Genomic DNA, 288,358 nt, shown 5'->3' on the forward strand with positions numbered 1-288,358 from the left:
CTACATAACGTTATACGTTATAAGGTAATAGTATATAACGTTATACGTAATAACGTAATACTACATAACGCTATACGTTATAAGGTAATGCTACATAACGTTATAAGATATAAGGTAATAGGATATAACGTTATACGTTATAGCGTAATAGGATATAACGTTATAAGATATAAGGTAATAGGATATAACGTTATACGTTATAACGTAATGCGACATAACGTTATATGTTATAAGGTAATAGTATATAACGTTATACGTTATAACGTAATGTTACATAACGTTATACGTTATAAGGTAATAGTATGTAACGTTATACGTTATAACGTAGGGCTACATAACATTATACGTTATAACGTAGTGCTACATAACGTTATACGTTATAAGGTAATCGTATATAACGTTATACGTTATAACGTAATGCTACATAACGTTATACGTTAGAAGGTAATAGTATATAACGTATAACGTTATGAGGTAAAAATATATCACGATATACGTTATAACGTAATGTTACATAACGTTATACGTTATAAGGTAATGCTACATAACGTTATACGTTATAAGGTTATAGTATACAACGTTATACGTTATAACGTAATGCTACATAACGTTATACGTTATAACGTAATAGTATACAACGTTATACACTATAACGTCAAGCTACATTATGTTATACGCTATAGTGTAATAGTATATAACGTTATACGTTATAACGTAATGCTACATGACGATGTACGTTATAACGTAATAGGACATATCGTTATACGTTATAACGTAATGCTACAAAACGATATATCTTATAACGTAATAGTATATAACGTTATACATTACAACGTAAGGCCACATAACTTTATACGTTATAAGGTAATAGTTTATAACGATATACGTTATAACGTAATACTATAAAACGTTATACGTTATAAACGTAATAGGATATAACGTTATAAGATATATGGTAACAGGATATAACGTTATACGTTATAACGTAATGCTACAAAACGATATATCTTATAACGTAATAGGATATAACGTTATACGTTATAACGCAATAAGATATAACGTTATAAGTTACATGGTAATGGTATATAACGTTATATGTTATAAGGTAATAGTATATAGCGTTATACGATATAATGTAATGCTACATAACGATATACGTTATAACGTAATAGGATATAACGTTATACGTTATAACGTAATGCTACATAACAATGTATGTTATAACGTAATAGGATATAAAGTTGTACGTTATAACGATATACTATATAGCGCTACAAATTATAAGGTAATAGTATATAACGTTATACGTTATAACGTAATGCTACAAAACGATGTACGTTATTACGTAATAGGATATAACGTAGTACGTTATAACGTTATACTATATAGCGTTACAAATTATAAAGTAATAGTATATAACGTTATACGTTATAACGTAATGCCACATTACGTTATACGTTATAAGGTAAAACTTTATAAGGATATACATTATAACGTAATACTATATAACGCTATACGTTATGACGTAAAAGGATATAACGTTATACGTCATAACGTAATGCAGCATAACGATATACGTTATAACGTAATAGGAAATAACGTTATACCTTACAAGGTAGCAGTATATAACGATATATGTTATAAGGTAATAGTATATTGCGCTATACGATGTAAGGTAATAATATACAACGATATACGTTATAACGTTAGCCCACATGACGTTATACGTTATAAGGTAAAACTTTATAAGGATATACATTATAACCTGATACTATATAACGTTATACGTTATGACGTAATGGGATATAACGTTATACGTTACATGGTAATAGTATACCACGTTATACGTTATAACGTATTGCTACATAACGTTATACGTTATAAGGTAATAGTATATAACGTTATACGTAATAACGTAATACTACATAACGCTATACGTTATAAGGTAATGCTACATAACGTTATAAGATATAAGGTAATAGGATATAACGTTATACGTTATAGCGTAATAGGATATAACGTTATAAGATATAAGGTAATAGGATATAACGTTATACGTTATAACGTAATGCTACATAACGATATACGTTATGACATAATAGGATATATCGTTATACGTCATAACGTAATGCAACATAACGATATACGTTATAACGTAATAGGATACAACGTTGTACGTTATAACGTTACACTTTATAGCGCTACAAATTATAAGGTAATACTATATAACGTTATACGTTATAACGTAATGCTACATAACGACATACGTTATAACGTAATAGGATATAACGTTATACGTTATAACGTAATGTTACATAACGTTATACGTTATAACGTAATGTTACATAACGTTATACGTTATAACGTAATGCCATATGACGTTATAAGATATAAGGTAGTAGTATATATCGTTCTACGTTTTAAATAGTACCATATAGCGCTATACGTTATAAGGTAATAGTTTATAACGTTATACGTTATAAAGTAATGCTACATAACGATATACGTTATAACGTAATAGGATATAACGTTGTACGTTATAACGATATACTATATAGCGCTACAAATTATAAGGTATTAGTATATAACGTTATACGTTATAACGTAATGCCACATAACGTTATACGTTATAACGTAATACTATAAAACGTTATACGTTATAAACGTAATAGGATGTACCGTTATAAGATGTAAGGTAATAGTATATAACGTTATACGTTATAACGTAATGCTACATAACGATATACGTTATAACGTATTAGTATACAACGTTATACGTTATAACGTAATGCTACATATCGTTATACGTTATAATGTAGTGCTACAGAACGTCATACGTTATAACGCAATAAGATATACCGTTATAAGTTACATGCTAATAGTATATAACGGTATATGTTATAAGGTAATAGTTTATAACTTTATACGTTATAATGTAATGCTACATAACGATATACATTATAACGTAATACTATATAACGTTATACGTTATGACGTAATGGGATATATCGTTATACGTTACATGGTAATAGTATATAACGTTATATGTTATAAGGTAATGCTACATAACGATATACGTTGTAACGTAATAGGATACGACGTTATACGTAATAACGTAATGCTACATAACGATGTACGTTATTACGTAATAGGAAATAACGTTATACCTTACAAGGTAGCAGTATATAACGATATATGTTATAAGGTAATAGTATATTGCGCTATACGATGTAAGGTAATAATATACAACGATATACGTTATAACGTTAGCCCACATGACGTTATACGTTATAAGGTAAAACTTTATAAGGATATACATTATAACCTAATACTATATAACGCTATACGTTATGACGTAAAAGGATATAACGTTATACGTCATAACGTAATGCAGCATAACGATATACGTTATAACGTAATAGGAAATAACGTTATACCTTACAAGGTAGCAGTATATAACGATATATGTTATAAGGTAATAGTATATTGCGCTATACGATGTAAGGTAATAATATACAACGATATACGTTATAACGTTAGCCCACATGACGTTATACGTTATAAGGTAAAACTTTATAAGGATATACATTATAACCTAATACTATATAACGTTATACGTTATGACGTAATGGGATATAACGTTATACGTTACATGGTAATAGTATATAACGTTATACGTTATAAGGTAATGCAACATAACGATATAATTTATAACGTAATAGGATATAACGTTATACGTTATACCGTAATGTTACATAACGTTATACGTTATAACGTAATACCATATGACGTTATACGTTATAACGTAATACCATATGACGTTATAAGATATAAGGTAATAGTATATATCGTTCTGCGTTATAAATAGTACCATATAGCGCTATACGTTATAACGTAATAGTTTATAACGTTATACGTTATAAAGTAATGCTACATAACGATATACGTTATAACGTAGTACTATATAACGTTATACTTAATGACGTAATGGGACATAACGTTATACGTTATAAGGTAATAGTATGTAACGTTATACGTTATAACGTAGGGCTACATAACATTATACGTTATAACGTAGTGCTACATAACGTTATACGTTATAAGGTAATCGTATATAACGCTATACGTTATAACGTAATGCTACATAACGTTATACGTTAGAAGGTAATAGTATATAACGTATAACGTTATGAGGTAAAAATATATCACGATATACGTTATAACGTAATGTTACATAACGTTATACGTTATAAGGTAATGCTACATAACGTTATACGTTATAAGGTTATAGTATACAACGTTATACGTTATAACGTAATGCTACATAACGTTATACGTTATAACGTAATAGTATACAACGTTATACACTATAACGTCAAGCTACATTATGTTATACGCTATAGTGTAATAGTATATAACGTTATACGTTATAAGGTAATAGCATGTAACGTTATACGTTATAAGGTAACAGTATTTAACGTGTAACGATATATGGTAACAATATATAACGATATACGTTATAACGTAATGCTACATAACGTTATACGTTATAAGGTAATATTATATAACGTTATACGTTATAACGTAGTGTTATATAACGTTATACGTTATAACGTAGTGCTACATAACGTTATACGTTATAAGGTAATACTATACAACGTTATAAGTTATAACAAAATGTTACATAACGTTATACGTTATAACGTTGTGTTATATAACGTTATACGTTATAACGTAGTGCTACATAAAGTTATACGTTATAAGGTAATAGTATACAACGTTATAAGTTATAACAAAATATTACATAACGTTATACGTTATAAGGTAATAGTATATAACGTTATACGTTATAACGTAATGCTACATAACGTTATACGTTATAAGGTAATATTATATAACGTTATACGTTATATCTTAATTGTATTCAACGTTATACGTTATAACGTAGTGTTATATAACGTTATACGTTATAACGTAGTGCTACATAACGTTATACGTTATAAGGTAATATTATACAACGTTATAAGTTATAACAAAATATTACATAACGTTATACGTTATAAGGTAATAGTATATAACGTTATACGTTATAACGTAATGCTACATAACGTTATACGTTATAAGGTAATATTATATAACGTTATACGTTATATCGTAATTGTATTCAACGTTACACGTTATAACGTAGTGTTATATAACGTTATACGTTATAACGTAGTGCTACATAACGTTATACGTTATAAGGTAATTGTATATAACGTTGTGCGTTAGAAGGTGATAGTATATAACGTATAACGTTATAAGGTAACAATATATAACGATATACGTTAGAACGTAATGCCACATGACGTTATACGTTATAAGGTAATAGTATATAACGTTATACGTTATAACGTAATGCTACATAACGTTATACGTTATAAGGTAATATTATATAACGTTATAGGTTATAACGTAATGCTACATAACGGTATACGTTATAAGGTAATAGTAGAGAACGTTATAACTTATAACAAAATATTACATAACGTTATACGTTACAAGGTAATGCTACGTAATGTTATACGTTATAACGTAATTGTATTCAACGTTATACGTTATAACGTAGTGTTATATAACGTTATACGTTATAACGTAGTGCTACATAACGTTATACGTTATAAGGTAATAGTATAGAACGTTATAAGTTATAACAAAATATTACATAACGTTATACGTTATAAGGTAATGCTACGTAATGTTATACGTTATAACGTCATAGTATACAACGTTATACGTTATATCGTAATGCTACATTATGTTATGCGTTATAGGGTAATAGTGTATAACGTTATACGTTATAAGGTAATAGCATATAACGTCATACGTTATAAGGTAATACTATATAACGTATAACGTTATAAGGTAACAGTATATAACGTTATACGTTATAAGGTAATAGCATATAACGTTATACGTTATAAGGTAGTAGTTAATAAAGTATAACGTTATAAGGTAACAGTATTTAACGTATAACGATATATGGTAATATTATATAACGTTATACGTTATAACGTAATGCTACATAACGTTATACGTTAAAAGGTAATAGTATACAACGTTGTACGTTATAACGTAATGCTACATAACGTTATACGTTATAAGGTAATGCTACGTAATGTTATACGTTATAACGTAATTGTATTCAACGTTATACGTTATAACGTAATAGTATATAACGTTATACGTTATAACGTAATGCTAGATAACGTTTTACGTTATTAGGTAATAGTGTATAACGTTATGCGTTATAACGTAGGGCTACATAACATAATACGTTATAACGTAGTGCTACATAACGTTATACGTTATAAGGTAATAGTATATAACGTCTAACGTTATAAGGTAACAATATATTACGATATACGTTATAACGTAATGCCACATGACGTTATACGTTATAAGGTAATACTATATAACGTTATACGTTATAACGTAATGCTACATAACGTTATACGTTATAAGGTAATAGTATACAACATTGTACGTTATAACGTAATGCTACATAACGTTATACGTTAGAACGTAATAGTATACAACTTTATACATTATAACGTAAAGCTACATAACGTTATACGTTATAAGGTAATAGTATATGACGTCTAACGTTATAAGGTAACAATATATAACGATATACGTTATAACGTAATGCCACATGACGTTATACGTTATAAGGTAATAGTATATAACGTTATACGTTATAACGTAATGCTACATAACGTTATACGTTATAAGGTAATAGTATATAACGTATAACGTTAGAAGGTAACAGTATTTAACGTATAACGATATAAGGTAATAGTATATAACGTTATACGTTATAACGTAATGCTACACAACGTTATAAGTTATATGGTAATAGTATACAACGTTATTGGTAATAAGCTAATAGTATGTAACGTTATAACGTAATTGTATACAACGTTATACGTTATAACGTAATGCTACATAACGCTATACGTTATAAGGTAATGCTACATAACGTTATACGGTATAAGGTAATAGTATATAACGTTATACTTTATAAGGTAATATTATATAACGTTATACGTTATAACGTAATGCAACATAACGTTATACGTTATAAGGTAATAGTATATAACGTTATACGTTATAACGTAATACTATAAAACGTTATACGCTATAAACGTAATAGGAAATAACGTTATACGTTATAACGTAATAGAATACAACGTCATACGTTAGAACGTAATGCTACATAACGTTATACGTTATCAGGTAATAGTATATAACGTTACACGTTATAAGGTAGTAGTATTTAAAGTATAACGTTATAAGGTAACAGTATTTAACGTATAACGATATATGGCAATAGTATATAACGTTATACGATATAACGTAATGCTAGATAACGTTATACGTTGTAAGGTAATAGTATGTAACGTTATACGTTATAACGTAACGCTACATAACGTTATACGTCATATGGTAATAATATACAACGTTATACGTAATAAGGTAATATTATATAACGTTACACGTTATAACGTAATAGTATATTACGTTATACGTTTTATCGTAATAGTATATAACGTTATACGTTAGAACGTAATGCTAGATAACGATTTACGTTATTAGGTAATAGTGTATAACGTTATACGTTATAACGTAGGGCTACATAACATTATACGTTATAACGTAGTGCTACATAACGTTATACGTTATAAGGTAATAGTATATAACGTTATACGTCATAACGTAGGGCTACATAACATTATACGTTATAACGTAGTGCTACATAACGTTATACGTTATAGGGTAATAGTATATAACGTTATACGTTATAACGTAGGGCTACATAACATTATACGTTATAACGTAGTGCTACATAACGTTATACGTTATAGCGTAATAGTATACAACGTTATACGTTATAACGTAGCGCTACGTAACGTTATACGTTTTAAGGTAATAGTATATAACGTTATACGTTATAACGTAATGCTACATAACGTTGTACGGTATAAGGTAATAGTATATAACGTTATACGTTATAACTTAGTGTTACATAACGTTATACGTTATAACGTAGTGCTACATAACGTTATACATTATAAGGTAATAGTATATAACGTTATTCGTTATAACGTAATGCTACATAACGTTATACGTTACAAGGTAATAGTATATAACGTATAACGTTATAAGGTAACAATATATAACGATATACGTTATAATGTAATGTTACATAACGTTATAAGGTAACAATATATAACGATATACGTTATAACGTAATGTTACATAACGTTCTACGTTATAAGGTAATATTATATAACGTTATACATTATAACATAATGCTACATAACGTTATACGTTATAAGGTAATAGTATATGACGTCTAACGTTATAAGGTAACAATATATAACGATATCCGTTATAACGTAATGCCACATGACGTTATACGTTATAAGGTAATAGTATATAACGTTATACGTTATAACGTAAGGCTACATAACGTTATACGTTATAAGGTAATAGTATATAACGTATAACGTTATAAGGTAACAATATATAACGATATCCGTTATAACGTAATGCCACATGACGTTATACGTTATAAGGTAATAGTATATAACGTTATACGTTATATCGTAATGCTACATAACGTTATACGTTATAAGGTAATAGTATATAACGTTATACGTTATAGCGTAGTGTTACATAACGTTATACGTTATAAGGTAATATTATATAACGTTATACGTTATAACATAATGCTACATAACGTTATACGTTATAAGGTAATGCTACGTAATGATATACGTTATAACGTAATAGTATACAACGTTATACGTTATATCGTAATGCTACATGTTGATTTACGTTATAGGGTAATAGTATATAACGTTATACGTTATAAGGTAGTAGTATATAAAGTATAACGTTATAAGGTAACAGTATTTAACGTGTAACGATATATGCTAACAATATATAACGATATACGTTAGAACGTAATGCCACATGACGTTATACGTTATAAGGTAATAGTATATAACGTTATACGTTATAACGTAATGCTACATAACGTTATACGTTATAAGGTAATAGTATATAACGTTATACGTTATAACGTAGTGCTACATAACGTTATACGTTATAACGTAATAGTATACAACGATATACGTTATAACGTAGTGCTACATAACGTTATACGTTATAAGGTAATAGTATATAACGTTATACGTTATAACGTAATACTACATAACGTTGTACGGTATAAGGTAATAGTATATAACGTTATACGTTATAACTTAGTGTTACATAACGTTATACGTTATAACGTAGTGCTACATAACGTTATACATTATAAGGTAATAGTATATAACGTTTTTCGTTATAACGTAATGCTACATAACGTTATACGTTAGAAGGTAATAGTATATAACGTATAACGTTATAAGGTAACAATATATTACGATATACGTTATAATGTAATGTTACATAACGTTATAAGGTAACAATATATAACGATATACGTTATAACGTAATGTTACATAACGTTCTACGTTATAAGGTAATATTATATAACGTTATACATTATAACATAATGCTACATAACGTTATACGTTATCAGGTAATGCTACGTAATGATATACGTTACAACGTAATAGTATATTACGTTATACGTTTTAACGTAATAGTATATAACGTTATACAATATAACGTAATATGACATAACGTTATAGGTTGTAAGGTAATAGTATATAACTTTATACGTTATAGCGTAATGCTACATAACGTTGTACGTTATAAGGTAATAGTATATAACGTTATACGTTATATCGTAATGCTACATAACGTTATACGTTATAAGGTAATAGTATATAACGTTATACGTTATAGCGTAGTGTTACATAACGTTATTCGTTATAACGTAGTGCTACATAACGTTATACGTTATAAGGTAATTGTATATAACGTTGTACGTTAGAAGGTGATAGTATATAACGTATAACGTTATAAGGTAACAATATATAACAATATACGTTATAACGTAATGTTACATAACGTTATACGTTATAAGGTAATATTATATAACGTTATACGTTATAACATAATGCTACATAACGTTATACGTTATAAGGTAATGCTACGTAATGGTATACGTTATAACGTAGTAGTATACATCGTTATACGTTATATCGTAATGCTACATTTTGATTTACGTTATAGGGTAATAGTATATAACGTTATACGTCATAAGGTAGTAGTATATAAAGTATAACGTTATAAGGTAACAGTATTTAACGTGTAACGATATATGCTAACAATATATAACGATATACGTTAGAACGTAATGCCACATGACGTTATACGTTATAAGGTAATAGTATATAACGTTATACGTTATAACGTAATGCTACATAACGTTATACGTTATAAGGTAATAGTATATAACGTTATACGTTATAACGTAGTGCTACATAACGTTATACGTTATAACGTAATAGTATACAACGATACACGTTATAACGTAATGCTACATAACGTTATACGTTATAAGGTAATAGTATATAACGTATAACGTTATACGGTAACGATATATAACGATATACGTTGTAACGTAATGCTACATAACGTTATACGTTATAAGGTAATGCTACGTAATGTTATACGTTATAACGTAATTGTATTCAACGTTACACGTAATAACGTAATAGTATATAACGTTATACGTTATAACGTAATGCTAGATAACGTTTTACGTTATTACGTAATAGTATATAACGTTATACGTTATAACGTAGTGCTACATAACGTTATACGTTATAACGTAATAGTATACAACGATATACGTTATAACGTAATGCTACATAACGTTATACGTTATAAGGTAATAGTATATAACGTATAACGTTATACGGTAACGATATATAACGATATACGTTGTAACGTAATGCTACATAACGTTATACGTTATAAGGTAATGCTACGTAATGTTATACGTTATAACGTAATTGTATTCAACGTTACACGTTATAACGTAATAGTATATAACGTCTAACGTTATAAGGTAACAATATATAACGATATACGTTATAACGTAATGCCACATGACGTTATACGTTATAAGGTAATACTATATAACGTTATACGTTATAACGTAATGCTACATAACGTTATACGTTATAAGGTAATAGTATACAACATTGTACGTTATAACGTAATGCTACATAACGTTATACGTTATAACGTAATAGTATACAACGTTATACATTATAACGTAAAGTTACATAACGTTATACGTTATAAGGTAATAGTATATGACGTCTAACGTTATAAGGTAACAATATATAACGATATACGTTATAACGTAATGCCACATGACGTTATACGTTATAAGGTAATAGTATATAACGTTATACGTTATAACGTAATGCTACATAACGTTATACGTTATAAGGTAATAGCATATAACGTTACACGTTATAAGGTAGTAGTATATAAAGTATAACGTTATAAGGTAACAATATATAACGATATACGTTATAATGTAATGTTACATAACGTTATAAGGTAACAATATATAACGATATACGTTATAACGTAATGTTACATAACGTTCTACGTTATAAGGTAATATTATATAACGTTATACATTATAACATAATGCTACATAACGTTATACGTTATCAGGTAATGCTACGTAATGATATACGTTATAACGTAATAGTATATTACGTTATACGTTTTAACGTAATAGTATATAACGTTATACAATATAACGTAATATGACATAACGTTATAGGTTATAAGGTAATAGCATATAACTTTATACGTTATAACGTAATGCTACATAACGTTGTACGTTATAAGGTAATAGTATATAACGTTATACGTTATATCGTAATGCTACATAACGTTATACGTTATAAGGTAATAGTATATAACGTTATACGTTATAGCGTAGTGTTACATAACGTTATACGTTATAACGTAGTGCTACATAACGTTATACATTATAAGGTAATAGTATATAACGTTATTCGTTATAACGTAGTGCTACATAACGTTATACGTTATAAGGTAATTGTATATAACGTTGTACGTTAGAAGGTGATAGTATATAACGTATAACGTTATAAGGTAACAATATATAACGATATACGTTATAACGTAATGTTACATAACGTTATAAGTTATAAGGTAATATTATATAACGTTATACGTTATAACATAATGCTACATAACGTTATACGTTATAAGGTAGTAGTATATAAAGTATAACGTTATAAGGTAACAGTATTTAACGTGTAACGATATATGCTAACAATATATAACGATATACGTTAGAACGTAATGCCACATGACGTTATACGTTATAAGGTAATAGTATATAACGTTATACGTTATAACGTAATGCTACATAACGTTATACGTTATAAGGTAATAGTATATAACGTTATATGTTATAACGTAGTGCTACATAACGTTATACGTTATAACGTAATAGTATACAACGTTATACATTATAACGTAAAGCTACATAACGTTATACGTTATAAGGTAATAGTATATGACGTCTAACGTTATAAGGTAACAATATATAACGATATCCGTTATAACGTAATGCCACATGACGTTATACGTTATAAGGTAATAGTATATAACGTTATACGTTATAACGTAATGCTACATAACGTTATACGTTATAAGGTAATAGTATATAACGTTATATGTTATAACGTAGTGCTACATAACGTTATACGTCATAACGTAATAGTATACAACGTTATACATTATAACGTAAAGCTACATAACGTTATACGTTATAAGGTAATAGTATATGACGTCTAACGTTATAAGGTAACAATATATAACGATATCCGTTATAACGTAATGCCACATGACGTTATACGTTATAAGGTAATAGTATATAACGTTATACGTTATAACGTAATGCTACACAACGTTATACGTTATATGGTAATAGTATACAACGTTATTGGTAATAAGCTAATAGTATGTAACGTTATAACGTAATTGTATACAACGTTATACGTTATAACGTAATGCTACATAACGCTATACGTTATAAGGTAATGCTACATAACGTTATACGGTATAAGGTAATAGTATATAACGTTATACTTTATAAGGTAATATTATATAACGTTATACGTTATAACGTAATGCTACATAACGTTATACGTTATAAGGTAATAGTATATAACGTTATACGTTATAACGTAATACTATAAAACGTTATACGCTATAAACGTAATAGGAAATAACGTTATACGTTATAACGTAATAGTATACAACGTCATACGTTATAACGTAATGCTACATAACGTTATACGTTATTAGGTAATAGTATATAACGTTACACGTTATAAGGTAGTAGTATTTAAAGTATAACGTTATAAGGTAACAGTATTTAACGTATAACGATATATGGCAATAGTATATAACGTTATACGATATAACGTAATGCTAGATAACGTTTTACGTTGTAAGGTAATAGTATGTAACGTTATACGTTATAACGTAACGCTACATAACGTGATACGTTATATGGTAATAGTATACAACGTTATACGTAATAAGGTAATATTATATAACGTTATACGTTATAACGTAATAGTATATTACGTTATACGTTATAAGGTAATAGTATACAACATTGTACGTTATAACGTAATGCTACATAACGTTATACGTTATAAGGTAATATTATATAACGTTATACGTTATATCTTAATTGTATTCAACGTTACACGTTATAACGTAGTGTTATATAACGTTATGCGTTATAAGGTAATTGTGTATAACGTTATACGTTATAACGTAGTGTTACATAACGTTATACGTTATAACGTAGCGCTACATAACGTTATACGTTATAAGGTAATAGTATACAACGTTATACGTTATATCGTAATGCTACATTATGTTATACGTTAGAGGGTAATAGTATATAACGTTATAGTTGATAAGGTAATAGCATATAACGTCATACGGTATAAGGTAATACTATATAACGTATAACGTTATAAGGTAATAGTATATAACGTTATACGTTATAAGGTAATAGCATATAACGTTACACGTTATAAGGTAGTAGTATATAAAGTATAACGTTATAAGGTAACAATATATAACGATATACGTTATAACGTAATGTTACATAACGTTATACGTTATAAGGTAATATTATATAACGTTATACGTTATAACATAATGCTACATAACGTTATACGTTATAAGGTAATGCTACGTAATGATATACGTTATAACGTAATAGTATACAACGTTATACGTTATATCGTAATGCTACATGTTGATTTACGTTATAGGGTAATAGTATATAACGTTATACGTTATAAGGTAGTAGTATATAAAGTATAACGTTATAAGGTAACAGTATTTAACGTGTAACGATATATGCTAACAATATATAACGATATACGTTAGAACGTAATGCCACATGGCGTTATACGTTATAAGGTAATAGTATATAACGTTATACGTTATAACGTAATGCTACATAACGTTATACGTTATAAGGTAATAGTATATAACGTTATACGTTATAACGTAGTGCTACATAACGTTATACGTTATAACGTAATAGTATACAACGATATACGTTATAACGTAATGCTACATAACGTTATACGTTATAAGGTAATAGTATATAACGTATAACGTTATACGGTAACGATATATAACGATATACGTTGTAACGTAATGCTACATAACGTTATACGTTATAAGGTAATGCTACGTAATGTTATACGTTATAACGTAATTGTATTCAACGTTACACGTAATAACGTAATAGTATATAACGTTATACGTTATAACGTAATGCTAGATAACGTTTTACGTTATTACGTAATAGTATATAACGTTATACGTTATAACGTAGTGCTACATAACGTTATACGTTATAACGTAATAGTATACAACGATATACGTTATAACGTAATGCTACATAACGTTATACGTTATAAGGTAATAGTATATAACGCATAACGTTATACGGTAACGATATATAACGATATACGTTGTAACGTAATGCTACATAACGTTATACGTTATAAGGTAATGCTACGTAATGTTATACGTTATAACGTAATTGTATTCAACGTTACACGTTATAACGTAATAGTATATAACGTCTAACGTTATAAGGTAACAATATATAACGATATACGTTATAACGCAATGCCACATGACGTTATACGTTATAAGGTAATACTATATGACGTTATACGTTATAACGTAATGCTACATAACGTTATACGTTATAAGGTAATAGTATACAACATTGTACGTTATAACGTAATGCTACATAACGTTATACGTTATAAGGTAATAGTATATGACGTCTAACGTTATAAGGTAACAATATATAACGATATACGTTATAACGTAATGCCACATGACGTTATACGTTATAAGGTAATAGTATATAACGTTATACGTTATAACGTAATGCTACATAACGTTATACGTTATAAGGTAATAGCATATAACGTTACACGTTGTAAGGTAGTAGTATATAAAGTATAACGTTATAAGGTAACAATATATAACGATATACGTTATAACGTAATGTTACATAACGTTATACGTTATAAGGTAATATTATATAACGTTATACGTTATAACATAATGCTACATAACGTTATACGTTATAAGGTAATGCTACGTAATGATATACGTTATAACGTAATAGTATACAACGTTATACGTTATATCGTAATGCTACATGTTGATTTACGTTATAGGGTAATAGTATATAACGTTATACGTTATAAGGTAGTAGTATATAAAGTATAACGTTATAAGGTAACAGTATTTAACGTGTAACGATATACGCTAACAATATATAACGATATACGTTAGAACGTAATGCCACATGACGTTATACGTTATAAGGTAATAGTATATAACGTTATACGTTATAACGTAATGCTACATAACGTTATACGTTATAACGTAATTGTATACAACGTTATACGTTATAACGTAATGCTACATAACGCTATACGTTATAAGGTAATGATACAGAACGTTATACGGTATAAGGTAATAGTATATAACGTTATACTTTATAAGGTAATATTATATAACGTTATACGTTATAACGTAATGCTACATAACGTTATACGGTATAAGGTAATAGTATATAACGTTATACTTTAGAAGGTAATATTATATAACGTTATACGTTATAACGTAATGCTACATAACGTTATACGTTATAACGTAATAGTATACAACGTTATATATTATAACGTAAAGCTAGATAACGTTATACGTTATAAGGTAATAGTATATGACGTCTAACGTTATAAGGTAACAATATATAACGATATACGTTATAACGTAATGCCACATGACGTTATACGTTATAAGGTAATAGTATATAACGTTATACGTTATAACGTAATGCTACATAACGTTATACGTTATAAGGTAATAGTATATAACGTATAACGTTAGAAGGTAACAGTATTTAACGTATAACGATATAAGGTAATAGTATATAACGTTATACGTTATAACGTAATGCTACACAACGTTATAAGTTATATGGTAATAGTATACAACGTTATTGGTAATAAGCTAATAGTATGTAACGTTATAACGTAATTGTATACAACGTTATACGTTATAACGTAATGCTACATAACGCTATACGTTATAAGGTAATGCTACATAACGTTATACGGTATAAGGTAATAGTATATAACGTTATACTTTATAAGGTAATATTATATAACGTCATACGTTATAACGTAATGCAACATAACGTTATACGTTATAAGGTAATAGTATATAACGTTATACGTTATAACGTAATACTATAAAACGTTATACGCTATGAACGTAATAGGAAATAACGTTATACGTTATAACGTAATAGTATACAACTTCATACGTTAGAACGTAATGCTACATAACGTTATACGTTATTAGGTAATAGTATATAACGTTACACGTTATAAGGTAGTAGTATTTAAAGTATAACGTTATAAGGTAACAGTATTTAACGTATAACGATATATGGCAACAGTATATAACGTTATACGACATAACGTAATGCCAGATAACGTTTTACGTTGTAAGGTAATAGTATGTAACGTTATACGTTATAACGTAACGCTACATAACGTTATACGTTATATGGTAATAGTATACAACGTTATACGTAATAAGGTAATATTATATAACGTTATACGTTATATCGTAATAGTATATTACGTTATACGTTTTATCGTAATAGTATATAACGTTATACGTTATAACGTAATGCTAGATAACGTTTTACGTTATTAGGTAATAGTGTATAACGTTATACGTTATAACGTAGGGCTACATAACATTATACGTTATAACGTATTGCTACATAACGTTATACGTTATAAGGTAATAGTATATAACGTTATACGTCATAACGTAGGGCTACATAACATTATACGTTATAACGTAGTGCTACATAACGTTATACGTTATAAGGTAATAGTATATAACGTTATACGTTATAACGTAATGCTACATAACGTTGTACGGTATAAGGTAATACTATATAACGTTATACGTTATAACTTAGTGTTACATAACGTTATACGTTATAACGTAGTGCTACATAACGTTATACATTATAAGGTAATAGTATATAACGTTATACGTTATAACGTAATGCTACATAACGTTATACGTTAGAAGGTAATAGTATATAACGTATAACGTTATAAGGTAACAATATATAACGATATACGTTATAATGTAATGTTACATAACGTTATAAGGTAACAATATATAACGATATACGTTATAACGTAATGTTACATAACGTTCTACGTTATATGGTAATATTATATAACGTTATACATTATAACATAATGCTACATAACGTTATACGTTATCAGGTAATGCTACGTAATGATATACGTTATAACGTAATAGTATATTACGTTATACGTTTTAACGTAATAGTATATAACGTTATACAATATAACGTAATATGACATAACGTTATAGGTTATAAGGTAATAGTATATAGCTTTATACGTTATAGAGTAATGCTACATAACGTTGTACGTTATAAGGTAATAGTATATAACGTTATACGTTATATTGTAATGCTACATAACGTTATACGTTATAAGGTAATAGTATATAACGTTATACGTTATAGCGTTGTGTTACATAACGTTATTCGTTATAACGTAGTGCTACATAACGTTAGACGTTATAACGTAACGCTACATAACGTTATACGTCATAAGGTAATAGTATATAACGTTATACGTTATAACGTAGTGTTACATAACGTTATACGTTATAACGTAATGCTATATAACGTTATACGGTAGAAGGTAATAGTATATAACGTATAACGTTATAAGGTAACAATATATAACGATATACGTTATAACGTAATGTTACATAACGTTATACGTTATAAGGTAATATTATATAACGTTATACGTTATAACATAATGCTACATAACGTTATACGTTATCTGGTAATGCTACGTAATGATATACGTTATAACGTAATAGTATACAACGTTATACGTTATATCGTAATGCTACATTTTGATTTACGTTATAGGGTAATAGTATATAACCTTATACGTTATAAGGTAATAGCATATAACGTCATACGTTATAAGGTAATACTATATAACGTATAACGTTATAAGGTAATAGTATATAACGTTATACGTTATAAGGTAATAGCGTATAACGTTATACGTTATACGGTAGTAGTATATAAAGTATAACGTTATAAGGTAACAGTATTTAACGTGTAACGATATATGCTAACAATATATAACGATATACGTTAGAACGTAATACCACATGACGTTATACGTTATAAGGTAATAGTATATAACGTTAAACGTTATAACGTAATGCTACATAACGTTATACGTTATAAGGTAATAGTATATAACGTTATACGTTATAACGTAGTGCTACATAACGTTATACGTTATAACGTAATAGTATACAACGATATACGTTATAACGTAATGCTACATAACGTTATACGTTATAAGGTAATATTATATAACGTTATACGTTATAACATAATGCTACATAACGTTATACGTTATAAGGTAATGCTACGTAATGATATACGTTATAACGTAATAGTACACAACGTTATACGTTATATCGTAATGCTACATTTTGATTTACGTTATAGGGTAATAGTATATAACCTTATACGTTATAAGGTAATAGCATATAACGTCATACGTTATAAGGTAATACTATATAACGTATAACGTTATAAGGTAATAGTATATAACGTTATACGTTATAAGGTAATAGCGTATAACGTTATACGTTATACGGTAGTAGTATATAAAGTATAACGTTATAAGGTAACAGTATTTAACGTGTAACGATATATGGTAACAATATATAACGATATACGTTATAACGTAATGCTACATAACGTTATACGTTATAAGGTAATAGTATATAACGTTATACGTTATAACGTAATGCTACATAACGTTATACGTTATAAGGTAATAGTATATAACGTTATACGTTATAACGTAGTGTTACATAACGTTATTCGTTATAACGTAGTGCTACATAACGTTATACGTTATAAGGTAATTGTATATAACGTTGTACGTTAGAAGGTGACAGTATATAACGTATAACGTTATAAGGTAATAATATATAACGATATACGTTATAACGTAATGTTACATAACGTTATACGTTATAAGGTAATGCTACGTAATGATATACGTTATAACGTAATAGTATACAACGTTATACGTTATATCGTAATGCTACATTTTGATTTACGTTATAGGGTAATAGTATATAACGTTATACGTTATAAGGTAATAGCATATAACGTCGTACGTTATAAGGTAATACTATATAACGTATAACGTTATAAGGTAATAGTATATAACGTTATACTTTATAAGGTAGTAGTATATAAAGTATAACGTAATTAAGGTAACAGTATTTGACGTGTAACTATATATGCTAACAATATATAACGATATACGTTAGAACGTAATACCACATGACGTTATACGTTATAAGGTAATAGTATATAACGTTAAACGTTATAACGTAATGCTACATATCGTTATACGTTATAAGGTAATAGTATATAACGTTATACGTTATAACGTAGTGCTACATAACGTAATACGTTATAACGTAATAGTATACAACGATATACGTTATAACGTAATGCTACATAACGTTATACGTTATAAGGTAATATTATATAACGTTATACGTTATAACATAATGCTACATAACGTTATACGTTATAAGGTAATGCTACGTAATGATATACGTTATAACGTAATAGTATACAACGTTATACGTTATATCGTAATGCTACATTTTGATTTACGTTATAGGGTAATAGTATATAACCTTATACGTTATAAGGTAATAGCATATAACATCATACGTTATAAGGTAATACTATATAACGTATAACGTTATAAGGTAATAGTATATAACGTTATACGTTATAAGGTAATAGCGTATAACGTTATACGTTATACGGTAGTAGTATATAAAGTATAACGTTATAAGGTAACAGTATTTAACGTGTAACGATATATGGTAACAATATATAACGATATACGTTATAACGTAATGCTACATAACGTTATACGTTATAAGGTAGTAGTATATAACGTTATACGTTATAACGTAATGCTACATACCGTTATACGTTATAAGGTAATAGTATATAACGTTATACGTTATAACGTAGTGTTACATAACGTTATTCGTTATAACGTAGTGCTACATAACGTTATACGTTATAAGGTAATTGTATATAACGTTGTACGTTAGAAGGTGACAGTATATAACGTATAACGTTATAAGGTAATAATATATAACGATATACGTTATAACGTAATGTTACATAACGTTATACGTTATAAGGTAATGCTACGTAATGATATACGTTATAACGTAATAGTATACAACGTTATACGTTATATCGTAATGCTACATTTTGATTTACGTTATAGGGTAATAGTATATAACGTTATACGTTATAAGGTAATAGCATATAACGTCGTACGTTATAAGGTAATACTATATAACGTATAACGTTATAAGGTAATAGTATATAACGTTATACGTTATAAGGTAGTAGTATATAAAGTATAACGTAATTAAGGTAACAGTATTTAACGTGTAACGATATATGCTAACAATATATAACGATATACGTTAGAACGTAATACCACATGACGTTATACGTTATAAGGTAATAGTATATAACGTTAAACGTTATAACGTAATGCTACATAACGTTATACGTTATAAGGTAATAGTATATAACGTTATACGTTATAACGTAGTGCTACATAACGTTATACGTTATAACGTAATAGTATACAACGATATACGTTATAACGTAATGCTACATAACGTTATACGTTATATGGTAATAGTATATAACGTTATACGTTATAACGTAATGCTACATAACGTTATACGTTATAAGGTAATAGTATATAACGTATTACGTTATACGGTAACGATATGTAACGATATACGTTGTAACGTAATGCTACATAACGTTATACGTTATATGGTAGTAGTATATAACTTTATACGTTATAACGTAATGCTACATAACGTTATACTTTATAAGGTAATGCTACGTAATGTTACACGTTATAACGTAATTGTGTTCAACGTTATACGTTATAACGTAGTGCAACATAACGTTATACGTTATAAGGTAATAGTATACAACGTTATACGTTATAACGTAATGTTACATAACGTTATACGTTATAAGGTAATATTATATAACGTTATACGTTATAACGTAATGATACATAACGTTATACGTTATAAGGTAATGCTACGTAATGATATACGTTATAACGTAACAGTATACATCGTCATACGTTATATCGTAATGCTACATTATGTTATACGTTATAGGGTAATAGTATATAACTTTATACGATATAACGTAATGCTATATAACGTTATACGTTATAAGGTAATGCTACGTAATGTTATACGTTATAACGTAATTGTATTCAACGTTATACGTTATAACGTAGGGCTACATAACATTATGCGTTATAACGTGGTGCTACATAACGTTAGACGTTATAACGTAACGCTACATAACGTTATACGTTATAAGGTAATAGTATATAACGTTATTCGTTATAACGTAGTGTTACATAACGTTATACGTTATAACGTAATGCTATATAACGTTATACGTTAGAAGGTAATAGTATATAACGTATAACGTTATAAGGTAACAATATATAACGATATACGTTATAACGTAATGTTACATAACGTTATACGTTATAAGGTAATATTATATAACGTTATACGTTATAACATAATGCTACATAACGTTATACGTTAGAAGGTAATGCTACGTAATGATATACGTTATAACGTAATAGTATACAACGTTATACGTTATATCGTAATGCTACATTTTGATTTACGTTATAGGGTAATAGTATATAACCTTATACGTTATAAGGTAATAGCATATAACGTCATACGTTATAAGGTAATACTATATAACGTATAACGTTATAAGGTAATAGTATATAACGTTATACGTTATAAGGTAATAGCGTATAACGTTATACGTTATACGGTAGTAGTATATAAAGTATAACGTTATAAGGTAACAGTATTTAACGTGTAACGATATACGGTAACAATATATAACGATATACGTTATAACGTAATGCTACATAACGTTATACGTTATAAGGTAATATTATATAACGTTATACGTTATAACGTAATGCTACATAACGTTATACGTTATAAGGTAATAGTATACAACGTTATACGTTATATCGTAATGCTACATAACGTTATACGTTATAACGTAATGTTACATAACGTTATACGTTATAAGGTAATAATATATAACGTTATACGTTATAACGTAATGCTACATAACGTTATACGTTATAACGTAGGGATACATAACATCATGCGTTCTAACGTAGTGCTACATAACGTTATACGTTATAACGTAATAGTATACAACGATATACGTTATAACGTAATGCTACATAACGTTATACGTTATATGGTAATAGTATACGACGTTATACGTTATCACGTAATGCTACATAACGTTATACGTTATAAGGTAATAGTATATAACGTATAACGTTATACGGTAACGATATATAACGATATACGTTGTAACGTAATGCTACATAACGTTATACGTTATATGGTAATAGTATATAACATTAGTACGTTATAACGTAATGCTACATAACGTTATACGTTATAAGGTAATGCTACGTAATGTTATACGTTATAACGTAATTGTATTCAACGTTATACGTTATAACGTAGTGTTACATAACGTTATACGTTATAACGTAGTGCTACATAACGTTATACGTTATAAGGTAATACTATATAACGTATAACGTTATAAGGTAATAGTATATAACGTTATACGTTATAAGGTAATAGCATATAACGTTATACGTTATAAGGTAGTAGTATATAAAGTGTAACGTTATAAGGTAACAGTATTTAACGTATAACGATATATGGTAATAGTATATAACGTTATACGATATAACGTAGTGCTACATAACGTTATACGTTATAACGTAATAGTATACAACGATATACGTTATAACGTAATGCTACATAACGTTATACGTTATATGGTAATAGTATACAACGTTGTACGTTATAACGTAATGCTACATAACGTTATACGTTATAAGGTTATCGTATATAACGTATAACGTTATACGGTAAAGATACATAACGATATACGTTGTAACGTAATGCTACATAACGTTATACGTTATATGGTAATAGTATATAACTTTATACGTTATAACGTAATGCTACATAACGTTATACGTTATAAGGTAATGCTACGTAATGTTATACGTTATAACGTAATTGTATTCAACGTTATACGTTATAACGTAGTGTTACATAACGTTATACGTTATAACGTAGTGCTACATAACGTTATACGTTATATGGTAATAGTATATAACTTTATACGTTATAACGTAATGCTACATAACGTTATACGTTATAAGGTAATGCTACGTAATGTTATACGTTATAACGTAATTGTATTCAACGTTATACGTTATAACGTAGAGTTACATAACGTTATACGTTATAAGGTAATAGTATACAACGTTATACGTTATATCGTAATGCTACATTATGTTATTCGTTATAGGGTAATAGTATATAACGTTATACGTTATAAGGTAATACCATATAACGTCATACGTTATAAGGTAATACTATATAACGTATAACGTTATAAGGTAATAGTATATAACGTTATACGTTATAAGGTAATAGCATATAACGTTACACGTTATAAGGTAGTAGTATATAAAGTATAACGTTATAAGGTAACTGTATTTAACGTATAACGATATATGGTAATAGTATATAACGTTATACGATATAACGTAATGCTAGATAACGTTTTACGTTGTAAGGTAATAGTATGTAACGTTATACGTTATAACGTAACGCTACATAACGTTATACGTTATATGGTAATAGTATACAACGTTATATGTAATAAGGTAATATTATATAACGTTATACGTTATAACGTAATAGTATATTACGTTATACGTTTTAACGTAATAGTATATAACGTTATACGTTATAACGTAACGCTACATAACGTTATACGTTATATGGTAATAGTATATAACGTTATACCTTATAACGTAGGGCTACATAACATCATACGTTATAACGTAGTGCTACATAACGTTATACGTTATAAGGTAATAGTATATAACGTTATACGTTATAACGTAGGGCTACATAACATTATACGTTATAACGTAGTGCTACATAACGTTATACGTTATAACGTAATAGTATACAACGTTATACGTTATAACGTAGCGCTACATAACGTTATACGTTATAGGGTAATAGTATATAACGTTATACGTTATAACGTAATGCTACATAACGTTATACGTTATAAGGTAATAGTATATAACGTTATACGTTATAACGTAGTGTTACATAACGTTATACGTTATAACGTAGTGCTACATAACGTTATACGTTCTAATGTAGTGCTACATAACGTTATACGTTATAAGGTAATAGTATATAACGTTATACGTTATAACGTAATGCTACATAACGTTATACGTTAGAAGGTAATAGTATATAACGTATAACGTTATAAGGTAACAATATATAACGATATACGTTATAACGAGATGTTACATAATGTCATACGTTATAAGGTAATACTATATAACGTATAACGTTATAAGGTAATAGTATATAACGTTATACGTTATAAGGTAATAGCATATAACGTTATACGTTATAAGGTAGTAGTATATAAAGTATAACGTTATAAGGTAACAGTATTTAACGTATAACGATATATTTTAATAGTACATAACGTTATACGATATAACGTAGTGCTACATAACGTTATACGTTATAGCGTAATAGTACACAACGATATACGTTATAACGTAATGCTACATAACGTTATACGTTATATGGTAATAGTATACAACGTTATACGTTATAACGTAATGCTACATAACGTTATACGTTATAAGGTAATAGTATATAACGTTATACGTTATAACGTTATGCTACATAACGTTATACGTTATAACGTATGGCTACATAACATTATGCGTTATAACGTAGTGCTACATAACGTTAGACGTTAGAAGGTAATAGTATATAACGTTATACGTTATAACGTAGTGTTACATAACGTTAAACGTTATAACGTAGTGCTACATAACGTTATACGTTATAAGATAATAGTATACAACGTTATACGTTATATCGTAATGCTACATTATGTTATACGTTATAGGGTAATAGCATATAACGTTATACGTTATAAGGTAAGAGCATATAACGTCATACGTTATAAGGTAATACTATGTAACGTATAACGTTATAAGGTAACAGTATTTAACGTATAACGATATATGGTAACAGTATATAACGCTATACGGTATATCGTAATGCTAGATAACGTTTTACGTTGTAAGGTAATAGTATGTAACGTTATACGTTGTAACGTAATGCTACATAACGTTATACGTTATAAGGTAATAGTATATAACGTTATACGTTATAGCGTAGGGCTACATAACATTATGCGTTATAACGTAGTGCTACATAACGTTATACGTTAGAAGGTAATAGTATATAACGTTATACGTTATAACGTAGTGTTACATAACGTTATACGTTATAACGTAGTGCTACATAACGTTATACGTTAGAACGTAGTGCTACATAACGTTATACGTTATAAGGTAATAGTATATAACGTTATACGTTATAACGTAATGCGACATAACGTTATACGATAGAAGGTAATAGTATATAACTTATAACGTTATAAGGTAACAATATATAACGATATACGTTATAACGTAATGTTACATAACGTCATACGTTATAAGGTAATACTATATAACGTATAACGTTATAAGGTAATAGTATATAACGTTATACGTTATACGGTAATAGCATATAACGTTATACGTTATAAGGTAGTAGTATATAAAGTATAACGTTATAAGGTAACAGTATTTAACGTATAACGATATATGGTAATAGTATATAACGTTATACGATACAACGTAGTGCTACATAACGTTGTACGTTATAACGTAATAGTATACAACGATATGCGTTATAACGTAATGCACAATAACGTTATACGTTATATGGTATTAGTATACAACGTTATACGTTATAACGTGATGCTACATTACGTTATACGTTATAAGGTAATAGTATATAACGTATAACGTTATACGGTAACGATATATAACGATATACGTTGTAACGTAATGCTACATAACCTTATACGTTATATGGTATTAGTATATAACTTTATACGTTACAACGTAATGCTACATAACGTTATACGATACAACGTAGTGCTACATAACGTTGTACGTTATAACGTAATAGTATACAACGATATGCGTTATAACGTAATGCACAATAACGTTATACGTTATATGGTATTAGTATACAACGTTATACGTTATAACGTAGTGCTACATAACGTTATACGTTATAAGGTAATAGTATACAACGTTATACGTTATAACGTAATGTTACATAACGTTATACGTTATAAGGTAATAGTATACAACGTTATACGTTATATCGTAATGCTACGTAATGTTATACGTTATAACGTAATTGTATTCAACGTTATACGTTATAACGTAGTGTTACATAACGTTATACGTTATAACGTAGTGCTACATAACGTTATATGTTATAAGGTAATAGTATATAACGTTATACGTTATAACGTAGCGCTACATAACAATATACGTTATAACGTAGTGCTTCATAACGTTATACGTTATAAGGTAATAGTATATAACGTTATACGTTATAACGTAGGGCTACATAACATTATACGTTATATGGTAGTGCTACATAACGTTATACGTTATACGGTAATAGTATATAACGTTATACGTTATAACGTAGGGCTACATATCATTATACGTTATAACGTAGTGCTACATAACGTTATACGTTATAAGGTAATAGTATACAACGTTATACGTTATAACGTAATGCTACATAACGTTATACGTTATAAGGTAATAGTATATAACGTATAACGTTATACGGTAACGATATATAACGATATACGTTGTAACGTAATGCTACATAACGTTATACGTTATATGGTATTAGTATATAACTTTATACGTTATAACGTAATACTACATAACGTTATACGTTATAAGGTAATGCTACGTTATGTTATACGTTATAACGTAATTGTAGTCAACGTTATACGTTATAACGTAGTGTTACATAACGTTATACGTTATAACGTAGTGCTACATAACGTTATACGTTATAAGGTAATAGTATACAACGTTATACGTTATAACGTAATGTTACATAACGTTATACGTTATAAGGTAATATTATATAACGTTATACGTTATATCGTAATGCTACGTAATGTTATACGTTATAACGTAATTGTATTCAACGTTATACGTTATAACGTAGTGTTACATAACGTTATACGTTATAACGTAGTGCTACATAACGTTATATGTTATAAGGTAATAGTATACAACGTTATACGTTATAACGTAATGTTACATAACGTTATACGTTATAAGGTAATATTATATAACGTTATACGTTATATCGTAATGCTACGTAATGTTATACGTTATAACGTAATTGTATTCAACGTTATACGTTATAACGTAGTGTTACATAACGTTATACGTTATAACGTAGTGCTACATAACGTTATACGTTATAGGGTAATAGTATGTAAGGTTATACGTTATAAAGTAACGCTACATAACGTTATACGTTATATGGTAATAGTATACAACGTTTTACGTAATCAGGTAATATTATATAACGTTATACGTTATAACGTAATAGTATATTACGTTATACGTTTTAACGTAATAGTATATAACGTTATACGTTATAACGTAATGCTAGATAACGTTTTACGTAATAAGGTAATATTATATAACGTTATACGTTATAACGTAATAGTATATTACGTTATACGTTTTAACGTAATAGTATATAACTTTATACGTTATAACGTGATGCTAGATATCGTTTTACGTTATTAGGTAATAGTGTATAACGTTATACGTTATAACGTAGGGCTACATAACATTATACGTTATAAGGTAGTGCTACATAACGTTATACGTTATAAGGTAATAGTATATAACGATATACGTTATAACGTAGGGCTACACAACATTATAATTTATAACGTAGTGCTACCTAACGTTATACGTTATAACGTAATAGTATACAACGTTATGCGTTATAACGTAGCGCTACATAACGTTATACGTTATAACGTAGTGCTACATAACGTTATACGTTATAACGTAATAGTATACAACGTTATACGTTTTAACGTAGCGCTACATAACGTTATACGTTATAAGGTAATAGTATATAACGTTATACGATATAACGTAATGCGACATAACGTTATAGGTTATAATGTAATAGTATATAACGTTATACGTTATAACGTAATGCTACATAACGTTATACGTTATGAGGTAATAGTATATAACGTTATACGTTATAACGTAGTGCTACATAACGCTATACGTTATAAGGTAATAGTATACAACGTTATACGTTATAACGTAATGTTACATAACGTTATACGTATTAAGGTAATATTATATAAAGTTATACGTTATATCGTAATGCTACGTAATGTTATACGTTATAACGTAATTGTATTCAACGTTATACGTTATAACGTAGTGTTACATAACGTTATACGTTATAACGTAGTGCTACATAACGTTATACGTTATAAGGTAATAGTATATAACGTTATACGTTATAACGTAGGGCTACATAACATTATACGTTATATGGTAGTGCTACATAACGTTATACGTTATACGTTATAACGTAGGGCTACATAACATTATACGTTATAACGTAGTGCTACATAACGTTATACGTTATAAGGTAATAGTATACAACGTTATACGTTATAACGTAATGCTACATAACGTTATACGTTATAACGTAATAGTATACAACGTTATACGTTATAACGTAGTGTTACATAACGTTATACGTTATAACGTAGTGCTACATAACGTTATACGTTATAAGGTAATAGTATACAACGTTATACGTTATAACGTAGGGCTACACAACATTATACATTATAACCCAGTGCTACATAACGTTATACGTTATAAGGTAATATTATATAACGTTATACGTTATATCGTAATGCTACATTATGTTATACGTTATAGGGTAATAGTATGTAACTTTATACGTTATAACGTCACGCTACGTAACGTTATACGTTATATGGTAATAGTATACAACGTTATACGTAATAAGGTAATATTATATAACGTTATACGTTATAACGTAATAGTATATTACGTTATACGTTTTAACGTAATAGTATATAACTTTATACGTTATAACGTAATGCTAGATATCGTTTTACGTTATCAGGTAATAGTGTATAACATTATACGTTATAACGTAATGCTACATAACGTTATACGTTATAAGGTAATAGTATATAACGTATAACGTTATACGGTAACGATATATAACGATATACGTTGTAACGTAATGCTACATAACGTTATACGTTATATGGTATTAGTATATAACTTTATACGTTATAACGTAATACTACATAACGTTATACGTTATAAGGTAATGCTACGTTATGTTATACGTTATAACGTAATTGTAGTCAACGTTATACGTTATAACGTAGTGTTACATAACGTTATACGTTATAACGTAGTGCTACATAACGTTATACGTTATAAGGTAATAGTATACAACGTTATACGTTATAACGTAATGTTACATAACGTTATACGTTATAAGGTAATATTATATAACGTTATACGTTATATCGTAATGCTACGTAATGTTATACGTTATAACGTAATTGTATTCAACGTTATACGTTATAACGTAGTGTTACATAACGTTATACGTTATAACGTAGTGCTACATAACGTTATATGTTATAAGGTAATAGTATACAACGTTATACGTTATAACGTAATGTTACATAACGTTATACGTTATAAGGTAATATTATATAACGTTATACGTTATATCGTAATGCTACGTAATGTTATACGTTATAACGTAATTGTATTCAACGTTATACGTTATAACGTAGTGTTACATAACGTTATACGTTATAACGTAGTGCTACATAACGTTATACGTTATAGGGTAATAGTATGTAAGGTTATACGTTATAAAGTAACGCTACATAACGTTATACGTTATATGGTAATAGTATACAACGTTTTACGTAATCAGGTAATATTATATAACGTTATACGTTATAACGTAATAGTATATTACGTTATACGTTTTAACGTAATAGTATATAACGTTATACGTTATAACGTAATGCTAGATAACGTTTTACGTAATAAGGTAATATTATATAACGTTATACGTTATAACGTAATAGTATATTACGTTATACGTTTTAACGTAATAGTATATAACTTTATACGTTATAACGTGATGCTAGATATCGTTTTACGTTATTAGGTAATAGTGTATAACGTTATACGTTATAACGTAGGGCTACATAACATTATACGTTATAAGGTAGTGCTACATAACGTTATACGTTATAAGGTAATAGTATATAACGATATACGTTATAACGTAGGGCTACACAACATTATAATTTATAACGTAGTGCTACCTAACGTTATACGTTATAACGTAATAGTATACAACGTTATGCGTTATAACGTAGCGCTACATAACGTTATACGTTATAACGTAGTGCTACATAACGTTATACGTTATAACGTAATAGTATACAACGTTATACGTTTTAACGTAGCGCTACATAACGTTATACGTTATAAGGTAATAGTATATAACGTTATACGATATAACGTAATGCGACATAACGTTATAGGTTATAATGTAATAGTATATAACGTTATACGTTATAACGTAATGCTACATAACGTTATACGTTATGAGGTAATAGTATATAACGTTATACGTTATAACGTAGTGCTACATAACGCTATACGTTATAAGGTAATAGTATACAACGTTATACGTTATAACGTAATGTTACATAACGTTATACGTATTAAGGTAATATTATATAAAGTTATACGTTATATCGTAATGCTACGTAATGTTATACGTTATAACGTAATTGTATTCAACGTTATACGTTATAACGTAGTGTTACATAACGTTATACGTTATAACGTAGTGCTACATAACGTTATACGTTATAAGGTAATAGTATATAACGTTATACGTTATAACGTAGGGCTACATAACATTATACGTTATATGGTAGTGCTACATAACGTTATACGTTATACGTTATAACGTAGGGCTACATAACATTATACGTTATAACGTAGTGCTACATAACGTTATACGTTATAAGGTAATAGTATACAACGTTATACGTTATAACGTAATGCTACATAACGTTATACGTTATAACGTAATAGTATACAACGTTATACGTTATAACGTAGTGTTACATAACGTTATACGTTATAACGTAGTGCTACATAACGTTATACGTTATAAGGTAATAGTATACAACGTTATACGTTATAACGTAGGGCTACACAACATTATACATTATAACCCAGTGCTACATAACGTTATACGTTATAAGGTAATATTATATAACGTTATACGTTATATCGTAATGCTACATTATGTTATACGTTATAGGGTAATAGTATGTAACTTTATACGTTATAACGTCACGCTACGTAACGTTATACGTTATATGGTAATAGTATACAACGTTATACGTAATAAGGTAATATTATATAACGTTATACGTTATAACGTAATAGTATATTACGTTATACGTTTTAACGTAATAGTATATAACTTTATACGTTATAACGTAATGCTAGATATCGTTTTACGTTATCAGGTAATAGTGTATAACATTATACGTTATAACGTAGGGCTACATAACATTATACGTTATAACGTAGTGCTACATAACGTTATACGTTATAAGGTAATAGTGTATAACGTTATAGGTTATAACGTAGTGTTACATAACGTTATACGTTATAACGTAGTGCTACATAACGTTATACGTTATAAGGTAATAGTATATAACGTTATACGTTATAACGTAATGCTACATAACGTTATACGTTAGAAGGTAATAGTATATAACGTATAACGTTATAAGGTAACAATATATAACGATATACGTCATAAGGTAATGTTCCATAATGTTATAAGGTAACAATATATAACGATATACGTTATAACGTAATGTTACATAACGTTATACGTTATAAGGTAATAGCATATAACGTTATACGTTATAAGGTAGTAGTATATAAAGTATAACGTTATAAGGTAACAGTATTTAACGTATAACGATATACGGTAGTAGTATATAACGTTATACGATATAACGTAATGCTAGATAACGTTTTACGTTGTAAGGTAATAGTATGTAACGTTATACGTTATAACGTAACGCTACATAACATTATACGTTATATGGTAATAGTATACTACGTTATACGTAATAAGGTAATATTATATAACGTTATACGATATAACGTAATAGTATATTACGTTATACGTTTTAACGTAATAGTATATAACGTTATACGTTATAACGTGATGCTAGAGAACGTTTTACGTTATTAGGTAATAGTGTATAACGTTATACGTTATAACGTAGGGCTACATAACATTATACGTTATAAGGTAATAGTATATAACGTTATACGATATAACGTAATGCGACATAACGTTATAGGTTATAATGTAATAGTATATAACGTTATACGTTATAACGTAATGCTACATAACGTTATACGTTATAAGGTAATAGTATATAACGTTATACGTTATAACGTAATGCTACATAACGTTATACGTTATGAGGTAATAGTATATAACGTTATACGTTATAACGTAGTGCTACATAACGTTATACGTTATAAGGTAATAGTATATAACGTTATACGTTATAACGTAGGGCTACATAACAATATACGTTATAACGTAGTGCTTCATAACGTTATACGTTATACGGTAATAGTATATATCGTTATACGTTATAACGTAGGGCTACATAACAGTATACGTTATAACGTAGTGCTACATAACGTTATACGTTATAAGGTAATAGTATATTACGTTATACGTTATAACGTAGGGCTACATAACATTATACGTTATAACGTAGTGCTACATAACGTTATACGTTATAACGTAATAGTATACAACGTTATACGTTTTAAGGTAGCGCTACATAACGTTATACGTTATAAGGTAATAGTGTATAACGTTATACGATATAACGTAATGCGACATAACGTTATAGGTTATAATGTAATAGTATATAACGTTATACGTTATAACGTACTGCTACATAACGTTATACGTTATAAGGTAATAGTATATAACGTTATACGTTATAACGTAATAATACATAACGTTATACGTTATGAGGTAATAGTATATAACGTTTTACGTTATAACGTTGTGCTACATAACGTTATACGTTATAAGGTAATAGTATACAACGTTATACGTTATAACGTAATGTTACATAACGTTATACGTTATAAGGTAATATTATATAACGTTATACGTTATATCGTAATGCTACGTAATGTTATACGTTATAACGTAATTGTATTCAACGTTATACGTTATAACGTAGTGTTACATAACGTTATACGTTATAACGTAGTGCTACATAACGTTATATGTTATAAGGTAATAGTGTATAACGTTATACGTTATAACGTAGGGCTACATAACAATATACGTTATAACGTAGTGCTTCATAACGTTATACGTTATAAGGTAATAGTATATAACGTTATACGTTATAACGTAGGGCTACATAACATTATACGTTATATGGTAGTGCTACATAACGTTATACATTATACGGTAATAGTATATAACGTTATACGTTATAACGTAGGGCTACATAACATTATACGTTATAACGTAGTGCTACATAACGTTATACGTTATAAGGTAATAGTATACAACGTTATACGTTATAACGTAATGCTACATAACGTTATACGTTATAACGTAATAGTATACAACGTTATACATTATAACGTAAAGCTACATAACGTTATACGTTATAAGGTAATAGTATATAACGTTATACGTTATAACGTAATGCTACATAACGTTATACGTTATAAGGTAATAGTATATAACGTATAACGTTATACGGTAACGATATATAACGATATACGTTGTAACGTAATGCTACATAACGTTATACGTTATATGGTAATAGTATATAACTTTATACGTTATAACGTAATGCTACATAACGTTATACTTTATAAGGTAATGCTACGTAATGTTATACGTTATAACGTAATTGTATTCAACGTTATACGTTATAACGTGATGCTAGAGAACGCTTTACGTTATTAGGTAATAGTGTATAACGTTATACGTTATAACGTAGGGCAACATAACATTATACGTTATAAGGTAGTGCTACATAACGTTATACGTTATACGGTAATAGTATATATCGTTATACGTTATAACGTAGGGCTACATAACATTATACGTTATAAGGTAATAGTATATAACGTTATACGTTATACGGTAACAACATATAACGATATACGTTATATCGTAATGTTACATAACGTTATACGTTATAAGGTAATATTATATAACGTTATACGTTACAACATAATGCTACATAACGTTATACGTTATAAGGTAATAGTATATAACGTTATACGTTATAACGTAGGGCTACATAACAATATACGTTATAACGTAGTGCTTCATAACGTTATACGTTATACGGTAATAGTATATATCGTTATACGTTATAACGTAGGGCTACATAACATTATACGTTATAACGTAGTGCTACATAACGTTATACGTTATAAGGTAATATTATATTACGTTATACGTTATAACGTAGGGCTACATAACATTATACGTTATAACGTAGTGCTACATAACGTTATACGTTATAACGTAATAGTATACAACGTTATACGTTTTAAGGTAGCGCTACATAACGTTATACGTTATAAGGTAATAGTGTATAACGTTATACGATATAACGTAATGCGACATAACGTTATAGGTTATAATGTAATAGTATATAACGTTATACGTTATAACGTAATGCTACATAACGTTATACGTTATAAGGTAATAGTATATAACGTTATACGTTATAACGTAATAATACATAACGTTATACGTTATGAGGTAATAGTATATAACGTTTTACGTTATAACGTTGTGCTACATAACGTTATACGTTATAAGGTAATAGTATACAACGTTATACGTTATAACGTAATGTTACATAACGTTATACGTTATAAGGTAATATTATATAACGTTATACGTTATATCGTAATGCTACGTAATGTTATACGTTATAACGTAATTGTATTCAACGTTATACGTTATAACGTAGTGTTACATAACGTTATACGTTATAACGTAGTGCTACATAACGTTATATGTTATAAGGTAATAGTATATAACGTTATACGTTATAACGTAGGGCTACATAACAATATACGTTATAACGTAGTGCTTCATAACGTTATACGTTATAAGGTAATAGTATATAACGTTATACGTTATAACGTAGGGCTACATAACATTATACGTTATATGGTAGTTCTACATAACGTTATACATTATACGGTAATAGTATATAACGTTATACGTTATAACGTAGGGCTACATAACATTATACGTTATAACGTAGTGCTACATAACGTTATACGTTATAAGGTAATAGTATACAACGTTATACGTTATAACGTAATGCTACATAACGTTATACGTTATAACGTAATAGTATACAACGTTATACATTATAACGTAAAGCTACATAACGTTATACGTTATAAGGTAATAGTATATAACGTTATACGTTATAACGTAATGCTACATAACGTTATACGTTATAAGGTAATAGTATATAACGTTATACGTTATAACGTAATGCTACATAACGTTATACGTTATAAGGTAATAGTATATAACGTATAACGTTATACGGTAACGATATATAACGATATACGTTGTAACGTAATGCTACATAACGTTATACGTTATATGGTAATAGTATATAACTTTATACGTTATATCGTAATGCTACGTAATGTTATACGTTATAACGTAATTGTATTCAACGTTATACGTTATAACGTAGTGTTACATAACGTTATACGTTATAACGTAGTGCTACATAACGTTATACGTTATAAGGCAATAGTATACAACGTTATACGTTATAACGTAATGTTACATAACGTTATACGTTATAAGGTAATATTATATAACGTTATACGTTATATCGTAATGCTACATTATGTTATACGTTATAGGGTAATAGTATGTAACTTTATACGTTATAACGTCACGCTACATAACGTTATACGTTATATGGTAATAGTATACAACGTTATACGTAATAAGGTAATATTATATAACGTTATACGTTATAACGTAATAGTATATTACGTTATACGTTTTAACGTAATAGTATATAACTTTATACGTTATAACGTAGTGCTACATAACGTTATACGTTATAAGGTAATAGTATATAACGATATACGTTATAACGTAGGGCTACACAACATTATACGTTATAACGTAGTGCTACATAACGTTATACGTTATAACGTAATAGTATACAACGTTATGCGTTATAACGTAGCGCTACATAACGTTATACGTTATAAGGTAATAGTATATAACGTTATACGTTATAAGGTAACAACATATAACGATATACGTTATAACGTAATGTTACATAACTTTATAAGGTAACAATATATAACGATATACGTTATAACGTAATGTTACATAACGTTATACGTTATAAGGTAATATTATATAACGTTATACGTTACAACATAATGCTACATAACGTTATACGTTATAAGGTAATAGTATATAACGTTATACGTTATAACGTAGGGCTACATAACATTATACGTTATAACGTAGTGCTACATAACGTTATACGTTATACGGTAATAGTATATAACGTTATACGTTATAACGTAGCTCTACATAACGTAATACGTTAGAAGGTAATAGTATATAACGTTATACGTTATAACGTAATGCCACATAACGTTATACGTTATAAGGTAATAGTATATAACGTTATACGTTATAACGTAATGCTAGATAACGTTTTACGTTATTAGGTAATAGTGTATAACGTTATACGTTATAACGTATGGCTACATAACATTATACGTTATAACGTAGTGCTACGTAACGTTATACGTTATAAGGTAATAGTATATAACGTTATACGTTATAACGTAGGGCTACAAGACATTATACGTTATAACGTAGTGCTACATAACGTTATACGTTATGAGGTAATAGTATATAACGTTATACGTTATAACGTAGGGCTACATAACATTATACGTTATAACGTAGTGCTACATAACGTTATACGTTATAACGTAATAGTATACAACGTTATGCGTTATAACATAGCGCTACATAACGTTATACGTTATAAGGTAATAGTATATAACGTTATACGTTATAAGGTAACAACATATAACGATATACGTTATAACGTAATGTTACATAACGTTATAAGGTAACAATATATAACGATATACGTTATAAGGTAATGTTACATAACGTTATACGTTATAAGGTAATATTATATAACGTTATACGTTATAACATAATGCTGCATAACTTTATACGTTATAAGGTAATAGTATATAACGTTATACGTTATAACGTAGGGCTACATAACATTATACGTTATAACGTAGTGCTTCATAACGTTATACGTTATACGGTAATAGTATATAACGTTATACGTTATAACGTAGGGCTACATAACATTATACGTTATAACGTAGTGCTACATAACGTTATACGTTATAACGTAATTGTATTCAACGTTATACGTTATAACGTAGTGTTACATAACGTTATACGTTATAACGTAGTGCTACATAACGTTATACGTTATAGGGTAATAGTATGTAAGGTTATACGTTATAAAGTAACACTACATAACGTTATACGTTATATGGTAATAGTATACAACGTTTTACGTAATCAGGTAATATTATATAACGTTATACGTTATAACGTAATAGTATATTACGTTATACGTTTTAACGTAATAGTATATAACGTTATACGTTATAACGTAATGCTAGATAACGTTTTACGTAATAAGGTAATATTATATAACGTTATACGTTATAACGTAATAGTATATTACGTTATACGTTTTAACGTAATAGTATATAACTTTATACGTTATAACGTGATGCTAGATATCGTTTTACGTTATTAGGTAATAGTGTATAACGTTATACGTTATAACGTAGGGCTACATAACATTATACGTTATAAGGTAGTGCTACATAACGTTATACGTTATAAGGTAATAGTATATAACGATATACGTTATAACGTAGGGCTACACAACATTATAATTTATAACGTAGTGCTACCTAACGTTATACGTTATAACGTAATAGTATACAACGTTATGCGTTATAACGTAGCGCTACATAACGTTATACGTTATAACGTAGTGCTACATAACGTTATACGTTATAACGTAATAGTATACAACGTTATACGTTTTAACGTAGCGCTACATAACGTTATACGTTATAAGGTAATAGTATATAACGTTATACGATATAACGTAATGCGACATAACGTTATAGGTTATAATGTAATAGTATATAACGTTATACGTTATAACGTAATGCTACATAACGTTATACGTTATGAGGTAATAGTATATAACGTTATACGTTATAACGTAGTGCTACATAACGCTATACGTTATAAGGTAATAGTATACAACGTTATACGTTATAACGTAATGTTACATAACGTTATACGTATTAAGGTAATATTATATAACGTTATACGTTATATCGTAATGCTACGTAATGTTATACGTTATAACGTAATTGTATTCAACGTTATACGTTATAACGTAGTGTTACATAACGTTATACGTTATAACGTAGTGCTACATAACGTTATACGTTATAAGGTAATAGTATATAACGTTATACGTTATAACGTAGGGCTACATAACATTATACGTTATATGGTAGTGCTACATAACGTTATACGTTATACGTTATAACGTAGGGCTACATAACATTATACGTTATAACGTAGTGCTACATAACGTTATACGTTATAAGGTAATAGTATACAACGTTATACGTTATAACGTAATGCTACATAACGTTATACGTTATAACGTAATAGTATACAACGTTATACGTTATAACGTAGTGTTACATAACGTTATACGTTATAACGTAGTGCTACATAACGTTATACGTTATAAGGTAATAGTATACAACGTTATACGTTATAACGTAGGGCTACACAACATTATACATTATAACCCAGTGCTACATAACGTTATACGTTATAAGGTAATATTATATAACGTTATACGTTATATCGTAATGCTACATTATGTTATACGTTATAGGGTAATAGTATGTAACTTTATACGTTATAACGTCACGCTACGTAACGTTATACGTTATATGGTAATAGTATACAACGTTATACGTAATAAGGTAATATTATATAACGTTATACGTTATAACGTAATAGTATATTACGTTATACGTTTTAACGTAATAGTATATAACTTTATACGTTATAACGTAATGCTAGATATCGTTTTACGTTATCAGGTAATAGTGTATAACATTATACGTTATAACGTAGGGCTACATAACATTATACGTTATAACGTAGTGCTACATAACGTTATACGTTATAAGGTAATAGTGTATAACGTTATAGGTTATAACGTAGTGTTACATAACGTTATATGTTATAACGTAGTGCTACATAACGTTATACGTTATAAGGTAATAGTATATAACGTTATACGTTATAACGTAATGCTACATAACGTTATACGTTAGAAGGTAATAGTATATAACGTATAACGTTATAAGGTAACAATATATAACGATATACGTCATAAGGTAATGTTCCATAATGTTATAAGGTAACAATATATAACGATATACGTTATAACGTAATGTTACATAACGTTATACGTTATAAGGTAATAGCATATAACGTTATACGTTATAAGGTAGTAGTATATAAAGTATAACGTTATAAGGTAACAGTATTTAACGTATAACGATATACGGTAGTAGTATATAACGTTATACGATATAACGTAATGCTAGATAACGTTTTACGTTGTAAGGTTATAGTATGTAACGTTATACGTTATAACGTAACGCTACATAACATTATACGTTATATGGTAATAGTATACTACGTTATACGTAATAAGGTAATATTATATAACGTTATACGATATAACGTAATAGTATATTACGTTATACGTTTTAACGTAATAGTATATAACGTTATACGTTATAACGTGATGCTAGAGAACGTTTTACGTTATTAGGTAATAGTGTATAACGTTATACGTTATAACGTAGGGCTACATAACATTATACGTTATAAGGTAATAGTATATAACGTTATACGATATAACGTAATGCGACATAACGTTATAGGTTATAATGTAATAGTATATAACGTTATACGTTATAACGTAATGCTACATAACGTTATACGTTATAAGGTAATAGTATATAACGTTATACGTTATAACGTAATGCTACATAACGTTATACGTTATGAGGTAATAGTATATAACGTTATACGTTATAACGTAGTGCTACATAACGTTATACGTTATAAGGTAATAGTATATAACGTTATACGTTATAACGTAGGGCTACATAACAATATACGTTATAACGTAGTGCTTCATAACGTTATACGTTATACGGTAATAGTATATATCGTTATACGTTATAACGTAGGGCTACATAACATTATACGTTATAACGTAGTGCTACATAACGTTATACGTTATAAGGTAATAGTATATTACGTTATACGTTATAACGTAGGGCTACATAACATTATACGTTATAACGTAGTGCTACATAACGTTATACGTTATAACGTAATAGTATACAACGTTATACGTTTTAAGGTAGCGCTACATAACGTTATACGTTATAAGGTAATAGTGTATAACGTTATACGATATAACGTAATGCGACATAACGTTATAGGTTATAATGTAATAGTATATAACGTTATACGTTATAACGTACTGCTACATAACGTTATACGTTATAAGGTAATAGTATATAACGTTATACGTTATAACGTAATAATACATAACGTTATACGTTATGAGGTAATAGTATATAACGTTTTACGTTATAACGTTGTGCTACATAACGTTATACGTTATAAGGTAATAGTATACAACGTTATACGTTATAACGTAATGTTACATAACGTTATACGTTATAAGGTAATATTATATAACGTTATACGTTATATCGTAATGCTACGTAATGTTATACGTTATAACGTAATTGTACTCAACGTTATACGTTATAACGTAGTGTTACATAACGTTATACGTTATAACGTAGTGCTACATAACGTTATATGTTATAAGGTAATAGTATATAACGTTATACGTTATAACGTAGGGCTACATAACAATATACGTTATAACGTAGTGCTTCATAACGTTATACGTTAGAAGGTAATAGTATATAACGTTATACGTTATAACGTAGGGCTACATAACATTATACGTTATATGGTAGTGCTACATAACGTTATACATTATACGGTAATAGTATATAACGTTATACGTTATAACGTAGGGCTACATAACATTATACGTTATAACGTAGTGCTACATAACGTTATACGTTATAAGGTAATAGTATACAACGTTATACGTTATAACGTAATGCTACATAACGTTATACGTTATAACGTAATAGTATACAACGTTATACATTATAACGTAAAGCTACATAACGTTATACGTTATAAGGTAATAGTATATAACGTTATACGTTATAACGTAATGCTACATAACGTTATACGTTATAAGGTAATAGTATATAACGTATAACGTTATACGGTAACGATATATAACGATATACGTTGTAACGTAATGCTACATAACGTTATACGTTATATGGTAATAGTATATAACTTTATACGTTATAACGTAATGCTACATAACGTTATACTTTATAAGGTAATGCTACGTAATGTTATACGTTATAACGTAATTGTATTCAACGTTATACGTTATAACGTGATGCTAGAGAACGCTTTACGTTATTAGGTAATAGTGTATAACGTTATACGTTATAACGTAGGGCAACATAACATTATACGTTATAAGGTAGTGCTACATAACGTTATACGTTATACGGTAATAGTATATATCGTTATACGTTATAACGTAGGGCTACATAACATTATACGTTATAAGGTAATAGTATATAACGTTATACGTTATACGGTAACAACATATAACGATATACGTTATATCGTAATGTTACATAACGTTATACGTTATAAGGTAATATTATATAACGTTATACGTTACAACATAATGCTACATAACGTTATACGTTATAAGGTAATAGTATATAACGTTATACGTTATAACGTAGGGCTACATAACAATATACGTTATAACGTAGTGCTTCATAACGTTATACGTTATACGGTAATAGTATATATCGTTATACGTTATAACGTAGGGCTACATAACATTATACGTTATAACGTAGTGCTACATAACGTTATACGTTATAAGGTAATATTATATTACGTTATACGTTATAACGTAGGGCTACATAACATTATACGTTATAACGTAGTGCTACATAACGTTATACGTTATAACGTAATAGTATACAACGTTATACGTTTTAAGGTAGCGCTACATAACGTTATACGTTATAAGGTAATAGTGTATAACGTTATACGATATAACGTAATGCTACATAACGTTATAGGTTATAATGTAATAGTATATAACGTTATACGTTATAACGTAATGCTACATAACGTTATACGTTATAAGGTAATAGTATATAACGTTATACGTTATAACGTAATAATACATAACGTTATACGTTATGAGGTAATAGTATATAACGTTTTACGTTATAACGTTGTGCTACATAACGTTATACGTTATAAGGTAATAGTATACAACGTTATACGTTATAACGTAATGTTACATAACGTTATACGTTATAAGGTAATATTATATAACGTTATACGTTATATCGTAATGCTACGTAATGTTATACGTTATAACGTAATTGTATTCAACGTTATACGTTATAACGTAGTGTTACATAACGTTATACGTTATAACGTAGTGCTACATAACGTTATATGTTATAAGGTAATAGTATATAACGTTATACGTTATAACGTAGGGCTACATAACAATATACGTTATAACGTAGTGCTTCATAACGTTATACGTTATAAGGTAATAGTATATAACGTTATACGTTATAACGTAGGGCTACATAACATTATACGTTATATGGTAGTGCTACATAACGTTATACATTATACGGTAATAGTATATAACGTTATACGTTATAACGTAGGGCTACATAACATTATACGTTATAACGTAGTGCTACATAACGTTATACGTTATAAGGTAATAGTATACAACGTTATACGTTATAACGTAATGCTACATAACGTTATACGTTATAACGTAATAGTATACAACGTTATACATTATAACGTAAAGCTACATAACGTTATACGTTATAAGGTAATAGTATATAACGTTATACGTTATAACGTAATGCTACATAACGTTATACGTTATAAGGTAATAGTATATAACGTTATACGTTATAACGTAATGCTACATAACGTTATACGTTATAAGGTAATAGTATATAACGTATAACGTTATACGGTAACGATATATAACGATATACGTTGTAACGTAATGCTACATAACGTTATACGTTATATGGTAATAGTATATAACTTTATACGTTATATCGTAATGCTACGTAATGTTATACGTTATAACGTAATTGTATTCAACGTTATACGTTATAACGTAGTGTTACATAACGTTATACGTTATAACGTAGTGCTACATAACGTTATACGTTATAAGGCAATAGTATACAACGTTATACGTTATAACGTAATGTTACATAACGTTATACGTTATAAGGTAATATTATATAACGTTATACGTTATATCGTAATGCTACATTATGTTATACGTTATAGGGTAATAGTATGTAACTTTATACGTTATAACGTCACGCTACATAACGTTATACGTTATATGGTAATAGTATACAACGTTATACGTAATAAGGTAATATTATATAACGTTATACGTTATAACGTAATAGTATATTACGTTATACGTTTTAACGTAATAGTATATAACTTTATACGTTATAACGTAATGCTAGATATCGTTTTACGTTATTAGGTAATAGTGTATAACATTATACGTTATAACGTAGGGCTACATAACATTATATGTTATAACGTAGTGCTACATAACGTTATACGTTATAAGGTAATAGTATATAACGATATACGTTATAACGTAGGGCTACACAACATTATACGTTATAACGTAGTGCTACATAACGTTATACGTTATAACGTAATAGTATACAACGTTATGCGTTATAACGTAGCGCTACATAACGTTATACGTTATAAGGTAATAGTATATAACGTTATACGTTATAAGGTAACAACATATAACGATATACGTTATAACGTAATGTTACATAACTTTATAAGGTAACAATATATAACGATATACGTTATAACGTAATGTTACATAACGTTATACGTTATAAGGTAATATTATATAACGTTATACGTTACAACATAATGCTACATAACGTTATACGTTATAAGGTAATAGTATATAACGTTATACGTTATAACGTAGGGCTACATAACATTATACGTTATAACGTAGTGCTACATAACGTTATACGTTATACGGTAATAGTATATAACGTTATACGTTATAACGTAGCTCTACATAACGTAATACGTTAGAAGGTAATAGTATATAACGTTATACGTTATAACGTAATGCCACATAACGTTATACGTTATAAGGTAATAGTATATAACGTTATACGTTATAACGTAATGCTAGATAACGTTTTACGTTATTAGGTAATAGTGTATAACGTTATACGTTATAACGTATGGCTACATAACATTATACGTTATAACGTAGTGCTACGTAACGTTATACGTTATAAGGTAATAGTATATAACGTTATACGTTATAACGTAGGGCTACAAGACATTATACGTTATAACGTAGTGCTACATAACGTTATACGTTATGAGGTAATAGTATATAACGTTATACGTTATAACGTAGGGCTACATAACATTATACGTTATAACGTAGTGCTACATAACGTTATACGTTATAACGTAATAGTATACAACGTTATGCGTTATAACATAGCGCTACATAACGTTATACGTTATAAGGTAATAGTATATAACGTTATACGTTATAAGGTAACAACATATAACGATATACGTTATAACGTAATGTTACATAACGTTATAAGGTAACAATATATAACGATATACGTTATAAGGTAATGTTACATAACGTTATACGTTATAAGGTAATATTATATAACGTTATACGTTATAACATAATGCTGCATAACTTTATACGTTATAAGGTAATAGTATATAACGTTATACGTTATAACGTAGGGCTACATAACATTATACGTTATAACGTAGTGCTTCATAACGTTATACGTTATACGGTAATAGTATATAACGTTATACGTTATAACGTAGGGCTACATAACATTATACGTTATAACGTAGTGCTACATAACGTTATACGTTATAACGTAATAGTATACAACGTTATACGTTATAACGTAGCGCTACATAACGTAATACGTTATAAGGTAATATTATATAACGTTATACGTTATAACATATTGCTGCATAACGTTATACGTTATACGGTAATAGTATATAACGTTATACGTTATAACGTAGGGCTACATAACATTATACGTTATAACGTAGTGCTTCATAACGTTATACGTTATACGGTAATAGTATATAACGTTATACGTTATAACGTAATGCTACATAACGTTATAAGTTATAAGGTAATAGTATATAACGCATAACGTTATAAGGTAACAATATATAACGATATACGTTATAACGTAATGTTACATAACGTTATACGTTATAAGGTAATATTATATAACGTTATACGTTATAAGGTAATAGTATATAACGCATAACGTTATAAGGTAACAATATATAACGATATACGTTATAACGTAATGTTACATAACGTTATACGTTATAAGGTAATATTATATAACGTTATACGTAATAACGTAATGCTACATAACGTTATACGTTATAAGGCAATAGTATACAACGTTATACGTTATAACGTAAAGCTACATAACGTTATACGTTATAACGTAATAGTATACAACGTTATACATTATAACGTAAAGCTACATAACGTTATACGTTATAAGGTAATAGTATATGACGTCTAACGTTATACGGTAACTATATATAACGATATACGTTGTAACGTAATGCTACATAACGTTATACGTTATATGGTAATACTATATAACTTTATACGTTATAACGAAATGCTACATAACGTTATACGTTATAAGGTAATGCTACGTTATGATATATGTTATAACGTAATTGTATTCAACGTTATACGTTATAACGTAGTGTTACATAACGTTATATGTTATAACGTAGTGCTACATAACGCTATACGTTATAACGTAATGTTACATAACGTTATACGTTATAAGGTAATACTATATAACGTATAACGTTATAAGGTAATAGTATATAACGTTATACGTTATAAGGTAATAGCATATAACGTTATACGTTATAAGGTAGTAGTATATAAAGTATAACGTTATAAGGTAACAGTATTTAACGTGTAACGATATATGGTAACAATATATAACGATATACGTTATAACGTAATGCTACATAACGTTATACGTTATAAGGTAATATTATATAACGTTATACGTTATAACGTAATGCTACATAACGTTATATGTTATAACGTAATAGTATACAACGTTATACATTATAACGTAAAGCTACATAACGTTATACGTTATAAGGTAATAGTATATGACGTCTAACGTTATACGGTAACGATATATAACGATATACGTTGTAACGTAATGCTACATAACGTTATACGTTATATGGTAATAGTATATAACTTTATACGTTATAACGTAATGCTACATAACGTTATACGTTATAAGGTAATGCTACGTTATGATATACGTTATAACGTAATAGTATACAACGTTATACGTTATATCGTAATGCTACATTATGTTATACGTTATAGGGTAATAGTATATAACGTTATACGTTATAAGGTAATAGCATATAACGTCATACGTTATAAGGTAATACTATATAAAGAATAACGTTATAAGGTATTAGTATATAACGTTATACGTTATAAGGTAATAGCATATAACGTTATACGTTATAAGGTAGTAGTATATAAAGTATAACGTTATAAGGTAACAGTATTTAACGTGTAACGATATATGGTAACAATATATAACGATATACGTTATAACGTAATGCTACATAACGTTATACGTTATAAGGTAATATTATATAACGTTATACGTTATAACGTAATGCTACATAACGTTATACGTTATAAGGTAATAGTATACAACGTTATACGTTATAACGTAATGCTACATAACGTTATACGTTATAACGTAATAGTATACAACGTTATACATTATAACGTAAAGCTACATAACGTTATACGTTATAAGGTAATAGTATATAACGTTATACGTTATAACGTAGGGCTACATAACAATATACGTTATAACGTAGTGCTTCATAACGTTATACGTTATAAGGTAATAGTATATAACGTTATACGTTATAACGTAGGGCTACATAACATTATACGATATAACGTAGTGCTACATAACGTTATACGTTATAAGGTAATAGTATATAACGTTATACGTTATACGGTAACAACATATAACGATATACGTTATATCGTAATGTTACATAACGTTATACGTTATAAGGTAATATTATATAACGTTATACGTTACAACATAATGCTACATAACGTTATACGTTATAAGGTAATAGTATATAACCTTATACGTTATAACGTAGGGCTACATAACAATATACGTTATAACGTAGTGCTTCATAACGTTATACGTTATAAGGTAATAGTATATAACGTTATACGTTATAACGTAGGGCTACATAACATTATACGTTATATGGTAGTGCTACATAACGTTATACATTATACGGTAATAGTATATAACGTTATACGTTATAACGTAGGGCTACATAACATTATACGTTATAACGTAGTGCTACATAACGTTATACGTTATAAGGTAATAGTATACAACGTTATACGTTATAACGTAATGCTACATAACGTTATACGTTATAACGTAATAGTATACAACGTTATACATTATAACGTAAAGCTACATAACGTTATACGTTATAAGGTAATAGTATATAACGTTATACGTTATAACGTAATGCTACATAACGTTATACGTTATAAGGTAATAGTATATAACGTTATACGTTATAACGTAATGCTACATAACGTTATACGTTATAAGGTAATAGTATATAACGTATAACGTTATACGGTAACGATATATAACGATATACGTTGTAACGTAATGCTACATAACGTTATACGTTATATGGTAATAGTATATAACTTTATACGTTATATCGTAATGCTACGTAATGTTATACGTTATAACGTAATTGTATTCAACGTTATACGTTATAACGTAGTGTTACATAACGTTATACGTTATAACGTAGTGCTACATAACGTTATACGTTATAAGGCAATAGTATACAACGTTATACGTTATAACGTAATGTTACATAACGTTATACGTTATAAGGTAATATTATATAACGTTATACGTTATATCGTAATGCTACATTATGTTATACGTTATAGGGTAATAGTATGTAACTTTATACGTTATAACGTCACGCTACATAACGTTATACGTTATATGGTAATAGTATACAACGTTATACGTAATAAGGTAATATTATATAACGTTATACGTTATAACGTAATAGTATATTACGTTATACGTTTTAACGTAATAGTATATAACTTTATACGTTATAACGTAATGCTAGATATCGTTTTACGTTATTAGGTAATAGTGTATAACATTATACGTTATAACGTAGGGCTACATAACATTATATGTTATAACGTAGTGCTACATAACGTTATACGTTATAAGGTAATAGTATATAACGATATACGTTATAACGTAGGGCTACACAACATTATACGTTATAACGTAGTGCTACATAACGTTATACGTTATAACGTAATAGTATACAACGTTATGCGTTATAACGTAGCGCTACATAACGTTATACGTTATAAGGTAATAGTATATAACGTTATACGTTATAAGGTAACAACATATAACGATATACGTTATAACGTAATGTTACATAACTTTATAAGGTAACAATATATAACGATATACGTTATAACGTAATGTTACATAACGTTATACGTTATAAGGTAATATTATATAACGTTATACGTTACAACATAATGCTACATAACGTTATACGTTATAAGGTAATAGTATATAACGTTATACGTTATAACGTAGGGCTACATAACATTATACGTTATAACGTAGTGCTACATAACGTTATACGTTATACGGTAATAGTATATAACGTTATACGTTATAACGTAGCTCTACATAACGTAATACGTTAGAAGGTAATAGTATATAACGTTATACGTTATAACGTAATGCCACATAACGTTATACGTTATAAGGTAATAGTATATAACGTTATACGTTATAACGTAATGCTAGATAACGTTTTACGTTATTAGGTAATAGTGTATAACGTTATACGTTATAACGTATGGCTACATAACATTATACGTTATAACGTAGTGCTACGTAACGTTATACGTTATAAGGTAATAGTATATAACGTTATACGTTATAACGTAGGGCTACAAGACATTATACGTTATAACGTAGTGCTACATAACGTTATACGTTATGAGGTAATAGTATATAACGTTATACGTTATAACGTAGGGCTACATAACATTATACGTTATAACGTAGTGCTACATAACGTTATACGTTATAACGTAATAGTATACAACGTTATGCGTTATAACATAGCGCTACATAACGTTATACGTTATAAGGTAATAGTATATAACGTTATACGTTATAAGGTAACAACATATAACGATATACGTTATAACGTAATGTTACATAACGTTATAAGGTAACAATATATAACGATATACGTTATAAGGTAATGTTACATAACGTTATACGTTATAAGGTAATATTATATAACGTTATACGTTATAACATAATGCTGCATAACTTTATACGTTATAAGGTAATAGTATATAACGTTATACGTTATAACGTAGGGCTACATAACATTATACGTTATAACGTAGTGCTTCATAACGTTATACGTTATACGGTAATAGTATATAACGTTATACGTTATAACGTAGGGCTACATAACATTATACGTTATAACGTAGTGCTACATAACGTTATACGTTATAACGTAATAGTATACAACGTTATACGTTATAACGTAGCGCTACATAACGTAATACGTTATAAGGTAATATTATATAACGTTATACGTTATAACATATTGCTGCATAACGTTATACGTTATACGGTAATAGTATATAACGTTATACGTTATAACGTAGGGCTACATAACATTATACGTTATAACGTAGTGCTTCATAACGTTATACGTTATACGGTAATAGTATATAACGTTATACGTTATAACGTAATGCTACATAACGTTATAAGTTATAAGGTAATAGTATATAACGCATAACGTTATAAGGTAACAATATATAACGATATACGTTATAACGTAATGTTACATAACGTTATACGTTATAAGGTAATATTATATAACGTTATACGTTATAAGGTAATAGTATATAACGCATAACGTTATAAGGTAACAATATATAACGATATACGTTATAACGTAATGTTACATAACGTTATACGTTATAAGGTAATATTATATAACGTTATACGTAATAACGTAATGCTACATAACGTTATACGTTATAAGGCAATAGTATACAACGTTATACGTTATAACGTAAAGCTACATAACGTTATACGTTATAACGTAATAGTATACAACGTTATACATTATAACGTAAAGCTACATAACGTTATACGTTATAAGGTAATAGTATATGACGTCTAACGTTATACGGTAACTATATATAACGATATACGTTGTAACGTAATGCTACATAACGTTATACGTTATATGGTAATACTATATAACTTTATACGTTATAACGAAATGCTACATAACGTTATACGTTATAAGGTAATGCTACGTTATGATATATGTTATAACGTAATTGTATTCAACGTTATACGTTATAACGTAGTGTTACATAACGTTATATGTTATAACGTAGTGCTACATAACGCTATACGTTATAACGTAATGTTACATAACGTTATACGTTATAAGGTAATACTATATAACGTATAACGTTATAAGGTAATAGTATATAACGTTATACGTTATAAGGTAATAGCATATAACGTTATACGTTATAAGGTAGTAGTATATAAAGCATAACGTTATAAGGTAACAGTATTTAACGTGTAACGATATATGGTAACAATATATAACGATATACGTTATAACGTAATGCTACATAACGTTATACGTTATAAGGTAATATTATATAACGTTATACGTTATAACGTAATGCTACATAACGTTATATGTTATAACGTAATAGTATACAACGTTATACATTATAACGTAAAGCTACATAACGTTATACGTTATAAGGTAATAGTATATGACGTCTAACGTTATACGGTAACGATATATAACGATATACGTTGTAACGTAATGCTACATAACGTTATACGTTATATGGTAATAGTATATAACTTTATACGTTATAACGTAATGCTACATAACGTTATACGTTATAAGGTAATGCTACGTTATGATATACGTTATAACGTAATAGTATACAACGTTATACGTTATATCGTAATGCTACATTATGTTATACGTTATAGGGTAATAGTATATAACGTTATACGTTATAAGGTAATAGCATATAACGTCATACGTTATAAGGTAATACTATATAAAGAATAACGTTATAAGGTATTAGTATATAACGTTATACGTTATAAGGTAATAGCATATAACGTTATACGTTATAAGGTAGTAGTATATAAAGTATAACGTTATAAGGTAACAGTATTTAACGTGTAACGATATATGGTAACAATATATAACGATATACGTTATAACGTAATGCTACATAACGTTATACGTTATAAGGTAATATTATATAACGTTATACGTTATAACGTAATGCTACATAACGTTATACGTTATAAGGTAATAGTATACAACGTTATACGTTATAACGTAATGCTACATAACGTTATACGTTATAACGTAATAGTATACAACGTTATACATTATAACGTAAAGCTACATAACGTTATACGTTATAAGGTAATAGTATATAACGTTATACGTTATAACGTAGGGCTACATAACAATATACGTTATAACGTAGTGCTTCATAACGTTATACGTTATAAGGTAATAGTATATAACGTTATACGTTATAACGTAGGGCTACATAACATTATACGATATAACGTAGTGCTACATAACGTTATACGTTATAAGGTAATAGTATATAACGTTATACGTTATACGGTAACAACATATAACGATATACGTTATATCGTAATGTTACATAACGTTATACGTTATAAGGTAATATTATATAACGTTATACGTTACAACATAATGCTACATAACGTTATACGTTATAAGGTAATAGTATATAACCTTATACGTTATAACGTAGGGCTACATAACAATATACGTTATAACGTAGTGCTTCATAACGTTATACGTTATAAGGTAATAGTATATAACGTTATACGTTATAACGTAGGGCTACATAACATTATACGTTATAACGTAGTGCTACATAACGTTATACGTTATAAGGTTATAGTGTATAACGTTATAGGTTATAACGTAGTGTTACATAACGTTATACGTTATAACGTAGTGCTACATAACGTTATACGTTATAAGGTAATAGTATATAACGTTATACGTTATAACGTAATGCTACATAACGTTATACGTTAGAAGGTAATAGTATATAACGTATAACGTTATAAGGTAACAATATATAACGATATACGTTATAACGTAATGTTCCATAATGTTATAAGGTAACAATATATAACGATATACGTTATAACGTAATGTTACATAACGTTATACGTTATAAGGTAATAGCATATAACGTTATACGTTATAAGGTAGTAGTATATAAAGTATAACGTTATAAGGTAACAGTATTTAACGTATAACGATATACGGTAGTAGTATATAACGTTATACGATATAACGTAATGCTAGATAACGTTTTACGTTGTAAGGTAATAGTATGTAACGTTATACGTTATAACGTAACGCTACATAACATTATACGTTATATGGTAATAGTATACTACGTTATACGTAATAAGGTAATATTATATAACGTTATACGATATAACGTAATAGTATATTACGTTATACGTTTTAACGTAATAGTATATAACGTTATACGTTATAACGTGATGCTAGAGAACGTTTTACGTTATTAGGTAATAGTGTATAACGTCATACGTTATAACGTAGGGCTACATAACATTATACGTTATAACGTAGTGCTACATAACGTTATACGTTATAACGTAATAGTATACAACGTTATGCGTTATAACATAGCGCTACATAACGTTATACGTTATAAGGTAATAGTATATAACGTTATACGTTATAAGGTAATAGTATATAACGTTATACGTTATAACGTAGGGCTACATAACATTATACGTTATAACGTAGTGCTTCATAACGTTATACGTTATACGGTAATAGTATATAACGTTATACGTTATAACGTAGGGCTACATAACATTATACGTTATAACGTAGTGCTACATAACGTTATACGTTATAAGGTAATAGTGTATAACGTTATAGGTTATAACGTAGTGTTACATAACGTTATACGTTATCACGTAGTGCTACATAACGTTATACGTTATAAGGTAATAGTATATAACGTTATACGTTATACGGTAACAACATATAACGATATACGTTATATCGTAATGTTGCATAACGTTATACGTTATAAGGTAATATTATATAACGTTATACGTTACAACATAATGCTACATAACGTTATACGTTATAAGGTAATAGTATATAACGTTATACGTTATAACGTAGGGCTACATAACAATATACGTTATAACGTAGTGCTTCATAACGTTATACGTTATAAGGTAATAGTATATAAAGTTATACGTTATAACGTAGGGCTACATAACATTATACGTTATAACGTAGTGCTACATAACGTTATACGTTATAAGGTAATAGTGTATAACGTTATAGGTTATAACGTAGTGTTACATAACGTTATACGTTATAACGTAGTGCTACATAACGTTATACGTTATAAGGTAATAGTATATAACGTTATACGTTATAACGTAATGCTACATAACGTTATACGTTAGAAGGTAATAGTATATAACGTATAACGTTATAAGGTAACAATATATAACGATATACGTTATAACGTAATGTTCCATAATGTTATAAGGTAACAATATATAACGATATACGTTATAACGTAATGTTACATAACGTTATACGTTATAAGGTAATAGCATATAACGTTATACGTTATAAGGTAGTAGTATATAAAGTATAACGTTATAAGGTAACAGTATTTAACGTATAACGATATACGGTAGTAGTATATAACGTTATACGATATAACGTAATGCTAGATAACGTTTTACGTTGTAAGGTAATAGTATGTAACGTTATACGTTATAACGTAACGCTACATAACATTATACGTTATATGGTAATAGTATACTACGTTATACGTAATAAGGTAATATTATATAACGTTATACGATATAACGTAATAGTATACAACGTTATACGTTTTAAGGTAGCGCTACATAACGTTATACGTTATAAGGTAATAGTGTATAACGTTATACGATATAACGTAATGCGACATAACGTTATAGGTTATAATGTAATAGTATATAACGTTATACGTTATAACGTAGGGCTACATAACATTATACGTTATAACGTAGTGCTTCATAACGTTATACGTTATACGGTAATAGTATATAACGTTATACGTTATAACGTAATGCTACATAACGTTATACGTTATAAGGTAATATTATATAACGTTATACGTTATAACGTAATGCTACATAACGTTATACGTTATAAGGTAATAGTATACAACGTTATACGTTATAACGTAATGCTACATAACGTTATACGTTATAACGTAATAGTATACAACGTTATACATTATAACGTAAAGCTACATAACGTTATACGTTATAAGGTAATAGTATATAACGTTATACGTTATAACGTAGGGCTACATAACAATATACGTTATAACGTAGTGCTTCATAACGTTATACGTTATAAGGTAATAGTATATAACGTTATACGTTATAACGTAGGGCTACATAACATTATACGTTATAACGTAGTGCTACATAACGTTATACGTTATAAGGTAATAGTGTATAACGTTATAGGTTATAACGTAGTGTTACATAACGTTATACGTTATAACGTAGTGCTACATAACGTTATACGTTATAAGGTAATAGTATATAACGTTATACGTTATACGGTAACAACATATAACGATATACGTTATATCGTAATGTTGCATAACGTTATACGTTATAAGGTAATATTATATAACGTTATACGTTACAACATAATGCTACATAACGTTATACGTTATAAGGTAATAGTATATAACGTTATACGTTATAACGTAGGGCTACATAACAATATACGTTATAACGTAGTGCTTCATAACGTTATATGTTATAAGGTAATAGTATATAACGTTATACGTTATAACGTAGGGCTACATAACATTATACGTTATAACGTAGTGCTACATAACGTTATACGTTATAAGGTAATAGTGTATAACGTTATAGGTTATAACGTAGTGTTACATAACGTTATACGTTATAACGTAGTGCTACATAACGTTATACGTTATAAGGTAATAGTATATAACGTTATACGTTATAGCGTAATGCTACATAACGTTATACGTTAGAAGGTAATAGTATATAACGTATAACGTTATAAGGTAACAATATATAACGATATACGTTATAACGTAATGTTCCATAATGTTATAAGGTAACAATATATAACGATATACGTTATAACGTAATGTTACATAACGTTATACGTTATAAGGTAATAGCATATAACGTTATACGTTATAAGGTAGTAGTATATAAAGTATAACGTTATAAGGTAACAGTATTTAACGTATAACGATATACGGTAGTAGTATATAACGTTATACGATATAACGTAATGCTAGATAACGTTTTACGTTGTAAGGTAATAGTATGTAACGTTATACGTTATAACGTAACGCTACATAACATTATACGTTATATGGTAATAGTATACTACGTTATACGTAATAAGGTAATATTATATAACGTTATACGATATAACGTAATAGTATATTACGTTATACGTTTTAACGTAATAGTATATAACGTTATACGTTATAACGTGATGCTAGAGAACGTTTTACGTTATTAGGTAATAGTGTATAACGTTATACGTTATAACGTAGGGCTACATAACATTATACGTTATAAGGTAGTGCTACATAACGTTATACGTTATACGGTAATAGTATATATCGTTATACGTTATAACGTAGGGCTACATAACATTATACGTTATAACGTAGTGCTACATAACGTTATACGTTATAAGGTAATAGTATATTACGTTATACGTTATAACGTAGGGCTACATAACATTATACGTTATAACGTAGTGCTACATAACGTTATACGTTATAACGTAATAGTATACAACGTTATACGTTTTAAGGTAGCGCTACATAACGTTATACGTTATAAGGTAATAGTGTATAACGTTATACGATATAACGTAATGCGACATAACGTTATAGGTTATAATGTAATAGTATATAACGTTATACGTTATAACGTAATGCTACATAACGTTATACGTTATAAGGTAATAGTATATAACGTTATACGTTATAACGTAATAATACATAACGTTATACGTTATGAGGTAATAGTATATAACGTTTTACGTTATAACGTAGTGCTACATAACGTTATACGTTATAAGGTAATAGTATACAACGTTATACGTTATAACGTAATGTTACATAACGTTATACGTTATAAGGTAATATTATATAACGTTATACGTTATATCGTAATGCTACGTAATGTTATACGTTATAACGTAATTGTATTCAACGTTATACGTTATAACGTAGTGTTACATAACGTTATACGTTATAACGTAGTGCTACATAACGTTATATGTTATAAGGTAATAGTATATAACGTTATACGTTATAACGTAGGGCTACATAACAATATACGTTATAACGTAGTGCTTCATAACGTTATACGTTATAAGGTAATAGTATATAACGTTATACGTTATAACGTAGGGCTACATAACATTATACGTTATATGGTAGTGCTACATAACGTTATACGTTATACCGTAATAGTATATAACGTTATACGTTATAACGTAGGGCTACATAACATTATACGTTATAACGTAGTGCTACATAACGTTATACGTTATAAGGTAATAGTATACAACGTTATACGTTATAACGTAATGCTACATAACGTTATACGTTATAACGTAATAGTATACAACGTTATACATTATAACGTAAAGCTACATAACGTTATACGTTATAAGGTAATAGTATATAACGTCTAACGTTATAAGGTAACAATATATAACGATATACGTTAGAACGTAATGCCACATGACGTTATACGTTATAAGGTAATAGTATATAACGTTATACGTTATAACGTAATGCTACATAACGTTATACGTTATAAGGTAATAGTATATAACGTATAACGTTATACGGTAACGATATATAACGATATACGTTCTAACGTAATGCTACATAACGTTATACGTTATATGGTATTAGTATATAACTTTATACGTTATAACGTAATGCTACATAACGTTATACGTTATAAGGTAATGCTACGTAATGTTATACGTTATAACGTAATTGTATTCAACGTTATACGTTATAACGTAGTGTTACATAACGTTATACGTTATAACGTAGTGCTACATAACGTTATACGTTATAAGGTAATATTATATAACGTTATACGTTACAACATAATGCTACATAACGTTATACGTTATAAGGTAATAGTATATAACGTTATACGTTATAACGTAGGGCTACATAACAATATACGTTATAACGTAGTGCTTCATAACGTTATACGTTATAAGGTAATAGTATATAACGTTATACGTTATAACGTAGGGCTACATAACATTATACGTTATAACGTAGTGCTACATAACGTTATACGTTATAAGGTAATAGTGTATAACGTTATAGGTTATAACGTAGTGTTACATAACGTTATACGTTATAACGTAGTGCTACATAACGTTATACGTTAGAAGGTAATAGTATATAACGTATAACGTTATAAGGTAACAATATATAACGATATACGTTATAACGTAATGTTCCATAATGTTATAAGGTAACAATATATAACGATATACGTTATAACGTAATGTTACATAACGTTATACGTTATAAGGTAATTCTATATAACGTATAACGTTATAAGGTAATAGTATATAACGTTATACGTTATAAGGTAATAGTATATTACGTTATACGTTATAACGTAGGGCTACATAACATTATACGTTATAACGTAGTGCTACATAACGTTATACGTTATAACGTAATAGTATACAACGTTATACGTTTTAAGGTAGCGCTACATAACGTTATACGTTATAAGGTAATAGTGTATAACGTTATACGATATAACGTAATGCGACATAACGTTATAGGTTATAATGTAATAGTATATAACGTTATACGTTATAACGTAATGCTACATAACGTTATACGTTATAAGGTAATAGTATATAACGTTATACGTTATAACGTAATAATACATAACGTTATACGTTATGAGGTAATAGTATATAACGTTTTACGTTATAACGTAGTGCTACATAACGTTATACGTTATAAGGTAATAGTATACAACGTTATACGTTATAACGTAATGTTACATAACGTTATACGTTATAAGGTAATATTATATAACGTTATACGTTATATCGTAATGCTACGTAATGTTATACGTTATAACGTAATTGTATTCAACGTTATACGTTATAACGTAGTGTTACATAACGTTATACGTTATAACGTAGTGCTACATAACGTTATATGTTATAAGGTAATAGTATATAACGTTATACGTTATAACGTAGGGCTACATAACAATATACGTTATAACGTAGTGCTTCATAACGTTATACGTTATAAGGTAATAGTATATAACGTTATACGTTATAACGTAGGGCTACATAACATTATACGTTATATGGTAGTGCTACATAACGTTATACGTTATACCGTAATAGTATATAACGTTATACGTTATAACGTAGGGCTACATAACATTATACGTTATAACGTAGTGCTACATAACGTTATACGTTATAAGGTAATAGTATACAACGTTATACGTTATAACGTAATGCTACATAACGTTATACGTTATAACGTAATAGTATACAACGTTATACATTATAACGTAAAGCTACATAACGTTATACGTTATAAGGTAATAGTATATAACGTCTAACGTTATAAGGTAACAATATATAACGATATACGTTAGAACGTAATGCCACATGACGTTATACGTTATAAGGTAATAGTATATAACGTTATACGTTATAACGTAATGCTACATAACGTTATACGTTATAAGGTAATAGTATATAACGTATAACGTTATACGGTAACGATATATAACGATATACGTTCTAACGTAATGCTACATAACGTTATACGTTATATGGTATTAGTATATAACTTTATACGTTATAACGTAATGCTACATAACGTTATACGTTATAAGGTAATGCTACGTAATGTTATACGTTATAACGTAATTGTATTCAACGTTATACGTTATAACGTAGTGTTACATAACGTTATACGTTATAACGTAGTGCTACATAACGTTATACGTTATAAGGTAATATTATATAACGTTATACGTTACAACATAATGCTACATAACGTTATACGTTATAAGGTAATAGTATATAACGTTATACGTTATAACGTAGGGCTACATAACAATATACGTTATAACGTAGTGCTTCATAACGTTATACGTTATAAGGTAATAGTATATAACGTTATACGTTATAACGTAGGGCTACATAACATTATACGTTATAACGTAGTGCTACATAACGTTATACGTTATAAGGTAATAGTGTATAACGTTATAGGTTATAACGTAGTGTTACATAACGTTATACGTTATAACGTAGTGCTACATAACGTTATACGTTAGAAGGTAATAGTATATAACGTATAACGTTATAAGGTAACAATATATAACGATATACGTTATAACGTAATGTTCCATAATGTTATAAGGTAACAATATATAACGATATACGTTATAACGTAATGTTACATAACGTTATACGTTATAAGGTAATTCTATATAACGTATAACGTTATAAGGTAATAGTATATAACGTTATACGTTATAAGGTAATAGCATATAACGTTATACGTTATAAGGTAGTAGTATATAAAGTATAACGTTATAAGGTAACAGTATTTAACGTATAACGATATACGGTAGTAGTATATAACGTTATACGATATAACGTAATGCTAGATAACGTTTTACGTTGTAAGGTAATAGTATGTAACGTTATACGTTATAACGTAACGCTACATAACGTTATACGTTATATGGTAATAGTATACTACGTTATACGTAATAAGGTAATATTATATAACGTTATACGATATAACGTAATAGTATATTACGTTATACGTTTTAACGTAATAGTATATAACGTTATACGTTATAACGTGATGCTAGAGAACGTTTTACGTTATTAGGTAATAGTGTATAACGTTATACGTTATAACGTAGGGCTACATAACATTATACGTTATAAGGTAGTGCTACATAACGTTATACGTTATACGGTAATAGTATATATCGTTGTACGTTATAACGTATGGCTACATAACATTATACGTTATAACGTAGTGCTACATAACGTTATACGTTATAAGGTAAGAGTATATTACGTTATACGTTATAACGTAGGGCTACATAACATTATACGTTATAACGTAGTGCTACATATCGTTATACGTTATAACGTAATAGTATACAACGTTATACGTTTTAACGTAGCGCTACATAACGTTATACGTTATAAGGTAATAGTATATAACGTTATACGATATAACGTAATGCGACATAACGTTATAGGTTATAATGTAATAGTATATAACGTTATACGTTATAACGTAATGCTACATAACGTTATACGTTATAAGGTAATAGTATATAACGCTATACGTTATAACGTAATGCTACATAACGTTATACGTTATAAGGTAATAGTATATAACGTCAAACGTTATAACGTAGTGTTACATAACGTTATACATTATACGGTAATAGTATATAACGTTATACGTTATAACGTAGGGCTACATAACATTATACGTTATAACGTAGTGCTTCATAACGTTATACGTTATAAGGTAACAGTATATAACGTTATACGTTATAACGTAGGGCTACATAACATTATACGTTATAACGTAGTGCTACATAACGTTATACGTTATAACGTAATAGTATACAACGTTATACGTTAGATCGTAGCGCTACATAACGTAATACGTTATAAGGTAATAGTATATAACGTTATACGTTATAACGTAATGCTACATAACGTTATACGTTATAAGGTGATAGTATATAACGTTATACGTTATAACGTAGTGCTACATAACGTTATACGTTATAAGGTAATAGTATACAACGTTATACGTTATAACGTATTGCTAGATAACGTTATACGTTATAAGGTAATGCTACGTTACGATATACGTTATATCGTAATAGTATACAACGTCATACGTTATATCGTAATGCTACATTATGTTATACGTTATAGGGTAATAGTATATAACGTTATACGTTATAAGGTAATAGCATATAACGTCATACGTTATAAAGTAATACTATATAACGTATAGCGTTATAAGGTATTAGTATATAACGTTATACGTTATAAGGTAATAGCATATAACGTTATACGTTATAACGTAGTGTTACATAACGTTATACGTTATAACGTAGTGCTACATAACGTTATACGTTCTAAGGTAATAGTATACAACGTTATACGTTATGACCTAATGCTACATAACGTTATACGTTATAACGTAATAGTACACAACGTTATACATTCTAACGTAAAGCTACATAACGTTATACGTTATAAGGTAATAGTATATAACGTCTAACGTTATAAGGTAACAATATACAACGATATACGTTAGAACGTAATGTTACATAACGTTATACGTTATAAGGTAATATTATATAACGTTATACGTTATAACGTAATGCTACATAACGTTATACGTTATAACGTAATAGTATACAACGTTATACGTTATATCGTAATGCTACATTATGTTATACGTTATAGGGTAATAGTATATAACGTTATACGTTATAAGGTAATATTATATAACGTTATACGTTATAACGAAATGCTACATAACGTTATACGTTATAAGGTAATAGTATACAACGTTATACGTTATAACGTAATGCTACATAACGTTATACGTGATAACGTAATAGTATACATCGTTATACATTATAACGTAAAGCTACATAACGTTATACGTTATAAGGTAATAGTATATGACGTCTAACGTTATACGGTAACGATATATAACGTTATACGTTATAACGTACTGCTACATAACGTTATACGTTATAACGTACTGCTACATAACGTTATACGTTATAAGGTAATAGTATACAACGTTATACGTTATATCGTAATGCTACATTATGTTATACGTTATAGGGTAATAGTATATAACGTTATAAGTTATAAGGTAATAGCATATAACATCATACGTTATAAGGTAATACTATATAACGTATAACGTTATAGGGGATTAGTATATAACGTTATACGTTATAAGGTAATAGCATATAACGTTATACGTTATAAGGTAGTAGTATATAAAGTATAACGTTATAAGGTAACAGTATTTAACGTGTAACGATATATGGTAACAATATATAACGATATACGTTATAACGTAATGCTACATAACGTTATACGTTATAAGGTAATATTATATAACGTTATACGTTATAACGTAATGCTACATAACGTTATACGTTATAAGGTAATAGTATACAATGTTATACGTTATAACGTAATGCTACATAACGCTATACGTTATAAGGTAATAGTATATAACGTATAACGTTATAAGGTAACAATATACAACGATATACGTTAGAACGTAATGCCACATGACGTTATACGTTATAAGGTAATAGAATATAACGTTATACGTTATAACGTAAGGCTACATAACGTTATACGTTATAAGGTAATAGTATATAACGTATAACGTTATACGGTAACGATATATAACGATATACGTTGTAACGTAATGCTACATAATGTTATACGTTATATGGTAATAGTATATAACTTTATACGTTATAACGTAATGCTACATAAGGTTATACGTTATGAGGTAATGCTACGTGATGTTATACGTTATAACGTAATTGTATTCAACGTTATACGTTATAACGCAGTGTTACATAACGTTATTCGTTATAACGTAGTGCTACATAACGTTATACGTTATGAGGTAATAGTATGTAACGTTATATGTTATAACGTAGCGCTACATAACGTTATACGTTATATGGTAATAGTATACAACGTTATACGTAATAAGGTAATATTATATAACGTTATACGTTATAACGTAATAGTATATTACGTTATACGTTTTAACGTAATAGTATATAACGTTATACGTTATAACGTAATGCTAGATAACGTTTTACGTTATTAGGTAATAGTGTATAACGATATACGTTATAACGTAGGGCTACATAACATTATACGTTATAACGTAGTGCTACATAACGTTATACGTTATAAGGTAATAGTATATAACGTTATACGTTATAACGTAGGGCTACAAAACATTATACGTTATAACGTAGTGCTACATAACGTTATACGTTATAAGGTAATAGTATATAACTTTATACGTTATGACGTAATGCTACATAACGTTATACGTTATAAGGTAAGAGTATATAACGTTATACGTTATAACGTAGTGTTACATAACGTTATATGTTATAACGTAGTGCTACATAACGTTATATGTTATAAGGTAATAGCATATAACGTTATACGTTATAATGTAATGCTACATAACGTTATACGTTAGAAGGTAATAGCATATAACGCATAACGTTATAAGGTAACAATATATAACGATATACGTTATAACGTAATGTTACATAACGTTATACGTTATAAGGTAATACTATATAACGTATTACGTTATAAGGTAATAGTATATAACGTTATACGTTATAAGGTAATAGCATATAACGTTGTACGTTATAAGGTAGTAGTATATAAAGTATAACGTTATAAGGTAACAGTATTTAACGTGTAACGATATATGGAAACAATGTATAACGATATACGTTATAACGTAATGCTACATAACGTTATACGTTATAAGGTAATATTATATAACGTTATACGTTATAACGTAATGCTACAAAACGTTATACGTTATAAGGTAATAGTATACAACGTTATACGTTATAACGTAATGCTACATAACGTTATACGTTATAACGTAATAGTACACAACGTTATACATTATAACGTAAAGCTACATAACGTTATACGTTATACGGTAATAGTATATAACGTCTAACGTTATAAGGTAACAATATACAACGATATACGTTAGAACGTAATGCCACATGACGTTACACGTTATAAGGTAATAGTATATAACGTTATACGTTGTAACGTAATGCTACATAAGGTTATACGTTATAAGGTAATGCTACGTAATGTTATACGTTATAACGTAATTGTATTCATAGTTATACGTTATAACGTAGTGTTACATAACGTTATTCGTTATAACGTAGTGCTACATAACGTTATACGTTATGAGGTAATAGTATATGACGTCTAACGTTATACGGTAACGATATATTACGTTATACGCTATAACGTAGTGCTACATAATGTTATACGTTATAAGGTAATAGTATACAACGTTATACGTTATAACGTAATGCTACATAACGTTATACGTTATAAGGTAATGCTACGTTACGATATACGTTATAACGTAATAGTATACAACGTTATACATTATATCGTAATGCTACATTATGTTATACGTTATAGGGTAATAGTATATAACGTTATACGTTATATGGTAATAGCATATAACGTCATACGTTATAAGGTAATACTATATAACGTATAACGTTATAAGGTATTAGTATATAACGGTATACGTTATAAGGTAATAGCATGTAACGTTATACGTTATAAGGTAGTAGTATATAAAGTATAACGTTATAAGGTAACAGTATTTAACGTGTAACGATATATGGTAACAATATATAACGATATACGTTATAACGTAATGCTACATAACGTTATACGTTATAAGGTAATATTATATAACGTTATACGTTATAACGTAATGCTACATAACGTTATACGTTATAAGGTAATAGTATACAACGTTATACGTTATAACGTAATGCTACATAACGTTATACGTTATAACGTAATAGTACACAACGTTATACATTATAACGTAAAGCTACATAACGTTATACGTTATACGGTAATAGTATATAACGTCTAACGTTATAAGGTAACAATATACAACGATATACGTTAGAACGTAATGCCACATGACGTTACACGTTATAAGGTAATAGTATATAACGTTATACGTTATAACGTAATGCTACATAAGGTTATACGTTATAAGGTAATGCTACGTAATGTTATACGTTATAACGTAATTGTATTCATCGTTATACGTTATAACGTAGTGTTACATAACGTTATTCGTTATAACGTAGTGCTACATAACGTTATACGTTATGAGGTAATAGTATACAACGTTATACGTTATAACGTAATGTTACATAACGTTATACGTTATAAGGTAATATTATATAACGTTATACGTTATAACGTAATTCTACATAACGTTATACGTTATAAGGTAATGCTACGTAATGATATACGTTATAACGTAATAGTATACAACGTTATACGTTATATCGTAATGCTACATTATGTTATACGTTATAGGGTAATAGTATGTAACGTTATACGTTATAACGTAACGCTACATAACGTTATACGTTATATGGTAATAGTATACAACGTTATACGTAATAAGGTAATATTATATAACGTTATACGTTATAACGTAATAGTATATTACGTTATACGTGTTAACGTAATAGTATATAACGTTATACGTTAGAAGGTAATAGTATATAAGGCATAACGTTATAAGGTAACAATATATAACGATATACGTTATAACGTAATGTTACATAACGTTATACGTTATAAGGTAATACTATATAACGTATAACGTTATAAGGAAATAGTATATAACGTTATACGTTATAAGGTAATAGCATATAACGTTGTACGTTATAAGGTAGTAGTATATAAAGTATAACGTTATAAGGTAACAGTATTTAACGTGTAACGATATATGGTAACAATATATAACGATATACGTTATAACGTAATGCTACATAACGTTATACGTTATAAGGTAATATTATATAACGTTATACGTTATAACGTAATGCTACAAATCGTTATACGTTATAAGGTAATAGTATACAACGTTATACGTTATAACGTAATGCTACATAACGTTATACGTTATAACGTAATAGTATACAACGTTATACATTATAACGTAAAGCTACATAACGTTATACGTTATAAGGTAATAGTATATGACGTCTAACGTTATACGGTAACGATGTATAACGTTATACGTTATAACGTAGTGCTACATAACGTTATACGTTATAAGGTAATAGTATACAACGTTATACGTTATAACGTAATGCTACATAACGTTATACGTTATAAGGTAATGCTACGTTACGATATACGTTATAACGTAATAGAATACAACGTTATACGTTATATCGTAATGCTACATTATGTTATACGTTATAGGGTAATAGTATATAACGTTATACGTTATATGGTAATAGCATATAACGTCATACGTTATAAGGTAATACTATATAACGTATAACGTTATAAGGTATTAGTATATAACGTTATACGTTATAAGGTAATAGCATATAACGTTATACGTTATAAGGTAGTAGTATATAAAGTATAACGTTATAAGGTAACAGTATTTAACGTGTAACGATATATGGTAACAATATATAACGATATACGTTATAACGTAATGCTACATAACGTTATACGTTATAAGGTAATATTATATAACGTTATACGTTATAACGTAATGCTACATAACGTTATACGTTATAAGGTAATAGTATACAACGATATACGTTATAACGTAATGCTACATAACGTTATACGTTATAACGTAATAGTATACAACGTTATACATTATAACGTAAAGCTACATAACGTTATACGTTATAAGGTAATAGTATATAACGTCTAACGTTATAAGGTAACAATACACAACGATATACGTTAGAACGTAATGCCACATGACGTTACACGTTATAAGGTAATAGTATATAACGTTATACGTTATAACGTAATGCTACATAAGGTTATACGTTATAAGGTAATGCTACGTAATGTTATACGTTATAACGTAATTGTATTCATCGTTATACGTTATAACGTAGTGTTACATAACGTTATTCGTTGTAACGTAGTGCTACATAACGTTATACGTTATGAGGTAATAGTATACAACGTTATACGTTATAACGTAATGTTACATAACGTTATACGTTATAAGGTAATATTATATAACGTTATACGTTATAACGTAATGCTACATAACGTTATACGTTATAAGGTAATGATACGTAAAGATATACGTTATAACGTAATAGTATACAACGTTATACGTTATATCGTAATGCTACATTATGTTATACGTTATAGGGTAATAGTATGTAACGTTATACGTTATAACGTAACGCTACATAACGTTATACGTTATATGGTAATAGTATACAACGTTATACGTAATAAGGTAATATTATATAACGTTATACGTTATAACGTAATAGTATATTACGTTATACGTTTTAACGTAATAGTATATAACGTTATACGTTATAACGTAATGCTAGATAACGTTTTACGTTATTAGGTAATAGTGTATAACGTTATACGTTATAACGTAGGGCTACATAACATTATACGTTATAACGTAGTGCTACATAACGTTATACGTTATAAGGTAATAGTATATAACGTTATACGTTATAACGTAGGGCTACATAACATTATACGTTATAACGTAGTGCTACATAACGTTATACGTTATAACGTAATAGTATACAACGTTATGCGTTATAACGTAGCGCTGCATAACGTAATACGTTATAAGGTAATAGTATATAACGTTATACGGTATAACGTAATGCTACGTAACGTTATACGTTATAAGGTAATGCTACTTTACGATATACATTATAACGTAATAGTATACAACGTTATACATTATAACGTAAAGCTACATAACGTTATACGTTATAAGGTAATAGTATATAACGTCTAACGTTATAAGGTAACAGTATACAACGATATACGTTAGAACGTAATGCCACATAACGTTATACTTTATAAGGTAATAGTATATAACGTATAACGTTATACGGTAACGATATATAACGATATACGTTGTAACGTAATGCTACATAACGTTATACGTTATATGGTAATAGTATATAACTTTATACGTTATAACGTAATGCTACATAAGGTTATACGTTATAAGGTAATGCTACGTAATGTTATACGTTATAAGGTAATGCTACGTTACGATATACGTTATAACGTAATAGTATACAACGTTATACGTTATATCGTAATGCTACATTATGTTATACGTTATAACGTAATAGTATATTACGTTATACGTTTTAACGTAATAGTATATAACGTTATACGTTAGAAGGTAATAGTATATAAGGCATAACGTTATAAGGTAACAATATATAACGATATACGTTATAACGTAATGTTACATAACGTTATACGTTATAAGGTAATACTATATAACGTATAACGTTATAAGGTATTAGTATATAACGTTATACGTTATAAGGTAATAGCATATAACGTTATACGTTATAAGGTAGTAGTATATAAAGTATAACGTTATAAGGTAACAGTATTTAACGTGTAACGATATATGGTAACAATATATAACGATATACGTTATAACGTAATGCTACATAACGTTATACGTTATAAGGTAATATTATATAACGTTATACGTTATAACGTAATGCTACATAACGTTATACGTTATAAGGTAATAGTATACAACGATATACGTTATAACGTAATGCTACATAACGTTATACGTTATAACGTAATAGTATACAACGTTATACATTATAACGTAAAGCTACATAACGTTATACGTTATAAGGTAATAGTATATAACGTCTAACGTTATAAGGTAACAATACACAACGATATACGTTAGAACGTAATGCCACATGACGTTACACGTTATAAGGTAATAGTATATAACGTTATACGTTATAACGTAATGCTACATAAGGTTATACGTTATAAGGTAATGCTACGTAATGTTATACGTTATAACGTAATTGTATTCATCGTTATACGTTATAACGTAGTGTTACATAACGTTATTCGTTATAACGTAGTGCTACATAACGTTATACGTTATGAGGTAATAGTATACAACGTTATACGTTATAACGTAATGTTACATAACATTATACGTTATAAGGTAATATTATATAACGTTATACGTTATAACGTAATGCTACATAACGTTATACGTTATAAGGTAATGCTACGTAAAGATATACGTTATAACGTAATAGTATACAACGTTATACGTTATATCGTAATGCTACATTATGTTATACGTTATAGGGTAATAGTATGTAACGTTATACGTTATAACGTAACGCTACATAACGTTATACGTTATATGGTAATAGTATACAACGTTATACGTAATAAGGTAATATTATATAACGTTATACGTTATAACGTAATAGTATATTACGTTATACGTTTTAACGTAATAGTATATAACGTTATACGTTATAACGTAATGCTAGATAACGTTTTACGTTATTAGGTAATAGTGTATAACGTTATACGTTATAACGTAGGGCTACATAACATTATACGTTATAACGTAGTGCTACATAACGTTATACGTTATAAGGTAATAGTATATAACGTTATACGTTATAACGTAGGGCTACATAACATTATACGTTATAACGTAGTGCTACATAACGTTATACGTTATAACGTAATAGTATACAACGTTATGCGTTATAACGTAGCGCTGCATAACGTAATACGTTATAAGGTAATAGTATATAACGTTATACGGTATAACGTAATGCTACGTAACGTTATACGTTATAAGGTAATGCTACTTTACGATATACATTATAACGTAATAGTATACAACGTTATACATTATAACGTAAAGCTACATAACGTTATACGTTATAAGGTAATAGTATATAACGTCTAACGTTATAAGGTAACAGTATACAACGATATACGTTAGAACGTAATGCCACATAACGTTATACTTTATAAGGTAATAGTATATAACGTATAACGTTATACGGTAACGATATATAACGATATACGTTGTAACGTAATGCTACATAACGTTATACGTTATATGGTAATAGTATATAACTTTATACGTTATAACGTAATGCTACATAAGGTTATACGTTATAAGGTAATGCTACGTAATGTTATACGTTATAAGGTAATGCTACGTTACGATATACGTTATAACGTAATAGTATACAACGTTATACGTTATATCGTAATGCTACATTATGTTATACGTTATAACGTAATAGTATATTACGTTATACGTTTTAACGTAATAGTATATAACGTTATACGTTAGAAGGTAATAGTATATAAGGCATAACGTTATAAGGTAACAATATATAACGATATACGTTATAACGTAATGTTACATAACGTTATACGTTATAAGGTAATACTATATAACGTATAACGTTATAAGGTATTAGTATATAACGTTATACGTTATAAGGTAATAGCATATAACGTTATACGTTATAAGGTAGTAGTATATAAAGTATAACGTTATAAGGTAACAGTATTTAACGTGTAACGATATATGGTAACAATATATAACGATATACGTTATAACGTAATGCTACATAACGTTATACGTTATAAGGTAATATTATATAACGTTATACGTTATAACGTAATGCTACATAACGTTATACGTTATAAGGTAATAGTATACAACGATATACGTTATAACGTAATGCTACATAACGTTATACGTTATAACGTAATAGTATACAACGTTATACATTATAACGTAAAGCTACATAACGTTATACGTTATAAGGTAATAGTATATAACGTCTAACGTTATAAGGTAACAATACACAACGATATACGTTAGAACGTAATGCCACATGACGTTACACGTTATAAGGTAATAGTATATAACGTTATACGTTATAACGTAATGCTACATAAGGTTATACGTTATAAGGTAATGCTACGTAATGTTATACGTTGTAACGTAATTGTATTCATCGTTATACGTTATAACGTAGTGTTACATAACGTTATTCGTTATAACGTAGTGCTACATAACGTTATACGTTATGAGGTAATAGTATACAACGTTATACGTTATAACGTAATGTTACATAACATTATACGTTATAAGGTAATATTATATAACGTTATACGTTATAACGTAATGCTACATAACGTTATACGTTATAAGGTAATGCTACGTAATGATATACGTTATAACGTAATAGTATACAACGTTATACGTTATATCGTAATGCTACATTATGTTATACGTTATAGGGTAATAGTATGTAACGTTATACGTTATAACGTAACGCTACATAACGTTATACGTTATATGGTAATAGTATACAACGTTATACGTAATAAGGTAATATTATATAACGTTATACGTTATAACGTAATAGTATATTACGTTATACGTGTTAACGTAATAGTATATAACGTTATACGTTAGAAGGTAATAGTATATAAGGCATAACGTTATAAGGTAACAATATATAACGATATACGTTATAACGTAATGTTACATAACGTTATACGTTATAAGGTAATACTATATAACGTATAACGTTATAAGGAAATAGTATATAACGTTATACGTTATAAGGTAATAGCATATAACGTTGTACGTTATAAGGTAGTAGTATATAAAGTATAACGTTATAAGGTAACAGTATTTAACGTGTAACGATATATGGTAACAATATATAACGATATACGTTATAACGTAATGCTACATAACGTTATACGTTATAAGGTAATATTATATAACGTTATACGTTATAACGTAATGCTACAAATCGTTATACGTTATAAGGTAATAGTATACAACGTTATACGTTATAACGTAATGCTACATAACGTTATACGTTATAACGTAATAGTATACAACGTTATACATTATAACGTAAAGCTACATAACGTTATACGTTATAAGGTAATAGTATATGACGTCTAACGTTATACGGTAACGATATATAACGTTATACGTTATAACGTAGTGCTACATAACGTTATACGTTATAAGGTAATAGTATACAACGTTATACGTTATAACGTAATGCTACATAACGTTATACGTTATAAGGTAATGCTACGTTACGATATACGTTATAACGTAATAGTATACAACGTTATACGTTATATCGTAATGCTACATTATGTTATACGTTATAGGGTAATAGTATATAACGTTATACGTTATATGGTAATAGCATATAACGTCATACGTTATAAGGTAATACTATATAACGTATAACGTTATAAGGTATTAGTATATAACGTTATACGTTATAAGGTAATAGCATATAACGTTATACGTTATAAGGTAGTAGTATATAAAGTATAACGTTATAAGGTAACAGTATTTAACGTGTAACGATATATGGTAACAATATATAACGATATACGTTATAACGTAATGCTACATAACGTTATACGTTATAAGGTAATATTATATAACGTTATACGTTATAACGTAATGCTACATAACGTTATACGTTATAAGGTAATAGTATACAACGTTATACGTTATAACGTAATGCTACATAACGTTATACGTTATAACGTAATAGTATATAACGTTATACGTTATAACGTAATGCTACATAACGTTATACGTTATAAGGTAATAGTATACAACGTTATACGTTATAACGTAATGCTACATAACGTTATACGTTATAACGTAATAGTATACAACGTTATACATTATAACGTAAAGCTACATAACGTTATACGTTATAAGGTAATAGTATATAACGTCTAACGTTATAAGGTAACAATATACAACGATATACGTTAGAATGTAATGCCACATGACGTTGCACGTTATAAGGTAATAGTATATAACGTTATACGTTATAACGTAATGCTACATAAGGTTATACGTTATAAGGTAATGCTACGTAATGTTATACGTTATAACGTAATTGTGTTCATCGTTATACGTTATAACGTAGTGTTACATAACGTTATTCGTTATAACGTAGTGCTACATAACGTTTTACGTTATGAGGTAATAGTATACAACGTTATACGTTATAACGTAATGTTACATAACGTTATACGTTATAAGGTAATATTATATAACGTTATACGTTATAACGTAATGCTACATAACGTTATACGTTATAAGGTAATGCTACGTAATGATATACGTTATAACGTAATAGTATACAACGTTATACGTTATAACGTAATGCTAGATAACGTTTTACGTTATTAGGTAATAGTGTATAACGTTATACGTTATAACGTAGGGCTACATAACATTATACGTTATAACGTAGTGCTACATAACGTTACACGTTATAACGTAATAGTATACAACGTTATGCGTTATAACGTAGCGCTGCATAACGTAATACGTTATAAGGTAATAGTATATAACGTTATACGTTATAACGTAATGCTACGTAACGTTATACGTTATAAGGTAATGCTACTTTACGATATACGTTATAACGTAATAGTATACAACGTTATACATTATAACGTAAAGCTACATAACGTTATACGTTATAAGGTTATAGTATATAACATCTAACGTTATAAGGTAACAATATACAACGATATACGTTAGAACGTAATGCCACATAACGTTATACTTTATAAGGTAATAGTATATAACGTATAACGTTATACGGTAACGATATATAACGATATACGTTGTAACGTAATGCTACATAACGTTATACGTTATATGGTAATAGTATATAACTTTATACGTTATAACGTAATGCTACATAAGGTTATACGTTATAAGGTAATGCTACGTAATGTTATACGTTATAACGTAATTGTATTCAACGTTATACGTTATAACGTAGTGCTACATAACGTTATACGTTATAAGGTAATATTATATAACGTTATACGTTATAACGTAATGCTACAAAACGTTATACGTTATAAGGTAATGGTATACAACGTTATACGTTATAACGTAATGCTACATAACGTTATACGTTATAACGTAATAGTATACAACGTTATACATTATAACGTAAAGCTACATAACGTTATACGTTATAAGGTAATAGTATATGACGTCTAACGTTATACGGTAACGATATATAACGTTATACGTTATAACGTAGTGCTACATAACGTTATACGTTATAAGGTAATAGTATACAACGTTATACGTTATAACGTAATGCTACATAACGTTATACGTTATAAGGTAATGCTACGTTACGATATACGTTATAACGTAATAGTATACAACGTTATACGTTATATCGTAATGCTACATTATGTTATACGTTATAGGGTAATAGTATATAACGTTATACGTTATATGGTAATAGCATATAACGTCATACGTTATAAGGTAATACTATATAACGTATAACGTTATAAGGTATTAGTATATAACGTTATACGTTATAAGGTAATAGCATATAACGTTATACGTTATAAGGTAGTAGTATATAAAGTATAACGTTATAAGGTAACAGTATTTAACGTGTAACGATATATGGTAACAATATATAACGATATACGTTATAACGTAATGCTACATAACGTTATACGTTATAAGGTAATATTATATAACGTTATACGTTATAACGTAATGCTACATAACGTTATACGTTATAAGGTAATAGTATACAACGTTATACGTTATAACGTAATGCTACATAACGTTATACGTTATAACGTAATAGTATACAACGTTATACATTATAACGTAAAGCTACATAACGTTATACGTTATAAGGTAATAGTATATAACGTCTAACGTTATAAGGTAACAATATACAACGATATACGTTAGAACGTAATGCCACATGACGTTACACGTTATAAGGTAATAGTATATAACGTTATACGTTATAACGTAATGCTACATAAGGTTATACGTTATAAGGTAATGCTACGTAATGTTATACGTTATAACGTAATTGTATTCATCGTTATACGTTATAACGTAGTGTTACATAACGTTATTATCATAACGTAGTGCTACATAACGTTATACGTTATGAGGTAATAGTATACAACGTTATACGTTATAACGTAATGTTACATAACGTTATACGTTATAAGGTAATATTATATAACGTTATACGTTATAACGTAATGCTACATAACGTTATACGTTATAAGGTAATGCTACGTAATGGTATACGTTATAACGTAATAGTATACATCGTTATACGTTATATCGTAATGCTACATTATGTTATACGTTATAGGGTAATAGTATGTAACGTTATACGTTATAACGTAACGCTACATAACGTTATACGTTATATGGTAATAGTATACAACGTTATACGTAATAAGGTAATATTATATAACGTTATACGTTATAACGTAATAGTATATTACGTTATACGTTTTAACGTAATAGTATATAACGTTATACGTTATAACGTAATGCTAGATAACGTTTTACGTTATTAGGTAATAGTGTATAACGTTATACGTTATAACGTAGGGCTACATAACATTATACGTTATAACGTAGTGCTACATAACGTTATACGTTATAAGGTAATGCTACGTAATGATATACGTTATAACGTAATAGTATACAACGTTATAAGTTATATCGTAATGCTACATTATGTTATACGTTATAGGGTAATAGTATGTAACGTTATACGTTATAACGTAACGCTACATAACGTTATACGTTATATGGTAATAGTATACAACGTTATACGTAATAAGGTAATATTATATAACGTTATACGTTATAACGTAATAGTATATTACGTTATACGTTTTAACGTAACAGTATATAACGTTATACGTTATAACGTAATGCTAGATAACGTTTTTCGTTATTAGGTAATAGTGTATAACGTTATACGTTATAACGTAGGGCTACATAACATTATACGTTATAACGTAGTGCTACATAACGATATACGTTATAAGGTAATAGTATATAACGTTATACGTTATAACGTAGTGCTACATAACGTTTTACGTTATAACGTAATAGTATACAACGTTATGCGTTATAACGTAGCGCTGCATAACGTAATACGTTATAAGGTAATAGTATATAACGTTATACATTATAACGTAAAGTTACATAACGTTATACGTTATAAGGTAATAGTATATAACGTATAACGTTATAACGTAATGCTACATAACGTTATACGTTATAAGGTAATGCTACGTTACGATATACGTTATAACGTAATTGTATTCAACGTTATACGTTATAACGTAGTGTTACATAACGTTATACGTTATAACGTAGTGCTACATAACGTTATACGTTATAAGGTAATAGTATACAACGTTATACGTTATAACGTAATGTTACATAACGTTATACGTTATAAGGTAATATTATATAACGTTATACGTTATAACGTAATGCTACATAACGTTATACGTTATAACGTAGTGCTACATAACGTTATACGTTATAAGGTAATAGCATATAACGTTATACGTTATAACGTAATGCTACATAACGTTATACGTTAGAAGGTAATAGTATATAAGGCATAACGTTATAAGGTAACAATATATAACGATATACGTTATAACGTAATGTTACATAACGTTATACGTTATAAGGTTATATTATATAACTTTATACGTTATAACGTAATGCTACATAACGTTATACGTTATAAGGTAATGCTACCTAATGATATACGTTATAACGTAATTGTATTCAACGTCATACGTTATAACGTAGTGTTACATAACGTTATACGTTATAAGGTAATATTATATAACGTTATACGTTATAACGTAATGCTACATAACGTTATACGTTATAAGGTAATAGTATATAACGTATAACGTTATACGGTAACGATATATAACGATATACGTTGTAACGTAATGCTACATAACGTTATACGTTATATGGTAATAGTATATAACTTTATACGTTATAACGTAATGCTACATAACGTTATACGTTATAAGGTAATGCTACGTAATGTTATACGTTATAACGTAATTGTATTCAACGTTATACGTTATAACGCAGTGTTACATAACGTTATACGTTATAAGGTAATATTATATAACGTTATACGTTATAACTTAATGCTACATAACGTTATACGTTATAAGGTAATGCTACGTAATGATATACGTTATAACGTAATAGTATACAAAGTTATACGTTATATCTTAATGCTACATTATGTTATACGTTATAGGGTAATAGTATATAACGTTATACGTTATAAGGTAACAGCATATAACGTCATACGTTATAAGGTAATACTATATAACGTATAACGTTATAACGTAATGCTACATAACGTTATACGTTATAAGGTAATGCTACGTTACGATATACGTTATAACGTAATTGTATTCAACGTTATACGTTATAACGTAGTGTTACATAACGTTATACGTTATAACGTAGTGCTACATAACGTTATACGTTATAAGGTAATAGTATACAACGTTATACGTTATAACGTAATGTTACATAACGTTATACGTTATAAGGTAATATTATATAACGTTATACGTTATAACGTAATGCTACATAACGTTATACGTTATAAGGTAATGCTACGTTACGATATACGTTATAACGTAATAGTATACAACGTTATACGTTATAACGAAATGCTACATAACGTTATACGTTATAAGGTAATGCTACGTAATGTTATACGTTATAACGTAATTGTATTCAACGTTATACGTTATAACGCAGCGTTACATAACGTTATACGTTATAAGGTTATATTATATAACTTTATACGTTATAACGTAATGCTACATAACGTTATACGTTATAAGGTAATGCTACGTAATGTTATACGTTATAACGTAATTGTATTCAACGTTATACGTTATAACGTAGTGTTACTTAACGTTATACGTTATAAGGTAATATTATATAACGTTATACGTTATAACGTAATGCTACATAACGTTATACGTTATGAGGTAATGCTACGTAATGTTATACGTTATAACGTAATTGTATTCAACGTTATACGTTATAACGTAGTGTTACATAACGTTATACGTTATAAGGTAATATTATATAACGTTATACGTTATAACGTAATGCTACATAACGTTATACGTTATGAGGTAATGCTACGTAATGTTATACGTTATAACGTAATTGTATTCAACGTTATACGTCATAACGTAGTGTTACATAACGTTATACGTTATAAGGAAATAGCATATAACGTTATACGTTATAAGGTAGTAGTATATAAAGTATAACGTCATAAGATAACAGCTTTTAACGTGTAACGATATATGGTAACAGTATATAACGATATACGTTATTACGTAATGCTACATAACGTTATACGTTATGAGGTAATAGTATACAACGATATACGTTATAACGTAATGCTACATAACGTCATACGTAATATGGTAATAGTATACAACGTTATACGTTATAACGTAATGCTACATAACGTTATACGTTATAAGGTAATAGTATATAACGTATAACGTTATACGGTAACGATATATAACGATATACGTTGTAACGTAATGCTACATAACGTTATACGTTATATGGTAATAGTATATAACTTTATACGTTATAGCGTAATGCTACATAACGTTATACGTTATAAGGTAATGCTACGTAATGATATACGTTATAACGTAATAGTATACAAAGTTATACGTTATATCGTAATGCTACATTATGTTATACGTTATAGGGTAATAGTATATAACGTTATACGTTATAAGGTAATAGCATATAACGTCATAGGTTATAAGGTAATACTATATATCGTATAACGTTATAACGTAATGCTACATAACGTTATACGTTATAAGGTAATGCTACGTTACGATATACGTTATAACGTAATTGTATTCAACGTTATACGTTATAACGTAGTGTTACATAACGTTATACGTTATAACGTAGTGCTACATAACGTTATACGTTATAAGGTAATAGTATACAACGTTATACGTTATAATGTAATGTTACATAACGTTATACGTTATAAGGTAATATTATATAACGCTATACGTTATAACGTAATGCTACATAACGTTATACGTTATAAGGTAATGCTACGTTACGATATACGTTATAACGTAATAGTATACAACGTTATACGTTATATCGTAATGCTACGTTATGTTATACGTTATAGGGTAATAGTATGTAACGTTATACGTTATAAGGTAATAGCATATAACGTCATACGCTATAAGGTAATACTATATAACGTATAACGTTATAAGGTAATAGTATATAACGTTATACGTTATAAGGTAATAGCATATAACGTTATACGTTATAAGGTAGTAGTATATAAAGTATAACGTTATAAGGTAACAGTATTTAACGTATAACGATATATGGTAATAGTATATAACGTTATACGATATAACGTAGTGCTACATAACGTTATACGTTATAACGTAATAGTATACAACGATATAAGTTATAACGTAATGTTACATAACGTTATACGTTATATGGTAATAGTATACAACATTGTACGTTATAACGTAATGCTACATAACGTTATACGTTATAAGGTAATAGTATATAACGTATAACGTTATACGGTAACGATATATAACGATATACGTTGTAACGTAATGCTACATAACGTTATACGTTATATGGTAATAGTATATAACTTTATACGTTATAACGTAATGCTACATAACGTTATACGTTATAAGGTAATGCTACGTAATGTTATACGTTATAACGTAATTGTATTCAACGTTATACGTTATAACGCAGTGTTACATAACGTTATACGTTATAAGGTAATATTATATAACGTTATACGTTATAACTTAATGCTACATAACGTTATACGTTATAAGGTAATGCTACGTAATGATATACGTTATAACGTAATAGTATACAAAGTTATACGTTATATCTTAATGCTACATTATGTTATACGTTATAGGGTAATAGTATATAACGTTATACGTTATAAGGTAACAGCATATAACGTCATACGTTATAAGGTAATACTATATAACGTATAACGTTATAACGTAATGCTACATAACGTTATACGTTATAAGGTAATGCTACGTTACGATATACGTTATAACGTAATTGTATTCAACGTTATACGTTATAACGTAGTGTTACATAACGTTATACGTTATAACGTAGTGCTACATAACGTTATACGTTATAAGGTAATAGTATACAACGTTATACGTTATAACGTAATGTTACATAACGTTATACGTTATAAGGTAATATTATATAACGTTATACGTTATAACGTAATGCTACATAGCGTTATACGTTATAAGGTAATGCTACGTTACGATATACGTTATAACGTAATAGTATACAACGTTATACGTTATAACGAAATGCTACATAACGTTATACGTTATAAGGTAATGCTACGTAATGTTATACGTTATAACGTAATTGTATTCAACGTTATACGTTATAACGCAGCGTTACATAACGTTATACGTTATAAGGTTATATTATATAACTTTATACGTTATAACGTAATGCTACATAACGTTATACGTTATAAGGTAATGCTACGTAATGTTATACGTTATAACGTAATTGTATTCAACGTTATACGTTATAACGTAGTGTTACTTAACGTTATACGTTATAAGGTAATATTATATAACGTTATACGTTATAACGTAATGCTACATAACGTTATACGTTATGAGGTAATGCTACGTAATGTTATACGTTATAACGTAATTGTATTCAACGTTATACGTTATAACGTAGTGTTACATAACGTTATACGTTATAAGGTAATATTATATAACGTTATACGTTATAACGTAATGCTACATAACGTTATACGTTATGAGGTAATGCTACGTAATGTTATACGTTATAACGTAATTGTATTCAACGTTATACGTCATAACGTAGTGTTACATAACGTTATACGTTATAAGGAAATAGCATATAACGTTATACGTTATAAGGTAGTAGTATATAAAGTATAACGTCATAAGATAACAGCTTTTAACGTGTAACGATATATGGTAACAGTATATAACGATATACGTTATTACGTAATGCTACATAACGTTATACGTTATGAGGTAATAGTATACAACGATATACGTTATAACGTAATGCTACATAACGTCATACGTTATATGGTAATAGTATACAACGTTATACGTTATAACGTAATGCTACATAACGTTATACGTTATAAGGTAATAGTATATAACGTATAACGTTATACGGTAACGATATATAACGATATACGTTGTAACGTAATGCTACATAACGTTATACGTTATATGGTAATAGTATATAACTTTATACGTTATAGCGTAATGCTACATAACGTTATACGTTATAAGGTAATGCTACGTAATGATATACGTTATAACGTAATAGTATACAAAGTTATACGTTATATCGTAATGCTACATTATGTTATACGTTATAGGGTAATAGTATATAACGTTATACGTTATAAGGTAATAGCATATAACGTCATAGGTTATAAGGTAATACTATATATCGTATAACGTTATAACGTAATGCTACATAACGTTATACGTTATAAGGTAATGCTACGTTACGATATACGTTATAACGTAATTGTATTCAACGTTATACGTTATAACGTAGTGTTACATAACGTTATACGTTATAACGTAGTGCTACATAACGTTATACGTTATAAGGTAATAGTATACAACGTTATACGTTATAACGTAATGTTACATAACGTTATACGTTATAAGGTAATATTATATAACGCTATACGTTATAACGTAATGCTACATAACGTTATACGTTATAAGGTAATGCTACGTTACGATATACGTTATAACGTAATAGTATACAACGTTATACGTTATATCGTAATGCTACGTTATGTTATACGTTATAGGGTAATAGTATGTAACGTTATACGTTATAAGGTAATAGCATATAACGTCATACGCTATAAGGTAATACTATATAACGTATAACGTTATAAGGTAATAGTATATAACGTTATACGTTATAAGGTAATAGCATATAACGTTATACGTTATAAGGTAGTAGTATATAAAGTATAACGTTATAAGGTAACAGTATTTAACGTATAACGATATATGGTAATAGTATATAACGTTATACGATATAACGTAGTGCTACATAACGTTATACGTTATAACGTAATAGTATACAACGATATAAGTTATAACGTAATGTTACATAACGTTATACGTTATATGGTAATAGTATACAACATTGTACGTTATAACGTAATGCTACATAACGTTATACGTTATAAGGTAATAGTATATAACGTATAACGTTATACGGTAACGATATATAACGATATACGTTGTAACGTAATGCTACATAACGTTATACGTTATATGGTAATAGTATATAACTTTATACGTTATAACGTAATGCTACATAACGTTACACGTTATAAGGTAATGCTACGTAATGTTATACGTTATAACGTAATTGTATTCAACGTTATACGTTATAACGTAGTGTTACATAACGTTATACGTTATAAGGTAATATTATATAACGTTATACGTTATAACGTAATGCTACATAACGTTATACGTTATGAGGTAATGCTACGTAATGTTATACGTTATAACGTAATTGTATTCAACGTTATACGTCATAACGTAGTGTTACATAACGTTATACGTTATAAGGTAATATTATATAACGTTATACGTTATAACGTAATGCTACATAACGTTATACGTTATAAGGTAATGCTACGTAATGATATACGTTATAACGTAATAGTATACAACGTTATACGTTATATCGTAATGCTACATTATGTAATACGTTATAGGGTAATAGTATATAACGTTATACGTTATAAGGTAATAGTATATAACGTTATACGTTATAAGGTAATAGCATATAACGTTATACGTTATAAGGTAGTAGTATATAAAGTATAACGTTATAAGGTAACAGTATTTAACGTGTAACGATATATGGTAACAATATATATCGATATACGTTATAACGTAATGCTACATAACGTTATACGTTATAAGGTAATATTATATAACGTTATACGTTATAACGTAATGCTACATAACGTTATACGTTATAAGGTAATGTTACGTAATGTTATACGTTATAACGTAATTGTATTCAACGTTATACGTTATAACGCAGTGTTACATAACGTTATACGTTATAAGGTAATATTATATAACGTTATACGTTATAACGTAATGCTACATAACGTTATACGTTATAAGGTAATGCTACGTAATGATATACGTTATAACGTAATAGTATACAACGTTATACGTTATATCGTAATGCTACATTAGGTTATACGTTATAGGGTAATAGTATATAACGTTATACGTTATAACGTAATAGCATATAACGTCATACGTTATAAGGTAATACTATATAACGTATAACGTTATAAGGTAATAGTATATAACGTTATACGTTATAAGGTAATAGCATATAACGTTATACGTTATAAGGTAGTAGTATATAAAGTATAACGTTATAAGGTAACAGTATTTAACGTATAACGATATATGGTAATAGTATATAACGTTATACGATATAACGTAGTGCTACATAACGTTATACGTTATAACGTAATAGTATACAACGTTATACGTTATAACGTAATGCTACATAACGTTTTACGTTAGAAGGTAATAGTATATAACGTATGACGTTATACGGTAACGATATATAACGATATACGTTGTAACGTAATGCTACATAACGTTATACGTTATAAGGTAATACTATATAACGTATAACGTTATAAGGTAATAGTATATAACGTTATACGTTATAAGGTAATAGCATATAACGTTATACGTTATAAGGTAGTAGTATATAAAGTATAACGTTATAAGGTAAGAGTATTTAACGTATAACGATATATGGTAATAGTATATAACGTTATACGATATAACGTAGTGCTACATAACGTTATACGTTATAACGTAATAGTATACAACGATATAAGTTATAACGTAATGCTACATAACGTTATACGTTATATGGTAATAGTATACAACATTGTACGTTATAACGTAATGCTACATAACGTTATACGTTATAAGGTAATAGTATATAACGTATAACGTTATACGGTAACGATATATAACGATATACGTTGTAACGTAATGCTACATAACGTTATACGTTATATGGTAATAGTATATAACTTTATACGTTATAACGTAATGCTACATAATGTTATACGTTATAAGGTAATGCAACGTAATGTTATACGATATAAGGTAATATTATATAACGTTATACGTTATAACGTAATGCTACATAACGTTATACGTTATGAGGTAATGCTACGTAATGTTATACGTTATAACGTAATTGTGATCAACGTTATACGTCATAACGTAGTGTTACATAACGTTATACGTTATAAGATAATATTATATAACGTTATACGTTATAACGTAATGCTACATAACGTTATACGTTATAAGGTAATGCTACGTAATGATATACGTTATAACGTAATAGTATACAACGTTATACGTTATATCGTAATGCTACATAATGTAATACGATAGAGGGTAATAGTATATAACGTTATACGTTATAAGGTAATACTATATAACGAATAACGTTATAAGGTAATAGTATATAACGTTATACGTTATAAGGTAATAGCATATAACGTTATACGTTATAACGTAAGGCTACTTTAACGTTATACGTTATAACGTAATAGTATACAACGTTATACATTATAACGTAAAGCTACATAACGTTATACGTTATAAGGTAGTAGTATATAAAGTATAACGTCATAAGGTAACAGTATTTAACGTGTAACGATATATGGTAACAATATATAACGATATACGTTATAACGTAATGCTACATAACGTTATACGTTATAAGGTAATAGCATATAACGTTATACGTTATAAGGTAGTAGTATATAAAGTATAACGTTATAAGGTAACAGTATTTAACGTATAACGATATATGGTAATAGTATATAACGTTATACGATATAACGTAATACTACGTTACGATATACGTTATAACGTAATTGTATTCAACGTTATACGTTATAACGTAGTGTTACATAACGTTATACGTTATAACGTAGTGCTACATAACGTTATACGTTATAAGGTAATAGTATACAACGTTGTACGTTATAACGTAATGCTACATAACGATATACGTTATAACGTAATAGTATACAACGTTATACATTATAACGTAAAGTTACATAACGTTATACGTTATAAGGTAATAGTATATAACGTCTAACGTTATACGGTAACGATATATAACGATATACGTTGTAACGTAATGCTACATAACGTTATACGTTTAATGGTAATAGTATATAACTTTATACGTTATAACGTAATGCTACATAACGTTATACGTTATAAGGTAATGCTACGTTACGATATACGTTATAACGTAATTGTATTCAACGTTATACGTTATAACGTAGTGTTACATAACGTTATACGTTATAACGTAGTGCTACATAACGTTATACGTTATAAGGTAATAGTATACAACGTTATACGTTATAACGTAATGTTACATAACGTTATACGTTATAAGGTAATATTATATAACGTTATACGTTATAACGTAATGCTACATAACGTTATACGTTATAAGTTAATGCTACGTTACGATATACGTTATAACGTAATAGTATACAACGTTATACGTTATATCGTAATGCTACATTATGTTATACGTTATAAGGTCATAGTACATAACGTTATACATTATAAGGTAATAGCATATAACGTTATACGTTATAAGGTAGTAGTATATAAAGTATAACGTTATAAGGTAACAGTATTTAACGTATAACGATATATGGTAATAGTATATAACGTAATACGATATAACGTAGTGCTACATAACGTTATACGTTATAACGTAATAGTATACAACGATATAAGTTATAACGTAATGCTACATAACGTTATACGTTATATGGTAATAGTATACAACGTTGTACGTTATAACGTAATGCTACATAACGTTATACGTCATAAGGTAATAGTATATAATGTATAACGTTATACGGTAACGATATATAACGATATACGTTATAACGCAGCGTTACATAACGTTATACGTTATAAGGTTATATTATATAACTTTATACGTTATAACGTAATGCTACATAACGTTATACGTTATAAGGTAATGCCACGTAATGTTATACGTTATAACGTAATTGTATTCAACGTCATACGTTATAACGTAGTGTTACATAACGTTATACGTTATAAGGTAATATTATATAACGTTATACGTTATAACGTAATAGTATATAACGTATAACGTTATACGGTAACGATATATAACGATATACGTTGTAACGTAATGCTACATAACGTTATACGTTATATGGTAATAGTATATAACTTTATACGTTATAACGTAATGCTACATAACGTTATACGTTATAAGGTAATGCTACGTAATGTTATACGTTATAACGTAATTGTATTCAACGTTATACGTTATAACGCAGTGTTACATAACGTTATACGTTATAAGGTAATATTATATAACGTTATACGTTATAACTTAATGCTACATAACGTTATACGTTATAAGGTAATGCTACGTAATGATATACGTTATAACGTAATAGTATACAAAGTTATACGTTATATCTTAATGCTACATTATGTTATACGTTATAGGGTAATAGTATATAACGTTATACGTTATAAGGTAATAGCATATAACGTCATACGTTATAAGGTAATACTATATAACGTATAACGTTATAACGTAATGCTACATAACGTTATACGTTATAAGGTAATGCTACGTTACGATATACGTTATAACGTAATTGTATTCAACGTTATACGTTATAACGTAGTGTTACATAACGTTATACGTTATAACGTAGTGCTACATAACGTTATACGTTATAAGGTAATAGTATACAACGTTGTACGTTATAACGTAATGCTACATAACGATATACGTTATAACGTAATAGTATACAACGTTATACATTATAACGTAAAGTTACATAACGTTATACGTTATAAGGTAATAGTATATAACGTCTAACGTTATACGGTAACGATATATAACGATATACGTTGTAACGTAATGCTACATAACGTTATACGTTTAATGGTAATAGTATATAACTTTATACGTTATAACGTAATGCTACATAACGTTATACGTTATAAGGTAATGCTACGTTACGATATACGTTATAACGTAATTGTATTCAACGTTATACGTTATAACGTAGTGTTACATAACGTTATACGTTATAACGTAGTGCTACATAACGTTATACGTTATAAGGTAATAGTATACAACGTTATACGTTATAACGTAATGTTACATAACGTTATACGTTATAAGTTAATGCTACGTTACGATATACGTTATAACGTAATAGTATACAACGTTATACGTTATATCGTAATGCTACATTATGTTATACGTTATAAGGTCATAGTACATAACGTTATACATTATAAGGTAATAGCATATAACGTTATACGTTATACGGTAGTAGTATATAAAGTATAACGTTATAAGGTAACAGTATTTAACGTATAACGATATATGGTAATAGTATATAACGTAATACGATATAACGTAGTGCTACATAACGTTATACGTTATAACGTAATAGTATACAACGATATAAGTTATAACGTAATGCTACATAACGTTATACGTTATAAGGTTATATTATATAACTTTATACGTTATAACGTAATGCTACATAACGTTATACGTTATAAGGTAATGCTACGTAATGTTATACGTTATAACGTAATTGTATTCAACGTTATACGTTATAACGTAGTGTTACATAACGTTATACGTTATAAGGTAATATTATATAACGTTATACGTTATAACGTAATGCTACATAACGTTATACGTTATGAGGTAATGCTACGTAATGTTATACGTTATAACGTAATTGTATTCAACGTTATACGTTATAACGTAGTGTTACATAACGTTATACGTTATAAGGTAATATTATATAACGTTATACGTTATAACGTAATGCTACATAACGTTATACGTTATGAGGTAATGCTACGTAATGTTATACGTTATAACGTAATTGTATTCAACGTTATACGTCATAACGTAGTGTTACATAACGTTATACGTTATAAGGAAATAGCATATAACGTTATACGTTATAAGGTAGTAGTATATAAAGTATAACGTCATAAGATAACAGCTTTTAACGTGTAACGATATATGGTAACAGTATATAACGATATACGTTATTACGTAATGCTACATAACGTTATACGTTATGAGGTAATAGTATACAACGATATACGTTATAACGTAATGCTACATAACGTCATACGTTATATGGTAATAGTATACAACGTTATACGTTATAACGTAATGCTACATAACGTTATACGTTATAAGGTAATAGTATATAACGTATAACGTTATACGGTAACGATATATAACGATATACGTTGTAACGTAATGCTACATAACGTTATACGTTATATGGTAATAGTATATAACTTTATACGTTATAGCGTAATGCTACATAACGTTATACGTTATAAGGTAATGCTACGTAATGATATACGTTATAACGTAATAGTATACAAAGTTATACGTTATATCGTAATGCTACATTATGTTATACGTTATAGGGTAATAGTATATAACGTTATACGTTATAAGGTAATAGCATATAACGTCATAGGTTATAAGGTAATACTATATATCGTATAACGTTATAACGTAATGCTACATAACGTTATACGTTATAAGGTAATGCTACGTTACGATATACGTTATAACGTAATTGTATTCAACGTTATACGTTATAACGTAGTGTTACATAACGTTATACGTTATAACGTAGTGCTACATAACGTTATACGTTATAAGGTAATAGTATACAACGTTATACGTTATAACGTAATGTTACATAACGTTATACGTTATAAGGTAATATTATATAACGCTATACGTTATAACGTAATGCTACATAACGTTATACGTTATAAGGTAATGCTACGTTACGATATACGTTATAACGTAATAGTATACAACGTTATACGTTATATCGTAATGCTACGTTATGTTATACGTTATAGGGTAATAGTATGTAACGTTATACGTTATAAGGTAATAGCATATAACGTCATACGCTATAAGGTAATACTATATAACGTATAACGTTATAAGGTAATAGTATATAACGTTATACGTTATAAGGTAATAGCATATAACGTTATACGTTATAAGGTAGTAGTATATAAAGTATAACGTTATAAGGTAACAGTATTTAACGTATAACGATATATGGTAATAGTATATAACGTTATACGATATAACGTAGTGCTACATAACGTTATACGTTATAACGTAATAGTATACAACGATATAAGTTATAACGTAATGTTACATAACGTTATACGTTATATGGTAATAGTATACAACATTGTACGTTATAACGTAATGCTACATAACGTTATACGTTATAAGGTAATAGTATATAACGTATAACGTTATACGGTAACGATATATAACGATATACGTTGTAACGTAATGCTACATAACGTTATACGTTATATGGTAATAGTATATAACTTTATACGTTATAACGTAATGCTACATAACGTTACACGTTATAAGGTAATGCTACGTAATGTTATACGTTATAACGTAATTGTATTCAACGTTATACGTTATAACGTAGTGTTACATAACGTTATACGTTATAAGGTAATATTATATAACTTTATACGTTATAACGTAATGCTACATAACGTTATACGTTATGAGGTAATGCTACGTAATGTTATACGTTATAACGTAATTGTATTCAACGTTATACGTCATAACGTAGTGTTACATAACGTTATACGTTATAAGGTAATATTATATAACGTTATACGTTATAACGTAATGCTACATAACGTTATACGTTATAAGGTAATGCTACGTAATGATATACGTTATAACGTAATAGTATACAACGTTATACGTTATATCGTAATGCTACATTATGTAATACGTTATAGGGTAATAGTATATAACGTTATACGTTATAAGGTAATAGTATATAACGTTATACGTTATAAGGTAATAGCATATAACGTTATACGTTATAAGGTAGTAGTATATAAAGTATAACGTTATAAGGTAACAGTATTTAACGTGTAACGATATATGGTAACAATATATATCGATATACGTTATAACGTAATGCTACATAACGTTATACGTTATAAGGTAATATTATATAACGTTATACGTTATAACGTAATGCTACATAACGTTATACGTTATAAGGTAATGCTACGTAATGTTATACGTTATAACGTAATTGTATTCAACGTTATACGTTATAACGCAGTGTTACATAACGTTATACGTTATAAGGTAATATTATATAACGTTATACGTTATAACGTAATGCTACATAACGTTATACGTTATAAGGTAATGCTACGTAATGATATACGTTATAACGTAATAGTATACAACGTTATACGTTATATCGTAATGCTACATTAGGTTATACGTTATAGGGTAATAGTATATAACGTTATACGTTATAACGTAATAGCATATAACGTCATACGTTATAAGGTAATACTATATAACGTATAACGTTATAAGGTAATAGTATATAACGTTATACGTTATAAGGTAATAGCATATAACGTTATACGTTATAAGGTAGTAGTATATAAAGTATAACGTTATAAGGTAACAGTATTTAACGTATAACGATATATGGTAATAGTATATAACGTTATACGATATAACGTAGTGCTACATAACGTTATACGTTATAACGTAATAGTATACAACGTTATACGTTATAACGTAATGCTACATAACGTTTTACGTTAGAAGGTAATAGTATATAACGTATGACGTTATACGGTAACGATATATAACGATATACGTTGTAACGTAATGCTACATAACGTTATACGTTATAAGGTAATACTATATAACGTATAACGTTATAAGGTAATAGTATATAACGTTATACGTTATAAGGTAATAGCATATAACGTTATACGTTATAAGGTAGTAGTATATAAAGTATAACGTTATAAGGTAAGAGTATTTAACGTATAACGATATATGGTAATAGTATATAACGTTATACGATATAACGTAGTGCTACATAACGTTATACGTTATAACGTAATAGCATACAACGATATAAGTTATAACGTAATGCTACATAACGTTATACGTTATATGGTAATAGTATACAACATTGTACGTTATAACGTAATGCTACATAACGTTATACGTTATAAGGTAATAGTATATAACGTATAACGTTATACGGTAACGATATATAACGATATACGTTGTAACGTAATGCTACATAACGTTATACGTTATATGGTAATAGTATATAACTTTATACGTTATAACGTAATGCTACATAATGTTATACGTTATAAGGTAATGCAACGTAATGTTATACGATATAAGGTAATATTATATAACGTTATACGTTATAACGTAATGCTACATAACGTTATACGTTATGAGGTAATGCTACGTAATGTTATACGTTATAACGTAATTGTGATCAACGTTATACGTCATAACGTAGTGTTACATAACGTTATACGTTATAAGATAATATTATATAACGTTATACGTTATAACGTAATGCTACATAACGTTATACGTTATAAGGTAATGCTACGTAATGATATACGTTATAACGTAATAGTATACAACGTTATACGTTATATCGTAATGCTACATAATGTAATACGATAGAGGGTAATAGTATATAACGTTATACGTTATAAGGTAATACTATATAACGAATAACGTTATAAGGTAATAGTATATAACGTTATACGTTATAAGGTAATAGCATATAACGTTATACGTTATAACGTAAGGCTACTTTAACGTTATACGTTATAACGTAATAGTATACAACGTTATACATTATAACGTAAAGCTACATAACGTTATACGTTATAAGGTAGTAGTATATAAAGTATAACGTCATAAGGTAACAGTATTTAACGTGTAACGATATATGGTAACAATATATAACGATATACGTTATAACGTAATGCTACATAACGTTATACGTTATAAGGTAATAGCATATAACGTTATACGTTATAAGGTAGTAGTATATAAAGTATAACGTTATAAGGTAACAGTATTTAACGTATAACGATATATGGTAATAGTATATAACGTTATACGATATAACGTAATACTACGTTACGATATACGTTATAACGTAATTGTATTCAACGTTATACGTTATAACGTAGTGTTACATAACGTTATACGTTATAACGTAGTGCTACATAACGTTATACGTTATAAGGTAATAGTATACAACGTTGTACGTTATAACGTAATGCTACATAACGATATACGTTATAACGTAATAGTATACAACGTTATACATTATAACGTAAAGTTACATAACGTTATACGTTATAAGGTAATAGTATATAACGTCTAACGTTATACGGTAACGATATATAACGATATACGTTGTAACGTAATGCTACATAACGTTATACGTTTAATGGTAATAGTATATAACTTTATACGTTATAACGTAATGCTACATAACGTTATACGTTATAAGGTAATGCTACGTTACGATATACGTTATAACGTAATTGTATTCAACGTTATACGTTATAACGTAGTGTTACATAACGTTATACGTTATAACGTAGTGCTACATAACGTTATACGTTATAAGGTAATAGTATACAACGTTATACGTTATAACGTAATGTTACATAACGTTATACGTTATAAGGTAATATTATATAACGTTATACGTTATAACGTAATGCTACATAACGTTATACGTTATAAGTTAATGCTACGTTACGATATACGTTATAACGTAATAGTATACAACGTTATACGTTATATCGTAATGCTACATTATGTTATACGTTATAAGGTCATAGTACATAACGTTATACATTATAAGGTAATAGCATATAACGTTATACGTTATAAGGTAGTAGTATATAAAGTATAACGTTATAAGGTAACAGTATTTAACGTATAACGATATATGGTAATAGTATATAACGTAATACGATATAACGTAGTGCTACATAACGTTATACGTTATAACGTAATAGTATACAACGATATAAGTTATAACGTAATGCTACATAACGTTATACGTTATATGGTAATAGTATACAACGTTGTACGTTATAACGTAATGCTACATAACGTTATACGTCATAAGGTAATAGTATATAATGTATAACGTTATACGGTAACGATATATAACGATATACGTTGTAACGTAATGCTACATAACGTTATACGTTATATGGTAATTGTATACAACGTTATACGTTATAACGTAATGCTACATAACGTTATACGTTATAAGATAATGCTACGTAATGTTATACGTTATAACGTAATTGTATTCAACGTTATACGTTATAACGCAGCGTTACATAACGTTATACGTTATAAGGTTATATTATATAACTTTATACGTTATAACGTAATGCTACATAACGTTATACGTTATAAGGTAATGCCACGTAATGTTATACGTTATAACGTAATTGTATTCAACGTCATACGTTATAACGTAGTGTTACATAACGTTATACGTTATAAGGTAATATTATATAACGTTATACGTTATAACGTAATAGTATATAACGTATAACGTTATACGGTAACGATATATAACGATATACGTTGTAACGTAATGCTACATAACGTTATACGTTATATGGTAATAGTATATAACTTTATACGTTATAACGTAATGCTACATAACGTTATACGTTATAAGGTAATGCTACGTAATGTTATACGTTATAACGTAATTGTATTCAACGTTATACGTTATAACGCAGTGTTACATAACGTTATACGTTATAAGGTAATATTATATAACGTTATACGTTATAACTTAATGCTACATAACGTTATACGTTATAAGGTAATGCTACGTAATGATATACGTTATAACGTAATAGTATACAAAGTTATACGTTATATCTTAATGCTACATTATGTTATACGTTATAGGGTAATAGTATATAACGTTATACGTTATAAGGTAATAGCATATAACGTCATACGTTATAAGGTAATACTATATAACGTATAACGTTATAACGTAATGCTACATAACGTTATACGTTATAAGGTAATGCTACGTTACGATATACGTTATAACGTAATTGTATTCAACGTTATACGTTATAACGTAGTGTTACATAACGTTATACGTTATAACGTAGTGCTACATAACGTTATACGTTATAAGGTAATAGTATACAACGTTGTACGTTATAACGTAATGCTACATAACGATATACGTTATAACGTAATAGTATACAACGTTATACATTATAACGTAAAGTTACATAACGTTATACGTTATAAGGTAATAGTATATAACGTCTAACGTTATACGGTAACGATATATAACGATATACGTTGTAACGTAATGCTACATAACGTTATACGTTTAATGGTAATAGTATATAACTTTATACGTTATAACGTAATGCTACATAACGTTATACGTTATAAGGTAATGCTACGTTACGATATACGTTATAACGTAATTGTATTCAACGTTATACGTTATAACGTAGTGTTACATAACGTTATACGTTATAACGTAGTGCTACATAACGTTATACGTTATAAGGTAATAGTATACAACGTTATACGTTATAACGTAATGTTACATAACGTTATACGTTATAAGTTAATGCTACGTTACGATATACGTTATAACGTAATAGTATACAACGTTATACGTTATATCGTAATGCTACATTATGTTATACGTTATAAGGTCATAGTACATAACGTTATACATTATAAGGTAATAGCATATAACGTTATACGTTATAAGGTAGTAGTATATAAAGTATAACGTTATAAGGTAACAGTATTTAACGTATAACGATATATGGTAATAGTATATAACGTAATACGATATAACGTAGTGCTACATAACGTTATACGTTATAACGTAATAGTATACAACGATATAAGTTATAACGTAATGCTACATAACGTTATACGTTATATGGTAATAGTATACAACGTTGTACGTTATAACGTAATGCTACATAACGTTATACGTCATAAGGTAATAGTATATAACGTATAACGTTATACGGTAACGATATATAACGATATACGTTGTAACGTAATGCTACATAACGTTATACGTTATATGGTAATTGTATACAACGTTATACGTTATAACGTAATGCTACATAACGTTATACGTTATAAGATAATGCTACGTAATGTTATACGTTATAACGTAATTGTATTCAACGTTATACGTTATAACGCAGCGTTACATAACGTTATACGTTATAAGGTTATATTATATAACTTTATACGTTATAACGTAATGCTACATAACGTTATACGTTATAAGGTAATGCCACGTAATGTTATACGTTATAACGTAATTGTATTCAACGTCATACGTTATAACGTAGTGTTACATAACGTTATACGTTATAAGGTAATATTATATAACGTTATACGTTATAACGTAATAGTATATAACGTATAACGTTATACGGTAACGATATATAACGATATACGTTGTAACGTAATGCTACATAACGTTATACGTTATATGGTAATAGTATATAACTTTATACGTTATAACGTAATGCTACATAACGTTATACGTTATAAGGTAATGCTACGTAATGTTATACGTTATAACGTAATTGTATTCAACGTTATACGTTAAAACGCAGTGTTACATAACGTTATACGTTATAAGGTAATATTATATAACGTTATACGTTATAACTTAATGCTACATAACGTTATACGTTATAAGGTAATGCTACGTAATGATATACGTTATAACGTAATAGTATACAAAGTTATACGTTATATCTTAATGCTACATTATGTTATACGTTATAGGGTAATAGTATATAACGTTATACGTTATAAGGTAATAGCATATAACGTCATACGTTATAAGGTAATACTATATAACGTATAACGTTATAACGTAATGCTACATAACGTTATACGTTATAAGGTAATGCTACGTTACGATATACGTTATAACGTAATTGTATTCAACGTTATGCGTTATAACGTCGTGTTACATAACGTTATACGTTATAACGTAGTGCTACATAACGTTATACGTTATAAGGTAATAGTATACAACGTTATACGTTATAACGTAATGTTACATAACGTTATACGTTATAAGGTAATATTATATAACGTTATACGTTATAACGTAATGCTACATAACGTTATACGTTATAAGGTAATGCTACGTTACGATATACGTTATAACGTAATAGTATACAACGTTATACGTTATAACGAAATGCTACATAACGTTATACGTTATAAGGTAATGCTACGTAATGTTATACGTTATAACGTAATTGTATTCAACGTTATACGTTATAACGCAGCGTTACATAACGTTATACGTTATAAGGTTATATTATATAACTTTATACGTTATAACGTAATGCTACATAACGTTATACGTTATAAGGTAATGCTACGTAATGTTATACGTTATAACGTAATTGTATTCAACGTTATACGTTATAACGTAGTGTTACATAACGTTATACGTTATAAGGTAATATTATATAACGTTATACGTTATAACGTAATGCTACATAATGTTATACGTTATGAGGTAATGCTACGTAATGTTATACGTTATAACGTAATTGTATTCAACGTTATACGTTATAACGTAGTGTTACATAACGTTATACGTTATAAGGTAATATTATTTAACGTTATACGTTATAACGTAATGCTACATAACGTTATACGTTATGAGGTAATGCTACGTAATGTTATACGTTATAACGTAATTGTATTCAACGTTATACGTCATAACGTAGTGTTACATAACGTTATACGTTATAAGGAAATAGCATATAACGTTATACGTTATAAGGTAGTAGTATATAAAGTATAACGTCATAAGATAACAGCTTTTAACGTGTAACGATATATGGTAACAATATATAACGATATACGTTATTACGTAATGCTACATAACGTTATACGTTATGAGGTAATAGTATACAACGATATACGTTATAACGTAATGCTACATAACGTCATACGTTATATGGTAATAGTATACATCGTTATACGTTATAACGTAATGCTACATAACGTTATACGTTATAAGGTAATAGTATATAACGTATAACGTTATACGGTAACGATATATAACGATATACGTTGTAACGTAATGCTACATAACGTTATACGTTATATGGTAATAGTATATAACTTTATACGTTATAGCGTAATGCTACATAACGTTATACGTTATAAGGTAATGCTACGTTACGATATACGTTATAACGTAATTGTATTCAACGTTATACGTTATAACGTAGTGTTACATAACGTTATACGTTATAACGTAGTGCTACATAACGTTATACGTTATAAGGTAATAGTATACAACGTTATACGTTATAACGTAATGTTACATAACGTTATACGTTATAAGGTAATATTATATAACGCTATACGTTATAACGTAATGCTACATAAGGTTATACGTTATAAGGTAATGCTACGTTACGATATACGTTATAACGTAATAGTATACAACGTTATACGTTATATCGTAATGCTACGTTATGTTATCCGTTATAGGGTAATAGTATGTAACGTTATACGTTATAAGGTAATAGCATATAACGTCATACGCTATAAGGTAATACTATATAACGTATAACGTTATAAGGTAATAGTATATAACGTTATACGTTATAAGGTAATAGCATATAACGTTATACGTTATAAGGTAGTAGTATATAAAGTATAACGTTATAAGGTAACAGTATTTAACGTATAACGATATATGGTAATAGTATATAACGTTATACGATATAACGTAGTGCTACATAACGTTATACGTTATAACGTAATAGTATACAACGATATAAGTTATAACGTAATGTTACATAACGTTATACGTTATATGGTAATAGTATACAACATTGTACGTTATAACGTAATGCTACATAACGTTATACGTTATAAGGTAATAGTATATAACGTATAACGTTATACGGTAACGATATATAACGATATACGTTGTAACGTAATGCTACATAACGTTATACGTTATATGGTAATAGTATATAACTTTATACGTTATAACGTAATGCTACATAACGTTACACGTTATAAGGTAATGCTACGTAATGTTATACGTTATAACGTAATTGTATTCAACGTTATACGTTATAACGTAGTGTTACATAACGTTATACGTTATAAGGTAATATTATATAACGTTATACGTTATAACGTAATGCTACATAACGTTATACGTTATGAGGTAATGCTACGTAATGTTATACGTTATAACGTAATTGTATTCAACGTTATACGTCATAACGTAGTGTTACATAGCGTTATACGTTATAAGGTAATATTATATAACGTTATACGTTATAACGTAATGCTACATAACGTTATACGTTATAAGGTAATGCTACGTAATGATATACGTTATAACATAATAGTATACAACGTTATACGTTATATCGTAATGCTACATTATGTAATACGTTATAGGGTAATAGTATATAACGTTATACGTTATAAGGTAATAGTATATAACGTTATACGTTATAAGGTAATAGCATATAACGTTATACGTTATAAGGTAGTAGTATATAAAGTATAACGTTATAAGGTAACAGTATTTAACGTGTAACGATATATGGTAACAATATATATCGATATACGTTATAACGTAATGCTACATAACGTTATACGTTATAAGGTAATATTATATAACGTTATACGTTATAACGTAATGCTACATAACGTTATACGTTATAAGGTAATGCTACGTAATGTTATACGTTATAACGTAATTGTATTCAACGTTATACGTTATAAGGTAATGCTACGTAATGATATACGTTATAACGTAATAGTATACAACGTTATACGTTATATCGTAATGCTACATTAGGTTATACGTTATAGGGTAATAGTATATAACGTTATACGTTATAACGTAATAGCATATAACGTCATACGTTATAAGGTAATACTATATAACGTATAACGTTATAAGGTAATAGTATATAACGTTATACGTTATAAGGTAATAGCATATAACGTTATACGTTATAAGGTAGTAGTATATAAAGTATAACGTTATAAGGTAACAGTATTTAACGTATAACGATATATGGTAATAGTATATAACGTTATACGATATAACGTAGTGCTACATAACGTTATACGTTATAACGTAATAGTATACAACGTTATACGTTATAACGTAATGCTACATAACGTTTTACGTTAGAAGGTAATAGTATATAACGTATGACGTTATACGGTAACGATATATAACGATATACGTTGTAACGTAATGCTACATAACGTTATACGTTATAAGGTAATACTATATAACGTATAACGTTATAAGGTAATAGTATATAACGTTATACGTTATAAGGTAGTAGCATATAACGTTATACGTTATAAGGTAGTAGTATATAAAGTATAACGTTATAAGGTAAGAGTATTTAACGTATAACGATATATGGTAATAGTATATAACGTTATACGATATAACGTAGTGCTACATAACGTTGTACGTTATAACGTAATAGTATACAACGATATAAGTTATAACGTAATGCTACATAACGTTATACGTTATATGGTAATAGTATACAACATTGCACGTTATAACGTAATGCTACATAACGTTATACGTTATAAGGTAATAGTATATAACGTATAACGTTATACGGTAACGATATATAACGATATACGTTGTAACGTAATGCTACATAACGTTATACGTTATATGGTAATAGTATATAACTTTATACGTTATAACGTAATGCTACATAATGTTATACGTTATAAGGTAATGCTACGTAATGTTATACGTTATAACGTAATTGTATTCAACGTTATACGTTATAACGTAGTGTTACATAACGTTATACGATATAAGGTAATATTATATAACGTTATACGTTATAACGTAATGCTACATAACGTTATACGTTATGAGGTAATGCTACGTAATGTTATACGTTATAACGTAATTGTGATCAACGTTATACGTCATAACGTAGTGTTACATAACGTTATACGTTATAAGATAATATTATATAACGTTATACGTTATAACGTAATGCTACATAACGTTATACGTTATAAGGTAATGCTACGTAATGATATACGTTATAACGTAATAGTATACAACGTTATACGTTATATCGTAATGCTACATAATGTAATACGATAGAGGGTAATAGTATATAACGTTATACGTTATAAGGTAATACTATATAACGTATAACGTTATAAGGTAATAGTATATAACGTTATACGTTATAAGGTAATAGCATATAACGTTATACGTTATAACGTAAGGCTACTTTAACGTTATACGTTATAACGTAATAGTATACAACGTTATACATTATAACGTAAAGCTACATAACGTTATACGTTATAAGGTAGTAGTATATAAAGTATAACGTCATAAGGTAACAGTATTTAACGTGTAACGATATATGGTAACAATATATAACGATATACGTTATAACGTAATGCTACATAACGTTATACGTTATAAGGTAATATTATATAACGTTATACGTTATAACGTAATGCTACATAACGTTATACGTTATAAGGTAATAGTATATAACGTTATACGTTATAAGGTAATAGCATATAACGTTATACGTTATAACGTAAGGCTACTTTAACGTTATACGTTATAACGTAATAGTATACAACGTTATACATTATAACGTAAAGCTACATAACGTTATACGTTATAAGGTAGTAGTATATAAAGTATAACGTCATAAGGTAACAGTATTTAACGTGTAACGATATATGGTAACAATATATAACGTTATACGTTATAAGGTAATAGTATATAACGTATAACGTTATACGGTAGAGATATATAACGATATACGTTGTAACGTAATGCTACATAACGTTATACGTTATATGGTAATAGTATATAACTTTATACGTTATAACGTAATGCTACATAACGTTATACGTTATAAGGTAATGCTACGTAATGATATACTTTATAACGTAATAGTATACAACGTTATACGTTATAACGCAGTGTTACATAACGATATACGTTATAAGGTAATGCTACGTAATGATATACTTTATAACGTAATAGTATACAACGTTATACGTTATATCGTAATGCTACATTATGTTATACGTTATGGGGTAATAGTATATAACGTTATACGTTATAACGTAATAGCATATAACGTCATACGTTATAAGGTAATACTATATAACGTATAACGTTATAAGGTAATAGTATATAACGTTATACGTTATAAGGTAATAGCATATAACGTTATACGTTATAAGGTAGTAGTATATAAAGTATAACGTTATAAGGTAACAGTATTTAACGTATAACGATATATGGTAATAGTATACAACGTTATACGATATAACGTAGTGCTACATAACGTTATACGTTATAACGTAATAGTATACAACGTTATACATTATAACGTAAAGCTACACAACGTTATACGTTATAAGGTAATAGTATTTAACGTCTAACGTTATACGGTAACGATATATAACGATATACGTTGTAACGTAATGCTACATAACGTTATACGTTATATGGTAATAGCATATAACTTTATACGTTATAACGTAATGCTACATAACGTTATACGTTATAAGGTAATGCTACGCAATGTTATACGTTATAGCGTAATTGTATTCAACGTTATACGTTATAACGTAGTGTTACATAACGTTATACGTTATAAGGTAATATTATATAACGTTATACGTTATAACGTAATGCTACATAACGTTATACGTTATACGGTAATGCTACGTAATGATATACGTTATAACGTAATAGTATACAACGTCATACGTTATATCGTAATGCTACATTATGTTATACGTTATAGAGTAATAGTATATAACGTTATACGTTATAAGGTAATAGCATATAACGTCATACGTTATAAGGTAATACTATATAACGTATAACGTTATAAGGTAATAGTATATAACGTTATACGTTATGAGGTAATAGCATATAACGTTATACGTTATATGGTAGTAGTATATAAAGTATAACGTTATAAGGTAACAGTATTTAACGTATAACGATATATGGTAATAGTATATGACGTTATACGATATAACGTAGTGCTACATAACGTTATACGTTAGAAGGTAATAGTATATAACGTTATACGTTATAACGTAGTGTTACATAACGTTATACGTTATAACGTAGTGCAACATAACGTTATACGTTATGAGGTAATAGTATACAACGTTTTACGTTATATCGTAATGCTACATTATGTTTTACGTTATAGGGCAATAGTATATAACGTTATACGTTATAAGGTAATATTATATAACGTTATACGTTATAACGTAATGCTACATAACGTTATACGTTATTAGGTAATGCTACGTAATGTTATACGTTATAACGTAATTGTATTCAACGTTATACGTTATAACGTAGTGTTACATAACGTTATACGTTATAAGGTAATATTATATAACGTTATACGTTATAACGTAATGCTACATAACGTTATACGTTATACGGTAATGCTACGTAATGATATACGGTATAACGTAATAGTATACAACGTCATACGTTATATCGTAATGCTACATTATGTTATACGTTATAGGGTAATAGTATATAACGTTATACGTTATAAGGTAATAGCATATAACGTCACACGTTATAAGGTAATACTATATAACGTATAACGTTATAAGGTAATAGTATATAACGTTATACGTTATAAGGTAATAGCATATAACGTATAACGTTATAAGGTAGTAGTATATAAAGAATACCGTTATAAGGTAACAGTAGTTAACGTATAACGATATATGGTAATAGTATATAACGTTATACGATATAACGTAGTGCTACATAACGTTATACGTTAGAAGGTAATAGTATATAGCGTTATACGTTATAACGTAGTGTTACATAACGTTATACGTTATAACGTAGTGCTACATAACGATATACGTTATAAGGTAATAGTATACAACGTTATACGTTATATCGTAACGCTACATTATGTTATACGTTATAGGGCAATAGTATATAACGTTATACGTTATAAGGTAATAGCATATAACGTCATACGTTATAAGGTAATACTATGTAACGTATAACGTTATAAGGTAATACTATATAACGTATAACGTTATAAGGTAATAGTATATAACGTTATACGTTATAAGGTAATAGCATATAACGTTATACGTTATAAGGTAGTAGTATATAAAGTATAACGTTATAAGGTAACAGTATTTAACGTATAACGATATATGGTAGTAGTATATAACGTTATACGGTATAACGTAGTGCTACATAACGTTATACGTTATAACGTAATAGTATACAACGTTATACGTTATAACGTAATGCTACATAACGTTTTACGTTAGAAGGTAATAGTATATAACGTATGACGTTATACGGTAACGATATATAACGATATACGTTGTAACGTAATGCTACATAACGTTATACGTTATAAGGTAATAGTATATAAGGCATAACGTTATAAGGTAACAATATATAACGATATACGTTATAACGTAATGTTACATAACGTTATACGTTATAAGGTAATACTATATAACGTATAACGTTATAAGGTAATAGTATATAACGTTATACGTTCTAAGGTAATAGCATATAACGTTATACGTTATAAGGTAGTAGGATATAAAGTATAACGTTATAAGGTAACAGTATTTAACGTGTAACGATATATGGTAACAATACATAACGATATACGTAATAACGTAATGCTACATAACGTTATACGTTCTGACCTAATGCTACATAACGTTATACGTTATAAGCTAATAGTATACAACGTTATACGTTATAACGTAATGCTACATAACGATATACGTTATAACGTAATAGTATACAACGTTATACATTATAACGTAAAGTTACATAACGTTATACGTTATAAGGTAATAGTATATAACGTCTAACGTTATACGGTAACGATATATAACGATATACGTTGTAACCTAATGCTACATAACGTTATACGTTATATGGTAATAGTATATAACTTTATACGTTATAACGTAATGCTACATAACGTTATACGTTATAAGGTAATGCTACGTAATGATATACTTTATAACGTAATAGTATACAACGTTATACGTTATAACGCAGTGTTACATAACGATATACGTTATAAGGTAATGCTACGTAATGATATACTTTATAACGTAATAGTATACAACGTTATACGTTATATCGTAATGCTACATTATGTTATACGTTATCGGGTAATAGTATATAACGTTATACGTTATAACGTAATAGCATATAACGTCATACGTTATAAGGTAATACTATATAACGTATAACGTTATAAGGTAATAGTATATAACGTTATACGTTATAAGGTAATAGCATATAACGTTATACGTTATAAGGTAGTAGTATATAAAGTATAACGTTATAAGGTAACAGTATTTAACGTATAACGATATATGGTAATAGTATACAACGTTATACGATATAACGTAGTGCTACATAACGTTATACGTTATAACGTAATAGTATACAACGTTATACATTATAACGTAAAGCTACACAACGTTATACGTTATAAGGTAATAGTATTTAACGTCTAACGTTATACGGTAACGATATATAATGATATACGTTGTAACGTAATGCTACATAACGTTATACGTTATAAGGTAATGCTACGCAATGTTATACGTTATAGCGTAATTGTATTCAACGTTATACGTTATAACGTAGTGTTACATAACGTTATACGTTATAAGGTAATATTATATAACGTTATACGTTATAACGTAATGCTACATAACGTTATACGTTATACGGTAATGCTACGTAATGATATACGTTATAACGTAATAGTATACAACGTCATACGTTATATCGTAATGCTACATTATGTTATACGTTATAGGGTAATAGTATATAACGTTATACGTTATAAGGTAATAGCATATAACGTCATACGTTATAAGGTAATACTATATAACGTATAACGTTATAAGGTAATAGTATATAACGTTATACGTTATGAGGTAATAGCATATAACGTTATACGTTATATGGTAGTAGTATATAAAGTATAACGTTATAAGGTAACAGTATTTAACGTATAACGATATATGGTAATAGTATATGACGTTATACGATATAACGTAGTGCTACATAACGTTATACGTTAGAAGGTAATAGTATATAACGTTATACGTTATAACGTAGTGTTACATAACGTTATACGTTATAACGTAGTGCAACATAACGTTATACGTTATGAGGTAATAGTATACAACGTTTTACGTTATATCGTAATGCTACATTATGTTTTACGTTATAGGGCAATAGTATATAACGTTATACGTTATAAGGTAATATTATATAACGTTATACGTTATAACGTAATGCTACATAACGTTATACGTTATACGGTAATGCTACGTAATGATATACGGTATAACGTAATAGTATACAACGTCATACGTTATATCGTAATGCTACATTATGTTATACGTTATAGGGTAATAGTATATAACGTTATACGTTATAAGGTAATAGCATATAACGTCACACGTTATAAGGTAATACTATATAACGTATAACGTTATAAGGTAATAGTATATAACGTTATACGTTATAAGGTAATAGCATATAACGTATAACGTTATAAGGTAGTAGTATATAAAGAATACCGTTATAAGGTAACAGTAGTTAACGTATAACGATATATGGTAATAGTATATAACGTTATACGATATAACGTAGTGCTACATAACGTTATACGTTAGAAGGTAATAGTATATAGCGTTATACGTTATAACGTAGTGTTACATAACGTTATACGTTATAACGTAGTGCTACATAACGATATACGTTATAAGGTAATAGTATACAACGTTATACGTTATATCGTAACGCTACATTATGTTATACGTTATAGGGCAATAGTATATAACGTTATACGTTATAAGGTAATAGCATATAACGTCATACGTTATAAGGTAATACTATGTAACGTATAACGTTATAAGGTAATACTATATAACGTATAACGTTATAACGTAATGCTACATAACGTTATACGTTATAAGGTAATAGTATATAACGTATAACGTTATACGGTAACGATATATAACGATATACGTTGTAACGTAATGCTACATAACGTTATACGTTATATGGTAATAGTATATAACTTTATACGTTATAACGTAATGCTACATAATGTTATACGTTATAAGGTAATGCTACGTAATGTTATACGTTATAACGTAATTGTATTCAACGTTATACGTTATAACGTAGTGTTACATAACGTTATACGTTATAAGGTAATATTATATAACGTTATACGTTATAACGTAATGCTACATAACGTTATACGTTATAAGGTAATAGTATATAACGTTATACGTTATAACGTAATAGTATACAACGTTATACATTATAACGTAAAGCTACACAACGTTATACGTTATAAGGTAATAGTATTTAACGTCTAACGTTATACGGTAACGATATATAACGATATACGTTGTAACGTAATGCTACATAACGTTATACGTTATATGGTAATAGCATATAACTTTATACGTTATAACGTAATGCTACATAACGTTATACGTTATAAGGTAATGCTACGCAATGTTATACGTTATAGCGTAATTGTACTCAACGTTATACGTTATAACGTAGTGTTACATAACGTTATACGTTATAAGGTAATATTATATAACGTTATACGTTATAACGTAATGCTACATAACGTTATACGTTATACGGTAATGCTACGTAATGATATACGTTATAACGTAATAGTATACAACGTCATACGTTATATCGTAATGCTACATTATGTTATACGTTATAGGGTAATAGTATATAACGTTATACGTTGTAACGTAATGCTACATAACGTTATACGTTATAAGGTAATTTATATAACGTTATACGTTATAACGTAATGCTACATAACGTTATACGTTATGAGGTAATGCTATGTAATGTTATACGTTATAACGTAATTGTATTCAACGTTATACGTCATAACGTAGTGTTACATAACGTTATACGTTATAAGGTAATATTATATAACGTTATACGTTATAACGTAATGCTACATAACGTTATACGTTATAAGGTAATAGTATATAACGTTATACGTTATAAGGTAATAGCATATAACGTTATACGTTATAACGTAAGGCTACTGTAACGTTATACGTTATAACGTAATAGTATACAACGTTATACATTATAACGTAAAGCTACATAACGTTATACGTTATAAGCTAGTAGTATATAAAGTATAACGTCATAAGGTAACAGTATTTAACGTGTAACGATATATGGTAACAATATATAACGTTATACGTTATAAGGTAATAGTATATAACGTATAACGTTATACGGTAGAGATATATAACGATATACGTTGTAACGTAATGCTACATAACGTTATACGTTATATGGTAATAGTATATAACGTTATACGTTATAACGTAATGCTACATAACGTTATACGTTATAAGGTAATACTATATAACGTTATACGTTATAAGGTAATAGTATTTAACGTCTAACGTTATACGGTAACGATATATAACGATATACGTTGTAACGTAATGCTACATAACGTTATACGTTATAAGGTAATATTATATAACGTTATACGCTATAACGTAATGCTACATAACGTTATACGTTATAAGGTAATGCTACGTAATGTTATACGTTATAACGTAATTGTATTCAACGTTATACGTTATAACGCAGTGTTACATAACGTTATACGTTATAAGGTAATATTATATAACGTTATACGTTATAAGGTAGTAGTATATAAAGTATAACGTTATAAGGTAACAGTATTTAACGTGTAACGATATATGGTAACAATACATAACGATATACGTAATAACGTAATGCTACATAACGTTATACGTTCTGACCTAATGCTACATAACGTTATACGTTATAAGCTAATAGTATACAACGTTATACGTTATAACGTAATGCTACATAACGATATACGTTATAACGTAATAGTATACAACGTTATACATTATAACGTAAAGTTACATAACGTTATACGTTATAAGGTAATAGTATATAACGTCTAACGTTATACGGTAACGATATATAACGATATACGTTGTAACCTAATGCTACATAACGTTATACGTTATATGGTAATAGTATATAACTTTATACGTTATAACGTAATGCTACATAACGTTATACGTTATAAGGTAATGCTACGTAATGATATACTTTATAACGTAATAGTATACAACGTTATACGTTATAACGCAGTGTTACATAACGATATACGTTATAAGGTAATGCTACGTAATGATATACTTTATAACGTAATAGTATACAACGTTATACGTTATATCGTAATGCTACATTATGTTATACGTTATCGGGTAATAGTATATAACGTTATACGTTATAACGTAATAGCATATAACGTCATACGTTATAAGGTAATACTATATAACGTATAACGTTATAAGGTAATAGTATATAACGTTATACGTTATAAGGTAATAGCATATAACGTTATACGTTATAAGGTAGTAGTATATAAAGTATAACGTTATAAGGTAACAGTATTTAACGTATAACGATATATGGTAATAGTATACAACGTTATACGATATAACGTAGTGCTACATAACGTTATACGTTATAACGTAATAGTATACAACGTTATACATTATAACGTAAAGCTACACAACGTTATACGTTATAAGGTAATAGTATTTAACGTCTAACGTTATACGGTAACGATATATAACGATATACGTTGTAACGTAATGCTACATAACGTTATACGTTATAAGGTAATGCTACGCAATGTTATACGTTATAGCGTAATTGTATTCAACGTTATACGTTATAACGTAGTGTTACATAACGTTATACGTTATAAGGTAATATTATATAACGTTATACGTTATAACGTAATGCTACATAACGTTATACGTTATACGGTAATGCTACGTAATGATATACGTTATAACGTAATAGTATACAACGTCATACGTTATATCGTAATGCTACATTATGTTATACGTTATAGGGTAATAGTATATAACGTTATACGTTATAAGGTAATAGCATATAACGTCATACGTTATAAGGTAATACTATATAACGTATAACGTTATAAGGTAATAGTATATAACGTTATACGTTATGAGGTAATAGCATATAACGTTATACGTTATATGGTAGTAGTATATAAAGTATAACGTTATAAGGTAACAGTATTTAACGTATAACGATATATGGTAATAGTATATGACGTTATACGATATAACGTAGTGCTACATAACGTTATACGTTAGAAGGTAATAGTATATAACGTTATACGTTATAACGTAGTGTTACATAACGTTATACGTTATAACGTAGTGCAACATAACGTTATACGTTATGAGGTAATAGTATACAACGTTTTACGTTATATCGTAATGCTACATTATGTTTTACGTTATAGGGCAATAGTATATAACGTTATACGTTATAAGGTAATATTATATAACGTTATACGTTATAACGTAATGCTACATAACGTTATACGTTATTAGGTAATGCTACGTAATGTTATACGTTATAACGTAATTGTATTCAACGTTATACGTTATAACGTAGTGTTACATAACGTTATACGTTATAAGGTAATATTATATAACGTTATACGTTATAACGTAATGCTACATAACGTTATACGTTATACGGTAATGCTACGTAATGATATACGGTATAACGTAATAGTATACAACGTCATACGTTATATCGTAATGCTACATTATGTTATACGTTATAGGGTAATAGTATATAACGTTATACGTTATAAGGTAATAGCATATAACGTCACACGTTATAAGGTAATACTATATAACGTATAACGTTATAAGGTAATAGTATATAACGTTATACGTTATAAGGTAATAGCATATAACGTATAACGTTATAAGGTAGTAGTATATAAAGAATACCGTTATAAGGTAACAGTAGTTAACGTATAACGATATATGGTAATAGTATATAACGTTATACGATATAACGTAGTGCTACATAACGTTATACGTTAGAAGGTAATAGTATATAGCGTTATACGTTATAACGTAGTGTTACATAACGTTATACGTTATAACGTAGTGCTACATAACGATATACGTTATAAGGTAATAGTATACAACGTTATACGTTATATCGTAACGCTACATTATGTTATACGTTATAGGGCAATAGTATATAACGTTATACGTTATAAGGTAATAGCATATAACGTCATACGTTATAAGGTAATACTATGTAACGTATAACGTTATAAGGTAATACTATATAACGTATAACGTTATAACGTAATGCTACATAACGTTATACGTTATAAGGTAATAGTATATAACGTATAACGTTATACGGTAACGATATATAACGATATACGTTGTAACGTAATGCTACATAACGTTATACGTTATATGGTAATAGTATATAACTTTATACGTTATAACGTAATGCTACATAATGTTATACGTTATAAGGTAATGCTACGTAATGTTATACGTTATAACGTAATTGTATTCAACGTTATACGTTATAACGTAGTGTTACATAACGTTATACGTTATAAGGTAATATTATATAACGTTATACGTTATAACGTAATGCTACATAACGTTATACGTTATAAGGTAATAGTATATAACGTTATACGTTATAACGTAATAGTATACAACGTTATACATTATAACGTAAAGCTACACAACGTTATACGTTATAAGGTAATAGTATTTAACGTCTAACGTTATACGGTAACGATATATAACGATATACGTTGTAACGTAATGCTACATAACGTTATACGTTATATGGTAATAGCATATAACTTTATACGTTATAACGTAATGCTACATAACGTTATACGTTATAAGGTAATGCTACGCAATGTTATACGTTATAGCGTAATTGTACTCAACGTTATACGTTATAACGTAGTGTTACATAACGTTATACGTTATAAGGTAATATTATATAACGTTATACGTTATAACGTAATGCTACATAACGTTATACGTTATACGGTAATGCTACGTAATGATATACGTTATAACGTAATAGTATACAACGTCATACGTTATATCGTAATGCTACATTATGTTATACGTTATAGGGTAATAGTATATAACGTTATACGTTGTAACGTAATGCTACATAACGTTATACGTTATAAGGTAATTTATATAACGTTATACGTTATAACGTAATGCTACATAACGTTATACGTTATGAGGTAATGCTATGTAATGTTATACGTTATAACGTAATTGTATTCAACGTTATACGTCATAACGTAGTGTTACATAACGTTATACGTTATAAGGTAATATTATATAACGTTATACGTTATAACGTAATGCTACATAACGTTATACGTTATAAGGTAATAGTATATAACGTTATACGTTATAAGGTAATAGCATATAACGTTATACGTTATAACGTAAGGCTACTGTAACGTTATACGTTATAACGTAATAGTATACAACGTTATACATTATAACGTAAAGCTACATAACGTTATACGTTATAAGCTAGTAGTATATAAAGTATAACGTCATAAGGTAACAGTATTTAACGTGTAACGATATATGGTAACAATATATAACGTTATACGTTATAAGGTAATAGTATATAACGTATAACGTTATACGGTAGAGATATATAACGATATACGTTGTAACGTAATGCTACATAACGTTATACGTTATATGGTAATAGTATATAACGTTATACGTTATAACGTAATGCTACATAACGTTATACGTTATAAGGTAATACTATATAACGTTATACGTTATAAGGTAATAGTATTTAACGTCTAACGTTATACGGTAACGATATATAACGATATACGTTGTAACGTAATGCTACATAACGTTATACGTTATAAGGTAATATTATATAACGTTATACGCTATAACGTAGTGCTACATAACGTTATACGTTATAAGGTAATGCTACGTAATGTTATACGTTATAACGTAATTGTATTCAACGTTATACGTTATAACGCAGTGTTACATAACGTTATACGTTATAAGGTAATATTATATAACGTTATACGTTATAACGTAATGCTACATAACGTTATACGTTATAAGGTAATGCTACGTAATGATATACGTTATAACGTAATAGTATACAACGTTATACGTTATATCGTAATGCTACATTATGTTATACGTTATAGGGTAATAGTATATAACGTTATACGTTATAACGTAATAGCATATAACGTCATACGTTATAAGGTAATACTATATAACGTATAACGTTATAAGGTAATAGTATATAACGTTATACGTTATAAGGTAATAGCATATAACGTTATACGTTATAAGGTAGTAGTATATAAAGTATAACGTTATAAGGTAACAGTATTTAACGTATAACGATATATGGTAATAGTATATAACGTTATACGATATAACGTAGTGCTACATAACGTTATACGTTATAACGTAATAGTATACAACGTTATACGTTATAACGTAATGCTACATAACGTTTTACGTTAGAAGGTAATAGTATATAACGTATGACGTTATACGGTAACGATATATAACGATATACGTTGTAACGTAATGCTACATAACGTTATACGTTATAAGGTAATACGATATAACGTATAACGTTATAAGGTAATAGTATATAACGTTATACGTTATAAGGTAATAGCATATAACGTTATACGTTATAAGGTAGTAGTATATAAAGTATAACGTTATAAGGTAAGAGTATTTAACGTATAACGATATATGGTAATAGTATATAACGTTATACGATATAACGTAGTGCTACATAACGTTATACGTTATAACGTAATAGTATACAACGATATAAGTTATAACGTAATGCTACATAACGTTATACGTTATATGGTAATAGTATACAACATTGTACGTTATAACGTAATGCTACATAACGTTATACGTTATAAGGTAATAGTATATAACGTATAACGTTATACGGTAGCGATATATAACGATATACGTTGTAACGTAATGCTACATAACGTTATACGTTATATGGTAATAGTATATAACTTTATACGTTATAACGTAATGCTACATAATGTTATACGTTATAAGGTAATGCTACGTAATGTTATACGTTATAACGTAATTGTATTCAACGTTATACGTTATAACGTAGTGTTACATAACGTTATACGATATAAGGTAATATTATATAACGTTATACGTTATAACGTAATGCTACATAACGTTATACGTTATGAGGTAATGCTACGTAATGTTATACGTTATAACGTAATTGTATTCAACGTTATACGTTATAACGTAGTGTTACATAACGTTATACGATATAAGGTAATATTATATAACGTTATACGTTATAAGGTAATATTATATAACGTTATACGTTATAACGTAATGCTACATAACGTTATACGTTATAAGGTAATGCTACGTAATGATATACGTTATAACGTAATAGTATACAACGTTATACGTTATATCGTAATGCTACATAATGTAATACGATAGAGGGTAATAGTATATAACGTTATACGTTATAAGGTAATACTATATAACGTATAACGTTATAAGGTAATAGTATATAACGTTATACGTTATAAGGTAATAGCATATAACGTTATACGTTATAACGTAAGGCTACTTTAACGTTAAACGTTATAACGTAATAGTATACAACGTTATACATTATAACGTAAAGCTACATAACCTTATACGTTATAAGGTAGTAGTATATAAAGTATAACGTCATAAGGTAACAGTATTTAACGTGTAACGATATATGGTAACAATATATAACGATATACGTTATAACGTAATGCTACATAACGTTATACGTTATAAGGTAATATTATATAACGATATACGTTATAACGTAATGCTACATAACGTTATACGTTATAAGGTAATAGTATATAACGTTATACGTTATAAGGTAATAGCATATAACGTTATACGTTATAACGTAAGGCTACTTTAACGTTATACGTTATAACGTAATAGTATACAACGTTATACATTATAACGTAAAGCTACATAACGTTATACGTTATAAGGTAGTAGTATATAAAGTATAACGTCATAAGGTAACAGTATTTAACGTGTAACGATATATGGTAACAATATATAACGTTATACGTTATAAGGTAATAGTCTATAACGTATAACGTTATACGGTAGAGATATATAACGATATACGTTGTAACGTAATGCTACATAACGTTATACGTTATATGGTAATAGTATATAACTTTATACGTTATAACGTAATGCTACATAACGTTATACGTTATAAGGTAATACTATATAACGTATAACGTTATAAGGTAATAGTATATAACGTTATACGTTATAAGGTAATAGCATATAACGTTCTACGTTATAAGGTAGTAGTATATAAAGTATAACGTTATAAGGTAACAGTATTTAACGTGTAACGATATATGGTAACAATATATAACGATATACGTTATAACGTAATGCTACATAACGTTATACGTTATAAGGTAATATTATATAACGTAATACGTTATAACGTAATGCTACATAACGTTATACGTTATAAGGTAATGCTACGTAATGTTATACGTTATAACGTAATTGTATTCAACGTTATACGTTATAACGCAGTGTTACATAACGTTATACGTTATAAGGTAATATTAAATAACGTTATACGTTATAACGTAATGCTACATAACGTTATACGTTATAAGGTAATGCTACGTAATGATATACTTTATAACGTAATAGTATACAACGTTATACGTTATATCGTAATGCTACATTATGTTATACGTTATCGGGTAATAGTATATAACGTTATACGTTATAACGTAATAGCATATAACGTCATACGTTATAAGGTAATACTATATAACGTATAACGTTATAAGGTAATAGTATATAACGTTATACGTTATAAGGTAATAGCATATAACGTTATACGTTATAAGGTAGTAGTATATAAAGTATAACGTTACAAGGTAACAGTATTTAACGTATAACGATATATGGTAATAGTATACAACGTTATACGATATAACGTAGTGCTACATAACGTTATACGTTAGAAGGTAATAGTATATAGCGTTATACGTTATAACGTAGTGTTACATAACGTTATTCGTTATAACGTAGTGCTACATAACGATATACGTTATAAGGTAATAGTATACAACGTTATACGTTATATCGTAATGCTACATTATGTTATACGTTATAGGGCAATAGTATATAACGTTATACGTTATAAGGTAATAGCATATAACGTCATACGTTATAAGGTAATACTATGTAACGTATAACGTTATAAGGTAATAGTATATAACGTCATACGTTATAAGGTAATACTATATAACGTATAACGCTATAAGGTAATAGTATATAACGTTATACGTTATAACGTAATAGCATATAACGTTATACGTTATAAGGTAGTAGTATATAAAGTATAACGTTATAAGGTAACAGTATTTAACGTATAACGATATATGGTAGTAGTATATAACGTTATACGGTATAACGTAGTGCTACATAACGTTATACGTTATAACGTAATAATATACAACGTTATACGTTATAACGTAATGCTACATAACGTTTTACGTTAGAAGGTAATAGTATATAACGTATGACGTTATACGGTAACGATATATAACGATATACGTTGTAACGTAATGCTACATAACGTTATACGTTATAAGGTAATACTATATAACGTATAACGTTATAACGTAATGCTACATAACGTTATACGTTATAAGGTAATAGTATATAACGTATAACGTTATACGGTAACGATATATAACGATATACGTTGTAACGTAATGCTACATAACGTTATACGTTATATGGTAATAGTATATAACTTTATACGCTATAACGTAACGCTACATAATGTTATACGTTATAAGGTAATGCTACGTAATGTTATACGTTATAACGTAATTGTATTCAACGTTATACGTTATAACGTAGTGTTACATAACGTTTTACGTTATAAGGTAATATTATATAACGTTATACGTTATAACGTAATGCTACATAACGTTATACGTTATGAGGTAATGCTATGTAATGTTATACGTTATAACGTAATTGTATTCAACGTTATACGTCATAACGTAGTGTTACATAACGTTATACGTTATAAGGTAATATTATATAACGTTATACGTTATAACGTAATGCTACATAACGTTATACGTTATAAGGTAATGCTACGTAATGATATACGTTATAACGTAATAGTATACAACGTTATACGTTATATCGTAATGCTACATAATGTAATACGATAGAGGGTAATAGTATATAACGTTATACGTTATAAGGTAATACTATATAACGTATAACGTTATAAGGTAATAGTATATAACGTTATACGTTATAAGGTAATAGCATATAACGTTATACGTTATAACGTAAGGCTACTTTAACGTTAAACGTTATAACGTAATAGTATACAACGTTATACATTATAACGTAAAGCTACATAACCTTATACGTTATAAGGTAGTAGTATATAAAGTATAACGTCATAAGGTAACAGTATTTAACGTGTAACGATATATGGTAACAATATATAACGATATACGTTATAACGTAATGCTACATAACGTTATACGTTATAAGGTAATATTATATAACGATATACGTTATAACGTAATGCTACATAACGTTATACGTTATAAGGTAATAGTATATAACGTTATACGTTATAAGGTAATAGCATATAACGTTATACGTTATAACGTAAGGCTACTTTAACTTTATACGTTATAACGTAATAGTATACAACGTTATACATTATAACGTAAAGCTACATAACGTTATACGTTATAAGGTAGTAGTATATAAAGTATAACGTCATAAGGTAACAGTATTTAACGTGTAACGATATATGGTAACAATATATAACGTTATACGTTATAAGGTAATAGTCTATAACGTATAACGTTATACGGTAGAGATATATAACGATATACGTTGTAACGTAATGCTACATAACGTTATACGTTATATGGTAATAGTATATAACTTTATACGTTATAACGTAATGCTACATAACGTTATACGTTATAAGGTAATACTATATAACGTATAACGTTATAAGGTAATAGTATATAACGTTATACGTTATAAGGTAATAGCATATAACGTTCTACGTTATAAGGTAGTAGTATATAAAGTATAACGTTATAAGGTAACAGTATTTAACGTGTAACGATATATGGTAACAATATATAACGATATACGTTATAACGTAATGCTACATAACGTTATACGTTATAAGGTAATATTATATAACGTAATACGTTATAACGTAATGCTACATAACGTTATACGTTATAAGGTAATGCTACGTAATGTTATACGTTATAACGTAATTGTATTCAACGTTATACGTTATAACGCAGTGTTACATAACGTTATACGTTATAAGGTAATATTAAATAACGTTATACGTTATAACGTAATGCTACATAACGTTATACGTTATAAGGTAATGCTACGTAATGATATACTTTATAACGTAATAGTATACAACGTTATACGTTATATCGTAATGCTACATTATGTTATACGTTATCGGGTAATAGTATATAACGTTATACGTTATAACGTAATAGCATATAACGTCATACGTTATAAGGTAATACTATATAACGTATAACGTTATAAGGTAATAGTATATAACGTTATACGTTATAAGGTAATAGCATATAACGTTATACATTATAAGGTAGTAGTATATAAAGTATAACGTTACAAGGTAACAGTATTTAACGTATAACGATATATGGTAATAGTATACAACGTTATACGATATAACGTAGTGCTACATAACGTTATACGTTAGAAGGTAATAGTATATAGCGTTATACGTTATAACGTAGTGTTACATAACGTTATACGTTATAACGTAGTGCTACATAACGATATACGTTATAAGGTAATAGTATACAACGTTATACGTTATATCGTAATGCTACATTATGTTATACGTTATAGGGCAATAGTATATAACGTTATACGTTATAAGGTAATAGCATATAACGTCATACGTTATAAGGTAATACTATGTAACGTATAACGTTATAAGGTAATAGTATATAACGTCATACGTTATAAGGTAATACTATATAACGTATAACGCTATAAGGTAATAGTATATAACGTTATACGTTATAACGTAATAGCATATAACGTTATACGTTATAAGGTAGTAGTATATAAAGTATAACGTTATAAGGTAACAGTATTTAACGTATAACGATATATGGTAGTAGTATATAACGTTATACGGTATAACGTAGTGCTACATAACGTTATACGTTATAACGTAATAATATACAACGTTATACGTTATAACGTAATGCTACATAACGTTTTACGTTAGAAGGTAATAGTATATAACGTATGACGTTATACGGTAACGATATATAACGATATACGTTGTAACGTAATGCTACATAACGTTATACGTTATAAGGTAATACTATATAACGTATAACGTTATAACGTAATGCTACATAACGTTATACGTTATAAGGTAATAGTATATAACGTATAACGTTATACGGTAACGATATATAACGATATACGTTGTAACGTAATGCTACATAACGTTATACGTTATATGGTAATAGTATATAACTTTATACGCTATAACGTAACGCTACATAATGTTATACGTTATAAGGTAATGCTACGTAATGTTATACGTTATAACGTAATTGTATTCAACGTTATACGTTATAACGTAGTGTTACATAACGTTTTACGTTATAAGGTAATATTATATAACGTTATACGTTATAACGTAATGCTACATAACGTTATACGTTATGAGGTAATGCTATGTAATGTTATACGTTATAACGTAATTGTATTCAACGTTATACGTCATAACGTAGTGTTACATAACGTTATACGTTATAAGGTAATATTATATAACGTTATACGTTATAACGTAATGCTACATAACGTTATACGTTATAAGGTAATGCTACGTAATGATATACGTTATAACGTAATAGTATACAACGTTATACGTTATATCGTAATGCTACATTATGTAATACGTTATAGGGTAATAGTATATAACGTTATACGTTATAAGGTAATACTATATAACGTATAACGTTATAAGGTAATAGTATATAACGTTATACGTTATAAGGTCATAGCACATAACGTTATACGTTATAACGTAAGGCTACTTTAACGTTATACGTTATAACGTAATAGTATACAACGTTATACATTATAACGTAAAGCTACATAACGTTATACGTTATAAGGTAGTAGTATATAAAGTATAACGTCATAAGGTAACAGTATTTAACGTGTAACGATATATGGTAACAATATATAACGATATACGTTATAACGTAATGCTACATAACGTTATACGTTATAAGGTAATATTATATAACGTTATACGTTATAACGTAATGCTACATAACGTTATACGTTATAAGGTAATAGTATACAACGATATACGTTATAACGTAATGCTACATAACGTCATACGTTATATGGTAATAGTATACAACGTTATACGTTATAACGTAATGCTACATAACGTTATACGTTATAAGGTAATAGTATATAACGTATAACGTTATACGGTAAAGATATATAACGATATACGTTGTAACGTAATGCTACATAACGTTATACGTTATATGGTAATAGTATATAACGTTATACGTTATAACGTAATAGCATATAACGTCATACGTTATAAGGTAATACTATATAACGTATAACGTTATAAGGTAATAGTATATAACGTTATACGTTATAAGGTAATAGCATATAACGTTATACGTTATAAGGTAGTAGTATATAAAGTATAACGTTATAAGGTAACAGTATTTAACGTATAACGATATATGGTAATAGTATACAACGTTATACGATATAACGTAGTGCTACATAACGTTATACGTTAGAAGGTAATAGTATACAGCGTTATACGTTATAACGTAGTGTTACATAACGTTATACGTTATAACGTAGTGCTACATAACGATATACGTTATAAGGTAATAGTATACAACGTTATACGTTATATCGTAATGCTACATTATGTTATACGTTATAGGGCAATAGTATATAACGTTATACGTTATAAGGTAATAGCATATAACGTCATACGTTATAAGGTAATACTATGTAACGTATAACGTTATAAGGTAATAGTATATAACGTCATACGTTATAAGGTAATACTATATAACGTATAACGCTATAAGGTAATAGTATATAACGTTATACGTTATAACGTAATAGCATATAACGTTATACGTTATAAGGTAGTAGTATATAAAGTATAACGTTATAAGGTAACAGTATTTAACGTATAACGATATATGGTAGTAGTATATAACGTTATACGGTATAACGTAGTGCTACATAACGTTATACGTTATAACGTAATAATATACAACGTTATACATTATAACGTAATGCTACATAACGTTTTACGTTAGAAGGTAATAGTATATAACGTATGACGTTATACGGTAACGATATATAACGATATACGTTGTAACGTAATGCTACATAACGTTATACGTTATAAGGTAATACTATATAACGTATAACGTTATAACGTAATGCTACATAACGTTATACGTTATAAGGTAATAGTATATAACGTATAACGTTATACGGTAACGATATATAACGATATACGTTGTAACGTAATGCTACATAACGTTATACGTTATATGGTAATAGTATATAACTTTATACGCTATAACGTAACGCTACATAATGTTATACGTTATAAGGTAATGCTACGTAATGTTATACGTTATAACGTAATTGTATTCAACGTTATACGTTATAACGTAGTGTTACATAACGTTTTACGTTATAAGGTAATATTATATAACGTTATACGTTATAACGTAATGCTACATAACGTTATACGTTATGAGGTAATGCTATGTAATGTTATACGTTATAACGTAATTGTATTCAACGTTATACGTCATAACGTAGTGTTACATAACGTTATACGTTATAAGGTAATATTATATAACGTTATACGTTATAACGTAATGCTACATAACGTTATACGTTATAAGGTAATGCTACGTAATGATATACGTTATAACGTAATAGTATACAACGTTATACGTTATATCGTAATGCTACATTATGTAATACGTTATAGGGTAATAGTATATAACGTTATACGTTATAAGGTAATACTATATAACGTATAACGTTATAAGGTAATAGTATATAACGTTATACGTTATAAGGTCATAGCACATAACGTTATACGTTATAACGTAAGGCTACTTTAACGTTATACGTTATAACGTAATAGTATACAACGTTATACATTATAACGTAAAGCTACATAACGTTATACGTTATAAGGTAGTAGTATATAAAGTATAACGTCATAAGGTAACAGTATTTAACGTGTAACGATATATGGTAACAATATATAACGATATACGTTATAACGTAATGCTACATAACGTTATACGTTATAAGGTAATATTATATAACGTTATACGTTATAACGTAATGCTACATAACGTTATACGTTATAAGGTAATAGTATACAACGATATACGTTATAACGTAATGCTACATAACGTCATACGTTATATGGTAATAGTATACAACGTTATACGTTATAACGTAATGCTACATAACGTTATACGTTATAAGGTAATAGTATATAACGTATAACGTTATACGGTAAAGATATATAACGATATACGTTGTTACGTAATGCTACATAACGTTATACGTTATATGGTAATAGTATACAACGTTATACGTTATAACGTAATGCTACATAACGTTATACGTTATAAGGTAATACTATATAACGTATAACGTTATAAGGTAATAGTATATAGCGTTATACGTTATAAGGTAATAGCATATAACGTTCTACGTTATAAGGTAGTAGTATATAAAGTATAACGTTATAAGGTAACAGTATTTAACGTGTAACGATATATGGTAACAATATATAACGATATACGTTATAACGTAATGCTACATAACGTTATACGTTATAAGGTAATATTATATAACGTAATACGTTATAACGTAATGCTACATAACGTTATACGTTATAAGGTAATGCTACGTAATGTTATACGTTATAACGTAATTGTATTCAACGTTATACGTTATAACGCAGTGTTACATAACGTTATACGTTATAAGGTAATATTATATAACGTTATACGTTATAACGTAATGCTACATAACGTTATACGTTATAAGGTAATAGTATACAACGATATACGTTATAACGTAATGCTACATAACGTCATACGTTATATGGTAATAGTATACAACGTTATACGTTATAACGTAATGCTACATAACGTTATACGTTATAAGGTAATAGTATATAACGTATAACGTTATACGGTAAAGATATATAACGATATACGTTGTTACGTAATGCTACATAACGTTATACGTTATATGGTAATAGTATACAACGTTATACGTTATAACGTAATGCTACATAACGTTATACGTTATAAGGTAATACTATATAACGTATAACGTTATAAGGTAATAGTATATAGCGTTATACGTTATAAGGTAATAGCATATAACGTTCTACGTTATAAGGTAGTAGTATATAAAGTATAACGTTATAAGGTAACAGTATTTAACGTGTAACGATATATGGTAACAATATATAACGATATACGTTATAACGTAATGCTACATAACGTTATACGTTATAAGGTAATATTATATAACGTAATACGTTATAACGTAATGCTACATAACGTTATACGTTATAAGGTAATGCTACGTAATGTTATACGTTATAACGTAATTGTATTCAACGTTATACGTTATAACGCAGTGTTACATAACGTTATACGTTATAAGGTAATATTATATAACGTTATACGTTATAACGTAATGCTACATAACGTTATACGTTATAAGGTAATGCTACGTAATGATATACGTTATAACGTAATAGTATACAACGTTATACGTTATATCGTAATGCTACATTATGTTATACGTTATCGGGTAATAGTATATAACGTTATACGTTATAACGTAATGCTACATAACGTTATACGTTATAAGGTAATAGTATACAACGATATACGTTATAACGTAATGCTACATAACGTCATACGTTATATGGTAATAGTATACAACGTTATACGATATAACGTAGTGCTAAATAACGTTATACGTTATAACGTAATAGTATACAACGTTATACATTATAACGTAAAGCTACACAACGTTATACGTTATAAGGTAATAGTATTTAACGTCTAACGTTATACGGTAACGATATATAACGATATACGTTGTAACGTAATGCTACATAACGTTATACGTTATATGGTAATAGCATATAACTTTATACGTTATAACGTAATGCTACATAACGTTATACGTTATAAGGTAATGCTACGCAATGTTATACGTTATAGCGTAATTGTACTCAACGTTATACGTTATAACGTAGTGTTACATAACGTTATACGTTATAAGGTAATATTATATAACGTTATACGTTATAACGTAATGCTACATAACGTTATACGTTATACGGTAATGCTACGTAATGATATACGTTATAACGTAATAGTATACAACGTCATACGTTATATCGTAATGCTACATTATGTTATACGTTATAGGGTAATAGTATATAACGTTATACGTTGTAACGTAATGCTACATAACGTTATACGTTAGAAGGTAATAGTATATAACGTATAACGTTATAAGGTAACAATATATAACGATATAAGTTATAACGTAATGTTACATAACGTTATACGTTATAAGGTAATAGTATATAACGTTATACGTTATAGCGTAGTGTTACATAACGTTATACGTTATAACGTAGTGCTACATAACGTTATACGTTATAACGTAGTGCTACATAACGTCATACGTTATAAGGTAATACTATATAACGTATAACGTTATAAGGTAACAATATATAACTTATAACATTATAAGGTAATATTATATAATGTATAACGTTATAAGGTAACAATATATAACGTATAAGATTATAAGGTAATAGCATATAACGTTATACGCTATAATTTAATAGTATACAACGTTATACGTTATAACGTCGTGGTGCATAACGTTATACGTTATAAGGTAATAGTTTATAAAGATATACGTTATAACGTAATGCTACATAACGTTATACGTTATAAGGTAATATTATATATCGTTATACGTTATAACGTAATGCTACATAACGTTATACGTTATAAGGTAATAGTATACAACGTTATACGTTATAACGTAAGGCTACTTTAACGTTATACGTTATAAGGTAATAGTATACAACGTTATACGTTATAACGTAATGCTACATAACGTTATACGTTATAAGGTAATAGTATATAACGTACAACGTTATACGGTAACGATATATAACGATATACGTTGTAACGTAATGCTACATAACGTTATACGTTATATGGTAATAGTATATAACGTTATACGTTATAACGTAGTGTTACATAACGTTATACGTTATAACGTAGTGCAACATAACGTTATATGTTATAAGGTAATAGTATACAACGTTATACGTTATAACGTAATGCTACATAACGTTATACGTTATAAGGTAATATTATATAACGTAATACGTTATAACGTAATGCTACATAACGTTATACGTTATAAGGTAATGCTACGTAATGTTATACGTTATAACGTAATTGTATCCAACGTTATACGTTTTAACGCAGTGTTACATAACGTTATACGTTATAAGGTAATATTATATAACGTTATACGTTATAACGTAATGCTACATAACGTTATACGTTATAAGGTAATATTATATATCGTTATACGTTATAACGTAATGCTACATAACGTTATACGTTATAAGGTAATAGTATACAACGTTATACGTTATAACGTATGGCTACTTTAACGTTATACGTTATAACGTAATAGTATACAACGTTATACATTATAACGTAAAGCTACACGACGTTATACGTTATAAGGTAATAGTATTTAACGTCTAACGTTATACGGTAACGATATATAACGATATACGTTGTAACGTAATGCTACATAACGTTATACGTTATATGGTAATAGTATATAACTTTATACGTTATAACGTAATGCTACATAACGTTATACGTTATAAGGTAATATTATATAACGTTATACGTTATAACGTAATGCTACATAACGTTATACGTTATACGGTTATGCTACGTAATGATATACGTTATAACGTAATAGTATACAACGTCATACGTTATATCGTAATGCTACATTATGTTATACGTTATATCGTAATGCTACATTATGTTATACGTTATAGGGTAATAGTATATAACGTTATACGTTATAAGGTAATAGCATATAACGTCATACGTTATAAGGTAATACTATATAACGTATAACGTTATAAGGTAATGGTATATAACGTTATACGTTATAAGGTAATAGCATATAACGTTATACGTTATAAGGTAGTAGTATATAAAGTATAACGTTATAAGGTAACAGTATTTAACGTATAACGATATATGGTAATAGTATATAACGTTATACGATATAACGTAGTGCTACATAACGTTATACGTTAGAAGGTAATAGTATATAACGTTATACGTTATAACGTAGTGTTACATAACGTTATACGTTATAACGTAGTGCAACATAACGTTATATGTTATAAGGTAATAGTATACAACGTTATACGTTATATCGTAATGCTACATTATGTTATACGTTAAAGGGCAATAGTATATAACGTTATACGTTATAAGGTAATAGCATATAACGTCATACGTTCTAAGGTAATACTATGTAACGTATAACGTTATAAGGTAATAGTATATAACGTTATACGTTATAAGGTAATAGTATATAACGTTATACGTAATAAGGTAATATTATATAACGTTATACGTTATAACGTAATAGTAAATTACGTTATACGTTTTAACGTAATTGTATATAACGTTATACGTTATAACGTAATGCTAGATAACGTTTTAAGTTATTAGGTAATAGCGTATAACGTTATACGTTATAACGTAGGGCTACAAAACATTATACGTTATAACGTAGTGCTACATAACGCTATACGTTCTAAGGTAATAGTATATAACGTTATACGTTGTAACGTAATGCTACATAACGTTATACGTTATAAGGTAATAGTATATAATGTTATACGTTATAACGTAATGATACATAACGTTATACGTTATAAGGTAATAGTATATAACGTTATGCGTTATAACGTAATGCCACATGACGTTATACGTTATAAGGTAATAGTATATAACGTTATACGTTATAACGTAATGCTACATAACGTTATACGTTATTAGGTGATAGTATATAACGTATAACGTTATAAGGTAACGATATATAACGTTATATGTTATAAGGTAATGCTACGTAATGTTATACGTTATAACGTAATTGTAAACAACGTTATACGTTATAACGTAATGCGACATAACGTTATACGTTATAAGGTAATAGTATATAACGTTATACGTTATAACATAGTGCTACATAACGTTATACGTTTTAACGTAGTGCTACATAACGTTATACGTTATAACGTACTGCTACATAACGTTATACGTTATAACGTTGTGCTGCATAACGTTATACGTTGTAACGTAATAGCATATAGCGTATAACGTTATAAGGTAACAATATATAACGATATACGTTATAACGTAATGCTACATAGCGTTATACGTTTTAACGTAATAGTATATAACGTTATACGTTATAACGTAATGCTAGATAACGTTTTAAGTTATTAGGTAATAGCGTATAACGTTATACGTTATAACGTAGGGCTACAAAACATTATACGTTATAACGTAGTGCTACATAACGCTATACGTTCTAAGGTAATAGTATATAACGTTATACGTTGTAACGTAATGCTACATAACGTTATACGTTATAAGGTAATAGTATATAATGTTATACGTTATAACGTAATGATACATAACGTTATACGTTATAAGGTAATAGTATATAACGTTATGCGTTATAACGTAATGCCACATGACGTTATACGTTATAAGGTAATAGTATATAACGTTATACGTTATAACGTAATGCTACATAACGTTATACGTTATTAGGTGATAGTATATAACGTATAACGTTATAAGGTAACGATATATAACGTTATATGTTATAAGGTAATGCTACGTAATGTTATACGTTATAACGTAATTGTAAACAACGTTATACGTTATAACGCAATGCGACATAACGTTATACGTTATAAGGTAATAGTATATAACGTTATACGTTATAACATAGTGCTACATAACGTTATACGTTTTAACGTAGTGCTGCTCGTTATAAGGTAACAATATATAACGATATACGTTATAACGTAATGCTACATAGCGTTATACGTTATAAGGTAATAGTATATAACGTTATACGTTACAACGTAATGCTACATAACTTTATACGTTATAAGGTAATAGTATATAACGTTATACGTTATAACGTAGGGCTACATAACATTATACATTATAACGTAGTGCTACATAACGTTGTACGTTATAACGAAATAGTATACAACGTTATAGGTTATAACGTAGTGCTACATAATGTTATACGTTATAAGGTAATAGTATACAACGTTATACGTTATAATGTAATGCTACATAACGTTGTACGTTAGAAGGTAATAGTATATAACGTATAACGTTATAAGGTAACAATATTTAACGAGATACGTTATAACGTAATGTTACATAACGTTATACGTTATAAGGTAATATTATATAACGTTATACGTTATAACGTAATGCTACATAACGTTATACGATATAAGGTAATGCTACGTAATGTTATACGTTATAACGTAATAGTATACAACGTTATACGTTATATCGTAATGCTACATTATGTTATACGTTATAAGGTAATAGTATATAACGTTATACGTTATAAGGTAATAGCATATAACGTTATACGTTATAAGGTAACAATATATAACATATAACGTTATAAGGTAATAGCATATAACGTTATACGTTGTAAGGTAATAGTATATAACGTTATACGTTATAACGTAATAGAATATAACGTTATACGTTATAAGGTAATAGTATATAACGTTATACGTTATAACGTAATGCTACATAACGTTATACGTTATAAGGTAATATTATATAACGTTATACGTTATAACGTAATGCTACATAACGTTATACGTTATAACGTAATGCTACATAACGTTATACGTTATAAGGTAATATTATATAACGTTATACGTTATAAGGTAATATTATATAATGTTATACGTTATAACGTAATGATACATAACGTTATACGTTATAAGGTAATAGTATATAACGTTATGCGTTATAACGTAATGCCACATGACGTTATACGTTATAAGGTAATAGTATATAACGTTATACGTTATAACGTAATGCTACATAACGTTATACGTTATTAGGTGATAGTATATAACGTATAACGTTATAAGGTAACGATATATAACGTTATATGTTATAAGGTAATGCTACGTAATGTTATACGTTATAACGTAATTGTAAACAACGTTATACGTTATAACGTAATGCGACATAACGTTATACGTTATAAGGTAATAGTATATAACGTTATACGTTATAACATAGTGCTACATAACGTTATACGTTTTAACGTAGTGCTACATAACGTTATACGTTATAACGTACTGCTACATAACGTTATACGTTATAACGTTGTGCTGCATAACGTTATACGTTGTAACGTAATAGCATATAGCGTATAACGTTATAAGGTAACAATATATAACGATATACGTTATAACGTAATGCTACATAGCGTTATACGTTTTAACGTAATAGTATATAACGTTATACGTTATAACGTAATGCTAGATAACGTTTTAAGTTATTAGGTAATAGCGTATAACGTTATACGTTATAACGTAGGGCTACAAAACATTATACGTTATAACGTAGTGCTACATAACGCTATACGTTCTAAGGTAATAGTATATAACGTTATACGTTGTAACGTAATGCTACATAACGTTATACGTTATAAGGTAATAGTATATAATGTTATACGTTATAACGTAATGATACATAACGTTATACGTTATAAGGTAATAGTATATAACGTTATGCGTTATAACGTAATGCCACATGACGTTATACGTTATAAGGTAATAGTATATAACGTTATACGTTATAACGTAATGCTACATAACGTTATACGTTATTAGGTGATAGTATATAACGTATAACGTTATAAGGTAACGATATATAACGATATACGTTATAACGTAATGCTACATAGCGTTATACGTTATAAGGTAATAGTATATAACGTTATACGTTACAACGTAATGCTACATAACTTTATACGTTATAAGGTAATAGTATATAACGTTATACGTTATAACGTAGGGCTACATAACATTATACATTATAACGTAGTGCTACATAACGTTGTACGTTATAACGAAATAGTATACAACGTTATAGGTTATAACGTAGTGCTACATAATGTTATACGTTATAAGGTAATAGTATACAACGTTATACGTTATAATGTAATGCTACATAACGTTGTACGTTAGAAGGTAATAGTATATAACGTATAACGTTATAAGGTAACAATATTTAACGAGATACGTTATAACGTAATGTTACATAACGTTATACGTTATAAGGTAATATTATATAACGTTATACGTTATAACGTAATGCTACATAACGTTATACGATATAAGGTAATGCTACGTAATGTTATACGTTATAACGTAATAGTATACAACGTTATACGTTATATCGTAATGCTACATTATGTTATACGTTATAAGGTAATAGTATATAACGTTATACGTTATAAGGTAATAGCATATAACGTTATACGTTATAAGGTAACAATATATAACATATAACGTTATAAGGTAATAGCATATAACGTTATACGTTGTAAGGTAATAGTATATAACGTTATACGTTATAACGTAATAGAATATAACGTTATACGTTATAAGGTAATAGTATATAACGTTAGACGTTATAACGTAATGCTACATAACGTTATACGTTATAAGGTAATAGTATATAACGTCTAACGTTATAAGGTAACAATATATAACGATATACGTTCTAACGTAATGCCACATGACGTTATACGTTATAAGGTAATAGTATATAACGTTATACGTTATAACGTAATGCGACATAACGTTATACGTTATAATGTAATAGTATATAACGTTATACGTTAAAAGGTAATAGTATATAACGTATAACGTTATAAGGTAACAGTATATAACGTATAACGGTATAAGGTAATGCTACATAATGTTATACGTTATAAGGTAATAGTATATAACGTTATACGTTATAAGGTAATAGCATATAACGATATACGTTAAAAGGTAGTAGTATATAACTTATAACGTTATAAGGTAACAGCATATAACGTATAACGTTATAAGGTAATAGCATATAACGTTATACGTTATAAGGTAATAGTATATAACGTATAACGTTAGAAGGTAACGTTACATAACGTACAAGGTTATTAGGTAATACCATAAAACGTTATACGCTATAAGGTAATAGTATACAACGTTATACGTTATAACGTAATGCTCCATAACGTTATACGCTATAATGTAATAGTATATAACGTATAACGTTATAAGATAACAGTATACAACGTATAACGATATAAGGTAATATTATATAACGTTATACGTTATAACGTAATGCTACATAACGTTATACGTTATAAAGTAATAGTATATAACGTTATACGTTATAACGTAATAGTATATAACGTTATACGTTATAACGTAATAGTATATAACGTGATACGTTATAAGGTAATAGTATATAACGTTATACGTTATAAGGTAATAGCATATAACGTTATACGTTATAAGGTAGTAGTATATAAAGTATAACGTTCTAACGTAACAGTATTTAACGTATAACGATATATGGTAACAATATATAACGATATACGTTATAACGTAATGCTACATAACGTTATACGTTATAAGGTAATATTATATAACGTTATACGTTATAACGTAATGCTACATAACGTTATACGTTATCACGTAATGCTACATAACGTTATACGTTATAACGTAATAGTATACAACGATATACGTTATAACGTAATGCTACATAACGTTATACGTTATAAGGTAATAGTATACAACGTTATACGTTATAACGTAATGCTACATAACGTTATACGTTATAAGGTAATAGTATATAACGTATAACGTTATACGGTAACGATATATAACGATATACGTTGTAACGTAATGCTACATAACGTTATACGTTATAACGTAATGCTACATAACGTTATACGTTATAAGGTAATATTATATAACGTTATACGTTATAACGTAATGCTACATAACGTTATACGTTATAAGGTAATATTATATATCGTTATACGTTATAACGTAATGCTACATAACGTTATACGTTATAAGGTAATAGTATACAACGTTATACGTTATAACGTAAGGCTACTTTAACGTTATACGTTATAACGTAATAGTATACAACGTTATACATTATAACGTAAAGCTACACAACGTTATACGTTATAAGGTAATAGTATTTAACGTCTAACGTTATACGGTAACGATATAAAACGATATACGTTGTAACGTAATGCTACATAACGTTATACGTTATAAGGTAATATTATATAACGTTATACGTTGTAACGTAATGCTACATTATGTTATACGTTATAGGGTAATAGTATATAACGTTATACGTTATAAGGTAATAGCATATAACGTCATACGTTATGAGGTAATACTATATAACGTATAACGTTATAAGGTAATGGTATATAACGTTATACGTTATAAGGTAATAGCATATAACGTTATACGTTATAAGGTAGTAGTATATAAAGTATAACGTTATAAGGTAACAGTATTTAACGTATAACGATATATGGTAATAGTATATAACGTTATACGATATAACGTAGTGCTACATAACGTTATACGTTAGAAGGTAATAGTATATAACGTTATACGTTATAACGTAGTGTTACATAACGTTATACGTTATAACGTAGTGCAACATAACGTTATATGTTATAAGGTAATAGTATACAACGTTATACGTTATATCGTAATGCTGCATTATGTTATACGTTATAGGGCAATAGTATATAACGTTATACGTTATAAGGTAATAGCATATAACGTCATACGTTATAAGGTAATACTATGTAACGTATAACGTTATAAGGTAATAGTATATAACGTTATACGTTGTAAGGTAATAGTATATAACGTTATACGTAATAAGGTAATATTATATAACGTTATACGTTATAACGTAATAGTAAATTACGTTATACGTTTTAACGTAATAGTATATAACGTTATACGTTGTAACGTATTGCGACATAACGTTATACGTTATAAGGTAATAGTATATAATGTTATACGTTATAACGTAATGATACATAACGTTATACGTTATAAGGTAATAGTATATAACGTTATGCGTTATAACGTAATGACACATGACGTTATACGTTATAAGGTAATAGTATATAACGTTATACGTTATATCGTAATGCTACATAACGTTATACGTTATAAGGTAATAGTATATAACGTCTAACGTTATAAGGTAACAATATATAACGATATACGTTCTAACGTAATGCCACATGACGTTATACGTTATAAGGTAATAGTATATAACGTTATACGTTATAACGTAATGCGACATAACGTTATACGTTATAATGTAATAGTATATAACGTTATACGTTAAAAGGTAATAGTATATAACGTATAACGTTATAAGGTAACAGTATATAACGTATAACGGTATAAGGTAATGCTACATAATGTTATACGTTATAAGGTAATAGTATATAACGTTATACGTTATAAGGTAATAGCATATAACGATATACGTTAAAAGGTAATAGTATATAACTTATAACGTTATAAGGTAACAGCATATAACGTATAACGTTATAAGGTAATAGCATATAACGTTATACGTTATAAGGTAATAGTGTGTAACGTATAACGTTAGAAGGTAACATTATATAACGTACAAGGTTATTAGGTAATACCATAAAACGTTATACGCTATAAGGTAATAGTATACAACGTTATACGTTATAACGTAATGCTCCATAACGTTATACGCTATAATGTAATAGTATATAACGTATAACGTTATAAGATAACAGTATACAACGTATAACGATATAAGGTAATATTATATAACGTTATACGTTATAACGTAATGCTACATAACGTTGTACGTTATAAAGTAATAGTATATAACGTTATACGTTATAACGTAATAGTATATAACGTTATACGTTATAACGTAATAGTATATAACGTGATACGTTATAAGGTAATAGTATATAACGTTATACGTTATAAGGTAATAGCATATAACGTTATACGTTATAAGGTAGTAGTATATAAAGTATAACGTTATAACGTAACAGTATTTAACGTATAACGATATATGGTAACAATATATAACGATATACGTTATAACGTAATGCTACATAACGTTATACGTTATAAGGTAATATTATATAACGTTATACGTTATAACGTAATGCTACATAACGTTATACGTTATAACGTAATGCTACATAACGTTATACGTTATAACGTAATAGTATACAACGATATACGTTATAACGTAATGCTACATAACGTTATACGTTATAAGGTAATAGTATACAACGTTATACGTTATAACGTAATGCTACATAACGTTATACGTTATAAGGTAATAGTATATAACGTATAACGTTATACGGTAACGATATATAACGATATACGTTGTAACGTAATGCTACATAACGTTATACGTTATAACGTAATGCTACATAACGTTATACGTTATAAGGTAATATTATATAACGTTATACGTTATAAGGTAATATTATATAACGTTATACGTTATAACGTAATAGTAAATTACGTTATACGTTTTAACGTAATAGTATATAACGTTATACGTTGTAACGTAATGCGACATAACGTTATACGTTATAAGGTAATAGTATACAACGTTATACGTTATAACGTAAGGCTACTTTAACGTTATACGTTATAACGTAATAGTATACAACGTTATACATTATAACGTAAAGCTACACAACGTTATACGTTATAACGTAATAGTATATAACGTTATACGTTATAACGTAATAGTATATAACGTGATACGTTATAAGGTAATAGTATATAACGTTATACGTTATAAGGTAATAGCATATAACGTTATACGTTATAAGGTAGTAGTATATAAAGTATAACGTTATAACGTAACAGTATTTAACGTATAACGATATATGGTAACAATATATAACGATATACGTTATAACGTAATGCTACATAACGTTATACGTTATAAGGTAATATTATATAACGTTATACGTTATAACGTAATGCTACATAACGTTATACGTTATAACGTAATGCTACATAACGTTATACGTTATAACGTAATAGTATACAACGATATACGTTATAACGTAATGCTACATAACGTTATACGTTATAAGGTAATAGTATACAACGTTATACGTTATAACGTAATGCTACATAACGTTATACGTTATAAGGTAATAGTATATAACGTATAACGTTATACGGTAACGATATATAACGATATACGTTGTAACGTAATGCTACATAACGTTATACGTTATAACGTAATGCTACATAACGTTATACGTTATAAGGTAATATTATATAACGTTATACGTTATAACGTAATGCTACATAACGTTATACGTTATAAGGTAATATTATATATCGTTATACGTTATAACGTAATGCTACATAACGTTATACGTTATAAGGTAATAGTATACAACGTTATACGTTATAACGTAAGGCTACTTTAACGTTATACGTTATAACGTAATAGTATACAACGTTATACATTATAACGTAAAGCTACACAACGTTATACGTTATAAGGTAATAGTATTTAACGTCTAACGTTATACGGTAACGATATAAAACGATATACGTTGTAACGTAATGCTACATAACGTTATACGTTATAAGGTAATATTATATAACGTTATACGTTGTAACGTAATGCTACATTATGTTATACGTTATAGGGTAATAGTATATAACGTTATACGTTATAAGGTAATAGCATATAACGTCATACGTTATGAGGTAATACTATATAACGTATAACGTTATAAGGTAATGGTATATAACGTTATACGTTATAAGGTAATAGCATATAACGTTATACGTTATAAGGTAGTAGTATATAAAGTATAACGTTATAAGGTAACAGTATTTAACGTATAACGATATATGGTAATAGTATATAACGTTATACGATATAACGTAGTGCTACATAACGTTATACGTTAGAAGGTAATAGTATATAACGTTATACGTTATAACGTAGTGTTACATAACGTTATACGTTATAACGTAGTGCAACATAACGTTATATGTTATAAGGTAATAGTATACAACGTTATACGTTATATCGTAATGCTGCATTATGTTATACGTTATAGGGCAATAGTATATAACGTTATACGTTATAAGGTAATAGCATATAACGTCATACGTTATAAGGTAATACTATGTAACGTATAACGTTATAAGGTAATAGTATATAACGTTATACGTTGTAAGGTAATAGTATATAACGTTATACGTAATAAGGTAATATTATATAACGTTATACGTTATAACGTAATAGTAAATTACGTTATACGTTTTAACGTAATAGTATATAACGTTATACGTTGTAACGTAATGCGACATAACGTTATACGTTATAAGGTAATAGTATATAATGTTATACGTTATAACGTAATGATACATAACGTTATACGTTATAAGGTAATAGTATATAACGTTATGCGTTATAACGTAATGACACATGACGTTATACGTTATAAGGTAATAGTATATAACGTTATACGTTATATCGTAATGCTACATAACGTTATACGTTATAAGGTAATAGTATATAACGTCTAACGTTATAAGGTAACAATATATAACGATATACGTTCTAACGTAATGCCACATGACGTTATACGTTATAAGGTAATAGTATATAACGTTATACGTTATAACGTAATGCGACATAACGTTATACGTTATAATGTAATAGTATATAACGTTATACGTTAAAAGGTAATAGTATATAACGTATAACGTTATAAGGTAACAGTATATAACGTATAACGGTATAAGGTAATGCTACATAATGTTATACGTTATAAGGTAATAGTATATAACGTTATACGTTATAAGGTAATAGCATATAACGATATACGTTAAAAGGTAATAGTATATAACTTATAACGTTATAAGGTAACAGCATATAACGTATAACGTTATAAGGTAATAGCATATAACGTTATACGTTATAAGGTAATAGTGTGTAACGTATAACGTTAGAAGGTAACATTATATAACGTACAAGGTTATTAGGTAATACCATAAAACGTTATACGCTATAAGGTAATAGTATACAACGTTATACGTTATAACGTAATGCTCCATAACGTTATACGCTATAATGTAATAGTATATAACGTATAACGTTATAAGATAACAGTATACAACGTATAACGATATAAGGTAATATTATATAACGTTATACGTTATAACGTAATGCTACATAACGTTGTACGTTATAAAGTAATAGTATATAACGTTATACGTTATAACGTAATAGTATATAACGTTATACGTTATAACGTAATAGTATATAACGTGATACGTTATAAGGTAATAGTATATAACGTTATACGTTATAAGGTAATAGCATATAACGTTATACGTTATAAGGTAGTAGTATATAAAGTATAACGTTATAACGTAACAGTATTTAACGTATAACGATATATGGTAACAATATATAACGATATACGTTATAACGTAATGCTACATAACGTTATACGTTATAAGGTAATATTATATAACGTTATACGTTATAACGTAATGCTACATAACGTTATACGTTATAACGTAATGCTACATAACGTTATACGTTATAACGTAATAGTATACAACGATATACGTTATAACGTAATGCTACATAACGTTATACGTTATAAGGTAATAGTATACAACGTTATACGTTATAACGTAATGCTACATAACGTTATACGTTATAAGGTAATAGTATATAACGTATAACGTTATACGGTAACGATATATAACGATATACGTTGTAACGTAATGCTACATAACGTTATACGTTATAACGTAATGCTACATAACGTTATACGTTATAAGGTAATATTATATAACGTTATACGTTATAAGGTAATATTATATAACGTTATACGTTATAACGTAATAGTAAATTACGTTATACGTTTTAACGTAATAGTATATAACGTTATACGTTGTAACGTAATGCGACATAACGTTATACGTTATAAGGTAATAGTATATAATGTTATACGTTATAACGTAATGATACATAACGTTATACGTTATAAGGTAATAGTATATAACGTTATGCGTTATAACGTAATGACACATGACGTTATACGTTATAAGGTAATAGTATATAACGTTATACGTTATAACGTAATGCTACATAACGTTATACGTTATTAGGCGATAGTATATAACGTATAACGTTATAAGGTAACGATATATAACGTTATATGTTATAAGGTAATGCTACGTAATGTTATACGTTATAACGTAATTGTAAACAACGTTATACGTTATAACGTAATGCGACATAACGTTATACGTTATAAGGTAATAGTATATAACGTTATACGTTATAACATAGTGCTACATAACGTTATACGTTATAACGTAGTGCTACATAATGTTATACGTTATAACGTACTGCTACATAACGTTATACGTTATAACGTTGTGCTGCATAACGTTATACGTTGTAACGTAATAGTATATAGCGTATAAAGTTATAAGGTAACAATATATAACGATATACGCTATAACGTAATGCCACATAGCGTTATACGTTATAAGGTAATAGTATATAACGTTATACGTTACAACGTAATGCTACATAACTTTATACGTTATAAGGTAATAGTATATAACGTTATACGTTATAACGTAGGGCTACATAACATTATACATTATAACGTGGTGCTACATAACGTTGTACGTTATAACGAAATAGTATACAACGTTATAGGTTATAACGTAGTGCTACATAATGTTATACGTTATAAGGTATTAGTATACAACGTTATACGTTATAATGTAATGCTACATAACGTTGTACGTTAGAAGGTAATAGTATATAACGTATAACGTTATAAGGTAACAATATATAACGAGATACGTTATAACGTAATGTTACATAACGTTATACGTTATAAGGTAATATTATATAACGTTATACGTTATAACGTAATGCTACATAACGTTATACGATATAAGGTAATGCTACGTAATGTTATACGTTATAACATAATAGTATACAACGTTATACGTTATATCGTAATGCTACATTATGTTATACGTTATAAGGTAATAGTATATAACGTTATACGTTATAAGGTAATAGCATATAACGTTATACGTTATAAGGTAACAATATATAACATATAACGTTATAAGGTAATAGCATATAACGTTATACGTTGTAAGGTAATAGTATATAACGTTATACGTTATAACGTAATAGAATATAACGTTATACGTTATAAGGTAATAGTATATAACGTTATACGTTATAACGTAATGCTACATAACGTTATACGTTATAAGGTAATAGTATATAACGTCTAACGTTATAAGGTAACAATATATAACGATATACGTTCTAACGTAATGCCACATGACGTTATACGTTATAAGGTAATAGTATATAACGTTATACGTTATAACGTAATGCGACATAACGTTATACGTTATAATGTAATAGTATATAACGTTATACGTTAAAAGGTAATAGTATATAACGTATAACGTTATAAGGTAATAGCATATAACGTTATACGTTATAAGGTAATAGTGTGTAACGTATAACGTTAGAAGGTAACATTATATAACGTACAAGGTTATTAGGTAATACCATAAAACGTTATACGCTATAAGGTAATAGTATACAACGTTATACGTTATAACGTAATGCTCCATAACGTTATACGCTATAATGTAATAGTATATAACGTATAACGTTATAAGATAACAGTATACAACGTATAACGATATAAGGTAATATTATATAACGTTATACGTTATAACGTAATGCTACATAACGTTGTACGTTATAAAGTAATAGTATATAACGTTATACGTTATAAAATAATAGTATATAACGTTATACGTTATAACGTAATAGTATATAACGTGATACGTTATAAGGTAATAGTATATAACGTTATACGTTATAAGGTAATAGCATATAACGTTATACGTTATAAGGTAGTAGTATATAAAGTATAACGTTATAACGTAACAGTATTTAACGTATAACGATATATGGTAACAATATATAACGATATACGTTATAACGTAATGCTACATAACGTTATACGTTATAAGGTAATATTATATAACGTTATACGTTATAACGTAATGCTACATAACGTTATACGTTATAACGTAATGCTACATAACGTTATACGTTATAACGTAATAGTATACAACGATATACGTTATAACGTAATGCTACATAACGTTATACGTTATAAGGTAATAGTATACAACGTTATACGTTATAACGTAATGCTACATAACGTTATACGTTATAAGGTAATAGTATATAACGTATAACGTTATACGGTAACGATATATAACGATATACGTTGTAACGTAATGCTACATAACGTTATACGTTATAACGTAATGCTACATAACGTTATACGTTATAAGGTAATATTATATAACGTTATACGTTATAAGGTAATATTATATAACGTTATACGTTATAACGTAATAGTAAATTACGTTATACGTTTTAACGTAATAGTATATAACGTTATACGTTGTAACGTAATGCGACATAACGTTATACGTTATAAGGTAATAGTATATAATGTTATACGTTATAACGTAATGATACATAACGTTATACGTTATAAGGTAATAGTATATAACGTTATGCGTTATAACGTAATGACACATGACGTTATACGTTATAAGGTAATAGTATATAACGTTATACGTTATAACGTAATGCTACATAACGTTATACGTTATTAGGCGATAGTATATAACGTATAACGTTATAAGGTAACGATATATAACGTTATATGTTATAAGGTAATGCTACGTAATGTTATACGTTATAACGTAATTGTAAACAACGTTATACGTTATAACGTAATGCGACATAACGTTATACGTTATAAGGTAATAGTATATAACGTTATACGTTATAACATAGTGCTACATAACGTTATACGTTATAACGTAGTGCTACATAATGTTATACGTTATAACGTACTGCTACATAACGTTATACGTTATAACGTTGTGCTGCATAACGTTATACGTTGTAACGTAATAGTATATAGCGTATAAAGTTATAAGGTAACAATATATAACGATATACGCTATAACGTAATGCCACATAGCGTTATACGTTATAAGGTAATAGTATATAACGTTATACGTTACAACGTAATGCTACATAACTTTATACGTTATAAGGTAATAGTATATAACGTTATACGTTATAACGTAGGGCTACATAACATTATACATTATAACGTGGTGCTACATAACGTTGTACGTTATAACGAAATAGTATACAACGTTATAGGTTATAACGTAGTGCTACATAATGTTATACGTTATAAGGTATTAGTATACAACGTTATACGTTATAATGTAATGCTACATAACGTTGTACGTTAGAAGGTAATAGTATATAACGTATAACGTTATAAGGTAACAATATATAACGAGATACGTTATAACGTAATGTTACATAACGTTATACGTTATAAGGTAATATTATATAACGTTATACGTTATAACGTAATGCTACATAACGTTATACGATATAAGGTAATGCTACGTAATGTTATACGTTATAACATAATAGTATACAACGTTATACGTTATATCGTAATGCTACATTATGTTATACGTTATAAGGTAATAGTATATAACGTTATACGTTATAAGGTAATAGCATATAACGTTATACGTTATAAGGTAACAATATATAACATATAACGTTATAAGGTAATAGCATATAACGTTATACGTTGTAAGGTAATAGTATATAACGTTATACGTTATAACGTAATAGAATATAACGTTATACGTTATAAGGTAATAGTATATAACGTTATACGTTATAACGTAATACTACATAACGTTATACGTTATAAGGTAATAGTATATAACGTCTAACGTTATAAGGTAACAATATATAACGATATACGTTCTAACGTAATGCCACATGACGTTATACGTTATAAGGTAATAGTATATAACGTTATACGTTATAACGTAATGCGACATAACGTTATACGTTATAATGTAATAGTATATAACGTTATACGTTAAAAGGTAATAGTATATAACGTATAACGTTATAAGGTAATAGCATATAACGTTATACGTTATAAGGTAATAGTGTGTAACGTATAACGTTAGAAGGTAACATTATATAACGTACAAGGTTATTAGGTAATACCATAAAACGTTATACGCTATAAGGTAATAGTATACAACGTTATACGTTATAACGTAATGCTCCATAACGTTATACGCTATAATGTAATAGTATATAACGTATAACGTTATAAGATAACAGTATACAACGTATAACGATATAAGGTAATATTATATAACGTTATACGTTATAACGTAATGCTACATAACGTTGTACGTTATAAAGTAATAGTATATAACGTTATACGTTATAAAATAATAGTATATAACGTTATACGTTATAACGTAATAGTATATAACGTGATACGTTATAAGGTAATAGTATATAACGTTATACGTTATAAGGTAATAGCATATAACGTTATACGTTATAAGGTAGTAGTATATAAAGTATAACGTTATAACGTAACAGTATTTAACGTATAACGATATATGGTAACAATATATAACGATATACGTTATAACGTAATGCTACATAACGTTATACGTTATAAGGTAATATTATATAACGTTATACGTTATAACGTAATGCTACATAACGTTATACGTTATAACGTAATGCTACATAACGTTATACGTTATAACGTAATAGTATACAACGATATACGTTATAACGTAATGCTACATAACGTTATACGTTATAAGGTAATAGTATACAACGTTATACGTTATAACGTAATGCTACATAACGTTATACGTTATAAGGTAATAGTATATAACGTATAACGTTATACGGTAACGATATATAACGATATACGTTGTAACGTAATGCTACATAACGTTATACGTTATAACGTAATGCTACATAACGTTATACGTTATAAGGTAATATTATATAACGTTATACGTTATAAGGTAATATTATATAACGTTATACGTTATAACGTAATAGTAAATTACGTTATACGTTTTAACGTAATAGTATATAACGTTATACGTTGTAACGTAATGCGACATAACGTTATACGTTATAAGGTAATAGTATATAATGTTATACGTTATAACGTAATGATACATAACGTTATACGTTATAAGGTAATAGTATATAACGTTATGCGTTATAACGTAATGACACATGACGTTATACGTTATAAGGTAATAGTATATAACGTTATACGTTATAACGTAATGCTACATAACGTTATACGTTATTAGGCGATAGTATATAACGTATAACGTTATAAGGTAACGATATATAACGTTATATGTTATAAGGTAATGCTACGTAATGTTATACGTTATAACGTAATTGTAAACAACGTTATACGTTATAACGTAATGCGACATAACGTTATACGTTATAAGGTAATAGTATATAACGTTATACGTTATAACATAGTGCTACATAACGTTATACGTTATAACGTAGTGCTACATAATGTTATACGTTATAACGTACTGCTACATAACGTTATACGTTATAACGTTGTGCTGCATAACGTTATACGTTGTAACGTAATAGTATATAGCGTATAAAGTTATAAGGTAACAATATATAACGATATACGCTATAACGTAATGCCACATAGCGTTATACGTTATAAGGTAATAGTATATAACGTTATACGTTACAACGTAATGCTACATAACTTTATACGTTATAAGGTAATAGTATATAACGTTATACGTTATAACGTAGGGCTACATAACATTATACATTATAACGTGGTGCTACATAACGTTGTACGTTATAACGAAATAGTATACAACGTTATAGGTTATAACGTAGTGCTACATAATGTTATACGTTATAAGGTATTAGTATACAACGTTATACGTTATAATGTAATGCTACATAACGTTGTACGTTAGAAGGTAATAGTATATAACGTATAACGTTATAAGGTAACAATATATAACGAGATACGTTATAACGTAATGTTACATAACGTTATACGTTATAAGGTAATATTATATAACGTTATACGTTATAACGTAATGCTACATAACGTTATACGATATAAGGTAATGCTACGTAATGTTATACGTTATAACATAATAGTATACAACGTTATACGTTATATCGTAATGCTACATTATGTTATACGTTATAAGGTAATAGTATATAACGTTATACGTTATAAGGTAATAGCATATAACGTTATACGTTATAAGGTAACAATATATAACATATAACGTTATAAGGTAATAGCATATAACGTTATACGTTGTAAGGTAATAGTATATAACGTTATACGTTATAACGTAATAGAATATAACGTTATACGTTATAAGGTAATAGTATATAACGTTATACGTTATAACGTAATACTACATAACGTTATACGTTATAAGGTAATAGTATATAACGTCTAACGTTATAAGGTAACAATATATAACGATATACGTTCTAACGTAATGCCACATGACGTTATACGTTATAAGGTAATAGTATATAACGTTATACGTTATAACGTAATGCGACATAACGTTATACGTTATAATGTAATAGTATATAACGTTATACGTTAAAAGGTAATAGTATATAACGTATAACGTTATAAGGTAATAGCATATAACGTTATACGTTATAAGGTAATAGTGTGTAACGTATAACGTTAGAAGGTAACATTATATAACGTACAAGGTTATTAGGTAATACCATAAAACGTTATACGCTATAAGGTAATAGTATACAACGTTATACGTTATAACGTAATGCTCCATAACGTTATACGCTATAATGTAATAGTATATAACGTATAACGTTATAAAATAACAGTATACAACGTATAACGATATAAGGTAATATTATATAACGTTATACGTTATAACGTAATGCTACATAACGTTGTACGTTATAAAGTAATAGTATATAACGTTATACGTTATAAAATAATAGTATATAACGTTATACGTTATAACGTAATAGTATATAACGTGATACGTTATAAGGTAATAGTATATAACGTTATACGTTATAAGGTAATAGCATATAACGTTATACGTTATAAGGTAGTAGTATATAAAGTATAACGTTATAACGTAACAGTATTTAACGTATAACGATATATGGTAACAATATATAACGATATACGTTATAACGTAATGCTACATAACGTTATACGTTATAAGGTAATATTATATAACGTTATACGTTATAACGTAATGCTACATAACGTTATACGTTATAACGTAATGCTACATAACGTTATACGTTATAACGTAATAGTATACAACGATATACGTTATAACGTAATGCTACATAACGTTATACGTTATAAGGTAATAGTATACAACGTTATACGTTATAACGTAATGCTACATAACGTTATACGTTATAAGGTAATAGTATATAACGTATAACGTTATACGGTAACGATATATAACGATATACGTTGTAACGTAATGCTACATAACGTTATACGTTATAACGTAATGCTACATAACGTTATACGTTATAAGGTAATATTATATAACGTTATACGTTATAAGGTAATATTATATAACGTTATACGTTATAACGTAATAGTAAATTACGTTATACGTTTTAACGTAATAGTATATAACGTTATACGTTGTAACGTAATGCGACATAACGTTATACGTTATAAGGTAATAGTATATAATGTTATACGTTATAACGTAATGATACATAACGTTATACGTTATAAGGTAATAGTATATAACGTTATGCGTTATAACGTAATGACACAGGACGTTATACGTTATAAGGTAATAGTATATAACGTTATACGTTATAACGTAATGCTACATAACGTTATACGTTATTAGGCGATAGTATATAACGTATAACGTTATAAGGTAACGATATATAACGTTATATGTTATAAGGTAATGCTACGTAATGTTATACGTTATAACGTAATTGTAAACAACGTTATACGTTATAACGTAATGCGACATAACGTTATACGTTATAAGGTAATAGTATATAACGTTATACGTTATAACATAGTGCTACATAACGTTATACGTTATAACGTATTGCTACATAATGTTATACGTTATAACGTACTGCTACATAACGTTATACGTTATAACGTTGTGCTGCATAACGTTATACGTTGTAACGTAATAGTATATAGCGTATAAAGTTATAAGGTAACAATATATAACGATATACGTTATAACGTAATGCCACATAGCGTTATACGTTATAAGGTAATAGTATATAACGTTATACGTTATAACGTAGGGCTACATAACATTATACATTATAACGTAGTGCTACATAACGTTGTACGTTATAACATAATAGTATACAACGTTATACGTTATATCGTAATGCTACATTATGTTATACGTTATAAGGTAATAGTATATAACGTTATACGTTATAAGGTAATAGTATATAACGTTATACATTATAAGGTAGTAGTATATAAAGTATAACGTTATAAGGTAACAGTATTTAACGAGTAACGATATATGGTAACAATATATAACGATATACGTTATAACGTAATGCTACATAACGTTATACGTTATAAGGTAATATTATATAACGTTATACGTTATAACGTAATGCTACATAACGTTATACGTTATAAGGTAATAGTATACAACGTTATACGTTATAACGTAAGGCTACTTTAACGTTATACGTTATAACGTAATAGTATACAACGTTATACGTTATAACGTAGTGGTGCGTAACGTTATACGTTATAAGGTAATAGTTTATAAAGATATACGTTATAACGTAATGCTACATAACGTTATACGTTATAAGGTAATATTATATATCGTTATACGTTATAACGTAATGCTACATAACGTTATACGTTATAAGGTAATAGTATACAACGTTATGCGTTATAACGTAATGCCACATGACGTTATACGTTATAAGGTAATAGCATATAACGTTATACGTTATAACGTAATGCTACATAACGTTATACGTTATAACGTAATGCTACATAACGTTATACGTTATAACGTAATAGTATACAACGATATACGTTATAACGTAATGCTACATAACGTTATACGTTATAAGGTAATAGTATACAACGTTATACGTTATAACGTAATGCTACATAACGTTATACGTTATAAGGTAATAGTATATAACGTATAACGTTATACGGTAACGATATATAACGATATACGTTATAAGGTAATAGTATACAACGATATACGTTATAACGTAATGCTACATAACGTTATACGTTATAAGGTAATAGTATACAACGATATACGTTATAACGTAATGCTACATAACGTCATACGTTATATGGTAATAGTATACAACGCTATACGTTATAACGTAATGCTACATAACGTTATACGTTATAAGGTAATAGTATATAACGTATAACGTTATACGGTAACGATATATAACGATATACGTTGTAACGTAATGCTACATAACGTTATACGTTACATGGTAATAGTATATAACGTTATACGTTATAACGTAGTGTTACATAACGTTATACGTTATAAGGTAATATTATATAACGTTATACGTTATAACGTAATGCTACATAACGTTATACGTTATAAGGTAATAGTATACAACGTTATACGTTATAACGTAAGGCTACTTTAACGTTATACGTTATAACGTAATAGTATACAACGTTATACGTTATAACGTAGTGGTGCATAACGTTATACGTTATAAGGTAATAGTTTATAAAGATATACGTTATAACGTAATGCTACATAACGTCATACGTTATAAGGTAATATTATATATCGTTATACGTTATAACGTAATGCTACATAACGTTATACGTTATAAGGTAATAGTATACAACGTTATACGTTATAACGTAAGGCTACTTTAACGTTATACGTTATAACGTAATAGCATACAACGTTGTACATTATAACGTAAAGCTACACAACGTTATACGTTATAAGGTAATAGTATTTAACGTCTAACGTTATACGGTAACGATATATAACGATATACGTTGTAACGTAATGCTACATAACGTTATACGTTATATGGTAATAGTATATAACTTTATACGTTATAACGTAATGCTACATAACGTTATACGTTATAAGGTAATGCTACGCAATGTTATACGTTATAGCGTAATTGTATTCAACGTTATACGTTATAACGTAGTGTTACATAACGTTATACGTTATAAGGTAATATTATATAACGTTATACGTTATAACGTAATGCTACATAACGTTATACGTAATACGGTAATGCTACGTAATGATATACGCTATAACGTAATAGTATACAACGTCATACGTTATAAGGTAATACTATATAACGTATAACGTTATAAGGTAATGGTATATAACGTTATACGTTGTAAGGTAATAGCATATAACGTTATACGTTATAAGGTAGTAGTATATAAAGTATAACGTTATAAGGTAACAGTATTTAACGTATAACGATATATGGTAATAGTATATAACGTTATACGATATAACGTAGTGCTACATAACGTTATACGTTAGAAGGTAATAGTATATAACGTTATACGTTATAACGTAGTGTTACATAACGTTATACGTTATAACGTAGTGCAACATAACGTTATATGTTATAAGGTAATAGTATACAACGTTATACGTTATATCGTAATGCTACATTATGTTATACGTTATAGGGCAATAGTATATAACGTTATACGTTATAAGGTAATAGCATATAACGTCATACGTTATAAGGTAATACTATGTAACGTATAACATTATAAGGTAATAGTATATAACGCTATACGTTATAAGGTAATAGTATATAACGTTATACGTAATAAGGTAATATTATATAACGTTATACGTTATAACGTAATAGTAAATTACGTTATACGTTTTAACGTAATAGTATATAACGTTATACGTTATAACGTAATGCTAGATAACGTTTTAAGTTATTAGGTAATAGCGTATAACGTTATACGTTATAACGTAGGGCTACATAACATTATACGTTATAACGTAGTGCTACATAACGCTATACGTTCTAAGGTAATAGTATATAACGTTATACGTTGTAACGTAATGCTACATAACGTTATACGTTATAAGGTAATAGTATATAATGTTATACGTTATAACGTAATGATACATAACGTTATACGTTATAAGGTAATAGTATATAACGTTATGCGTTATAACGTAATGCCACATGACGTTATACGTTATAAGGTAATAGCATATAACGTTATACGTTATAACGTAATGCTACATAACGTTATACGTTATTAGGCGATAGTATATAACGTATAACGTTATAAGGTAACGATATATAACGTTATATGTTATAAGGTAATGCTACGTAATGTTATACGTTATAACGTAATTGTAAACAACGTTATACGTTATAACGTAATGCGACATAACGTTATACGTTATAAGGTAATAGTATATAACGTTATACGTTATAACATAGTGCTACATAACGTTATACGTTATAACGTAGTGCTACATAATGTTATACGTTATAACGTACTGCTACATAACGTTATACGTTATAACGTTGTGCTGCATAACGTTATACGTTGTAACGTAATAGTATATAGCGTATAACGTTATAAGGTAACAATATATAACGATATACGTTATAACGTAATGCTACATAGCGTTATACGTTATAAGGTAATAGTATATAACGTTATACGTTATAACGTAGGGCTACATAATGTTATACGTTATAAGGTAATAGTATACAACGTTATACGTTATAATGTAATGCTACATAACGTTGTACGTTAGAAGGTAATAGTATATAACGTATAACGTTATAAGGTAACAATATATAACGAAATACGTTATAACGTAATGTTACATGACGTTATACGTTATAAGGTAATAGTATATAACGATATACGTTATAACGTAATGCGACATAACGTTATACGTTATAAGGTAATAGTATATAACGTATAACGTTATATGGTAACAGTATATAACGTATAACGTTATAAGGTAATAGCATATAATGTTATACGTTATAAGGTAATAGTATGTAACGTATAACGTTATAAGGTAACAATATATAACGTATAAGGTTATAAGGTAATAGCATATAACGTTATACGCTATAAGGTAATAGTATACAACGTTATACGTTATAACGTAATGCTCCATAACTTTATACGCTATAATGTAATAGTATATAACGTTATACGTTAAAAGGTAATAGTATATAACGTATAACGTTATAAGGTAACAGTATATAACGTATAACGGTATAAGGTAATGCTACATAATGTTATACGTTATAAGGTGATAGTATATAACGTTATACGTTATAAGGTAATAGCACATAACGATATACGTTAAAAGGTAATAGTATATAACTTATACCGTTATAAGGTAACAGTATATAACGTATAACGTTATAAGGTAATAGCATATAACGTTATACGTTATAAGGTAATAGTATATAACGTATAACGTTAGAAGGTAACATTATATAACGTACAAGGTTATTAGGTAATACCATAAAACGTTATACGCTATAAGGTAATAGTATACAACGTTATACGTTATAACGTAATGCTCCATAACGTTATACGCTATAATGTAATAGTATATAACGTATAACGTTATAAGATAACAGTATACAACGTATAACGATATAAGGTAATATTATATAACGTTATACGTTATAACTTAATGCTACATAACGTTATACGTTATAAAGTAATAGTATATAACGTTATACGTTATAACGTAATAGTATATAACGTTATACGTTATAACGTAATAGTATATAACGTGATACGTTATAAGGTAATAGTATATAACGTTATACGTTATAAGGTAATAGCATATAACGTTATACGTTATAAGGTAGTAGTATATAAAGTATAACGTTATAACGTAACAGTATTTAACGTATAACGATATATGGTAACAATATATAACGATATACGTTGTAACGTAATGCTACATAACGTTATACGTTATAAGGTAATATTATATAACGTTATACGTTATAACGTAATGCTACATAACGTTATACGTAATACGGTAATGCTACGTAATGATATACGCTATAACGTAATAGTATACAACGTCATACGTTATAAGGTAATACTATATAACGTATAACGTTATAAGGTAATGGTATATAACGTTATACGTTGTAAGGTAATAGCATATAACGTTATACGTTATAAGGTAGTAGTATATAAAGTATAACGTTATAAGGTAACAGTATTTAACGTATAACGATATATGGTAATAGTATATAACGTTATACGATATAACGTAGTGCTACATAACGTTATACGTTAGAAGGTAATAGTATATAACGTTATACGTTATAACGTAGTGTTACATAACGTTATACGTTATAACGTAGTGCAACATAACGTTATATGTTATAAGGTAATAGTATACAACGTTATACGTTATATCGTAATGCTACATTATGTTATACGTTATAGGGCAATAGTATATAACGTTATACGTTATAAGGTAATAGCATATAACGTCATACGTTATAAGGTAATACTATGTAACGTATAACATTATAAGGTAATAGTATATAACGCTATACGTTATAAGGTAATAGTATATAACGTTATACGTAATAAGGTAATATTATATAACGTTATACGTTATAACGTAATAGTAAATTACGTTATACGTTTTAACGTAATAGTATATAACGTTATACGTTATAACGTAATGCTAGATAACGTTTTAAGTTATTAGGTAATAGCGTATAACGTTATACGTTATAACGTAGGGCTACATAACATTATACGTTATAACGTAGTGCTACATAACGCTATACGTTCTAAGGTAATAGTATATAACGTTATACGTTGTAACGTAATGCTACATAACGTTATACGTTATAAGGTAATAGTATATAATGTTATACGTTATAACGTAATGATACATAACGTTATACGTTATAAGGTAATAGTATATAACGTTATGCGTTATAACGTAATGCCACATGACGTTATACGTTATAAGGTAATAGCATATAACGTTATACGTTATAACGTAATGCTACATAACGTTATACGTTATTAGGCGATAGTATATAACGTATAACGTTATAAGGTAACGATATATAACGTTATATGTTATAAGGTAATGCTACGTAATGTTATACGTTATAACGTAATTGTAAACAACGTTATACGTTATAACGTAATGCGACATAACGTTATACGTTATAAGGTAATAGTATATAACGTTATACGTTATAACATAGTGCTACATAACGTTATACGTTATAACGTAGTGCTACATAATGTTATACGTTATAACGTACTGCTACATAACGTTATACGTTATAACGTTGTGCTGCATAACGTTATACGTTGTAACGTAATAGTATATAGCGTATAACGTTATAAGGTAACAATATATAACGATATACGTTATAACGTAATGCTACATAGCGTTATACGTTATAAGGTAATAGTATATAACGTTATACGTTATAACGTAGGGCTACATAATGTTATACGTTATAAGGTAATAGTATACAACGTTATACGTTATAATGTAATGCTACATAACGTTGTACGTTAGAAGGTAATAGTATATAACGTATAACGTTATAAGGTAACAATATATAACGAAATACGTTATAACGTAATGTTACATAACGTTATACGTTATAAGGTAATATTATATAACGTTATACGTTATAACGTAATGCTACATAACGTTATACGATATAAGGTAATGCTACGTAATGTTGTACGTTATAACGTAATAGTATACAACGTTATACGTTATATCGTAATGCTACATTATGTTATACGTTATAAGGTAATAGTATATAACGTTATACGTTATAAGGTAATAGCATATAACGTTATACGTTATAAGGTAGCAATATATAACATATAACGTTATAAGGTAATAGCATATAACGTTATACGTTGTAAGGTAATAGTATATAACGTTATACGTTATAACGTAATAGAATATAACGTTATACGATATAAGGTAATAGTATATAACTTTATACGTTATAACGTAATGCTACATAACGTTATACGTTATAAGGTAATAGTATATAACGTATAACGTTATATGGTAACAGTATATAACGTATAACGTTATAAGGTAATAGCATATAATGTTATACGTTATAAGGTAATAGTATGTAACGTATAACGTTATAAGGTAACAATATATAACGTATAAGGTTATAAGGTAATAGCATATAACGTTATACGCTATAAGGTAATAGTATACAACGTTATACGTTATAACGTAATGCTCCATAACTTTATACGCTATAATGTAATAGTATATAACGTTATACGTTAAAAGGTAATAGTATATAACGTATAACGTTATAAGGTAACAGTATATAACGTATAACGGTATAAGGTAATGCTACATAATGTTATACGTTATAAGGTGATAGTATATAACGTTATACGTTATAAGGTAATAGCACATAACGATATACGTTAAAAGGTAATAGTATATAACTTATACCGTTATAAGGTAACAGTATATAACGTATAACGTTATAAGGTAATAGCATATAACGTTATACGTTATAAGGTAATAGTATATAACGTATAACGTTAGAAGGTAACATTATATAACGTACAAGGTTATTAGGTAATACCATAAAACGTTATACGCTATAAGGTAATAGTATACAACGTTATACGTTATAACGTAATGCTCCATAACGTTATACGCTATAATGTAATAGTATATAACGTATAACGTTATAAGATAACAGTATACAACGTATAACGATATAAGGTAATATTATATAACGTTATACGTTATAACTTAATGCTACATAACGTTATACGTTATAAAGTAATAGTATATAACGTTATACGTTATAACGTAATAGTATATAACGTTATACGTTATAACGTAATAGTATATAACGTGATACGTTATAAGGTAATAGTATATAACGTTATACGTTATAAGGTAATAGCATATAACGTTATACGTTATAAGGTAGTAGTATATAAAGTATAACGTTATAACGTAACAGTATTTAACGTATAACGATATATGGTAACAATATATAACGATATACGTTATATCGTAATGCTACATAACGTTATACGTTATAAGGTAATATTATATAACGTTATACGTTATAACGTAATGCTACATAACGTTATACGTTATAACGTAATGCTACATAACGTTATACGTTATAACGTAATAGTATACAACGATATACGTTATAACGTAATGCTACATAACGTTATACGTTATAAGGTAATAGTATACAACGTTATACGTTATAACGTAATGCTACATAACGTTATACGTTATAAGGTAATAGTATATAACGTATAACGTTATACGGTAACGATATATAACGATATACGTTATAAGGTAATAGTATACAACGATATACGTTATAACGTAATGCTACATAACGTTATACGTAATACGGTAATGCTACGTAATGATATACGCTATAACGTAATAGTATACAACGTCATACGTTATAAGGTAATACTATATAACGTATAACGTTATAAGGTAATGGTATATAACGTTATACGTTGTAAGGTAATAGCATATAACGTTATACGTTATAAGGTAGTAGTATATAAAGTATAACGTTATAAGGTAACAGTATTTAACGTATAACGATATATGGTAATAGTATATAACGTTATACGATATAACGTAGTGCTACATAACGTTATACGTTAGAAGGTAATAGTATATAACGTTATACGTTATAACGTAGTGTTACATAACGTTATACGTTATAACGTAGTGCAACATAACGTTATATGTTATAAGGTAATAGTATACAACGTTATACGTTATATCGTAATGCTACATTATGTTATACGTTATAGGGCAATAGTATATAACGTTATACGTTATAAGGTAATAGCATATAACGTCATACGTTATAAGGTAATACTATGTAACGTATAACATTATAAGGTAATAGTATATAACGCTATACGTTATAAGGTAATAGTATATAACGTTATACGTAATAAGGTAATATTATATAACGTTATACGTTATAACGTAATAGTAAATTACGTTATACGTTTTAACGTAATAGTATATAACGTTATACGTTATAACGTAATGCTAGATAACGTTTTAAGTTATTAGGTAATAGCGTATAACGTTATACGTTATAACGTAGGGCTACATAACATTATACGTTATAACGTATTGCTACATAACGCTATACGTTCTAAGGTAATAGTATATAACGTTATACGTTTTAACGTAATGCTACATAACGTTATACGTTATAAGGTAATAGTATATAATGTTATACGTTATAACGTAATGATACATAACGTTATACGTTATAAGGTAATAGTATAAAACGTTATGCGTTATAACGTAATGCCACATGACGTTATACGTTATAAGGTAATAGCATATAACGTTATACGTTATAACGTAATGCTACATAACGTTATACGTTATTAGGCGATAGTATATAACGTATAACGTTATAAGGTAACGATATATAACGTTATATGTTATAAGGTAATGCTACGTAATGTTATACGTTATAACGTAATTGTAAACAACGTTATACGTTATAACGTAATGCGACATAACGTTATACGTTATAAGGTAATACTTATATAACGTTATACGTTATAACATAGTGCTACATAACGTTATACGTTATAACGTTGTGCTGCATAACGTTATACGTTGTAACGTAATAGTATATAGCGTATAACGTTATAAGGTAACAATATATAACGATATACGTTATAACGTAATGCTACATAGCGTTATACGTTATAAGGTAATAGTATATAACGTTATACGTTACAACGTAATGCTACATAACTTTATACGTTATAAGGTAATAGTATATAACGTTATACGTTATAACGTAGGGCTACATAATGTTATACGTTATAAGGTAATAGTATACAACGTTATACGTTATAATGTAATGCTACATAACGTTGTACGTTAGAAGGTAATAGTATATAACGTATAACGTTATAAGGTAACAATATATAACGAAATACGTTAGAACGTAATGTTACATAACGTTATACGTTATAAGGTAATATTATATAACGTTATACGTTATAACGTAATGCTACATAACGTTATACGATATAAGGTAATGCTACGTAATGTTATACGTTATAACGTAATAGTATACAACGTTATACGTTATATCGTAATGCTACATTATGTTATACGTTATAAGGTAATAGTATATAACGTTATACGTTATAAGGTAATAGCATATAACGTTATACGTTATAAGGTAACAATATATAACATATAACGTTATAAGGTAATAGCATATAACGTTATACGTTGTAAGGTAATAGTATATAACGTTATACGTTATAACGTAATAGAATATAACGTTATACGTTATAAGGTAATAGTATATAACTTTATACGTTATAACGTAATGCTACATAACGTTATACGTTATAAGGTAATAGTATATAACGTTATACGTAATAAGGTAATATTATATAACGTTATACGTTATAACGTAATAGTAAATTACGTTATACGTTTTAACGTAATAGTATATAACGTTATACGTTATAACGTAATGCTAGATAACGTTTTAAGTTATTAGGTAATAGCGTATAACGTTATACGTTATAACGTAGGGCTACATAACATTATACGTTATAACGTAGTGCTACATAACGCTATACGTTCTAAGGTAATAGTATATAACGTTATACGTTGTAACGTAATGCTACATAACGTTATACGTTATAAGGTAATAGTATATAATGTTATACGTTATAACGTAATGATACATAACGTTATACGTTATAAGGTAATAGTATATAACGATATGCGTTATAACGTAATGCCACATGACGTTATACGTTATAAGGTAATAGCATATAACGTTATACGTTATAACGTAATGCTACATAACGTTATACGTTATTAGGCGATAGTATATAACGTATAACGTTATAAGGTAACGATATATAACGTTATATGTTATAAGGTAATGCTACGTAATGTTATACGTTATAACGTAATTGTAAACAACGTTATACGTTATAACGTAATGCGACATAACGTTATACGTTATAAGGTAATAGTATATAACGTTATACGTTATAACATAGTGCTACATAACGTTATACGTTATAACGTAGTGCTACATAATGTTATACGTTATAACGTACTGCTACATAACGTTATACGTTATAACGTTGTGCTGCATAACGTTATACGTTGTAACGTAATAGTATATAGCGTATAACGTTATAAGGTAACAATATATAACGATATACGTTATAACGTAATGCTACATAGCGTTATACGTTATAAGGTAATAGTATATAACGTTATACGTTACAACGTAATGCTACATAACTTTATACGTTATAAGGTAATAGTATATAACGTTATACGTTATAACGTAGGGCTACATAATGTTATACGTTATAAGGTAATAGTATGTAACGTATAACGTTATAAGGTAACAATATATAACGTATAAGGTTATAAGGTAATAGCATATAACGTTATACGCTATAAGGTAATAGTATACAACGTTATACGTTATAACGTAATGCTCCATAACTTTATACGCTATAATGTAATAGTATATAACGTTATACGTTAAAAGGTAATAGTATATAACGTATAACGTTATAAGGTAACAGTATATAACGTATAACGGTATAAGGTAATGCTACATAATGTTATACGTTATAAGGTGATAGTATATAACGTTATACGTTATAAGGTAATAGCACATAACGATATACGTTAAAAGGTAATAGTATATAACTTATACCGTTATAAGGTAACAGTATATAACGTATAACGTTATAAGGTAATAGCATATAACGTTATACGTTATACGGTAATAGTATATAACGTATAACGTTAGAAGGTAACATTATATAACGTACAAGGTTATTAGGTAATACCATAAAACGTTATACGCTATAAGGTAATAGTATACAACGTTATACGTTATAACGTAATGCTCCATAACGTTATACGCTATAATGTAATAGTATATAACGTATAACGTTATAAGATAACAGTATACAACGTATAACGATATAAGGTAATATTATATAACGTTATACGTTATAACTTAATGCTACATAACGTTATACGTTATAAAGTAATAGTATATAACGTTATACGTTATAACGTAATAGTATATAACGTTATACGTTATAACGTAATAGTATATAACGTGATACGTTATAAGGTAATAGTATATAACGTTATACGTTATAAGGTAATAGCATATAACGTTATACGTTATAAGGTAGTAGTATATAAAGTATAACGTTATAACGTAACAGTATTTAACGTATAACGATATATGGTAACAATATATAACGATATACGTTATATCGTAATGCTACATAACGTTATACGTTATAAGGTAATATTATATAACGTTATACGTTATAACGTAATGCTACATAACGTTATACGTTATAACGTAATAGTATACAACGATATACGTTATAACGTAATGCTACATAACGTTATACGTTATAAGGTAATAGTATACAACGTTATACGTTATAACGTAATGCTACATAACGTTATACGTTATAAGGTAATAGTATATAACGTATAACGTTATACGGTAACGATATATAACGATATACGTTATAAGGTAATAGTATACAACGATATACGTTATAACGTAATGCTACATAACGTTATACGTTATAAGGTAATAGTATACAACGCTATACGTTATAACGTAATGCTACATAACGTCATACGTTATATGGAAATAGTATACAACGCTATACGTTATAACGTAATGCTACATAACGTTATACGTTATAAGGTAATAGTATATAACGTATAACGTTATACGGTAACGATATATAACGATATACGTTGTAACGTAATGCTACATAACGTTATACGTTATATGGTAATAGTATATAACGTTATACGTTATAACGTAGTGTTAGATAACGTTATACGTTATAACGTAGTGCAACATAACGTTATATGTTATAAGGTAATAGTATACAACGTTATACGTTATAACGTAATGCTACATAACGTTATACGTTATAAGGTAATATTATATAACGTAATACGTTATAACGTAATGCTACATAACGTTATACGTTATAAGGTAATGCTACGTAATGTTATACGTTATAACGTAATTGTATTCAACGTTATACGTTATAACGCAGTGTTACATAACGTTATACGTTATAAGGTAATATTATATAACGTTATACGTTATAACGTAATGCTACATAACGTTATACGTTATACGGTAATGCTACGTAATGATATACGTTATAACGTAATAGTATATAACGTTATACGTTATAAGGTAATAGCATATAACGTTATACGTTATAAGGTAGTAGTATATAAAGTATAACGTTATAAGGTAACAGTATTTAACGTATAACGATATATGGTAATAGTATATAACGTTATACGATATAACGTAGTGCTACATAACGTTATACGTTAGAAGGTAATAGTATATAACGTTATACGTTATAACGTAGTGTTACATAACGTTATACGTTATAACGTAGTGCAACATAACGTTATATGTTATAAGGTAATAGTATACAACGTTATACGTTATAACGTAGTGCTACATAACGCTATACGTTCTAAGGTAATAGTATATAACGTTATACGTTGTAACGTAATGCTACATAACGTTATACGTTATAAGGTAATAGTATATAATGTTATACGTTATAACGTAATGATACATAACGTTATACGTTATAAGGTAATAGTATATAACGTTATGCGTTATAACGTAATGCCACATGACGTTATACGTTATAAGGTAATAGCATATAACGTTATACGTTATAACGTAATGCTACATAACGTTATACGTTATTAGGCGATAGTATATAACGTATAACGTTATAAGGTAACGATATATAACGTTATATGTTATAAGGTAATGCTACGTAATGTTATACGTTATAACGTAATTGTAAACAACGTTATACGTTATAACGTAATGCGACATAACGTTATACGTTATAAGGTAATAGTATATAACGTTATACGTTATAACATAGTGCTACATAACGTTATACGTTATAACGTAGTGCTACATAATGTTATACGTTATAACGTACTGCTACATAACGTTATACGTTATAACGTTGTGCTGCATAACGTTATACGTTGTAACGTAATAGTATATAGCGTATAACGTTATAAGGTAACAATATATAACGATATACGTTATAACGTAATGCTACATAGCGTTATACGTTATAAGGTAATAGTATATAACGTTATACGTTACAACGTAATGCTACATAACTTTATACGTTATAAGGTAATAGTATATAACGTTATACGTTATAACGTAGGGCTACATAATGTTATACGTTATAAGGTAATAGTATACAACGTTATACGTTATAATGTAATGCTACATAACGTTGTACGTTAGAAGGTAATAGTATATAACGTATAACGTTATAAGGTAACAATATATAACGAAATACGTTATAACGTAATGTTACATAACGTTATACGTTATAAGGTAATATTATATAACGTTATACGTTATAACGTAATGCTACATAACGTTATACGATATAAGGTAATGCTACGTAATGTTATACGTTATAACGTAATAGTATACAACGTTATACGTTATATCGTAATGCTACATTATGTTATACGTTATAAGGTAATAGTATATAACGTTATACGTTATAAGGTAATAGCATATAACGTTATACGTTATAAGGTAACAATATATAACATATAACGTTATAAGGTAATAGCATATAACGTTATACGTTGTAAGGTAATAGTATATAACGTTATACGTTATAACGTAATGCTACATAACGTTATACGTTATAAGGTAATAGTATATAACGTCTAACGTTATAAGGTAACAATATATAACGATATACGTTCTAACGTAATGCCACATGACGTTATACGTTATAAGGTAATAGTATATAACGTTATACGTTATAACGTAATGCGACATAACGTTATACGTTATAAGGTAATAGTATATAACGTATAACGTTATATGGTAACAGTATATAACGTATAACGTTATAAGGTAATAGCATATAATGTTATACGTTATAAGGTAATAGTATGTAACGTATAACGTTATAAGGTAACAATATATAACGTATAAGGTTATAAGGTAATAGCATATAACGTTATACGCTATAAGGTAATAGTATACAACGTTATACGTTATAACGTAATGCTCCATTACTTTATACGCTATAATGTAATAGTATATAACGTTATACGTTAAAAGGTAATAGTATATAACGTATAACGTTATAAGGTAACAGTATATAACGTATAACGGTATAAGGTAATGCTACATAATGTTATACGTTATAAGGTGATAGTATATAACGTTATACGTTATAAGGTAATAGCACATAACGATATACGTTAAAAGGTAATAGTATATAACTTATACCGTTATAAGGTAACAGTATATAACGTATAACGTTATAAGGTAATAGCATATAACGTTATACGTTATAAGGTAATAGTATATAACGTATAACGTTAGAAGGTAACATTATATAACGTACAAGGTTATTAGGTAATACCATAAAACGTTATACGCTATAAGGTAATAGTATACAACGTTATACGTTATAACGTAATGCTCCATAACGTTATACGCTATAATGTAATAGTATATAACGTATAACGTTATAAGATAACAGTATACAACGTATAACGATATAAGGTAATATTATATAACGTTATACGTTATAACTTAATGCTACATAACGTTATACGTTATAAAGTAATAGTATATAACGTTATACGTTATAACGTAATAGTATATAACGTTATACGTTATAACGTAATAGTATATAACGTGATACGTTATAAGGTAATAGTATATAACGTTATACGTTATAAGGTAATAGCATATAACGTTATACGTTATAAGGTAGTAGTATATAAAGTATAACGTTATAACGTAACAGTATTTAACGTATAACGATATATGGTAACAATATATAACGATATACGTTATATCGTAATGCTACATAACGTTATACGTTATAAGGTAATAGCATATAACGTTATACGTTATAAGGTAGTAGTATATAAAGTATAACGTTATAAGGTAACAGTATTTAACGTATAACGATATATGGTAATAGTATATAACGTTATACGATATAACGTAGTGCTACATAACGTTATACGTTAGAAGGTAATAGTATATAACGTTATACGTTATAACGTAGTGTTACATAACGTTATACGTTATAACGTAGTACAACATAACGTTATATGTTATAAGGTAATAGTATACAACGTTATACGTTATATCGTAATGCTACATTATGTTATACGTTATAGGGCAATAGTATATAACGTTATACGTTATAAGGTAATAGCATATAACGTCATACGTTATAAGGTAATACTATGTAACGTATAACATTATAAGGTAATAGTATATAACGCTATACGTTATAAGGTAATAGTATATAACGTTATACGTAATAAGGTAATATTATATAACGTTATACGTTATAACGTAATAGTAAATTACGTTATACGTTTTAACGTAATAGTATATAACGTTATACGTTACAACGTAATGGTAGATAACGTTTTAAGTTATTAGGTAATAGCGTATAACGTTATACGTTATAACGTAGGGCTACATAACATTATACGTTATAACGTAGAGCTACATAACGCTATACGTTCTAAGGTAATAGTATATAACGTTATACGTTGTAACGTAATGCTACATAACGTTATACGTTATAAGGTAATAGTATATAATGTTATACGTTATAACGTAATGATACATAACGTTATACGTTATAAGGTAATAGTATATAACGTTATGCGTTATAACGTAATGCCACATGACGTTATACGTTATAAGGTAATAGCATATAACGTTATACGTTATAACGTAATGCTACATAACGTTATACGTTATTAGGCGATAGTATATAACGTATAACGTTATAAGGTAACGATATATAACGTTATATGTTATAAGGTAATGCTACGAAATGTTATACGTTATAACGTAATTGTAAACAACGTTATACGTTATAACGTAATGCGACATAACGTTATACGTTATAAGGTAATAGTATATAACGTTATACGTTATAACATAGTGCTACATAACGTTATACGTTATAACGTAGTGCTACATAATGTTATACGTTATAACGTACTGCTACATAACGTTATACGTTATAACGTTGTGCTGCATAACGTTATACGTTGTAACGTAATAGTATATAGCGTATAACGTTATAAGGTAACAATATATAACGATATACGTTATAACGTAATGCTACATAGCGTTATACGTTATAAGGTAATAGTATATAACGTTATACGTTACAACGTAATGCTACATAACTTTATACGTTATAAGGTAATAGTATATAACGTTATACGTTATAACGTAGGGCTACATAATGTTATACGTTATAAGGTAATAGTATACAACGTTATACGTTATAATGTAATGCTACATAACGTTGTACGTTAGAAGGTAATAGTATATAACGTATAACGTTATAAGGTAACAATATATAACGAAATACGTTATAACGTAATGTTACATAACGTTATACGTTATAAGGTAATATTATATAACGTTATACGTTATAACGTAATGCTACATAACGTTATACGATATAAGGTAATGCTACGTAATGTTATACGTTATAACGTAATAGTATACAACGTTATACGTTATATCGTAATGCTACATTATGTTATACGTTATAAGGTAATAGTATATAACGTTATACGTTATAAGGTAATAGCATATAACGTTATACGTTATAAGGTAACAATATATAACATATAACGTTATAAGGTAATAGCATATAACGTTATACGTTGTAAGGTAATAGTATATAACGTTATACGTTATAACGTAATAGAATATAACGTTATACGTTATAAGGTAATAGTATATAACTTTATACGTTATAACGTAATGCTACATAACGTTATACGTTATAAGGTAATAGTATATAACGTCTAACGTTATAAGGTAACAATATATAACGATATACGTTCTAACGTAATGCCACATGACGTTATACGTTATAAGGTAATAGTATATAACGTTATACGTTATAACGTAATGCGACATAACGTTATACGTTATAAGGTAATAGTATATAACGTATAACGTTATATGGTAATAGTATATAACGTATAACGTTATAAGGTAATAGCATATAATGTTATACGTTATAAGGTAATAGTATGTAACGTATAACGTCATAAGGTAACAATATATAACGTATAAGGTTATAAGGTAATAGCATATAACGTTATACGCTATAAGGTAATAGTATACAACGTTATACGTTATAACGTAATGCTCCATAACTTTATACGCTATAATGTAATAGTATATAACGTTATACGTTAAAAGGTAATAGTATATAACGTATAACGTTATAAGGTAACAGTATATAACGTATAACGGTATAAGGTAATGCTACATAATGTTATACGTTATAAGGTGATAGTATATAACGTTATACGTTATAAGGTAATAGCACATAACGATATACGTTAAAAGGTAATAGTATATAACTTATACCGTTATAAGGTAACAGTATATAACGTATAACGTTATAAGGTAATAGCATATAACGTTATACGTTATAAGGTAATAGTATATAACGTATAACGTTAGAAGGTAACATTATATAACGTACCAGGTTATTAGGTAATACCATAAAACGTTATACGCTATAAGGTAATAGTATACAACGTTATACGTTATAACGTAATGCTCCATAACGTTATACGCTATAATGTAATAGTATATAACGTATAACGTTATAAGATAACAGTATACAACGTATAACGATATAAGGTAATATTATATAACGTTATACGTTATAACTTAATGCTACATAACGTTATACGTTATAAAGTAATAGTATATAACGTTATACGTTATAACGTAATAGTATATAACGTTATACGTTATAACGTAATAGTATATAACGTGATACGTTATAAGGTAATAGTATATAACGTTATACGTTATAAGGTAATAGCATATAACGTTATACGTTATAAGGTAGTAGTATATAAAGTATAACGTTATAACGTAACAGTATTTAACGTATAACGATATATGGTAACAATATATAACGATATACGTTATATCGTAATGCTACATAACGTTATACGTTATAAGGTAATATTATATAACGTTATACGTTATAACGTAATGCTACATAACGTTATACGTTATAACGTAATGCTACATAACGTTATACGTTATAACGTAATAGTATACAACGATATACGTTATAACGTAATGCTACATAACGTTATACGTTATAAGGTAATAGTATACAACGTTATACGTTATAACGTAATGCTACATAACGTTATACGTTATAAGGTAATAGTATATAACGTATAACGTTAAACGGTAACGATATATAACGATATACGTTATAAGGTAATAGTATACAACGATATACGTTATAACGTAATGCTACATAACGTTATACGTAATACGGTAATGCTACGTAATGATATACGCTATAACGTAATAGTATACAACGTCATACGTTATAAGGTAATACTATATAACGTATAACGTTATAAGGTAATGGTATATAACGTTATACGTTGTAAGGTAATAGCATATAACGTTATACGTTATAAGGTAGTAGTATATAAAGTATAACGTTATAAGGTAACAGTATTTAACGTATAACGATATATGGTAATAGTATATAACGTTATACGATATAACGTAGTGCTACATAACGTTATACGTTAGAAGGTAATAGTATATAACGTTATACGTTATAACGTAGTGTTACATAACGTTATACGTTATAACGTAGTGCAACATAACGTTATATGTTATAAGGTAATAGTATACAACGTTATACGTTATATCGTAATGCTACATTATGTTATACGTTATAGGGCAATAGTATATAACGTTATACGTTATAAGGTAATAGCATATAACGTCATACGTTATAAGGTAATACTATGTAACGTATAACATTATAAGGTAATAGTATATAACGCTATACGTTATAAGGTAATAGTATATAACGTTATACGTAATAAGGTAATATTATATAACGTTATACGTTATAACGTAATAGTAAATTACGTTATACGTTTTAACGTAATAGTATATAACGTTATACGTTATAACGTAATGCTAGATAACGTTATACGTTATAAGGTAATAGTATATAACGTTATGCGTTATAACGTAATGCCACATGACGTTATACGTTATAACGTAATGCTACATAACGTTATACGTTATTAGGCGATAGTATATAACGTATAACGTTATAAGGTAACGATATATAACGTTATATGTTATAAGGTAATGCTACGTAATGTTATACGTTATAACGTAATTGTAAACAACGTTATACGTTATAACGTAATGCGACATAACGTTATACGTTATAAGGTAATAGTATATAACGTTATACGTTATAACATAGTGCTACATAACGTTATACGTTATAACGTAGTGCTACATAATGTTATACGTTATAACGTACTGCTACATAACGTTATACGTTATAACGTTGTGCTGCATAACGTTATACGTTGTAACGTAATAGTATATAGCGTATAACGTTATAAGGTAACAATATATAACGATATACGTTATAACGTAATGCTACATAGCGTTATACGTTATAAGGTAATAGTATATAACGTTATACGTTATAACGTAATGCCACATGACGTTATACGTTATAAGGTAATAGCATATAACGTTATACGTTATAACGTAATGCTACATAACGTTATACGTTATTAGGCGATAGTATATAACGTATAACGTTATAAGGTAACGATATATAACGTTATATGCTATAAGGTAATGCTACGAAATGTTATACGTTATAACGTAATTGTAAACAACGTTATACGTTATAACGTAATGCGACATAACGTTATACGTTATAAGGTAATAGTATATAACGTTATACGTTATAACATAGTGCTACATAACGTTATACGTTATAACGTAGTGCTACATAATGTTATACGTTATAACGTACTGCTACATAACGTTATACGTTATAACGTTGTGCTGCATAACGTTATACGTTGTAACGTAATAGTATATAGCGTATAACGTTATAAGGTAACAATATATAACGATATACGTTATAACGTAATGCTACATAGCGTTATACGTTATAAGGTAATAGTATATAACGTTATACGTTACAACGTAATGCTACATAACTTTATACGTTATAAGGTAATAGTATATAACGTTATACGTTATAACGTAGGGCTACATAATGTTATACGTTATAAGGTAATAGTATACAACGTTATACGTTATAATGTAATGCTACATAACGTTGTACGTTAGAAGGTAATAGTATATAACGTATAACGTTATAAGGTAACAATATATAACGAAATACGTTATAACGTAATGTTACATAACGTTATACGTTATAAGGTAATATTATATAACGTTATACGTTATAACGTAATGCTACATAACGTTATACGATATAAGGTAATGCTACGTAATGTTATACGTTATAACGTAATAGTATACAACGTTATACGTTATATCGTAATGCTACATTATGTTATACGTTATAAGGTAATAGTATATAACGTTATACGTTATAAGGTAATAGCATATAACGTTATACGTTATAAGGTAACAATATATAACATATAACGTCATAAGGTAATAGCATATAACGTTATACGTTGTAAGGTAATAGTATATAACGTTATACGTTATAACGTAATAGAATATAACGTTATACGTTATAAGGTAATAGTATATAACTTTATACGTTATAACGTAATGCTACATAACGTTATACGTTATAAGGTAATAGTATATAACGTCTAACGTTATAAGGTAACAATATATAACGATATACGTTCTAACGTAATGCCACATGACGTTATACGTTATAAGGTAATAGTATATAACGTTATACGTTATAACGTAATGCGACATAACGTTATACGTTATAAGGTAATAGTATATAACGTATAACGTTATATGGTAATAGTATATAACATATAACGTTATAAGGTAATAGCATATAATGTTATACGTTATAAGGTAATAGTATGTAACGTATAACGTCATAAGGTAACAATATATAACGTATAAGGTTATAAGGTAATAGCATATAACGTTATACGCTATAAGGTAATAGTATACAACGTTATACGTTATAACGTAATGCTCCATAACTTTATACGCTATAATGTAATAGTATATAACGTTATACGTTAAAAGGTAATAGTATATAACGTATAACGTTATAAGGTAACAGTATATAACGTATAACGGTATAAGGTAATGCTACATAATGTTATACGTTATAAGGTGATAGTATATAACGTTATACGTTATAAGGTAATAGCACATAACGATATACGTTAAAAGGTAATAGTATATAACTTATACCGTTATAAGGTAACAGTATATAACGTATAACGTTATAAGGTAATAGCATATAACGTTATACGTTATAAGGTAATAGTATATAACGTATAACGTTAGAAGGTAACATTATATAACGTACCAGGTTATTAGGTAATACCATAAAACGTTATACGCTATAAGGTAATAGTATACAACGTTATACGTTATAACGTAATGCTCCATAACGTTATACGCTATAATGTAATAGTATATAACGTATAACGTTATAAGATAACAGTATACAACGTATAACGATATAAGGTAATATTATATAACGTTATACGTTATAACTTAATGCTACATAACGTTATACGTTATAAAGTAATAGTATATAACGTTATACGTTATAACGTAATAGTATATAACGTTATACGTTATAACGTAATAGTATATAACGTGATACGTTATAAGGTAATAGTATATAACGTTATACGTTATAAGGTAATAGCATATAACGTTATACGTTATAAGGTAGTAGTATATAAAGTATAACGTTATAACGTAACAGTATTTAACGTATAACGATATATGGTAACAATATATAACGATATACGTTATATCGTAATGCTACATAACGTTATACGTTATAAGGTAATATTATATAACGTTATACGTTATAACGTAATGCTACATAACGTTATACGTTATAACGTAATGCTACATAACGTTATACGTTATAACGTAATAGTATACAACGATATACGTTATAACGTAATGCTACATAACGTTATACGTTATAAGGTAATAGTATACAACGTTATACGTTATAACGTAATGCTACATAACGTTATACGTTATAAGGTAATAGTATATAACGTATAACGTTAAACGGTAACGATATATAACGATATACGTTATAAGGTAATAGTATACAACGATATACGTTATAACGTAATGTTACATAACGTTATACGTTATAAGGTAATATTATATAACGTTATACGTTATAACGTAATGCTACATAACGTTATACGATATAAGGTAATGCTACGTAATGTTATACGTTATAACGTAATAGTATACAACGTTATACGTTATATCGTAATGCTACATTATGTTATACGTTATAAGGTAATGGTATATAACGTTATACGTTATAAGGTAATAGCATATAACGTTATACGTTATAAGGTAACAATATATAACATATAACGTTATAAGGTAATAGCATATAACGTTATACGTTGTAAGGTAATAGTATATAACGTTATACGTTATAACGTAATAGAATATAACGTTATACGTTATAAGGTAATAGTATATAACTTTATACGTTATAACGTAATGCTACATAACGTTATACGTTATAAGGTAATAGTATATAACGTCTAACGTTATAAGGTAACAATATATAACGATATACGTTCTAACGTAATGCCACATGACGTTATACGTTATAAGGTAATAGTATATAACGTTATACGTTATAACGTAATGCGACATAACGTTATACGTTATAAGGTAATAGTATATAACGTATAACGTTATATGGTAACAGTATATAACGTATAACGTTATAAGGTAATAGCATATAATGTTATACGTTATAAGGTAATCGTATGTAACGTATAACGTTATAAGGTAACAATATATAACGTATAAGGTTATAAGGTAATAGCATATAACGTTATACGCTATAAGGTAATAGTATACAACGTTATACGTTATAACGTAATGCTCCATAACTTTATACGCCATAATGTAATAGTATATAACGTTATACGTTAAAAGGTAATAGTATATAACGTATAACGTTATAAGGTAACAGTATATAACGTATAACGGTATAAGGTAATGCTACATAATGTTATACGTTATAAGGTGATAGTATATAACGTTATACGTTATAAGGTAATAGCACATAACGATATACGTTAAAAGGTAATAGTATATAACTTATACCGTTATAAGGTAACAGTATATAACGTATAACGTTATAAGGTAATAGCATATAACGTTATACGTTATAAGGTAATAGTATATAACGTATAACGTTAGAAGGTAACATTATATAACGTACAAGGTTATTAGGTAATACCATAAAACGTTATACGCTATAAGGTAATAGTATACAACGTTATACGTTATAACGTAATGCTCCATAACGTTATACGCTATAATGTAATAGTATATAACGTATAACGTTATAAGATAACAGTATACAACGTATAACGATATAAGGTAATATTATATAACGTTATACGTTATAACTTAATGCTACATAACGTTATACGTTATAAAGTAATAGTATATAACGTTATACGTTATAACGTAATAGTATATAACGTTATACGTTATAACGTAATAGTATATAACGTGATACGTTATAAGGTAATAGTATATAACGTTATACGTTATAAGGTAATAGCATATAACGTTATACGTTATAAGGTAGTAGTATATAAAGTATAACGTTATAACGTAACAGTATTTAACGTATAACGATATATGGTAACAATATATAACGATATACGTTATATCGTAATGCTACATAACGTTATACGTTATAAGGTAATATTATATAACGTTATACGTTATAACGTAATGCTACATAACGTTATACGTTATAACGTAATGCTACATAACGTTATACGTTATAACGTAATAGTATACAACGATATACGTTATAACGTAATGCTACATAACGTTATACGTTATAAGGTAATAGTATACAACGTTATACGTTATAACGTAATGCTACATAACGTTATACGTTATAAGGTAATAGTATATAACGTATAACGTTATACGGTAACGATATATAACGATATACGTTATAAGGTAATAGTATACAACGATATACGTTATAACGTAATGCTACATAACGTTATACGTTATAACGTAGTGCAACATAACGTTATATGTTATAAGGTAATAGTATACAACGTTATACGTTATATCGTAATGCTACATTATGTTATACGTTATAGGGCAATAGTATATAACGTTATACGTTATAAGGTAATAGCATATAACGTCATACGTTATAAGGTAATACTATGTAACGTATAACGTTATAAGGTAATGGTATATAACGTTATACGTTATAAGGTAATAGCATATAACGTTATATGTTATAAGGTAGTAGTATATAAAGTATAACGTTATAAGGTAACAGTATTTAACGTATAACGATATATGGTAATAGTATATAACGTTATACGATATAACGTAGTGCTACATAACGTTATACGTTAGAAGGTAATAGTATATAACGTTATACGTTATAACGTAGTGTTACATAACGTTATACGTTATAACGTAGTGCAACATAACGTTATATGTTATAAGGTAATAGTATACAACGTTATACGTTATATCGTAATGCTACAGTATGTTATACGTTATAGGGCAATAGTATATAACGTTATACGTTATAAGGTAATAGCATATAACGTCATACGTTATAAGGTAATACTATGTAACGTATAACGTTATAAGGTAATAGTATATAACGTTATACGTTATAAGGTAATAGTATATAACGTTATACGTAATAAGGTAATATTATATAACGTTATACGTTATAACGTAATAGTAAATTACGTTATACGTTTTAACGTAATAGTATATAACGTTATACGTTATAACGTAATGCTAGATAACGTTTTAAGTTATTAGGTAATAGCGTATAACGTTATACGTTATAACGTAGGGCTACATAACATTATACGTTATAACGTAGTGCTACATGACGCTATACGTTCTAAGGTAATAGTATATAACGTTATACGTTGTAACGTAATGCTACATAACGTTATACGTTAGAAGGTAATAGTATACAACGTTATACCTAATAACGTAATGCTACATAACGTTATACGTTATAAGGTAATAGTATATAACGTATAACGTTATACGGTAACGATATATAACGATATACGTTATAAGGTAATAGTATACAACGATATACGTTATAACGTAATGCTACATAACGTTATACGTTATAACGTAGTGCAACATAACGTTATATGTTATAAGGTAATAGTATACAACGTTATACGTTATATCGTAATGCTACATTATGTTATACGTTATAGGGCAATAGTATATAACGTTATACGTTATAAGGTAATAGCATATAACGTCATACGTTATAAGGTAATACTATGTAACGTGTAACGTTATAAGGTAATGGTATATAACGTTATACGTTATAACGTAATGCGACATAACGTTATACGTTAAAAGGTAATAGTATATAACTTATACCGTTATAAGGTAACAGTATATAACGTATAACGTTATAAGGTAATAGCATATAACGTTATACGTTATAAGGTAATAGTATATAACGTATAAGATTATAAGGTAATAGTATATAACGTTATACGTTATAACGTAATGCTACATAACGATATACGTTATAACGTAGTAGGATATAACGTTATACGTTATAAGGTAATAGTATATAACTTTATACGTTATAACGTAATGCTACATAACGTTATACGTTATAAGGTAATAGTATATAACGTCTAACGTTATAAGGTAACAATATATAACGATATACGTTCTAACGTAATGCCACATGACGTTATACGTTATAAGGTAATAGTATATAACGTTATACGTTATAACGTAATGCGACATAACGTTATACGTTAAAAGGTAATAGTATATAACTTATACCGTTATAAGGTAACAGTATATAACGTATAACGTTATAAGGTAATAGCATATAACGTTATACGTTATAAGGTAATAGTATATAACGTATAACGTTAGAAGGTAACATTATATAACGTACAAGGTTATTAGGTAATACCATAAAACGTTATACGCTATAAGGTAATAGTATACAACGTTATACGTTATAACGTAATGCTCCATAACGTTATACGCTATAATGTAATAGTATATAACGTATAACGTTATAAGATAACAGTATACAACGTATAACGATATAAGGTAATATTATATAACGTTATACGTTATAACTTAATGCTACATAACGTTATACGTTATAAAGTAATAGTATATAACGTTATACGTTATAACGTAATAGTATATAACGTTATACGTTATAACGTAATAGTATATAATGTGATACGTTATAAGGTAATAGTATATAACGTTATACGTTATAAGGTAATAGCATATAACGTTATACGTTATAAGGTAGTAGTATATAAAGTATAACGTTATAACGTAACAGTATTTAACGTATAACGATATATGGTAACAATATATAACGATATACGTTATATCGTAATGCTACATAACGTTATACGTTATAAGGTAATATTATATAACGTTATACGTTATAACGTAATGCTACATAACGTTATACGTTATAACGTAATGCTACATAACGTTATACGTTATAACGTAATAGTATACAACGATATACGTTATAACGTAATGCTACATAACGTTATACGTTATAAGGTAATAGTATACAACGTTATACCTAATAACGTAATGCTACATAACGTTATACGTTATAAGGTAATAGTATATAACGTATAACGTTATACGGTAACGATATATAACGATATACGTTATAAGGTAATAGTATACAACGATATACGTTATAACGTAATGCTACATAACGTTATACGTTATAACGTAGTGCAACATAACGTTATATGTTATAAGGTAATAGTATACAACGTTATACGTTATATCGTAATGCTACATTATGTTATACGTTATAGGGCAATAGTATATAACGTTATACGTTATAAGGTAATAGCATATAACGTCATACGTTATAAGGTAATACTATGTAACGTGTAACGTTATAAGGTAATGGTATATAACGTTATACGTTATAAGGTAATAGCATATAACGTTATACGTTATAAGGTAGTAGTATATAAAGTATAACGTTATAAGGTAACAGTATTTAACGTATAACGATATATGGTAATAGTATATAACGTTATACGATATAACGTAGTGCTACATAACGTTATACGTTAGAAGGTAATAGTATATAACGTTATACGTTATAACGTAGTGTTACATAACGTTATACGTTATAACGTAGTGCAACATAACGTTATATGTTATAAGGTAATAGTATACAACGTTATACGTTATATCGTAATGCTACAGTATGTTATACGTTATAGGGCAATAGTATATAATGTTATACGTTATAAGGTAATAGCATATAACGTCATACGTTATAAGGTAATACTATGTAACGTATAACGTTATAAGGTAATAGTATATAACGTTATACGTTATAACGTAATGCTAGATAACGTTTTAAGTTATTAGGTAATAGCGTATGACGTTATACGTTATAACGTAGGGCTACATAACATTATACGTTATAACGTAGTGCTACATAACGCTATACGTTCTAAGGTAATAGTATATAACGTTATACGTTGTAACGTAATGCTACATAACGTTATACGTTAGAAGGTAATAGTATATAACGTATAACGTTATAAGGTAACAATATATAACGTATAAGATTATAAGGTAATAGTATATAACGTTATACGTTATAACGTAATGCTACATAACGATATACGTTATAACGTAGTAGGATATAACGTTATACTTTATAACGTAATAGGATATAACGTTATACGTTATAACGTAATAGGATATAACGTTATAAGTTACACGGTAATAGTATATCACGTTATATGTTAAAAGGTAATAGTATACAACGTTATAAGTTATAAAGTAATGCTAAATAACGATATTCGTTATAACGTAATACTATATAACGTTATACGCTATAACGTAATAGTATATAACGTTATACGTTGTAACGTAATGCTACGTAACGTTATACGTTATAACGTAATACCATATGACGTTATAAGATATAAGGTAATATTATATAACGTTATACGTTATAACGTAATGCTACATAACGATATACATTATAACATAATAGGATATAACGCAATACGTTATAACGTAATGCTACATAACGATATACGTTATAACGTAATAGGATATAACGTTATACGTTATAACGCTATACTTTATAGCGCTACAAACTATAAGGTAATAGTATATAACGTTATACGTTATAACGTAATGCTACATAACGATATACGTTATAACGTAATAGGATATAACGTTATACGTTATATCATAATGCAACATAACGATATACGTTATAACGTAATAGGATATAACGTTGTACATTATAACGTATGCTACATAACGTTATACGCTATAAGGTAATAGTATATAACGTCTAACGTTATAAGGTAACGATATATAACGTTATATGTTATAAGGTAATGCTACATAACTTTATACGTTATAAGGTAATAGTATATAACGTTATACGTTATAACGTAGGGCTACATAACATTATACATTATAACGTAGTGCTACATAACGTTGTACGTTATAACGAAATAGTATACAACGTTATAGGTTATAACGTAGTGCTACATAATGTTATACGTTATAAGGTAATAGTATACAACGTTATACGTTATAATGTAATGCTACATAACGTTGTACGTTAGAAGGTAATAGTATATAACGTATAACGTTATATGGTAACAGTATATAACGTATAACGTTATAAGGCAATAGCATATAATGTTATACGTTATAAGGTAATAGTATGTAACGTATAACGTTATATGGTAACAATATATAACGTATAAGGTTATAAGGTAATAGCATATAACGTTATACGCTATAAGGTAATAGTATACAACGTTATACGTTATAACGTAATGCTCCATAACTTTATACGCTATAATGTAATAGTATATAACGTTATACGTTAAAAGGTAATAGTATATAACGTATAACGTTATAAGGTAACAATATATAACGTATAAGATTATAAGGTAATAGTATATAACGTTATACGTTATAACGTAATGCTACATAACGATATACGTTATAACGTAATAGGATATACCGTTATACGTTATATCGTAATGCAACATAACGTTATACGTTATAACGTAATAGGATATAACTTTGTACGTTCTATCGTTATACTTTATAGCGCTACAAATTATAAGGTAATAGTATATAACGTTAAACGTTATAACGTAATGCTACATAACGTTATACGTTGTAACGTAATGCTACATAACGATATACGTTATAACGTAATAGTATACAATGTTATACATTATAACGCAATGCTACATAACGTTATACGTTATAAGGTCATAGTATATAACGTATAACGTTATAAGGTAACAATATATAACGATATACGTTATAACGTAATGCTACATAGCGTTATACGTTATAACGTAATAGAATATACCGTTATACGTTATATCGTAATGCAACATAACGTTATACGTTATAACGTTATACTTTATAGCGCTACAAATTATAAGGTAATAGTATATAACGTTATACGTTATAACGTAATGCTACATAACGTTATACGTTGTAACGTAATGCTACATAACGATATACGTTATAACGTAATAGTATACAATGTTATACATTATAACGTAATGCTACATAACGTTATACGTTATAAGGTCATAGTATATAACGTATAACGTTATAAGGTAACAATATATAACGATATACGTTATAACGTAATGCCACATGACGTTATACGTTATAAGGTAATAGTATATAACGTTATACGTTATAAGATAATAGCATATAACGCCATACCTTAAAAGGTAATAGTATATAACGTATAACGTTATAAGGTAACAATATATAACGTATAACGGTATAAGGTAATGCTACATAATGTTATACGTTATAAGGTGATAGTATATAACGTTATACGTTATAAGGTAATGCTCCATAACGTTATACGCTATAATGTAATAGTATATAACGTATAACGTTATAAGATAACAGTATACAACGTATAACGATATAAGGTAATATTATATAACGTTATACGTTATAACTTAATGCTACATAACGTTATACGTTATAAAGTAATAGTATATAACGTTATACGTTAAAAGGTAATAGTATATAACTTATACCGTTATAAGGTAACAGTATATAACGTATAACGTTATAAGGTAATAGCATATAACGTTATACGTTATAAGGTAATAGTATATAACGTATAACGTTAGAAGGTAACATTATATAACGTACAAGGTTATTAGGTAATACCATAAAACGTTATACGCTATAAGGTAATAGTATACAACGTTATACGTTATAACGTAATAGTATATAACGTGATACGTTATAAGGTAATAGTATATAACGTTATACGTTATAAGGTAATAGCATATAACGTTATACGTTATAAGGTAGTAGTATATAAAGTATAACGTTATAACGTAACAGTATTTAACGTATAACGATATATGGTAACAATATATAACGATATACGTTATATCGTAATGCTACATAACGTTATACGTTATAAGGTAATATTATATAACGTTATACGTTATAACGTAATGCTACATAACGTTATACGTTATAACGTAATGCTACATAACGTTATACGTTATAAGGTAATAGTATATAACGTATAACGTTATACGGTAACGATATATAACGATATACGTTATAAGGTAATAGTATACAACGATATACGTTATAACGTAATGCTACATAACGTTATACGTTATAACGTAGTGCAACATAACGTTATATGTTATAAGGTAATAGTATACAACGTTATACGTTATATCGTAATGCTACATTATGTTATACGTTATAGGGCAATAGTATATAACGTTATACGTTATAAGGTAATAGCATATAACGTCATACGTTATAAGGTAATACAATGTAACGTGTAACGTTATAAGGTAATGGTATATAACGTTATACGTTATAAGGTAATAGCATATAACGTTATACGTTATAAGGTAGTAGTATATAAAGTATAACGTTATAAGGTAACAGTATTTAACGTATAACGATATATGGTAATAGTATATAACGTTATACGATATAACGTAGTGCTACATAACGTTATACGTTAGAAGGTAATAGTATATAACGTTATACGTTATAACGTAGTGTTACATAACGTTATACGTTATAACGTAGTGCAACATAACGTTATATGTTATAAGGTAATAGTATACAACGTTATACGTTATATCGTAATGCTACAGTATGTTATACGTTATAGGGCAATAGTATATAACGTTATACGTTATAAGGTAATAGCATATAACGTCATACGTTATAAGGTAATACTATGTAACGTATAACGTTATAAGGTAATAGTATATAACGTTATACGTTATAAGGTAATAGTATATAACGTTATACGTAATAAGGTAATATTATATAACGTTATACGTTATAACGTAATAGTAAATTACGTTATACGTTTTAACGTAATAGTATATAACGTTATACGTTATAACGTAATGCTAGATAACGTTTTAAGTTATTAGGTAATAGCGTATAACGTTATACGTTATAACGTAGGGCTACATAACATTATACGTTATAACGTAGTGCTACATAACGCTATACGTTCTAAGGTAATAGTATATAACGTTATACGTTGTAACGTAATGCTACATAACGTTATACGTTAGAAGGTAATAGTATATAACGTATAACGTTATAAGGTAACAATATATAACGTATAAGATTATAAGGTAATAGTATATAACGTTATACGTTATAACGTAATGCTACATAACGATATACGTTATAACGTAGTAGGATATAACGTTATACTTTATAACGTAATAGGATATAACGTTATACGTTATAACGTAATAGGATATAACGTTATAAGTTACACGGTAATAGTATATCACGTTATATGTTAAAAGGTAATAGTATACAACGTTATAAGTTATAAAGTAATGCTAAATAACGATATTCGTTATAACGTAATACTATATAACGTTATACGCTATAACGTAATAGTATATAACGTTATACGTTGTAACGTAATGCTACGTAACGTTATACGTTATAACGTAATAGGATATAACGTTATACGTTATAACGCTATACTTTATAGCGCTACAAACTATAAGGTAATAGTATATAACGTTATACGTTATAACGTAATGCTACATAACGATATACGTTATAACGTAATAGGATATAACGTTATACGTTATATCATAATGCAACATAACGATATACGTTATAACGTAATAGGATATAACGTTGTACATTATAACGTATGCTACATAACGTTATACGCTATAAGGTAATAGTATATAACGTCTAACGTTATAAGGTAACAATATATAACGATATACGTTATAACGTAATGCCACATGACGTTATACGTTATAAGGTAATAGTATATAATGTTATACGTTATAACGTAATGATACATAACGTTATACGTTATAAGGTAATAGTATATAACGTTATGCGTTATAACGTAATGCCACATGACGTTATACGTTATAAGGTAATAGTATATAACGTTATACGTTATAACGTAATGCTACATAACGTTATACGTTATTAGGTGATAGTATATAACGTATAACGTTATAAGGTAATAGTATATAACGTTATACATTATAACGTAGTGCTACATAACGTTGTACGTTATAACGAAATAGTATACAACGTTATAGGTTATAACGTAGTGCTACATAATGTTATACGTTATAAGGTAATAGTATACAACGTTATACGTTATAATGTAATGCTACATAACGTTGTACGTTAGAAGGTAATAGTATATAACGTATAACGTTATAAGGTAACAATATATAACGAGATACGTTATAACGTAATGTTACATAACGTTATACGTTATAAGGTAATATTATATAACGTTATACGTTATAACGTAATGCTACATAACGTTATACGATATAAGGTAATGCTACGTAATGTTATACGTTATAACGTAATAGTATACAACGTTATACGTTATATCGTAATGCTACATTATGTTATACGTTATAAGGTAATAGTATATAACGTTATACGTTATAAGGTAATAGCATATAACGTTATACGTTATAAGGTAACAATATATAACATATAACGTTATAAGGTAATAGCATATAACGTTATACGTTGTAAGGTAATAGTATATAACGTTATACGTTATAACGTAATAGAATATAACGTTATACGTTATAAGGTAATAGTATATAACGTTATACGTTATAACGTAATGCTACATAACGTTATACGTTATAAGGTAATAGTATATAACGTATAACGTTATATGGTAACAGTATATAACGTATAACGGTATAAGGTAATGCTACATAATGTTATACGTGATAAGGTAATAGTATATAACGTTATACGTTATAAGGTAATAGCATATAACGATATACGTTAAAAGGTAATAGTATATAACTTATAACGTTATAAGGTAACAGTATATAACGTATAACGTTATAAGGTAATAGCATATAACGTTATACGTTATAAGGTAATAGTATATAACGTATAACGCTAAGGTAACATTATATAACGTACAAGGTTATTAGGTAATACCATATAACGTTATACGCTATAAGGTAATAGTATACAACGTTATACGTTATAACGTAATAGTATATAACGTTATACGTTATAACGTAATAGTATATAACGTGATACGTTATAAGGTAATAGTATATAACGTTATACGTTATATGGTAATAGCATATAACGTTATACGTTATAAGGTAGTAGTATATAAAGTATAACGTTATAACGTAACAGTATTTAACGTATAACGATATATGGTAACAATATATAACGATATACGTTAGAACGTAATGCTACATAACGTTATACGTTATAAAGTAATAGTATATAACGTTATACGTTATAACGTAATAGTATATAACGTTATACGTTATAACGTAATAGTATATAACGTGATACGTTATAAGGTAATAGTATATAACGTTATACGTTATATGGTAATAGCATATAACGTTATACGTTATAAGGTAGTAGTATATAAAGTATAACGTTATAACGTAACAGTATTTAACGTATAACGATATATGGTAACAATATATAACGATATACGTTAGAACGTAATGCTACATAACATTATACGTTATAAGGTAATATTATATAACGTTATACGTTATAACGTAATGCTACATAACGTTATACGTTATAACGTAATGCTACATAACGTTATACGTTATAACGTAGTAGTATACAACGATATACGTTATAACGTAATGCTACATAACGTTATACGTTATATGGCAATAGTATACAACGTTATACGTTATAACGTAATGCTACATAACGATATACGTTATAACGTAATAGGATATAACGTTATACGTTATAACGTTATACTTTATAGCGCTACAAATTATAAGGTAATAGTATATAACGTTATACGTTATAACGTAATGGTACATAACGATGTACGTTATAACGTAATTGGATATAACGTTATACGTTATAATGTTATACTTTATAGCACTACAAATTATAAGGTAATAGGATATAACGTTATACGTTATAACGTAATGCTACATAACGATATACGTTATAACGTAATAGGATATACCGTTATACGTTATATCGTAATGCAACATAACGTTATACGTTATAACGTAATAGGATATAACGTTGTACGTTCTATCGTTATACTTTATAGCGCTACAAATTATAAGGTAATAGTATATAACGTTAAACGTTATAACGTAATGCTACATAACGTTATACGTTGTAACGTAATACTACATAACGATATACGTTATAACGTAATAGTATACAATGTTATACATTATAACGCAATGCTACATAACGTTATACGTTATAAGGTCATAGTATATAACGTTATACGTTGTAACGTAATGCTACATAACGTTATACGTTAGAAGGTAATAGTATATAACGTATAACGTTATAAGGTAACAATATATAACGTATAAGATTATAAGGTAATAGTATATAACGTTATACGTTATAACGTAATGCTACATAACGATATACGTTATAACGTAGTAGGATATAACGTTATACTTTATAACGTAATAGGATATAACGTTATACGTTATAACGTAATAGGATATAACGTTATAAGTTACACGGTAATAGTATATCACGTTATATGTTAAAAGGTAATAGTATACAACGTTATAAGTTATAAAGTAATGCTAAATAACGATATTCGTTATAACGTAATACTATATAACGTTATACGCTATAACGTAATAGTATATAACGTTATACGTTGTAACGTAATGCTACGTAACGTTATACGTTATAACGTAATACCATATGACGTTATAAGATATAAGGTAATATTATATAACGTTATACGTTATAACGTAATGCTACATAACGATATACATTATAACATAATAGGATATAACGCAATACGTTATAACGTAATGCTACATAACGATATACGTTATAACGTAATAGGATATAACGTTATACGTTATAACGCTATACTTTATAGCGCTACAAACTATAAGGTAATAGTATATAACGTTATACGTTATAACGTAATGCTACATAACGATATACGTTATAACGTAATAGGATATAACGTTATACGTTATATCATAATGCAACATAACGATATACGTTATAACGTAATAGGATATAACGTTGTACATTATAACGTATGCTACATAACGTTATACGCTATAAGGTAATAGTATATAACGTCTAACGTTATAAGGTAACGATATATAACGTTATATGTTATAAGGTAATGCTACATAACTTTATACGTTATAAGGTAATAGTATATAACGTTATACGTTATAACGTAGGGCTACATAACATTATACATTATAACGTAGTGCTACATAACGTTGTACGTTATAACGAAATAGTATACAACGTTATAGGTTATAACGTAGTGCTACATAATGTTATACGTTATAAGGTAATAGTATACAACGTTATACGTTATAATGTAATGCTACATAACGTTGTACGTTAGAAGGTAATAGTATATAACGTATAACGTTATATGGTAACAGTATATAACGTATAACGTTATAAGGCAATAGCATATAATGTTATACGTTATAAGGTAATAGTATGTAACGTATAACGTTATATGGTAACAATATATAACGTATAAGGTTATAAGGTAATAGCATATAACGTTATACGCTATAAGGTAATAGTATACAACGTTATACGTTATAACGTAATGCTCCATAACTTTATACGCTATAATGTAATAGTATATAACGTTATACGTTAAAAGGTAATAGTATATAACGTATAACGTTATAAGGTAACAATATATAACGTATAAGATTATAAGGTAATAGTATATAACGTTATACGTTATAACGTAATGCTACATAACGATATACGTTATAACGTAATAGGATATACCGTTATACGTTATATCGTAATGCAACATAACGTTATACGTTATAACGTAATAGGATATAACTTTGTACGTTCTATCGTTATACTTTATAGCGCTACAAATTATAAGGTAATAGTATATAACGTTAAACGTTATAACGTAATGCTACATAACGTTATACGTTGTAACGTAATGCTACATAACGATATACGTTATAACGTAATAGTATACAATGTTATACATTATAACGCAATGCTACATAACGTTATACGTTATAAGGTCATAGTATATAACGTATAACGTTATAAGGTAACAATATATAACGATATACGTTATAACGTAATGCTACATAGCGTTATACGTTATAACGTAATAGAATATACCGTTATACGTTATATCGTAATGCAACATAACGTTATACGTTATAACGTTATACTTTATAGCGCTACAAATTATAAGGTAATAGTATATAACGTTATACGTTATAACGTAATGCTACATAACGTTATACGTTGTAACGTAATGCTACATAACGATATACGTTATAACGTAATAGTATACAATGTTATACATTATAACGTAATGCTACATAACGTTATACGTTATAAGGTCATAGTATATAACGTATAACGTTATAAGGTAACAATATATAACGATATACGTTATAACGTAATGCCACATGACGTTATACGTTATAAGGTAATAGTATATAACGTTATACGTTATAAGATAATAGCATATAACGCCATACCTTAAAAGGTAATAGTATATAACGTATAACGTTATAAGGTAACAATATATAACGTATAACGGTATAAGGTAATGCTACATAATGTTATACGTTATAAGGTGATAGTATATAACGTTATACGTTATAAGGTAATGCTCCATAACGTTATACGCTATAATGTAATAGTATATAACGTATAACGTTATAAGATAACAGTATACAACGTATAACGATATAAGGTAATATTATATAACGTTATACGTTATAACTTAATGCTACATAACGTTATACGTTATAAAGTAATAGTATATAACGTTATACGTTAAAAGGTAATAGTATATAACTTATACCGTTATAAGGTAACAGTATATAACGTATAACGTTATAAGGTAATAGCATATAACGTTATACGTTATAAGGTAATAGTATATAACGTATAACGTTAGAAGGTAACATTATATAACGTACAAGGTTATTAGGTAATACCATAAAACGTTATACGCTATAAGGTAATAGTATACAACGTTATACGTTATAACGTAATAGTATATAACGTGATACGTTATAAGGTAATAGTATATAACGTTATACGTTATAAGGTAATAGCATATAACGTTATACGTTATAAGGTAGTAGTATATAAAGTATAACGTTATAACGTAACAGTATTTAACGTATAACGATATATGGTAACAATATATAACGATATACGTTATATCGTAATGCTACATAACGTTATACGTTATAAGGTAATATTATATAACGTTATACGTTATAACGTAATGCTACATAACGTTATACGTTATAACGTAATGCTACATAACGTTATACGTTATAAGGTAATAGTATATAACGTATAACGTTATACGGTAACGATATATAACGATATACGTTATAAGGTAATAGTATACAACGATATACGTTATAACGTAATGCTACATAACGTTATACGTTATAACGTAGTGCAACATAACGTTATATGTTATAAGGTAATAGTATACAACGTTATACGTTATATCGTAATGCTACATTATGTTATACGTTATAGGGCAATAGTATATAACGTTATACGTTATAAGGTAATAGCATATAACGTCATACGTTATAAGGTAATACAATGTAACGTGTAACGTTATAAGGTAATGGTATATAACGTTATACGTTATAAGGTAATAGCATATAACGTTATACGTTATAAGGTAGTAGTATATAAAGTATAACGTTATAAGGTAACAGTATTTAACGTATAACGATATATGGTAATAGTATATAACGTTATACGATATAACGTAGTGCTACATAACGTTATACGTTAGAAGGTAATAGTATATAACGTTATACGTTATAACGTAGTGTTACATAACGTTATACGTTATAACGTAGTGCAACATAACGTTATATGTTATAAGGTAATAGTATACAACGTTATACGTTATATCGTAATGCTACAGTATGTTATACGTTATAGGGCAATAGTATATAACGTTATACGTTATAAGGTAATAGCATATAACGTCATACGTTATAAGGTAATACTATGTAACGTATAACGTTATAAGGTAATAGTATATAACGTTATACGTTATAAGGTAATAGTATATAACGTTATACGTAATAAGGTAATATTATATAACGTTATACGTTATAACGTAATAGTAAATTACGTTATACGTTTTAACGTAATAGTATATAACGTTATACGTTATAACGTAATGCTAGATAACGTTTTAAGTTATTAGGTAATAGCGTATAACGTTATACGTTATAACGTAGGGCTACATAACATTATACGTTATAACGTAGTGCTACATAACGCTATACGTTCTAAGGTAATAGTATATAACGTTATACGTTGTAACGTAATGCTACATAACGTTATACGTTAGAAGGTAATAGTATATAACGTATAACGTTATAAGGTAACAATATATAACGTATAAGATTATAAGGTAATAGTATATAACGTTATACGTTATAACGTAATGCTACATAACGATATACGTTATAACGTAGTAGGATATAACGTTATACTTTATAACGTAATAGGATATAACGTTATACGTTATAACGTAATAGGATATAACGTTATAAGTTACACGGTAATAGTATATCACGTTATATGTTAAAAGGTAATAGTATACAACGTTATAAGTTATAAAGTAATGCTAAATAACGATATTCGTTATAACGTAATACTATATAACGTTATACGCTATAACGTAATAGTATATAACGTTATACGTTGTAACGTAATGCTACGTAACGTTATACGTTATAACGTAATAGGATATAACGTTATACGTTATAACGCTATACTTTATAGCGCTACAAACTATAAGGTAATAGTATATAACGTTATACGTTATAACGTAATGCTACATAACGATATACGTTATAACGTAATAGGATATAACGTTATACGTTATATCATAATGCAACATAACGATATACGTTATAACGTAATAGGATATAACGTTGTACATTATAACGTATGCTACATAACGTTATACGCTATAAGGTAATAGTATATAACGTCTAACGTTATAAGGTAACAATATATAACGATATACGTTATAACGTAATGCCACATGACGTTATACGTTATAAGGTAATAGTATATAATGTTATACGTTATAACGTAATGATACATAACGTTATACGTTATAAGGTAATAGTATATAACGTTATGCGTTATAACGTAATGCCACATGACGTTATACGTTATAAGGTAATAGTATATAACGTTATACGTTATAACGTAATGCTACATAACGTTATACGTTATTAGGTGATAGTATATAACGTATAACGTTATAAGGTAATAGTATATAACGTTATACATTATAACGTAGTGCTACATAACGTTGTACGTTATAACGAAATAGTATACAACGTTATAGGTTATAACGTAGTGCTACATAATGTTATACGTTATAAGGTAATAGTATACAACGTTATACGTTATAATGTAATGCTACATAACGTTGTACGTTAGAAGGTAATAGTATATAACGTATAACGTTATAAGGTAACAATATATAACGAGATACGTTATAACGTAATGTTACATAACGTTATACGTTATAAGGTAATATTATATAACGTTATACGTTATAACGTAATGCTACATAACGTTATACGATATAAGGTAATGCTACGTAATGTTATACGTTATAACGTAATAGTATACAACGTTATACGTTATATCGTAATGCTACATTATGTTATACGTTATAAGGTAATAGTATATAACGTTATACGTTATAAGGTAATAGCATATAACGTTATACGTTATAAGGTAACAATATATAACATATAACGTTATAAGGTAATAGCATATAACGTTATACGTTGTAAGGTAATAGTATATAACGTTATACGTTATAACGTAATAGAATATAACGTTATACGTTATAAGGTAATAGTATATAACGTTATACGTTATAACGTAATGCTACATAACGTTATACGTTATAAGGTAATAGTATATAACGTATAACGTTATATGGTAACAGTATATAACGTATAACGGTATAAGGTAATGCTACATAATGTTATACGTGATAAGGTAATAGTATATAACGTTATACGTTATAAGGTAATAGCATATAACGATATACGTTAAAAGGTAATAGTATATAACTTATAACGTTATAAGGTAACAGTATATAACGTATAACGTTATAAGGTAATAGCATATAACGTTATACGTTATAAGGTAATAGTATATAACGTATAACGCTAAGGTAACATTATATAACGTACAAGGTTATTAGGTAATACCATATAACGTTATACGCTATAAGGTAATAGTATACAACGTTATACGTTATAACGTAATAGTATATAACGTTATACGTTATAACGTAATAGTATATAACGTGATACGTTATAAGGTAATAGTATATAACGTTATACGTTATATGGTAATAGCATATAACGTTATACGTTATAAGGTAGTAGTATATAAAGTATAACGTTATAACGTAACAGTATTTAACGTATAACGATATATGGTAACAATATATAACGATATACGTTAGAACGTAATGCTACATAACGTTATACGTTATAAAGTAATAGTATATAACGTTATACGTTATAACGTAATAGTATATAACGTTATACGTTATAACGTAATAGTATATAACGTGATACGTTATAAGGTAATAGTATATAACGTTATACGTTATATGGTAATAGCATATAACGTTATACGTTATAAGGTAGTAGTATATAAAGTATAACGTTATAACGTAACAGTATTTAACGTATAACGATATATGGTAACAATATATAACGATATACGTTAGAACGTAATGCTACATAACATTATACGTTATAAGGTAATATTATATAACGTTATACGTTATAACGTAATGCTACATAACGTTATACGTTATAACGTAATGCTACATAACGTTATACGTTATAACGTAGTAGTATACAACGATATACGTTATAACGTAATGCTACATAACGTTATACGTTATATGGCAATAGTATACAACGTTATACGTTATAACGTAATGCTACATAACGATATACGTTATAACGTAATAGGATATAACGTTATACGTTATAACGTTATACTTTATAGCGCTACAAATTATAAGGTAATAGTATATAACGTTATACGTTATAACGTAATGGTACATAACGATGTACGTTATAACGTAATTGGATATAACGTTATACGTTATAATGTTATACTTTATAGCACTACAAATTATAAGGTAATAGGATATAACGTTATACGTTATAACGTAATGCTACATAACGATATACGTTATAACGTAATAGGATATACCGTTATACGTTATATCGTAATGCAACATAACGTTATACGTTATAACGTAATAGGATATAACGTTGTACGTTCTATCGTTATACTTTATAGCGCTACAAATTATAAGGTAATAGTATATAACGTTAAACGTTATAACGTAATGCTACATAACGTTATACGTTGTAACGTAATACTACATAACGATATACGTTATAACGTAATAGTATACAATGTTATACATTATAACGCAATGCTACATAACGTTATACGTTATAAGGTCATAGTATATAACGTATAACGTTATAAGGTAACAATATATAACGATATACGTTATAACGTAATGCTACATAGCGTTATACGTTATAACGTAATAGAATATACCGTTATACGTTATATCGTAATGCAACATAACGTTATACGTTATAACGTTATACTTTATAGCGCTACAAATTATAAGGTAATAGTATATAACGTTATACGTTATAACGTAATGCTACATAACGTTATACGTTGTAACGTAATGCTACATAACGATATACGTTATAACGTAATAGTATACAATGTTATACATTATAACGTAATGCTACATAACGTTATACGTTATAAGGTCATATTATATAACGTATAACGTTATAAGGTAACAATATATAACGATATACGTTATAACGTAATGCCACATGACGTTATACGTTATAAGGTAATAGTATATAACGTTATACGTTATAAGATAATAGCATATAACGCCATACCTTAAAAGGTAATAGTATATAACGTATAACGTTATAAGGTAACAATATATAACGTATAACGTTATGAGGTAATAGTATATATCGTATAACGTTATAAGGTAACAATATATAACGTATAAGGTTATAAGGTAATAGCATATAACGTTATACGCTATAAGGTAATAGCATATAACGTTATACGTTATAACGTAATGCTATATAACGTTATTCGTTATAACGTAATAGTATACAACGTTATACGTTATAACGTAGCGCTACATAACGTTATACGTTATAAGGTAACAGTATATATCGTATAACGTTATAAGGTAACAATATATAACGATATACGTTATAACGTAATGCTACATAGCGTTATACGTTATAAGGTAATAGTATATAACGTTATACGTTATAACGTAATGCCACATGACGTTATACGTTATAAGGTAATAGTATATAACGTTATACGTTATAAGGTAATAGCATATAACGCTATACGTTATAAGGTAATAGTATATAACGTATAACGTTATAAGGTAACAATATATAACGTATAAGGTTATAAGGAAATAGCATATAACGTTATACGCTATAAGGTAATAGTATACAATGTTATACGTTATAACGTAATGCTACATAACGTTATACGTTATAACGTAATATGATATAACGTTATACGTTATATCGTAATGCAACATAACGATATACGTTATAACGTAATAGGATATAACGTTGTCCGTTATAACGTTATACTTTATAGCGCTACAAATTATAAGGTAATAGTATATAACCTTATACGTTATAACGTAATGCTACATAACGATATACGTTATAACGTAATAGGATATAACGTTGTACGTTATAACGTTATACTTTATAGCGCTACAAATTATAAGGTAATAGTATATAGCGTTATACGTTATAACGTAATGCTACATAACGATATACCTTATAACGTAATAGGATATAACGTTATACGTTATAACGTAATGGTACATAACGTTATACGTTATAACGTAATACCATATGACGTTATAAGGTATAAAGTAATAGTATATATCGTTCTACGTTATAATTGGTACCATATAGCGCTATACGTTATAAGGTAATAGTTTACAACTTTATTCGTTATAAAGTAATGATACATAACGATATACGTTATAACGTAATACTATATAACGTTATACGTTATAACGTTATACTTTATAGCGCTACAAATTATAAGATAATAGGATATAACGTTATCCGTTATAACGTAATGCTACATAACGATATGCGTTATAACGTAATAGGATATAACGTTATACGTTATAACGTTTTACACTATAGCGCTACAAATTATAAGGTAATAGTATATAACGTTATACGTTATAACGTAATGCTACATAACGATATACGTTATAACGTAATAGGATATAACGTTATACGTTATATCATAATGCAACATAACGATATACGTTATAACGTAATAGGATATAACGTTGTACATTATAACGTATGCTACATAACGTTATACGCTATAAGGTAATAGTATATAACGTCTAACGTTATAAGGTAACAATATATAACGATATACGTTATAACGTAATGCCACATGACGTTATACGTTATAAGGTAATAGTATATAATGTTATACGTTATAACGTAATGATACATAACGTTATACGTTATAAGGTAATAGTATATAACGTTATGCGTTATAACGTAATGCCACATGACGTTATACGTTATAAGGTAATAGTATATAACGTTATACGTTATAACGTAATGCTACATAACGTTATACGTTATTAGGTGATAGTATATAACGTATAACGTTATAAGGTAACGATATATAACGTTATATGTTATAAGGTAATGCTACGTAATGTTATACGTTATAACGTAATTGTAAACAACGTTATACGTTATAACGTAATGCGACATAACGTTATACGTTATAAGGTAATAGTATATAACGTTATACGTTATAACATAGTGCTACATAACGTTATACGTTATAACGTTGTGCTGCATAACGTTATACGTTGTAACGTAATAGTATATAGCGTATAACGTTATAAGGTAACAATATATAACGATATACGTTATAACGTAATGCTACATAGCGTTATACGTTATAAGGTAATAGTATATAACGTTATACGTTACAACGTAATGCTACATAACTTTATACGTTATAAGGTAATAGTATATAACGTTATACGTTATAACGTAGGGCTACATAACATTATACATTATAACGTAGTGCTACATAACGTTGTACGTTATAACGAAATAGTATACAACGTTATAGGTTATAACGTAGTGCTACATAATGTTATACGTTATAAGGTAATAGTATACAACGTTATACGTTATAATGTAATGCTACATAACGTTGTACGTTAGAAGGTAATAGTATATAACGTATAACGTTATAAGGTAACAATATATAACGAGATACGTTATAACGTAATGTTACATAACGTTATACGTTATAAGGTAATATTATATAACGTTATACGTTATAACGTAATGCTACATAACGTTATACGATATAAGGTAATGCTACGTAATGTTATACGTTATAACGTAATAGTATACAACGTTATACGTTATATCGTAATGCTACATTATGTTATACGTTATAAGGTAATAGTATATAACGTTATACGTTATAAGGTAATAGCATATAACGTTATACGTTATAAGGTAACAATATATAACATATAACGTTATAAGGTAATAGCATATAACGTTATACGTTGTAAGGTAATAGTATATAACGTTATACGTTATAACGTAATAGAATATAACGTTATACGTTATAAGGTAATAGTATATAACGTTATACGTTATAACGTAATGCTACATAACGTTATACGTTATAAGGTAATAGTATATAACGTATAACGTTATATGGTAACAGTATATAACGTATAACGTTATAAGGTAATAGCATATAATGTTATACGTTATAAGGTAATAGTATGTAACGTATAACGTTATAAGGTAACAATATATAACGTATAAGGTTATAAGGTAATAGCATATAACGTTATACGCTATAAGGTAATAGTATACAACGTTATACGTTATAACGTAATGCTCCATAACTTTATACGCTATAATGTAATAGTATATAACGTTATACGTTAAAAGGTAATAGTATATAACGTATAACGTTATAAGGTAACAGTATATAACGTATAACGGTATAAGGTAATGCTACATAATGTTATACGTTATAAGGTAATAGTATATAACGTATAACGCTAAGGTAACATTATATAACGTACAAGGTTATTAGGTAATACCATATAACGTTATACGCTATAAGGTAATAGTATACAACGTTATACGTTATAACGTAATGCTCCATAACGTTATACGCTATAATGTAATAGTATATAACGTATAACGTTATAAGATAACAGTATACAACGTATAACCATATAAGGTAATATTATATAACGTTATACGTTATAACGTAATGCTACATAACGTTATACGTTATAAAGTAATAGTATATAACGTTATACGTTATAACGTAATAGTATATAACGTTATACGTTATAACGTAATAGTATATAACGTGATACGTTATAAGGTAATAGTATATAACGTTATACGTTATATGGTAATAGCATATAACGTTATACGTTATAAGGTAGTAGTATATAAAGTATAACGTTATAACGTAACAGTATTTAACGTATAACGATATATGGTAACAATATATAACGATATACGTTAGAACGTAATGCTACATAACGTTATACGTTATAAGGTAATATTATATAACGTTATACGTTATAACGTAATGCTACATAACGTTATACGTTATAACGTAATGCTACATAACGTTATACGTTATAACGTAGTAGTATACAACGATATACGTTATAACGTAATGCTACATAACGTTATACGTTATATGGCAATAGTATACAACGTTATACGTTATAACGTAATGCTACATAACGATATACGTTATAACGTAATAGGATATAACGTTATACGTTATAACGTTATACTTTATAGCGCTACAAATTATAAGGTAATAGTATATAACGTTATACGTTATAACGTAATGCTACATAACGATGTACGTTATAACGTAATTGGATATAACGTTATACGTTATAATGTTATACTTTATAGCACTACAAATTATAAGGTAATAGGATATAACGTTATACGTTATAACGTAATGCTACATAACGATATACGTTATAACGTAATAGGATATACCGTTATACGTTATATCGTAATGCAACATAACGTTATACGTTATAACGTAATAGGATATAACGTTGTACGTTCTATCGTTATACTTTATAGCGCTACAAATTATAAGGTAATAGTATATAACGTTAAACGTTATAACGTAATGCTACATAACGTTATACGTTGTAACGTAATGCTACATAACGATATACGTTATAACGTAATAGTATACAATGTTATACATTATAACGCAATGCTACATAACGTTATACGTTATAAGGTCATAGTATATAACGTATAACGTTATAAGGTAACAATATATAACGATATACGTTATAACGTAATGCTACATAGCGTTATACGTTATAACGTAATAGAATATACCGTTATACGTTATATCGTAATGCAACATAACGTTATACGTTATAACGTTATACTTTATAGCGCTACAAATTATAAGGTAATAGTATATAACGTTATACGTTATAACGTAATGCTACATAACGTTATACGTTGTAACGTAATGCTACATAACGATATACGTTATAACGTAATAGTATACAATGTTATACATTATAACGTAATGCTACATAACGTTATACGTTATAAGGTCATAGTATATAACGTATAACGTTATAAGGTAACAATATATAACGATATACGTTATAACGTAATGCCACATGACGTTATACGTTATAAGGTAATAGTATATAACGTTATACGTTATAAGATAATAGCATATAACGCCATACCTTAAAAGGTAATAGTATATAACGTATAACGTTATAAGGTAACAATATATAACGTATAACGTTATGAGGTAATAGTATATATCGTATAACGTTATAAGGTAACAATATATAACGTATAAGGTTATAAGGTAATAGCATATAACGTTATACGCTATAAGGTAATAGCATATAACGTTATACGTTATAACGTAATGCTATATAACGTTATTCGTTATAACGTAATAGTATACAACGTTATACGTTATAACGTAGCGCTACATAACGTTATACGTTATAAGGTAACAGTATATATCGTATAACGTTATAAGGTAACAATATATAACGATATACGTTATAACGTAATGCTACATAGCGTTATACGTTATAAGGTAATAGTATATAACGTTATACGTTATAACGTAATGCCACATGACGTTATACGTTATAAGGTAATAGTATATAACGTTATACGTTATAAGGTAGTAGCATATAACGCTATACGTTATAAGGTAATAGTATATAACGTATAACGTTATAAGGTAACAATATATAACGTATAAGGTTATAAGGAAATAGCATATAACGTTATACGCTATAAGGTAATAGTATACAATGTTATACGTTATAACGTAATGCTACATAACGTTATACGTTATAACGTAATATGATATAACGTTATACGTTATATCGTAATGCAACATAACGATATACGTTATAACATAATAGGATATAACGTTGTCCGTTATAACGTTATACTTTATAGCGCTACAAATTATAAGGTAATAGTATATAACCTTATACGTTATAACGTAATGCTACATAACGATATACGTTATAACGTAATAGGATATAACGTTGTACGTTATAACGTTATACTTTATAGCGCTACAAATTATAAGGTAATAGTATATAGCGTTATACGTTATAACGTAATGCTACATAACGATATACCTTATAACGTAATAGGATATAACGTTATACGTTATAACGTAATGGTACATAACGTTATACGTTATAACGTAATACCATATGACGTTATAAGGTATAAAGTAATAGTATATATCGTTCTACGTTATAATTGGTACCATATAGCGCTATACGTTATAAGGTAATAGTTTACAACTTTATTCGTTATAAAGTAATGATACATAACGATATACGTTATAACGTAATACTATATAACGTTATACGTTATAACGTTATACTTTATAGCGCTACAAATTATAAGATAATAGGATATAACGTTATCCGTTATAACGTAATGCTACATAACGATATGCGTTATAACGTAATAGGATATAACGTTATACGTTATAACGTTTTACACTATAGCGCTACAAATTATAAGGTAATAGTATATAACGTTATACGTTATAACGTAATGCTACATAACGATATACGTTATAACGTAATAGGATATAACGTTATACGTTATAACGTTATACTTTATAGCGCTACAAATTATAAGGTAATAGGATATAACGACATACGTTATAACGTTATACTTTATAGCGCTACAAATTATAAGGTAATAGGATATAACATTATACGTTATAACGTAATGCCACATAACGTTATACGTTATAAGGTAATAGTTTATAACGATATACGTTATAACGTAATAGGATATAACGTCATACGTTATAACGTTATACTATATAGCGCTACAAATTATAAGGTAATAATATATAACGTTATACGTTATAACGTAATACCATATAACGTTATACGTTATAAATGTAATAGGACATAACGTTGTAAGATATAAGGTAATAGTATATAACGTTATACGTTATAACGTAATGCCACATAACGTTATACGTTATAAGGTAATAGTTTATAACGATATACGTTATACCGTAATACTATATAACGTTATACGTTATAAACGTAATAGGACATAACGTTATACGTTATAACGTTATACTTTATAGCGCTACAAATTATAAGGTAATAGGATATAACGACATACGTTATAACGTTATACTTTATAGCGCTACAAATTATAAGGTAATAGGATATAACATTATACGTTATAACGTAATGCCACATAACGTTATACGTTATAAGGTAATAGTTTATAACGATATACGTTATAACGTAATACTATATAACGTTATACGTTATAAACGTAATAGGACATAACGTCGTACGTTATAACGTTATACTTTATAGTGCTACAAATTTTAAGGTAATAGGATATAACGTTATACGCTATATCGTAATGCAACATAACGATATACGTTATAACGTAATAGGATATAACGTTGTACGTTATAACGTTATACTTTATAGGGCTACAAATTATAAGGTAATATTATATAACGTCATACGTTATAACGTAATGCTACATAACGATATACGTTATAACGTAATAGGATATAACGTCATACGTTATAACGTTATACTTTATAGCTCTACAAATTATAAGGTATTAGGATATAACGTTATACGTTATAACGTAATGCTACATAACGATATACGTTATAACGTAATAGGATATAACGTCATACGTTATAACGTTATACTATATAGCGCTACAAATTATAAGGTAATAATATATAACGTTATACGTTATAACGTAATACCATATAACGTTATACGTTATAAATGTAATAGGACATAACGTTGTAAGATATAAGGTAATAGTATATAACGTTATACGTTATAACGTAATGCCACATAACGTTATACGTTATAAGGTAATAGTTTATAACGATATACGTTATACCGTAATACTATATAACGTTATACGTTATAAACGTAATAGGACATAACGTCGTACGTTATAACGTTATACTTTATAGCGCTACAAATTTTAAGGTAATAGGATATAACGTTATACGCTACATCGCAATGCAACATAACGATATACGTTATAACGTAATAGGATATAACGTTGTACGTTATAACGTTATACTTTATAGCGCTACAAATTATAAGGTAATAGTATATAACGTTATACGTTATAACGTAATGCTACATAACGATATACGTTATAACGTAATACTATATAACGTTATACGTTATAAACGTAATAGGATATAACGTCATACGTTATAACGATATACTTTATAGCGCTACAAATTATAAGGTAATAGTATATAACGTTATATGTTATGACGTAATGGGATATATCGTTATACGTTACATGGTAATAGTATATAACGTTATATGTTAAAAGGTAATAGTATATAACGTTATACGTTATAACGTAATGCTACATAACAATATACGTTATAACGTAATAGGAAATAACGTTGTACGGTATAGCGTTATACTATATAGCGCTACAAATTATAAGGTAATAGTAAATATCGTTATACGTTGTGACGTAATGCTACATAACGTCATACGTTATAACGTAATACCATATGACGTTATAAGATATAAGGTAATAGTATATAACGTTATACGTTATATCGTAATGCAACATAACGATATACGTTATAACGTAATAGGATATAACGTTGTCCGTTATAACGTTATACTTTATAGCGCTACAAATTATAAGGTAATAGTATATAACGTTATACGTTATAACGTAATGCTACATAACGATATACGTTATAACGTCATAGGATATAACGTTATACGTTATAACGTAATGGTACACAACGTTATACGTTATAACGTAATGCTACATAACACTATACGTTATAACGTAATAGGAAATAACGTTGTACGGTATAGCGTTATACTATATAGCGCTACAAATTATAAGGTAATAGTAAATATCGTTATACGTTGTGACGTAATGCTACATAACGTCATAAGTTATAACGTAATACCATATGACGTTATAAGATATAAGGTAATAGTATATAACGTTATACGTTATATCGTAATGCAACATAACGATATACGTTATAACGTAATAGGATATAACGTTGTCCGTTATAACGTTATACTTTATAGCGCTACAAATTATAAGGTAATAGTATATAACGTTATACGTTATAACGTAATGCTACATAACGTTATACGTTATAACGTAATGCTACATAACGTTATACGTTATAACGTAATAGTATACAACGATATACGTTATAACGTAATGCTACATAACGTTATACGTTATAAGGTAATAGTATACAACGTTATACGTTATAACGTAATGCTACATAACGTTATACGTTATAAGGTAATAGTATATAACGTATAACGTTAAACGGTAACGATATATAACGATATACGTTATAAGGTAATAGTATACAACGATATACGTTATAACGTAATGCTACATAACGTTATACGTAATACGGTAATGCTACGTAATGATATACGCTATAACGTAATAGTATACAACGTCATACGTTATAAGGTAATACTATATAACGTATAACGTTATAAGGTAATGGTATATAACGTTATACGTTGTAAGGTAATAGCATATAACGTTATACGTTATAAGGTAGTAGTATATAAAGTATAACGTTATAAGGTAACAGTATTTAACGTATAACGATATATGGTAATAGTATATAACGTTATACGATATAACGTAGTGCTACATAACGTTATACGTTAGAAGGTAATAGTATATAACGTTATACGTTATAACGTAGTGTTACATAATGTTATACGTTATAACGTAGTGCAACATAACGTTATATGTTATAAGGTAATAGTATACAACGTTATACGTTATATCGTAATGCTACATTATGTTATACGTTATAGGGCAATAGTATATAACGTTATACGTTATAAGGTAATAGCATATAACGTCATACGTTATAAGGTAATAGTATGTAACGTATAACATTATAAGGTAATAGTATATAACGCTATACGTTATAAGGTAATAGTATATAACGTTATACGTAATAAGGTAATATTATATAACGTTATACGTTATAACGTAATAGTAAATTACGTTATACGTTTTAACGTAATAGTATATAACGTTATACGTTATAACGTAATGCTAGATAACGTTTTAAGTTATTAGGTAATAGCGTATAACGTTATACGTTATAACGTAGGGCTACATAACATTATACGTGATAACGTAGTGCTACATAACGCTATACGTTCTAAGGTAATAGTATATAACGTTATACGTTGTAACGTAATGCTACATAACGTTATACGTTATAAGGTAATAGTATATAATGTTATACGTTATAACGTAATGATACATAACGTTATACGTTATAAGGTAATAGTATATAACGTTATGCGTTATAACGTAATGCCACATGACGTTATACGTTATAACGTAATGCTACATAACGTTATACGTTATTAGGCGATAGTATATAACGTATAACGTTATAAGGTAACGATATATAACGTTATATGTTATAAGGTAATGCTACGTAATGTTATACGTTATAACGTAATTGTAAACAACGTTATACGTTATAACGTAATGCGACATAACGTTATACGTTATAAGGTAATAGTATATAACGTTATACGTTATAACATAGTGCTACATAACGTTATACGTTATAACGTAGTGCTACATAATGTTATACGTTATAACGTACTGCTACATAACGTTATACGTTATAACGTTGTGCTGCATAACGTTATACGTTGTAACGTAATAGTATATAGCGTATAACGTTATAAGGTAACAATATATAACGATATACGTTATAACGTAATGCTACATAGCGTTATACGTTATAAGGTAATAGTATATAACGTTATACGTTATAACGTAATGCCACATGACGTTATACGTTATAAGGTAATAGCATATAACGTTATACGTTATAACGTAATGCTACATAACGTTATACGTTATTAGGCGATAGTATATAACGTATAACGTTATAAGGTAACGATATATAACGTTATATGTTATAAGGTAATGCTACGAAATGTTATACGTTATAACGTAATTGTAAACAACGTTATACGTTATAACGTAATGCGACATAACGTTATACGTTATAAGGTAATAGTATATAACGTTATACGTTATAACATAGTGCTACATAACGTTATACGTTATAACGTAGTGCTACATAATGTTATACGTTATAACGTACTGCTACTTAACGTTATACGTTATAACGTTGTGCTGCATAACGTTATACGTTGTAACGTAATAGTATATAGCGTATAACGTTATAAGGTAACAATATATAACGATATACGTTATAACGTAATGCTACATAGCGTTATACGTTATAAGGTAATAGTATATAACGTTATACGTTACAACGTAATGCTACATAACTTTATACGTTATAAGGTAATAGTATATAACGTTATACGTTATAACGTAGGGCTACATAATGTTATACGTTATAAGGTAATAGTATACAACGTTATACGTTATAATGTAATGCTACATAACGTTGTACGTTAGAAGGTAATAGTATATAACGTATAACGCTATAAGGTAACAATATATAACGAAATACGTTATAACGTAATGTTACATAACGTTATACGTTATAAGGTAATATTATATAACGTTATACGTTATAACGTAATGCTACATAACGTTATACGATATAAGGTAATGCTACGTAATGTTATACGTTATAACGTAATAGTATACAACGTTATACGTTATATCGTAATGCTACATTATGTTATACGTTATAAGGTAATAGTATATAACGTTATACGTTATAAGGTAATAGCATATAACGTTATACGTTATAAGGTAACAATATATAACATATAACGTTATAAGGTAATAGCATATAACGTTATACGTTGTAAGGTAATAGTATATAACGTTATACGTTATAACGTAATAGAATATAACGTTATACGTTATAAGGTAATAGTATATAACTTTATACGTTATAACGTAATGCTACATAACGTTATACGTTATAAGGTAATAGTATATAACGTCTAACGTTATAAGGTAACAATATATAACGATATACGTTCTAACGTAATGCCACATGACGTTATACGTTATAAGGTAATAGTATATAACGTTATACGTTATAACGTAATGCGACATAACGTTATACGTTATAAGGTAATAGTATATAACGTATAACGTTATATGGTAATAGTATATAACGTATAACGTTATAAGGTAATAGCATATAATGTTATACGTTATAAGTTAATAGTATGTAACGTATAACGTCATAAGGTAACAATATATAACGTATAAGGTTATAAGGTAATAGCATATAACGTTATACGCTATAAGGTAATAGTATACAACGTTATACGTTATAACGTAATGCTCCATAACTTTATACGCTATAATGTAATAGTATATAACGTTATACGTTAAAAGGTAATAGTATATAACGTATAACGTTATAAGGTAACAGTATATAACGTATAACGGTATAAGGTAATGCTACATAATGTTATACGTTATAAGGTGATAGTATATAACGTTATACGTTATAAGGTAATAGCACATAACGATATACGTTAAAAGGTAATAGTATATAACTTATACCGTTATAAGGTAACAGTATATAACGTATAACGTTATAAGGTAATAGCATATAACGTTATACGTTATAAGGTAATAGTATATAACGTATAACGTTAGAAGGTAACATTATATAACGTACCAGGTTATTAGGTAATACCATAAAACGTTATACGCTATAAGGTAATAGTATACAACGTTATACGTTATAACGTAATGCTCCATAACGTTATACGCTATAATGTAATAGTATATAACGTATAACGTTATAAGATAACAGTATACAACGTATAACGATATAAGGTAATATTATATAACGTTATACGTTATAACTTAATGCTACATAACGTTATACGTTATAAAGTAATAGTATATAACGTTATACGTTATAACGTAATAGTATATAACGTTATACGTTATAACGTAATAGTATATAACGTGATACGTTATAAGGTAATAGTATATAACGTTATACGTTATAAGGTAATAGCATATAACGTTATACGTTATAAGGTAGTAGTATATAAAGTATAACGTTATAACGTAACAGTATTTAACGTATAACGATATATGGTAACAATATATAACGATATACGTTATATCGTAATGCTACATAACGTTATACGTTATAAGGTAATATTATATAACGTTATACGTTATAACGTAATGCTACATAACGTTATACGTTATAACGTAATGCTACATAACGTTATACGTTATAACGTAATAGTATACAACGATATACGTTATAACGTAATGCTACATAACGTTATACGTTATAAGGTAATAGTATACAACGTTATACGTTATAACGTAATGCTACATAACGTTATACGTTATAAGGTAATAGTATATAACGTATAACGTTAAACGGTAACGATATATAACGATATACGTTATAAGGTAATAGTATACAACGATATACGTTATAACGTAATGTTACATAACGTTATACGTTATAAGGTAATATTATATAACGTTATACTTTATAACGTAATGCTACATAACGTTATACGATATAAGGTAATGCTACGTAATGTTATACGTTATAACGTAATAGTATACAACGTTATACGTTATATCGTAATGCTACATTATGTTATACGTTATAAGGTAATGGTATATAACGTTATACGTTATAAGGTAATAGCATATAACGTTATACGTTATAAGGTAACAATATATAACATATAACGTTATAAGGTAATAGCATATAACGTTATACGTTGTAAGGTAATAGTATATAACGTTATACGTTATAACGTAATAGAATATAACGTTATACGTTATAAGGTAATAGTATATAACTTTATACGTTATAACGTAATGCTACATAACGTTATACGTTATAAGGTAATAGTATATAACGTCTAACGTTATAAGGTAACAATATATAACGATATACGTTCTAACGTAATGCCACATGACGTTATACGTTATAAGGTAATAGTATATAACGTTATACGTTATAACGTAATGCGACATAACGTTATACGTTATAAGGTAATAGTATATAACGTATAACGTTATATGGTAACAGTATATAACGTATAACGTTATAAGGTAATAGCATATAATGTTATACGTTATAAGGTAATAGTATGTAACGTATAACGTTATAAGGTAACAATATATAACGTATAAGGTTATAAGGTAATAGCATATAACGTTATACGCTATAAGGTAATAGTATACAACGTTATACGTTATAACGTAATGCTCCATAACTTTATACGCCATAATGTAATAGTATATAACGTTATACGTTAAAAGGTAATAGTATATAACGTATAACGTTATAAGGTAACAGTATATAACGTATAACGGTATAAGGTAATGCTACATAATGTTATACGTTATAAGGTGATAGTATATAACGTTATACGTTATAAGGTAATAGCACATAACGATATACGTTAAAAGGTAATAGTATATAACTTATACCGTTATAAGGTAACAGTATATAACGTATAACGTTATAAGGTAATAGCATATAACGTTATACGTTATAAGGTAATAGTATATAACGTATAACGTTAGAAGGTAACATTATATAACGTACAAGGTTATTAGGTAATACCATAAAACGTTATACGCTATAAGGTAATAGTATACAACGTTATACGTTATAACGTAATGCTCCATAACGTTATACGCTATAATGTAATAGTATATAACGTATAACGTTATAAGATAACAGTATACAACGTATAACGATATAAGGTAATATTATATAACGTTATACGTTATAACTTAATGCTACATAACGTTATACGTTATAAAGTAATAGTATATAACGTTATACGTTATAACGTAATAGTATATAACGTTATACGTTATAACGTAATAGTATATAACGTGATACGTTATAAGGTAATAGTATATAACGTTATACGTTATAAGGTAATAGCATATAACGTTATACGTTATAAGGTAGTAGTATATAAAGTATAACGTTATAACGTAACAGTATTTAACGTATAACGATATATGGTAACAATATATAACGATATACGTTATATCGTAATGCTACATAACGTTATACGTTATAAGGTAATATTATATAACGTTATACGTTATAACGTAATGCTACATAACGTTATACGTTATAACGTAATGCTACATAACGTTATACGTTATAACGTAATAGTATACAACGATATACGTTATAACGTAATGCTACATAACGTTATACGTTATAAGGTAATAGTATACAACGTTATACGTTATAACGTAATGCTACATAACGTTATACGTTATAAGGTAATAGTATATAACGTATAACGTTATACGGTAACGATATATAACGATATACGTTATAAGGTAATAGTATACAACGATATACGTTATAACGTAATGCTACATAACGTTATACGTTATAACGTAGTGCAACATAACGTTATATGTTATAAGGTAATAGTATACAACGTTATACGTTATATCGTAATGCTACATTATGTTATACGTTATAGGGCAATAGTATATAACGTTATACGTTATAAGGTAATAGCATATAACGTCATACGTTATAAGGTAATACTATGTAACGTGTAACGTTATAAGGTAATGGTATATAACGTTATACGTTATAAGGTAATAGCATATAACGTTATATGTTATAAGGTAGTAGTATATAAAGTATAACGTTATAAGGTAACAGTATTTAACGTATAACGATATATGGTAATAGTATATAACGTTATACGATATAACGTAGTGCTACATAACGTTATACGTTAGAAGGTAATAGTATATAACGTTATACGTTATAACGTAGTGTTACATAACGTTATACGTTATAACGTAGTGCAACATAACGTTATATGTTATAAGGTAATAGTATACAACGTTATACGTTATATCGTAATGCTACAGTATGTTATACGTTATAGGGCAATAGTATATAACGTTATACGTTATAAGGTAATAGCATATAACGTCATACGTTATAAGGTAATACTATGTAACGTATAACGTTATAAGGTAATAGTATATAACGTTATACGTTATAAGGTAATAGTATATAACGTTATACGTAATAAGGTAATATTATATAACGTTATACGTTATAACGTAATAGTAAATTACGTTATACGTTTTAACGTAATAGTATATAACGTTATACGTTATAACGTAATGCTAGATAACGTTTTAAGTTATTAGGTAATAGCGTATAACGTTATACGTTATAACGTAGGGCTACATAACATTATACGTTATAACGTAGTGCTACATAACGCTATACGTTCTAAGGTAATAGTATATAACGTTATACGTTGTAACGTAATGCTACATAACGTTATACGTTAGAAGGTAATAGTATATAACGTATAACGTTATAAGGTAACAATATATAACGTATAAGATTATAAGGTAATAGTATATAACGTTATACGTTATAACGTAATGCTACATAACGATATACGTTATAACGTAGTAGGATATAACGTTATACGTTATAAGGTAATAGTATATAACTTTATACGTTATAACGTAATGCTACATAACGTTATACGTTATAAGGTAATAGTATATAACGTCTAACGTTATAAGGTAACAATATATAACGATATACGTTCTAACGTAATGCCACATGACGTTATACGTTATAAGGTAATAGTATATAACGTTATACGTTATAACGTAATGCGACATAACGTTATACGTTAAAAGGTAATAGTATATAACTTATACCGTTATAAGGTAACAGTATATAACGTATAACGTTATAAGGTAATAGCATATAACGTTATACGTTATAAGGTAATAGTATATAACGTATAACGTTAGAAGGTAACATTATATAACGTACAAGGTTATTAGGTAATACCATAAAACGTTATACGCTATAAGGTAATAGTATACAACGTTATACGTTATAACGTAATGCTCCATAACGTTATACGCTATAATGTAATAGTATATAACGTATAACGTTATAAGATAACAGTATACAACGTATAACGATATAAGGTAATATTATATAACGTTATACGTTATAACTTAATGCTACATAACGTTATACGTTATAAAGTAATAGTATATAACGTTATACGTTATAACGTAATAGTATATAACGTTATACGTTATAACGTAATAGTATATAACGTGATACGTTATAAGGTAATAGTATATAACGTTATACGTTATAAGGTAATAGCATATAACGTTATACGTTATAAGGTAGTAGTATATAAAGTATAACGTTATAACGTAACAGTATTTAACGTATAACGATATATGGTAACAATATATAACGATATACGTTATATCGTAATGCTACATAACGTTATACGTTATAAGGTAATATTATATAACGTTATACGTTATAACGTAATGCTACATAACGTTATACGTTATAACGTAATGCTACATAACGTTATACGTTATAACGTAATCGTATACAACGATATACGTTATAACGTAATGCTACATAACGTTATACGTTATAAGGTAATAGTATACAACGTTATACCTAATAACGTAATGCTACATAACGTTATACGTTATAAGGTAATAGTATATAACGTATAACGTTATACGGTAACGATATATAACGATATACGTTATAAGGTAATAGTATACAACGATATACGTTATAACGTAATGCTACATAACGTTATACGTTATAACGTAGTGCAACATAACGTTATATGTTATAAGGTAATAGTATACAACGTTATACGTTATATCGTAATGCTACATTATGTTATACGTTATAGGGCAATAGTATATAACGTTATACGTTATAAGGTAATAGCATATAACGTCATACGTTATAAGGTAATACTATGTAACGTGTAACGTTATAAGGTAATGGTATATAACGTTATACGTTATAAGGTAATAGCATATAACGTTATACGTTATAAGGTAGTAGTATATAAAGTATAACGTTATAAGGTAACAGTATTTAACGTATAACGATATATGGTAATAGTATATAACGTTATACGATATAACGTAGTGCTACATAACGTTATACGTTAGAAGGTAATAGTATATAACGTTATACGTTATAACGTAGTGTTACATAACGTTATACGTTATAACGTAGTGCAACATAACGTTATATGTTATAAGGTAATAGTATACAACGTTATACGTTATATCGTAATGCTACAGTATGTTATACGTTATAGGGCAATAGTATATAATGTTATACGTTATAAGGTAATAGCATATAACGTCATACGTTATAAGGTAATACTATGTAACGTATAACGTTATAAGGTAATAGTATATAACGTTATACGTTATAACGTAATGCTAGATAACGTTTTAAGTTATTAGGTAATAGCGTATAACGTTATACGTTATAACGTAGGGCTACATAACATTATACGTTATAACGTAGTGCTACATAACGCTATACGTTCTAAGGTAATAGTATATAACGTTATACGTTGTAACGTAATGCTACATAACGTTATACGTTAGAAGGTAATAGTATATAACGTATAACGTTATAAGGTAACAATATATAACGTATAAGATTATAAGGTAATAGTATATAACGTTATACGTTATAACGTAATGCTACATAACGATATACGTTATAACGTAGTAGGATATAACGTTATACTTTATAACGTAATAGGATATAACGTTATACGTTATAACGTAATAGGATATAACGTTATAAGTTACACGGTAATAGTATATCACGTTATATGTTAAAAGGTAATAGTATACAACGTTATAAGTTATAAAGTAATGCTAAATAACGATATTCGTTATAACGTAATACTATATAACGTTATACGCTATAACGTAATAGTATATAACGTTATACGTTGTAACGTAATGCTACGTAACGTTACACGTTATAACGTAATACCATATGACGTTATAAGATATAAGGTAATATTATATAACGTTATACGTTATAACGTAATGCTACATAACGATATACATTATAACATAATAGGATATAACGCAATACGTTATAACGTAATGCTACATAACGATATACGTTATAACGTAATAGGATATAACGTTATACGTTATAACGCTATACTTTATAGCGCTACAAACTATAAGGTAATAGTATATAACGTTATACGTTATAACGTAATGCTACATAACGATATACGTTATAACGTAATAGGATATAACGTTATACGTTATATCATAATGCAACATAACGATATACGTTATAACGTAATAGGATATAACGTTGTACATTATAACGTATGCTACATAACGTTATACGCTATAAGGTAATAGTATATAACGTCTAACGTTATAAGGTAACGATATATAACGTTATATGTTATAAGGTAATGCTACGTAATGTTATACGTTATAACGTAATTGTAAACAACGTTATACGTTATAACGTAATGCGACATAACGTTATACGTTATAAGGTAATAGTATATAACGTTATACGTTATAACATAGTGCTACATAACGTTATACGTTATAACGTAGTGCTACATAACGTTATACGTTATAACGTACTGCTACATAACGTTATACGTTATAACGTTGTGCTGCATAACGTTATACGTTGTAACGTAATAGTATATAGCGTATAACGTTATAAGGTAACAATATATAACGATATACGTTATAACGTAATGCTACATAGCGTTATACGTTATAAGGTAATAGTATATAACGTTATACGTTACAACGTAATGCTACATAACTTTATACGTTATAAGGTAATAGTATATAACGTTATACGTTATAACGTAGGGCTACATAACATTATACATTATAACGTAGTGCTACATAACGTTGTACGTTATAACGAAATAGTATACAACGTTATAGGTTATAACGTAATGCTACATAATGTTATACGTTATAAGGTAATAGTATACAACGTTATACGTTATAATGTAATGCTACATAACGTTGTACGTTAGAAGGTAATAGTATATAACGTATAACGTTATATGGTAACAGTATATAACGTATAACGTTATAAGGTAATAGCATATAATGTTATACGTTATAAGGTAATAGTATGTAACGTATAACGTTATATGGTAACAATATATAACGTATAAGGTTATAAGGTAATAGCATATAACGTTATACGCTGTAAGGTAATAGTATACAACGTTATACGTTATAACGTAATGCTCCATAACTTTATACGCTATAATGTAATAGTATATAACGTTATACGTTAAAAGGTAATAGTATATAACGTATAACGTTATAAGGTAACAATATATAACGTATAAGATTATAAGGTAATAGTATATAACGTTATACGTTATAACGTAATGCTACATAACGATATACGTTATAACGTAATAGGATATACCGTTATACGTTATATCGTAATGCAACATAACGTTATACGTTATAACGTAATAGGATATAACTTTGTACGTTCTATCGTTATACTTTATAGCGCTACAAATTATAAGGTAATAGTATATAACGTTAAACGTTATAACGTAATGCTACATAACGTTATACGTTGTAACGTAATGCTACATAACGATATACGTTATAACGTAATAGTATACAATGTTATACATTATAACGCAATGCTACATAACGTTATACGTTATAAGGTCATAGTATATAACGTATAACGTTATAAGGTAACAATATATAACGATATACGTTATAACGTAATGCTACATAGCGTTATACGTTATAACGTAATAGAATATACCGTTATACGTTATATCGTAATGCAACATAACGTTATACGTTATAACGTTATACTTTATAGCGCTACAAATTATAAGGTAATAGTATATAACGTTATACGTTATAACGTAATGCTACATAACGTTATACGTTGTAACGTAATGCTACATAACGATATACGTTATAACGTAATAGTATACAATGTTATACATTATAACGTAATGCTACATAACGTTATACGTTATAAGGTCATAGTATATAACGTATAACGTTATAAGGTAACAATATATAACGATATACGTTATAACGTAATGCCACATGACGTTATACGTTATAAGGTAATAGTATATAACGTTATACGTTATAAGATAATAGCATATAACGCCATACCTTAAAAGGTAATAGTATATAACGTATAACGTTATAAGGTAACAATATATAACGTATAACGGTATAAGGTAATGCTACATAATGTTATACGTTATAAGGTGATAGTATATAACGTTATACGTTATAAGGTAATGCTCCATAACGTTATACGCTATAATGTAATAGTATATAACGTATAACGTTATAAGATAACAGTATACAACGTATAACGATATAAGGTAATATTATATAACGTTATACGTTATAACTTAATGCTACATAACGTTATACGTTATAAAGTAATAGTATATAACGTTATACGTTAAAAGGTAATAGTATATAACTTATACCGTTATAAGGTAACAGTATATAACGTATAACGTTATAAGGTAATAGCATATAACGTTATACGTTATAAGGTAATAGTATATAACGTATAACGTTAGAAGGTAACATTATATAACGTACAAGGTTATTAGGTAATACCATAAAACGTTATACGCTATAAGGTAATAGTATACAACGTTATACGTTAAAACGTAATGCTCCATAACGTTATACGCTATAATGTAATAGTGTATAACGTATAACGTTATAAGATAACAGTATACAACGTATAACGATATAAGGTAATATTATATAACGTTATACGTTATAACTTAATGCTACATAACGTTATACGTTATAAAGTAATAGTATATAACGTTATACGTTATAACGTAATAGTATATAACGTTATACGTTATAACGTAATAGTATATAACGTGATACGTTATAAGGTAATAGTATATAACGTTATACGTTATAAGGTAATAGCATATAACGTTATACGTTATAAGGTAGTAGTATATAAAGTATAACGTTATAACGTAACAGTATTTAACGTATAACGATATATGGTAACAATATATAACGATATACGTTATATCGTAATGCTACATAACGTTATACGTTATAAGGTAATATTATATAACGTTATACGTTATAACGTAATGCTACATAACGTTATACGTTATAACGTAATGCTACATAACGTTATACGTTATAAGGTAATAGTATATAACGTATAACGTTATACGGTAACGATATATAACGATATACGTTATAAGGTAATAGTATACAACGATATACGTTATAACGTAATGCTACATAACGTTATACGTTATAACGTAGTGCAACATAACGTTATATGTTATAAGGTAATAGTATACAACGTTATACGTTATATCGTAATGCTACATTATGTTATACGTTATAGGGCAATAGTATATAACGTTATACGTTATAAGGTAATAGCATATAACGTCATACGTTATAAGGTAATACAATGTAACGTGTAACGTTATAAGGTAATGGTATATAACGTTATACGTTATAAGGTAATAGCATATAACGTTATACGTTATAAGGTAGTAGTATATAAAGTATAACGTTATAAGGTAACAGTATTTAACGTATAACGATATATGGTAATAGTATATAACGTTATACGATATAACGTAGTGCTACATAACGTTATACGTTAGAAGGTAATAGTATATAACGTTATACGTTATAACGTAGTGTTACATAACGTTATACGTTATAACGTAGTGCAACATAACGTTATATGTTATAAGGTAATAGTATACAACGTTATACGTTATATCGTAATGCTACAGTATGTTATACGTTATAGGGCAATAGTATATAACGTTATACGTTATAAGGTAATAGCATATAACGTCATACGTTATAAGGTAATACTATGTAACGTATAACGTTATAAGGTAATAGTATATAACGTTATACGTTATAAGGTAATAGTATATAACGTTATACGTAATAAGGTAATATTATTTAACGTTATACGTTATAACGTAATAGTAAATTACGTTATACGTTTTAACGTAATAGTATATAACGTTATACGTTATAACGTAATGCTAGATAACGTTTTAAGTTATTAGGTAATAGCGTATAACGTTATACGTTATAACGTAGGGCTACATAACATTATACGTTATAACGTAGTGCTACATAACGCTATACGTTCTAAGGTAATAGTATATAACGTTATACGTTGTAACGTAATGCTACATAACGTTATACGTTAGAAGGTAATAGTATATAACGTATAACGTTATAAGGTAACAATATATAACGTATAAGATTATAAGGTAATATTATATAACGTTATACGTTATAACTTAATGCTACATAACGTTATACGTTATAAAGTAATAGTATATAACGTTATACGTTATAACGTAATAGTATATAACGTTATACGTTATAACGTAATAGTATATAACGTGATACGTTATAAGGTAATAGTATATAACGTTATACGTTATAAGGTAATAGCATATAACGTTATACGTTATAAGGTAGTAGTATATAAAGTATAACGTTATAACGTAACAGTATTTAACGTATAACGATATATGGTAACAATATATAACGATATACGTTATATCGTAATGCTACATAACGTTATACGTTATAAGGTAATATTATATAACGTTATACGTTATAACGTAATGCTACATAACGTTATACGTTATAACGTAATGCTACATAACGTTATACGTTATAAGGTAATAGTATATAACGTATAACGTTATACGGTAACGATATATAACGATATACGTTATAAGGTAATAGTATACAACGATATACGTTATAACGTAATGCTACATAACGTTATACGTTATAACGTAGTGCAACATAACGTTATATGTTATAAGGTAATAGTATACAACGTTATACGTTATATCGTAATGCTACATTATGTTATACGTTATAGGGCAATAGTATATAACGTTATACGTTATAAGGTAATAGCATATAACGTCATACGTTATAAGGTAATACAATGTAACGTGTAACGTTATAAGGTAATGGTATATAACGTTATACGTTATAAGGTAATAGCATATAACGTTATACGTTATAAGGTAGTAGTATATAAAGTATAACGTTATAAGGTAACAGTATTTAACGTATAACGATATATGGTAATAGTATATAACGTTATACGATATAACGTAGTGCTACATAACGTTATACGTTAGAAGGTAATAGTATATAACGTTATACGTTATAACGTAGTGTTACATAACGTTATACGTTATAACGTAGTGCAACATAACGTTATATGTTATAAGGTAATAGTATACAACGTTATACGTTATATCGTAATGCTACAGTATGTTATACGTTATAGGGCAATAGTATATAACGTTATACGTTATAAGGTAATAGCATATAACGTCATACGTTATAAGGTAATACTATGTAACGTATAACGTTATAAGGTAATAGTATATAACGTTATACGTTATAAGGTAATAGTATATAACGTTATACGTAATAAGGTAATATTATATAACGTTATACGTTATAACGTAATAGTAAATTACGTTATACGTTTTAACGTAATAGTATATAACGTTATACGTTATAACGTAATGCTAGATAACGTTTTAAGTTATTAGGTAATAGCGTATAACGTTATACGTTATAACGTAGGGCTACATAACATTATACGTTATAACGTAGTGCTACATAACGCTATACGTTCTAAGGTAATAGTATATAACGTTATACGTTGTAACGTAATGCTACATAACGTTATACGTTAGAAGGTAATAGTATATAACGTATAACGTTATAAGGTAACAATATATAACGTATAAGATTATAAGGTAATAGTATATAACGTTATACGTTATAACGTAATGCTACATAACGATATACGTTATAACGTAGTAGGATATAACGTTATACTTTATAACGTAATAGGATATAACGTTATACGTTATAACGTAATAGGATATAACGTTATAAGTTACACGGTAATAGTATATCACGTTATATGTTAAAAGGTAATAGTATACAACGTTATAAGTTATAAAGTAATGCTAAATAACGATATTCGTTATAACGTAATACTATATAACGTTATACGCTATAACGTAATAGTATATAACGTTATACGTTGTAACGTAATGCTACGTAACGTTATACGTTATAACGTAATAGGATATAACGTTATACGTTATAACGCTATACTTTATAGCGCTACAAACTATAAGGTAATAGTATATAACGTTATACGTTATAACGTAATGCTACATAACGATATACGTTATAACGTAATAGGATATAACGTTATACGTTATATCATAATGCAACATAACGATATACGTTATAACGTAATAGGATATAACGTTGTACATTATAACGTATGCTACATAACGTTATACGCTATAAGGTAATAGTATATAACGTCTAACGTTATAAGGTAACAATATATAACGATATACGTTATAACGTAATGCCACATGACGTTATACGTTATAAGGTAATAGTATATAATGTTATACGTTATAACGTAATGATACATAACGTTATACGTTATAAGGTAATAGTATATAACGTTATGCGTTATAACGTAATGCCACATGACGTTATACGTTATAAGGTAATAGTATATAACGTTATACGTTATAACGTAATGCTACATAACGTTATACGTTATTAGGTGATAGTATATAACGTATAACGTTATAAGGTAACGATATATAACGTTATATGTTATAAGGTAATGCTACGTAATGTTATACGTTATAACGTAATTGTAAACAACGTTATACGTTATAACGTAATGCGACATAACATTATACGTTATAAGGTAATAGTATATAACGTTATACGTTATAACATAGTGCTACATAACGTTATACGTTATAACGTAGTGCTACATAACGTTATACGTTATAACGTACTGCTACATAACGTTATACGTTATAACGTTGTGCTGCATAACGTTATACGTTGTAACGTAATAGTATATAGCGTATAACGTTATAAGGTAACAATATATAACGATATACGTTATAACGTAATGCTACATAGCGTTATACGTTATAAGGTAATAGTATATAACGTTATACGTTACAACGTAATGCTACATAACTTTATACGTTATAAGGTAATAGTATATAACGTTATACGTTATAACGTAGGGCTACATAACATTATACATTATAACGTAGTGCTACATAACGTTGTACGTTATAACGAAATAGTATACAACGTTATAGGTTATAACGTAGTGCTACATAATGTTATACGTTATAAGGTAATAGTATACAACGTTATACGTTATAATGTAATGCTACATAACGTTGTACGTTAGAAGGTAATAGTATATAACGTATAACGTTATAAGGTAACAATATATAACGAGATACGTTATAACGTAATGTTACATAACGTTATACGTTATAAGGTAATATTATATAACGTTATACGTTATAACGTAATGCTACATAACGTTATACGATATAAGGTAATGCTACGTAATGTTATACGTTATAACGTAATAGTATACAACGTTATACGTTATATCGTAATGCTACATTATGTTATACGTTATAAGGTAATAGTATATAACGTTATACGTTATAAGGTAATAGCATATAACGTTATACGTTATAAGGTAACAATATATAACATATAACGTTATAAGGTAATAGCATATAACGTTATACGTTGTAAGGTAATAGTATATAACGTTATACGTTATAACGTAATAGAATATAACGTTATACGTTATATGGTAATAGTATATAACGTTATACGTTATTACGTAATGCTACATAACGTTATACGTTATAAGGTAATAGTATATAACGTATAACGTTATATGGTAACAGTATATAACGTATAACGGTATAAGGTAATGCTACATAATGTTATACGTGATAAGGTAATAGTATATAACGTTATACGTTATAAGGTAATAGCATATAACGATATACGTTAAAAGGTAATAGTATATAACTTATAACGTTATAAGGTAACAGTATATAACGTATAACGTTATAAGGTAATAGCATATAACGTTATACGTTATAAGGTAATAGTATATAACGTATAACGCTAAGGTAACATTATATAACGTACAAGGTTATTAGGTAATACCATATAACGTTATACGCTATAGGGTAATAGTATACAACGTTATACGTTATAACGTAATAGTATATAACGTTATACGTTATAACGTAATAGTATATAACGTGATACGTTATAAGGTAATAGTATATAACGTTATACGTTATATGGTAATAGCATATAACGTTATACGTTATAAGGTAGTAGTATATAAAGTATAACGTTATAACGTAACAGTATTTAACGTATAACGATATATGGTAACAATATATAACGATATACGTTAGAACGTAATGCTACATAACGTTATACGTTATAAAGTAATAGTATATAACGTTATACGTTATAACGTAATAGTATATAACGTTATACGTTATAACGTAATAGTATATAACGTGATACGTTATAAGGTAATAGTATATAACGTTATACGTTATATGGTAATAGCATATAACGTTATACGTTATAAGGTAGTAGTATATAAAGTATAACGTTATAACGTAACAGTATTTAACGTATAACGATATATGGTAACAATATATAACGATATACGTTAGAACGTAATGCTACATAACATTATACGTTATAAGGTAATATTATATAACGTTATACGTTATAACGTAATGCTACATAACGTTATACGTTATAACGTAATGCTACATAACGTTATACGTTATAACGTAGTAGTATACAACGATATACGTTATAACGTAATGCTACATAACGTTATACGTTATATGGCAATAGTATACAACGTTATACGTTATAACGTAATGCTACATAACGATATACGTTATAACGTAATAGGATATAACGTTATACGTTATAACGTTATACTTTATAGCGCTACAAATTATAAGGTAATAGTATATAACGTTATACGTTATAACGTAATGGTACATAACGATGTACGTTATAACGTAATTGGATATAACGTTATACGTTATAATGTTATACTTTATAGCACTACAAATTATAAGGTAATAGGATATAACGTTATACGTTATAACGTAATGCTACATAACGATATACGTTATAACGTAATAGGATATACCGTTATACGTTATATCGTAATGCAACATAACGTTATACGTTATAACGTAATAGGATATAACGTTGTACGTTCTATCGTTATACTTTATAGCGCTACAAATTATAAGGTAATAGTATATAACGTTAAACGTTATAACGTAATGCTACATAACGTTATACGTTGTAACGTAATACTACATAACGATATACGTTATAACGTAATAGTATACAATGTTATACATTATAACGCAATGCTACATAACGTTATACGTTATAAGGTCATAGTATATAACGTATAACGTTATAAGGTAACAATATATAACGATATACGTTATAACGTAATGCCACATAGCGTTATACGTTATAACGTAATAGAATATACCGTTATACGTTATATCGTAATGCAACATAACGTTATACGTTATAACGTTATACTTTATAGCGCTACAAATTATAAGGTAATAGTATATAACGTTATACGTTATAACGTAATGCTACATAACGTTATACGTTGTAACGTAATGCTACATAACGATATACGTTATAACGTAATAGTATACAATGTTATACATTATAACGTAATGCTACATAACGTTATACGTTATAAGGTCATATTATATAACGTATAACGTTATAAGGTAACAATATATAACGATATACGTTATAACGTAATGCCACATGACGTTATACGTTATAAGGTAATAGTATATAACGTTATACGTTATAAGATAATAGCATATAACGCCATACCTTAAAAGGTAATAGTATATAACGTATAACGTTATAAGGTAACAATATATAACGTATAACGTTATGAGGTAATAGTATATATCGTATAACGTTATAAGGTAACAATATATAACGTATAAGGTTATAAGGTAATAGCATATAACGTTATACGCTATAAGGTAATAGCATATAACGTTATACGTTATAACGTAATGCTATATAACGTTATTCGTTATAACGTAATAGTATACAACGTTATACGTTATAACGTAGCGCTACATAACGTTATACGTTATAAGGTAACAGTATATATCGTATAACGTTATAAGGTAACAATATATAACGATATACGTTATAACGTAATGCTACATAGCGTTATACGTTATAAGGTAATAGTATATAACGTTATACGTTATAACGTAATGCCACATGACGTTATACGTTATAAGGTAATAGTATATAACGTTATACGTTATAAGGTAATAGCATATAACGCTATACGTTATAAGGTAATAGTATATAACGTATAACGTTATAAGGTAACAATATATAACGTATAAGGTTATAAGGAAATAGCATATAACGTTATACGCTATAAGGTAATAGTATACAATGTTATACGTTATAACGTAATGCTACATAACGTTATACGTTATAACGTAATATGATATAACGTTATACGTTATATCGTAATGCAACATAACGATATACGTTATAACGTAGTAGGATATAACGTTGTCCGTTATAACGTTATACTTTATAGCGCTACAAATTATAAGGTAATAGTATATAACCTTATACGTTATAACGTAATGCTACATAACGATATACGTTATAACGTAATAGGATATAACGTTGTACGTTATAACGTTATACTTTATAGCGCTACAAATTATAAGGTAATAGTATATAGCGTTATACGTTATAACGTAATGCTACATAACGATATACCTTATAACGTAATAGGATATAACGTTATACGTTATAACGTAATGGTACATGACGTTATACGTTATAAGGTAATAGTATATAACGTTATACGTTATAACGTAATGCTACATAACGTTATACGTTATTAGGTGATAGTATATAACGTATAACGTTATAAGGTAACGATATATAACGTTATATGTTATAAGGTAATGCTACGTAATGTTATACGTTATAACGTAATTGTAAACAACGTTATACGTTATAACGTAATGCGACATAACGTTATACGTTATAAGGTAATAGTATATAACGTTATACGTTATAACATAGTGCTACATAACGTTATACGTTATAACGTTGTGCTGCATAACGTTATACGTTGTAACGTAATAGTATATAGCGTATAACGTTATAAGGTAACAATATATAACATATAACGTTATAAGGTAATAGCATATAACGTTATACGTTGTAAGGTAATAGTATATAACGTTATACGTTATAACGTAATAGAATATAACGTTATACGTTATAAGGTAATAGTATATAACTTTATACGTTATAACGTAATGCTACATAACGTTATACGTTATAAGGTAATAGTATATAACGTCTAACGTTATAAGGTAACAATATATAACGATATACGTTCTAACGTAATGCCACATGACGTTATACGTTATAAGGTAATAGTATATAACGTTATACGTTATAACGTAATGCGACATAACGTTATACGTTATAAGGTAATAGTATATAACGTATAACGTTATATGGTAATAGTATATAACGTATAACGTTATAAGGTAATAGCATATAATGTTATACGTTATAAGTTAATAGTATGTAACGTATAACGTCATAAGGTAACAATATATAACGTATAAGGTTATAAGGTAATAGCATATAACGTTATACGCTATAAGGTAATAGTATACAACGTTATACGTTATAACGTAATGCTCCATAACTTTATACGCTATAATGTAATAGTATATAACGTTATACGTTAAAAGGTAATAGTATATAACGTATAACGTTATAAGGTAACAGTATATAACGTATAACGGTATAAGGTAATGCTACATAATGTTATACGTTATAAGGTGATAGTATATAACGTTATACGTTATAAGGTAATAGCACATAACGATATACGTTAAAAGGTAATAGTATATAACTTATACCGTTATAAGGTAACAGTATATAACGTATAACGTTATAAGGTAATAGCATATAACGTTATACGTTATAAGGTAATAGTATATAACGTATAACGTTAGAAGGTAACATTATATAACGTACCAGGTTATTAGGTAATACCATAAAACGTTATACGCTATAAGGTAATAGTATACAACGTTATACGTTATAACGTAATGCTCCATAACGTTATACGCTATAATGTAATAGTATATAACGTATAACGTTATAAGATAACAGTATACAACGTATAACGATATAAGGTAATATTATATAACGTTATACGTTATAACTTAATGCTACATAACGTTATACGTTATAAAGTAATAGTATATAACGTTATACGTTATAACGTAATAGTATATAACGTTATACGTTATAACGTAATAGTATATAACGTGATACGTTATAAGGTAATAGTATATAACGTTATACGTTATAAGGTAATAGCATATAACGTTATACGTTATAAGGTAGTAGTATATAAAGTATAACGTTATAACGTAACAGTATTTAACGTATAACGATATATGGTAACAATATATAACGATATACGTTATATCGTAATGCTACATAACGTTATACGTTATAAGGTAATATTATATAACGTTATACGTTATAACGTAATGCTACATAACGTTATACGTTATAACGTAATGCTACATAACGTTATACGTTATAACGTAATAGTATACAACGATATACGTTATAACGTAATGCTACATAACGTTATACGTTATAAGGTAATAGTATACAACGTTATACGTTATAACGTAATGCTACATAACGTTATACGTTATAAGGTAATAGTATATAACGTATAACGTTAAACGGTAACGATATATAACGATATACGTTATAAGGTAATAGTATACAACGATATACGTTATAACGTAATGTTACATAACGTTATACGTTATAAGGTAATATTATATAACGTTATACTTTATAACGTAATGCTACATAACGTTATACGATATAAGGTAATGCTACGTAATGTTATACGTTATAACGTAATAGTATACAACGTTATACGTTATATCGTAATGCTACATTATGTTATACGTTATAAGGTAATGGTATATAACGTTATACGTTATAAGGTAATAGCATATAACGTTATACGTTATAAGGTAACAATATATAACATATAACGTTATAAGGTAATAGCATATAACGTTATACGTTGTAAGGTAATAGTATATAACGTTATACGTTATAACGTAATAGAATATAACGTTATACGTTATAAGGTAATAGTATATAACTTTATACGTTATAACGTAATGCTACATAACGTTATACGTTATAAGGTAATAGTATATAACGTCTAACGTTATAAGGTAACAATATATAACGATATACGTTCTAACGTAATGCCACATGACGTTATACGTTATAAGGTAATAGTATATAACGTTATACGTTATAACGTAATGCGACATAACGTTATACGTTATAAGGTAATAGTATATAACGTATAACGTTATATGGTAACAGTATATAACGTATAACGTTATAAGGTAATAGCATATAATGTTATACGTTATAAGGTAATAGTATGTAACGTATAACGTTATAAGGTAACAATATATAACGTATAAGGTTATAAGGTAATAGCATATAACGTTATACGCTATAAGGTAATAGTATACAACGTTATACGTTATAACGTAATGCTCCATAACTTTATACGCCATAATGTAATAGTATATAACGTTATACGTTAAAAGGTAATAGTATATAACGTATAACGTTATAAGGTAACAGTATATAACGTATAACGGTATAAGGTAATGCTACATAATGTTATACGTTATAAGGTGATAGTATATAACGTTATACGTTATAAGGTAATAGCACATAACGATATACGTTAAAAGGTAATAGTATATAACTTATACCGTTATAAGGTAACAGTATATAACGTATAACGTTATAAGGTAATAGCATATAACGTTATACGTTATAAGGTAATAGTATATAACGTATAACGTTAGAAGGTAACATTATATAACGTACAAGGTTATTAGGTAATACCATAAAACGTTATACGCTATAAGGTAATAGTATACAACGTTATACGTTATAACGTAATGCTCCATAACGTTATACGCTATAATGTAATAGTATATAACGTATAACGTTATAAGATAACAGTATACAACGTATAACGATATAAGGTAATATTATATAACGTTATACGTTATAACTTAATGCTACATAACGTTATACGTTATAAAGTAATAGTATATAACGTTATACGTTATAACGTAATAGTATATAACGTTATACGTTATAACGTAATAGTATATAACGTGATACGTTATAAGGTAATAGTATATAACGTTATACGTTATAAGGTAATAGCATATAACGTTATACGTTATAAGGTAGTAGTATATAAAGTATAACGTTATAACGTAACAGTATTTAACGTATAACGATATATGGTAACAATATATAACGATATACGTTATATCGTAATGCTACATAACGTTATACGTTATAAGGTAATATTATATAACGTTATACGTTATAACGTAATGCTACATAACGTTATACGTTATAACGTAATGCTACATAACGTTATACGTTATAACGTAATAGTATACAACGATATACGTTATAACGTAATGCTACATAACGTTATACGTTATAAGGTAATAGTATACAACGTTATACGTTATAACGTAATGCTACATAACGTTATACGTTATAAGGTAATAGTATATAACGTATAACGTTATACGGTAACGATATATAACGATATACGTTATAAGGTAATAGTATACAACGATATACGTTATAACGTAATGCTACATAACGTTATACGTTATAACGTAGTGCAACATAACGTTATATGTTATAAGGTAATAGTATACAACGTTATACGTTATATCGTAATGCTACATTATGTTATACGTTATAGGGCAATAGTATATAACGTTATACGTTATAAGGTAATAGCATATAACGTCATACGTTATAAGGTAATACTATGTAACGTGTAACGTTATAAGGTAATGGTATATAACGTTATACGTTATAAGGTAATAGCATATAACGTTATATGTTATAAGGTAGTAGTATATAAAGTATAACGTTATAAGGTAACAGTATTTAACGTATAACGATATATGGTAATAGTATATAACGTTATACGATATAACGTAGTGCTACATAACGTTATACGTTAGAAGGTAATAGTATATAACGTTATACGTTATAACGTAGTGTTACATAACGTTATACGTTATAACGTAGTGCAACATAACGTTATATGTTATAAGGTAATAGTATACAACGTTATACGTTATATCGTAATGCTACAGTATGTTATACGTTATAGGGCAATAGTATATAACGTTATACGTTATAAGGTAATAGCATATAACGTCATACGTTATAAGGTAATACTATGTAACGTATAACGTTATAAGGTAATAGTATATAACGTTATACGTTATAAGGTAATAGTATATAACGTTATACGTAATAAGGTAATATTATATAACGTTATACGTTATAACGTAATAGTAAATTACGTTATACGTTTTAACGTAATAGTATATAACGTTATACGTTATAACGTAATGCTAGATAACGTTTTAAGTTATTAGGTAATAGCGTATAACGTTATACGTTATAACGTAGGGCTACATAACATTATACGTTATAACGTAGTGCTACATAACGCTATACGTTCTAAGGTAATAGTATATAACGTTATACGTTGTAACGTAATGCTACATAACGTTATACGTTAGAAGGTAATAGTATATAACGTATAACGTTATAAGGTAACAATATATAACGTATAAGATTATAAGGTAATAGTATATAACGTTATACGTTATAACGTAATGCTACATAACGATATACGTTATAACGTAGTAGGATATAACGTTATACGTTATAAGGTAATAGTATATAACTTTATACGTTATAACGTAATGCTACATAACGTTATACGTTATAAGGTAATAGTATATAACGTCTAACGTTATAAGGTAACAATATATAACGATATACGTTCTAACGTAATGCCACATGACGTTATACGTTATAAGGTAATAGTATATAACGTTATACGTTATAACGTAATGCGACATAACGTTATACGTTAAAAGGTAATAGTATATAACTTATACCGTTATAAGGTAACAGTATATAACGTATAACGTTATAAGGTAATAGCATATAACGTTATACGTTATAAGGTAATAGTATATAACGTATAACGTTAGAAGGTAACATTATATAACGTACAAGGTTATTAGGTAATACCATAAAACGTTATACGCTATAAGGTAATAGTATACAACGTTATACGTTATAACGTAATGCTCCATAACGTTATACGCTATAATGTAATAGTATATAACGTATAACGTTATAAGATAACAGTATACAACGTATAACGATATAAGGTAATATTATATAACGTTATACGTTATAACTTAATGCTACATAACGTTATACGTTATAAAGTAATAGTATATAACGTTATACGTTATAACGTAATAGTATATAACGTTATACGTTATAACGTAATAGTATATAACGTGATACGTTATAAGGTAATAGTATATAACGTTATACGTTATAAGGTAATAGCATATAACGTTATACGTTATAAGGTAGTAGTATATAAAGTATAACGTTATAACGTAACAGTATTTAACGTATAACGATATATGGTAACAATATATAACGATATACGTTATATCGTAATGCTACATAACGTTATACGTTATAAGGTAATATTATATAACGTTATACGTTATAACGTAATGCTACATAACGTTATACGTTATAACGTAATGCTACATAACGTTATACGTTATAACGTAATAGTATACAACGATATACGTTATAACGTAATGCTACATAACGTTATACGTTATAAGGTAATAGTATACAACGTTATACCTAATAACGTAATGCTACATAACGTTATACGTTATAAGGTAATAGTATATAACGTATAACGTTATACGGTAACGATATATAACGATATACGTTATAAGGTAATAGTATACAACGATATACGTTATAACGTAATGCTACATAACGTTATACGTTATAACGTAGTGCAACATAACGTTATATGTTATAAGGTAATAGTATACAACGTTATACGTTATATCGTAATGCTACATTATGTTATACGTTATAGGGCAATAGTATATAACGTTATACGTTATAAGGTAATAGCATATAACGTCATACGTTATAAGGTAATACTATGTAACGTGTAACGTTATAAGGTAATGGTATATAACGTTATACGTTATAAGGTAATAGCATATAACGTTATACGTTATAAGGTAGTAGTATATAAAGTATAACGTTATAAGGTAACAGTATTTAACGTATAACGATATATGGTAATAGTATATAACGTTATACGATATAACGTAGTGCTACATAACGTTATACGTTAGAAGGTAATAGTATATAACGTTATACGTTATAACGTAGTGTTACATAACGTTATACGTTATAACGTAGTGCAACATAACGTTATATGTTATAAGGTAATAGTATACAACGTTATACGTTATATCGTAATGCTACAGTATGTTATACGTTATAGGGCAATAGTATATAATGTTATACGTTATAAGGTAATAGCATATAACGTCATACGTTATAAGGTAATACTATGTAACGTATAACGTTATAAGGTAATAGTATATAACGTTATACGTTATAACGTAATGCTAGATAACGTTTTAAGTTATTAGGTAATAGCGTATAACGTTATACGTTATAACGTAGGGCTACATAACATTATACGTTATAACGTAGTGCTACATAACGCTATACGTTCTAAGGTAATAGTATATAACGTTATACGTTGTAACGTAATGCTACATAACGTTATACGTTAGAAGGTAATAGTATATAACGTATAACGTTATAAGGTAACAATATATAACGTATAAGATTATAAGGTAATAGTATATAACGTTATACGTTATAACGTAATGCTACATAACGATATACGTTATAACGTAGTAGGATATAACGTTATACTTTATAACGTAATAGGATATAACGTTATACGTTATAACGTAATAGGATATAACGTTATAAGTTACACGGTAATAGTATATCACGTTATATGTTAAAAGGTAATAGTATACAACGTTATAAGTTATAAAGTAATGCTAAATAACGATATTCGTTATAACGTAATACTATATAACGTTATACGCTATAACGTAATAGTATATAACGTTATACGTTGTAACGTAATGCTACGTAACGTTATACGTTATAACGTAATACCATATGACGTTATAAGATATAAGGTAATATTATATAACGTTATACGTTATAACGTAATGCTACATAACGATATACATTATAACATAATAGGATATAACGCAATACGTTATAACGTAATGCTACATAACGATATACGTTATAACGTAATAGGATATAACGTTATACGTTATAACGCTATACTTTATAGCGCTACAAACTATAAGGTAATAGTATATAACGTTATACGTTATAACGTAATGCTACATAACGATATACGTTATAACGTAATAGGATATAACGTTATACGTTATATCATAATGCAACATAACGATATACGTTATAACGTAATAGGATATAACGTTGTACATTATAACGTATGCTACATAACGTTATACGCTATAAGGTAATAGTATATAACGTCTAACGTTATAAGGTAACGATATATAACGTTATATGTTATAAGGTAATGCTACGTAATGTTATACGTTATAACGTAATTGTAAACAACGTTATACGTTATAACGTAATGCGACATAACGTTATACGTTATAAGGTAATAGTATATAACGTTATACGTTATAACATAGTGCTACATAACGTTATACGTTATAACGTAGTGCTACATAACGTTATACGTTATAACGTACTGCTACATAACGTTATACGTTATAACGTTGTGCTGCATAACGTTATACGTTGTAACGTAATAGTATATAGCGTATAACGTTATAAGGTAACAATATATAACGATATACGTTATAACGTAATGCTACATAGCGTTATACGTTATAAGGTAATAGTATATAACGTTATACGTTACAACGTAATGCTACATAACTTTATACGTTATAAGGTAATAGTATATAACGTTATACGTTATAACGTAGGGCTACATAACATTATACATTATAACGTAGTGCTACATAACGTTGTACGTTATAACGAAATAGTATACAACGTTATAGGTTATAACGTAATGCTACATAATGTTATACGTTATAAGGTAATAGTATACAACGTTATACGTTATAATGTAATGCTACATAACGTTGTACGTTAGAAGGTAATAGTATATAACGTATAACGTTATATGGTAACAGTATATAACGTATAACGTTATAAGGTAATAGCATATAATGTTATACGTTATAAGGTAATAGTATGTAACGTATAACGTTATATGGTAACAATATATAACGTATAAGGTTATAAGGTAATAGCATATAACGTTATACGCTATAAGGTAATAGTATACAACGTTATACGTTATAACGTAATGCTCCATAACTTTATACGCTATAATGTAATAGTATATAACGTTATACGTTAAAAGGTAATAGTATATAACGTATAACGTTATAAGGTAACAATATATAACGTATAAGATTATAAGGTAATAACGTTATAGTATATAACGTTATACGTTATAACGTAATGCTACATAACGATATACGTTATAACGTAATAGGATATACCGTTATACGTTATATCGTAATGCAACATAACGTTATACGTTATAACGTAATAGGATATAACTTTGTACGTTCTATCGTTATACTTTATAGCGCTACAAATTATAAGGTAATAGTATATAACGTTAAACGTTATAACGTAATGCTACATAACGTTATACGTTGTAACGTAATGCTACATAACGATATACGTTATAACGTAATAGTATACAATGTTATACATTATAACGCAATGCTACATAACGTTATACGTTATAAGGTCATAGTATATAACGTATAACGTTATAAGGTAACAATATATAACGATATACGTTATAACGTAATGCTACATAGCGTTATACGTTATAACGTAATAGAATATACCGTTATACGTTATATCGTAATGCAACATAACGTTATACGTTATAACGTTATACTTTATAGCGCTACAAATTATAAGGTAATAGTATATAACGTTATACGTTATAACGTAATGCTACATAACGTTATACGTTGTAACGTAATGCTACATAACGATATACGTTATAACGTAATAGTATACAATGTTATACATTATAACGTAATGCTACATAACGTTATACGTTATAAGGTCATAGTATATAACGTATAACGTTATAAGGTAACAATATATAACGATATACGTTATAACGTAATGCCACATGACGTTATACGTTATAAGGTAATAGTATATAACGTTATACGTTATAAGATAATAGCATATAACGCCATACCTTAAAAGGTAATAGTATATAACGTATAACGTTATAAGGTAACAATATATAACGTATAACGGTATAAGGTAATGCTACATAATGTTATACGTTATAAGGTGATAGTATATAACGTTATACGTTATAAGGTAATGCTCCATAACGTTATACGCTATAATGTAATAGTATATAACGTATAACGTTATAAGATAACAGTATACAACGTATAACGATATAAGGTAATATTATATAACGTTATACGTTATAACTTAATGCTACATAACGTTATACGTTATAAAGTAATAGTATATAACGTTATACGTTAAAAGGTAATAGTATATAACTTATACCGTTATAAGGTAACAGTATATAACGTATAACGTTATAAGGTAATAGCATATAACGTTATACGTTATAAGGTAATAGTATATAACGTATAACGTTAGAAGGTAACATTATATAACGTACAAGGTTATTAGGTAATACCATAAAACGTTATACGCTATAAGGTAATAGTATACAACGTTATACGTTAAAACGTAATGCTCCATAACGTTATACGCTATAATGTAATAGTATATAACGTATAACGTTATAAGATAACAGTATACAACGTATAACGATATAAGGTAATATTATATAACGTTATACGTTATAACTTAATGCTACATAACGTTATACGTTATAAAGTAATAGTATATAACGTTATACGTTATAACGTAATAGTATATAACGTTATACGTTATAACGTAATAGTATATAACGTGATACGTTATAAGGTAATAGTATATAACGTTATACGTTATAAGGTAATAGCATATAACGTTATACGTTATAAGGTAGTAGTATATAAAGTATAACGTTATAACGTAACAGTATTTAACGTATAACGATATATGGTAACAATATATAACGATATACGTTATATCGTAATGCTACATAACGTTATACGTTATAAGGTAATATTATATAACGTTATACGTTATAACGTAATGCTACATAACGTTATACGTTATAACGTAATGCTACATAACGTTATACGTTATAAGGTAATAGTATATAACGTATAACGTTATACGGTAACGATATATAACGATATACGTTATAAGGTAATAGTATACAACGATATACGTTATAACGTAATGCTACATAACGTTATACGTTATAACGTAGTGCAACATAACGTTATATGTTATAAGGTAATAGTATACAACGTTATACGTTATATCGTAATGCTACATTATGTTATACGTTATAGGGCAATAGTATATAACGTTATACGTTATAAGGTAATAGCATATAACGTCATACGTTATAAGGTAATACAATGTAACGTGTAACGTTATAAGGTAATGGTATATAACGTTATACGTTATAAGGTAATAGCATATAACGTTATACGTTATAAGGTAGTAGTATATAAAGTATAACGTTATAAGGTAACAGTATTTAACGTATAACGATATATGGTAATAGTATATAACGTTATACGATATAACGTAGTGCTACATAACGTTATACGTTAGAAGGTAATAGTATATAACGTTATACGTTATAACGTAGTGTTACATAACGTTATACGTTATAACGTAGTGCAACATAACGTTATATGTTATAAGGTAATAGTATACAACGTTATACGTTATATCGTAATGCTACAGTATGTTATACGTTATAGGGCAATAGTATATAACGTTATACGTTATAAGGTAATAGCATATAACGTCATACGTTATAAGGTAATACTATGTAACGTATAACGTTATAAGGTAATAGTATATAACGTTATACGTTATAAGGTAATAGTATATAACGTTATACGTAATAAGGTAATATTATTTAACGTTATACGTTATAACGTAATAGTAAATTACGTTATACGTTTTAACGTAATAGTATATAACGTTATACGTTATAACGTAATGCTAGATAACGTTTTAAGTTATTAGGTAATAGCGTATAACGTTATACGTTATAACGTAGGGCTACATAACATTATACGTTATAACGTAGTGCTACATAACGCTATACGTTCTAAGGTAATAGTATATAACGTTATACGTTGTAACGTAATGCTACATAACGTTATACGTTAGAAGGTAATAGTATATAACGTATAACGTTATAAGGTAACAATATATAACGTATAAGATTATAAGGTAATATTATATAACGTTATACGTTATAACTTAATGCTACATAACGTTATACGTTATGAAGTAATAGTATATAACGTTATACGTTATAACGTAATAGTATATAACGTTATACGTTATAACGTAATAGTATATAACGTGATACGTTATAAGGTAATAGTATATAACGTTATACGTTATAAGGTAATAGCATATAACGTTATACGTTATAAGGTAGTAGTATATAAAGTATAACGTTATAACGTAACAGTATTTAACGTATAACGATATATGGTAACAATATATAACGATATACGTTATATCGTAATGCTACATAACGTTATACGTTATAAGGTAATATTATATAACGTTATACGTTATAACGTAATGCTACATAACGTTATACGTTATAACGTAATGCTACATAACGTTATACGTTATAAGGTAATAGTATATAACGTATAACGTTATACGGTAACGATATATAACGATATACGTTATAAGGTAATAGTATACAACGATATACGTTATAACGTAATGCTACATAACGTTATACGTTATAACGTAGTGCAACATAACGTTATATGTTATAAGGTAATAGTATACAACGTTATACGTTATATCGTAATGCTACATTATGTTATACGTTATAGGGCAATAGTATATAACGTTATACGTTATAAGGTAATAGCATATAACGTCATACGTTATAAGGTAATACAATGTAACGTGTAACGTTATAAGGTAATGGTATATAACGTTATACGTTATAAGGTAATAGCATATAACGTTATACGTTATAAGGTAGTAGTATATAAAGTATAACGTTATAAGGTAACAGTATTTAACGTATAACGATATATGGTAATAGTATATAACGTTATACGATATAACGTAGTGCTACATAACGTTATACGTTAGAAGGTAATAGTATATAACGTTATACGTTATAACGTAGTGTTACATAACGTTATACGTTATAACGTAGTGCAACATAACGTTATATGTTATAAGGTAATAGTATACAACGTTATACGTTATATCGTAATGCTACAGTATGTTATACGTTATAGGGCAATAGTATATAACGTTATACGTTATAAGGTAATAGCATATAACGTCATACGTTATAAGGTAATACTATGTAACGTATAACGTTATAAGGTAATAGTATATAACGTTATACGTTATAAGGTAATAGTATATAACGTTATACGTAATAAGGTAATATTATATAACGTTATACGTTATAACGTAATAGTAAATTACGTTATACGTTTTAACGTAATAGTATATAACGTTATACGTTATAACGTAATGCTAGATAACGTTTTAAGTTATTAGGTAATAGCGTATAACGTTATACGTTATAACGTAGGGCTACATAACATTATACGTTATAACGTAGTGCTACATAACGCTATACGTTCTAAGGTAATAGTATATAACGTTATACGTTGTAACGTAATGCTACATAACGTTATACGTTAGAAGGTAATAGTATATAACGTATAACGTTATAAGGTAACAATATATAACGTATAAGATTATAAGGTAATAGTATATAACGTTATACGTTATAACGTAATGCTACATAACGATATACGTTATAACGTAGTAGGATATAACGTTATACTTTATAACGTAATAGGATATAACGTTATACGTTATAACGTAATAGGATATAACGTTATAAGTTACACGGTAATAGTATATCACGTTATATGTTAAAAGGTAATAGTATACAACGTTATAAGTTATAAAGTAATGCTAAATAACGATATTCGTTATAACGTAATACTATATAACGTTATACGCTATAACGTAATAGTATATAACGTTATACGTTGTAACGTAATGCTACGTAACGTTATACGTTATAACGTAATAGGATATAACGTTATACGTTATAACGCTATACTTTATAGCGCTACAAACTATAAGGTAATAGTATATAACGTTATACGTTATAACGTAATGCTACATAACGATATACGTTATAACGTAATAGGATATAACGTTATACGTTATATCATAATGCAACATAACGATATACGTTATAACGTAATAGGATATAACGTTGTACATTATAACGTATGCTACATAACGTTATACGCTATAAGGTAATAGTATATAACGTCTAACGTTATAAGGTAACAATATATAACGATATACGTTATAACGTAATGCCACATGACGTTATACGTTATAAGGTAATAGTATATAATGTTATACGTTATAACGTAATGATACATAACGTTATACGTTATAAGGTAATAGTATATAACGTTATGCGTTATAACGTAATGCCACATGACGTTATACGTTATAAGGTAATAGTATATAACGTTATACGTTATAACGTAATGCTACATAACGTTATACGTTATTAGGTGATAGTATATAACGTATAACGTTATAAGGTAACGATATATAACGTTATATGTTATAAGGTAATGCTACGTAATGTTATACGTTATAACGTAATTGTAAACAACGTTATACGTTATAACGTAATGCGACATAACATTATACGTTATAAGGTAATAGTATATAACGTTATACGTTATAACATAGTGCTACATAACGTTATACGTTATAACGTAGTGCTACATAACGTTATACGTTATAACGTACTGCTACATAACGTTATACGTTATAACGTTGTGCTGCATAACGTTATACGTTGTAACGTAATAGTATATAGCGTATAACGGTATAAGGTAACAATATATAACGATATACGTTATAACGTAATGCTACATAGCGTTATACGTTATAAGGTAATAGTATATAACGTTATACGTTACAACGTAATGCTACATAACTTTATACGTTATAAGGTAATAGTATATAACGTTATACGTTATAACGTAGGGCTACATAACATTATACATTATAACGTAGTGCTACATAACGTTGTACGTTATAACGAAATAGTATACAACGTTATAGGTTATAACGTAGTGCTACATAATGTTATACGTTATAAGGTAATAGTATACAACGTTATACGTTATAATGTAATGCTACATAACGTTGTACGTTAGAAGGTAATAGTATATAACGTATAACGTTATAAGGTAACAATATATAACGAGATACGTTATAACGTAATGTTACATAACGTTATACGTTATAAGGTAATATTATATAACGTTATACGTTATAACGTAATGCTACATAACGTTATACGATATAAGGTAATGCTACGTAATGTTATACGTTATAACGTAATAGTATACAACGTTATACGTTATATCGTAATGCTACATTATGTTATACGTTATAAGGTAATAGTATATAACGTTATACGTTATAAGGTAATAGCATATAACGTTATACGTTATAAGGTAACAATATATAACATATAACGTTATAAGGTAATAGCATATAACGTTATACGTTGTAAGGTAATAGTATATAACGTTATACGTTATAACGTAATAGAATATAACGTTATACGTTATAAGGTAATAGTATATAACGTTATACGTTATAACGTAATGCTACATAACGTTATACGTTATAAGGTAATAGTATATAACGTATAACGTTATATGGTAACAGTATATAACGTATAACGGTATAAGGTAATGCTACATAATGTTATACGTGATAAGGTAATAGTATATAACGTTATACGTTATAAGGTAATAGCATATAACGATATACGTTAAAAGGTAATAGTATATAACTTATAACGTTATAAGGTAACAGTATATAACGTATAACGTTATAAGGTAATAGCATATAACGTTATACGTTATAAGGTAATAGTATATAACGTATAACGCTAAGGTAACATTATATAACGTACAAGGTTATTAGGTAATACCATATAACGTTATACGCTATAGGGTAATAGTATACAACGTTATACGTTATAACGTAATAGTATATAACGTTATACGTTATAACGTAATAGTATATAACGTGATACGTTATAAGGTAATAGTATATAACGTTATACGTTATATGGTAATAGCATATAACGTTATACGTTATAAGGTAGTAGTATATAAAGTATAACGTTATAACGTAACAGTATTTAACGTATAACGATATATGGTAACAATATATAACGATATACGTTAGAACGTAATGCTACATAACGTTATACGTTATAAAGTAATAGTATATAACGTTATACGTTATAACGTAATAGTATATAACGTTATACGTTATAACGTAATAGTATATAACGTGATACGTTATAAGGTAATAGTATATAACGTTATACGTTATATGGTAATAGCATATAACGTTATACGTTATAAGGTAGTAGTATATAAAGTATAACGTTATAACGTAACAGTATTTAACGTATAACGATATATGGTAACAATATATAACGATATACGTTAGAACGTAATGCTACATAACATTATACGTTATAAGGTAATATTATATAACGTTATACGTTATAACGTAATGCTACATAACGTTATACGTTATAACGTAGTAGTATACAACGATATACGTTATAACGTAATGCTACATAACGTTATACGTTATATGGCAATAGTATACAACGTTATACGTTATAACGTAATGCTACATAACGATATACGTTATAACGTAATAGGATATAACGTTATACGTTATAACGTTATACTTTATAGCGCTACAAATTATAAGGTAATAGTATATAACGTTATACGTTATAACGTAATGGTACATAACGATGTACGTTATAACGTAATTGGATATAACGTTATACGTTATAATGTTATACTTTATAGCACTACAAATTATAAGGTAATAGGATATAACGTTATACGTTATAACGTAATGCTACATAACGATATACGTTATAACGTAATAGGATATACCGTTATACGTTATATCGTAATGCAACATAACGTTATACGTTATAACGTAATAGGATATAACGTTATACGTTATAACGTTATACTTTATAGCGCTACAAATTATAAGGTAATAGTATATAACGTTATACGTTATAACGTAATGCTACATAACGTTATACGTTGTAACGTAATGCTACATAACGATATACGTTATAACGTAATAGTATACAATGTTATACATTATAACGTAATGCTACATAACGTTATACGTTATAAGGTCATATTATATAACGTATAACGTTATAAGGTAACAATATATAACGATATACGTTATAACGTAATGCCACATGACGTTATACGTTATAAGGTAATAGTATATAACGTTATACGTTATAAGATAATAGCATATAACGCCATACCTTAAAAGGTAATAGTATATAACGTATAACGTTATAAGGTAACAATATATAACGTATAACGTTATGAGGTAATAGTATATATCGTATAACGTTATAAGGTAACAATATATAACGTATAAGGTTATAAGGTAATAGCATATAACGTTATACGCTATAAGGTAATAGCATATAACGTTATACGTTATAACGTAATGCTATATAACGTTATTCGTTATAACGTAATAGTATACAACGTTATACGTTATAACGTAGCGCTACATAACGTTATACGTTATAAGGTAACAGTATATATCGTATAACGTTATAAGGTAACAATATATAACGATATACGTTATAACGTAATGCTACATAGCGTTATACGTTATAAGGTAATAGTATATAACGTTATACGTTATAACGTAATGCCACATGACGTTATACGTTATAAGGTAATAGTATATAACGTTATACGTTATAAGGTAATAGCATATAACGCTATACGTTATAAGGTAATAGTATATAACGTATAACGTTATAAGGTAACAATATATAACGTATAAGGTTATAAGGAAATAGCATATAACGTTATACGCTATAAGGTAATAGTATACAATGTTATACGTTATAACGTAATGCTACATAACGTTATACGTTATAACGTAATATGATATAACGTTATACGTTATATCGTAATGCAACATAACGATATACGTTATAACGTAGTAGGATATAACGTTGTCCGTTATAACGTTATACTTTATAGCGCTACAAATTATAAGGTAATAGTATATAACCTTATACGTTATAACGTAATGCTACATAACGATATACGTTATAACGTAATAGGATATAACGTTGTACGTTATAACGTTATACTTTATAGCGCTACAAATTATAAGGTAATAGTATATAGCGTTATACGTTATAACGTAATGCTACATAACGATATACCTTATAACGTAATAGGATATAACGTTATACGTTATAACGTAATGGTACATGACGTTATACGTTATAAGGTAATAGTATATAACGTTATACGTTATAACGTAATGCTACATAACGTTATACGTTATTAGGTGATAGTATATAACGTATAACGTTATAAGGTAACGATATATAACGTTATATGTTATAAGGTAATGCTACGTAATGTTATACGTTATAACGTAATTGTAAACAACGTTATACGTTATAACGTAATGCGACATAACGTTATACGTTATAAGGTAATAGTATATAACGTTATACGTTATAACATAGTGCTACATAACGTTATACGTTATAACGTTGTGCTGCATAACGTTATACGTTGTAACGTAATAGTATATAGCGTATAACGTTATAAGGTAACAATATATAACGATATACGTTATAACGTAATGCTACATAGCGTTATACGTTATAAGGTAATAGTATATAACGTTATACGTTACAACGTAATGCTACATAACTTTATACGTTATAAGGTAATAGTATACAACGTTATACGTTATAATGTAATGCTACATAACGTTGTACGTTAGAAGGTAATAGTATATAACGTATAACGTTATAAGGTAACAATATATAACGAGATACGTTATAACGTAATGTTACATAACGTTATACGTTATAAGGTAATATTATATAACGTTATACGTTATAACGTAATGCTACATAACGTTATACGATATAAGGTAATGCTACGTAATGTTATACGTTATAACGTAATAGTATACAACGTTATACGTTATATCGTAATGCTACATTATGTTATACGTTATAAGGTAATAGTATATAACGTTATACGTTATAAGGTAATAGCATATAACGTTATACGTTATAAGGTAACAATATATAACATATAACGTTATAAGGTAATAGCATATAACGTTATACGTTGTAAGGTAATAGTATATAACGTTATACGTTATAACGTAATAGAATATAACGTTATACGTTATAAGGTAATAGTATATAACGTTATACGTTATAACGTAATGCTACATAACGTTATACGTTATAAGGTAATAGTATATAACGTATAACGTTATATGGTAACAGTATATAACGTATAACGTTATAAGGTAATAGCATATAATGTTATACGTTATAAGGTAATAGTATGTAACGTATAACGTTATAAGGTAACAATATATAACGTATAAGGTTATAAGGTAATAGCATATAACGTTATACGCTATAAGGTAATAGTATACAACGTTATACGTTATAACGTAATGCTCCATAACTTTATACGCTATAATGTAATAGTATATAACGTTATACGTTAAAAGGTAATAGTATATAACGTATAACGTTATAAGGTAACAGTACATAACGTATAACGGTATAAGGTAATGCTACATAATGTTATACGTTATAAGGTAATAGTATATAACGTTATACGTTATAAGGTAATAGCATATAACGATATACGTTAAAAGGTAATAGTATATAACTTATAACGTTATAAGGTAACAGTATATAACGTATAACGTTATAAGGTAATAGCATATAACGTTATACGTTATAAGGTAATAGTATATAACGTATAACGCTAAGGTAACATTATATAACGTACAAGGTTATTAGGTAATACCATATAACGTTATACGCTATAAGGTAATAGTATACAACGTTATACGTTATAACGTAATGCTCCATAACGTTATACGCTATAATGTAATAGTATATAACGTATAACGTTATAAGATAACAGTATACAACGTATAACCATATAAGGTAATATTATATAACGTTATACGTTATAACGTAATGCTACATAACGTTATACGTTATAAAGTAATAGTATATAACGTTATACGTTATAACGTAATAGTATATAACGTTATACGTTATAACGTAATAGTATATAACGTGATACGTTATAAGGTAATAGTATATAACGTTATACGTTATATGGTAATAGCATATAACGTTATACGTTATAAGGTAGTAGTATATAAAGTATAACGTTATAACGTAACAGTATTTAACGTATAACGATATATGGTAACAATATATAACGATATACGTTAGAACGTAATGCTACATAACGTTATACGTTATAAGGTAATATTATATAACGTTATACGTTATAACGTAATGCTACATAACGTTATACGTTATAACGTAATGCTACATAACGTTATACGTTATAACGTAGTAGTATACAACGATATACGTTATAACGTAATGCTACATAACGTTATACGTTATATGGCAATAGTATACAACGTTATACGTTATAACGTAATGCTACATAACGATATACGTTATAACGTAATAGGATATAACGTTATACGTTATAACGTTATACTTTATAGCGCTACAAATTATAAGGTAATAGTATATAACGTTATACGTTATAACGTAATGCTACATAACGATGTACGTTATAACGTAATTGGATATAACGTTATACGTTATAATGTTATACTTTATAGCACTACAAATTATAAGGTAATAGGATATAACGTTATACGTTATAACGTAATGCTACATAACGATATACGTTATAACGTAATAGGATATACCGTTATACGTTATATCGTAATGCAACATAACGTTATACGTTATAACGTAATAGGATATAACGTTGTACGTTCTATCGTTATACTTTATAGCGCTACAAATTATAAGGTAATAGTATATAACGTTAAACGTTATAACGTAATGCTACATAACGTTATACGTTGTAACGTAATGCTACATAACGATATACGTTATAACGTAATAGTATACAATGTTATACATTATAACGCAATGCTACATAACGTTATACGTTATAAGGTCATAGTATATAACGTATAACGTTATAAGGTAACAATATATAACGATATACGTTATAACGTAATGCTACATAGCGTTATACGTTATAACGTAATAGAATATACCGTTATACGTTATATCGTAATGCAACATAACGTTATACGTTATAACGTTATACTTTATAGCGCTACAAATTATAAGGTAATAGTATATAACGTTATACGTTATAACGTAATGCTACATAACGTTATACGTTGTAACGTAATGCTACATAACGATATACGTTATAACGTAATAGTATACAATGTTATACATTATAACGTAATGCTACATAACGTTATACGTTATAAGGTCATAGTATATAACGTATAACGTTATAAGGTAACAATATATAACGATATACGTTATAACGTAATGCCACATGACGTTATACGTTATAAGGTAATAGTATATAACGTTATACGTTATAAGATAATAGCATATAACGCCATACCTTAAAAGGTAATAGTATATAACGTATAACGTTATAAGGTAACAATATATAACGTATAACGTTATGAGGTAATAGTATATATCGTATAACGTTATAAGGTAACAATATATAACGTATAAGGTTATAAGGTAATAGCATATAACGTTATACGCTATAAGGTAATAGCATATAACGTTATACGTTATAACGTAATGCTATATAACGTTATTCGTTATAACGTAATAGTATACAACGTTATACGTTATAACGTAGCGCTACATAACGTTATACGTTATAAGGTAACAGTATATATCGTATAACGTTATAAGGTAACAATATATAACGATATACGTTATAACGTAATGCTACATAGCGTTATACGTTATAAGGTAATAGTATATAACGTTATACGTTATAACGTAATGCCACATGACGTTATACGTTATAAGGTAATAGTATATAACGTTATACGTTATAAGGTAATAGCATATAACGCTATACGTTATAAGGTAATAGTATATAACGTATAACGTTATAAGGTAACAATATATAACGTATAAGGTTATAAGGAAATAGCATATAACGTTATACGCTATAAGGTAATAGTATACAATGTTATACGTTATAACGTAATGCTACATAACGTTATACGTTATAACGTAATATGATATAACGTTATACGTTATATCGTAATGCAACATAACGATATACGTTATAACATAATAGGATATAACGTTGTCCGTTATAACGTTATACTTTATAGCGCTACAAATTATAAGGTAATAGTATATAACCTTATACGTTATAACGTAATGCTACATAACGATATACGTTATAACGTAATAGGATATAACGTTGTACGTTATAACGTTATACTTTATAGCGCTACAAATTATAAGGTAATAGTATATAGCGTTATACGTTATAACGTAATGCTACATAACGATATACCTTATAACGTAATAGGATATAACGTTATACGTTATAACGTAATGGTACATAACGTTATACGTTATAACGTAATACCATATGACGTTATAAGGTATAAAGTAATAGTATATATCGTTCTACGTTATAATTGGTACCATATAGCGCTATACGTTATAAGGTAATAGTTTACAACTTTATTCGTTATAAAGTAATGATACATAACGATATACGTTATAACGTAATACTATATAACGTTATACGTTATAACGTTATACTTTATAGCGCTACAAATTATAAGATAATAGGATATAACGTTATCCGTTATAACGTAATGCTACATAACGATATGCGTTATAACGTAATAGGATATAACGTTATACGTTATAACGTTTTACACTATAGCGCTACAAATTATAAGGTAATAGTATATAACGTTATACGTTATAACGTAATGCTACATAACGATATACGTTATAACGTAATAGGATATAACGTTATACGTTATAACGTTATACTTTATAGCGCTACAAATTATAAGGTAATAGGATATAACGACATACGTTATAACGTTATACTTTATAGCGCTACAAATTATAAGGTAATAGGATATAACATTATACGTTATAACGTAATGCCACATAACGTTATACGTTATAAGGTAATAGTTTATAACGATATACGTTATAACGTAATAGGATATAACGTCATACGTTATAACGTTATACTATATAGCGCTACAAATTATAAGGTAATAATATATAACGTTATACGTTATAACGTAATACCATATAACGTTATACGTTATAAATGTAATAGGACATAACGTTGTAAGATATAAGGTAATAGTATATAACGTTATACGTTATAACGTAATGCCACATAACGTTATACGTTATAAGGTAATAGTTTATAACGATATACGTTATACCGTAATACTATATAACGTTATACGTTATAAACGTAATAGGACATAACGTTATACGTTATAACGTTATACTTTATAGCGCTACAAATTATAAGGTAATAGGATATAACGACATACGTTATAACGTTATACTTTATAGCGCTACAAATTATAAGGTAATAGGATATAACATTATACGTTATAACGTAATGCCACATAACGTTATACGTTATAAGGTAATAGTTTATAACGATATACGTTATAACGTAATACTATATAACGTTATACGTTATAAACGTAATAGGACATAACGTCGTACGTTATAACGTTATACTTTATAGTGCTACAAATTTTAAGGTAATAGGATATAACGTTATACGCTATATCGTAATGCAACATAACGATATACGTTATAACGTAATAGGATATAACGTTGTACGTTATAACGTTATACTTTATAGGGCTACAAATTATAAGGTAATATTATATAACGTCATACGTTATAACGTAATGCTACATAACGATATACGTTATAACGTAATAGGATATAACGTCATACGTTATAACGTTATACTTTATAGCTCTACAAATTATAAGGTATTAGGATATAACGTTATACGTTATAACGTAATGCTACATAACGATATACGTTATAACGTAATAGGATATAACGTCATACGTTATAACGTTATACTATATAGCGCTACAAATTATAAGGTAATAATATATAACGTTATACGTTATAACGTAATACCATATAACGTTATACGTTATAAATGTAATAGGACATAACGTTGTAAGATATAAGGTAATAGTATATAACGTTATACGTTATAACGTAATGCCACATAACGTTATACGTTATAAGGTAATAGTTTATAACGATATACGTTATACCGTAATACTATATAACGTTATACGTTATAAACGTAATAGGACATAACGTCGTACGTTATAACGTTATACTTTATAGCGCTACAAATTTTAAGGTAATAGGATATAACGTTATACGCTACATCGCAATGCAACATAACGATATACGTTATAACGTAATAGGATATAACGTTGTACGTTATAACGTTATACTTTATAGCGCTACAAATTATAAGGTAATAGTATATAACGTTATACGTTATAACGTAATGCTACATAACGATATACGTTATAACGTAATACTATATAACGTTATACGTTATAAACGTAATAGGATATAACGTCATACGTTATAACGATATACTTTATAGCGCTACAAATTATAAGGTAATAGTATATAACGTTATATGTTATGACGTAATGGGATATATCGTTATACGTTACATGGTAATAGTATATAACGTTATATGTTAAAAGGTAATAGTATATAACGTTATACGTTATAACGTAATGCTACATAACAATATACGTTATAACGTAATAGGAAATAACGTTGTACGGTATAGCGTTATACTATATAGCGCTACAAATTATAAGGTAATAGTAAATATCGTTATACGTTGTGACGTAATGCTACATAACGTCATACGTTATAACGTAATACCATATGACGTTATAAGATATAAGGTAATAGTATATAACGTTATACGTTATATCGTAATGCAACATAACGATATACGTTATAACGTAATAGGATATAACGTTGTCCGTTATAACGTTATACTTTATAGCGCTACAAATTATAAGGTAATAGTATATAACGTTATACGTTATAACGTAATGCTACATAACGATATACGTTATAACGTCATAGGATATAACGTTATACGTTATAACGTAATGGTACACAACGTTATACGTTATAACGTAATGCTACATAACACTATACGTTATAACGTAATAGGAAATAACGTTGTACGGTATAGCGTTATACTATATAGCGCTACAAATTATAAGGTAATAGTAAATATCGTTATACGTTGTGACGTAATGCTACATAACGTCATAAGTTATAACGTAATACCATATGACGTTATAAGATATAAGGTAATAGTATATAACGTTATACGTTATATCGTAATGCAACATAACGATATACGTTATAACGTAATAGGATATAACGTTGTCCGTTATAACGTTATACTTTATAGCGCTACAAATTATAAGGTAATAGTATATAACGTTATACGTTATAACGTAATGCTACATAACGATATACGTTATAACGTAATAGGATATAACGTTAGACGTTATAACGTAATGGTACACAACGTTATACGTTATAACGTAATGCTACATAACGGTATACGTTATAACGTAATAGGATATAACGTCATACGTTATAACGTAATGCTACATAACGATATACTGATAACGTAATGGGATATAACGTCATACGTTATAACGTTATACTTTATAGCACTACAAATTATAAGGTAATAGGATATAACGTTATACGTTATAACGTAATGCTACATAACGATATACGTTATAACGTAATGGGATATAACGTTATACGTTATATCGTAATGCAACATAACGATATACGTTATAACGTAATAGGATATAACGTTGTACGTTATAACGTTATACTTTATAGCCCTACAAATTATAAGGTAATAGTATATAACGTTATACGTTATAACGTAGTGCTACATAACGATATACGGTATAACGTAATAGGATATAACGTTATACGTTATAACGTTTTACTTTATAGCGCTACAAATTATAAGGTAATAGTATATAACGTTATACGTTATAACGTAATGCTACATAACGATATACGTTATAACGTTATACTTTATAGCGCTACAAATTATAAGGTAACAGTATATAACGTTATACGTTATGACGTAATGGGATATATCGTTATACGTTACATGGTAATAGTATATAACGTTATATGTTATAAGGTAATAGTATATAACGTTATACGTTATAACGTAATGCTACATAACGATATACGTTATAACGTAATAGGATATAACGTTATACGTTATAACGTTTTACTTTATAGCGCTACAAATTATAAGGTAATAGAATATAACGTTATACGTTATAGCGTAATGCTAAATAACGATATACTGATAACGTAATAGGATATAACGTCATACGTTATAACGTTATACTTTATAGCACTACAAATTATAAGGTAATAGGATATAACGTTATACGTTATAACGTAATGCGACATAACGATATACGTTATAACGTAATGCTACATAGCGTTATACGTTATAAGGTAATAGTATATAACGTTATACGTTATAACGTAATGCCACATGACGTTATACGTTATAAGGTAATAGTATATAACGTTATACGTTATAAGGTAATAGCATATAACGCTATACGTTATAAGGTAATAGTATATAACGTATAACGTTATAAGGTAACAATATATAACGTATAAGGTTATAAGGAAATAGCATATAACGTTATACGCTATAAGGTAATAGTATACAATGTTATACGTTATAACGTAATGCTACATAACGTTATACGTTATAACGTAATATGATATAACGTTATACGTTATATCGTAATGCAACATAACGATATACGTTATAACGTAATAGGATATAACGTTGTCCGTTATAACGTTATACTTTATAGCGCTACAAATTATAAGGTAATAGTATATAACCTTATACGTTATAACGTAATGCTACATAACGATATACGTTATAACGTAATAGGATATAACGTTGTACGTTATAACGTTATACTTTATAGCGCTACAAATTATAAGGTAATAGTATATAGCGTTATACGTTATAACGTAATGCTACATAACGATATACCTTATAACGTAATAGGATATAACGTTATACGTTATAACGTAATGGTACATAACGTTATACGTTATAACGTAATACCATATGACGTTATAAGGTATAAAGTAATAGTATATATCGTTCTACGTTATAATTGGTACCATATAGCGCTATACGTTATAAGGTAATAGTTTACAACTTTATTCGTTATAAAGTAATGATACATAACGATATACGTTATAACGTAATACTATATAACGTTATACGTTATAACGTTATACTTTATAGCGCTACAAATTATAAGATAATAGGATATAACGTTATCCGTTATAACGTAATGCTACATAACGATATGCGTTATAACGTAATAGGATATAACGTTATACGTTATAACGTTTTACACTATAGCGCTACAAATTATAAGGTAATAGTATATAACGTTATACGTTATAACGTAATGCTACATAACGATATACGTTATAACGTAATAGGATATAACGTTATACGTTATAACGTTATACTTTATAGCGCTACAAATTATAAGGTAATAGGATATAACGACATACGTTATAACGTTATACTTTATAGCGCTACAAATTATAAGGTAATAGGATATAACATTATACGTTATAACGTAATGCCACATAACGTTATACGTTATAAGGTAATAGTTTATAACGATATACGTTATAACGTAATACTATATAACGTTATACGTTATAAACGTAATAGGACATAACGTCGTACGTTATAACGTTATACTTTATAGTGCTACAAATTTTAAGGTAATAGGATATAACGTTATACGCTATATCGTAATGCAACATAACGATATACGTTATAACGTAATAGGATATAACGTTGTACGTTATAACGTTATACTTTATAGGGCTACAAATTATAAGGTAATATTATATAACGTCATACGTTATAACGTAATGCTACATAACGATATACGTTATAACGTAATAGGATATAACGTCATACGTTATAACGTTATACTTTATAGCTCTACAAATTATAAGGTATTAGGATATAACGTTATACGTTATAACGTAATGCTACATAACGATATACGTTATAACGTAATAGGATATAACGTCATACGTTATAACGTTATACTATATAGCGCTACAAATTATAAGGTAATAATATATAACGTTATACGTTATAACGTAATACCATATAACGTTATACGTTATAAATGTAATAGGACATAACGTTGTAAGATATAAGGTAATAGTATATAACGTTATACGTTATAACGTAATGCCACATAACGTTATACGTTATAAGGTAATAGTTTATAACGATATACGTTATACCGTAATACTATATAACGTTATACGTTATAAACGTAATAGGACATAACGTCGTACGTTATAACGTTATACTTTATAGCGCTACAAATTTTAAGGTAATAGGATATAACGTTATACGCTACATCGCAATGCAACATAACGATATACGTTATAACGTAATAGGATATAACGTTGTACGTTATAACGTTATACTTTATAGCGCTACAAATTATAAGGTAATAGTATATAACGTTATACGTTATAACGTAATGCTACATAACGATATACGTTATAACGTAATACTATATAACGTTATACGTTATAAACGTAATAGGATATAACGTCATACGTTATAACGATATACTTTATAGCGCTACAAATTATAAGGTAATAGTATATAACGTTATATGTTATGACGTAATGGGATATATCGTTATACGTTACATGGTAATAGTATATAACGTTATATGTTAAAAGGTAATAGTATATAACGTTATACGTTATAACGTAATGCTACATAACAATATACGTTATAACGTAATAGGAAATAACGTTGTACGGTATAGCGTTATACTATATAGCGCTACAAATTATAAGGTAATAGTAAATATCGTTATACGTTGTGACGTAATGCTACATAACGTCATACGTTATAACGTAATACCATATGACGTTATAAGATATAAGGTAATAGTATATAACGTTATACGTTATATCGTAATGCAACATAACGATATACGTTATAACGTAATAGGATATAACGTTGTCCGTTATAACGTTATACTTTATAGCGCTACAAATTATAAGGTAATAGTATATAACGTTATACGTTATAACGTAATGCTACATAACGATATACGTTATAACGTCATAGGATATAACGTTATACGTTATAACGTAATGGTACACAACGTTATACGTTATAACGTAATGCTACATAACACTATACGTTATAACGTAATAGGAAATAACGTTGTACGGTATAGCGTTATACTATATAGCGCTACAAATTATAAGGTAATAGTAAATATCGTTATACGTTGTGACGTAATGCTACATAACGTCATAAGTTATAACGTAATACCATATGACGTTATAAGATATAAGGTAATAGTATATAACGTTATACGTTATATCGTAATGCAACATAACGATATACGTTATAACGTAATAGGATATAACGTTGTCCGTTATAACGTTATACTTTATAGCGCTACAAATTATAAGGTAATAGTATATAACGTTATACGTTATAACGTAATGCTACATAACGATATACGTTATAACGTAATAGGATATAACGTTATACGTTATAACGTAATGGTACACAACGTTATACGTTATAACGTAATGCTACATAACGGTATACGTTATAACGTAATAGGATATAACGTCATACGTTATAACGTAATGCTACATAACGATATACTGATAACGTAATGGGATATAACGTCATACGTTATAACGTTATACTTTATAGCACTACAAATTATAAGGTAATAGGATATAACGTTATACGTTATAACGTAATGCTACATAACGATATACGTTATAACGTAATGGGATATAACGTTATACGTTATATCGTAATGCAACATAACGATATACGTTATAACGTAATAGGATATAACGTTGTACGTTATAACGTTATACTTTATAGCCCTACAAATTATAAGGTAATAGTATATAACGTTATACGTTATAACGTAGTGCTACATAACGATATACGGTATAACGTAATAGGATATAACGTTATACGTTATAACGTTTTACTTTATAGCGCTACAAATTATAAGGTAATAGTATATAACGTTATACGTTATAACGTAATGCTACATAACGATATACGTTATAACGTTATACTTTATAGCGCTACAAATTATAAGGTAACAGTATATAACGTTATACGTTATGACGTAATGGGATATATCGTTATACGTTACATGGTAATAGTATATAACGTTATATGTTATAAGGTAATAGTATATAACGTTATACGTTATAACGTAATGCTACATAACGATATACGTTATAACGTAATAGGATATAACGTTATACGTTATAACGTTTTACTTTATAGCGCTACAAATTATAAGGTAATAGAATATAACGTTATACGTTATAGCGTAATGCTAAATAACGATATACTGATAACGTAATAGGATATAACGTCATACGTTATAACGTTATACTTTATAGCACTACAAATTATAAGGTAATAGGATATAACGTTATACGTTATAACGTAATGCGACATAACGATATACGTTATAACGTAATGGGATATAACGTTATACGTTATATCGTAATGCAACATAACGATATACGTTATAACGTAATAGGATATAACGTTGTACGTTATAACGTTATACTTTATAGCGCTACAAATTATAAGGTAATAGTATATAACGTTATACGTTATAACGTAGTGCTACATAACGATATACGGTATAACGTAATAGGATATAACGTTATACGTTATAACGTTTTACTTTATAGCGCTACAAATTATAAGGTAATAGTATATAACGTTATACGTTATAACGTAATGCTACATAACGATATACGTTATAACGTTATACTTTATAGCGCTACAAATTATAAGGTAACAGTATATAACGTTATACGTTATGACGTAATGGGATATATCGTTATACGTTACATGGTAATAGTATATAACGTTATATGTTATAAGGTAATAGTATATAACGTTATACGTTATAACGTAATGCTACATAACGATATACGTTATAACGTAATAGGATATAACGTTATACGTTATAACGTTTTACTTTATAGCGCTACAAATTATAAGGTAATAGAATATAACGTTATACGTTATAGCGTAATGCTAAATAACGATATACTGATAACGTAATAGGATATAACGTCATACGTTATAACGTTATACTTTATAGCACTACAAATTATAAGGTAATAGGATATAACGTTATACGTTATAACGTAATGCTACATAACGATATACGTTATATCGTAATGCAACATAACGATATACGTTATAACGTAACAGGATATAACGTTGTACGTTATAACGTTATACTATATAGCGCTACAAATTATAAGGTAATAGTATATAACGTTATAAGTTATAAAGTAATGCCACATAACGTTATACGTTATAGGAAAATAGTTTATAACGATATACGTTATAACGTAATACTATATTACGTTATACGTTATAAATGTAATAGGACATAACGTTATAAGATATAAGGTAATAGTATATAACGTTATACGTTATAACGTAATGCCACATAACGTTATACGATATAAGGTAATAGCTTATAACGATATACGTTATAACGTAATGCCACATAACGTTATACGATATAAGGTAATAGTTTATAACGATATACGTTATAACGTAATACTATATAACGTTATACGTTATAAACGTAATAGGATATAACGTCGTACGTTATAACGTTATACTTTATAGCGCTACAAATTATAAGGTAATAGGATATAACGTTATACGTTATAACGTAATGCTACATAACGATATACGTTATAACGTAATATGATATAACGTTATACGTTATATCGTAATGCAACATAACGATATACGTTATAACGTAATAGGATATAACGTTGTACGTTATAACGTTATACTATATAGCGCTACAAATTATAAGGTAATAGTATATAACGTTATAAGTTATAACGTAATGCCACATAACGTTATACGTTATAGGAAAACAGTTTATAACGATATACGTTATAACGTAATACTATATTACGTTATACGTTATAAATGTAATAGGACATGACGTTATAAGATATAAGGTAATAGTATATAACGTTATACGTTATAACGTAATGCCACATAACGTTATACGATATAAGGTAATAGTTTATAACGATATACGTTATAACGTTATACTTTATAGCGCTACAAATTATAAGGTAATAGTACATAACGTTATACGTTATAACGTAATGCTACATAACGATATACGTTATAACGTAATAGGATATAACGTTATACGTTATAACGTTATACTTTATAGCGCTACAAATTATAAGGTAATAGTACATAACGTTATACGTTATAACGTAATGCTACATAACGGTATACGTTATAGCGTAATAGGATATAACGTTATACGCTATATCGTAATGCAACATAACGATATACGTTATAACGTAATAGGATATAACGTTGTACGTTATAACGTTATACTTTATAGCGCTACAAATTATAAGGTAATAGTATATAACGTTATACGTTATAACGTAATGGTACATAACGATATACGTTATAACGTAATAGGAAATAACGTTGTACGCTATAACGTTATACTATATAGCGCCACAAATTATAAGGTAATAGTAAATATCGTTATACGCTATGACTTAATGCTACATAACGTCATACGTTATAACGTAATACCATATGACGTTATAAGATATAAGGAAATAGTATATAACGTTATACGTTATATCGTAATGCAACATAACGATATACGTTATAACGTAATAGGATATAACGTTGTACGTTATAACGTTATACTTTATAGCGCTACAAATTATAAGGTAATAGTATATAACGTTATACGTTATAACGTAGTGCTACATAACGATATACGGTATAACGTAATAGGATATAACGTTATACGTTATAACGTTTTACTTTATAGCGCTACAAATTATAAGGTAATAGTATATAACGTTATACGTTATAACGTAATGCTACATAACGATATACGTTATAACGTTATACTTTATAGCGCTACAAATTATAAGGTAACAGTATATAACGTTATACGTTATGACGTAATGGGATATATCGTTATACGTTACATGGTAATAGTATATAACGTTATATGTTATAAGGTAATAGTATATAACGTTATACGTTATAACGTAATGCTACATAACGATATACGTTATAACGTAATAGGATATAACGTTATACGTTATAACGTTTTACTTTATAGCGCTACAAATTATAAGGTAATAGAATATAACGTTATACGTTATAACGTAATGCTAAATAACGATATACTGATAACGTAATAGGATATAACGTCATACGTTATAACGTTATACTTTATAGCACTACAAATTATAAGGTAATAGGATATAACGTTATACGTTATAACGTAATGCTACATAACGATATACGTTATATCGTAATGCAACATAACGATATACGTTATAACGTAATAGGATATAACGTTGTACGTTATAACGTTATACTATATAGCGCTACAAATTATAAGGTAATAGTATATAACGTTATAAGTTATAACGTAATGCCACATAACGATATACGTTATAACGTAATACTATATTACGTTATACGTTATAAATGTAATAGGACATAACGTTATAAGATATAAGGTAATAGTATATAACGTTATACGTTATAACGTAATGCCACATAACGTTATACGATATAAGGTAATAGCTTATAACGATATACGTTATAACGTAATGCCACATAACGTTATACGATATAAGGTAATAGTTTATAACGATATACGATATAACGTAATACTATATAACGTTATACGTTATAAACGTAATAGGATATAGCGTCGTACGTTATAACGTTATACTTTATAGCGCTACAAATTATAAGGTAATAGGATATAACGTTATACGTTATAACGTAATGCTACATAACGATATACGTTATAACGTAATATGATATAACGTTATACGTTATAACGTAATGGTACATAACGATATACGTTATAACGTAATAGGAAATAACGTTGTACGCTATAACGTTATACTATATAGCGCCACAAATTATAAGGTAATAGGAAATATCTTTATACGCTATGACTTAATGCTACATAACGTCATACGTTATAACGTAATACCATATGACGTTATAAGATATAAGGAAATAGTATATAACGTAATACGTTATAACGTAATGCTGCATAACGATATACGTTACAACGTAATAGGATATAACGTTATAAGTTATAAAGTTATACTTTATAGCGCTACAAATTATAAGGTAATAGTATATAAGGTTATACGTTATAACGTAATGCTACATAACGATATACGTTATAACGTAATAGAATATAACGTTATACGTTATAACGTTATACTTTATAGCCCTACAAATTATAAGGTAACAGTATATAACGTTATACGTTATGACGTAATGGGATATATCGTTATACGTTACATGGTAATAGTATATAACGTTATATGTTATAAGGTAATAGTATATAACGTTATACGTTATAACGTAATGCTACATAACGATATACGTTATAACCTAATAGGATATAACGTTATACGTTATAACGTTTTACTTTATAGCGCTACAAATTATAAGGTAATAGAATATAACGTTATACGTTATAACGTATTGCTACATAACGATATACTGATAACGTTGTAGGGTATAACGTCATACGTTATAACGTTATACTTTATAGCACTACAAAATATAAGGTAATAGGATATAACGTTATACGTTATAACGTAATGCTACATGACGATATACGTTATATCGTAATGCAACATAACGATATACGTTATAACGTAATAGGATATAACGTTGTACGTTATAACGTTATACTATATAGCGCTACAAATTATAAGGTAATAGTATATAACGTTATAAGTTATAACGTAATGCCACATAACGTTATACGTTATAGGAAAATAGTTTATAACGATATACGTTATAACGTAATACTATATTACGTTATACGTTATAAATGTAATAGGACATAACGTTATAAGATATAAGGTAATAGTATATAACGTTATACGTTATAACGTAATGCCACATAACGTTATACGATATAAGGTAATAGTTTATAACGATATACGTTATAACGTAATACTATATAACGTTATACGTTATAAACGTAATAGGATATAACGTCGTACGTTATAACGTTATACTTTATAGCGCTACAAATTATAAGGTAATAGGATATAACGTTATACGTTATAACGTAATGCTACATAACGATATACGTTATAACGTAATATGATATAACGTTATACGTTATATCGTAATGCAACATAACGATATACGTTATAACGTAATAGGATATAACGTTGTACGTTATAACGTTATACTTTATAGCGCTACAAATTATAAGGTAATAGTATACAAAGTTGTACGTTATAACGTAATGCTACATAACGATGTACGTTATAACGTAATAGGATATAACGTTATACGTTATAACGTTATACTTTATAGCGCTACAAATTATAAGGTAATAGGATATAACGTTATACGTTATAACGTAATGCTACGTAACGATATACGTTATATCGTAATGCAACATAACGATATACGTTATAACGTAATCGGATATAACGTTGTACGTTATAACGTTATACTATATTGCCCTACAAATTATAAGGTAATAGGATATAACGTTATAAGTTATAACGTAATGCCACATAACGATATACGTTATAACGTAATACTATATTACGTTATACGTTATAAATGTAATAGGACATAACGTTATAAGATATAAGGTAATAGTATATAACGTTATACGTTATAACGTAATGCCACATAACGTTATACGATATAAGGTAATAGCTTATAACGATATACGTTATAACGTAATGCCACATAACGTTATACGATATAAGGTAATAGTTTATAACGATATACGATATAACGTAATACTATATAACGTTATACGTTATAAACGTAATAGGATATAGCGTCGTACGTTATAACGTTATACTTTATAGCGCTACAAATTATAAGGTAATAGGATATAACGTTATACGTTATAACGTAATGCTACATAACGATATACGTTATAACGTAATATGATATAACGTTATACGTTATAACGTAATGGTACATAACGATATACGTTATAACGTAATAGGAAATAACGTTGTACGCTATAACGTTATACTATATAGCGCCACAAATTATAAGGTAATAGGAAATATCTTTATACGCTATGACTTAATGCTACATAACGTCATACGTTATAACGTAATACCATATGACGTTATAAGATATAAGGAAATAGTATATAACGTAATACGTTATAACGTAATGCTGCATAACGATATACGTTACAACGTAATAGGATATAACGTTATAAGTTATAAAGTTATACTTTATAGCGCTACAAATTATAAGGTAATAGTATATAAGGTTATACGTTATAACGTAATGCTACATAACGATATACGTTATAACGTAATAGAATATAACGTTATACGTTATAACGTTATACTTTATAGCCCTACAAATTATAAGGTAACAGTATATAACGTTATACGTTATGACGTAATGGGATATATCGTTATACGTTACATGGTAATAGTATATAACGTTATATGTTATAAGGTAATAGTATATAACGTTATACGTTATAACGTAATGCTACATAACGATATACGTTATAACCTAATAGGATATAACGTTATACGTTATAACGTTTTACTTTATAGCGCTACAAATTATAAGGTAATAGAATATAACGTTATACGTTATAACGTATTGCTACATAACGATATACTGATAACGTTGTAGGGTATAACGTCATACGTTATAACGTTATACTTTATAGCACTACAAAATATAAGGTAATAGGATATAACGTTATACGTTATAACGTAATGCTACATGACGATATACGTTATATCGTAATGCAACATAACGATATACGTTATAACGTAATAGGATATAACGTTGTACGTTATAACGTTATACTATATAGCGCTACAAATTATAAGGTAATAGTATATAACGTTATAAGTTATAACGTAATGCCACATAACGTTATACGTTATAGGAAAATAGTTTATAACGATATACGTTATAACGTAATACTATATTACGTTATACGTTATAAATGTAATAGGACATAACGTTATAAGATATAAGGTAATAGTATATAACGTTATACGTTATAACGTAATGCCACATAACGTTATACGATATAAGGTAATAGTTTATAACGATATACGTTATAACGTAATACTATATAACGTTATACGTTATAAACGTAATAGGATATAACGTCGTACGTTATAACGTTATACTTTATAGCGCTACAAATTATAAGGTAATAGGATATAACGTTATACGTTATAACGTAATGCTACATAACGATATACGTTATAACGTAATATGATATAACGTTATACGTTATATCGTAATGCAACATAACGATATACGTTATAACGTAATAGGATATAACGTTGTACGTTATAACGTTATACTTTATAGCGCTACAAATTATAAGGTAATAGTATACAAAGTTGTACGTTATAACGTAATGCTACATAACGATGTACGTTATAACGTAATAGGATATAACGTTATACGTTATAACGTTATACTTTATAGCGCTACAAATTATAAGGTAATAGGATATAACGTTATACGTTATAACGTAATGCTACGTAACGATATACGTTATATCGTAATGCAACATAACGATATACGTTATAACGTAATCGGATATAACGTTGTACGTTATAACGTTATACTATATTAACCTACAAATTATAAGGTAATAGGATATAACGTTATACGTTGTAACGTAATGCTACATAACGATATACTGATAACGTAATAGTATATAACGTTATACGTTATAACGTAATGCTACATAACGATATACGTTATAACGTAATACTATATAACGTTATACGATGTAAACGTAACAGGATATAACGTCATACGTTATAACGTTATACTTTATAGCGCTACAAATTATAAGGTAATAGGATATAACGTTATACGTTATAACGTAATGCTACATAACGATATACTGATATCGTAATAGGATATAACGTTATACGTTATAACGTAATGCTACATAACGATATACGTTATAACGTAATACTATATAACGTTATACATTATAAACGTAATAGGATATAACGTCATACGTTATAACGATATACTTTATAGCGCTACAAATTATAAGGTAATAGTAAATAACGTCATACGTTATGACGTAATGGGATATATCGTTATACGTTACATGGTAATGGTATATAACGTTATATGTTAAAATATAATAGTATATAACGTTATACGTTATAACGTAATGCTACATAACGATATACGTTATAACGTAATAGGAAATAACGATGTATGGTATAACGTTATACTATATAGCGCTACAAATTATAAGGTAATAGTAAATATCGTTATACGTTATGACGTAATGCTACATAACGATATACTGATAACGTAATAGGATATAACGTTATACTTTATAACGTAATGCTACATAACGATATACGTTATAACGTAATACTATATAACGTTATACGTTATAAACGTAATAGGATATAACGTCGTACGTTATAACGTTATACTTTATAGCGCTACAAATTATAAGGTAATAGGATATAACGTTATACGTTATAACGTAATGCTACATAACGATATACGTTATAACGTAATATGATATAACGTTATACGTTATATCGTAATGCAACATAACGATATACGTTATAACGTAATAGGATATAACGTTGTACGTTATAACGTTATACTTTATAGCGCTACAAATTATAAGGTAATAGTATACAAAGTTGTACGTTATAACGTAATGCTACATAACGATGTACGTTACAACGTAATAGGATATAACGTTATACGTTATAACGTTATACTTTATAGCGCTACAAATTATAAGGTAATAGGATATAACGTTATACGTTATAACGTAATGCTACGTAACGATATACGTTATATCGTAATGCAACATAACGATATACGTTATAACGTAATCGGATATAACGTTGTACGTTATAACGTTATACTATATTGCCCTACAAATTATAAGGTAATAGGATATAACGTTATACGTTGTAACGTAATGCTACATAACGATATACTGATAACGTAATAGTATATAACGTTATACGTTATAACGTAATGCTACATAACGATATACGTTATAACGTAATACTATATAACGTTATACGATGTAAACGTAACAGGATATAACGTCATACGTTATAACGTTATACTTTATAGCGCTACAAATTATAAGGTAATAGGATATAACGTTATACGTTATAACGTAATGCTACATAACGATATACTGATAACGTAATAGGATATAACGTTATACGTTATAACGTAATGCTACATAACGATATACGTTATAACGTAATACTATATAACGTTATACATTATAAACGTAATAGGATATAACGTCATACGTTATAACGATATACTTTATAGCGCTACAAATTATAAGGTAATAGTATATAACGTCATACGTTATGACGTAATGGGATATATCGTTATACGTTACATGGTAATGGTATATAACGTTATATGTTAAAATATAATAGTATATAACGTTATACGTTATAACGTAATGCTACATAACGATATACGTTATAACGTAATAGGAAATAACGATGTATGGTATAACGTTATACTATATAGCGCTACAAATTATAAGGTAATAGTAAATATCGTTATACGTTATGACGTAATGCTACATAACGATATACTGATAACGTAATAGGATATAACGTTATACTTTATAACGTAATGCTACATAACGATATACGTTATAACGTAATACTATATAACGTTATACGTTATAAACGTAATAGGATATAACGTCATACGTTATAACGATTTACTTTATAGCGCTACAAGTTATAAGGCAATAGTATATAACGTTATACGTTATGACGTAATGGGATATATCGTTATACGTTACGTGGTAATAGTATATAACGTTATATGTTATAAGGTAATAGTATATAACGTTATACGTTATAACGTAATGCTACATAACGATATACGTTATATCGTAATGCAACATAACGATATACGTTATAACGTAATAGGATATAACGCTGTACGTTATAACGTTATACTATATAGCGCTACAAATTATAAGGTAATAGTATATAACGTTATACGTTATAACGTAATGCCACATAACGTTATACGTTATAGGGAAATAGTTTATAACGATATACGTTATAACGTAATACTATATAACGTTATACGTTATAAATGTAATAGGACATAACGTTATAAGATATAAGGTAATAGTATATAACGTTATAGGTTATAAAGTAATGCCACATAACGTTATACGTTATAAGGTAATAGTTTATAACGATATACGTTATAACGTAATGCTACATAACGATATACGTTATAACGTTATACTTTATAGCGCTACAAATTATAAGGTAACAGTATATAACGTTATACGTTATGACGTAATGGGATATATCGTTATACGTTACATGGTAATAGTATATAACGTTATATGTTATAAGGTAATAGTATATAACGTTATACGTTATAACGTAGTGCTACATAACGATATACGGTATAACGTAATAGGATATAACGTTATACGTTATAACGTTTTACTTTATAGCGCTACAAATTATAAGGTAATAGTATATAACGTTATACGTTATAACGTAATGCTACATAACGATATACGTTATAACGTTATACTTTATAGCGCTACAAATTATAAGGTAACAGTATATAACGTTATACGTTATGACGTAATGGGATATATCGTTATACGTTACATGGTAATAGTATATAACGTTATATGTTATAAGGTAATAGTATATAACGTTATACGTTATAACGTAATGCTACATAACGATATACGTTATAACGTAATAGGATATAACGTTATACGTTATAACGTTTTACTTTATAGCGCTACAAATTATAAGGTAATAGAATATAACGTTATACGTTATAACGTAATGCTAAATAACGATATACTGATAACGTAATAGGATATAACGTCATACGTTATAACGTTATACTTTATAGCACTACAAATTATAAGGTAATAGGATATAACGTTATACGTTATAACGTAATGCTACATAACGATATACGTTATATCGTAATGCAACATAACGATATACGTTATAACGTAATAGGATATAACGTTGTACGTTATAACGTTATACTATATAGCGCTACAAATTATAAGGTAATAGTATATAACGTTATAAGTTATAACGTAATGCCACATAACGTTATACGTTATAGGAAAATAGTTTATAACGATATACGTTATAACGTAATACTATATTACGTTATACGTTATAAATGTAATAGGACATAACGTTATAAGATATAAGGTAATAGTATATAACGTTATACGTTATAACGTAATGCCACATAACGTTATACGATATAAGGTAATAGTTTATAACGATATACGTTATAACGTAATACTATATAACGTTATACGTTATAAACGTAATAGCATATAACGTCGTACGTTATAACGTTATACTTTATAGCGCTACAAATTATAAGGTAATAGGATATAACGTTATACGTTATAACGTAATGCTACATAACGATATACGTTATAACGTAATATGATATAACGTTATACGTTATATCGTAATGCAACATAACGATATACGTTATAACGTAATAGGATATAACGTTGTACGTTATAACGTTATACTATATAGCGCTACAAATTATAAGGTAATAGTATATAACGTTATAAGTTATAACGTAATGCCACATAACGTTATACGTTATAGGAAAATAGTTTATAACGATATACGTTATAACGTAATACTATATTACGTTATACGTTATAAATGTAATAGGACATGACGTTATAAGATATAAGGTAATAGTATATAACGTTATACGTTATAACGTAATGCCACATAACGTTATACGATATAAGGTAATAGTTTATAACGATATACGTTATAACGTTATACTTTATAGCGCTACAAATTATAAGGTAATAGTACATAACGTTATACGTTATAACGTAATGCTACATAACGATATACGTTATAACGTAATAGGATATAACGTTATACGTTATAACGTTATACTTTATAGCGCTACAAATTATAAGGTAATAGTACATAACGTTATACGTTATAACGTAATGCTACAAAACGGTATACGTTATAGCGTAATAGGATATAACGTTATACGCTATATCGTAATGCAACATAACGATATACGTTATAACGTAATAGGATATAACGTTGTACGTTATAACGTTATACTTTATAGCGCTACAAATTATAAGGTAATAGTATATAACGTTATACGTTATAACGTAATGGTACATAACGATATACGTTATAACGTAATAGGAAATAACGTTGTACGCTATAACGTTATACTATATAGCGCCACAAATTATAAGGTAATAGTAAATATCGTTATACGCTATGACTTAATGCTACATAACGTCATACGTTATAACGTAATACCATATGACGTTATAAGATATAAGGAAATAGTATATAACGTAATACGTTATAACATAATGCTACATAACGATATACGTTACAACGTAATAGGATATAACGTTATACGTTATAACGTTATACTTTATAGCCCTACAAATTATAAGGTAACAGTATATAACGTTATACGTTATGACGTAATGGGATATATCGTTATACGTTACATGGTAATAGTATATAACGTTATATGTTATAAGGTAATAGTATATAACGTTATACGTTATAACGTAATGCTACATAACGATATACGTTATAACCTAATAGGATATAACGTTATACGTTATAACGTTTTACTTTACAGCGCTACAAATTATAAGGTAATAGAATATAACGTTATACGTTATAACGTATTGCTACATAACGATATACTGATAACGTTATAGGGTATAACGTCATACGTTATAACGTTATACTTTATAGCACTACAAAATATAAGGTAATAGGATATAACGTTATACGTTATAACGTAATGCTACATGACGATATACGTTATATCGTAATGCAACATAACGATATACGTTATAACGTAATAGGATATAACGTTGTACGTTATAACGTTATACTATATAGCGCTACAAATTATCAGGTAATAGTATATAACGTTATAAGTTATAACGTAATGCCACATAACGTTATACGTTATAGGAAAATAGTTTATAACGATATACGTTATAACGTAATACTATATTACGTTATACGTTATAAATGTAATAGGACATAACGTTATATGATATAAGGTAATAGTATATAACGTTATACGTTATAACGTAATGCCACATAACGTTATACGATATAAGGTAATAGTTTATAACGATATACGTTATAACGTAATACTATATAACGTTATACGTTATAAACGTAATAGGATATAACGTCGTACGTTATAACGTTATACTTTATAGCGCTACAAATTATAAGGTAATAGGATATAACGTTATACGTTATAACGTAATGCTACATAACGATATACGTTATAACGTAATATGATATAACGTTATACGTTATATCGTAATGCAACATAACGATATACGTTATAACGTAATAGGATATAACGTTGTACGTTATAACGTTATACTTTATAGCGCTACAAATTATAAGGCAATAGTATACAACGTTGTACGTTATAACGTAATGCTACATAACGATGTACGTTATAACGTAATAGGATATAACGTTATACGTTATAACGTTATACTTTATAGCGCTACAAATTATAAGGTAATAGGATATAACGTTATACGTTATAACGTAATGCTACGTAACGATATACGTTATATCGTAATGCAACATAACGATATACGTTATAACGTAATCGGATATAACGTTGTACGTTATAACGTTATACTATATTGCCCTACAAATTGTAAGGTAATAGGATATAACGTTATACGTTGTAACGTAATGCTACATAACGATATACTGATAACGTAATAGTATATGACGTTATACGTTATAACGTAATGCTACATAACGATATACGTTATAACGTAATACTATATAACGTTATACGATGTAAACGTAACAGGATATAACGTCATACGTTATAACGTTATACTTTATAGCGCTACAAATTATAAGGTAATAGGATATAACGTTATACGTTATAACGTAATGCTACATAACGATATACTGATAACGTAATAGGATATAACGTTATACGTTATAACGTAATGCTACATAACGATATACCTTATAACGTAATACTATATAACGTTATACATTATAAACGTAATAGGATATAACGTCATACGTTATAACGATATACTTTATAGCGCTACAAATTATAAGGTAATAGTATATAACGTCATACGTTATGACGTAATGGGATATATCGTTATACGTTACATGGTAATGGTATATAACGTTATATGTTAAAATATAATAGTATATAACGTTATACGTTATAACGTAATGCTACATAACGATATACGTTATAACGTAATAGGAAATAACGATGTATGGTATAACGTTATACTATATAGCGCTACAAATTATAAGGTAATAGTAAATATCGTTATACGTTATGACGTAATGCTACATAACGATATACTGATAACGTAATAGGATATAACGTTATACTTTATAACGTAATGCTACATAACGATATACGTTATAACGTAATACTATATAACGTTATACGTTATAAATGTAATAGGACATAACGTTATAAGATATAAGGTAATAGTATATAACGTTATAGGTTATAAAGTAATGCCACATAACGTTATACGTTATAAGGTAATAGTTTATAACGATATACGTTATAACGCAATACTATATAGCGTTATACGTTATAAACGTAATAGGATATAACGTCGTACGTTATAACGTCATACTTTATAGCGCTACAAATTTTAAGGTAATAGGATATAACGTTATACTTTATAACGTAAGGCTACATAACGGTATACGTTATAACGTGATAGGTTATAACGTTATACGCTATATCGTAATGCAACATAACGATATACGTTATAACGTAATAGGATATAACGTTGTACGTTATAACGTTATACTTCATAGCGCTACAAATTATGAGGTAATAGTATATAACGTTATACGTTATAACGTAATGCTACATAACGATATACATTATAACGTAATAGGATGTAACGTTATACGTTATAACGTTATACTTTATAGCGCTACAAATTATAAGGTAATAGTATATAACGTTATACGTTATGACGTAATGGGCTATATCGTTATACGTTACATGGTAATAGTATATAACGTTATATGTTATAAGGTAATAGTATATAACGTTATACGTTATAACGTAATGCTACATAACGATATACGTTATAACGTAATAGGATATAATGTTATACGTTATAACGTTTTACTTTATAGCGCTACAAATTATAAGGTAATAGGATATAACGTTATACGTTATAACGCAATGCTACATAACGATATACTGATAACGTAATAGGATATAACGTCATACGTTATAACGTTATACTTTATAGCACTACAAATTATAAGGTAATAGGATATAACGTTATACGTTATAACGTAATGCTACATAACGATGTACGTTATATCGTAATGCAACATAACGATATACGTTATAACGTAATCGGATATAACGTTGTACGTTATAACGTTATACTATATAGCGCTACAAATTAACAGGTAATAGTATATAACGTTATACGTTATAACGTAATGCCACATAACGTTATACGTTATAGGAAAATAGTTTATAACGATATACGTTATAACGTTATACTATATAACGTTATACGTTATAAATGTAATAGGACATAACGTTATAAGATATAAGGTAATAGTATATAACGTTATACGTTATAACGTAATACCACATAACGTTATGCGATATAAGGTAATAGTTTATAACGATATACGTTATAACGTAATACTATATAACGTTATACGTTATAAACGTAATAGGATGTAACGTCGTACGTTATAACGTTATACTTTATAGCGCTACAAATTATCAAGTAATAGGATATAACGTTATACGTTATAACGTAATGCTACATAACGATATACGTTATAACGTAATATGATATAACGTTATACGTTATATCGTAATGCAACATAACGATATACGTTATAACGTAATAGGATATAACGTTGTACGTTATAACGTTATACTTTATAGCGCTACAAATTATAAGGTAATAGTATATAACGTTGTACGTTATAACGTTATACTTTATAGCGCTACAAATTATAAGGTAATAGTATATAACGTTGTACGTTATAACGTAATGCTACATAACGATATACGTTATAACGTAATAGGATATAACGTTATACGTTATAACGTTATACTTTATAGCGCTACAAATTATAAGGTAATAGGATATAACGTTATACGTTATAACGTAATGCTACGTAACGATATACGTTATATCGTAATGCAACATAACGATATACGTTATAACGTAATCGGATATAACGTTGTACGTTATAACGTTATACTATATTGCCCTACAAATTATAAGGTAATAGGATATAACGTTATACGTTATAACGTAATGCTACATAACGATATACTGATAACGTAATAGGATATAACGTTATACGTTATAACGTAATGCTACATAACGATATACGTTATAACGTAATACTATATAACGTTATACGATATAAACGTAATAGGATATAACGTCATACGTTATAACGATATACTTTATAGCGCTACAAATTATAATGTAATAGTATATAACGTTATACGTTATAACGTAATGCTACATAACGATATACGTTATAACGTAATACTATATAACGTTATACGATATAAACGTAACAGGATATAACGTCATACGTTATAACGTTATACTTTATAGCGCTACAAATTATAAGGTAATAGGATATAACGCTATACGTTATAACGTAATGCTACATAACGATATACTGATAACGTAATGGGATATAACGTTATACGTTATAACGTAATGCTACATAACGATATACGTTATAACGTAATACTATATAACGTTATACGTTATAAACGTAATAGGATATAACGTCGTACGTTATAACGTTATACTTCATAGCGCTACAAATTATAAGGTAATAGGATATAACGTTAAACGTTATAACGTAATGCTACATAACGAATTACTGATAACGTAATAGGATATAACGTTATACGTTATAACGTAATGCTACATAACGATATACGTTATAACGTAATATGATATAACCTTATACGTTATATCGTAATGCAACATAACGATATAGGTTATAACGTAATAGGATATAACGTTGTACGTTATAACGTTATACTTTATAGCGCTACAAATTATAAGGTAATGGGATATAACGTTATACGTTATAACGTAATGCTACATACCGATATACTGATAACGTAATAGGATATAACGTTATACTTTATAACGTAATGCTACATAACGATATACGTTATAACGTAATACTATATAACGTTATACGTTATAAACGTAATAGGATATAACGTCATACGTTATAACGATATACTTTATAGCGCTACAAATTATAACGTAATAGTATATAACGTTATACGTTATGACGTAATGGGATATATCGTTATACGTTACATGGTAATAGTATATAACGTTATATGTTATAAGGTAATAGTATATAACGTTATACGTTATAACGTAATGCTACTTAACGGTATACGTTATAACGTAATAGGATATAACGTTGTACGTTATAACGTTATACGTTATATCGCTACAAATTATAAGGTAATAGTATATAACGTTATACGTTATATCGTAATGCAACATAACGATATACGTTATAACGTAATAGGATATAACGTTGTACGTTATAACGTTATACTTTATAGCGCTACAAATTATAAGGTAATAGTATATAACGTTATACGTTATATCGTAATGCAACATAACGATATACGTTATAACGTAATAGGATATAACGTTGTACGTTATAACGTTATACTTTATAGCGCTACAAATTATAAGGTAATAGTATATAACGTTATACGTTATAACGTAATGCTACATAACGATATACGTTATAACGTAATAGGATATAACGTTATACGTTATAACGTTATACTTTATAGCGCTACAAATTATAAGGTAATGGGATATAACGTTATACGTTATAACGTAATGCTACATAACGATATACTGATAACGTAATAGGATATAACGTTATACTTTATAACGTAATGCTACATAACGATATACGTTATAACGTAATACTATATAACGTTATACGATATAAACGTAATGGGATATAACGTCATACGTTATAACGATATACTTTATAGCGCTACAAATTATAATGTAATAGTATATAACGTTATACGTTATAACGTAATGCTACATAACGGTATACGTCATAGAGTAATAGGATATAACGTTATACGCTATATCGTAATGCAACATAACGATATACGTTATAACGTAATAGGATATAACGTTGTACGTTATAACGTTATACTTTACAGCGCTACAAATTATAAGGTAATAGTATATAACGTTATACGTTATAACGTAATGCTACATAACGATATACGTTATAACGTAATAGGATGTAACGTTATACGTTATAACGTTATACTTTATAGCGCTACAAATTATAAGGTAATAGAATATAACGTTATTCGTTATAACGTAATGCTACATAACGATATACGTTATATCGCAATGCAACATAACGATATACGTTATAACGTAATAGGATATAACGTTGTACGTTATAACGTTATACTATATAGCGCTACAAATTATAAGGTAATAGTATATAACGTTATACGTTATGACGTAATGGGATATATCGTTATACGTTACATGGTAATAGTATATAACGTTATATGTTATAAGGTAATAGTATATAACGTTATACGTTATAACGTAATGCTACGTAACGATATACGTTATATCGTAATGCAACATAACGATATACGTTATAACATAATCGGATATAACGTTGTACGTTATAACGTTATACTATATTGCCCTACAAATTATAAGGTGATAGGATATAACGTTATACGTTATAACGTAATGGTACATAACGATATACTGATAACGTAATAGGATATAACGTTATACGTTATAACGTAATGCTACATAACGATATACGTTATAACGTAATACTATATAACGTTATACATTATAAACGTAATAGGATATAACGTCATACGTTATAACGATATACTTTATAGCGCTACAAATTATAATGTAATAGTATATAACGTTATACGTAATAACGTAATGCTACATAACGATATACGTTATAACGTAATACTATATAACGTTATACGATATAAACGTAACAGGATATAACGTCATACGTTATAACGTTATACTTTATAGCGCTACAAATTATAAGGTAATAGGGTATAACGCTATACGTTATAACGTAATGCTACATAACGATATACTGATAACGTAATAGGATATAACGTTATAGGTTATAACGTAATGCTACATAACGATATACGTTATAACGTAATACTATATAACGTTATACATTATAAACGTAATAGGATATAACGTCATACGATATAACGATATACTTTATAGCGCTACAAATTATAAGGTAATAGTATATAACGTTATACGTTATGACGTAATGGGATATATCGTTATACGTTACATGGTAATGGTATATAACGTTATATGTTAAAATATAATAGTATATAACGTTATACGTTATAACGTAATGCTACATAACGATATACGTTATAACGTAATAGGAAATAACGATGTATGGTATAACGTTATACTATATAGCGCTACAAATTATAAGGTAATAGTAAATGTCGTTATACGTTATGACGTAATGCTACATAACGATATACTGATAACGTAATAGGATATAACGTTATACTTTATAACGTAATGCTACATAATGATATACGTTATAACGTAATACTATATAACGTTATACGTTATAAACGTAATAGAATATAACGTCATACGTTATAACGATATACTTTATAGCGCTACAAGTTACAAGGTAATAGTATATAACGTTATACGTTATGACGTAATGGGATATATCGTTATACGTTACGTGGTAATAGTATATAATGTTATATGTTATAAGGTAATAGTATATAACGTTATACGTTATAACATAATGCTACATAACGATATACGTTATATCGTAATGCAACATAACGATATACGTTATAACGTAATAGGATATAACGCTGTACGTTATAACGTTATACTATATAGCGCTACAAATTATAAGGTAATAGTATATAACGTTATACGTTATAACGTAATGCCACATAACGTTATACGTTATACGGAAATAGTTTATAACGATATACGTTATAACGTAATACTATATAACGTTATACGTTATAAATGTAATAGGACATAACTTTGTAAGATATAAGGTAATAGTATATAACGTTATAGGTTATAACGTAATGCCACATAACGTTATACGTTATAAGGTAATAGTTTATAACGATATACGTTATAACGCAATACTATATAGCGTTATACGTTATAAACGTAATAGGATATAACGTCGTACGTTATAACGTCATACTTTATAGCGCTACAAATTTTAAGGTAATAGGATATAACGTTATACTTTATAACGTAAGGCTACATAACGGTATACGTTATAACGTGATAGGTTATAACGTTATACGCTATATCGTAATGCAACATAACGATATACGTTATAACGTAATAGGATATAACGTTGCACGTTATAACGTTATACTTCATAGCGCTACAAATTATAAGGTAATAGGATATAACGTTATACGTTATAACGTAATGCTACATAACGGTATACGTTATATCGTAATAGGATATAACGTTGTACGTTATAACGTTATACTTTATAGCGCTACAAATTATAAGGTAATAGTATATAACGTTATACGTTATATCGTAATGCAACATAACGATATACGTTATAACGTAATAGGATATAACGTTGTACGTTATAACGTTATACTTTATAGCGCTACAAATTATAAGGTAATAGTATATAAAGTTATACGTTATATCGTAATGCAACATAACGATATACGTTATAACGTAATAGGATATAACGTTGTACGTTATAACGTTATACTTTATAGCGCTACAAATTATAAGGTAATAGTATATAACGTTATACGTTATAACGTAATGCTACATAACGATATACGTTATAACGTAATAGGATATAACGTTATACGTTATAACGTTATACTTTATAGCGCTACAAATTATAAGGTAATGGGATATAACGTTATACGTTATAACGTAATGCTACATAACGATATACTGATAACGTAATAGGATATAACGTTATACTTTATAACGTAATGCTACATAACGATATACGTTATAACGTAATACTATATAACGTTATACGATATCAACGTAATGGGATATAACGTCATACGTTATAACGATATACTTTATAGCGCTACAAATTATAATGTAATAGTATATAACGTTATACGTTATAACGTAATGCTACATAACGGTATACGTCATAGCGTAATAGGATATAACGTTATACGCTAAATCGTAATGCAACATAACGATATACGTTATAACGTAATAGGATATAACGTTGTACGTTATAACGTTATACTTTACAGCGCTACAAATTATAAGGTAATAGTATATAACGTTATACGTTATGACGTAATGGGATATATCGTTATACGTTACATGGTAATAGTATATAACGTTATATGTTATAAGGTAATAGTATATAACGTTATACGTTATAACGTAATGCTACATAACGATATACGTTATATCGTAATAGGATATAACGTTATACGTTATAACGTTTTACTTTATAGCGCTACAAATTATAAGGTAATAGGATATAACGTTATACGTTATAACGTAATGCTACATAACGATATACTGATAACGCAATAGGATATAACGTCATACGTTATAACGTTATACTTTATAGCACTACAAATTATAAGGTAATAGGATATAACGTTATACGTTATAACGTAATGCTACATAACGATATACGTCATATCGTAATGCAACATAACGATATACGTTATAACGTAATAGCATATAACGTTGTACGTTATAACGTTATACTATATAGCGCTACAAATTATAAGGTAATAGTATATAACGTTATACGTTATAACGTAATGCTACATAACGATATACTGATAACGTAATAGGATATAACGTTATACTTTATAACGTAATGCTACATAACGATATACGTTATAACGTAATACTATATAACGTTATACGATATAAACGTAATGGGATATAACGTCATACGTTATAACGATATACTTTATAGCGCTACAAATTATAATGTAATAGTATATAACGTCATACGTTATAACGTAATGCTACATAACGGTATACGTCATAGCGTAATAGGATATAACGTTATGCGCTATATCGTAATGCAACATAACGATATACGTTATAACGTAATAGGATATAACGTTGTACGTTATAACGTTATACTTTACAGCGCTACAAATTATAAGGTAATAGTATATAACGTTATACGTTATAACGTAATGCCACATAACGTTATACGTTATAGGAAAATAGTTTATAACGATATACGTTATAACGTAATACTATATAACGTTATACGTTATAAATGTAATAGGACATAACGTTATAAGATATAAGGTAATAGTATATACCGTTATACGTTATAACGTAATGCCACATAACGTTATACGTTATAACGTAATGCCACATAACGTTATACGATATAAGGTAATAGTTTATAACGATATACGTTATATCGTCATGCAACATAACGATATACGTTATAACGTAATAGGATATACCGTTGTACGTTATAACGTTATACTTTATAGCGCTACAAATTATAAGGTAATAGTATATAACGTTCTACGTTATAACGTAATGCTACATAACGATATACGTTATAACGTAATAGGATATAACGTTATACGTTATAACGTTATACTTTATAGCGCTACAAATTATAAGGTAATAGGATATAACGTTATACGTTATAACGTAATGCTACATAACGATATACTGATAACGTAATACTATATAACGTTATACGTTATAAACGTAATAGGATATAACGTCATACGTTATAACGATATACTTTATAGCGCTACAAATTATAACGTAATAGTATATAACGTTATACGTTATGACGTAATGGGATATATCGTTATACGTTACATGGTAATAGTATATAACGTTATATGTTATAAGGTAATAGTATATAACGTTATACGTTATAACGTAATATGATATAACGTTATACGTTATATCGTAATGCTACATAACGATATATGTTATAGCGTAATAGGATATAACGTCGTACGTTATAACGTCATAAATTATAGCGCTACAAATTTTAAGGTAATAGGATATAACGTTATACGTTATAACGTTATACTTTATAGCGCTACAAATTATAAGGTAATAGTATATAACGTTATACGTTATAACGTAATATGATATAACGTTATACGTTATATCGTAATGCCACATAACGTTATACGTTATAAGGTAATAGTTTATAACGATATACGTTATAACGTAATACTATATAACGTTATACGTGATAAACGTAATAGGATATAACGTCGTACGTTATAACGTCATAAATTATAGCGCTACAAATTTTAAGGTAATAGGATATAACGTTATACGTTATAACGTTATACTTTATAGCGCTACAAATTATAAGGTAATAGTATATAACGTTATACGTTATAACGTAATGCTACATAACGATATACGTTATAACGTAACAGGATATAACGTCATACGTTATAACGTTATACTTTATAGCGCTACAAATTATAAGGTAATAGGATATAACGTTATACGTTATAACGTAATGCTACATAACGATATACTGATAACGTAATAGGATATAACGTTATACGTTATAACGTAATGCTACATAACGATATACGTTATAACGTAATACTATATAACGTTATACATTATAAACGTAATAGGATATAACGTCATACGTTATAACGATATACTTTATAGTGCTACAAATTATAAGGTAATAGTATATAACGTTATACGTTATGACGTAATGGGATATATCGTTATACGTTACATGGTAATGGTATATAACGTTATATGTTAAAATATAATAGCATATAACGTTATACGTTATAACGTAATGCTACATAACGATATACATTATAACGTAATGCTACATAACGATATACGTTATAACGTAATAGGAAATAACGTTGTACGGTATAACGTTATACTATATAGCGCTACAAATTATAAGGTAATAGTAAATATCGTCATGCGTTATGACGTAATGCTACATAACGATATACTGATAACGTAATAGGATATAACGTTATACTTTACAACGTAATGCTACATAACGATATACGTTATAACGTAATACTATATAACGTTATACGTTATAAACGTAATAGGATATAACGTCATACGTTATAACGATATACTTTATAGCGCTACAAATTATAAGGTAATAGTATATAACGTTATACGTTATGACGTAATGGGATATATCGTTATACGTTACATGGTAATGGTATATAACGTTATATGTTAAAATATAATAGTATATAACGTTATACGTTATAACGTAACGCTACATAACGATATACGTTATAACGTAATAGGAAATAACGTTGTACGGTATATCGTTATACTATATAGCGCTACAAATTATAAGGTAATAGTAAATATCGTCATACGTTATGACGTAATGCTACATAACGATATACTGATAACGTAATAGGATATAACGTTATACTTTATAACGTAATGCTACATAACGATATACGTTATAACGTAATACTATATAACGTTATACGTTATAAACGTAATAGGATATAACGTCATACGATATAACGATATACTTTATAGCGCTACAAATTATAAGGTAATAGTATATAACGTTATACGTTATGACGTAATGGGATATATCGTTATACGTTACATGGTAATAGTATATAACGTTATATGTTATAAGGTAATAGTATATAACGTTATACGCTATAACGTAATGCTACATAACGATATACTGATAACGTAATAGGATATAACGTTATACTTTATAACGTAATGCTACATAACGATATACGTTATAACGTAATACTATATAACGTTATACGTTAGAAACGTAATAGGATATAACGTCATACGTTATAACGATATAATTTATAGCGCTACAAATTATAATGTAATAGTATATAACGTTATACGTTATGACGTATTGGGATATATCGTTATACGTTACATGGTAATAGTATATAACGTTATACGTTATAACGTAATGCTACATAACGATATACGTTATAACGTAATAGGATATAACGTTGTACGTTATAACGTTATACTTTATAGCGCTACAAATTATAAGGTAATAGTATATAACGTTATACGTTATACCGTAATGCTACATAACGATATACGTTATAACGTATTACTATATAACGTTATACGTTATAAATGTAATAGGACATAACCTTATAAGATATAAGGTAATAGTATATAACGTTATACGTTATAACGTAATGCCACATAACGTTATACGTTATAAGGTAATAGTTTATAACGATATACGTTATAACGTAATACTATATAACGTTATACGTTATAAACGTAATAGGATATAACATCATACGTTATAACGTCATACTTTATAGCGCTACAAATTTTAAGGTAATAGGATATAACGTTATACGTTATAACGTAATGCTACATAACGATATACGTTATAACGTAATAGGATATAACGTTATACATTATAAGGTTATACTTTATAGCGCTACAAATTATAAGGTAATAGTATATAACGTTATACGTTATAACGTAATGCTACATAACGATATACGTTATAACGTAATAGGATATAACGTTGTACGTTATAACGTTATACTTTATAGCGCTACAAATTATAAGGTAATAGTATATAACGTTATACGTTATAACGTAATGCTACATAACGATATACGTTATAACGTAATAGGATATAACGTTATACGTTATAAGGTTATACTTTATAGCGCTACAAATTATAAGGTAATAGGATATAACGTTATACGTTATAACGTAATGCTACATAACGATATACGTTATAACGTAATACTATATAACGTTATACATTATAAACGTAATAGGATATAACGTCATACGTTATAACGATATACTTTATAGCGCTACAAATTATAAGGTAATAGTATATAACGTTATACGTTATGACGTAATGGGATATATCGTTATACGTTACATGGTAATGGTATATAACGTTATATGTTCAAATATAATAGTATATAACGTTATACGTTATAACGTAATGCTACATAACGATATACGTTATAACATAATAGGAAATAACGTTGTACGGTATAACGTTATACTATATAGCGCTACAAATTATAAGCTAATAGTAAATATCGTTATACGTTATGACGTAATGGGATATATCGTTATACGTTACATGGTAATAGTATATAACGTTAGATGTTATAAGGTAATAGTATATAACGTCATACGTTATAACGTAATGCTACATAACGATATACGTTATAACGTAATAGGATAAAACGTTATACGTTATAACGTTATACTTTATAGCGCTACAAATTATAAGGTAATAGGATATAACGTTATACGTTATAACGTAATGCTACATAACGATATACGTTATAACGTAATATGATATAACGTTATACGTTATATCGTAATGCAACATAACGATATACGTTATAACGTAATGCTACATAACGATATACGTTATAACGTAATAGGAAATAACGTTGTACGGTATAACGTTATACTATATAGCGCTACAAATTATAAGGTAATAGTAAATATCGTTATACGTTATAACGTAATGCTACATAACGATATACGTTATAACGTAATACTATATAACGTTATACATTATAAACGTAATAGGATATAACGTCATACGTTATAACGATATACTTTATAGCGCTACAAATTATAAGGTAATAGTATATAACGTTATACGTTATGACGTAATGGGATATATCGTTATACGTTACATGGTAATGGTATATAACGTTATATGTTCAAATATAATAGTATATAACGTTATACGTTATAACGTAATGCTACATAACGATATACGTTATAACATAATAGGAAATAACGTTGTACGGTATAACGTTATACTATATAGCGCTACAAATTATAAGATAATAGTAAATATCGTTATACGTTATGACGTAATGGGATATATCGTTATACGTTACATGGTAATAGTATATAACGTTAGATGTTATAAGGTAATAGTATATAACGTCATACGTTATAACGTAATGCTACATAACGATATACGTTATAACGTAATAGGATAAAACGTTATACGTTATAACGTTATACTATATAGCGCTACAAATTATAAGGTAATAGTAAATATCGTTATACGTTATGACGTAATGCTACATAACGATATACTGATAACGTAATAGGATATAACGTTATACTTTATAACGTAATGCTACATAACGATATACGTTATAACGTAATACTATATAACGTTATACGTTATAAACGTAATAGGATATAACGTCATACGTTATAACGTTATACTTTATAGCGCTATACATTATAAGGTATTAGTATATAACGTTATACGTTATAACGTAATGCTACATAACGATATATGTTATAACGTAATAGGATATAACGTTATACGTTATAACGTTATACTTTATAGCGCTACAAATTATAAGGTAATAGGATATCACGTTATACGTTATAACGTAATGCTACATAACGATATACTGATAACGTAATAGGATATAACGTTATACTTTATAACGTAATGCTACATAACGATATACGTTATAACGTAATACTATATAACGTTATACATTATAAACGTAATAGGATATAACGTCGTACGTTATAACGTTATACTTTATAGCGCTACAAATTATAAGGTAATAGTATATAACGTTATACCTTATAACGTAATGCTACATAACGATATACGTTATAACGTAATAGGATATAACGTTATACGTTATAACGTTATACTTTATAGCGCTACAAATTATAAGGTAATAGTATATAACGTTATACGTTATAACGTAATGCTACATAACGATATACGTTATAACGTAATAGGATATAACGTTGTACGTTATAACGTTATACTTTATAGCGCTACAAATTATAAGGTAATAGGATATAACGTTATACGTTATAACGTAATGCTACATAACGATATACGTTATAACGTAATACTATATAACGTTATACATTATAAACGTAATAGGATATAACGTCATACGTTATAACGATATACTTTATAGCGCTACAAATTATAAGGTAATAGTATATAACGTTATACGTTATGACGTAATGGGATATATCGTTATACGTTACATGGTAATGGTATATAACGTTATATGTTCAAATATAATAGTATATAACGTTATACGTTATAACGTAATGCTACATAACGATATACGTTATAACATAATAGGAAATAACGTTGTACGGTATAACGTTATACTATATAGCGCTACAAATTATAAGCTAATAGTAAATATCGTTATACGTTATGACGTAATGGGATATATCGTTATACGTTACATGGTAATAGTATATAACGTTAGATGTTATAAGGTAATAGTATATAACGTCATACGTTATAACGTAATGCTACATAACGATATACGTTATAACGTAATAGGATAAAACGTTATACGTTATAACGTTATACTTTATAGCGCTACAAATTATAAGGTAATAGGATATAACGTTATACGTTATAACGTAATGCTACATAACGATATACGTTATAACGTAATATGATATAACGTTATACGTTATATCGTAATGCAACATAACGATATACGTTATAACGTAATGCTACATAACGATATACGTTATAACGTAATAGGAAATAACGTTGTACGGTATAACGTTATACTATATAGCGCTACAAATTATAAGGTAATAGTAAATATCGTTATACGTTATAACGTAATGCTACATAACGATATACGTTATAACGTAATACTATATAACGTTATACATTATAAACGTAATAGGATATAACGTCATACGTTATAACGATATACTTTATAGCGCTACAAATTATAAGGTAATAGTATATAACGTTATACGTTATGACGTAATGGGATATATCGTTATACGTTACATGGTAATGGTATATAACGTTATATGTTCAAATATAATAGTATATAACGTTATACGTTATAACGTAATGCTACATAACGATATACGTTATAACATAATAGGAAATAACGTTGTACGGTATAACGTTATACTATATAGCGCTACAAATTATAAGATAATAGTAAATATCGTTATACGTTATGACGTAATGGGATATATCGTTATACGTTACATGGTAATAGTATATAACGTTAGATGTTATAAGGTAATAGTATATAACGTCATACGTTATAACGTAATGCTACATAACGATATACGTTATAACGTAATAGGATAAAACGTTATACGTTATAACGTTATACTATATAGCGCTACAAATTATAAGGTAATAGTAAATATCGTTATACGTTATGACGTAATGCTACATAACGATATACTGATAACGTAATAGGATATAACGTTATACTTTATAACGTAATGCTACATAACGATATACGTTATAACGTAATACTATATAACGTTATACGTTATAAACGTAATAGGATATAACGTCATACGTTATAACGTTATACTTTATAGCGCTATACATTATAAGGTATTAGTATATAACGTTATACGTTATAACGTAATGCTACATAACGATATATGTTATAACGTAATAGGATATAACGTTATACGTTATAACGTTATACTTTATAGCGCTACAAATTATAAGGTAATAGGATATCACGTTATACGTTATAACGTAATGCTACATAACGATATACTGATAACGTAATAGGATATAACGTTATACTTTATAACGTAATGCTACATAACGATATACGTTATAACGTAATACTATATAACGTTATACATTATAAACGTAATAGGATATAACGTCGTACGTTATAACGTTATACTTTATAGCGCTACAAATTATAAGGTAATAGTATATAACGTTATACCTTATAACGTAATGCTACATAACGATATACGTTATAACGTAATAGGATATAACGTTATACGTTATAACGTTATACTTTATAGCGCTACAAATTATAAGGTAATAGGATATAACGTTATACGTTATAACGTAATGCTACATAACGATATACGTTATAACGTAATATGATATAACGTTATACGTTATATCGTAATGCAACATAACGATATACGTTGTAACGTAATAGGATATAACGTTGTACGTTATAACGTTATACTTTATAGCGCTATACATTATAAGGTATTAGTATATAACGTTATACGTTATAACGTAATGCTACATAACGATATATGTTATAACGTAATAGGATATAACGTTATACGTTATAACGTTATACTTTATAGCGCTACAAATTATAAGGTAATAGGATATCACGTTATACGTTATAACGTAATGCTACATAACGATATACTGATAACGTAATAGGATATAACGTTATACTTTATAACGTAATGCTACATAACGATATACGTTATAACGTAATACTATATAACGCTATACGTTATAAACGTAATAGGATATAACGTCATACGTTATACCGATATACTTTATAGCGCTACAAATTATAACGTAATAGTATATGACGTTATACGTTATGACGTAATGGGATATATCGTTATACGTTACATGGTAATAGTATATAACGTTATACGTTATAACGTAATGCTACATAACGATATACGTTATAACGTAATAGGATATAACGTTGTACGTTATAACGTTATACTTTATAGCGCTACAAATTATAAGGTAATAGTATATAACGTTATACGTTATAACGTAATGCTACATGACGATATACGTTATAGCGTAATAGGATATAACGTTATACGTTATAACGTTATACTTTATAGCGCTACAAATTATAAGGTAATAGGATATAACGTTATACGTTATAACGTAATGCTACATAACGATATACTGATAACGTAATAGGATATAATGTTGTACGTTATAACGTTATACTTTATAGCGCTACAAATTATAAGGTAATAGTATATAACGTTATACGTTATCACGTAATACTATATAACGTTATACGTTATAACGTAATGCCACATAACGTTATACGTTATAAGGTAATAGTTTATAACGATATACGTTATAACGTAATACTATATAACGTTATACGTTATAAACGTAATAGGATATAACATCGTACGTTATAACGTCATACTTTATAGCGCTACAAATTTTAAGGTAATAGGATATAACGTTATACGTTATATCGTTATACTTTATAGCGCTACAAATTATAAGGTAATAGTATATAACGTTATACGTTATAACGTAATGCTGCATAACGATATACGTTATAACGTAACAGGATATAACGTCATACGTTATAAACGTAATAGGATATAACGTCATACGTTATAACGATATACTTTATAGCGCTACAAATTATAAGGTAATAGTATATAACGTTATACGTTATGACGTAATGGGATATATCGTTATACGTTACATGGTAATGGTATATAACGTTATATGTTAAAATATAATAGTATATAACGTTATACATTATAACGTAATGCTACATAACGATATACGTTATAACGTAATAGGAAATAACGTTGTACGGTATAACGATATACTATATAGCGCTACAAATTATAAGGTAATAGTAAATATCGCTATACGTTATGACGTAATGGGATATATCGTTATACGTTACATGGTAATAGTATATAACGTTATATGTTATAAGGTAATAGTATATAACGTTATACGTTATAACGTAATGCTACATAACGATATACGTTATATCGTAATGCAACATAACGATATACGTTATAACGTAATAGGATATAACGCTGTACGTTATAACGTTATACTATATAGCGCTACAAATTATAAGGTAATAGTATATAACGTTATACGTTATAAATGTAATAGGACATAACGTTATAAGATATAAGGTAATAGTATATAACGTTGTACGTTATAACGTAATGCCACATAACGTTATACGTTATAAGGTAATAGTTTATAACGATATACGTTATAACGCAATACTATATAACGTTATACGTTAGAAACGTAATAGGATATAACGTCGTACGTTATAACGTCATACTTTATAGCGCTACAAATTATAAGGTAATAGGATATAACGTTATACGTTATAACGTAAGGCTACATAACGGTATAAGTTATAACGTAATAGGATATAACGTTATACGCTATATCGTAATGCAACATAACGATATACGTTATAACGTAATAGGATATAACGTTGTACGTTATAACGTTTTACTTCATAGCGCTACAAATTATAAGGTAATAGGATATAACGTTATACGTTATAACGTAATGCTACATAACGATATGCTGATAACGTAATAGGATATAACGTTATACGTTATAACGTTATACTTTATAGCGCTACAAATTATAAAGTAATAGGATATAACGTTATACGTTATAACGTAATGCTACATAACGATATACGTTATAACGTAATATGATATAACGTTATACGTTATATCGTAATGCAACATAACGATATACGTTATAACGTAATAGGATATAACGTTGTACGTTATAACGTTATACTTTATAGCACTACAAATTATAAGGTAATAGTATATAACGTTATACGTTATAACGTAATGCTACATAACGATATACGTTATAACGTAATAGGATATAACGTTATACGTTATAAGGTTATACTTTATAGCGCTACAAATTATAAGGTAATCGGATATAACGTTATACGTTATAACGTAATGCTACATAACGATATACTGATAACGTAATAGGATATAACGTTATACTTTATAACGTAATGCTACATAACGATATACGCTATAACGTAATACTATATAACGTTATACGTTATAACGTTATACTTTATAGCGCTACAAATTATAAGGTAATAGTATATAACGTTATACCTTATAACGTAATGCAACATAACGATATACGTTATAACGTAATAGGATATAACGTTGTACGTTATAACGTTATACTTTATAGCGCTATAAATTATAAGGTATTAGTATATAACGTTATACGTTATAACGTAATGCTACATAACGATATACGTTATAACGTAATACTATATAACGTTATACGTTATAAACGTAATAGGATATAACGTCATACGTTATATCGTAATGCAACATAACGATATACGTTATAACGTAATGCTACATAACGATATACGTTATAACGTAATAGGAAATAACGTTGTACGGTATAACGTTATACTATATAGCGATACAAATTATAAGGTAATAGTAAATATCGTTATACGTTATGACGTAATGCTACATAACGATATACTGATAACGTAATAGGATATAACGTGCTACTTTATAACGTAATGCTACATAACGATATACGTTATAACGTAATACTATATAACGTTATACGTTATAAACGTAATAGGATATAACGTCGTACGTTATAACGTCATACTTTATAGCGCTACAAATTTTAAGGTAATAGGATATAACGTTATACGTTATAACGTAAGGCTACATAACGGTATACTGATAACGTAATAGGATATAACGTTATACGTTATAACGTAATGCTACATAACGATATACGTTATAACGTAATATGATATAACGTTATACGTTATATCGTAATGCAACATAACAATATACGTTATAACGTAATAGGATATAACGTTGTACGTTATAACGTTATACTTCATAGCGCTACAAATTATAAGGTAATAGGATATAACGTTATACGTTATAACGTAATGCTACATAACGATATACTGATAACGTAATAGGATATAACGTTATACGTTATAACGTAATGCTACATAACGATATACGTTATAACGTAATATGATATAACGTTATACGTTATATCGTAATGCAACATAACGATATACGTTATAACGTAATAGGATATAACGTTGTACGTTATAACGTTATACTTTATAGCGCTACAAATTATAAGGTAATAGTATATAACGTTATACGTTATAACGTAATGCTACATAACGATATACGTTATAACGTAATAGGATAAAACGTTATACGTTATAACGTTATACTTTATAGCGCTACAAATTATAAGGTAATAGGATATACCGTTATACGTTATAACGTAATGCTACATAACGATATACGGTATAACGTAATATGATATAACGTTATACGTTATATCGTAATGCAACATAACGATATACGTTATAACGTAATAGGATATAACGTTGTACGTTATAACGTTATACTTTATAGCGCTACAAATTATAAGGTAATAGTATATAACGTTATACGTTATAACGTAATGCTACATAACGATATACGTTATAACGTAATAGGATATAACGTTATACGTTATAAGGTTATACTTTATAGCGCTACAAATTATAAGGTAATAGGATATAACGTTATACGTTATAACGTAATGCTACGTAACGATACACGTTATAACGTAATACTATATAACGTTATACGTTATAACGATATACTTTATAGCGCTACAAATTATAAGGTAATAGTATATAACGTTATACCTTATAACGTAATGCTACATAACGATATACGTTATAACGTAATAGGATATAATGTTATACGTTATAACGTTATACTTTATAGCGCTACAAATTATAAGGTAATAGGATATAACGTTATACGTTATAACGTAATGCTACATAACGATATACGTTATAACGTAATATGATATAACGTTATACGTTATATCGTAATGCAACATAACGATATACGTTATAACGTAATAGGATATAACGTTGTACGTTATAACGTTATACTTTATAGCGCTATAAATTATAAGGTATTAGTATATAACGTTATACGTTATAACGTAATGCTACATAACGATATACGTTATAACGTAATAGGATATAACGTTATACGTTATAACGTAATAGGATATAACGTTATACGTTATAACGTTATACTTTATAGCGCTACAAATTATAAGGTAATAGGATATAACGTTATACGTTATAACGTAATGCTACATAACGATATACTGATAACGTAATAGGATATAACGTTATACTTTATAACGTAATGCTACATAACGATATACGTTATAACGTAATACTATATAACGCTATACGTTATAAACGTAATAGGATATAACGTCATACGTTATACCGATATACTTTATAGCGCTACAAATTATAACGTAATAGTATATGACGTTATACGTTATGACGTAATGGGATATATCGTTATACGTTACAAGGTAATAGTATATAACGTTATACGTTATACCGTAATGCTACATAACGATATACGTTATAACGTAATAGGATATAACGTTGTACGTTATAACGTTATACTTTATAGCTCTACAAATTATAAGGTAATAGTATATAACGTTATACGTTATAACGTAATGCTACATGACGATATACGTTATAGCGTAATAGGATATAACGTTATACGTTATAACGTTATACTTTATAGCGCTACAAATTATAAGGTAATAGGATATAACGTTATACGTTATAACGTAATGCTACATAACGATATACTGATAACGTAATAGGATATAACGTCGTACGTTATAACGTCATACTTTATAGCGCTACAAATTATAAGGTAATAGTATATAACGTTATACGTTATAAATGTAATGGGGCATAACGTTATAAGATATAAGGTAATAGTATATAACGTTATACGTTATAACGTAATGCCACATAACGTTATACGTTATAAGGTAATAGTTTATAACGATATACGTTATAACGCGATACTATATAACGTTATACGTTATAAACGTAATAGGATATAACGTCGTACGTTATAACGTCATACTTTATAGCGCTACAAATTTTAAGGTAATAGGATATAACGTTATACGTTATAACGTAAGGCTACATAACGGTATACGTTATAACGTAATAGGATATAACGTTATACGCTATATCGTAATGCAACATAACGATATACGTTATAACGTAATAGGATATAACGTTGTACGTTATAACGTTATACTTCATAGCGCTACAAATTATAAGGTAATAGGATATAACGTTATACGTTATAACGTAATGCTACATAACGATATGCTGATAACGTAATAGGATATAACGTTATACGTTATAACGTAATACTACATAACGATATACGTTATAACGTAATATGATATAACGTTATACGTTATATCGTAATGCAACATAACGATATACGTTATAACGTAATACGATATAACGTTGTACGTTATAACGTTATACTTTATAGCGCTACAAATTATAAGGTAATAGTAAATAACGTTATACGTTATAACGTAATGCTACATAACGATATACGTTATAACGTAATAGGATAAAACGTTATACGTTATAACGTTATACTTTATAGCGCTACAAATTATAAGGTAATAGGATATAACGTTATACGTTATAACGTAATGCTACATAATGATATACGTTATAACGTAATATGGTATAACGTTATACGTTATATCGTAATGCAACATAACGATATACGTTATAACGTAATGCTACATAACGATATACGTTATAACGTAATAGGAAATAACGTTGTACGGTATAACGTTATACTATATAGCGCTACAAATTATAAGGTAATAGTAAATATCGTTATACGTTATGACGTAATGCTACAAAACGATATACTGATAACGTAATAGGATATAACGTTATACTTTATAACGTAATGCTACATAACGATATGCGCTATAACGTAATAGGATATAACGTTGTACGTTATAACGTTATACTTTATAGCGCTACAAATTATAAGGTAATAGTATATCACGTTATACGTTATAAGGTAATGCTACATAACGATATACGTTATAACGTAATAGGATATAACGTTATACGTTATAAGGTTATACTTTATAGCGCTACAAATTATACGGTAATAGGATATAACGTTATACGTTATAACGTAATGCTACATAACGATATACTGATAACGTAATAGGATATAACGTTATACTTTATAACGTAATGCTACATAACGATATACGTTATAACGTAGTACTATATAACGTTATACGTTATAACGTTATACTTTACAGCGCTACAAATTATAAGGTAATAGTATATAACGTTATACGTTATAACGTAATGCTACATAACGATATACGTTATAACGTAATAGGATAAAACGTTATACGTTATAACGTTATACTTTATAGCGCTACAAATTATAAGGTAATAGGATATAACGTTATACGTTATAACGTAATGCTACATAACGATATACGTTATAACGTAATATGATATAACGTTATACGTTATATCGTAATGCAACATAACGATATACGTTATAACGTAATGGGATATAACGTTGTACGTTATAACGTTATACTTTATAGCGCTACAAATTATAAGGTAATAGTATATAACGTTATACGTTATAACGTAATGCTACATAACGATATACGTTATAACGTAATAGGATATAACGTTATACGTTATAACGTTATACTTTATAGCGCTACAAATTATAAGGTAATAGGATATGACGTTATACGTTATAACGTAATGCTACATAACGATATACGTTATAACGTAATATGATATAACGTTATACGTTATATCGTA

Source organism: Bombus fervidus, chromosome 11 (genome assembly GCF_041682495.2).
Source record: "Bombus fervidus isolate BK054 chromosome 11, iyBomFerv1, whole genome shotgun sequence".
Classification (NCBI taxonomy): Eukaryota; Metazoa; Arthropoda; class Insecta; order Hymenoptera; family Apidae; genus Bombus; species Bombus fervidus.